At 41.6% G+C, this 269,744-nt stretch overlaps 1 protein-coding gene across 1 annotated transcript; it reads right to left on the reverse strand.

Moving 5' to 3' along the window:
• Positions 1-3,482: 3,482 nt before the first annotated feature.
• ROS1 (ROS proto-oncogene 1, receptor tyrosine kinase) lies at positions 3,483-232,867 on the reverse strand. The gene is made up of 41 exons (XM_082249088.1): positions 232,465-232,867; positions 196,607-196,676; positions 190,678-190,826; positions 186,158-186,293; positions 182,535-182,742; positions 177,325-177,401; positions 174,673-174,789; positions 171,984-172,168; positions 165,178-165,275; positions 159,991-160,514; positions 152,208-152,411; positions 146,221-146,331; positions 139,462-139,643; positions 129,203-129,394; positions 123,155-123,255; positions 119,881-120,095; positions 113,745-113,908; positions 111,720-111,885; positions 103,179-103,441; positions 101,217-101,280; positions 96,723-96,925; positions 92,059-92,270; positions 79,435-79,724; positions 74,440-74,622; positions 73,400-73,620; positions 68,559-68,703; positions 64,854-65,086; positions 64,600-64,773; positions 60,806-60,980; positions 58,802-58,919; positions 56,211-56,395; positions 48,829-48,912; positions 48,621-48,756; positions 43,426-43,588; positions 40,537-40,601; positions 36,696-36,828; positions 35,433-35,530; positions 31,427-31,630; positions 28,893-29,027; positions 10,965-11,128; positions 3,483-3,773 (listed from the first exon to the last, which is right to left on the reverse strand). Exons 1-41 carry the CDS (start codon positions 232,534-232,536, stop codon positions 3,667-3,669), a joined length of 6,726 nt encoding a protein of 2,241 aa, XP_082105214.1. The 5' UTR covers positions 232,537-232,867; the 3' UTR covers positions 3,483-3,666.
• Positions 232,868-269,744: the final 36,877 nt, after the last annotated feature.

Below are 269,744 nucleotides of genomic sequence, written 5' to 3' on the forward strand. Positions count from 1 at the left end.
CAAAGCTCTGCTCTATATACATAGGCAGAGCTCCGTTCTGTGTCTCTGCCCAACGATCAGTTGGTGCCAGCGAGTAATCACAGCAGAAGCGGCCTGCCGGACGCGCACGTGCGCACCCCTTAGGCAGTAATGCAGAATCACACACATATATATATATATATATATATATATATATATATATATATATACTTGATTCTGCACAGGAGGGCCACCCAGTAGCAGTATATCTGTTATGGGGTGGTCTGGAAGTGGTTAAATTAAAGTGACTGCTATGAACCTTTACGGAGAAGGAGAAAAAGGGCAGATTTGCAGCACTTGCAGGCAAGTGGCTGCTCTGCACAATGGAAGTAATGAGAAAAAGGTTTTGTCAACCACCTAACTACCTCCTTCTGGAATCACCACTAGCGAGGTGAAAAAAAAAAAAAAAAAAAACAGTTCCTCAGATCTTTCTCAGACTGCTTCTCTGATGTGTGCAGTCTCAAAGGATGATTTGGGGGTAGGTTGGGAAGCTTTTGGCCATAGGATTCAGTTTAACTTTTAGCTGCTTGTCCGTTCCCCTGAGCTGTGGAGTCTAGGACTAGGACTACCAGTATGCATTGCCACCCTTGGTCATGTGTGCTTCCCAGGAGCAGGGATAGCCTAACACAAAAAAAAGAAAAAAAAAAGAAGAATAAAAATGTAAATAAAAAATATAAATAATACAATGTTGAAAATAATTGTACATAACTGCCGCAAACATAACATAGACAACCTACAGCCTATGAAAGTTGATTTCCTGTTTTAGACCTTCTCCCCAATATATATTTTAGCTTTTGAAGATGTCACTAGTGTTGGACATCCCAGACAAACTGTGCTCTTGCAGTGCATTGATTGCCGATGATTGGTCAAAGCATGCACCTGCCCTGTATGCTTTGGCCATTCACTGCACAATATACTGTGAGAGCCATGATTGACCAAAGGCAGAGTCATGTGATGCCAGAAGAGGGCGGGGCCACTGAGGAACGTAGCTGGGTAGCCCCTTCCCTTGCCTATATAAGACCTGTCAAAGCAGAGAGAAGGCATTAGAAGGGCCGCCTCCCAAGAGCGGGAAGCGTCATTTTTTTTTTCCTGGGTCCGACGGGCATCGTAATTGACAATGGATTTACATTGAGGGACAATATTTTTTTATTTTTTAAAAAAGGACTTGTCAAAAACTTTTTCCTGTGGTTCTTACTTTTTGACACTTTTTTGGTGAAAGGGTAGGGGTACGATGTACCTGATACCCGCTCGCAGACCCCGACAACCACAGCCCAGGGTTGTTGGGAAGAGGCCCTTGTCCCCATCAACATGGGGACAGGGTGATTTGGGGCAGAGCCCCCCCTGCCCTAAAGCACCTACCCCCCCCATGTTGAGGGCATGTGGCCTGGTATGGTTCAGGAGGGGGGGCGCTCATTCTCCCCCCCTTTCCTGGTCTTCCAGGCTGTATGCTCGGACAAGGTTCTGGTATGGACTTTGGGGGGGGACCCTACGCCATTTTTAAAAAAAAAATTGGCATGGCATGGACTGGGGTGGAACTCCACGCCATTTTTTCATTTTTTTATCTGTATTGCCGGGAGCCGGCAATACATTACAGCCGTGAGCAAGTTTTGATTAAATTGTTTCCCTTAGAAACGTCAGTATTGCTGCAGCTGGCTCCATTTGTACAGATGCGCCACTTTACAGGCACATTAAGGGGACCCCCCATGTGCAATATTTAAAGACCTTTTTAATTTTTATTGTTTCACTTTAAGCATCATTAAAATCACTGCTCCTTTAAAAAGATTGTTTTTAAAAAAAAATGTTTTGCATTGAAACATGTCCCCAGGGCAGTACCCGGGTCCCCATACACTTTTTACGGTAATAACTTGCATATAAGCCTTTAAAATTATGACTTTTGATTTTTCATGTTCGTGTCCCATAGACTTTAATTGAGTTTGCATGTTCGCTAGAACTTTTTCCCTGTTCGAGATGTTCTCGTGCGAACCGAACAGGGGGTTGTTTGGCCCATCCCCCCCACATATCCAGCTGGGTGCCCCTGGTCTCAGAGCCACAACTAACAGACACTTTTACACTTTTTTTCCTTAGTTTCAAAAAGTGCCACTAACCTACCTGTCTCATCTTGCTTAAAGCAGAGTTCCACCGAAAAGGGGAACTTCCGCTCATTTGCTTCCTCCCCCCACCCTCCGGTGCCACATTTCGCACCTTTCAGGGGGGAGGGGGTACGGGTACCTGTTTTTGACAGGTACCCTTCCCCACTTCCAGGCAATGGCGCATTGGCGCTGTCCCTCGGAAGTTTGGCCCCCTCCTCCTTCCCCTGCCGCCAAGCCAATCCGAATGCACAGTGAGCTTCGCGCATGCGCATTAGGGACCCGCCTGTGAAGCCGCAAGGCTTCACTGCCGGGTTCCCTCACCGGCAATGGCGGCGGCAGCACCCGACAGCCGATGGAAACATCGGCTGCGGTGCCGACATCGCTGGACTCCAGGACAGGTAAGTGTCCTAATATTAAAAGTCAGCAGCTACTGTATGTGTAGCTGTTGACTTTTAATTTTTGGAGGGGGAGGGGGGAGGCTGGAACACTGCTTTAACTCATTAGTCAAGCACAGAAGCTTTTTTATGTGTGAGGAGAGAGGGTAGGGAAGCTGTATCATTTGTGAAGAGAGGGGAATGTGGGCTGAATTATATGAGAAGAGAGGGGGGGGGGTGGTAGCTATATTATATGTGAAGAAAGGGGGGGTGAAGGCTGTATTATGTGTGAGAGGGGGCAGTGGAGTTATATTGCATGTGGGGGGAGCAACAAAGCTTTAATGAGAAGGTGGGCAGGGATTTTCATTGTGAGTGAGATGGGCAGGGAGACTGTATTATTTGTATGTGTGAGAAGGGGGGCAGGAATCTGCATTGCATGTGGGTGAGAAGGGTGCCGGGGTCTTAATTGTTATTGAGTGTGAGAAGAAGGGGATCAGGGTCTGCAATGGTTGCAAGTGGGTAAGCAATGGAAGAGTGAGTGAAAAGACGATTGGTGGATGAGGAAGTGTAGAGGTGAGTGGTGACAAGGGAGCAAAAGTGAGTGGTGGACAGGAGGTGCACTCTAAGCTGGGTGTTAAATGTTGGAGTTTAAGCATCAAAAGTGGTAAGAAGCAGTTTTTTTAGATTTTTTTTAAAGATATTTTATGTGAATGGGAACAAACATAAAGGAGCTGTTATCCCAATATGGCTGCCAAAAAGGAAGTGCACTTTACGGTAACCATAAAAGACAAGATGGCACTCTTGTACCTGAAGGAAAACCAGGAGAGTTCATAAGGTATGTTTGAGAAAAGCATTCTACATAAAGTCATTGCTACAAAGTCCATCTAAGAAATAAATACAAACACGGTTTCTTTTATAAAATGTTTTTAAGCTACAGTATATGGGTCATTCCAACATGTTTTTACTAAGTACCAATATCTTCTTTAAAGACTGAAATGAAGGCATTTGATTGAATCCATCAATTTACATCCACACATGACTTCAAATTCTTCAGTATTCAGGATCCACACTGTAGCCATTACAATTGTTGGCCTATTATATTCACTCATTGAAGTGTTCAAGGCTTTGCTTTTATACGGTTCTTAAAACAGGGATTTTTTTTGTTTTTTTCCAAGTATTCTGACTTATGTAGTCACCATTAGATAATTGAGGCCATCCACATTCCTTGCTTCTGTGAGGGTCACTGATCCAGTGTCTTCTGAATCTGAACCCAGAACGCTAACATTTGTATCTGTAAAAGTAAACATGTTTTGTACATTTATTCACTGAAAGGCCAAGGAAAATGATCTAAATTAAAAAATGTAAACTATTTGATGAAAAATACTTCATGATAAAACATTAGCAGAGCCTTCAACAGAAGACAACTTCAATTTACATTGCAGACATTTTCTATCTGCTTTCATGAAGAATTGGAATTTTTGTAATAAAAGATTTCTGCAATGACTTGACTTGTTATGAACACTGAAATACTTGTCTGGAAGAGACAAAGATTAAGACTTTATTGTGGCATAAGAGAACAATGTGCTTGTTAGAAATAAGAGACAATATTGGAGGATTTGAATAAATTGTTTTATTCCAACTTTTTAATGTACCATGGTATAAGTGACAGCTGATAAGCTATACATTTCAGCTGTCTCTATATTAATTTAGCAAAAGGAACATGATCTAGTGATGTTGTAGAAAACTTAAGAGAACAGAGGATGAATGTAGAAGAATGATTATGAAATGAACACATACACTGATAGATGTGGTGTTTTTAACACAGCACTCTACCATATTAGCAATGGTAATTGTTGGTTAGTATAATAAATCTTTATATCTTTTGACACGGCTGATTAATAAGGCTGGGTTCATATATTAGCGATTTGGATCCGTTTTTAACTGCATTCAATTCACATAACATGTGAATATGACCTGCTCTCAATGGAGCCGGTTCAAACATGTCCATAGAGGGTGCGGTGCGGTTTTGAAAAGGGTCTCGTGCATTTTTGGGTCCGGTTAAGGTGTGAATTCAGGCAAAAAGTCGCCACCTTAATCACAATTGAACCAGTGAACAGAAACGCACCGGACTCCGAACTGCAAACCACAGCTGGACATGCGTGAACCCAGCCTAATAGATTAGACCTTCAGATCTATCTACACCATACTGCACTGGGCTCTGAGACTGCAGCGCTCACAAATGTGCCTTTTTCAGTAAACTAGAACTCACACTGTGCCTTGTGGTGCACTGCAGTGCTTTACAACACAAGTGCATTGGACTGCCATTTAAAATGAATGGCACCACAGCACATCAACTAGGGTGGCCACCTCATCCCTTTAAAACCGAACACATAATAATTGAACAGGCATCTGGCAGCCATGGCACCTACCTTGAGAGAGGAGGACCCACCTTGAGTTCTTGTCCTCCTCTCTCATGCTCCCTTCTCTACCTTTTACCTTTCCTTTCTTTCCTCTATTCTCTATCTTTCTGCGTTTTTCTTTTCCTCCTTTATCTTCTCCCTCCATATTTGAGTTTGTTGAAACTGAATATATACCAGTTTTTCATTACAATGCTACATGTCACATTTCACTATGTTATTTTTGCACGAACAGACTGTTTGTATTGTATTTCTGTTTATATGCTGCTTATCGTAGCCCTGCCTTATTCTTTGTTCTCAACAAATTGGAATACCACTTAATAAAAATTGTTATTTAAAAATAAAAAAATTATTGAACAGGTTCAGAGGATAATTTAATTCAGATAAGGCACTAAGTGAGTTTAATTACCACCTTAATCAGCCACAGAACCTGTGTAATTAATATGTGTTTGGTTTTAAAGGGATGAGGTGGCAACCCTAGCATCAACGCACATACTGAGTGTTACCACAATGCATATGCGTGAACAGGCACTACTCATAGATCACTAAATTCATTACGATTGAGTGGAATGTCTGTAAGATACCCCAGATCTAAGTAGTACCTTATTATTTTACTAGGAATTCAGGTGACAAATACCTATTGTGTTATTTATTACCAAAAGTTCAAAGAAAAAAAAAGCATTTTGTTTTACATAAAATGTGTTAAAAGTTATCATTTCATTGTTGATAGTGCAACCCATGGTTTTGGTAAAAAAAAAATAATAATCATTTTAAAAAAATAAGTCATTTAAATACTTGCAGTTATCACAGAGAAGAATCGTCATGGTTGCACGATTTGGGCTATACAGTATTCCCTGGGATCTTTCTACAAGGATAATGACATTACAAAAGGGGGAGGTGGCCCTCACTAATTAAGCAGACCTTTCTATTGAAGCGCAATGTCCATATGAATCCTTGCAAAATGTCACTGTTTCCGGCATAGTGAGCCTCTATTTGTCTTCATGTTTTGAAAACAGCACCATTTGCAAGTACATTTCAAGATCATGCTGGCCTTTTCAACATCCTTGACATCTGTCATGTGTGAAGTTTTGTTTCATGAACCACGTAGCTCAAAACCCTTAAAGCTTGGCTGTTTTGAAGCATGTAACCCATAAATGTTCCCTATTTTCAACTTGCTCTTGAGGCGGCAACTTTATAATAAGGGGTTCTAATTAAATCTTGGTATTTATGTTCCAGACACATGCCAGCCAGCCTGCCTATGTTTAGAGCAGTTTCCTGTATAAGTGTATGGTGGTGATGTTTGCCTAAACGAAGCTGTATGAACTCACGATGGTATTTTTATTCATGAATGTCTGTGTTTCTATTTCTGTCAGCTGATTGATCGTGCAATTGCTCTGACTGAGAATTTAGACATTAAGTGTGCTTCCGGCTAACCACTAAAAAAGCTTGTGTTGAAATCGAATGACACTATGTAATATTGTTTTCATAGTGGTGTTAATAATGATAATAAGTTTATATCAGTATAATTGAGAACACACATGAATATGGAATTGCATGCAAGCAATAGAAGATGAGACATCACAAAACTAGTGGTTTGAAGCTTTTTGACTTGTAGCACTTAATCCATGGTTTGGATCTAGAGCTGTTTCAATACAGTTTGTGAATTTCTTCTGGGTTTTCTTCTGTAAGATTACAGTAGCAATTTTAAAATACTGTAGGTCTAAACTATTGGATTTAACACTGGATTACATTTATTTAGCAAAAGCACTGTGTATCATGAATTTTCTTGGGGAAATTCGCTTTTCTTTTTCTTCTTTTTTTTTTTTTTTTTTGGCACTTTAGTGCTTTTAATCTCCTCCAGCCTCAGTCAGCCACTTCCCGGCAACATGCACTCATGTAGCAGAATACACCTGTGTGCTGAGTGTCAGTACAGCCATTTTTAATCTGCACTGAAAGAGCATGTGACAATGCGACAATCAGGCAACTGGGGGGACAAACACAGAGCATTGCTACCCCATAATTGGAAGTATCTGAACAAGAACCTCTATGGCAGGATTGCCAAGTATTACCTAATGAAAGTTGCAGATTTAAAAGATTAAAATTGAAATTGCATGAGCATGTTAAAGACTTTAAGAGATTTTAGAATCTAAGTTTACATTTACAAAGCCCAACTCAGGGCACCTACTTTTTATTACTTTCAGGTGTCTTAATATTTGTGTATTTCTGCCCTTTATTAACTATTTGCTTTTATGAAAACTCTAAATACTGCTGTTTTATGCTTCTCCCCAAAGTAAAATGGAAGTTTTATATTCAGCTCATGGCCGTGTCAGGGCAGTTTCTTTAAAAGACACCAGTGCCAATGCCATATCTCCTCCCTCTTTGTGCGTTTTCCATTTTCAAAAAACAGCCTGTGATAAAACTGCAGCCACATGTCTATATGTGGTGGGGCTTCATTGGAATGTCATACCAAAATCCTCTATCTCAGAACTAGTAATGTCTGCTGTGATAAACACATTAGCACTTGCCTATTACTTCCCACACTATCCATGTATTGCCAGTAGCCAGAGGCGTACCTAGGTTCTCCAGCGCCCTTGGCGAGGAGCTGTATCGGCGCCCCCCCCCCATGACCATGCCAACCTACCCCCTTCCTCAATACTTCCCCTCCTTGCCATCTCCCCCCACCACAATATCTCTAGCCCAGCCCCCTTTCCAACCTCCCCCCCTTACTCAATTTACCCTCCCACCCTTCCTGAAATCTACCTATGCAATCCTCGTCCCACACAGCACTCACAGAGCCAGCTGTCCAATAAAGGGCTATCCTTACTTGCCTCCCTCCCTGCCGTTTTGCTTGTCATGGTAGGGGCGCAGAGGGGGGCGTCCGATGTCTGGTGTGCTGTCTGTGTCATGCTGAGTGCCGGGTAGTCAGGTGACACCCGGCGCTCCTACGCAGACCGCGAGGGGGTGGTGCGCCCCCTGTGTACTGTGCAGGGCTGTTGCAAGGATTTTTGACACCCTAAGCCAAACCTCATTTTGCCACCCCCCCCCCCCCCCTCCCCCCAATTGGCCTCACCCCTGACTCCACTACCTTTGCCCTGCCCATGTATACAGTGGAGACTACACAGACCTACCTGGTACCCACTTTCACCTACCTAACCACTACACTGACCTACCTAACCACTACACTGACCACTACACTAACCTATCTAACCACTACACTAACCTACCTAACCACTACACTAACCTACCTAACCACTACCCAAACCACTACACTGACCACTAACCTATCTAACCACTACACTGACCACTAACCTATCTAACCACTACACTGACCACTACACTAACCTACCTAACCACTACACTGACCACTACAGTGACCACCTTAACCACTACAGTGACTACCCTAACCGCTACACTGACCACTACAGTGACCACCCTAACCACTACACTAACCACCCTAACCACACACTGACCACTACAGTGACCACCCTAACCACTACCCTGACCACTACAGTGACCATCCTGACCACTACACTGACCACTAACCTATTTAACCACTACACTGACCACTACACTAACCTACCTAACTACTACACTGACCACCCTAACCACTACACTGACCAATACAGTGACCACCCTAACCACTACAGTGACCACCCTAACCACTACACTGACCACTACAGTGACCACCCTAACCACTACACTGACCACTACAGTGACCACCCTAACCACTACACTGACCACCCTAACCACTACTCTGACCACTACACTGACCACTATAGTGACCACTAACCACCCACTACACTGACTACTATACAAACAGACCTCACACACAACATTCCCCCCTCCCTTCCTCAGTACAATGCACTTCAATGAATCCTCCTTACCAGTGGTGGCTGGTGCTCAAAATTTTTTTGGGGGGGGGGCGCAAACAGAAAAATGTAATAGGCATTGCTTTGCGGCAAAAAACGCTGTAAAAAATTGCGTGATTTGAGGTCACAAAAGTGTGAAAGGGGACTTCAGTAATCAAGGTATAGTGTGCCCCCTACAATGCAGAGTGACCAGCGTGCCCCCTTCAATGTAGAGTGGCCAGCGTGTCCCCTTTCAATGCAGAGAGACCAGCATGCCCCCATTCAATGCAGAATGACAGGTGTGCCCCCTTTCAATGCACAATGACCAGTGGGCCCACTTTCAATGCACAATGACCAGCGTGCCCCCTTTCAATGCACAATGACCAGAGTGCCCCCTTTCAATGCAAAATGACCAGCGTGCCCCCTTTCAATGCAGACAGACCAGCGTGCCCCCTTTCAATGCACAATGACCAGCGTGTGCCCCCTTTAAATGCACAATGACCAGCGTGTGCCCCCTTTCAATGCAGAGAGACCAGAGTGCCCCCTTTAATGCAGAATGACCAGCGTGTGCCCCCTTTCAATGCAGGGAGATCATCGTGCCCCCTTTCAATGCAGAATGACCAGCGTGTGCCCCCTTTAATGCAGAATGACCAGCGTGTGCCCCCTTTAATGCAGAATGACCAGCGTGTGCCCCCTTTCAATGCAGTGAGATCATCGTGCCCCCGTTCAATGCAGAATGACCAGCGTGTGCCCCCTTTCAATGCAGAATGACCAGTGTGTGCCCCTTTTCAATGCAGTGAGATCATCGTTCCCCCTATCAATGCAGAATGACCAGCGTGTGCCCCCTTTAATGCAGAATGACAAGCGTGTGCCCCCGTTCAATGCAGAATGACCAGAGTGTGTCCCCTTTCAATGCAGAATGACCAGCGTGTGCCCCCTTTCAATGCAGTGAGATCATCGTGCCCCCTTTCAATGCAGACAGACCAGCGTGCCCCCTTTCAATGTAGAATGACCAGCGTGCCCCCTTTCAATGCAGAGAGACCAGCGTGCCCCCTTTCAATGCAGAATGACCAGCGTGTGCCCCCTTTCAATGTAGAATGACCAGCGTGCCCCCTTTCAATGCAGTGAGATCATCGTGCCCCCTTTCAATGCAGACAGACCAGCGTGCCCCCTTTCAATGTAGAATGACCAGCGTGCCCCCTTTCAATGCAGAGAGACCAGCGTGCCCCCTTTCAATGCAGAATGACCAGCGTGTGCCCCCTTTCAATGCAGTGAGATCATTGTGCCCCCTTTCAATGCAGAATGACCAGCGTGTGCCCCCTTTCAATGCAGAATGACCAGCATGTGCCCCCTTTCAGTGCAGTGAGATTATCGTGCCCCCTTTCAATGCAGAATGACCAGCGTGCCCCCTTTCAATGCAGAATGGCCAGCGTGTGCCCCCTTTCAATGCAGTGAGATCATTGTGCCCCCTTTCTCAATGCAGAATGACCAGCGTGTGCCCCCTTCAATCCAGAATGACCAGTGTGTGCCCCTTTTCAATGCAGACAGACCAGCGTAGCGTGCTGCCCCCGAGACCAGTGCACTTACCTGCATGGATAGGGGGGGCGGCGCCCTGGCCCTGCGCCCCCAACGCACCGGCCGCCACTGCTCCTTACGTGTCCATGGCTTCCAGGCTCCATCTTCGGGCTCCTCCAGCCACCCAGCTGCTCCACAGCCGCTGTATCTTCAGTGCACTCGCACCATGCACCGCACCTCCCCTTCCCTTCCGCCCTCTGCACTTGAGAGTTGCTGGGCAGTTGGAGGACCAATAGGCTGCTGCGGAGGGGTGGACCTTATAGAAGGGGGAGCCAATAGGACACCGCAGCACAGCACACATGGGCCGCCACGAACAGGCAGGGTGAGTGACGCTGCCGCACTGGACTGGTACTGCTCTATCAAGGAACGGCAGGCTGCCTGGGGGCGCAGGCTGAGCGCGGGGCGGGGAGCAAAAACAAACACTGCCAACTGTTAACACTGTTAACACATTGATTTTGCACCCCCCCCCCCTCGGCCTGCGCCCCTGGCGGGCGCCGTTCTCGCCATCCCCATGGTACGCCTCTGCCAGTAGCAAAGATGCACCCGACCTGAAATTGCCTGATCCCACACCAAATACTAACACATGAACAAGTTTAGTTGTGTTTTAGGATATTTGGAATGCACAGATAAATAGTGAGTTACCTTCAAAGCCTGGATTAACAATGCCTTCCAAGGTCATCATTTTCTGTTTGGGCCGAGTGCATCTTAAAGAGTAGCCTTTCAGCTCTTCAAGCTGTTTTTGAATATGACTAAAGCTGGGTCTCTTTATCGGATCTTGCATCCAACACTTAAGGATCAGATCCCAGCTGCAGAAAGAAAAAAATAAGCTACCATTAACAAATGTTTGATAATTATACACTGATCTGCAATAGAAACAAAGAAAAGTGATGTTAGAAAAAGACCGAATAGTCCATTGAGTCTGCCCATTTTTTAAAGTTTGTTTTTTTTGTTAACTTTTTGTCTGAGTATAGTTCTATGTTTGTCCCAAGTATTTTTGAAGCCATTTACTGTTGACTGTCTCAGTACCTCTGTTGGTAATTCTTTCCAAGCATTAACTACCCTTTTAGTACTTTCTAAGATTTGTTTTGGACAATCCTCCAGTTAGTTTAAAATCAATAGCCAAATGTAAATGGCTAAGTGTACCTATAGTGCTGTTTTACGTAAGTACTATTACATAAATGCTGTCAGAAAGTGGCCCGCTAAGGGTAAGTGTGAGTGTGGTCTTAGTGAAGAGACCTAAAACGAATTCCACATTTTTGACAAATCTTCAAAATCTACATAGCATCATTAAAATAAAAACTTAGGTTTGGCTCCAATACTGCCCTCCTCTCTGTATTCCCATCACATTCCCTGTTTCCAGATCCAGTGATGTTTTTTCCTTGTTAAGTTACACCCAGTATCATCCAACCCACTTTCTGTGAGCCCTGGTTGTCATGGACATTCCCCACAAGGGCTGTGTCATCAAACTAACCTGGGGCTCACAGTATTTCTGGACTGTGAGGTGCTCCCACATTTTTACATGGGTGCCTTGCTGTCAGGAGGAAGGACCACAGCTGTTGTCATTGGAGAAGAGGAAGGACCCATGATTCCACTAGACGGTTCGAAAACTAGGGGAAAAAAAGTTTCCTAAGAGGGAGCAGGGAATACACAATATGTTGGGCTTTGGAATCTCTAACCCAACATTGAAAGGCCAGCACCAATTTAAATTTGAAATTCCTTGCCTGAAATTTTGATGTTAATATAAATGTGCACCAGGCTTTAATCTAACAATAATAATTTAACAAATATAGTAAATAAAAAAAAAAGAGGGTCGTTTGAGCAAACTGGTTTAGAAAATTTAAAGCTGTCCCCAATTGGTGGTTCAAGAGCCATTTGTGATTCTAAGCCTATTTTTTTGTTGCTTGTGGCAGTTTTTGACAGCTATTAAGATTAGATTGTGCTATTATTTGAAAGGTTTATATTGGTTTTATGGGTTCATAAATCTTCGATTATTCTATACTTTAAAGTGAATCTATGAGGATCAAAGTAGGATGTTACCGTTGATGTCTTGGTTTTAAAGTTGCAGGTTCCAGGGCCATTATCTTAAACCTGGATTTACTGCCCAATAAGTCACTGACTTGAAAAGAGCATGTAATAATGAGGATTCAGACCTAACCTGCTGCTTGCGCATTTCAGGTTAGTGACTTTTTGGGTGTGAAGGCAGGATTAAGATGTTAGCCCCAGAGCCTGAACCTTAAAGTCAAGTATGGTAGCTTTTTTTATTACTAGCCTTTGGTCTAGTGGTTTTGTTGAAAGTCTTTGGACAGAAGTTACTGTTCCCTTCAGATAAGATCAGCTCTAAGGGTACTTGCGAAGTACTTAGTTAAATGGTTGCGAGAAAGAATGTAGCACATCAGATTGTCATGGCTATGATCAGATTATAAAATTAGTATTGATTCTTCCCTCCAAAAAAATGGTATGTGGCACATAATTAAATGCTAATCTTTCTGTTTTTAATTCTCTTGACTATTTGAATAATAAACTCTGGATCTTGCGAAATTGGACCTTGCACACGCCCCGTTGATTTTTTTTTTTCATTCTATTTATAAGTTATACAACGCCTAAGGAGTAGTTGGATTACCTACTGTTATTTATACTGTATCCTCCAGAAATCTTGAGGTGAATGGGAGTGGAGGAAGGAACTATGGCAGGGAGATCCTGTCACTGGAGTCCTCAAGAGCTATAACCCACCAGACGTCAACTTTTCATTAGTCTGTACTTTGATATCAAATTAAAATAACAACCGATGTTCTAATCCTTCCCCGCTTTATTCAAAACAATACAAATGAAAAAGAAGCTTTTGGCTAGAGCTAAGCTTTAAAAAGTTAAAAAAGTAAGTAAAGACTTTAAAAAGTAAACAATGGCAGTGAGTTTAATTAGGTGTGTTGCTCACACTCATATATTTGGTACTTTGGGAGTAAAAGATTGCCTAATTTGGAAAACTCAAGACTCTGAGCCCAGATTCTATTTAAAGTTGTTCTAACGTCTTAAGGTTTTTCACCTTAATGCTTCCTAGGCATTAAGATGAAAAACCCTTTGTGCTACAGCTGCCCCCCCCCCCCTTTTTTTCTTACCTGAGCCCAATCTGATCCAGTGATGTGCATGAGCGCAGCAGCTCACTGCTGTCCGTCTCCTCATTAGACAGATTGATAGCAAAGATTGGAGTGATTGCTTTCGAGCTGCATTTGTTTGTGTTTTTTATATCTGCGAGATCGCCTTTAATAATTCTACTATATGACTAATAGTGATAGGGGTTGTTATGGGCAATCACATGAACCAGTTTACTGTGACCCCTGTATCAAGAATACTGCTGGAAAATGTGTTTCTTTTATATGTTTGAAATTATTCATCTGGGTGATTCATTTATCCTTAAAGAAATGCATTTCTGACTCTTTATATTTCTAGATTTAAACAAATTATATATTTTCTCTTTAGAAGGAAGAAACAAACAGTTCAACTGGGGGCTGAAAAGTGTTATTGTGGGTTATTTTCAGCAATTGAATGATTGATTCTTTACCAGCTGAGAGTAAAAGGAACAAGCAAAGCCTGCGGATCTGTAAAATATATGCACACTGATGCACCATTACCATACTGACATAAGCAATAACTGAACCTATACATCATTGCATTTAAAGATCACAAGCAATGAAGAACAGTCTAGTAGCCGGTATAAAAGTTACTTTGATGAAGGGATGGAAGAATATGTTTAGGAAGCTGTCAGTGAGTGTGGTATTCTTAAATGTTAGTGAGCTATGTGACACTATGTTTAGTGACAAGGTCACAGTAAAGTTGGATGGATCTGGTATGCATGTGAAATGTGAGACAGACAGTTGATCTGTTAATGGGAAAAATAGCCTTAAAGAAGAAATCAGCAAAAGGCAAGTGTGCATGCAGAGCCAAAGAGATCATTAGAGTAGAAGAAGCACAGCCATGTTCATAAAGAGTGCAGCAAAAGTGACAAAATACAAAATAACTGAAAAACGTTTCATAATAATGGTAAGTGTGTTAGCAAAAGATGTGCACACATGGTAATTTTTATTTAAAAATACATTTGTAATAGTGTGTAGTGATTTCTGGCAACCAATGAGAAATCAGATTTTAGCAGTCAGTGCTGGGAACCCCAGTGAAAGCCGATTCCTGATTTGTTGCTAGTAAACAGCACTGCTTATTGTACACTACAGTTTTTAAGCATTATCAATTTTGTTTTTTGGGGGTTTTTTTTGTCTTTTTGAGGGGTAAGAGGAATAAAGTCCAATCTGGATCTAGTTTTTGGCAGTAGTAATAAATTAGCCATTGTTTTGGCATTTGCACAGTTTGAAATGGTCATTACATAAATAGCCCTCTACCCTAACACTGAGCACGATTGCGTTCCTACAAGCATGTTTGGTATTAGGATAACGTGGACAGGCAGAGGTGACAAAATTATCACAATTTAAAGTTATTTCACTGCTAAAATTTAAGAGGCAGTGTGCATATACAGAGGCACACATTTCTGAAATGTTCAAATGAACAGTATCTAACAGTATCTAGTCACTACAGCATGCATTTATGGGAAAAGAAAAGTAATACAAATAAGATAGAGTTACAATATTATACCATTAGTGTCAGACTTCATTTAATAGTAGTGTGCAGGGATAATGTGAATGTGTTTGGCTTTTAAATGTAGAGAAGCCAAAGATGTATTAGTTTTCGCCTGCGTGTAAACATCAGTAACAAATGCTGTCCAAACTGGAAAATTAATATGCTTATTTACTATTGTAGTAAGCTTTATAACTTCTCTTAACTACTCCTGGACCGGAAGATTTTCCCCCCTTAATGACCAGACCATATTTTGCGATTCGGCACAGCGTTATTTTAATGGACAATTGCGCGGTTGTGCGACGCTATACCTAAATAAAATAGATTTTTATTTTTTGCGCTATAAACAAAAAAAGAGCGACAATTTTGAAAAAAAAAATATATATATATATATATATTTCACATTCTTCTATATAACATTCCCAAGAAAAAAATGTAAAAATCTAAATTTTTTTAACATTTTAGGCTAATTTGTTTTCTGCTACATATTTTTGGTTAAAAAAAAAAGTGACATTACTACAGAAATCAGTGCTAAAAATATGCAATGTTACTGTAATAATGACACTGGCAGGGAAGGGGTTAACAGTGTGGGTGATCAAGGGGTTAAATGTGTACCTAGGGGCGTGTTTCTAACTGTAGGGGGGTGAGGCTTGTGGAATGACCATAGAGACCTGTATCCTATATAGACAGATCACAGGAGCTCTGTGATCATTCCAGGGATAAGAACAGTCAGCTGTGTTTACAACAGCTGACCGTTCTTCTCTCTCAGCGGGGAATGATCGCGGGTGTCAGGCGGCAATCAGAGCTGCCTGCCCCGTGAATCAGCTTCCCCGCTGACAAGTGGGGGGGCTCGCCCCCTAGCTGCAGGCGTGCGACCGACGTAGACCTACGTCTGTTTGCCTGGGAGAGCCACACTGCCGCAGTAAATAGGCGGCATGTGATCAGCAACTGGTTAAAAGACCTATACTATAACTAATAACATATTTTGATACCAGTATGCAAGCAGTATTATTAGGATAATACTACTTGGGATTTTACATGTGATAACAGTTTTTAGTTTAACCACTTGCCAACCACCCCACGCAGATTTACCACGGCAGGGTGGCTCAGCTGTGCATAATCATGAAGATCTACATGATTATGTGCACGCAGTCTTGGTGGCGCACGCAGAGCCAGACCGCGGGAGGAGCAGGTTCGATCGCCGCTGGCCTCCTGTGATCTTAACAGAAACTGAAAGGAGAGCCGCCTGCCTATGTAAACAAAGCAGGCGGCTCTTCTGTCACACAGGCACACAGAGATTGTGTGTTTCAGCAAAGCTGAAACACCGTTCTCTGTGTGCCTGTTTTTTTTTTTCAGATTTAAAGTGCATACTTTGCTCAGGATTTCAGAGCAGCACAGAAAGCATTGTCAGGTTTTCCCTGCTGAATTTCATACACCTACCCCTCTACTTATCTTTATAAAAGAAGGGCGAGGTGTTCCAAATTAATGCAGAGGAGAACTAAATTTTCGTCCGACGACCGATCTGCCGATTTTCGACTTGTTAGTACGATGCTTCCGACAACCGACTCCGACTTTTCGGCCGAAAAAATCCTGGTGTGCAGGCTATATCATTTTTGTCGACCGCCAAAACATGTCCGATTTTCGTCTCATTAGTACAGATTTCGATGGGGAAAAATCTTATGAGCAAGACTAGGCATGCTCAGAGATGAAAGAACACAAAGAAAGCAATCCAACACATGACATCACTTCTGAAGTAGAATTCTGTCGTGCGGGAAAATTCGTGTTCAGTCTAGAGCACATTCCAACCAACAGACACCACTCTGGACAAAAGACGGACGACCGGTCGGCGGAAATTTGTTGCATGTATACGAGGCTTAAGGCAGGGCTGATAATATTGCTTGGGATTTTAAGTCAGCACAGAAAGAATTTTCCATATTTCCCTTCTGCACTACATAACACCTGCCTCTTCTCTACTCATCTCCATAAAATTAGGGCCAGGTGTACTGAAGTAGGGTAGAGGGGAACTCAGGCAGGGCTGATAATACTGCTCGTTATTTCAAGGCAGCAGAGAAAGCGCTGTCAGTTTTTCCCTGGTAGACTACATAACACCAGACTCTTTACTTGGGGGGGGGGCAGTAAAAACAGGTGGTCCCGCTAGGGCCTAGTGACGTCAGCACGCTACCTAGGAAGTCTTCACCCTATGTGTTTTTTGCTATCAACATAGCAACATAGCAACCAAGCGATCCTTAAGGGGGCTGCACACCCTGAATGTGCAATGCCTGTGATCTGGGTGCACCAGATTCCGTGCACCAACAAAGGTGAGTGTTAACTTTGTATTCATTTTTATTACAATTTTTATAGAGATTCAGCACTATGTTAGTCCTTTTCATTCGTTTCTGAGCTTTAGTGCTCAGGATCATTACAGGATACACTGTAAGCACCTGCCAGGATCCATGACTGCCAGAGATTACTAAAGTACCAGCAGAGGATTTAATTACCCACCGGAGGATCTGTATACTTCCTAAAGGGGAAGGCGCATGGTGACCTGTATTAGGTTCAAAGCGGAGGTAAGCACATATAAGTGGTGGTGAAGGAACACTGGAGGTGTTTTTTGTGTGTCTACACAGGACCCACAAATTCCTTTTGATTCTTTGGACTGTATTCTGCTACGCTATATATGCTTACCTGATATTTTGGCTTATCTTGCATGATATTATCTACTCATGGACACTGTTATCACACCAGTGGTTTATTTTACTTGATCATACCTATCACGTTAATTTTGTTTGAAGTGACACTAATATAGTGTCTTCAGTGATTTTCTTACATTATGTTGTTGTCCTTGTAAGAGGATTCACATATAGCACTGGGATTATTATTTTTATGCTCATCAGGGTGGCGCTGTGCCATTACTTATATTTTTATCTATCTTTCTGTAACACTGAGTACTTAGCAGCAAACCCTTATACATACCATTTACTCGCATTAGAATAGATATTGTTCTGCTTGAGACTGTAGCTCACTAAGTAGTGCGGGGTATCAGTACATATTTATCACTTTATCACTTGACCTCCAGAAGATTTTCCCCCACCTCATGACCAGGCCATTTTTTTTCCATACACTGCGTTACTTTAACTGCCAATTGGCAGACGTGCAACACTGTACCCAAATAAAATGTATGTCCTTTTTTTCCCCCCACAAATAGAGCTTTCATTTGGTGGTATTTTATCCCCTCTGGGGTTTTAATTTTTTGCACTATAAACATAAAAATACGTCAATTTAAAAAAATAAAAAACATTTTTTTGCTTTCTGCTATAAAACATATGCAAAAGAAAAAATGTAAAAAATCAAATTTCTTCATCAATTTAGGCCAATATGTATTCTGTTACATATTTTTGGTAAAACAAAATCCCAATAAGTGTACATTGATTGGTTTGCACAAAATGTATAGTGTCTACAAACTGTGGGATATATTTATGTAATTTTTATTTATTTATTTTTACTATTAAAGGCGGCGAGATTGGTATTGGGATTTTTACAAACTGCCCAAAATTTACTGATGGTTGGCAACTCTGCAGCAAATTCTTTCATTTTATAACATCAGAATTGTAACAGAAATACAAACATTTGTTATATGTGACAATCCAATATAAGCTTACTCAAAAAATCTTTCATGTTGTGAGTGCTGCCTGTCAGCTGGCCATCTCATTCCACAACTTCCCGGATTCCTAGCATGCTTTGCAGCTTCTCCTCTGGTGTTTACTTTCAATTTCTTAGGACTACATATCCCACGGTACCTTGCTGCCTACAAGCAGCGATTCCTATACTGACCCCCACCTCCTGAAACTCCTCCTCCCAGCTCCTCTAGTTCAGAAGGCAGGCTCTGTGAAATGTGTGACACAGCAGTGCCTACTCACAGGGCATAGTAAATATGTGTCAAAGGATTCAAGGAAGTACTGGTGTGGGAATCTTCAGAAAGAGAATTTACAAACTTCGTTTGTTCACATTAATAGGAGACCAGATTAATAATTTAGATATAATGAAAATACAATGTAGAAATGTAAAATCATTACTGTCCTATACTGTCCTGTTACTGTCCTATATAGAGCCTGTTCTGAGAGTAAAGCTGTGGGAGGGACCCCACCAGTGGCGGCTGGTGTATATGGGGTTCAGGGGCGCCGCCCCCCCCTATCCATGCGTCCGGCCCCCTAATCGACATGCCGGACAAATGGAGTTCAATGGTTCTCACAGGAAAAAAAAAAAAGGGTGGGCTTGGGGGCGCAGAGCACTGCGCCCCGAGCCCACCCAGTTGTGTGACAATAGGGAATGAAAATTCACTATTGTCACATGGATCCTCCTTCTGGCCAATCAGGAAGTGGGTCATGAGACCCGTTTCTGGATTGGCCCAAAGGAGAGGCAATGTCATTGGCCAAGGAGGAGGGAGGAGCTGCTGCTGTCGCTGCCAGGGGAAGCAGTCGCTGGAGATGAAGCTGATGGGAGGCTTCTAATGGGGCCAGGCAGGTATGTTCCAGGGCATCTTTAGCGCTTTAATGTAAGTGAGCCGGTGATGGGGAGGGGGGGTTTTGTGTGACCTGGAGAGCTGGTAGTGTCAGGAGGGGGGTATGGTGTGGTCTGCCTGCCCCCCCGCACATGGAGCACCAGCCGCCACTGGACCCCAACTACTAAAGGCTTTCTGCAGAAAACTACAAGAGGGGGTGGAGACAAGACCAGTTACTCTGCACAAGGAAAGAGAGAGCAGCAATCGGTCTTTATTACAGGAAGTTCCACACTGGAGTACTGCACAAATATAGGAAGAGATACACAACTCACATCAAGATTCAAGTAAGAATACACATGCCAATTGTTTATGTATAAATGTTGCTTATCCTGAAGTTCAGCTTTAAAGGGTAACTCCACTTTCGTGGGAAAAAAATATAGCAAATAAAGAAAAAACAATAAAGCGCATAAAATTGCGACACAAATCATATTGTAATTGAAAATGACCTTTCCTTTTCAATCTGCAGCTGTTGTAATTTTCTGAAAATGCAATGTAATATGGCTACCTGGAGGTGTTCTGTACACAGAATGTGTACTGACCACACCCCAGAAACATCATTTCCTGCTTATCTTATTGGCTCACCAATTTTCCCAGAAGTCTGCCTAAAATACAAATCAGATTTTTGGCATTTCCTGCAACAAAAATGTAACTTTTGGTGAGATACTCTCAATAGGAACACGTCTAAAGGGATGCAGGTCCAGCAGCTTTCCTCATTAGAGCTCTGCAGCTGCCACAGCTGATAGATAATTATGGAACCACTCCCATTAGAACCACTCCCCACAGAGGAACAAACAATGATTTCTTCAGAATAACAAAAGGTAGGAATCTGCAACAAAGTTTTTTTTCTTAACAAAAGTGGAGTTACGCTTTAAATCTGAATCAGAGGATGAAAATAAGACTCAATGAGCAGGCTAACTGTCCCCCAAGTCCCTTTAAATAAAACATTTTTTACATATTTATCTGATTGTTATGAAGTTTTTATTGCACATGTGCAGCAGTTATATCACTTATGAGTTGGGTGAACAATGACAATACAGTATATGTATTAAGAGGTATTTTTTTCACAGACACATCACATATAGCCCCACAGACCAGTTATATAAAATACCTGAAAGGTGCAATATCATGGATAATTAAATATTTTGTGGAGCGGTGACTCTTTACAGGGGTTTATCTGTCTTTTTGTAAGAGTAAAACTGTGAAACGACTGTCAGTTTATTTACTGATCACAGCACTTGGAGAAGTGCTTCATAACATTTAAGTGGGTAATGACTGGATGGACCCTGGGGCATTAGGTTTTTGTCTTTTAATCATTAATCAAACATCAGTCATCTTGTCAGAAGCTTCACCATTTGTGCTTTATTGCTTGGTCATGTAACAAAATGCTCAATACTATGAGCACTAAAAATTTCAAGATCGTATATATCTGGTTACCAGAATGATATAATTTGTGCATTAAAGATAAAGTGTATTTTAAAGTGTTCACATGCATACAGGTATATGTCAAATAAAAGAAAATATTTGCATGTCAAAATTTTGATGTGTGTTAATTATAAAAATTATTATTTTTTACTATGCTAACATTTGTTTGTTGCCAAATAGGACGTCTGGTGTCCTCATTGGAATTTGGACTTTAACACTGCTAAATGATGGACAATACAGTGAATAACACACAAGCATATTATAATTCTTTGTGTATATATGGTTCCCTCTGCTGGTAAGAAAGGAGATACAAGCAAACAAAAAATTGTGCACATGAGTTCGGGGGAATAAAATAATGCCTCTCTCCACCTTTCCTAAATAATATCTGTTTCTCAGGAGTTTCCTTTAATCACTTATTTCTGGCAAAATCCTGTTTTTTGTAGGGGGTTTTGAACATGATTGGGTAATGCAAATTAGCATAGCTTTAGCTTTTTTTGGGGAACTAATTTAACAACCTTATGCCTTTAATAAATCATCCTCAATGACTATACCAATATGAATACGTTCTTAGTGTAGTAGCAGAGATAGATGAAGAAAAAAAATGTATATGATGTATATTTTGTAAGATGTCATTTTTTTATGCTATTTCTTTAAGAGTTAAGATCTTGTATGTACTGCATATGACCAATATATATCTTTGAATTTGTAATTTTTAGCTACATAACAGTCATAGCTTGGAACTACATTTTGGGTACTTGCACATCGTACTGATGTTTAAACATCAGTATTCCTCGACAAATTTTCTTTTATTTATTTTGCACATATTTGCACAAATGCGCATACTCAAGTAAAATAAATTTAGCTCTCAGAATGGAATTTTAAACTATTCAAATTTCCATTTTACATGCACACACGAAAAATATTGACTGGCAACTCATATTTTTTATTTTTTTTACTCATCTATATGTAGTGCATGTTTACATGCCTTTGTGTACAGGCACGTTGAAAATAACGGGCTGTATTTAGATGAGTAAAAACAAAAAGGCCTGTATGCCTCAAAACGCTGAATTTTTTAGGCAGCAGTGTACAAGAGGCCTTTAATGGATGTTTTTTCTTGGGTCATAAGTTTATCTGTAGGTTTTTCTCTATTCTACTTCCTAATTATTAAAAGATCAAAGTATAAAGCCGTAGAGGGTTAAACTTTTTACCCTTTTCTTCCCTGTACTAAGCTTGCACATTTTACTGCATTTAGTGGTAAAACAGCTCAAAGTAGTCTCACTTCTGCTTTCCTTCTCAAAAGTTTAACAACAGAAACATCACACTGATCATGATTGTATCTCTTACACACTAGCTATAAATCATTATTCCTGGTCCATGAGTGGCATTCAGGTTGCTTCACGTCAAGTTCTAGGAGTGAGAGCTTCATGTTTTCAGGAAGTAATAACAAAATGGGTCCAGGTATGTAATTATTCTTATACCTACTTGCAGCTTCATTTGACTATTAAAGTGAAAGTAACCCCCCCCATCCTTTACAATCAAGGAAGCTGCCATCTTAGCTTCTGTTTGTTCTTCAGTTGCTGTGGTGCTGTACATATGACCAATTATGACACCAACCATTTGATTGCTGGACAGTTTAGATGAGAGCAGAGGCAACTGTGAATTATCATTCGTGTCATACCTTGAATGTAACTGTTTTGGGAAACTGTTAAACTGATGGGTTTAGTTCTGCTTTAACATACAGTATATGTACTACAATGCAATGCCATGAGATGGAATTTCCTTTTATACTAAGTTTGGGATCTGGGTTTATATAATGGAACTGCATCATCTGGAACGTGTTTCAAATGAACATTGCAAAGGTTTTTTTTTGGACACATAAAACTTTCTGACAATGTTTTGAAACTGTTTTATTATTAATGTGGTTTGGTGTGCTGTATCAATTTATTCATTTGTTATATTTTTTTGTTATGTTACATATGCAGTTAAAGCAGCATTTGTTTTTTACACTGTTATTTCATCACAACTTTTATCATCTGGATAAAAGTTTATTTTTTAATATAAGGTGTACATAATATTTGTAGCTATTCGTGGTCATTTCATTTTAAAGTATTTTATTGATTGCTCCTGTTATTTTAAAAAATATGCATAATTTGCTTTTTTATTTGCAAGGAAAAACTGTCCGATAAATTGCATTACAAGCTTCTAGGAAAATATATTTCTTCTAGTGAAGTCTACAAGTTAACTTCATTACTTCTTAATAAATAGCCATATACAAATCGCCAAGGTTTCTAATAGGCTTGCACTTCTCATCTTTTGAACCCTAAACTGATCATTGATTGATAGTTTAGGAAAGGATAATCTGCCAGAGTGAAGCAGAAATAAGAAACGATTAATGGCCCTTTCCTCAGCTCTTCATGTTCAGAACTATGTTTAGGATAAATGGAATTTAAAGAATTCAGCACTTCCATTAATAACTGGCTGTAGTGGCAAGAGACAATATAGTTAACTGACGGGAGCAACATACAGGCGCTGAGTGCTAGGTCAATCCCATAAAAAGAAGGATAATGACCTAGGCAGCTTACCCCTACAAGCCAGCCCTGGGCTCCGCAGGCAACAGGCTAGGTTAGGTTTATTTTTAAAGACTTAGGGGTCTTTTTTTTTTTTTAATAAACACATCTTTTCCTAGCTACAAATGCAAAGTTGCAGTACAGAAAGACTGATTGTTACACGATCTTGCTTTCATTGCTAATGAAACCATGAAATTAATGTTCAGTACAGTAGGTATTTGTGTTACATGGACAGTATAAAAAATATGCACAATGTCAAGTGTCAGCACGTAAACCATTATGTGAAATGTACTAGCTAAACTAGTACAGTGAACTATACAGTACACTGAAATGTTTAACTTGCACAAGAAACAAGACAAAATATATTGCACATTTATTTGTGATATAAGTCTAAGATGCTTATGAGAATATACCAGCCATTAAAGTATCAGTTAACTGTTTTCCTTGTCACTGCAGAGCTAGCAGTACAGGTCCCAACAAATGCACAATTGAAGGCTATGAGTTTGCAATGTTATGCCAGTGGTAAGGTAGAAATGTCTCAGTAGTCAATCAATGTGTAGCACCAGGCCTCCATCCAATTTATAGCACCAGTTTTTAGAAACATTAGGAAAGCACTATGTGGAAAATTGTATTTAAATTAAAATAGTTGCACTACCCCTTTAAATTAAATTGAAAAAAAAAAATGATCACAACAACCCCATTAGGCACAATATGTTCAGTGAAAAGAGTGCTGCAAGTACCAAAGAATTGAATTATCAGAAAGATATAAAAACAATATACTGTATAGTTTATTTAAAAAATAACAGTGCAAAATAGCTTATAGTGCAAGTCTCAAATGGAACATGTGAATAAAATTCTTGCATAAAACGAAACACACTTATTCTTGTGAAAATGGTGATGTGCCCAAGAGCACACTGCACACGGGTGTCCACTTTGAGATGCTCACAAGTGCTCAAACTCCTTATCAGAAAAAAATAATCTCCTAATATAAGAGCGGCTGACTGACACGCAGCCTTCATCTCCACAGGTACTCTGATGCCTTGGAATCTAAATCCCATAGTGTATTATCAACATTCCACATGTAAAACATAAATAAAAACTCAAATAAAAAAAATATTAAAACTCCTAAAAAATAAAAGGATAATTTATTCATTGTACTTCAATATCTAAAAGAAGAGCAGAATACTGTACTAGAATCTGTTACTGATAAAACTGTCAATGTCCCACTCAATGTTCAATATGAAGGGGCTGTACATTTTGAAATCAAAAATCCACCGTGTTTACCGCGTTTACGCTGGGATATTTCCCTTTGAAGTTGCTCCGTGGTGGAGATTAACTTGTCTTTTTCTACAAATCGTAAAGAGGTTGGCTGTCTATTATGTTGGAGGGAGTAATGCTTAGATAAGCTTTATCCTTTAAAACCTTTATTGATATTAGTAATATGATCCCTTATCCTTACATGTAGTGGTCCTCCCCACATATTGCAACCGACACGGGCATTGGAGAAGATAGGCAACATAACAGGTGGAACATGTGACGAAAGCATGGATTTTATTTGTCTTATGTGTGGCTTGGTTTTGAGTATGTGTGTTCTTACAGCATTTACATGCACCACATCTCCTGCATGGGAAAGATCCCTTCAAACCTCCAAACATGGAGACACTCTGAGGTCTTTCCACCACATTGGGGGCTTCATAATCCCTAAATGTTTGTGCCTTTTCAAAAATGATATTGGGATGTTCTAGTAGAAAAGGTCCCAATATTTTATCACTTTTTTTGCATTCCAATGCTTCTTTAACAGCCGGTTTATTAGCCAATGCTGATTGAAGAATGTAATTAAAAATGACCATTCATGTTTTTTGCATTTGTCTAACCTTTGGGGTTAACAAAGAATCATGCTCAATATTAAGGACAGCATTCATTTTCTATTCTTAAACATCATGCTGATACCCCTTTTGCAAAAATCTTTGTTTTAAAATAGCTGCCTGTGACACATAATCTACCCTCTAAGTGCAGTTTCTCCTGATCCTTTGAAACTGTCCCATCAGAATAGCCTTTAGCTAGGAGGGGTGGTGGCAACTTCTTATAGGAATGTATATTTTCCTAACTGTTTTTTTAAATGGGTTCTGTTCTAATCGGAAAACCATCCCCCTTGCTAAAAATCCACGAAATCCAAAACATTAATTCAAGCCCTATTCCATTTATAGGTAAATTTTATACCCCAATTGGTACTGTTAAGGCAGATTATAAAGTTAAGTAAAGAATCAACGACGCCTCTCTATATAAAGATGGCATTATTAATACATTGCCTCCAAAACATCAACCCAAGAAAAGGGGTTACCCTAAATTGCATTTTCCTCCCACCAAGCCATGAATAAATTTGCAGGGCTGGGAGCAAATTTCACTCCCATTGCCAAGCCCTTTGTTATAAATAAAAGGTCCCCATGTACCAAAAATAATTATGTTCCATAGCAGACCTAATTAATTTCAATGTAGATGCTTTCTATATAAGTGAGAGAGAATCATTCAAATTCAAATAATGTTCAGCCGGCCTTAAAACCCATATTATGGAAAATAGTGACATACAAAGATGAGGTATTGGCAGTAGGGATGAGCAGTAGGGACGTAAGTTCGACTCGAACATTGGTTGTTCGCTTGTTCGAATAACGAACAAATGGGCTTCTTCGCAGGAACTTCGAGTTCCCGCATTATCATGGACTCTGACCTCTGGTTCCAATAAATCACCTGTTGGCCAATAAATCACCTGTTGGCCATTCAAACCCACAACCATCTCAATTGCAAGCCTAGTATTCTACCACCTACGCCACCATCAAACAACCATCTCAATTGCAAGCCTAGTATTCTACCACCTACGCCACCATCAAGCCTGCTTAGGCTGAGCACACTCTCCCTAACTTCTATCTTATCCAATGTGTGTAGGGTGAGATAGAAGTTATTTGTTAGGCAGGCAGAGTGTGTTCAGCCCAAGCCTGCTTGACAGTGGTATAGGTGGTAGAATACCAGGCTTGCAATTGTGAAGTTGTGGGTTCACATCTCTTGGCCAGCGAGTGATTTATAAGTGGAATTCTATAGCTAATAATACATTGCTGGCAGGGAGAGAGATTTTTGCTTTTTACAGTTTGTTGTGATCAGATAGTGCAGTGTATACCACAGAGTTTATATATATATATATATATATATATATATATATATATATGCACTTCAGTTTATATCAGTTTATGTCAGTATTGCTGAAAAAACAGCATGGGGTCCCCCCTAAAATCCATACCAGACCCTTATCTGAGCACACAGCCTGGTTGGCCAGGATGGGGGCAAGCAAGCGCCCCCTCCTGAACCATAGCAGGCCACATGCCCTCAACATGGAGGGGGTGGGTGCTTTGGGGCAGGGGGGGCTCTGTCCCCCAACCCTAAAGCACCTTGCCCCCATGTTGATGGGGACAGGGGTCTCTTCCCGACAACCCTGGGCTGTGGTTGTGGGGATCTGCGGGGGGAGGCTTATCGGAAACTGGCAGCCCCCTTTAATAAGGGGGCCCCCAGATTTCGCCTACCCCCCCATGTGAATGGATATCGGGTACATATTTGAGTTTGACAGCTCTTTTATAGGGATCTGACGTCACGAGCCGCCCCACAATGCACTGCTCAGGTGCAGTAAATAAATTACATGACGTCAGTAATTTATTCACTGAAATTACCATGCTGTGCGGGCGCTCCCTGCGTGCTCCCAGCATGCTAGCTGGCAGGTTACCAGAAAGCTCCTGAAGCATACTAGTGATCGGGAGCTTTCTGACCATGTGACCGCTGTGACAGCCAATCACAGCAGTCACATGACTCAAATGCCCACCTCCACCACCTGGCATTTGGAACCCTTAAAGGGCCAGGAGGCAGCTGGTGGGAAGGGGGCTAAGTAGGCAAGCAGAGTCCTCTGATTCCATTTGTACCAAACTGTATTGTAACTGTAATGTCTGCCAAACTGTTGGCGCTATATAAATCCTGTAAAATAATATATATATATAAGTGTGTGTGTGTGTGTGTGTGTGTGTGTGTGTGTGTGCGTTTATATGTATTAGTATTCTTGGAGTAAGTATTGCATTATAGGGAAGACTGCAGTAGACTTATACTGACAATGCAGTTTAAAAGAAACAATAACAAATGACAAATGTATAAGATAAATAAAAATCATTATAATAAAACTACGGGCTGGTATCATAAATCTCTAATCCATATATGCCATTGGTACTTGGGGCGCCTGTTCAAGTAAGAACAGTCTATTTTTACATTTTCTTTTAAAGTGTATGTGTAGGCAAAATCTAAAAAAAACACATTTTTCACATCTGTCAAGTGCAAGCACATTTCCCAATGTTGTGTCCCTTTAAAAACCCTGCAGGTATGAAAAATAATTTTTGATCTGCCAGAAATACATTGTGCTCTTAACTCCGTTTTGTAAAATGACAACATAACCACTGCTGCAATAAAATAGCAAAAAGCAGCTTGTGGGTGGAAGGAAGCAACCATTTCAAATATATTCTAAATAAATAAGCAGGGGAGGTGGATATGCTGACATAGTCCAGCAGGAGAGAACTCAGACAGGGCTGAGAACACCACTCAGGAGCACAACAGAGACAGAGTTGTCAACCCAATAGAGGAAGTTTGGAGATTAATGCTTTTTTGGAAGACCAACAGGCCTTCTTCTGTACTTGCACCCAAGCAAAGCATGGGTAAATGTACAAGAAAGTTGATCTGCTCCTAAATACACATTAAATAATATACAGTAATTTTAGCTGTCTATGCAGGGGTTAGGGGAGACCATCCAACATTTCTCCCCAGGACAAGCCTGAAAAATATGTGTTTGCATGGTTGACAAATCCTTATATTGTGCAAGAGCCAATAAGAGCAATCAAACGGTAACCATATGTATACAAGAAAGTAGCCTTCGTACAATCAACTAGTCATTCAGCATTCTAGAAGGAATCTTATAGCTCCAAATATCAAGGGTGGCTCATATACAGGGCTACCCACTAAGTATTGAAGTGGTATTTCTGGTATTATACCAGGGCAGCTTCACTGGAATGCATGCAGTGATCATATTCATTTTTTGGTCGTTATTATTAAACATAATTGTTTTAACCACAGTAGAAATTAGACTAGTGCCAGATGTTTAATCTTCATTTAAACAGCCTGGAAATCAATGCTATTATTACACTGATATATTTCTTTGGTTATAGGTATATTTACAGTGTATATAAGATGTTTTCATGAACATCAGAACTTTCTGGAACTGAAGATAATTGCAAACTTCAATTGGTATTGGTATTGATATATGACAGTAGTAATGATGTTTTAAACTTGTACTGGTATTAGTATAATAAATTAAGAATTTCTACTTACATGTCATCAGGACAGTTATCAGGAGAATCCATTCTTCTTCCAGAACGTACATAATGTAAAATCTCCATGTTTGAATAACCTTGATAAGGCTGCTGACCCAATGTAAAGAGCTCCCACAAGAGAACCCCAAAAGACCTGAAATAGAAATATAAAAAATGGCTTAACATCAGCTGGGAGAAAAAGTTCTTATGGAACATTAAACATATTCCAAAATAATATTGTTATATGTCATACTGTGCCTGGTATATTACTGTAACCCGGTCCTGAAATAGGGCAATAATAGCTTAATACATAATGGAAATAATCATTCAATGCGTGATAATATATTAAAAATCTTCAGGATCTGCCTTACTGAGCAGATCCTGAAGGGATTGTTGATCCAGGTAATATAGGATTGCTTTCTGGAGGATCAGGAAGGAATTTATTTTTCCCCTACAGGAGCAAATTGGACCATGCTTCATAGGATTTTGTGTGTCTTCCTCTGGATCAACTGTGGGTATAAATAAGATTCTGTATACTGGCGGATTTTTTTTTTACACTATTTTTTTTTTTCTACTGGTTAAATTACAAAATTTTAATTAAAAAAAACGTACACAGGTGAGCAAAGGAAAATTTTATATAAATCTAGTCTTCCTCATGCAGAAACATATTTGCTGCATGCACAGAGCAAAGATGAAATATTTGAAACTAAGGAAGGAAAATAAGCAGAATGCTTTAGAGGTCCGTTTCTTTCAGTGTGCAATACAACAGACACGTTTTGTGTTTTGTTCATTCTGTGAGTTATGTGGACAACAAATGCATATTTCAGAGAGAATAATAGTAGAATAGCAGTCCTACTCTGCGCCCCCTCCTTCAGCTGTCTCTCCCGTTTGTTTTCAAGAATCTTACAGAAGAAGGATGGAGTACAATACATCTACATGCATTTTTGACCACAGACAGGCAGATGTCTTACTGAAAGTGACAGGTGACAAGTCATGTGTCTGTCATCATTTACAATCCTCTTTCAGACTCTGCCAACATGAGTTTGTGGCACATGAATAGTTACAGGCCCATTCTAACAAAATAGATATGCTTCTAGGATGTTGTAAAACCTATGTATATGATAACGAGGGCTCTCCAGGCTCAGACACACACACACACCTAGGGTGGTGGGGGGTTTTGGGGTTACTAAAACTGGAGCACTTAGAATCTGATGCAGCTGTGCATGGTAGCCAATCGCCTTCTAACTTCAGCTTGTTCAATTAAGCTTTGACAATAAAACTTAGAAGTTGATTGGTTTCTAAGCAGAGCTGCCCCAGATTTTGCACACAACACTGCAAGTGATGCTTGTATCTATCACATCCCTTGCACCTATCAGGTCATCATCACCCAAATTTGCCCTGATCACTGTTCACTCGTCATAGAGGATAATACTTGATGATACTGTATATCAGGGTTTTTTTTAAGCAGCAGATGCAAAGCAAATAGTGCCATTCACATTTCCAATTTTTTTTAAATGTTTGGTAACATAGCTAAGCATACTCCAAAAAAATCTATTTTTAGTCAAACTTGATAAAGCAGCTGTTCACTTGAACTTGATCATTACAATAACATAGCATTGTTAAAAGATGACATCTGGGGAACAATGTAGGAGTTACTTTACTTACCAAAGAATTTCTGTCCACCCAGTTCTGAGATCTACCCAACATGTCACCTCACAGGCAGCCTTGTGACCTGACTTTTCTCTGCTGAAGTTAAGCAACACATCCTGGACAACTCCCTTCCCTTGCCTGTGACTGGACAGTGAAGGAGTAGCAATGGACTGATTAGGTTATCTCTCTGCTCTATTCTCCTATACGCATGTCCATGTTAGCAAATGTGAATGCAGAGTACCTGGTTGGCCTCTGTTTTGCCTCTAACTCTCCAAGTCTGAGAGCTGCTGCACATGGGATTGCAAGACAGTTACCAAGTCAAATTCAAGTATTTATTTTAGTTGAAATAAAAAAAATAAGACTTGAGTTACTTTGCATTAAATACAAAGCTGCAGTCGCTGATGTTTATTTATTTTTTGTTTTCCTTCTAGAGTGCAGCTTTAATTTACATTGCATATATATCACTTTTCCTCTTTGATAGAGCTATAAAGATGAATTTTAGAACTTGTGGTTATAATATACCATATTAGAAATCTTATACATTTTAAGCTGGGAGATATTCACTCATACAGCCAGATATTCTGTGTGAGCATAGTATTATCTTATCAAACTGGTCCATAATATGTGCTGTTTTGACCAAGTTGCAGTGTGAGCATATGGCTTTGGAATAGATATGCAACGTGTCCTACTTACACTAACAAGACATAACTTAAATCACTTCTATTATATTTCTGTACTTGTCCTACATATACATCAATTTAAATACCAAAAACGTTCATGCCAGACTTTTTGACCGTTAATAACTTTTTTTCTAAGGAGGCCAACATTTAAAATCTAGTTATATATGAAGATTTGCCCTTTTATTTCTAAAATAAGTTCACAATTTGAGGTGGTAAAACTCACCATACATCAGAGCGATTGGTGAAGATCCCATCAATAAGACTTTCCAAAGACATCCATCGGACGGGCAAAAGTCCTTCTCCCTTCTTTTTGTAATAGTCACTTTTATATACATCTCTAGCAAGTCCAAAATCCCCAATCTTCACTGTTCTTGTTGGGTTGTTGTATTCTTTTACCGAAACCAAGCAATTGCGGGCAGCCAAGTCTCTAACAAACAGTCAAAATTTGTAATGAGCACAATGATCCAAACTGAATCAGTGTACAAAGATATGTGAATGCATTCAGATAGAAATGTAAATTCTACTGTAGCTAATTTTTGTAATGTAGGTTGGACTAAAGCTACTCTGGCTCAGGAATGTTAATGTAAAAAGCTGCCATCAATCTTAATTTTTGACAATGAAATGTATGTGCTAAGTAACAATATTCTTTAAGAGAGAAAAAAGAAAGAGAGAAAAAAGCTGTGCAGTTTTTTTTAGATAAGAGGACACTATTGTCAGTAAGGAGATATGCAGGTAAGGTAGTATGGTCTAAATAAGTAACTAGAAATATATTTTTTACAAGTTATAGATCAGCAGTACATAAAAGCTATAATGTACAGAAAAGCTGTTTAAAATATGTGTCCTCGGACAGGCAGGCACGGTGCTCCACACGTGGTGGACTTGTCCAAAAGTCCGACGGTTTTGGATCCGGGTCTATAATTTTGTTTACTCCTTGACCCAAGTCAACTTGATAAAGGATCCCCAAAATGCCCTTTTGGGTAAACCGGTGGAGGGGGCTACTAAACCCGCCAAGCGCCTTATCGCCTTCGTGTTCACGGCCGCCAAAATAGCAATAGCCCGTTCATGGCGAACCCCAGTAGTGCCTTTCGAGCTTTTAAAAGCCAAACTGACCTGGATCATGACAAACGAACGGATGGTGGCGTTGTTGAATGACAGGATGCGTATGTTTGACAAAACATGGGACCCCTGGATAAGGTACCTGGCGAGCCCCTCATAGGGGCGGTTGGGAGCATGGGTAGCCTTGGACGATATGTTGGGGAAATCTCCCCCTTAGGGAGTGAGCGGGATCTGGGTGTCGACCCTCTATTTTTCCACTGACCGCTGATGTTTCTTTCCTCTTTCCCATCTTCCCACTCCTGCCACCCTCCTCTGCTGTTGTCTCCTTTCTTCCCTGTCTTTCCCTTTTCCCCCTATTCCTTCTTTTCTTACTTTTTCTCTGGTACTATCTGACAGTGCACGGATGACAGGCTACGCCCCCCACTGGTAGAGGGCCTGGTATGGGGGTTGGGGGCCGTCCTCTCCCAAGGGCGCAGTATGTTCCCGTAGGGGCGCCGGGGGGGGGGGGGGTCGGGCCCAGACCTCCAGCCCTTCAGCATGCAATGGAGGGGGCACTGTCTCTATGACTCTATGTTTTTTGCTCCATTAGCTGGATGCCCAACCTGAGCTTACCGTTCCTGTTACTGATTTATTGGTTTCTCATTTTTGATATTGTAATTTTCTGAATTGGCACCATTGTATTTTGTGTATTATGTGATATTTAATGCCCTCAAAGACAATGATTGAGCCATGTTGGCTCCTTGTTCTCTGTTATATCTTTTTCTTACAAAAAATCTAATAAAAAACATTGAAACATAAAATATGTGTCCTCGTTTAGGAATTTGACATCTCTGAGCATGTAGAAGAACTGGTTTCTGGGTCTCCTTCATGTACACATTTGCGGTTTGCACATTTTCTGGAATATTCATCAGGTGGAGAAAAGTGAAGGTACAGATTATTTGAAAATTTGGTGCTTTTTGGTGCTATAGGGACAACCAGTGAAAAGAACATGAAGGACTGATTAATTTTGGAGGGCAGATATTGCAAGCCATACTTCACAGGACATTACTGTGTTATATTTTTCATGTCATTCATAAAATGCAGAGCGCAGTCTGGATCCTACCACATTCTACTGAGTGTTCTTAGCATAATGTTGAAGACAACGCTCCAAGAGAAAAGGAGAGCCCTTTGAGAGGTCACGTGAAAGTTTTTTGTCTCCTCTAGGCATATTTTTTTCCTGTTCATTACTTGGGGCTTTACTTCACAGTCCGAAGGCAGGAAGAGATCATTTAGACATTAATTTCCTATGCACTGACTCCTTATTTTAGAATAAAGTTCTGCAGATGAGAGTAGAGCAGTCTTTCTCAACTCCGGTCCTCAGGGCACACTAACAGGCCAGGTTTGCAAGAAAACTGAACTACATCACAGGTGATATAATTTGCTGCTCAGTGATTGCAGCATTCTAGTCTGCATCTCCCCAAGGTAATACTTAAAACTTGGCCTGTTAGTGTGCCCTGAGGACCGGAATTGAGGAACACTGGAATAGAGTATACAGCTTGAGCGGTAGCATGCCAGCCTTTTTTTTTTTCCTCAGTCTGCTTGGCAAAAGTGAGGGGAGGGGATGATGTCTCTGTTGAAACGTAACAGATCTTTGTTTGCAGAAATAATTTAATGCTAGGATAAGCACTTTTTAAAGCTGCCACTTACATAAAAAACACTTCAGAGTCTAAGCCTTAAAAGTATATTTGATTATTTATTTATATGCCAGTTGTGAATCTAAGTGTCTGTGCCCACAAGGAGGACATAGTATATTTCTCAGAATTAATTAGTTTATTCTAAAGGTTGCATTCTTGAAAAATTGAGTGATAGTCTGAAGTACTGATTGACAGCTAGCCATACACTGTTCGTATCTCCGTGGGTTCAGCAAGAACCGGCCAAGATTTGAACAGTTAATGGGCAGGCTGAATGTACCACGTTAATCAACCTTCCAGATTCTCTTGCGGTTATCACGGGTTACAGGAGAGAAATTAGCTTGAATCCCCATCAACACAGACATTCCGGAAGGAATTCCAGCATCATCCCATGGTTACATAGTTAGTCAGGTTGAAAAAAGTCCATCTGGCTCAACCAATAAAAAAAAAACAGTAAAGAAAACCCAACCATACATCCCATATACACAATCTTATATCCGCAGTTGATCCAGAGGAAGGGGAAAAAACCTAGGAAAAAAATTTGCATGGCCGGCCTTAGGCATACAACGTTTTTGGCATATGGACATCTTATAACTGGCCTCTTCTTTCAAGCTTCCTATTTCTCTGATGTTTACCTGAAGCACAACAAATTCATCCATGTACAGAAGCATAGTATTTTTGGGGCACTAGGTCACTTTCCTGGAATTTTGCATTTGTTTTAAAAAAAGTTCAAAGATGAAAAGCAAACAGTAAGTCCACGTACACATAAGCTCACATTTATGGACCTATGTTAAAGTCAGAGAGGGACATCATTAGCCCCTTCATTCGTGTGAACCTTGAGCCTCTCTTTATGAAGCCTATGTGAAGAAATGTAATTTTATTGTATACAAGTAAAGAATTTACCATAAGGTAAAGGTAATGGCAATCCTGTCTGCATATTTATACAAATATATTTGTCTGGGGAATTTTCTTGATGGATGAACATGTGTATGAAGAAGAGAGAGTAGACACCTGTAATGTTTAGGGCTCTGGTAGAGGCGCTAGTTAAACTGGTTCTACCATGCTAGTTGCTAACCTGTGTCTCTGAAGAAGGCAAAGGTGTGGGTGATGACTTTTTACACACACTGGTTCCAACCCAGGTGATTTGGGACCTCGGGTTCCTGTGTTGGATAACTTGGGAGTGAGTCACAGCATAATTTATGATATTCTGCTGTGAGGTCTTGAGGTTGGATACCCCCTGTGACCTGTGAGGATTGGTAAGACTCGAATTCAGCTAACAGATCTCAAGCTGCTGTGAACTGAAGTTGGGTGTTCTGTACTCCATGGGGTTGAAAGTAAGACCAGCTGTCTTTGTATGTAGTTTTACAAGTACTAACTAGAACTGTCAAATGTTATTTTGAACATTTTCCTATGTATCTTCAGATAATTACAATGATTTTGCTACTGCTCTGTTCTCTTATCTAGAAAAATGTAAAAGTCATAGTCAAAGCATTAGAGTAGTACCTGTGCACAAAATGTAACCTCTCCAAATAAGAACAACCTCTTGAAATGTCAAGTGATATGTCAAGAAGATCCATGGAAGAAAGCAGTGGGTCCTCATACTAGAAGAATTTAAAAGAGAACAGTGAAAGCTGCCATCCTTTCATTTAACTGACTAATGTTCAAACAACATTCTTATGATGGCATTATATATGATTTATGACTTAGACTCTTTGCATAGTAAGAGGTAGCGTAAGCAAAGGTTTCCTTTTTCTGGCTTGTCATCACCAGGCTTCATGCATCTTAATAGCAACTAAACTACTCTTAGTGTAGTTCTACGGAAGTCAAAATTAAACTGCATCATGTTGACAAGATTGGAATGTGGTTAATATAATTATTACACCTTCAAATAAATTACAGATCTCATGTGATACCAAAAAAACATATTTTCTACTTCAATCTAAACTTTATCACTAAAATCTCTTCTAGGCTTTAACCTGTTGATGTAACTTCAAAAGTTAAAGCTGAATATTTTTAAATATGCAGCTTTCAGTAAACGAATTCCTGCTAATGCTGGTCCTTGTTTAGGCATTACCTGTTTCAGAGTGACAATGCACTGTCCCTGTCTTCCATTTGTGCTCCTGCATTGACATCTTGTCACATTAGACTCTAGTGGAGGCTACAGGCAGCTATACCAAAACATACTGCTCATGCATGGTCCACCATTGTAACTATCAAGAAGTCGGTTCTAGACAATAATGTGCAGCTAAAGTAAGAGTGATAGGAGAGAGTGTATGCAGAAAAGAAGTGCCTGAAGGTGGCTGTAAGAAATTAGCAGCACTGAGATGCATAAAAGAATGAAATTACAGTAAAAACTGTTTTAATACAAGAAAAAATCTGGCAACTGCTATGATACATTATAACATATATGATACATATCAGATATATAAATATCATACATATGATACATCATCATCTAGTTAGGATTTAGAACATTAATTCTGAACTCCAGCCAGAAACGATATTTAGTGATTTTTCACTGTAAAAATACATGAACAGCACAGTATAGTCAGAGCCGAACATCTGGCACTGAAACTTAAGATCACAGCAGTTCACTCACTATGCAGCTTGTTCATTCCCAAAGTGTCTTGCATTGTTTTAGGTGAATGCAAAGCATTCTGTGATTGGTGGAGGGGAAATCGGGACCTTCAACTGCACAAGGGTGGCATACATAGGCATATTTAAGACAAATATTTCTTTGCAACACATGGACAGAAATAAACTTACAATAGTGTTTGGTCGTGCTCCTCTTAAGTATGATTGTAGATCTCCACCATCCATTAATTCCAGGATAATGTACTGAGGTTCATTAAAAAGGCAGACACCAAGTAGCTTCAGAATATTAGGATGATGGAACTGACTGGAAAAAAAGTCAGAGACTGTTATCTTGTAATCATAATACTTTATATTCTTCTTAAAACAGAAGTATGGCATTAACAAAAAAAACCTTATACGTACCTAGGTGGATACAGCATTGAAATCCCCTCTGCACTGAGAACCGTGCAATGAAACACCACTGATCGGCCAGTTCTTCCCTCTTTCCTGAACAGAGAGCTGGTGACTGCTCTCTGCTCTTCCCCTCCAGCGCTCACTGGAGCACTAGGCTGAGAAGGGGAGGGAGCTGCTGGCTCAGTCTCCCCCAGTGGTGCAGCTGAGAGGCTGAGCCAGCTGCCAATCCAGGAATTTGGGTGGATCCCGACTGTAAAATTGGGATCTTTCCCCAGTCTTGACCAGCTGAGTGACATCAACCAAAATGAACTGTACTCCTGTGATCCATCGGAGAAGTAGGGCCAAAAGAGCTTTGGCTGTACTTCTACTTTAACTAAAAGAATATGTAATTTAATACATAACCTTTCAGTAAATATTTAGTGTTACATAATAGTGTGCATTACCTGTGCTTATTTAATTGCAGTACTGAATTAACCTAGTAATGTTACATTGGGTAAAGAAACTGTGTACTATGGGACATGTGTAGAAAGCCATTTCTAACCTCCTGAAAATGCCTCTGAATCAATGACTGAGCATCGTGGTCTGCATGCTTGTTCCTGATTGGTGTCTCAGAAATACTGAAAACAATATATGAGTTACTATTCAGAAGCAGAGGTTATTATTGACCACGTACATATTTCTTCAGCGCACATTGCCTTTATGTTTTTTTTATTAAACTGAATTAATTACATATATTGTTATTTCATGTGTAAATGTGCAATATACAGTGCCTTGCGAAAGTATTTGGCCCCCTTGAACTTTGCCACCTTTTGCCACATTTCAGGCTTCAAACATAAAGATATAAAACTGTAATTTTTTGTGAAGAATCAACAACAAGTGGGACACAATCATGAAGTAGAACAAATTCATTGGATATTTCAAACTTTTTTAAAAAGTAAAAAACTGAAAAATTGGGCGTGCAAAATTATTCAGCCCCCTTAAGTTAATACTTTGTAGCGCCACCTTTTGCTGCGATTACAGCTGAAAGTCGCTTGGGGTAGGTCTCTATCAGTTTTGCACATCGAGAGACTGAAATTTTTGCCCATTCCTCCTTGCAAAACAGCTCGAGCTCAGTGAGGTTGGATGGAGAGTGTCTGTGAACAGCAGTTTTCAGTTCTTTCCACAGATTCTCGATTGGATTCAGGTCTGGACTTTAACTTGGCCATTCTAACACCTGGATATGTTTATTTGTAAACCATTCCATTGTAGATTTTGCTTTTTGTTTTGGATCATTGTCTTGTTGGAAGACAAATCTCCGTCCCAGTCTCAGGTCTTTTGCAGACTCCATCAGGTTTTCTTCCAGAATGGTACTGTATTTGGCTCCATCCATCTTCCCATCAATTTTAACCATCTTCCCTGTCCCTGATGAAGAAAAGCAGGCCCAAACCATGATGCTGCCACCACCATGTTTGACAGTGGGGATGGTGTGTTCAGGGTGATGAGCTGTGTTGCTTTTACGCCAAACATAACGTTTTGCATTGTTGCCAAAAAGTTCGATTTTGGTTTTATCTGCACCTTCTTCCACATGTTTGGTGTGTCTCCCAGGTGGCTTGTGGCAAACTTTAAACTACACTTTTTATGGATATCTTTAAGAAATGGCTTTCTTCTTGCCACTCTTCCATAAAGGCCAGATTTGTGCAGTATACGACTGATTGTTGTTCTATGGACAGAGTCTCCCACCTCAGCTGTAGATCTCTGCAGTTCATCCAGAGTGATCATGGGCCTCTTTGCTGCATCTATGATCAGTCTTCTCCTTGTATGAGCTGAAAGTTTAGAGGGATGGCCAGGTCTTCGTAGATTTGCAGTGGTCTTTTACTCCTTTCATTTCAATATTATCGCTTGCACAGTGCTCCTTGGGATGTTTAAAGCTTGGGAAATCTTTTTGTATCCAAATCCGGCTTTAAACTTCTCCACAAAAGTATCTCGGACCTGCCTGGTGTGTTCCTTGTCCTTCATGATGCTCTCTGCGCTTCAAACTGACCTCTGAGACTATCACAGTGCAGGTGCATTTATACAGAGACTTTATTACACACAGGTGGATTCTATTTATCATCATTAGTCATTTAGGTCAACATTGGATCATTCAGAGATCGTCACTGTACTTCTGGAGAGAGTTTGCTGCACTGAAAGTAAAGGGGCTGAATAATTTTTCATTTTTTTATTTGTTAACAAAGTTTGAAATATCCAATAAATTTTATTCCACTTCATGATTGTGTCCCACTTGTTGTTGATCCTTCACAAAAAATTACAGTTTTAAATCTTTATGTTTGAAGCTTGAAATGTGGCAAAAGGTCGCAAAGTTCAAGGCACTGTATTTAATCCATACTAATATCCTTTAAATTCATACTGTAAAGTAATATCTCCAGTTTATTTGGCCTGTTCTGTATAAGTACATATGTCCTGTTGTTACTTGCATTACCTTGATACATTGGGGTCCTACCAATAATACTGTATATAACTTAGTTCCAATAAAGAACATTGTACTTGTAGTCATGTTGCAATATGAGGTTTCATCAGTAATCTGTAATTGGACTGCTTTGTCCAAAGTAAACCTGAGACCCATTTGAGAGAAGTTCCTTCTGTATAAACCAGTGGTCTTTAAACTGCGGCCAGATGTGGTCCTTTGCTTGCTTTTATCCGGCCCTTAGGGCATTATTTCCTCCACGGTCAGCAACAGTGGGGCAATATTGCTGACACTTACACCAGGGCACTATTCCTCCTATTGACATTAATGACAGGGCACAATTCCTCCCACTGACACCAACGATCAGGCATTATTACTCCCTCTAATAAAAATCATGTTTACTCCCTCTGATACCAGGACCTTTTCTACTCCCACTGACCACAGTCTGGCCCCCTAAAGTTTGAAGGACAGTAAACTGGTCCTTTGTTTGGAAAGTGTGGAGACCCCTGGTATAGATAGATAAACTAAGTGGCAACAATGCATTTTATTTTCTCTAATGAAATATCCTTTAAAGGGTTAAGTAATTTTAACATGGATGTATGTTGTACCTGTGCCATGTCGTGACTGTAATCATCTTCCGTTTCTTGGGTAGTTTGTATGTACACAACTATATTTTATGATGTGTCATGTTTTACACCAGACAATTTAAAGAGGAGGTTCAGCCCCTACCCCCCCCCCCCCCCACAAAAAAATTAAAATTTAGCAGCTACACATAGTGACTTTTAATATTAGGACACTTACCTGTCCTGGAATGCAGTGATGTTGGCACCCCAGCCGATGTTTCCATTGGCTCTCGGGTGCTGCCATCACCATTACCTTGTGGCTTCACAGCCGGTTCCCTACTGCGCATGTGCGAAGCACGCTGAGCTTTCTGAATGGCCCTACGGCGGGGGAAGGAGGAGGGGGGCTGAACTTCCGAGTGATCTCACCGCGGCCAGGGTTATCAGAAGTGGGTTCAGGCACCAGTCAAAAACAGTTACTTGCTCCCCCCTGCCCCAGAAAAGTGCCAAATGTGGCACCGGAGGGGGAGGCAGATAAGCGGAGCTTCCACTTTTGGGTGGAACTTCACTTTAACTTACATAATATATAAAGTGCTGTTATGATATTTGAATTTACCTCATCAAGTGTGCCTCTTTCAAAAATTCCACCTTCTCATTATCAGTTGCATCGTTCTTCAGAGTCTATTCAACACAAGAGAAATAGAAAATTTGGTAGCCATCAAAATTAAGACATTTACACACATTATAAAGTTTGCTTTTTGCACATTTATTCAAACGCTATTTTGAACCCTTAGCCATACACTATGGTGCAAGAAATCTTAAACATATTTAAAAAAAAAAATATGTTAAGGACTAAAAATGATTTTACCCTTTTGATCGCTCAATAAAGGAAAATCAAAACACAATTCTAAAGGAACCTGTTAGGTGTTTGTCTCTTCATCCTTAGATGATCCCATCCAGGTATAGACATATCATCTGAGCAGACTGTGCATCTGCACATGTTCTGTTTGAGATATAGGTGCCCTTTACATGAAATGTGGATCAGGCAGGTTCCAGTACACCTTTATGCTGTCATATAGACCTTTAATCTGCTATTTTCTAGAGCAGATGATAAGTGGGAGGTGTTCTTCATGATGCCAAAACTGTATTTCTGGTCTGTATTATTCAAGTTGTGTCAAGCAGTAAACACCTTTTAACTTCAGGTGGCTTCTACTTCCTTTAACACCTTTTGAACTTGAGGGAGTGCTTAAGGTCTGACCCCAGTTGCATAATTTGCAAGGTATTTCTAACGGCTACTCTTCTATCAGTCTATTGGCACATAGCAAGTAAGTGTTGGTAAATAGCAAGTGAATGCATAGGGAAGGGTAATATTTGCTCCTGTACGGGAGCTTTTTGCAGACTATGCCTGTTGCTGGGTTCATCCTCAAAAATATGAATAGAACTGAAGCCTTGGATTTTAGGAGATTTACATGCTCTTTTTGGTTAATTATCTGAATGGTTACAAGAAAACTTTGCCTTATCATCAACTCCATTCACAAATACTATAATGAATTTCTGTGAAATGTATTAAGGGAAACTTGTACTGAAACAACTATGGAACCTGTCACTGAAGAATTGTTAGTTACCTCGTTGTTTGTTTATAGTTTCAATACTTTCTGAATCATTATCTTGGAATATAATCAACTGCAATCACTGCGCCAAGGAATTATACATCAAATCGTGCTACCCCTGCTGTTAAACCAAAATATCCTGTGTATTAATACACATATGTAACCAAAAAATCTTATACAAAATGGGCGCACTATGTATGTATATTGCTCCATGTGTAAATTATTTACACCAGTGATCATATAGTGTCTATATAACAGTCCAGTACAGATGAAGAGTCAAATTAAGTGATCTGTTATGGGTTTACACCTCCAAACTGTGCTCCGATCATGCAATCAATAGTGCTGTAAAACTTGTGCCTTTGTGATCCATGCCACCCTCTTATCACACTGACACTGACCAGACTCTTAGACCCAATATTGTGTGGGTCAGCTTGCGCAATCTCCATGACTTCGCTCTCTTCTTTACTATCTGAGCTCCGGTTTTTCTCTCAGGGACAAAATATCAAACATGATCTCATAGCACAACCATGTTTTATTATTTAAATTATAAAATACAAGGTATAGAGTAAAACTTGCATTGATTTGTGCCTAAGTTATTTCTCTGCCAGATGCTTTCTCCCAACATGGAGACCCGGCGTGCGTTCAAACAGCTGGAAGTTCCGTCCCCAAGGCATGATGTCAGAAGCTACGCAACCCTACCTCAACATGTTTCACAGTCAAAGCGTCATCATTGTCTAATAGAGGGCAAGCTGACCCACACAATATTAGGTCTAAGAGTCTGATGAGTGTCAGTGTGATAAGAGGGTGGCATGGATCACAAAGGCACAAGTGATACAGCATTATTGATTGGAGCACAGTTTGGAGGTGTAAACCCATCACAGATCACTAAATTAGATTCCTTTTCTTTATTGAAATTGTTATATTGACACTATACGATCACTGGTGTGAAATATTTTACACATGTTTAATCGGCGGTATTTCAGAAAGAGCTGCAACCTTTAGATTAGGAAAATAGCCAGCCAGCTATCATTTTAAAAGATGAGTTCAGCAACATTGCTTTTTGTATTTCCTTCACATAGGCTTCCTGTAATTCTACAACCTGAAGCCACAGCAAAAATTCATATTTCTAAAATATAAAGCTGAGCTCTGAACATAGAGATAAACACACTGCTGAAATAAATTGTTTTACATATCAGTTGTTTATTATGACCAAGACATGCTGTGCAACAGATCTTGTGTTACAGTCATCCCAGTTAGACATCAGAACCTGGTCACCAATCTGCACTGTAACAGCGCCCTTTGTCAGCTACCTCCCCTGTACTATTACTGGACCAATGAGAATCAGAACAGGCCAGTATCCATCATCACCCAGCTCAAAGAATAGACTACTTTTTTTCTGCTTGATTTTTATAGGACTTATATTTGGTATCTACATGGCAGGTAGCCAGCAAACTTGTGGCTTTTTTTGCTATAGTGATAGAATATGTATACCTAATGCCCTAGTGACACTTATTTATTAAGCAAAGAAAAAATTGAGAAAGAAATTCCACTGGAATACGTTACATTTACAGATATCTACCACCTATGAATAGGTTGATAAAGACTGGGTGTCAATCTGTACAGCATTTTTTTTTTTTTTTAATAACGGCTGTTTCTATACCGTTTGTTTATTTCAGAGTCTAGTTTACTTTGTATATGCAGGGACAGTTATTTGAATTTATCATATATGCTTGCATAAGAATGTAAAACTAAGGTAGCATGTTTCCAAATATAAGCAAAACAATTATAAGCTGCAAATCTGCTTTTTTAAACAGCAGCAAAAAAATATATTTTTTCCAAAATCGAAAAATTTAAAATCAAGTCTTTGCAGACTCTACAACTTCTGCTTGTAATACCTTTACTGCTACTTTGCTGGTCCCAGTCCCAGGCCCTAGAATATCCTTAGCATTTCCTTCATACACTTCACCAAAGGCTCCACTTCCCAAGAAATCACAGAGGGTTAAATTCTCTCGAGGAAAGCTAGGTAAGTTCTCCATTTCACTTTTTGTTGGCAAAGTACTGAAAGAGATAGTGTCAAAATGACTGATGTTACAGAATCAATTTTTACAATAATCAGCGACCGGCACAAACTCCAAAAGCTGTTTTCAAGAATGAATCTTACCATGCTCGTGAATCTCCCCAGAATCTGATTAGGTTTCTGAAGTGAACACATGCTATCCCAAATCATCCCAAATTGTTAAACCACAAGAAAACCTAACAAAAGGTTTCTTCAAAATAAATAATAAATGAAAAGCAACAAAAATGTAATATATAAATGGGCTATTATTCACAGCCACATGAATAACCATTCTTTCACTGGGTCTCATGCCTAATGTCATCATTATAAAGGTTAATAACCAATTTTAGGCTTCTGGTGCACTGCAATTTAATTTGGCTTCTCCAGATCCAGAGATATAAGGCGTTCTCCAAAAATTCAAAGAATAACTGCTCTCCGGTCCAGACTAGGACTAAGCAGATGAACATCCGAACTCGAGGAGCTGTCATTCGGCAAGCAGTACAGTATGGATCGGTGCGCTGTGTCTGTCAGAAATCTAATATTGGTGCTTTGGTGGCTGGCGTTGTGACAATGTATTTACGTGGGGCTTTTTTAGGGGGATTTTTTTTCCTAATGAATAAAGGACAAATGTTTGGATGTCTTTATTTCAGTTTTTTTCTTTTTTCAAATGAGTAGGGGTACTACATACACCTTACTCATTCACATTAGGGGTATCTGGGGGCATTCTTATTTTTAGAAAGGACCTCCAGATTTGGATAAACAACCTGTTCTCAGACCCACACAACCACCAGCCATGGTTGTGGGGAAAGACCCTTGTCCTCATAAACATGAATGTTGAGGACATGCGACCTGTATGGTTCAGGGGAGTTTATCCTCAGCTTAAGAGTCTGGAATTCATTTTTAGGGGAGCCTGACGCATTTTTATTCAAATCCCAGCTCAAACAGAACCCAGAGCAGTTTGTCTTTTTTCTATTCAGGACCTGTTGGACCCCCATAAGGGCCTGGTGCTGAGGTTGCAAGACAGTGAAGACCATACAGCTTGGAAAGAAAATGGTGTATTTTTTTGTGATTGCTACTCAGTTAAAACATGATAAAATGTAAAACAACTTCAATGGTCTTCTGTTAAAATGTATGCAAACTCTAACAAAAAACATCTTTAATTCGCACCCTTTTGATCTGTCAAATATATTGAACATATATAAATATGTTCAGCATATTTTTTTATATCAGTTTGGCAAGGGCAAAAATACCTGTGGATATTGCCAGTGATCTAGTGAGTTTGTCCCTGTGCACTTTGCAATATTTCAGCTTAACCCGTCTCACCTGTTTGAACATTGAAGACATCTCCCACTAGGTTATGGAGATGAGGAGGGGGAATATTCAATAATCTCAATATGGTTTCTGTCCTAGAATGACAATGTTGTTCCCTAATAGATAGATAGTGAGAAAGCATTGCCGCCTTTGGACAGGAAATTACCAGGTGAAAATAATGGTAAAATCTAATTACACCAAAACATCTAAGGACTGGTATTATACATTATATTGTGTAGCACTGCCCCCTTGGGAGCTGCTGAGTGTGGATTCCCCTGGGTTACCCATAGCAACAGTCCGTAAAACGTATCACTTTAAGACGTGGCTCAGACAATGAACAGTCCAGGGGATTTGGTTTTTGTGTTTTATTTTAGAACTTGGATGGGAGAAGGGATGAGTTGGATACTCCAGCTTGAACCATGTACAATTTCTGAGGACACTATCTGTAAAGAGTGCGGCAAGGCTGCTGCTTCACCTTGCCACCGAAGCAAAGTAGAAAATAGGTTCCTGACTGAATTTCTCTTCAGGGTCCTCACTTGGCACCCCCTTTCTCACTTCCCATGCATGCTAGCCCCTTGTCCACTGACTCTCTGGAGTGGTACCCTTCCTGGGCAGACCCCTGGTAAGCTTCCCGGTACTCACAGACACTGTTTTTCCCTGGGTTGCTCTGCCTTCAGCTCCGCTTGTCGGTATCCTGGACCTCCCGGCTCAGCATCACACACTTGGTGCACTAGGCCGACTGCCTGTGATCACCTTCCTTGCTGACAGGAGGAGAGATCAACCGTCACCCTCCTCCTGGGACCTGGCTTCCTGCCGAAAGACACCCTGTCACATGTGCCTTTGGCTTTTATAACCTATCCCAGGATGCACTACTCTCTGTGCCAACCCACTAGGACATTTACAAAGCCTGTGTGTCACTGGCTGGGTTTCCTCCACAGTCCAACATGCTCCCCTATTGGATACAGTGGGGACACTGGCTCAGACCAAGTGAAACACACATGGACACATGTAACAGGCAAAACTACTGTTTAGGCTCCCCTGATAAGCAGATGGAGCAAAGCAATGCCTTTACCTAGCACCTACCTAGGAGGGTGCTACAATTGTATTTGTGTTCTTAAATGTAGACACATTTTAGATACAAGACCAGGAAGTGCATGGATATACATAATAGATCATAAACTTTTGGTAAATACATTGAGTTTTCCTTTATTTGTATTTTCTGGGTTTTCTTTTGCTTTTTCTTTAATCCACCTCTACTGTATAGAATTACTGACTTACTGGCTGGATTAACAAGAAAGCCTACAAAGAGAAAGCAAATGCAGCCATCACATTTAAGGATGCTGCAATAAATTAAGTTTTTCCTGCTTTTGGGTTTAGGTACACTTTAACTGATTTAGGCTGTTGTAAAATGCATATTGATCTTGTTTGAAATTCAGAGCTGTCCTGTGTACTGCCCACACTTCTGTGTTAACTCAATGAGCTTATTTAGCCCTCAAATTTCTCATTTAGACTACAGATCAATTAGTGCTTTTGTTGTGTACATAAAAATTAGGGGCATGATTCAGTAGTTTAGCAAAAGAAAACTGGGCAGGGCTAACACTCAATTCACAAAAATGCTGTCACTACTTAGGAACCAAGTGCATTTCTGGCACATCAACACATATGAGTTCATAAAAATAAAGTGTAAATCAAAAAACACCAACTGCGCAAACCTCGTGCAACAGGTAAGAATATCAATGATTTAGTAAATAAATAAATAAATATCACCAAATAAATTAATATTCAAAATATGTTCAACCAGCAGTGATCCCAATGAATGTGATCAACTGTAAATTCATGTGCACAAAATATATAAATATATAAATACATAAATATATAAATGAATAAATAGTCCACAACCAAATTCTTTGTGATTCAAAAATAGTGATGAATGGTAAATTAGAAAAACTGAATTTTTCTAATTTACCAGTGCAGCTCGTTTCCGCTTCTCTTATTCTAATTTATTATGAGTTTCTGGTTGAATGGCGTTATATCTATGGGAGAGGAGAAGCTGGCTAAGGAGTTAAGATTGGAAGTGGAGTACTGTGATTACTTACCATACAGCGCTGTTTGCTTTAACCATGTTGATGGTGGGCCATATTGTGGGGTGAGTTATTTGACTGAAGGGGAGTGGAATCACAGAGGTGGTGGAACCCTTGGTGACCATTTACACAGCACTGGACTAAATATTACCTGATCACCGTTTTTATAATTTACCATTCATCATTATTTTTGGAGCACAAAGAATTTGGATGTGGACTATTTATTAATTTATATATTTATGTATTTATGTGTTTATATTTATATATTTATGCACATGAATTTACATTGGTGGTTTTATTACATTCATTAGGATCACTGCTAGTTGAACATATTTTGAATATTAATTTATTTGGTGATATTTATTTATTTATTTATTCACTAAATCATTGATATTCTTACCTGTTGCATGAGGTTTGCGCAGTTGGTGTTTTTTGATTTACACTTTATTTTTATTTATACATTTATACAACTGCTGCATTTTCAGTCGAATAATATTTAACATATTTTTTCACACACTGTTATTTGATCACGTTTGAGTGAGCACGAGAGCTTCTTTATATTATACATATGATTTCATATTGCAGGGTGTTCTGCCCCACTATTATGTATTTCTTATGCATTGATCTACATTAGGTTATAATTTTTCAGTAGTATGCTGACAACTAGTGGCAGTTTCTTTCCACTGCAACTTGTTTACTATGGGATATTGGTATCCCCCTCACATTTCTTCCATGTTCTCTGTTAGTGTTAGGTATTCACAGAAACAGGGTTCAGGAAAGTCATTGTCTTCTTACACTTTATAAGACTGGAAAAAGCATCTTCTGTACTGCAATTGTCTGAAGTAAAATTTGGTTTTATTCCATTTCTGTGTCTTTTTGAAGAGTTAAGCTGCCTGTGAATGATGCTAAGTCAGCAGGTAACCTTACTGTTTGGATAGACTGAGCCCAAGGAGATATGTCAATGCATAAAGTGGCATTTGAAACAGAACTTTAATGGGTTAAAACATTGGGGAAGTGTGCATGTTTTGCTAAACTGTACTGCACATGCGGTTTTTATCTCCAAGTTTAGGTATTTGAGAAATTTGCTTAAGGCCAGCCATACACGGTTCAAATCTCAACCAGTTCAGCAAGGACCATGCAAGATTCGAACCATTAGTGGGCAGGCTTAATGTACCCAAGTTGATCGATCAATCAACTTGGGTACAACCAGCCTGCTGGATTTGCTTGCGATTATAGCAAGCGGCTGCTATAGCCGCTAGCGATAATCACGGTCTTCTCCCACCCACTCCTGTGGTTGCAGGAAAGAAATTTGGACCGTCTATGAGGTGCCCTAAGAAGTTACCACTGTTATTACATACATTTATACACAATCTCCTGTGCATACACAGTCTTCGCTGTTTAATATACCCTAAGACCCTTTAAAGTAAATATATAATTGTGTCTGTGTTATAACAAAAGATAACTGGCTTTGAGTACGGCAAATATTTATGAGTGTGGATTAATGTATCGATTTTTTAGGGCCTATAAGCTAGTGGGATGTTGGAAAAACATATGAGCATTTCATACAAATTATAACTATAATTATACTGTTTCATATAAATTCCATACAAACATTTCATATAAATTATATTTTACTGTTTACCTGACAGCATAACATGCATTCGCCAAGCCAACAGCATAGGACAACCCTCGAAGTTTAGCAAGTTCTTTGTCTTCAGAAATAATACATACGTCATCTTTCTTGCCAACAGACTTCTGCTTGGATTTCCGGTATGCCACTAAGGAAACAATTTATTAATAAAAGATCCCCCACCCTAATATCAAACAATTTAAATTTAATTTGTACATACCAATGCCAGCTACCAGAAGCAGAACCAAAAGTAAGCCTAAAACACAGCCAACAACTATTGCAACCACATTGGAAGAACCAGTCTCTGAGAAAAGAAAAATGAAAAAAAATATATTGAATTGAATATATAGATAGAAACAAAAAAATTCTTCCATGGTACTAATGCTATAAATGCATATAATATATACTGTACATACTTCCCAACAGCAATGGCTAAAATTGGGGCAGCTAAGTTGTCATATTTACCAAGAACTTTCCAGAGCCAACTATATATGGGCAACCACCCACTCTTTTCAGAATCGCAAGCATGGGATTGAACTACAATAATACCTTGGTTTGCGAGCATAATTCGTTCCGGAAACATGCTTGTAATCCAAAGTGCTCTGATATCAAAGCGAATTTCCCCATAAGAAATAATGGAAACTCAGATGATTCGCTCCACAACTATTTATTCATATAATCAATACTAACTCAACCTTGCAGAGTATGGTGTCTCATCGCCAACATCCCAATATAAATGAGAATAGACAGAATCCCCCTAAAGGTTTGTGGGTATTTAATGCAAGGAGAACATAACATAAGTAAAAATATATAGTTTAGTAATTCATTTAAAAACATTAGATATGATATACAGTACATACATTAAAAACAGGAAAAAGAATATTGCATTGATCTTCACATAAAGAGGTATGTAAAAAAATAGACTATAACATGACAACCGTAGCATGTATTTCCAACGCATTTCGGGAAAACCCTTCGTCAGGGATGTAGATGTAGGAAAATACTGTACATATCATAGTGTTTACTTTAGGGGCACAATGCCAGTATATATATTGAATATGTCTATTCCTCTTTTGATTACTACAGCTGTTTTGCTGAGTATAGGTCGACATTACTACAATGTGAGAGTGGATCACAATTTGCTACATTATACCGTACTGATTACCATCTGGAATTTTGTCCACTCCCTCCCCTCCCCTCATATTTGTGGGAGGCTTGAGGTGTGTTCCCCTCTTCCTCCTCTCCATATCCAGCGGCCTATTTGATGAGGTACGTACTTTGTCTGTACCACATTTTCTCATTGGTGGATTGTCTTTGGCATTTTATTTTTGACTATTTTGAGGATCTGAGACATATATATCTAATTGAGCCATCTATCTACATTTGGGACATTTTTGGTAACCTCAGTGAATATATATACAGACACTTATCCATGGGCTCTTTATAGGGACCTCTGTGGAGAAAATTGGAACCAGCATCTTCTCCTTTCCACTTTGAAGTGATGGATTCCTCTCCTTTTTTATCCTCCTCTTCAGATGAGATCTCCCTCATAACATCTTGCTGTTGCTTGTGATGCAGATTCATCAGTTCCTCGGTGGTCAGCTCCTGGCCATGTTCCTCCACCAGCTCTTCAATGTCATCCTCATTCACCTCTAGTCCCAAAGTCTGCCCCAAGGACACAATTTCATCGACAACTGGTGGCTCCTGTTTCTAAACAAACCCCTCAAAGTCATGTGCAAGAACACATTTAGGCCACAATTTTCTCCAAGCAGAATTGAGGGTTCTCTTGGTTACCCCATTCCAGGCTTTATCGATGATCTTAAGGCAGTTCACGATGTGGAAATGATCTTTCCAAAACTCTCGGAGGCTAAGGTTTGTGTCTTTGGTAACCTAGAAGCATAGCTGAAACAGTGCATTGGTGTAAAGATTTTTAAAGTTTGAAATTACTTGCTGATCTATGGGCTGAATTAGTGGAGTGGCATTGGGAGGAAGGAACTTGACCTTAATGAACTCAAATCTCTCCAGTAAGTCGTCCTGAAGGCCTGGAGGATGAGTAGAAGCATTATCCATTAGCAGCAAGACTTTGAGTGGCAGATTATTTTCTAAAAGATATATTTTCACTGTTGGACCGAAGACCTCATTGATCCACTCAACGAACAAGATATGAGTGACCCAAGCCTTGCTGTTGGACCTCCACATAATGTTTAACTGGCTCTTCCGCACCTTGTATTTCTTGAAGACTTGTGGATTCTCAGAATGATACATGAGCAGGGGCTTGATTTTGATATAACCTGCTTGCAATAGCACAAAACAAGGGTGAGACGGTCTTTAATGGGCTTTTGACCGGGCATTGCATTCTCTTCTGCTGTAATGTATGTCCTCTTTGGCATCTTTTTCCAAAAAAGCCCTGTCTCATCACAGTTAAAAACTTGCTGTGGCAGGTAACACTTGGAAACCATGAGCTTTTGGAACTCAGCAACAAATGTCTCAGCTGCCTTAGCGTCAGAACTCGCAGCCTCTCAGTGCCTCACAACACTTTGGATGCCACTTCTCCTACTAAAGTTATCAATTCATCCCCTGCTCGCTTTAAAGCCTTTTCTTGCGACATACCTGGCAGTTTGCTTACAAGGTCGGCATACAAGGCATTTGCCTTCTCGCAGATAATGTTCTCAGACACAGTATCATCTGCTAGTTGCTTCTCATTTATCCAGACAAGAAGCAAGTGGCCGTTGCATTGATACTCTAGTAACTCCTTTTGCTGCATCTAGCTCCCTTATTTCTTCTTTCTTCTTTAATATTGTGCAAATTGTTGAAGTAGACTTGTTATAAAACCTTGCAATGTCGTGTACTCGCATACCTTGTTTATGCTTCTTAATGATTTCCTCTTTAACTTCTACTGTAATCATCCACTTCTTTTCTTACTGCCTTCCTTTTCCACCTTTTTTTTCTAACTTGGGGATATTATTGGTGAGGCATGCCAACTAAGACCGAGAGACGATTACCCAAATCCTGCAGCGAGAAAAAAAAAAAAAGAACCATCGCCATAGTTGTGTACAATACCGTACTTGTGATGGAAAAAAAAAAGATGAATCACAGTTGTAATGTAAAAAAAAAAAGGCTTCCAGATCCTTATGGCAATCCCCTTTGATTGACCAATACATTTCATCCAGCAGGTGGAGGACTGTTTACATCGCCATGCCCTCAGGGATGTTATATCTTGTCTAACAGTTTTCCATATGGTGTCTCTCCTGGGTTTGTATGTGGTATACACTGCATTCACCCATTGTGGTTCCAGGGTGGAGTACATGAACTGCATTTAGGTTCCCATACTCACAAGGGCCCTGGCCCTCTCAGTGTGCCGGAGCACATACACGGCAGAACTCGGAGACGCTCGGGAACTGTTGACTTCCGGGTGCTCCGAATGCATGTTAAGTCCCCAACCCAGCTAGGAGTGTCTCTGAGTGTCTCTGAGTTCTGCAGGGAGAGCTGGGAGCCACCAGCGCCCCCAGACCTCTGGCCACATTCAGAACTGTATACTGTACACCAGCGGCTTTACAGTACAGTACATATACACCAGCGGCTTTGCAATTGCACCAGACTTCTTAACATTGTGAGTGTCAATCTTTTTTTTACATTAAAACTACTGCTCATATATTGCTTGTATATCAAGACAGTGGTCGCAAATCAAGGCAACATTTAAAATCAAAACTTTGCTCATCTTTCAAAGCGCTCGTAAACCGCGTTACTCATTAACAAGATTTTACGGTATTTAAATTTTCCACTGGAAATTGTTATTCAGTATACACTGGTATAAGCATGAACAAGAGAAAATCACAAAAATATTATTACTGTAGGTGATTTCATACTTGTCATCAAGAAAGTACATTGGGTAAAAGTGGCCATTCAACATCTTTTTAAAGAAAAATAAACCAAAAAAATAGTTCTGTGTCTGTTATGGCAACACAAAGGATGCAAATTCCCACAGTAAGAACAAATGTATCCACAACTCCAGCTAAGATTGAAAAGTTCATAAAAGGTTTATGTGTCAAGCTTAAAGTGTTACTAAACCCAGGACTCTGCATTCACTATATCTGGTCTCCAACAGTACACAAAACATGGAAATGCAATTTTAGCAAATATAAACTGATAAATACCTTTTCTTTTTAGCAGTTAGAGCAGTCTTGTGACTTCTATTAGTGTCCGGCCCGAGCACTGGTTAAAGCTTGTAGGAGGAGTTTTCATTCTCCTCTGACTGTCCTATGATCACATGTACCCTCCACCCAAAAAACTCTCTAGTAATACACACCAAACTAAGCATTTGCAGAGTGCCTCACTTGGCCCATACACACAATAAGAAAATGGGAAGTAAAATTTTGTCTGACGAACGACCTGCCGACTTTCTGATTGTATTAGTATGGTGCTTTCAACAGCCGATTTATGAATTTTTGGACGTCAAAAACTGGATGTGCAGGCTATAAAAATGTTATTGTACGTGAACACAACGTATGATTTTCCTTTTAATTAGTACATTTTTTGTCTGAAAAAAATCATAAGGGTAAGACTAGGCATGCTCAGAAACGAAAGAACACATACAAAACAATTTAAATAAAAACTTCAATACAGGGCACTTTTACCCCCTTACTGCCCAGGCCAATTTTCAGCTTTTAGCGATGTTGCATTTTGAATGACAATTGCGCAGTCATGCAACACTGTACCTAAACTAAATTTATGTGATTTTTTTCCCACAAATAGAGCTTTCTTTTGGTGGTATTTGATCACTGCAAGGTTTTTTCTTTTTTGCTAAACAAATAAAAAAAGAACGAAAAGTTTGAAAAAAAAAAAGTTTTTTGTTTATGTTATACAATTTTGTAAATAGATAAATTTTTCCTGCACTGATGAGGCTGCACTGACAGGCACTGATGAGGAGGCACTGATGGGGTGGCACTGATGGGTTGGCACTAATAGGCAGCACTGATGGGCACTGATATATGGCACTGATAGGTAGCACTGGTATACAGCATTGGTGGGCACTGCTAGGAAGCACTGCTGGGCACTGATAGGCGGCATTGATGGGCACTGATAGGTGGCACTGATGGGCACTGATAGGCGGAACTGATGGGCACTGATAAGTGGCCCTGATGGGCACTGATAGGCGGCAATGATTGGCACTGATGGGCAGCACTGATGGGCACTAATGGGCACTGATAGGCAGCACGGGTGGGCAATAATGGGTACTGGTGGGTGGCACTGATAGATGGCAATGATAGGCCCTGCTGGGCAGCACTGATGGGGAGGGCACTGGCGGGCAGCACTGATGGGGAGGGCACTGGCAGGTTCCCTGAGCCCTGATTGCCATCCCTGGTGGCCATGGTGGGCATCCCTGGAGTCATGGGTGGGCATCCCTGGGGTCATGGGTGAGCATCCCTGGTGGTTCTAGTGGCACCCCCCGAGGGTCTGCACTGGTAATCAATGATCTGATTACCAGTGCAGACCCCCCCCCTGTCAGCAGAGCCGCAGATAGGCTCTCCTCTACTCGTGCCTGTCAGGCACGAACTAAGGAAAGCCAATCAACGGCTCTTCCTGTGTACTATGTGACCAGCTGTGATTGGTCACAGCTGGTCACATGGTAAAGAGCCTACTTCAGAGTGACACGCCGCATCACCGATCACTGCTCTGCGCGCCTCCAGGTGGGGCGCAGAGCGCATTATCCTGCCTCCGTCATATGACGTCCAGCCAGAATAATGCAACCACTTTCCCGCCATCAATCGCCTATAGGGCCCTATGGGGATAACACATGACATCACTTCTGAAGTTGAATTCTGTCATACGAGAATTTTCATGTCAAAGTAATCTCTTCACTTTCGATATGAAACTGGTATGCAACAAGAAAAACGAAGGATGATCGTCTGGTGATCTGATCAAGGCTTAAGGCTCTGTTCAATCAGCAGATGGATTGCGAACAGTAAAAGAAGGAGAGATCAGAGAAGATAGACTCAAACAACCTTTTTACACAATGTGGATGAATAACCCCCTAGGTTCCACAAAAAACTAGAAAACTGCAGGAAAATCTGCACAATAAAAGTTTATGTTGGAAAGCAACATCACCCATACACGTTAAGTATAATGACAATGTATTGCTCCACTTAGTATATGTAGGAGTAATTCCCTGTTTATAACCCCACGGTTATCCAGGTTTATGCAGTCAGAGCCATGCAGGCTTGTCATGTTTAGCAGAGAGACAAATCTTTTTACAAGACTAATGTGTGTGACCTAGTGACATTTGTGGAGCAGGATTGCCAACCTCCTGTGTCTTTTTTTACTGACAACACATGTAAAATGTACTAATGGAGCACATTATTTACTGACATCCTGAAATATGACAGAAGGTTCTATTATAAGCTCAGACAATCAACAAGAAGCTCCCCTTACATCAGAGACTGCTGAGTTCCCGCTTACATCAAAGTTTCTACATACATCAGGGTCCCCAGGATTCTCCCTTGCGCTGTAATGGGGAATCCAGCACACTCTGATGTAAAGAAGAACTCTGAGGACTCTGATGTAAGGGGGAACACCAATAACTCTTATGTGGGGTGACTCAAATCAGTGACCCACTCCCCCACAAACTGTGTGGCCTGGCTGGAGGTTAAAGCTGTCACTGACCTCCTCTATAATGCTTGCATGGGTGCAGGGCAGGCTTAGTCAGATGATCCTCCAGCATTGCGGCTCCTATGCTTTGAATTGATGCTCTTCTATTCAGTCCTCCCATCCAAGTGGCACTCCAGCTCTGGGCTCCCCCTCCAGTCCTTTCTCTATAATTTATAAAAGGCACCAACTGGAGCCATGACATCACCATGTGCCCGAGCTTACCCCCCAAAAATCCAGCCCCCCCCCCCCCTGCCTGGCTAACTTTGTCACTGTGCATCTGCAGTTATGAAGCCAGCCTGCGACCATTTTTTTTTTTTACAGGCAGCAGTTGCCCTTCTCAGACATTTACAGATAGCGTAAGAAATCAGCCAGTTTTTACAAACTGTCTGCGGTTGGCAACCCTGTTCTGGAGTATAACAAGACTGTGTCACTTCGTAAGTGGATGTTTAATGTACTTTGGTAATAAGGTAAAGCTGTGTTCATTTTAAATACCAAATAATTTGCAGGAGAAGCTTTAAAAAGAGGATTTTTACGACTCTATGATATGATTACTTAAGTGAACACAGCTTCACCTTATTCACTAGGTTACATGAATATTCACTTTGCTAACATCGGCTCCATCAGTAAATCAGCTCCCCTTCTATAGAAAGCAGTGAGATGCTCCAGACTCAAATTACATTTCTCTGTTCATTCTGACTTTAGCTCTGCTGTAGAACTCTTGATTTATGCAAAGTGAAAAGTACAGTTAAAATACATTTCTGTTAAAGAACCTACTAATTACTGAATGCATTTTACTGATGCTTGTTTCCAGCTGGAATCAAAATTTCAAATTCTGCACAAATATAAGGTAATCAGCTGATAAAACATCTTCACATTTTCATTTTTCAAAAGTATTAAAACAAGGCTAGAGTAGTCCCTTTTTCATTTTTCATTTAGCATTAGTAAGTAAAAACTAACCTTTATGTAACAAAATATGTTCACTAGTGTCGCTGAAATCTCCGAGCCCTAGGAGGTTGGCTGCCACTGCTCTGAATTGGAATGTTCCACTCAATGTCCTAGACTTCCATATGCAAATGTTACTGCAAGAGCCTTTGTATGCCAGCACCCATGGCTCTATCACTTTGGCACCAGAAGCCACTTCCCTAAAAATACATGCAATTGGCAAACTGAGAATTGTCATCAAAATTATTAACTAAAGAAATCAGGATTTACAAAGAAATAATAAAGGAAAAAGATTACTTTGTATCCATAAAAAAATTCAACTAGTAGAGACCAGGACATGTTTGTCTTGCAGAAAAAAACAAAAACACTACACTGCAATGAATAATATATATTTTTGCTTACCGTAGCAAGTGACAGAATCTTTACATAATTATGCTTTTTTTTAATTATATTACTATGTACAGTGTATAGATGGTATATTGGTTTTTAGCAATCCTAGCTCTACACATGTAGTTCTGTGCATTGGTTATTTAGGTCCAAGAACAAATATTGGATAAAGTGTTTGACCATTTGGCCTCTAACCTTAATGTACCCCTTAAGTTAATGTTCTAGCTGAACTTATCCTCACCTGAGCCTTACCGCTTATTTTAATCAATAAAAGTAACCCAGAAAACGTATCTTACCTCCTATCTGTTAAGGTTAAAGTAGAAGGAAAGGGCAGAAAAACACATTTTAAACATTGCCTCCCCACTGCTCTTATACTTGTTTTATACAGTTTGCATGAAATCTCATCTCTTTTTTTTTTTTCTTTCTTTTCCTTTCAAGCAATGCTCTGGTGGATGTGCCTGTCTGTGCAACAGACAACAGCACTGAATACAGGGACAACATACTACCGGCCTCACCGGCTTAAATTGCTCTAAGGTGTTGTCAAGTAGAAAGTTACCGCCCACCATAGACATACCCTCCAGAGATTTGCGGTTATGTGACCACTTGGAAGATCATTTTTAAAAAAGGTACTTCTATTGAGATATCTTACAAATTGTACACAGCAGATTTAACAGCCTTATACATCGAAAATAGTCTAGTGAACAACTGAATCCATTTCAGAAAAATTTAACTCCTGAATCCATTTCTGCTGCAGCCACAGGAAACTCGGAACTCATTCGGACATCAAGTAACAAAAAGATGTCAGAGTAGAGGCAGATCTTTCTGTAACTGCCATGGAGAGCAGTATTGACATGCTAACCTCTAATCCAGTGGTCTCCATAATGTGGCCAAAGGCCAGATGCAGCCCTTTGCTTGCCTTTATCAGGCCCTTGGGGCACTATTCCTTCTGACGATATGAGACACTATTCTGCCAACTGACACCAACAATGGGGCATAATTTCTCCCAAGACACCAATAATATGGCACTATTTATCCCTATGATACCAACGACGGAGCACAATTCTTCCCGCTAATACCAAATGTGGCGATGTTTGCTCCCTGATGACAAGAATACTTCCACTCCTGCTGGCCACTATCCTGCCCCCCTATGGAGGATAATAAATTGGCCCCTGCGTAGAAAGTCAGAAACACTTCTGAAAAAGGGTTTTCTTTTATTGATTTGGATAAAATGACATGACTGGACACATTTTTTGTATTTTGCTAAAGTCATTTTTAAACAGTAATAGTATATGTTATTTGTTTTAGATTTAAAGTGGACCTGTCACAAACCTAAGCAGTTCAAACTGAACATGTAATGGCGTGGGATCAAACGTTACTTTTATGGGGAAAGTTGAAAATTTGCCTAATGATTCAGCTGCCTATATCTCTGGGTTTACTGATTTACAGAGATACAGCATGTAGTGTTTACAGGATTCACATTTAGGGTAAATATGACATTCCAGACTAGTGTTTCTGGGCAGATAAAGCGGCATATTGGGCTTTCTACGGATTCTTTAGCTCTTGATCAGAATATTCAATCCTCTGTCTGGGTTTTGCTTGACACCTGCAACTTGGCTGAGTTCACAGGTGTGCAGGGTCATTATATATCATGTCTGAGGATACCTCAGAGCTCCTAATTTGGAGACTGCTCCCAGTTGGAGAGGCAGAAGGTCTTATCGTGGGGTCAGAAAGCCCAGCCAGAAACCAAGAGACAGAAGGTCGCAGTTCCAAGAGTCAGGTCAGCTTCTATCAGGGTGTCATGAGAACCCCCAACTCATAGGCCAGAGGGGGGCAGTGCAGTGGGTGCTGTGACTAAAGGCTAGAGGTCCAAGTATCTAGGAGAGCTGGACAACACAGTTAGAGAGACTAGTAAGAGGTGCAGCGTACTACTGCAGTTGAAGGTGAGTGAGATTATGAGTCAAGTGGCTCTGCATTTTCCAGTGTTTGTAATTTGCTGAAGCTGAATATTGCCTGCATAGGAAACCTTTTATTGAAGTGCTGTTTTGCTTTCTGCCGTTTTAATAAAAGTGGGCAACCAAGCCCTTAAATATAGTTTTCGTGTGTCGTGGACTCAGTTTAAATAGATAAGATGTGTGACACGCCTACTTTAAGCAGCAATTGAATGTAAAATCTGGCAGTTGCGATCCCTTCTAAAAATAAGTCCATACAGGTATTATTACCTATACTCTAAAATATTGTAAGTCAGGTTACTTCCATTATCGTCACCCATCTTCCACTGGATGGTGCTTTTATCTCCAGGGATAATCTGTGGAACTCCTGGTTTGCCTGGGACCCCAGCTGAAAAGCAACAGATAGAAGAGTGTATCCTATATTAAGAATTCATATCCATGTACTTTGTTCCCAATGGTCAAGAAAAATGTGTCTATTGTAAACTAATGTACAAGCGTTTTTACAACTGTACAAAAAAGAAGCTTTACATTGCTCTGAAAGCTTTCAACGTTTCATTTGTTGAGTGAATGTTATTATATATGGTGTATAAAAGTTGTGAATGTGTTCACTTACTACCCATGTGCTAGTAAATCCTGTCTTTTAATTTCCTTGACACAAAATTGGGTATTTAAAGTGAACACAGATTCACCTTATTTAATACCATTAACTTTGCAATATGAATATACACTGCGAAATGAACATTCACTTTGCTAGATAAACAGCCATGACTCCTTTAGTAAAAAAAAAACAAATACGTCTAATTCTCTGAAATCCATAAAGTTTATCATATAATTGTAAATTAAATTATCATATTATCATAGAATTTCATCACACCTCCACATCACAATTGTTATTGTGCTTATTTGTTGGGAACAGGTACATGCATTTTTTGTCAGAGGCAGCCAGTAATGAAGGTCAGCACTACTGAGCTCCCTGCACAAAGACAGGCACATTGGCTGGGAAGTTTTGTTGTGGAGTGGGTGGAACCTGAAGGGGAAATTTAAAAGATTAGTTTCCTATCAGGTCTGCCTCCCTTGTGATTGACAGCATTGGGTGGATTCCATTGCTGTTAGTCCAATAGCAGCTATGAAATTTACCCACTGACTTTTGCTGTCAATCACAAGGGAGACGGCCCTGATGGGGAACTCTGAGAAATTAGTTCCCCATCAGGTCTACCTACCTTATAGCTGACAATGGACAGCAGGCAGAGGATTCCATGGCCACTGGTAGCTTTTTAAAGGATCCACTCAATTACATCTTCTGTTAATCACCAATAGGACAGTCCTGATGGGGAACAAGTCTCTCAGCATCTCCATCAGACTCAGTTCACTGTGCAAATATAGCCCAAAATGCTAAAACCCTGGCAGCCTGTATCCTTGCAACCAGCGAAGTGAATACAAAACATAATAATCAAGTTAACACACAAAAATACAAACTACACCCCCTATCCTGACCACAACCACATTGCACCAATATGTCTATCAGCTGACAGGTAAAAATAGTACTGTTTTGGACTTTTGTAATGTCAGATGCAATAATTAAACAGATAAACCCCATCTGTAATTTTTGCCTCTAGCCCAGCTTAAAGGATAGGTTCACCTTTTGAGACACATTACATTTTACACCTGTATTTAAAGTGTAACATGTAACATGTTCCAGCAGAGCGCACCCCCTTCATTCCCTTACCCCCTCATGATAGCGGGTGGGGGGGGGTTCTTCTTCCCCTGCAGGTGCTGCCCCATTTAAAAGCGAGAAGGTGAGCAGTCTGCCCACACAGCTATGTCATTTATTCCCAGTGATCTGTGAATGAATAAACTACAAGTCCCATCTTCCACAGTAGCAGATGGACTTGTAGCTTCAATGGACTGCAAGCATGCAAATCAGTACACTCTTAGTCCATTCACACTTTCTACAGCTTTAAAAATGAAAGCCCATACAGAGCACAAGCACAGAGCTGTAGGCAAGGTCTGTAGGAACCTGGCATTGCACCCGCAATCCACCAATTGCAAGGGTATTTGTTCTGTAGGCTTCTGTGAAAAAAATAAAACATATTTTTTTTTTCCTGCATAAACGTGCATTTTTTTTATTTAATTTTTTATGGTAAATTTAGCCTTTAAATGTCATGTCCTTTTATTTACAATTTTGAAAAGAGTTTACTCTCAATGTTCTCAGCAAAGAGGTACAAAATACAAATACTTTGTTGGATAAAAGCATTATAGTTAAGAGATTCCAACCTGTAGTCTTGAAGTTTGCTGGACTAGACAAACTTTGAGCTCCAGTTGTATAAACCACTTTGGTGTGTATGTTGTAATTAGTATTAGGAACAAGTCTCGTGGCTGTGCAGATATAGATAGATCTGCCTGTGCTGCAGGATACATCCATAAGGTTATACTGGCTTCCCAATCCTAACTAATTTATAAAACACAAAGTTACAAATGAAAAACAAATGCATGTTGGAAAAAGTTACAATATGATAGCTAATTTGCAAAAAAAGAAACACATTAATTTTGTATCTTCTTCCCTAAACATCATCACAAAGACTATTTAGTACAATGTGAGCTTGCATTTCATGAAATGTCCCATTCACTGCCTACAAAAATATGCCCCAAAATTATTAACAATTACCTCTGGTATGGCATTTTAACGTTTCATTCCTAGAAGTTATTAAAATTCACATGCCAAGGCCAAATTTAGCAACATCTGTATACAATAGTTAAGATGACTTTAACTTAATGACTAATTTTTCTACTTAAATCCTTTTTACATTTTTGCTTTCCTCTGGATCAACTGTGGGTATAGAATTGTGTATATGGGACTGTATTTTTTATTTGTTTGTTTTTCCCTTTTATAGGTCGAACTTTTTTTCAACCTGACTAACTATGTAACATAGAGCATATAATGTTTTTTTTTTAATTCTATTTTATTATATGCTAAGAAAAAGAGAAAATGTGATTTTTTTTCCCAATCATTTATGTCCATATTGGTTGAGATGTGACTATTTTGCACCTATTGTGTGCATTTCAATTCTGAATGGGTCACTTATATGGTGACAGTTCATGGACAGAATCTTCTCTGCTTTAGTCACAGCTGATTACTCACTATTGATGTGTACATGTTGGTCCTGCCTGAGCAGTGGTGGAAGGATATGAGTTAATTTACCCTGTGTACTGTACATATGTAAACCTTAGAATAACGTTACACAACATGTACAGCATAAATTACAGTCCAAATACAACATGAATACTAATTTTTCTAGTTTTGTTATACGCAGCTAAATGCTGTGGACCATTGTGAATGGGCCCATATCATACAAATAAATTACATATCATTACATACAAATGCATAAATACATAAATTATAAACCAAATAATACCATATACAGTATGGATCTGAACACAGCAAATTTTTTGCCAATGTTCCTGAGTCATTACACTGTTACACAGAGACACACCTTCAGGCTGCAGTGGCATTTCCAAGCTGAATACGTTTTTTTTGTGAATAAAGCTTCCAACCTTTATAAGATTACTATGTCATAGCTGACATAGTGATCATATGATTGAGAGCCACTCTGGTTCCTGATTGTAATGTAGGGACTGGAGCTGTCACTGACAAGGTGGGACATAGATTAACATTTTCTCAGAATGAAACATTGAGCACGAAAATCTTATTCTACTGATAATCGGCAGTTTGAATGAAGAGGTTAGGGTTGAGGTCAACCAAGATGACAATCTAGACCAATGGTCGCCAATCTTTCGGACCTCACGGACAACTAAACTCACAATTTTTAATCCCACGGGCCACTAACATGAATTTTACATGCCTTATACACACAATGCTCTGGCTCTCTGCCCCCCCCTCCCCTGGATCACACTGCTGCTTTACACAGACTTATCATTGGATCCCACATCTTTATTCAGCCATGACCTCAAGCTCCATGCTCCCTCCCACAGTGTGTGATCAGTGCTGTCATTAGAAGTCCCCTCCTTCTTCACCTACTGCTCTCTGCACTACTCCCAGAGCCTCCCTCTGAGTTCACAGGAGCTGGAACTACAGAGGAGGCATCAAGGTATCAATGCGCGCTAATAGTATTGGCTGTCAGTACACATTGGGAGCAACACTGGAAACAACATTAGGCGCAGTGTTAATTTCGTCAATTAAAATAAAACTATTTTAGTCAACTAAAATACAACTAAAACTAAAACAATTCAGATGACTAAAATATGACTAAAACTTATATGGCATTTTAGTCAAAAGTCTATGACTAAAATTAGATTGAAACTTAAAGCCAAAATTAACACTAGTTATATATCACAATAGCTAAATCTGTGTCTGTAGTGCATGTTCAAACCTTAATACCATGAATAATATGTTGCTAAATTTTTATTCCAGGAGTGTATAATGAGTTTGGAAATTCTAGAGAAATGCCTAAATAATGGATTACAATTTACCTAACCCTATTAGACTTTAGTTGACTAAAATGTACGAGATTTTAGTTAACTAAAATACAAATAAAACTAAAACAATTCAGGAAAACTAAAATACAACTAAAATGGCATTTTAGTCAAAAGACTATGACTAAAACTAAATTGAAATTTGACATCAACATGAACACTGATTGGGCTGTATACATCTGCCACAATGTTGATTTGCAGCAGAACCCCTGGGGAGCCCAAAAATGTCCTGGTAGACCATCAGTGGTCGAAGACCACTGGTCTAGACCATTTTAGACATATTCTATCAATAATTGCACTATATTTGAGGTTCTTACAGTTCCTAATTAGCAAACATAATGTTATCCTCAGCTAAATCCAGAGTTTTGTCTCAGAGTTCCCATAGATATGTCTCTGAAAACAAAAAGAAGGGAGATATTTTGCCATCCCCATTGGGCAAGTTGTCAGAGAGCCAGGACCTGTGACGATATTTGCAGAATTGTTATTGTGGTGCTTTTTATTCTTCATTTTTCTTCAAAGAACAGTGAAGAATTAGGCCTGCTTTTACTGAGAATGTTTAGCACATTTTTTAACCTCTTATATGTCAACAGACCAAGCTGACTGCTGGAGATGCTAATTTTCTTTTCCTAGAACCTTAATGCCCAATTGTGGCCATTTGGTACTTAGTATTGGTACAGTATTAAACCCAAAAACAAAAAATATTGCAACTTATCAATTCTTACATGTGGTGGCTGCATTTGTTTTCTTTTTAAGGGTCTTTATAACCTTTATTTTTACCAGATGACCAGGCCAGTAAGTCTGTTATTTGTAGGCCAAGTTTTCCTGCAAAAGTGGAAGTTAGGGCTAGTTCACACTAGGAATTGCACAGGAATGCGCAGCATGTTTCTGTGTGATTCATATGCGGTTCAGTGTAGTGCAATTTGAGCCAATTCAAAATGCACCAAAAGCAGTGCGTGCATTACTTTTGGATATGCCCTGCCAGAAGTACCAATGCGTTTCGGTGCAGGCAAATGCACTGCATTTGTGAATTGTGTTTGGGGTGTTATTAACTTAACATTGACACTCACTGCAGATCGCAACCATGGTGCGTCTGAAAGTGGTGCCGGAAACCTGAATGGAACATGGGTTCTAGTGTGAATGGGGCCCTAGTGTTGAAACTGTGGGTATAGGATTGCGTATATGGGATTGTATGGTTGGGTTTTCAATACTGTTTTTTTTTTTTTTTGGTTGAACCAGATGGACTTGTGTCTTTTTTCAACTTGACTAACTATGTAACTATAACTATGAAACAAATCATTTTTAATTGACAGGGGTGCTTACAATCATCAGTCTTTATTCATTTATACAAAACCTTCATGTCATAAGAAAAAAAACTGCTTAAAAAGTGTTATCTGGGGTTCAGCTTTAATTTGTTAGTCAAGTCCATTTAAATCTACTAGTGCATCCAACACTACCCTCTCTCCAGACTGGCAATGCTGCTGTGCAAAGCCATTTTCGCTGCTCCTCAAGTAGAGTGGAGACACCTCAATACAGGAAGTGTGTAATGTAAAATAAAAAGACCAAATAATAAAAGTCACCTTATTTTCTTCAAACCAGAATTCTTGTATGGGCTCTTCTGGAGCTGTCCATTCCATCACTAAACTGATATTCCCTATAACTATGTTATGTGGAGGTGCAGGTGACTTAAACGTTCTGGCATTAATGGCAATACTTTCAGTATACCAGTTCTCATCTGGGTGAAATGCAAGGACCTGATTAATTAAATAAATAGCTCACATTAATATATAATTTATTAAACCAAATCATTTTTTAGAATGTAAAGTAAATATACCTTGAATTGATGATTAGTTCCACTTTTTAGATTCTCAAAAGTCCACAAAAGCTTTTCATCTGGAAATTCTCTTTGTCTTAAAGGTACAGAAGGACTTGGAGGTAAATTGTAAACTTTGATCTGGTATCGGATTAAATCAAGTGGACCATTTGGCTTGGATGGTTCTACCCAAGTTATATTAACTAGTGCATCTGATAAAACTGTCACATTTATAATTGAAACTGCTTCTGGAACTAAGAAAATATAACTCACATTAGCTGTCAGTAATCACAAATAATAGTAAGCTGACACTCCAATTCAGTTTTTACTCCACATAGGAGTGAAAGTGATAGCCAAGGTGTTTGGTGCTTACCGGTACTCCTTTATCAGGGCTTGCGCATGTGCAGGTTAGAAATAAGCTGGACTGATAGCAGATGTACTAGACTAGTTTTCTCTAGCATGGTTTAAAATGTAACTCCACTTTTGTTGAGAAACAACCATTCCCCTCTGGGTGATCTATGTACATTACAAAGAATTTTACCAAACCTTGTTGTAGGTTTCTACCTTTTGTTATTCTGAGGAAATCATTGTTTGTTCCTCTGTGCCTCTGTGCTAAATGGGTCAAATGGGAGTGGTTTCATAATTATCTTACAGTTGTGGCAGCTGCAGGGCTCTAATGAGGAAATCTGCTGGGCCTGCATCCCTTTAGACGTTTTCCTATTGGGAGTATCTCACCAAAAATTAAATTTTTAATGCAGGGGATGCCAGAAATCTGACTTGTATCTTAAGTAGACTTCTGGTAAAAATTGGTGAACCAATCACACAAGCAGAAAATTATGTTTCTGGGGTTTGGTCAGTATACATTCTGTGCACAGAACAGCTCCAGGTAGCCCTATTGCATTGCATTTTCAGAAAATTACAACAGCTGCAGATTGAAAAGGAAAGGTAATTTTTAATAACACTCAATTACAATATGATTTGTGTCGCAATTGTATACACTATATTGTTTTTTTCTTTATTTGGTATATTTTTTCCCTTTGAGTTACCCTTTGAGGACTTGCTCTGGCCTAAGTTATACAGGCTGTAGGTCTAACTTTCTTTCAACCCACGCCTGCACAAGCCCTGATGAAGGGGGACTAGTTAAACCACCAAAACACATTGAATATCCTTTTTGATCTTATGAAAATGAAAACTGAACTGGATACTCAACTATACATCTTGAGTTCTCACTATCAAACTTAACTAATGCCATTCCGGGAATCTTTTATTTGAACCCATCATATCTTTGAGAGCAGCCTCTTAACTAAAATATCAGATCTAAATACATGCCAAAATCCTAATCTAGTGCTATCCCAACATATCTTCATTTGAGGCTCACTTTAAGGAAAGAAAAATAAGATATTCTATACCTAAACAAAGCTCATGCAACTTTTTAAATGCAGCTTTACCTAATGTATTTACCTGTTTACTAACAGCTTGAATAAAGAAATTTAAGCATGTTATCCAATTCAACAATCTCTCCCTATTTTTTTCTGGTAATATAAAAGTATGGTGGAAATTTATGTGTTTTTGGCTACACAAAAAAAATAGTAAGAAGATATTATAAATGTATTTAGTATGCACTATTGGTGAATTCAAAGAGTCCTTATCAGTTGGGATCTGCACTGCATAATGGCAATAGAAGGAATCATCCAAAGAAGTATGATTGGACTCTGCATTGCATAACGCAAGAAATTAAGGTGTTCAATATAGTTCTCTTGGACTAAGGCTTCTTTCACACTGCTCTGTTGCAAAAGCTCGGTATAAACACATATGGGTTTTTGCCGCGTTTCTAGTGTGTTTTGCACCTGTGAAAAAAAGGACACATGACTCAAAAAAATTCACCAAAAAATGCAATCGCTGGTGCATTTTTGATGCATCATTGCCACATTTATGATGCATTCTCAATTAATTTCATTAGGGAGTTGCATTTTTTTTGGTGCGTTCTTTTTACAGCACCAAACATGCACCAAAAATGCAGCATGCAAGACTTCTAGAAATACAACTGTCCTGAAATTGACTGATGTGAAGAGTTCCATAGGATGCTTTTGATAAGGCAAAAATGGCAAAAAAACTGATCAGTGTGAATGGGTCCTAAACTGTGCACTGCATATTGGTGTACAGGGGACCTCTAAAGCTTTCCTAAGCTGGAATCTGCTCAGCATATTGATAATACAGGGATTCTTTGCATCAGCTTTTTTGGGTTATTCCCTCTTTCTTTGTTGCAGCAATCCAACTACCATATTAAATGTGGCAGCAAGTTTCTGCTGTGTTTGTTACTGTCTTCATTAATGTAACAATTGTAGTACTACCCCTGTAGGTCCCGCAGGACTATTGCCTAGGTCCTCCCCAAAATATTTGCCTCGCAGCCAGGCACACAGGCTCATTCACACATTTTTTCAATGACCAATCTTGGGGTGTTTTTGGAGAACTTGAAAAGGTTGAGGAAATTGAGTGGGAGTACTCTAAAAACAGGAACTATGTACAACCTGAGGACTAAGTATTCTCTTTCTGGGCAAGTCTGTACTTGCAGGAAACAGTGGTCTTAAAGTGTTTGTATAGTCTCGTTTTTGTCTAATAAAATAACAAACATGTTATACTTACCTCCTCTGTGCAGTGGTTTTACACGGAGCAGCCCTGATCCTCCTCTCCTTGGGTACCTGGCTGGAGCTCCTGGCCCCTCCCTCCTGTTGAGTGCCCCCAGAGCAGGCATCTTGCTATGGGGGCACTCGAGCCAAGCAGCAGCTCCGTGTATCCATTCAGACACAGAGCTGCCATTCAGCACTGCCCAAGCGGCTGAGGCACTCCTGGACATCTCTGGATAGAGATGGGCTCAGGTAAGTATTAGGGGGCAGAGGGGGGCTGTTGAACACAGAAGGGGTTTTTTTATCCTTTGAATAGAATGGCATTGCTTAGTTGAACCTGCTTTGTCCACAAATTCTGAACTCTGACTCCTGTGCAGATTTTTACTATATAGAAATAGTCTATATACAGTAGTCCAAATGCTACTTTTGAACCAATAATTACTGGCAGTATATATTTTAAAAGCCCAACAAATTCCACATTGTTTCAGTCTGTACTGGAACATTATGATCTTGCTATAGATTCACTTTAAATTGGACTTTGCATTGTGTAAGCTTAGGTTCACCCTGATGCGGTGCGAGCTGAATTCATTTTGAAGTGCAATTTCAAGGAGCAGCTCTAGTGCAAGTTGGTGCAGTTCAGAAGCAATTCTAATGCATTTTTGATGCGATTTGGATACAGTCAGTCAGTCTCTCTCTCCCCTGACATCAGCCAGGGATGGGAGATAAGGAACAAAACAAAGACTTGCACAAAATGTACTGGAATCAGGTTATCTTAGGATAGATAAGTGATATGAATGCATTTCCAATCAAGTCTATGTAGCTACAAATCGTACCGCACCAAACTTGTACAGGACCCTTTAAAAAATAGCATCGGAATCGCACTGCATATATGCCTCCAAAGAAACCCATGTTATTTCACTTGTCATGCGATTCTATGCATTCTGGAACACAACAGTGTAAATCAGGGCTACATCAGAAGGTAGCTGTGTATTATACAGAGCCACTCTGCTCATCCAATGTATACTCACTCTAAAACAATACGGTTTCGCCTCTGTCGCTGCTTGCAATAAACACATTTTAAAATCATTGAGTATATACTTACTACCATAATCCGTTTTTCCAGTAACAAGAACATTTCTTGGCTGCTCAGCGAGCAAAAACAAGTAATAATTTGTCACGCTCACTTCCATTTCATAATCTGAGAAAGGTTGTAACCCAAGGATAAGTGCAATCTGATTCTGAAATTCCTGCCAGCACAGAGAAAATATTCTCACCAAGGGAATGAATGTTATTTTGTACAATGTTTACTGCTTCTCTACAATATGTGTCCTTTAAGTCTGTATAGTGCTAAAGTGTCTGAACTATAATAATTCTCTATTCACTTATGAAAAAATAAGGGCAAAAGGTTTCCTGTGTATATAAAATATACAAGCTCATTATTTTTAAAAGTGACAAAGTGTGTTATTTTCAATGTTCGTAAATAGGTTATTTAGAAAAAAAAAAAAAAAACATTGTATCCATTCTATGCACCATCTACAGAAAAATATTGTAAAGCCATGCATATTTTAAATTATCCTCCAAGGAGAAAGCTGCAATACCACAAAATAAATCACGAGACACACATAAAAAGATCTAAAACCACTAAAAGTGGTTGTGAAGACTAAAGGTGTTTTACCCTAATGAATTATTTGCATTAAAGTAAAAAAAAAAAAAAAGTATATGTGCAGCTCCTCCCTGCCACTCCTAAATACTTACCTAAACTTGATCTTGATTCAGCGCTGCGCCTGAAAGCAGAGGGGCTGCGCTCTCTCTCACCCTCCTTACTGGACTAAGTGAGAGCAGTGGGAGCCATTGGCTCTTGCTGCTATCAAATAAATAGCGGCTTGCTATAGGGGCACTCAGAAGGCAGGAGGAGCCAGGAGCGCCAGCAGGGGACCCCAGAAAAGAAAGATCAGGGCTGTTCTGTGCAAAACCAATACACAGAGTAGGTAGGCATAATATGTTTGTTATTAAAAAATTTAAAGAAAAGGGAACTTCAGCCCCCTGTATTTTTGAGTATTTTGACCAGACCATCATTTTTATGCAAATTGAAATCTAGAAGTGCCCAGAAGTACAAGGTGTTCAGTGCTCAGAGACATGGCCAAGGTAATGAAGGCTGAAACCTGACCACCACAGAACAAGACACATAAGTTGAAACATCAAAACTGGATTTTACAAAGGTTTCATGGGATGATGAGATGAGAGTGACTCTTGATGGACCAGACATATGGGCCTGTGGCTGGATCAGTAATGGGCACAGAGCTCCACTTCGACACAGACGCCAACAAGGTGGAGGTGGGGTACTGGTATGGGCTGGTACTAATAAATATTAGCTAGTTGGACCTTTTCAGGTGGAAGATGGACTCAAAATCAACTCCCAAACCTACTGGCAGTTTTTAGAAGACACTTTCTTCAAGCAGCGGTACAGGGAAAAGTCTGCATCTTTCAAGAAGATCATGATATTTATGCAGGACAATGCTCCATCGCAAGAATCAAAGTACTCCACTGCCTGGCTAGTAAGTAAAGGCCTTAACCACTTTACGTCCAGCCGCAGCAGATGTACTGCGGCAGGCTGGCTCTCCCAGGCAAAGCCCCGTACATGTACGGCGCTCTTCAGCTGGGGAGTCAGTGCGTGTGACAGGCGGCTCCGATGGCCACCGGCCACTCGCGATCTCCCCCCGCTGACAGAGAAGGACGGACGGCTGATGTAAACACAGCCGTCTGTCCTTCTCCCTGAGATGATCACAGAGACCATGCGATCCTGCTATATAGGATAGCATGTCTCTATGGTCCTCTCACAAGCCCAAACCCCCCCCCACAGTTGGAATCACTCCCCTAGGCTTACATTTAACCACTTGATCACTCATAGTATTATCCCCTTCCCTGCCAATGGCCTTATTACAGTAATAGTGCATATATTTAGCACCAATTACTGTAGCAATGTCACTGGTACCCCCAAAAGTGTCAAAAATGTCAGTTAGGGGTCCGATCTGTCCGCAAAAATGTCGCAGTCCCACAAAAAATCGCAGATCGCCGCCATTACTAGTAAAAAAAAAAAAACAATAAAAATGACATAAATCTTTCCCGTAGTTAGTAAACACAATAACTTTTGCGGAAACCAATCAAAATACGCTTATTGCGATTTTTTTACCAAAATTATGTAGCAGAAAACAAATTGGCTTAAAATGTTAAAAAATTTTGATTTTTATATTTATTTGGGGGGAATGTTATATAGCAGAATGTGAAAAATATTGTTTTTTGTTTTTTTTTTTTTCAAAATTGTCGCTATTTTTTTGTTTATAGCACAAAAAATAAAAATCGCACAGGTGACCAAATACCACCAAAAGAAAGCTCTATTTGTGGGGAAAAAAGGACGTCAATTTCGATTGGGTACAGTGTCGCATCGCAAAATAGGGCCTGGTCATTAAGCAGCAAAATCTTCTGGTCTTAAAGTGGTTAAAGATAAAAGAATGACAAGGCGCCCTTCCTCACCTGACCTAAACCCTATTGAGAACTTGTGGCCCTTCTTAAACGAGATATGTGCAGTGAAGGAAAACAGTACACCTCTCTGAACTGTGTCTGGGAGGCTGTGGTTGCTGCTGCCCAAAAAGTCAACATATCGTCAACAGATCAAGAAACGGACAGACTCCATGAATGGAAGGCTTATGACTGTTATTGAAAAGAGGGGTGGCTATATTGGTCACTGATTTTTTTTTTTTTTTTTGTCAAAAATGTTTATTTGTAAATGTTGAGTTGTCTGTTTATTATTCTCACTTTAACAGATACAAATAAACAAGATGGGAACATTTTTGTTTATCATTTAGTTGCATAATAATTCTGTACACTAATATTAGCCTAATAATTGTGCACACATAGATATTCTCCTAAGAAAGCCCAAACCTCACTTTTACTTTCTTAAATATTCATGTTTGAGATTTATTAACATTTTGGATTGACTGAGAGCGAAAATGATTTGCATTGTTGTATTGCAGGTTTTCCTATGTAGAATATATATGTTTGTTTATTTGAAATATATATTGCTTTTTTCTATTTTTTTGTAGTAGTTTCATAAAAACGCATTTACTGTATAAAAACATACAATGTCTACATTTGCCATGCATTTATTACAAACGTTTTAAACATATTTTAAATGCAATTTGTGTAAACACCTAAATATGACTTGGTATAAGTCTCTTTCCCTGCATAGAACTCAAACTGGTAGGGCAGCACTGGGTCCAATCTGATTTCCTGAATGCACATATGCAGACAAGGAACATAACCACAGGCTGGGGGTAAGAAAGTGACCTAGCTGGGATAAATGTCAGGTCGGTCATTAGCAGGATGTGCTGTAAAGGCCCATACACATGATAAGAAGATTTAGGAAAAATGACATATGACGAACAATCAGTCAATTATCTGGACGTTATTATAGTGCTTTCAAGAGCCAATTCTGACGTTTCGAATGACAAAATCTGAAAGTGCAGGCTAGAAAATTTTTATCATAAGTGAACACATTGTCCGATTTTCACATTATTAGTACAGTTTTCGTCCGGAAAAAATCATAAGAGCAAGAATACACATGCTTGGAAACGAAAGAATACATTACAAAATGTATTTTTGTATTCTGTCATGCGAGAATTTTCGGAAGCTGAGTAAACTCTTCATTTTCGATATGAGACTAGCATGCAATAAAAAAAAAAAAGAAAACGGACGATTATTCGTCTGATAATCTCATCGCGCTACCAGGCTTTGCAGGGTTGTGTAAATCTCAGGACTGGAATAAATCAAATACTTTGATAGTTACAAAAGTTACCACCAGGGCCTTGTTTTCAGCGGGAACAGGGAGGGGGAATGCAATTTCGGCACCTCCAGCAATAAATGTATGTAATAGCAAGGGGTATGGAGTGTCCTGGAGGGTCGATTGATGCTGGCTGCTGTGGGATATATTGTCATTGGTGGGGATCTGTTTTTGTGTTAAGGTATATTGTTGCTGATTGGGGATCTATTGTTGCTAGGGGGTCTTATGATGATGGTTGGGATCTACTGTTGAGGGAGAGGTCTATTGTTGCTGGCTGCTGGAAAATATATTGATGCTGGCTGCTGGGAGATCTGTTGTTGCTGCTGGGGAGAGTCTAATGTTGCTGGGGTGTATATTTTGTTGCTAGGGGTGGGATTTTGTTGTGGGTGGTCCATTGTTGCTGTGGGGGGAGTCTATTGTTAGGTAGGTTCTATTGTTGCTGAGGATACCTTTTGTTGCTGGAGTATTGTCCAATGTTGCTGGGTAAGTCTATTGTTGTGTGGGGGATCTATTGTTAATGGGGTGGGGTCCATTGTTTTGTAGGGGAGTCTTTTGCTGTAATGGGAAGTTTTGTTGTCGGGGGTGGGGGAGTATGTTGCTGCTAGGGGGGGCACTATTGCTACTGCTTTTCTTGTTATCATTACCAAATGACATACAAATTATTTACCACCACAAAATTATATTTGGTTCTGTATTCTCTAAAAGGGGCGGTACTGGGAGGCAGGGCCGGGACAAGGGGTGGGCAGGAGGGGAGGCTGCCCTGGGCGCAATGATTTCTTGCAGGGATTTGGGCACCCTAACCCTGGGGATGGGTGGGTACAGTTTAGCATCTCTGCCCTAGGTGCTGGATGGCTTTGTCCCAGCACTGCTGGGAGGTGGGCAAGAGTGTGAACCAAGGGACGGTGGTAAGAGTTGGGTATGGGCCAGAGACAAGGTATGATTCAGAAGGGGGGAGTTCTTGCACCTATTCTGTGAGAAAAAAAGCCCTGGTTACCACATAAGTATTTCAGTGGTGTATTTAGCTGTTTACCTGGGGCTCAATTTTTCAAATCCTATTGAATAAATATTGTATACTAAAAAACAAAAACAAAATGAATCCATCTTACTTGTGTGCTTCTACTGATGATATTTGCGGACTTGGCAGGCTCCTTATGTTCACCATCTTTGAGTTTTCTAGATGTTACTATATATGTTGGAGTGCTTCTCCTTATTAAAGGGCAGCTTAAATTATAATTAACTGGAGGCAGTAGTAAAGTAAGGCTGGTATTGGTAGAGTTCAGTACAACTGGTATAGAGGTAAATGATGCCAATACCAGGCATTCTTTGTCTGTTAAAAATAAATAATTAAAAAAAAACAATTAAAATGAAAGTCTCTGGATAAGCAAGGCTAATGTTTTAAGAGATCACTACAGTGATGCTTCCTAGGTAATTTTTTTTAACCCACATTGTTTTCTATATGTTTTGTTATTCATTTTTTTATGTGCAGGAAAAACAAATAAAATGTTTTACTTTTTTATTCTGGTAAATATAAAATAATGTACAACTGCATAGCAAATATACAGCAAGTCTGATGTTTTCAGGCATCTTTTTTAGGATAAATGTCATTTATTTTTATTGTTATTAACAAGTTTTTCAGCTAAGTACTTTAGTATATTGGTAACAAAGGTAGGTGCGAAGATTCTAATGCAATCCTTTTCCAGGCCTGGTTTGCACAATCTCCATCTTGTTTTAATGGAGATCACAGCTGTCTGCTCGGCTGTCTTTAAGTGCTTACACCTAAAAACGAATACTGTAGAATGGCAAGTCCTAGGCTCAGTCTACACCCTTACAGATGGCAGTAGCTGATTAAAACCCAGTTTGCCTGGCATTATGATCAAATGGCTAATGCTGTAAAAAGGTGGAAGTAGGAGTCTCTTTGTCCCTTAATAGGCTGCCATATTCTACCCTTCTCTCCCTTTAGCCCCATAGTGTCTTCAATAATAACTACAGAAAAATGTTTATAAGCAAAGTGTTCGGTTATATTTTTCCAAATGCCTGGACATCAGGCCTGCTCCATGATAAATCATAGGTGACAATGCATTTCTATCCAGCCTGAATAGTTGTAAACTGCGATGTTAACAATAAATTAAATGTAATTCTTTTTTACCTGGAAAATGTTGCAAAGATGTGCTGTATGCTAAAACTTGGACATGTTGTTTAGGAATAATTTGCAACAAAGTTACTATGAGATCTTTTTTGCTTGCTCCATATATGCTTGTTTTTTCATCATCTTTAACACTCCAGTATATAAAATAGTCATCCACTGTCAGGCTAGTAATTGTAAAACTTGCTATGAAAGTAATGAAATATTGTAAATTAATACATGAAAATAACTGTAAGTTAGGTTCAAATCTTTCCATAAAGACAGTAAAAAAATATTTAAGTATTTAGCAATTTTAAATCCCCCATACTGTCACAGGAATGTAAAAAAAAGAGCACCCACGCCCAATAAAAAAGATGCATTGTGTATTATTAGGCTTTGTGTTTGCACACTGCCCTACTGGAATCCGGGCTGCCATAAGTGAAGTACAGATCATATTCATATGGGGGACCTAGAGGTTCAAAGTCCAGATTTTAAAAGCTTGTCTGAGCTGTCAGAAAAAATGGGGCAGGAACCAGTCACCGGCTCTCTGCTTTGCCCCTCCAGCGCAAACTGGAGTGCTGTGGAGGGAGCAGAATAGGCTGGCTCAGGCTCTCAGCAATGAATCTGGGGGGATCCCTCCAGAGTCTGGACCGGCTGGGTGACATCAGCCAACAGCGGACTTTAGTCCGCTGTTAGCTGAATACGGGTCACAAGAATGAAGGTCACATAATGAAGTGCACTCCTGTGACCTACAGGAGAAGTAGAGCCAAAACATCTTTGACCGTACTTCTCCTATACAGCTAGACTAAAGTTCTGCTATTATACACTGTGAACAGGCAGGATTTTTAACGCAGAAAAAAAAAACAATGTCCCTTGTGCAATAAAACACACCCTGCCGGCCAATGTAGTTGGCTGAAACCCGGCACACAGGTAAAGATGCCAGCAATAGAACATTAGGAAGGTGAGTATCTTTTCCTTTAGTTTGGCTTTAAAGAGGAAGTAAACCCTCCTCTGCAACTTTTACCTATAGGTAAGCCTATGATAAGGCTTACCTATAGGTACTGTAAATATCTCCTAAACATGCACCGTTTAGGAGATATTTACCTTAAATGCCGCCAGTGACATCACTGGCACAGGCGCTCTGAAGGAATGGCCGCTGGTGCCGTTCCTTCAGAGCCCCGTGCCGTGACCATCGGCTCCCGCACGCATGGAGTGTTGTAATTGCGGGTCCGGCCAATCAGATGGCCGGATGCCGCGATCCCGAAAGACGGGCGACTGAACATGTCACCCATCATACAGGTATGCCGGCGGCACGGCGGGGACTCGTTCTAAGGTAAGTATTTCATAATGAGCTAGTATGCGATGCATACTAGCTCATTATGTGTTTCTCTTTCAGGTTGGAAAAAAAAAATGTTTAATGAGTTTACAACCTCTTTAAAGATCAGGTAGTTTGTGTTATCAAGGTCAACATGTAACAATAAAATGAATCAGTTTGTTTAATATTATCATAGCCATCGTATTTATTGTCCTTAATATTGCAACAAAAGTCATATTTGAAGGTCAGCATAAATGTAGAATGCTATACCCAACAATGTCAGTATTCAGTTAAAATTACACAATCAAACTGTATACTTCTATAGCTTATCTTATGAAAATCAATGCATGAAGACATGTTACTCAGAAGAATTGTAAAGGCCATTATTTGAACATTTTATTAAACAGAAAAACAAGAAATTGTTTTTTTAAGTTAGAATGTTGCTTTTATATATATATGAACAGTATATACTATATATATATATATGCACACAGTATATATATATATATATATATATATATATATATATATATATATGTACATTATAAACCTTGTGTAGCAAGATGTGGAAGGATTTGCACACATGGGCATGCCCACATATCCTGGCTCCCAGTGGCCTATTTAAACCTGAGATCTGCCTAGCCTCATTGCTGGATTGTCTCTTATGTCTGCAACCAGTGGCGTCACTAGGGTGGGGCCAGAGGGGGCCACGGCCCCTCCAAAATTAGTTTGTGCCCCTCCATGTGCCCCCCAATTAATATGAGCACACTATACTGTACACACTGTCACTGACACTGTCTGTGACTGTCACAAAATTGTCCCGCCGCCGCTCAGCGCCTCTAACACACAGCAGGACGGCGAGCGGGCTGGGCGGACCGGCGCCCCGACGAGCGAGCGGAGGGGGCGGTGCACAGCGGAGTGGCATGACGTCAGGGAGAGATGCGCACCAGCCCGCCCCAGCCTGGCCGAAAGCGCGCGCGGGAGTGGCGTGACTGGCGGCGGGCGCGGGCTGTTGTCCAGTGTGTGTGTCCACAGTGTGAGAGTGTCTGTTCTGTCGGGGACCGGGAGTCACTGTCCGGGATGGTCGGGACTCGGAAACAGAGTGGACCACTGACCAGACGGTGAGGCCGCGTGGCCGCCGAAGGCAAGACACACTGGGCCAGGCGTCTCTCTGGACTGGAGTCTGAGTGGAGTGGACTGGCAGCCAGCAAGCATAGGCCTTAAGGCCTAAGACCAGCCCAGCAGCAGTGAGTGACCAAGAGCAAGCCAAGGCCAAGCACTGCAGAGGAGGAGTGGAGGATTCTTGCAGACTGTCTGAGAAGCAGTGGAGCACGCAAGAGGAGTGACTGAGGAGCCGACTGAGGAGCCAGCCAGGCCAGCAGCCATCAGCACTGCAGCAGCAGGACACCAGGAGCAGCTTAGAGGTGGCACTCTGCCTGGGAGGTGAGTCAATGCACAGCCCAGCCATTTGTAATGCATCATACCACCCTCAAGCACATCCAACAATTTTCAATGTGGAGGGACAGTGCTTGACTTGCCAAGCTGACATAATTTTACAGCTGAACAATGCTGTAAAATTCTGTCAGCGTGTCAGCCCACATTGTCATTTTCAGGGGTATGAGGGTGGTATGAGATGCAAATGTGCAATGGTCTCACATTGAGTCCACTGCACATTTGCATCTCATACCACCCTCATATCCCTGAAAATGACAATGTGGCCTGACATGCTGACACAATTTATTTTACAGCTGAGCTGAACTGCTCCACTAGTGTGAGTGCCACCTCTAAAACCAATGTCCCCGGGCCTGCTTCTTGTGTGCTGGCTAACTGTGTCTGGTTCCATTGCTGCGTACTGCTGCCTCGCCTTACAGGTGACTCCGCTAATCCACTGTCCACATGCTCTGGGCCTTCAAATATATAAACATGAAATATTCGTGACTGATGCCCATTGTCAGGAATATTTCATGTTTGTCTTTATTTGGCCAATTTTTCACAAATGTTTCATGTTTTATGCTATTGAAGGCCCAGAGTGTGTGGACGACATCAGTGGAGTCAACGGTAAGGCGAGGCAGCAGAGGAGCCAGACACAGCCAGCAGGCAAGGAGCAGGCCCGGGGACATCTGTTTTAGAGGTGGCAGGTAAGTGGAGCAGTGAGTCCACTGCACATTTCCTTTCTCGTACCACCCTCACGCCCCTGAAAATGACAATGTGGACTGACCCGCTGACAGAACTTTACAGTTGAACATGGCAAACATGTATAATACATGTCCGTAAGTTTGCCATGTCCAGCTGTAAAATTCTGTCATCGTGTCAGTCCACATTGTCATTTAATGTTTATGCTTTTATTATCCATTGTCAGTAATATTTCATGTTTATGCATTTGATGCCCATTGTCAGGAATATTTCATGTTTATGTGTTTTGATGTCCACTGTCAGCAATATTTCAGGTTTATGCTTTTGATGCCCATATTGGGGGGTATATATATATATATATATATATATATATATATATTGTGTGCATATATATATGTATTAGGGATGCACCGAAATTTCGGCCACCGAAATTATCGGCCGAAAATGAGCCTATCCCATTTCGGCCGATAATGGGTTAACATGTATATTGTATTTTCAACAAATAAAACAAAGTGAATTTGTAACAAGGCCTCTAGAGTGCATTCTATTGTAGATAGATAGATAGTGTGTGTGTATATGTGTATGTATATATATATATATATATATATATATATATATATATATATATATTGCGTTTTATAGTTGGCCCCCCTACTTTTGTCCCTGTCCCCCCATGTGCCCCCCCTAAATATGAAAGCTGGAGACGCTACTGTCTGCAACTGATAAATGTTATCAACCCCGGCCTGGATTTTTGATCAATATTCTGCCTGCTTCTTTTGTACTTCCCTGCCAGCACGTTGCTGAACCCTGCCTGTCCTTGCCCTGAATTCTAATTGGGATTCTGTAACTAAGTGACTATCAGCCATTACCAAACGTGGCTTGTGACCTGACTACTGGCTTCTGTTCATCAAACCTCAACACCTCCAGTTTCAAGGTTGCTGAACCAATGTCCTGGCACCTAATTGTCCCTGTCTCCACTACCTGGGGTGTTTGGATAGGAATGTTATATATAGATATATATATATATATATATATATATATATATATATATATATATATATATATATATATATATGTATATGTTACACAGTACATGTGTTATATTTTGTAAATGTTTGTATAGTACCTTTATTTTCCATATTAATGTTTACCAGAAAAGGTATGCCGATTCCAGGAAAGCTTCGGAATATAATGTAGGGAGTGTGTCAGACCTCTGCAGAAAGACCACTGCTTCCCAATAGAGAACAAAGGTCCCAGTCTGCAACTTCTTGCAGGAGAAAAGCTCTCCTACTTAATTAACTGTAAGACATTGTACACCTTTTGTTTTCATGCACCTGGAATGTATGTAGCTGATTTACACTGAAGATTTAATTGGGCTTTAAATTATAAATTAATTGGCAGTTTAACAGTTTTTACTAAATTATCAATAGTGTGTGTGCGACTACATGACCTCATGAATTTACAATGCTAGCTCAACGGAGGTAGGGATTGATATCAATAGTTCATTGTATTCCATAAAATACTAAGGAATTCAGTACTACTAGATAAAATCAATAGCAATGAATACTCACCAGACATAAGTGGTACTTTAATCACATTCCAACAATGACATCCATCCATGTCAGAGGCCCAGATATTTGTCTCATTCCACAAGAATAATATGAGTGAGCCATTAGTATTTGTTGTATCCAAAGTCATCAGTGTCATAAATTTCAGGCTCTTGATATAGCAATCACAACCAGTTGCTCTAGCAACATCTTTCTGATTATATTGTCTCAAAACATGTACTATTGTGTCGTTTAAAATATCATAATATGATATGCCATTACCCATTTCCCAGTGTTCTATCCAGTACAAGCGGCTGAAAAAATTAGAACCAACATAAAGTCAATAATATTAGTAATATTAATAATATTATAGTAATATATGATAATAGTAATATATACAGTGGTGATCGAAAGCGTGGGCACCCCAGGTAAAAATTTGTATTAATGTGCATAAAGAAGCCAAGGAAAGATGGAAAAATCTCCAAAAGGCATCAAATTACAGATTAGACATTCTTATAATATGTCAACAAAAGTTAGATTTTATTTCCATCATTTACACTTTCAAAATAACAGAAAACAAAAAAATGGCATCTGCAAAAGTTTAGGCACCCTGCAGAGTTAATATCTAGTACTGCCCCCTTTGGCAAGTATCACAGCTTGTAAACGCTTTTTGTAGCCAGCCAAGAGTCTTTCAATTCTTGTTTGAGGTATCTTTGCCCATTCTTCCTTACAAAAGTCTTCCAGTTCTTTGAGATTTCTGGGCTGTCTGTCACGCACTGCTCTTTTAAAGGTCTATCCATAGATTTTCAATTATGTTGAGGTCAGGAGATTGTGAAGGCCATGGCAAAACCTTCCGTTTACGCCTCTTGATGTAATCCCCCGTGGATTTTGAGGTGTGTTTAGGATCATTATCCATTTGCAGAAGCCATCCTCTCTTTAACTTCAGCTTTTTCACAGATTGGCATCAAGTTACCATCCAAAATTTGCTGAAATTTTATTGAATCCATTTTTCCTTCTACTCGTGAGATGTTCCCTGTGCCACTGGCTGCAATACAACCCCAAAGCATGATTGATCCACCCCCATGCTTAACAGTTGGACAGAGGTTCTTTTCATTAAATTCTGTGCCCCTTTCTTCTACAAATGTACCTTTGCTCATTCCGGCCAAAAAGTTCAATTTTAACCTCATCGGTCCACAGAACTTGTTTCCAAAATGCATCAGGCTTGTCTATATGTTCATTTGCAAAGTTCAAACGCTGATTTTTGTGGTGAGGACGTAGAAGAGGTTTTCTTCTGATGACTCTTCCATGAAGACCATATTTGTACAAGTATCCCTTTATAGTGGAATAGTGTACCACAACTCCAGTGTCTGCCAGATCTTTCTGGAGGGATCGTGCAGTCAAATGTGGGTTTTGAATTGTTTTTCTCACAATCCTGCGAGATGTTCTGTCTGATATTTTTCTTGATATTCCAGATCTTGCTTTAACTTCCACTGTTCCTGATGACTGCCATTTCTTAATTACATTCCAAACAGAGGATATTGACATCTGAACATGCTTTGCTATCTTCTTATAGCCTTCTCCAGCTTTGTGAGAGTCAACTATGTTCAGTTTCAGTTTTCTAGACAACTGCTTAGAACAGTGGTTCTTAACCTGTTCGGTGAGTCAGTCTCAGGGGTTCGGCGGGGGGGCAACAGGGCAATTTCTCCCCCCGAGAAAATATTACTGATTGTGAGGCCAACCCCCCCCCCCCCGGGAAATCAGAGCTGTGGTCGGGACGACTCACAGCCATTACACATAGACACTTGACGCTCTGCCCCCTGTATCTCCCCCAGCAGGTTTCCAGCCTATCTCCTGCAGGCTGCTTGCTGCTTGAGTGGGCGGGATGGGGATGTACCTGACCACGGAGATCGCGGCCGCCTGGAAGAGGGAAGTGTGAGCAGCTGAGCAGAGGGAGCCGAGTGAATGTTCCTGGAGGTAGGCTCAGCTAGCTGTACATGGTGGATTTGTTTGCAAGCACCTCTGCAGCTTAGCATAGAGGTGCTGTTAGCTGACAAATGGAAATGCATGTCCTTTTCATTTAGCTCAATAAGCATTGTGAATGCCCCCTGGTGTGTGCCCTCCTGATACCCCTTTGTATGCCCTCCCAACACCTCCCCCCCAGTGTGTGTCCTCCTGACACCCTATGGTATGCCCTCCCAACCCCCCCCCCAGTGTGTGCCCCCCTGACACCCCATGGTATGCCCTCCCAACACCTCCCCCCAGTGTGTTCCCTCTTGACACCCCATGGTATGTCCTCCCAACCCCCCCAGTGTGTGCCCTCCTAATACCCTATGGTATGCCCCCCCAACCCCCCACCCCAGTGTGTTCCCTCCTGACACCCCATGGTATGCCGTCCCAACCCCCCCAAGTGTGAGCCTCCCTGACACCCCATTGTATGCCCTCCCAACCCCACCTCAGTGTGCCCTCCTGACACCCCATGGTATGCCCCCCCCCAGTGTGTGCCCTCCTGATACCCCATGGTATGCCTTCCCAACCCCCCCCCCAGTGTGTGCCCTCCTGGCTCCCCCAGTGTGTGCCCTCCCAACCACTGATGTGTGCCCTCCTGACACCCAGTGTGTGCCCTCCTGACTCTCCACTGGTGTGTGCCCTCACTACCCTCCCCCACAGTGTGTGTCCTCCTGACCCTCCCCCCAGTGTATGCCCTTCCAACCCCCTGGTGTGTGCCCTCATAACCCCCCAGTGTGTGCCCTCCTGACCCCCCCCCAGTGTGTGCCCTCCTGACCCTCCCCTGGTGTGTGCCCTCCCAGCCCCTTGGTGTGTGGCTTTACTGATCCCTGTACACTGTCCTATCCTCTGTCCTGTCAACTCCTGTCCTCTGCCCTATTCTCTGTACACCGTCCTACAGCCTACTGACCACTCTATCCTTCCCTACAATCAACTGACCCGTATACACTGCCCTACATGCTACTGGCCTCTGTACACTGCCGTACATCCTACTGACCTTTCTACACCGCCCTAAAAACTACTGACCCCTATACACTGCCCTACATGCTACTGACCTCGCTACACTGCCCTACAAACTACTAAGCACTGTACACTACCTTACAAACTACTGAGCACTGTACACTACCCTACAAACTACTGACCACTGCACACTGCCCTACAAACTACTCACTACTGCACACTGCCCTACAAACTACTCACTACTGCACACTGCCCTACAGCCTACTGACCTCTGTATGCTGCTCTACAGCCTACTTACCTCTGTACGCTGCCCTACATACTACTGACCTCTGTACATTTTACTTTGTATGACACGTTTAATTCAGTTCTGTAAACAACACCTTATTTTCTGGCAGTGCCCCTCCCGAGACTAGACTCATAAAATCATATTTTATTTCTCCAATTAAGAAGGGTTCGGTGAATGCGCATATGAAGCTGGTGGGGTTCAGTACCTCCAACAAGGTTAAGAACCACTGGCTTAGAAGATCCCATGGTGCTGATTGTTGGGGCAAAGTCAGGTGAGTCTGGGCATTTAAAACCTTTGAGATTGACATCACCTGGTCTTCCCAGACGATGATTGAGAACAATCCATGACATTGGCAGGTCTCAGCCTTGCAAAGGGGGCAATGCATGCTATAAATTCTACAGGGTGCCAAAAATTTGCAGATGCCATTTTTTTTGTTTTATGTAATTTTGAAAGTGTCAATGATGGAAATAAAATCTAACTTTTGTTGAAATATTATAAGAATGTCTAATCTAATTTGATGCCTTTTGGGGATTTTTCCATCTTTCCTTGGCTTCTTTATGCACATTAATACAAATTTTTACCTGGGGTGCCCAAACTTTCGATCACCACTGTAATATTAATGTAATAGTTTATATAGCTAAGTCGCCGCTTAATATGGAATAATTTGCTTTCAATCATGTATTCATGGCAAAGCTTATGAATAAGAAAAGAGTAGTACATCGGACCAAAACAACGATAAAAAGAAATCTGGATGTTTTGGTAGATCATCAAAGCATGCAAAGCCAACTATGGTAATAGACCCAGACCAAACAGGTTTTAATGGCTCATAAAGCCATGGACAATAATCTTTGTAGGTTGCATACCAACATATATGCCTAGCATTTAGGATCTAGAGTGGTGGCCTCCCTGCACATCGAGAAGGCCTTTGATACTATTGAGTGGCCTTTCTTATGGGAAGTAATTAGACGTATGGGCTTTCCCTTACTCTTATACAATGGCTCCAAATCCTTTATAATAGTCCTACAGGCTTAGTCAAGATGGGTGGGTGGTTGTCAGTCCTTTTCCGGCTTCATTGAGGTATCCGCCAGGGATGCCCTCTTTCTCCAGCCCTTTTCGCTATAGCATGAGAACCAGTGGCGGAGGAGCTTCGCACCTCCTCCGCTATTAAAGGGTTACGAATTGGCTGGCTGGAGGAGAGGGTTGTCATATTCACGGATGACCTTCTATTCTTCCTCAATGATGCGGACCCATCCCTCCAGGGTGCATTACAACTTTTGAATACCTACTCCGAGGTCATGGGTCTCAGAGTCAATTGGACTAAATCACTACAATTTATGATTGACTCCGGGGCCCCCAGTTTGGCCCCTCCGAATCTACCAATGGGTAGAAAATTTCAAATAGCAGTAAAACAAACGAAGGCTAAAGGCATGGGAGTCACTCTGTTGTTGCTTTTGGGCAGTATAAACCTAATCGAAATTAAAATTCTCCCCAAATTCATATATCTATTCCGCCACTCACCCTCTTGGATCCCAAAGTCTTCATTTAATCGACTTAATCTGATTTTTTTCTTCCTTTTTTTGGTTTCCCAGTTCTCCAAGGGGGCTTGGTCTTCCCAGACTGCCATAAATATTTTCTGGCCCCACAGCTGGTGATGGCGGCTTGGTGGTTCTCCCCTGACTGCTTCAATACCTCCACCATGCTGGAGGCTGTGGTGGTCTCTTCCCTCGAGGCATTGCAGCTTCTTATATTTAGAGGCCCTAAAGCTCAATACCCACTCACCCCCTTGATGCTCACTACCATCAGAGCCTGGAAAGCTGGCCTTAGCTGTGAACGCCTTCCAGAGGGGACAATTTCGCCTTCTACTCCACTTTGGCTCAACCCATCCATGCCTCATTTCTATGGTTTACCAGATCCATGTGTCTGGGCCAAATTTACTGTAAAGTGTTGCAGAGTGCGATCACTGGGTGCAGCGGAGTCCATTCAGATCAGACATTGTGGAGTAAACAGGAACTGGCTTCTTTATTAGAACATAACACAGGAATCAAACATGTCACCTCATTGTTTGTAAGAACAACAGACAGGAAGAGATAACCAACAAGTACAGTGCAGTGTACAGGAAATACACATCATAAAAAATGCATAGCATATCACTTAGCATTAGCGACATCTACTGTCCTATTTGTGAACTGCAGTTTATCGGATAAGCTAAAAGCTGTTGTATCTCCAACACTCCTTCTCAACAGCTAAGGCTTAGTCTATTAAACCCATCTTCTTTGTAAGCCTTGAGTGTCTTTCAGCGGTCAGAGGCTTTGTAAGGATATCTGCTGTCATATCCTCAGTTGGGCAATAAATTAACTCAAGAAGACCTTGCTCTTGAAGATCCCTAAGAAAGTGGAACTTCACGTCAATGTGCTTGGTTCTTGAATTAACTCCTTCCATGCGCGCAAGTGCGAGGCATCCTTGATTGTCCTCATAGATTTCTATTGGTCCCAACTGTGGTAGACCCATGTCTGTTAATAGCTGTCTCAGCCATATAACTTCTTGACTTGCCTGCGCTGCAGCAACGTATTCTGCTTCAGTAGACGACAGTGAAACAGAGAGTTGCTTTTAACTAGTCCAACTGATGGCACCTCCTGACAGAAAAAATAAGTATCCACTGGTAGATTTCCTGTCGCTGGTGTCTCCTGCCCAATCAGCATCCACATATCCTGTTAAGGTGCTTTCATCACTTGCTGGTAACTTTAGCTTGTAGTGCGAAGATAGCGAATGATTCGCTTTACAGCATTCCAGTCCTTTTGACTTGGCATTGAAACCTTTCTGCATAGGATTCCAACAGTTGCTGCAATGTCCGGCCTTGTAGCAGTGGTAAGATATAGCAATTTTCCTATTGCCTTCCTGTATTGAGTATTAGTAGGTAATGGGTTATCTTGGCAATTCATCTCCTTTAGGTAGTTGGTTTCCATAGGAGACTTTACTGGTTTGGCGTCTTCCATTCCAAATGTTTCAATTATTTCTTGTATTTTGTGTCTTTGGTTCAGAAGAAAGCTGCCATCTTCCTCTCTCTCAATCTGGATGCCGAGGTAATTCTTTATGTTGCCAAGATCTTTGGTGTTGAAGTTCTGATTTAGTTTTTCTAGGATTTCTGCTTCATCCCCTTCTTGCTCAAAGCAAATCAGGATATCATCCACATAAATAAGCATATAGACCCATCTGTCTGCCAATTTCTTTGTGTATAAGCAGGGGTCTGCTTTACTCCTCAGAAAGTTTTGATGTGTAAGCACTTCATTTATTTTTATATTCCACGCTCTGGCTGCTTGCTTTAGTCCATATATACTCCTGTGAAGTTTGCAAACTAGGTCTGGCCTTTGTTCATCTTTGAACCCTGGCGGCTGTTCCATGTAAATCTCTTCTGTTAGCTCACCATGTAGGAACGCGGTTTTCACATCAAAATGTTTCACTTGCATTTTCCTTGTGACGGCTACTGTCAGTAAAGTCCGTATTGTAGTGTGCTTGACTACTGGTGCGAATGTCTCGTCATAGTCCTCTCCATATTTTTGAGAATAGCCCTTGGCTACTAGTCTTGCTTTGTATCGCTCAATTGTGCCATCTGCATTGTATTTCACTTTAAAAGTCCATTTACAGCCTATGGCTTTCCTTCCGGGTGGTAGTTCTGTAAGTGTCCATGTTTTAGTGTCATGCATGGATTTTATCTCTTCATCAGCAGCCTGTAGCCATTTACTTGCTTCTTGTTCTGAAAGCTGAGATATTTCTTTCCAGGTTGCAGGTTCGTTGATACTGGCAGTACTTGCTTTGTATGAGAGACGTACAGGTGGTTTACCTTTGTTTTCTCTTGTTGAACGTCTCGGTTTTGTGTCTGAGCCTTCTTGTGTCTGCTCTTCAGTACTGGTAGAGTCTGCACTCACTTCAACTGTTTGTTCAGAAGTTACAGAGATAGGCTGGTCAATGTCAGTTTTCCCTTCCATTCTTGCTTCTACTGTTGTCATTACATTGTCTCTGAAATCTTCAACAAAAGTTATGCTGTTGCTAATGGTAACCTTGTCTGTTTTGGGATTAAGGATTCTGTAACCTTTGACATTGTCACTGTATCCAACGAAGATACCTTCAAATGCTCTGTTTTGGAGTTTGGTGCGTTTTTCTTCCGGTATGTAGATAAATGCTTTGCATCCAAATACTCTTAGGTGTTTTACATTTGGCTTCTCATTGTGCCATAGTTCATATGGAGTTTTCTCTATTGTTCTGGAAAGAAGTCGGTTCTGCAAATATGTAGCTGTCAGCCCCGGTTCACACTTGTGCGTGTGCGGGGTTCGCATGTAATGTCGGAGCGCACTGCTCCGACATTACATGCGATCGGCTGTGCGGTGCGAGTTTAGCCATACAGTTTGTATGGCTAAATTCGCACCGCAGCCGCACCAAACACGCACAGGGACCCTTTTTGGCAGCTGCATCAGGATCGGATCGCACAGCAGTTCACACTTGTGCGATCCGATCCTGTGCGAACTGCACGATCGCACTGCGATATGCGATCAAACTGGGGGTGTCGTTACGATTACATTGACACCCCCAGCGTATCGCATATGGCAGTGTGAACTGCAGGGGGTGCGTGTGCGATGCGGGAACAGGCTGCGAATTCGCAGCCTTCCCGCACTCGCATGAGTGTGAACCGGGGCTCATAGCTGCTTCACCCCAGTATTTTTGTGGTAGTCCAGAGTCTGTCAGCATACATCTGATCATTTAAGTCAGAGTTCTGTTCTTTCTTTCAGCTACTCCATTTTGTTCTGGTTTATATGGGACTGTCTTTTGATGTTCTATTCCATTCTGTTTTAAGTACTCTTGTATCTTATATCCTGTGAATTCACCTCCATTGTCACTCCGAAGTATGAGAGGCTTCCTCTGAAACTTGTTACTGGTCTTTATTATATAGTCTTGTAATTTGTCAAAAACTTCACTCTTGTGTTGCATTAGGTAGGTGACTGTGTATCTTGAATAGTCGTCTATGAAAGTCACTATGTACCTGTTGTCTCCAGGTGTAGGTGGGTTTAGGGGACCACACATGTCACTGTGAACTAAGTCAAGTGGTCTTGAAGCTCTCTTCTGACTGACTTTGGGAAGTGTTGCTCTTGTAGCTTTAGATTTAATGCAACATTCACACTTAACAGTAACTGGACAAGGTGATATTGTTAGATCCCTTGTCAGATTCCTCCTCTGTAGTTCCTGTATGCATTCTGGATGTCTGTGACCTAGACGTCTGTGCCCTATATGTATACAGTCATTGTGCTTGTGTGTACATAGTCTCACCTTTTCCTTCACTGTGTCGAGGTGATATAGATGATCATCCAGCCTGGCACTTGCTACTGTCTGGTTGCCGTTTAGGATAGAACACTTGTCACCTTGGAATTTTACAGTGGGTCCTCTGGCTGTTAGACGCTTCACAGATAAGAGTCCTCCTTCTAGATTAGGAACTTAAAGCACATCTTTATGGCTAGATTGTGTCCCGCATCATCAGGGCATACAAGGGTTCCATGCCCATATCCTTCTGCATGTATTTTGCTTCCATCTGCAAGATAAATCGTTTCTTTGTTGTTTGTTGTTTTGTTGTTCAGATTAAGTTCTGTGAAAAAACTTCTATCACTTGTCATGTGACTGGTTGCCCACGAATCGATGCACCAGCCTTGACATTTATTGTTGCCTGTCACTTTAAATGTGGCATTCCAGTTTCCTTCCCATGGATCATTGATTGTGGCTTTGACCTTTTGTTTAGCATAAGAGGGACGCTGTCTTCTTTGCTCTGCTTTCCATATAGTACAGTCTTTCTTCATGTGTCCCTGTTTGTGACATCTGAAACACACTCTGGTCTCTTTCCTGTGTAACCTTGCGTCTGTAACTTTAAGAGCGGTTCTGGTGTCGGTTTCTGTGGAGTCATGCACTTATTCCTTTCTTCTCTGATACTCATCTATGAGCCTGGTTTTTACAAATGTTAGTGTCAGATCTATCTGAGGTCGTGTCTCCAGTGCATTGATCACTGCAGTATATTTATCAGGCAAACTGCATAACAACATGGCTGCTGCGTGGCTGTCTGTTATATTCTCCCCGATTGATCTGAGTTGTGCAATCACTTCCAGCATTGCATTTATGTGCTCCTGCATGTCCTGTTTTCTGCTAAGTCTCATTCTGTAAAGTTTCTGCAGAAGAAACAGCTTGCTGTTTAAACTGGATCTTTAATGCAGTCTATTTAGAATGTCCCACATGCCTTTCGCTGTGTCCTCATGGCGTATATGTATGGGCTGATCATCCTCCACTAGTAAGTTTATGGTGGCACGTGACTGTCTGTTTTTCTTGTCCCAATCCTGATTACTGTCCTGTGGCCTCTCTGTGGTGGTAAACTCCCACAAGTCATCTCTAGATAATAGCATTTCCACTTTAAACTTCCATAGCTGATAATTGTCATTGTTCAGCTTGGCCACTGAGAGTTTAAGTTCTGAGTTTCCGGACATTTTTCCCTCCTTTATATATAAACAGTCTTACTTGTCTATAGGAGATATCACTGGAAAGCTTCCTTATGTCGATCTCCGCATCAGTCACACTGTCTCCCGTTGAAGGCTTTGGTCTGCCTGGGCTGCACCTGGTCATAAGACTTTATCTGGATCCTGGGCCCATAACCTGTTGCAGAGTGCGATCACTGGGTGCAGCGGAGTCCATTCAGATCAGACATTGTGGAGTAAACAGGAACTGGCTTCTTTATTAGAACATAACACAGGAATCAAACATGTCACCTCATTGTTTGTAAGAACAACAGACAGGAAGAGATAACCAACAAGTACAGTGCAGTGTACAGGAAATACACATCATAGAAAATGCATAGCATATCACTTAGCATTAGCGACATCTACTGTCCTATTTGTGAACTGCAGTTTATCGGATAAGCTAAAAGCTGTTGTATCTCCAACATAAAGAGCACCTCACAAATTACTAATGGCACTACCATGAAGCCCTGGTCACAGTAATTATCAGATTTCAATCTTCCTCCTCATTACTTGTTTCATTTATCTACAGCTCTCCCATGCCTTTTCCATCCAGTTTTCACATGCCTCCCTAGTTTTGATTCAACCACCCCTTGAGCAAGTGCTTCAGTTAGATAGATGTACAGAGAAACCCACATCTCACCTATATGCCCACCTACTTTCAATATCTTTTCCCACCCTCTGGCCTTAGAGCTAAATGGCAGCATGATATCCAGCACCTGGACGATGACGATTGGGACAATATTTGGAACCTCCCATTCTGTACTCTGGTCTCCTCACAGGATAGATTAATCCAGTTCAAGATCGCCCACAGGGCCTATTACACACCTTCTAGGCTCAATCTCATGAGTCCCTCTCATCCTTCAGAATGCTGGAGATGCAGTTATGTGTTTTCTCTCTCTGTGAATGGAGGAGAGAGATGCATCATATCTCTCTCTCTGTCCTTGCAGAGAGAGAAAAAAGTGTGTAATAAAAAAAAAATAATAATAAAAAAATAAAAATAATTAGATCAAGGTTTGAGGGTCAAGGTCAGGGTTGGGGTAAAAGGTCAGGGTCAGACAGGATTTTTATTTTTTTTTATAGTATCAGTGTCAGTGTGTTTTAGGTAGGATAAAAAAAAAAAAAAAAAAGCAAATGCGCACTATTGTTTCTGGGCTGTACTGCAGGTACAAACAACAAATACCATGCACATGCATGGCATTGCTGTGATCCTCAGGAGCGGGATTATTTATTTTGGGTTGTTCTTCAGTGGAAGGTTATGGTAGTAGCAAGAAATATACAGCTACATTTTTTAACCACTTACTGACCGCCTGTCGCAGTTTTACTACGGCAGGCTGGCTCGGCTGCGCGAAACGATGCAGGGGTACGTTGGTTGAGGGAGTTGTGCTGGGGGGAAATCGCGCTTCCAACCCCACTAGAGAGCGGCAATGCCGAGCCACGGGACCAGCTCCGCTGAGAGAGAAGAAAGGTCAGCTGTTGTAAACACAGCTGACAGTTGCTCTCTTTGAAATGATCACAGAGCGCCTGTGATCCTTCTATATCACAGGTCTCTATGATCATTTCACAAGTCCCTCCCCCCACAGTTAGAAAACACTCCCCTAGGCTCACAATTAACCCTTTGATCACCCCTAGGTTAACCCCTTCCCTGCCAGTGTCATTATTACAGTAACAGTGCATATTTTTAGCACTAATTACTTTAGTAATGTCACTGGTCACCCCCAAAAAGTGTCGCTAAAAATCGCAGATCGCCGCCATTACTAGTAAAAAAAAATTACTAGTAAGAAAAATAAATAAATAAATAAAAATGACATAAATCTTTCCCCTAATTTGTAGACGCGATAACGTTTGTGCAAACCAATCAAAATACCAAAAATATGTAGCAGAATACAAATTGGCCTAAAAGGATGACAAATTTTTATTTTTATTTTTTTGGGAATGTAATATAGCAGAATGTAAAAATATTGTTTTTTTTTTTTGTTTATTTTCTTTTTTGTTTATAGCGCAAAAAAATAAAATCGCACATGTGATCAAATACCACCAAAAGAAAGCTCTATTTTTGGGGGGAAAAAAAGAACATCAATTTTTTTTCAGTACAGTGTCGCACCACAGCGCAATTTTCCGATAAAATAGCGTAGTGTCAAATCGCAAAAAATGGCCTGGTCATTAAGGGGGCAAATCCTTCCAAACCAGAACTGGTTAAATTATTTATTTATTTAATTATTTTTTACTATTTTGGGCCAGTTTTCCTTTAAACAAATCAGAAGATATCCATTAAACTTTACCACCAAATGAAAGCCCAATTTGTCCTGAAAAATACAAGGTATAATTCACCTGGATGCACAAAGTAGTTGTGATGATATGTGCAGATTTATTAACACATGCCAAAATGCGAAATTGTGCTTAGGCATTAACATTTGTTTTATCCTTAGGCGTAAAGGGATTAAAGATTAAATGTGTTCTTCCTTGAGAATAGGTAATTGAAAAGTTAGATCTAGCCAACTCTGTAGAGGGCTTCTTAGGAGAGTGGGGATGTGTTTCTAATTGTACAAAATATAACTAATAATTTTTACAATAAATAACACTGTAGATTGTTGATTCAGGGGTTCAGGAAAAAAAAAATTGTCTCTGTTGGTGAAAACTGGACCTCAATTTGCTTGCCTTTCTCTGTACTGCAGGTTTAGTTTCCCGAGGACACAGGTGTTTAGTTCAATTATGTCTTTTGGTTGAACTTTATGGAAATGTGTCTTTTTTTTTTTCTACCTCACTGTGTAACTATTTAACTTATAAAAGAAGATCAAAGAATGAAATTAAATGATACACACTAAACAGGAAATAAGTTAATAAGAAAAAACAATTTACCTAAGCATAGGGTAAACCGCAATGGCATCTATGGTCAGGTTGGACAATTTCAGAGATGTGCCAATAGGTTTGAGACTTTTCTTCTTATGCTCTAGGTCCAACAAGAAGAACTCAGTACCATTCTGTTCAGAATGTATAGTTACATATATATGCCTTGCTATCCAGTCTGCTGCCATGCTTCGGGCACCTGAGAAACGTTCATCTTCCAGTAACTAAAAACAAGGCCTTTAGTAAGTATGGAAAACTACAACATATAAAATGCACTCTTTTTTAAATCAAATCACTTTTTCTTTTTTTTTGCCTACACATTCTAAGTTGGCAAAAGCTTAATTATTATTGGCTGCTATGGAAAACTGCATGTCATTTCATATTATAAAGTCAACACCATTGTACCAGCTACATTTCCTGTATTTAATATCAATTCGCTTGAAAACATTTCCAAAAAAAAAGGTTTAATATGGAATCACAATTCAAAGATCTCTGGGTATTTTCATATTTTGTTCATAATGCAGCATTCTAATTTTATTGGGTTCACATTTTGATTTCTCTTTATCTAGGTTGTGCTGTCTATTTTAATGAACACCCTGTTTCTATTAATCTATTAATCTATTCTATTTAACCACTTGATTCCTGAAAGATTAACGACCCTTCATGACCAGGCCAAATAGATCTTTCATTTGGTGGTATTTGATCACCTCTGGTTTTTTTTTTATATTTTTTTTTGCACTATAAACAAAGAAAAACGACAATTTTGAAAAAGAAAACAAATTTTTTTAATTTTGCTCTAAAACCTATCCAATAAAACCATTGAAAAAAAAAATTGAATTTCCTCCTAATTTTAGGCCAATATGTATTCTGCCACATATTTTTGTTAAAAAAAAAAAAAAATCCCAATAAGCGTAAATTGATTGGTTTGTGCAAAAGATATAGCGTCTACAAACTATGGGATATTTTTATTTATTTATTTATTTTTACTAGTAATGGCAGCAATCAGTGGTAGACATTCTGACATTAACCTTTCACTTTTTGGGGACCAGTGACACTCAGGCCCCGTTCACATCGGGGCGACGCTACTTCGCACCGCAGCGCGCCGCGACCTCGGAGCGGCCACCACGGACTTCATAACATTGAAGTCTATGGCGGTCGCCTCCTGGTCTCCCCAAAGAAGCTACGAGACGAGACGATACTCAGGCGGGTGTTTGAAGCCGACTGGCCGGCGGCTCCAATTCAGCGCTATTCCTGTGTACTTTTGTAAGTGCAAATCTTTTGTTTTATTTATTTTAATAAATGGTTTTACGCTATGGGCGCTCCCCCCCTTATTATTTATCCTATGTAATATCGCGGAGCATCTGTGTGGATCAGCTATATTGCCAAGGGAGTGTCTATGTTCATTCAACTGTGGATTGCCATACATCAGTTTCCCTGATTGATACATGCAATTTGTTGCTGATATCTGATCATCTGACAGGAGTCATCTACAGAGTTCCACTGGTCTGGTTTTTGTTTACACCAACGCTTATTTTACTGCTACTTCTGGTAAGCAGTACCTATTCACATTGAATTTTTTCTGTGTCGTGTTGGATTGGACTTTAACAGTTTATTCATCATTTAATACTTTGGACTATTATTTTCTGGGACTTTCCACTTTATTTAATAGACCTATCATATATGGTCTAAGTCATTTAGCGCAGCTTTTTCCCACTAACTGTGTGCCTAGCCAGTGTTTTACTACACTCTGTGTGGTGCTTTTACTAGGGTAAGAGATTCAATTTATTCCCTGCTTTGCAGGGAAATACATTTTATTTCTTCCCTCCTGTCAGAATGGAGATCTGCCTTGTTTACATAGGCAGAAAGCTGGTCTGTCTCTCTGTTCGATGATCGGCAGGTATGGGCGCCCCCTACCCGGAAGAACCAAATCCCATATATTCAGTAACTCATAAGTTCATCCCTCACATTTTTGTAAATATTTTATTAGATCTTTTCATGTGACAACACTGAAGAAATTACACTTTGCTACAATGTAAAGTAGTGAGTGTTCAGATTGTATAACAGTTTAAATTTGCTGTCTCCTCAAAATAACTCAACACACAGCCATTATTGTCTAAACTGCCGGCAACAAAAGTGAGTGCACCCCTAAGTGAAAATGCCCAAATTGGGCCTAAAGTGTCAATATTTTGTGTGGCCACCATTATTTTCCAGCACTGCCTTAACCCTCTTGGGCATGGAGTACACCAGAGCTTCACAGGTTGTCACTGGAATCCTCTTCCACTCCTCCATAAACACATCGCGGAGCTGGTGGATGTTAGAGACCTTGCGCTCCTCCACCTTCCATTTGAGGATGCCCCACAGATGCTCAATAGGGTTTAGGTCTAAAGACATGTTTAACCAGTTCATCACCTTTACCCTCAGCTTCTTTAGCAAGGCAGTGGCCATCTTGGAGGGGAGTTTGGGGTTGTTATCATGTTGGAATACTGCCCTGCAGCACAGTCTCTGAAGGGAGGGGATCATGCTCTGCTTCAGTATGTCGCAGTACATGTTGGCATTAGTGGCTCCCTCAATGAACTGTAGCTCCCCAGTGCCAGCAAGCCATGACACTCCCACAACCATGCTTGACTGTAGGCAAGACACACTTGTCTTTGTACTCCTCACCTGGTTGCCCCCACACACACTTGACACCATCTGAACCAAATATGTTTATCTTGGTCTCATCAGACCACAGGACATGGTTCCAGTAATCCATGTCCTTAGTCTGCTTGTCTTCAGCAAACTGTTTGCGGGCTTTCTTGTGCATCATCTTTAGAAGAGGCTTCCTTCTGGGACGACAGCCATGCAGACCAATTTGATGCAGTGTGCAGCATATGGTCTGAGAACTGACAGGCTTACCCCCCCCCCCCCCACCCCTTCAACCTCTGCAGCAATGCTAGCAGCACTCATATATCTACTTCCCAAAGACAAACTCTGGATATGACGCTGAGCACATGCACTCAACTTGGTCGACCATGACGAGCCCTGTTCTGAGTGGAACCTGCCCTGTTAAACCACTGTATGTTCTTGGCCACCATGCTGCAGCTCAGTTTTAGGCAGTCTTCTTATAGTCTAGGCCATCTTTATGTAGAGCAACAATTCTTTTTTTCAGATCCCCAGAGAGTTCTTTGTCATGAGGGGCCATGTTGAACTTCCAGTGACCAGTATGAGAGAGTGAGAGTGATAACACCAAATTTAACACACATGCTCCCCATTCAAACCTGAGACCTTGTAACACTAATGAGTCACATGACATTGGGGAGGGAAAATGGCTAATTGGGCTCAATTTGGACATTTTCGCTTAGGGGTGTACTCACTTTTGTTTCCAGCGGTTTAGACATTATTGGCTCTGTGTTGGGTTTTTTGAGGGGACAGCAAATTTACACTGTTATACAAGCTGTACACTCACTACTTTACATTATAGCAAAGTTTTATTTCTTCAGTGTTGTCACATGAAAAGATATAATAAAATATTTACAAAAATGTTAGAGGTGTACTCACTTTTGTGAGATACTGTATATCCCATAGTTTGTAGACGCTATAACTTTTGTGTAAACCAATCAATATATGCTTAATGGGTTTTTTGGGTTTTTTTTACCAAAAACATGTAGAAGAATACATATTGGCCTGAATTTATCAAGAAATTTGTTTGTTTACATTTTTTTATTGGATATGTTTTATAGCAGAAAGTAAAAAATATTGTTATTTTTTTTTTTCAAATTTGTCGGTCTTTTTTTGTTAATAGCGCAAAAAATAAAAAAATCCAGTGGTGATCAAAAACCACCAAAAGAAAGCTCTATTTGTGGGAAAAAGGGACATAAATTGTATTTGTGTACAGCGTCTCATGACTGTTCAATTGTCAGTTAAAGTAACGCAGTACCTCATCGCAAAAAATTACCTAGTTATGAAGGGGGGTAAATCTTCCGGAGGTCAAGTGGTTAAACTGTGTATTTACACTAGTGTTTAGTCATACTACAGCTTTTACAATCTGGACTCCAAGAGTCACAGTGATTTATCTGAAGGCTTAATGCCCCGTACACACGTTCCGATAATCGTACGACAAAACTCACTTTCGACCTGATCGCACGATAATCTGATCATTAGTGCACAGCTTTCGACAGCCGATCACGACAGTTCATCCAACAAAATCCAAAGGGACAAACAGGAAAACTTCTGTTGTACAATAGCCCCACGAACGACAATCGTTTCATCAGTACACTATGCGTACGCCTAAAATCGATCGACAAAGACCGCGCATTATCAGAAACACTAAAACAGCACGGAAAAAGCCTGGCTGCCATTGTTTTTGTTTTGCACCATCTGATACGTAGCTAAGCAACCAGGAAGCTTTTCCCGAATCGTACGACAAAAATCATACCGTTTGTACGCATTGTTGAATTCGATGTTAGTATCATGCAACAAAATGCGAACGACAAGTCGTCCGATTATCTGAACGTGTCGACAGGTTTCTATTGAACCAGCCAATGCTGCCTGACATTCGGCCCCATGTGCACTAGGTCTAACACAGGGAGTTGCAGAATCAAAAAGATGCCTATGGTCCTGCAGTATCACTACCTTTAGCTAATGTTTAGGAAAAGTCAGCTTCACTTTGATAACAAAAAAAAAGCCAAAACAAGTACCAGAACTGTAGATTGGCTTTTAGTATCCCTCAGATAGATTGCATCATTAAGCAGAAAATAAAGGCCTCCATCAAGGGCTATGTAGGAAGTCAGCTTTATATTCTCCTCTGTGGAAAGATTCCACAGAGTTTCCTTTCTGTCCAGATCATTGAAAGAGATTTGTTTAGAAGAGATACCAATAAGAGTCGGAGCAGGGTGAATATCTGTTGAAAGAAAAATATAGCATAAACAACACATGGCAAACACGGGGTGGTAATACGCAGGACTTTTTGAACAGTTCACTGATATATAGGAGTAAAATAAAAGGATAATTGTGAGACTCAAACCAAATAAACTATACAAAGTATCCTTTCCCAACATAGTCTTTGTTTTATTTTTAGCTTTAGCTTTACACCGGGCGAATGTGTTAGTTTACACCTTTTCCAGTTTAGATTTGCTAAATGTTTTTTATCTATTTTTTGTCATTTTTGCCTTATTTAGTTGAAATATAGCACATTTACAAAGAGCCATACATGGACTTTAGGAACATAAGTCTGTGTAGTTTGTTCAATTTCTAAAAGGGTACTTGCCCTGTTTTTACAAACAGTGACACATTTTACAAAAAATATGTTACTATTGCTCAATTCACCATTTTTAACCTCCCTGGCGGTATGATTATGTCTGGAATTACATACCAAAAGCGGTACAATTCTTTTCATGGAAATTTGGCGTTATGTATTATAGGCCTACAATTCTTAGTAATTACTGACTTAAACCTGACCAAAACAAGACTCTAGTAGACATCCCAGATGTGATAAATTTGAAACACAAACGCATGAATTATAATCGAATCAATAATATTATTTTATTATTTAATATATAATATATATAATAAAATAAAATTATATTATTGATTAGATTATAATTCATGCATTATATATTATATATAGATATGTGTGTGTGTGTGTGTATATATATATATAATATATAACGCATGAATTATAATTGAATCAATAATATAATTTTATATATATATATATATATATATATATATATATATATATATATATATGCATGCATATATATATATATATATATATATATATATATATATATATATATATATATATATATATGCATATATATATATATATATATATATATATATATATATATATGCATATATATATATATATATATATAATATAATATAAAGTGTGTTTTGTGCAACGTTTTTTTTTTTTTTTTTTTTTGAATTTCCCTCCCTAGTTCCGCTCCCATGCAGCATTGCTGCTGCAGGGAACGGAACTAGGAAGTGATCACACCGACGGAGGATGGAGGACCGGCGGGACTCTCGGCTGGCGGTCGCAGCAATGAGAGATCATCGCTGGATCGCCAGGATAAGGTAAGAGAACACCGCTGCGCTCTCTGCAATCCACCCCGAGCGTGACTCGGGGTTACCGCTCCTGCAATGAAAAATCAACCCCGAGTCACGCTCGGGATTACCGCTAAGGCGGTTAATCAAGATATCCTTTTTTTCTTTTTTTTTAGTTTTGTATAGAGTGTAGAGGGATCAGAACACCGATTAGGTTTTTTTTTTTTTTTTATTGTCTGAGCCCTCATTAGGGAGACGCACCCTCTCTGTTTGTCCTGGTTACCATTATCATTAAAATTGAAAGTAAAAGATAATCCCTCATTTTGGATTGTCTCCATAAAAGGGGGGAAATCTTCCAATGGGGGCATTAGTTCTGGTGACTTGGGGGTCCCCAAAGGATTCCCTTAATTTGCAGGGATTTCCTCTCACTTCCTGTTTTGGCTATGGAACAAGGGGTGAATCTCCCCAGAGGGACACAGATTCTGAAAAAAAACTGGCAGGGGTATAATCCACCCTTACTCAATCCAAAAGGAAAAAAAAAGTTTTTCCTATAGTTCTGCTTTAATTTATGCAGCAAAAAACATCTGTTGGGCATTACAAGAAAAAAGCATATGAATTAATGTATGGCACTTCTTTAAAAATAAGCTATTTTATCTGTTACAAATCTTCTAGTATAGATTCAATGTACCATCAGAAAAAAATAAATTATTTATTCCTGGAATTATACCAGAAATCAATGGATAGCACATTGGTTTTTTTTGTTTGTTTGTTTGTTTGTTTTTGGGTGTTTTTTTTAAAATATGTTTATTGAAGTTTCACATACAAAAACATACGTTTAAAAAGAAGGAAAAAAAAAACAAACAAAAAAAGAAAAGAAAAATAAAAGAAATATGTGTTATCCGCTCAGGGGTACCAGAGCAATATTAACACTTGAGTAACTATTAATTGTATGGATGGCACATGGATTAACAGGGTGTAGTTTAAGAGAAGCGTTTTTACAAAACAGCAAGTATAGGTCAAAATAATTGCAACAGTATGCGAAAGCAAGCCCTCCAAAGGTGGCCTCATCTTGGTTGGGGTATGAACAACTCAAGGGAAGTATATCCATGGCAATCAAATAAGAAATCATAATGTAACCTTGGTGGGGTCAGCCAACCACTTAGACCATACTTTATCATATCTTGCAGGACAACCCCTATTCACATAGGTATTTTTATAAAGTGAAAGACTATTATTTACCAAAGGAGATAGAAGGAGGAACTTGCTTTTTCCAGTGGAGTGCGATAGCTTTCAAGCATAGAAAAGAAGAAGGCCCACCAGTGTCCTCTCTGCTACAGTGGGAATCAGGCTTTCTACCAACCATAGTATACAGATTTCCATGGAAGGTATCTTGGTTACCGACACAGTGTTTATTACGGAAAGCACTTCTGACCAAAATCTGGCAATACCCGAACAGGACCAGAAAATATGAGAAAAATCAACTGGGAAGTGGCTGCATCTCCAACACTCTGAAGGATGGAAGGCACACATGGCATGAGGTCTAGAGGGGCAAAAATTGGCCCTGTGGACAGCTGTCCGTTACAAGCGGTCAGATCTCCTGAAGAAGTCACGTGGGCCGTGACGATACGCGTAGAGACGCAGGGACAGAGACTGGATGCAGAAGTGCAGCATCACTGACCGCTCGTAATGGACAGCTGTATACACTGACTACTGTGAATTTAAATGTAAGTTGCTACTTTTTTGGGTCAATAAATGTTGTGAAATACTACACCAGAGGAAGTTTTTCTGCTTGTCTGCCCCCATTTGGAAGCACACAGGACACAAACAGCTCCCTCCCTCACCCCTGGAAGGTGGAAGTCGGATAGGATCCAATTTAAATACCCCCTCCCAGCATCCCCTTTGGATACACACAGGAACATGGGATTGACACCATCTAAATGCTATAACCTTACAGCAGTAAGGTAAGGGTGTAGCACACCCAGAAGCTTTGCACATCTCCCTATTACACCTCACTGGTTGATTCCTGGAATCACTCACCTGATTTTACACCACCTGATTTGATGCCACTTTCACTGCATGATGATTGAAGCTGCAACAGATCACTGAATGGACTTGTTTTATGGGATGATTTTTTTTTTTTTATTTCATTGTTTATTCGTTTTATACATCATATTATCATCCTACTGTTACGCAGCTGTTGTGCACTTGTCACTTTGTTCACTATATATATTTTGGAGGTACAATTAGCTGTCACACTGGGACGAAGAGTGTATATGTATTGACGTCCCTGGATTTATATATAATCTTCTTGCACTTAGCACCTTTGTCACAGCAGTTTGCACCTCACGGACTATTCATGCTATTATATATTTTATTTTTACACATTGGTGGGCACTAGGAGCACTTTGAATATATTAAAATATTTATTATTGATCAAGTACATTATTAATTGTTTATTCACTTATATTTATTGATTATAGATATTAATTATGTTAGGCTAGGCGCGGCTTTATTATTATATACCTATTTCTAAAGATGGCCAAAGACATATCAAAACTCGGCTAGTTTAGCAGGGACCTGTCGAATTTTGATCATTGTGTGGCCATTCCTGTTTATCAGAAGTAGATCATTTTTTAATCAGCATCTGCAGAAGATAAGATCAGCTGCAGCCACTGATCAGTGTATTCTGACAACAGAGAGTCCCATTGTCGAGATTACAAAATCTGGGGGGGGGGGGGGGGGGTAGGAAGATATATATCTGTGTGGCTAGAGGAATCTGCTAATCTGATCATTCAGGCCACTGGTTGAAAAAAACTGCAAAAGAAAAACCTCTCTGGCCAGCCTAAATTCCACTTGAAAAAGGGTTCTTAGCATTTTGTATGTAGTGACATTTTGTCTATTCTGCTCTTTGATTTTGGTGAAAAATGCAGTAAAAGGAAAGGAAATATTTGCCTTTAATATTGGTCCCTTGTGCCAATGCTATTGTACTGCTGGTCTTTAAACATGATTGGACATCAAAGGCAATTGCAGCATTCGCTATTATTCCCTAACATAAGTGAACCCCTTTAGTAAATCACCCATAAAACACTTCCTTTTTGACAATTTTTAACTGATCAACTGTATTATATTTTACATAATACCTGAGATAAGCGCTTCTGCCATATCAGAAAATGGCCCAGGTCCAACAGAAGTATAGGCTTGCACCTAGAAGACAAAATATGAGAATTAAAATGATTGTACTATTTAAGGCCGGGTTCACATATGTGTAGCCACGGGTTTGTGCCTGAGGTCCGGTGTGTGTCTGTTCACCGGTTCAGGTGTTTATCAAGTCCGAATTTTTGCGTGAAGTAGCACCTGAACCGGACCCAAACATGCACAGGACCCTTTTGAAATCCACTCTGGACCTGTGTGAACCAGCTCCATTGAGAGCCCATCACACTCCCATTTCATGCGAATTGGATGCAATTGATGTGAACCCAGCCTAATAGTATAAATATTTTATAGTTCAAGCTTTACTATACTATGGCAGAAAATTGGGTAAAACAAGGAAACCTGTGCAGACAAAAATACATGGGTTGCCACGGCTAACCTCTCTTGAAAATGCTATCATGCTGATCTACCTGCTTTCATACTTTCTTAGTTACTGATCAAGTTTGCAGGTCAGGAGCTTTACTTGCTGCATGTTTATTCTAGATCGTAAAAATACTAAAGCCTGGAACAGCCAGACAAGTAGAATATTTAGAATTTTAGCAATGGCAACCAATGTATTTCTCTTGATGCAGGTTGCAGAGTTTCAATTATGATCTAAATACAATTTTTCTATAGTTTCTATGGGAAATAGTGTTCAGTTCTCTAAATATAGCCTATTAACAATTTAACCTCAGTTTGTCAGGCCTGTAAGGTTGCAGATATTATCAATTTAGACACAAATAATGCATGTAAGAGGTTTTCTTGAAGCTTTCAATTACTGTGTCAGTATGGGGTGGATTTACTGAAACTGGAGAGTGCAAAATCTGATGCAGCTGTGCATGGTAGCGTTGATAAAAAAAAAAAAAATGGAAACTGATTAGTATCTCTGCACAGCTGCACCAGATTTTGCACTCTCCAATTTTAGTAAACTACCCCTATGAGTCAATAAAGGATTTTCAAGTTGAAAGGGAAGTATAGTTCATTTTTAGTAAGCAAATATTTTGAGTTTTTATTACTACAGCTTACTTAAAAGTAATTTTTGACATATTTATAAGAGTGTTTTTCTTAATTATTATTATATATTAATTTATATATTCATATATTAGTATATATTATTATATTATTTTAATTGTATTAAATAGAGAGATTTGTAGATTAGCCATTGGAGAATACAAGCACAATCTATAATACCATTACGTTCCTTCTTAACATCAGAGGAAGGCAAGATATTAGCCACAGTACATTGTTTTCTGTTGACCAACAGCGTAAATCATAAGAAGAAGCAGTAAAACAACAAACTGTGCCACATTGCAAAGCAGGAAGCAGAGCCTGCACATGTAATGCGCAAGTATGAATGTTTTAATGTACATATACTACAAATTCTTTGCCTTGCACATATTGCCCAGTACCATGTTCAGAACTAAAAAACCCACCAGCCTCTTATATTTAAGGATAGATCTCACTGTGTACTACTAGGAAACTTTAATGTACTCTGGAACCACAGACCTTTGTGACTTCAAGGTTCTGTAAAATTCAGAAATACATAAACTGTGCATTTAATTATCAGATTTCCTCTGTGTGCTAGCCACATGAGCTCATTATAATAGTATAATACTGTTGCCCCTGGATTGTTCATTTAAATATAGTTTTGTGGCATGGCATTCTGGAGAGATGTCTCCAGTGGATCCCAGGCAGATAAAAAGTAAAGATCTCAGTTTTGGGTAGACTTGAGTTTTAATCTCTTACTTTTTGTCAGCCATCTCAATGAGCATTTTAATTTCTAAGGACTGATGACTGAGGGACTCTGTAAGCTTAGACCCCAATTGCTGCTATTTTGCCAGTCATTAATATTAGCGCTCTAAATGCTTTCATCCTCTAATCTAAACCACACATTCGTTATGCAGAAGCCTCACCTGAAAACGAAGTAGAACCTCAGGACCAAGGTCATAAAGAATATATGATTTTGTAGGAGCTGGAATGTTAAGTGTTATCGGTATATCATCTGTTTCATTATATTCACTTTCATGTGTTAATGTATATGAAATTGTGTAATTTATCAAAACGCCATTACTCCTTTTAGGGTCATCCCATCTTAATTCCACTCCGATACTTTTTATGTCAGACAATCTGGAATTTCCCACAGAATACACGCGTGGATTTAGAGGTGCAGAAGGAACTAGGGAGAAAAAAAGGTTATAATTACATCTTAGAAGCAAGTGCCCTTTACATCTTAAAAGGGCGTAACTGTAAGAAAATAATATATATTATTATCCTTTTTTGGACAATACTTGTTAGGCTACATGCAAAGAGGAGATTCAGCCCATCAGCGTTTCTCAGAGCCAAGTGCAGTGTCCAGTCCTACTGTCAGCAGCCTGTCAAAATCTAGGACAGGCTGAAATATGCATTAGCTGGACACTGTACCAAACCACTCACATTTAGGGCCCTATGCTTACAGGGCCATATGCCAGATGGGGCCCTAAACATGAGTACCACTTAGTACAATGTCCAGCAGTGCCGGGTCAAGGTCATCCAGCGCCCAGGGCAAGGTTGTCAAACTGCGCCCCCCCCCCCCTTCCCTTAGGTTTAGGGTCAAAGTGCCCCCCATCCCTGCAATAAACCATTGCGGCCAGGGCAACTGTCCCTCCTGCCCACGCCTTGTCCTGGTCCTGGTGTCCAGCCACTGTGTATTTCAGCCTGTAATAGATATTAACATGGCTGCAGGCAATGGGGCTGGACACTGTGCCTCCCAGATGCCTGAAAATGCCGGGATTTAAAGCTGAGGGGAGTTTTTTTGCTTTCAGCATAAAATCTGCACTACAATGTTTATTAATTATGTGATGATGATTAGAATAGGCAAGCATTATTTATAGTAGTAAGAGCATATGTTAATTGAATAATTCAGCAAACTAACTATATTTAACCAAAAAACCTTTATATTTACTTATCACTTACAATGAACCCACAAGTAAAGTTAACAAATATATTAGCAACAGGGGATCCTGCGAGCTACTATGAATATAACCTATTCAATAACGGTGTAAAGCTGCAGGCACTGATCACCATCTCATATAAAAGTGTTGTGCAAAAAATAAAAAAACAATTGTACTGCTCTACAAACTACAAAATACGAACATTAACCACCTCCCACCCGGGCCATTGTACATATACGGCCGGGTGGGAGTCTCGTCCTTCTGAATGGACGTTCCGGAATGTCCTTCAGAAGGAGCGAGATCGCGCCGCCGCGGGCACGCGCAGCGGCGCGATCCCGATGTGCCTGTGTCCCTCGGACACAGCGCAACAAGATGCGTCAGGAGGGCCCTGTGATTGGCCCTCCTGATCACATGACGGCTGTGTCCAATCACAGCCGTCATGCAATGTAAATACAGCCGTTGTAACGGCTTCGATCTCTTCTCCTCCCTGACAGATCCTGTCAGGGAGGAGAAGAAGAGGATCGATACTGGAGCTGGGGTGATCAGTGAGTATTTCTAAGTACTCACTGATCACAGGGGGGGTCTGTGCTGGTAATCAGATGATTGATTACCAGTGCAGCCCTGGGGGGAGGGGATGCCACTAGAGCCACCAGGGATGCCCACCCATGACCACCAGGGATGCCCACCATGGCCACCAGGGATGGCAAACAGCCTGCCAGTAGTGCCCTCCTATCAGTGCTGCCCACCAATGCCATATATCAGTGCTGCCCACCAGTGCCCGTTATTGCCATCCACCAGTGCTGCCCACCAGTGCCCATTATTGCCCACCAGTGCTGCCTATCAGTGCCCATCAGTGCCCCCCATCAGTGCCCATCAGTGCCCCCCATCAGTGCCAATCAGTGCCGCCCATCAGTGCCGATCAGTGCCACCTATCAGTGCCCACCAGTGCCCATCAGTGCCGCCGATCAGTGCTGCCTATCAGTGCCCATCAGCGCTGCCTATCAGTGCTCACCAATGCTACATATCAGTGCTATATATCAGTGCCACATATCAGTGTCCATCAGTGCTGCATATCATTGCTACCTATCAGTGCCCATCAGTGCTGCATATCAGTGCCACCCCATCAGTGCCACCCAATCAGTGTCTCCTCATCAGTGCCTGTCAGTCAGCATCATCAGTGCAGGAAAAAATGTATCTATTCACAAAATTTTATAACCTAAACTAAAAAAACTTTTTTTTTTTTTCAAACTTTTCTGTCTTTTTTTATTTGTGCACCAAAAAAGAAAAAACCTGACAGTGATCAAATACCACCAAAAGAAAGCTCTATTTGTGGGGAAAAAATGACACAAATTTGGTTTAGGTACAATGTTGCATGACCGCGCAATTGTCATTCAAAATGCAACAGCGCTAAAAGATGAAAATTGGTCTGGGAAGGAAGGGGGTTTAAGTGCCCAGTATTGAGGTAGTTAAACATGCAACAATTAAGAAATAAAATGTAACTAAAGTCAGACCTTAGCATTCAGGCAGACGTTAATATCTCACATGATCCTCAATCCTTAATGGTATAAATCATATAAACTTCATGCTTACCCAGTGCATATAAATTCATGCAGTGATCAATTAAAACCAAGAAAAACAAATGAAGATTATATAACTGAAACTCTTCGCATTCACCAGTCTCGTTCCTAAGGGTCCTTTCACATGGGCTTTCTGATCGGGTCCGCCTGTCAGTTTTTTCAGGCGGACCTGATCGGATGCTCCATGCACCCCTATGGAGCAGTGGATGTCAGTGGTGACATGTCCGCTGACATTCGCTGCTCTCCGATCCGATCCTGTCTGTGAAATCCAGGCAGATGGAAACCCTATTTTCCATCTGTCTGGAGGATCGGATGAAAATGGACAGGCAGTCAATTTTCACCTGATCTCCCATAGAAGAGAGCGGGGATCTGACAGGTCTCTGCAAAGTAAGCGGAGACGGACCTGTCATCCGCTTGCTCAGCGGGGATCCGCGGATCTATCCCCTCTGAGCAAAATGGAGTCCGCCGGGAAGAAAGCCCGTGTGAAAGGACCATTAATCAAAATTTCTCAATCCTTCTCCCTTTATAGTGTTCCGATAAAAAAAATCAGTTGAACTCTCAACTTCAGCAGTGCAACCTTGCAATTAAGCTAGGTTAGAATAAGCCTTTTGGCCTCTCCGGGGCTAGACCAGGGGTTTCCAAATAGACCCCAATGTCACCCCACTCCAATTGTTGATGTCCAGATACCATATGTAAAAAAAAACTCACTAGTGCTAATAGGACTCCTTCCTAATGGTTTTGTTCATTTGCACAAGCGGTTAGCACACACTCCAGGCAGCTGTCTCCACAAAGCTTCCGGGTGATGTCACTGTCTTTGCCCCTCCCCTGCGCGTGTCGACACAGGATCCCGTGTCTTCCTCAGGGAAATCCCCCTGAGGAAGAGACATAACAAATATATGCTTTTATATGGATTACTGGATGTTTAACTCCTTTAACCACTTGACCTCTGGACTATTTACACCCCCCCCCCCTTCATGACCAGCCAATTTTCTGTGATATGGCACTGCGTAATTTTAACTGACAATTGCGCAGTCATTCGGCGCTGTACCCAAATAAAATGTATGTCCTTTTTTCCCCACAACTAGAGCTTTCTTTTGGTGGTATTTGATCACCTCTGCATTTTTATTTTTATTTTTTTTTGCGCTATAAACAAAAAAAAGTCAGACAATTTTGAAAAAAATTATATTTTTTACTTTCTGCCATAAAACATATCCAGAAAAAAAACTAATTTTTTTCATAAATTTAGGCCAATATATATTCTGCTACATATTTTTGGTTAAAAATAAAAAATCCCAATAGGCGTATAATAATTGGTAAAAAGGTTATAGCATCTACTGTGTGAGGTGCTTTTACTAGAAGAAGGCATGGATCCATGTCCCTGCTTTGCAGGAACACAGGATCCAGGCCTTCCCTACTGACACAATGGCAATCTGCCTTGTTTACATAGGCAGACCGCTGTTCTGCCACTGTACCAAACAATTGGCAGGTCCCGGAGGACATCAAGTCTGCAGTACCCACTGCTGGGCTCCCCCTGTGACCACACATGCCCGCCCCCTACCCGGAATAGCTGGATCCTGTATATATATATATATATATGTGATACAGTGCACAGGTGCCGCCTGTAGCAGTAAAACGGACCTGAACTGGTTAACAAAGCATTAACTCCTTTAAAAAAGCCTACATTTAGTTATTTTTTAAATCAGCACATGGAATGGTACTTACATTCAATGGGAAGTATCTGTTGTGCTGGTAACTGCTGTCTTGCAATCCGAAGTGCACCATACCCATGTCCCTTGTCAAAAGTACTGATTATACCTGCCCTTTCCACCTCCTGGTTTTCTTCATAGAAGCTGTACTATAGCTTCCATCAATGAAAAGCGCTCTATAAATTGAGAACAGGTTGATAAATGAAAGGTCTGCCTCCTCTATTCATAGAGTTACTTTCATTAATCAAAGCTAAAGTATAGCTTCTAAGAAGGAAGGAGGGAGGTGGAAAGGACAGGCATAGTTGACATTCTTGATGAGTACCCATAACAGGTCCAGGAGCTGTACTATAGCTGCACCTCCCTCCTTTCTTCCTAGAAGCTGTACTATAGCTTCCATCAATGAAAATAGGAGGCATACCTTTCATTCATCCGCCTTTCCTCCATTCATAGAGCGCTTTTCATTCATTGCTGGAAGCTATAGTATAACTTCTATGAAGGAAGCAGAAAGGTGGAAAGGACAGGCATAATCAGCACTTTTGATAAGTGACTAGGTCCAGTGGCTGTAATAACCCCTGCAGCACCAGAAGATTACCTTTGCAGGGGTATGGGGGGGGGGGGGGGCAAGAGGACTGATGACTTCAACTAAGAGCACCCACCAGCACAATGAACTCTTCTCAATGCATGTAAGTACTGTACCTTGTGCTGGTGGAAAAGAAAGCCATGGTAGGCCACATATCAAAAATTGCAGGAAGCTCAACACTGAAAATGCTGCATGAGCTGCTCAGGAGCATGTACAGCAGCTCATTCAAAAAAATGTGCTGGCCTACACATGCAGCTTAACAAAAGAAGCGCATACATGTGGAAATGTGTGGTGCTTGCCGCTGCAAGTCATAGAGTAAATGGAGACTAATTTCTTGAACTAGAACAAATTTTACATATTGCCTTTGGGCCTGTTTATTCGGCAATAACTTTGTCATTACTTAACATAACAAAATAATGGATATATTCTTTCATATAAACAAGGTTTCTTTTGGCGATATAGTCTTGCTAAAATAATGTTATTTTCGATGCAATTCATAGACAAAGTTAAAAAAAAAAAGTAACAGAAAGTCCTGTTTTATCTTAATTAGCAATAGATTAAAAACAAATAGCATTATTATAGATAAAAAGTATTCAATTTATTCTATCATTTGTCCCATTTATAATGACACCTAAGCCTGATTTATACAAGTGGCAGCCTGAAAAGCAATGCATGGTGGATCACTTTTAGGAGGGCAGTAGAACTGCCAGGGGGTACTGCTGCCTCCAACTTAGGCCTCTTTCAGAAGGGCATTCCCATCACTAGGTATACCTGTGTTCTCTGACTGTAATACTGCTTCTCAGTAGGTATATCTGAGTATTGTGATTGTTATACTGCTTTTCAATAGGTATACCCTTGTATTAAAGAGGAGTTCCAGCCTGAAACATTTTTTTTTTTTAGATAAAAATACCCCCTGGGACAGTCAGGGCTAGTGCATTAAAGCAACGATAGCCTCTGAACTGTTCCCGGTTTCACTTACCTTTTAGAAGAAATACTTACCTTGAAAATGTCTTGTCCAGCGCTGCCATCTCAGGTGTGGGCAGCTGAAGCCGGAGCGTCCTCTTCGGTGACGTCGGAGTCCCAGAATGTCCTGCACGGCCCTGCTCGTCACTTCCGGGGCAGGCATGTCATCCCTGCACAGCTTCTGGGCATGACGCGCCTGCGTCGGAAGTGTCGAGGTACACCGGTGCAGGCGCATTGACTCCTGGGATTGATGACGCTCATCTCCCAGGAGTCAATGCAAGCAGGAAGTGACGCGGTGGCCGTGTCCGCAGAGGGAGGAAGAGGAAGGAAGGTAATTATATTTTCTTTAAAAAGAAGGTAAGTGAATCAAAAAAAAATTGGAATCATCCAATTCTTTTGCATTGATGGATTGACTGGACCACACTCCCAGGGAGCCTTGAGAGATCCGCGGAGGATCGTGGGAGGAGAGATAAATTGGGGGTGGGGCCGGAAGCACGCTCTCTTGCCTCGGAAGACTCATGGAAAGCGAGTGTGTGGAGGAGAGCAGCTGAGCGGACAGATCGGAAGAGAGCCTGGAGGATAAGGCCTAGCTTACGGAGAGAATGCATCCTGAGAGAGAAGGATGGCGGAAGTCAGGGTGATGTGACCGGTCCAGTACGGGGGATTGAAAGGACAGAGAGCGGTGCGGAGGTAGAGAGAGGACTACACACTGAGACTGCTGAAGTTGCATGTGAAGGGCTGTGACAATCACTGCTGGACACTGTTGCTACAATAAAGTGCCTGGTGATCTGTGGAAACTCGCAAGTATATCTATATCTGCATACAGCATACATTTACATTAGGATCTGGATATCACCTATACCCCATTTGTGAATTACAAATATCACTTGACTAAGTGATTAGAGCTTCAACTGCCGGCGAAGAACCACAAGGCCTTGCTAGGGTAGTCACTCCATTCATTAATCCTTAAAGGGGGCCCCCAGATTTCAGAGTGTTTATGCCAATAGTTTAGATTGAATCTTTTTGACCAAGATAACATAACAGTTATTGCTGAGTGTATTGAGTTCAAGTGTTTAATAGTGAATAATACATTATTGCATCATATTCACTCTCACTTATTACATATATATATGATACAATATATATATTGTTAATTATCTGATTTGATTTGGAGTTTGTGTCTCAAGTCCCACATCCATTATTGGGACTTGGGAGATCAAACTCTTCCTAATTCCTGATTGCATATTTGTTGTGTTGATCCTGTATCTATTGCTTTCAAATTAATCCAGTAAACAGTTACACTGGAATATACATGTCAAGAGTATCACTATTCTACTATGTCTGAACCTGTAGTGCCCAGCGGGTCGGAGATGTCTCAGGGTCTAGGGGGTGCAGAGGAGGTGCTATTCCCAAGCAGCCCCCATGGGGGTCGTGCTACATTATGATTATAATACAGCTTGTCAGCTGTACATTATGATTTATACTTGTGTATTATGATTGTTATACTGTTTCTCAGCAGGTATACATGTGTATTATGATTTATACCTGTGTATTATGATTGTTATACTGCTTCTCAGTAGGTATACCTGTGTATTATGATTATAAGACAAACCATTTACCACTGAAAGGGGTGCTTACAATGGGTGCCTACAATTATCAGCTCTTGCTGTAACTGCTTATAAAGTGTGAGCTGCAGTTTGGCTTCAATTTTTTTGTGTATCTAAATCTTCTAGTACATCTAACACTCCCTTCCCTCCAGACTGACAATGTTGCTGTCCAAAAGTGCCCCTTGTGCTTCTTCATCCAGAGTCGGGGCACTCTAATACAGGAGATGTTTTACTAGCCACATCACCAGGTGAAAACAGAGGGGAAAATGCCTAAAAAAGAAAAATAATGCAGCTACTACATCTAATGATTGGTAAGCTGCAATATATTACATTTTTGGTTGGGCTTTAAATAAGGGAAGGATATATCTAATTCATAAGTAAGACACACAAATGTAATAATTAAAGGTAATTTATTCAGTTTCCTGTATATAGTTTTGACTGGTGCTAATGTTAATTGCCCAACTGCTCCTGGCTGTAATACATCTGAGTAACAGGCACAAAACAAGCAAGCAGTTCAATAAAGTTCAATGTCCTTGTTTTGATGCTTGCTCTGTGTAAATGATTTAGAAGATATTGAGGCCAAAAAGCTTTAGGCCCCTTTCACACTGTAGAGTCCGTTGGCAGACTCCGCTTTTCTCAGCGGGGGATCGATCCGCCAATCCCTCGCTGAGCAGGCAGATGGCAGCTGTGTGCGAAGACAGAGCTGTCAGGTCCCCGCTGTTCTCTATGGGGGAATCGGATGGGAACAGACTGTCTGTCCATTCTCATCTGATCCCATCTGATCCGCTGGATGGATGAAAAATAGGGTTTCCATCCGTCCAGATTTGACGAATCGGATCGGATGTTAGCGGACATGTCTCCGCTGACATCCGATGCCCCATAGAGATGCATGGGGCATCCGTTTAGATCCACCAAAAAACGGACAGGCGGCTCTGAATGGTCCGCCTGTGTGAAAGGGGCCTTAGGATGTCAGCCAGCCAACTAGCATTTCTATAAAAAGATGTCTGCAATGGCAGCCTATATATTTCTCTTATGACTGGTTTATTTTAAAACAATGCTACAACTGTACAATTTTCTGATTTGTTGAATACCTCCTTGTGGTGATCGAAGAGTTAATGATGTTGGAGGTCCTTTTCCCCAGTATGTAAAAGGCGTTACAGCAAAGTCAAATTCTGTGTATGGCTCCAACCCTTCTACAGTATAGAATGAATCAGTAAGCTTTCCAGAGTTTTGGCAGAAGTCAGAACTTTGTCCAAACTGTAAAAACAGAGAACATACGTGACAAGACACAAGAAAGGATTCACTCTGCATTCCACATTCATATTCACTCTGTTTACAATATGATGACATATGAACAGCAATTCAATGTTACATGTACACTACTGCAGTCCATGATGATTTGGGGATCCATGTCATCTGCTGGTGTTGGTTCATTGTGTTTTATTAAGTCCAAAGTCAGAGCAGTCCTCTACCAGGAAATTCTAGAGCACTTCATGCTTCCCTCTGCTGACCAGCTTTATGGAGATGCTGATTTCAATTTCCAGCAGGACTTGGCACCTGCTTACACTGGCAAAAGTACCAATACCTGGTTTAATGATCATGGTATCACTGTACTTGATTGGCCAGCAAACTCCCTTGACCTAAACTCCATAAAGAATCTATGGGATAATGTCAAGAGGAAGATGAGAGACACCAGACCCAACAATGCAGATGAGCTTAAAGCCGCTATCAAAGCAACCTGGGCTTCCATAACACCTTAGCAGTGGCACGGGCTGATCGCCTCCATGCCACGCCGTATTGATGCAGTAATTCATGCAAAAGTAGACCTGATCAAGTATTGAGTGCATACTATACTGTATATGGACATACTTTTCAGTAAGCCAACATTTCTGTATTCAAAATCTTTTTTTTATTGGTCTTATGTAATATTCTAATTTTCTGAGATACTGAATTTTGGGTTTTCACTAGCTGCAAGCCATAATCATCAAAATTAAAAGAAAGAAATGCTTGAAATATATCACTCTCTGTGTAACACATCTAGATAAAATATATGAGTTTCACTTTTTAATAGAATTACTGAAATAAATTAACTTTTTGATGATATTCTAATTTTATGAGATGCACCTGTATATGTATTTGAAAGAACAGACATATACTGTATATTGTGTATTGCTATGGGAAAAGGAAATTTATTTTAAAGCAGAACTAAATTTACTGGTTTCCCAAAACAGTTACATTCAAGGCAAGCCATTAATAATAACTGTCAGAGTCGCTTGTGCTCTCTCAGCGGAACTGTTTTTTCCACATAAGTAGGTGATCAGGTTAATGTACAGTATATATAAAGTAGAATATGTACAAATAAAAGTGTAAAGCTTTTGTTTTATATATAAGGGAAACCATACTTGCTCCTTACATTTTTTATTTGATTCCTGCTAGGGAGTGCAGCACTAGGACTGCACTTTTCCCTCTCTGACAAGGTTAACACACCAGAAAGCAGTGCGGGAAACCCGTGTTCTGTGCCCATTTCCTGAACTGCAGTCAAAATGCACTAACTGTGTGATCTGCTACAGGTGTCAATCTATTCGTAACAGCACCCCAAGCGCAGATCGCAAACTCTGTGCATTTACCTGCACAAAATCGCATTGTGCTGCATTCCGCATTCCTATGCGATTCAGGTATGAACCGGCCCTATCAGTTTGCCTAAACAGTGTGAAAGCAGCAAGTTCTTCCCTGTGGCCAATTTATATTATCTTACAATTCAGCTGGAATAACATTCATGTGCATGTTAGAAATAAGCACTGAGAAATGAATTTAGTTACTGAATGATAATGGTAGACAGTAAATCTGGTGAGAATTTCTGTGAACTAGGCATCTAGTATATGTACGAGGCATAAAGACTTCCACATTATAATACAAAAATAAATGTGGGTGATCGGCACAATATACTGTATACATACAAGCTATAAAGTGAACCTTTGCTTATCCCACAAAAGGTTTAGCAGTCTGTAAATTACATTGGCGTTAAAGCTGCCACTGTATTCATTGGAGCTCTGGTAATTCTTCAGCATGCGTGAGGTGGTAGCAGAAATGGAGGTATAATCTGATAAATTGAATACCATTTGTTGTAGCACTGTAGATTCCACACAGAAAAACAATAGTCCATATTCCAAATTTGATGGTTGCTTCCAAGAAATGGCAAAATGTGAATAATTTCCTCTAATTTCAAAAGAAGAAGTGGGAATGAGGTCAGGGATCACTTCAGGTGTATGTGAAAAATTCTCTGTAATAGAAACATAAAATAGTTATGTCTAAGCAAAGCAAAAAACTAGAAGAGAACAGGTATTCACATGGAACTCCTGTTATATATGTGGGCTTTATGGGCACATCATGAGACATATATCAACTATATTTTGTTACATAACATAAATTTATTGAGTATTCCTTAAAAACAGCTAAGAAAAATAGAGACTGAACCTGATTCGAGCTCAGCTCATACATAGGAGATCAACATCTCCAAACAATCACTGTCATATATATCCTACATATATAAAGATAAAATTGGAAAATATCACAAAGTAGTGCAGATATACTTTGTATATCTTCAGGGTCCTGAGGAAGCTTTATCTGAAACGCGTTGATCAGTGAACAGACAAGAACCGTATATCTGCACTACTTTGTGATATGTACCAATTGATCGTGATAGTGATAGTAAATTGACATTTTCAGCATCTCATGAGATAATTGGAGAAAATGTGTCACGTAATTCAAATATCTCATAAGATATCCTTTAGTGATTTGAGCCCTGTGTCTCCCTAAAGTGGTTGTAAACTTCAGACCTGAAATATGAACGAAGCATAACCCTCTATAGTGTATACCTGTCTTAATTAAGAGCACTAAATGTAATTTCTGCCTACTACACCCTTTTTTATGAACTTTGAAAAGCTTTATAAATTCAGTACTTTGAACTGATGTAGAGAAGAGAGGACTGCAGATAAACAGGTACAACTTGTGTAGCAGGATTTGTTTCATCTCTGTGTATCACCTGCAGCCAGTCACTTCACTGGGTATTTGTAAAGGGTTTACAACCACTTGAAGACCAGGCCTATTCCATCACTCTTAGTTTACATGTAAAAATCTGTATTTTTTTTTTGCTAGAAATTTACTTAGAATAGCCAAGCATTATAAGTTTTTTAGCAGAAGCCCTAGAGAATAAAAAGGTGGTTGTTGCAATTTTTTATGTCAAACAGTATTTGCGTAATGATGTTATGCTGAGTAGATACCTAACATGCCATGCTTTAAAATTGCACACTTTCGCGGAATGGCAACAAACTTTGATACTTTAAAAATCTCCATAGGTGATGCTTTAAAAATGTTTACAGGTTACCAGTTTAGAGTTACAAAGGAGGTATAGAGCTAGAATTATTTCTCTTACTATAGTTTTCAAGGCGATACCTCACATGTGTGGTGGGAACACCGTTTACATATGTGTGCATGACCTACATATGTGTTTGCCTCTGCCCGTGAGCACGGGGGGATGGGAGTGCCTTAATTTTTTTATCAATTTTTATCGATTGATGGATAAACTTGGGTGCAATCAGCCTAACCATAGATGGTTCGATTCTCGGCTGGTCCCTGCTGCACCAACTGAAATTCCAAACACCTATGGCCAGCTTAACTACTTCAATACCGGGCCTATTCTGTCACTCCTCTCCTACATGTAAAAATCATAATTTTGTTGCTAGAAAAATTCTCAGAACCCCCAAACATTATATATGTTTTTTTTAGCAGAGACCCTAGGAAATAAAATGGTGGTAATTGCAACTTTTGATATCACACAGTGTTTGCGCACCAATTTTTCAAACGCATTTTTTTTTTTTGGTAAAAAAACTGTGTCATTAATAACCAAAACACTAAAGTTAGCCCAAATTTTTTGTATAATGTGAAAGATGATGTTTCGCTGAGTAAATAGATACCTAACATGTCATACTTTAAAATTGCGCACACTCGTGGAATGGCGCCATACATCGGTACTTAAAAATCTCCATAGGCGACGCTTTAAAACATTTTTTTTTTTCCAATTACTTTCTTTATTATGGTTAACCACAAAATTTACAATCATCACCACATTTATCATCAACAAAAGAAATTATAATACAGTTTAACATTTTATTTACTTAGATCTATTCAATCTCGGTCACTTTTTATCCTAGATGATTGTTTATGTCAGAATACGCTATGAGATCCATTTCCTTTTATATATGAAACAAATCCACATCAAATCATAAAACAAACTAAACATAACAAAACAAGTCGAGACAAAACAAACAAACAACCTAAACAGGACAAAAAAAAAAAAAGGGAGGGGGAGGGAAAGGGAAGGGAATAGGGGAATAGGAAAGCGGTAAGGAACCAAATAGGGAAGGAATGAAAGAATCTTCCATGTATATATAGATGCTTCTATTTACATCTATTGTCACTTAAACTCTTTATCTCCTCAAGTTCTATTTTAACAGGTCACATTCCTCCGAGCATACAGAATTATTCCACTTACTCCATCTCAAAGTATATTTATCTAATTTATGATTAGTGCTTAATACTAAATTTTCTCCACTTTCCTAAACCACATTTTTATATCCGGTGGTACTGTACTTTTCCATTTAAGTGGGATACACATTTTGGCTGCATTCAACAAATGGGGAATTATCAAATTTTTATATTGATTTTTAGGGGTGCTGGAGGCGTGTAAGAGGAAGAGTGTTGATCTGTGAGTTTCTGGATTATTTCACTAATTTGCTTCCAAAAATATTTCAGTTTGGGGCATGACCAGAAAATATGTAACATTGTTCCTCTTCCTGTCGCACATCTCCAGCCTCTATCAGTATTTACTCTTGAAATTTTGTTAATTTTAACTGGTGTTTGGTACCATCTTGTTAAGATTTTATAATTAACTTCTTGTATCTTTGTACATAAAGATGTAAAAGAGGTTGATTGAATTATTTGTCCTTTCTTTTCTGTGGAAAAGATACATTCAAGTTCCCTTTCCCACTCAGTTATATAGGGGATATGGTATCGTTCCTCTGGTCTTATTATCATCGTTTATGAGATTGCATGTGTTAAGGGCCCTCTTTGCATACATAGTTCTTCAAAAGGTGTCAGATCTAGGTCTTCCTGATTTGGTATTAGTACAGATTTTAAAAAATGTCGGAGTTGCAATGCTCTCCAACCATCCAATTTAAAGACTCCTATTGGGTACATCAGCTCTTTCACTGTTGGCCATCCTATCGTTGTTACAAAATGGTTCCGCTGGAAGCTTCCTGTTTCCATTAAGGCTTTGAATCGTTTATCTTGATATCCTGGGGTAAATTGGGGGTTCCCCAGAATCGGAAATAGAGCTGAGTTCTTTCTTATTAATACAAATTGAACAAGGATCTTTGAGCACATTTTAATCATATGTCCAATAATTGGATGTGTATGCATTGGTTCCGGTAAAGATTGGAAACAACATGGAGCTCTCCTTAAAGGTATCTCAAATTGCGCTTGTTCTAGATTTGGCCATATTTTTATTTCTGTGTGCCGACACCAGTCTATAAGTCTCCCTAATTGAGTGGCTTGATAGTACTTTCGCATGTCTGGTACCGACAGTTCTCCCTCCCCTTTCGAGAGTTTAAGAATTTTTTTACTGAGTTTAGGGTATTTAGCAGCCCAGATAAATTTCATCAACATAGTTTCAAGTTGTTAAAAAAAAGTGGGTTGAATATTTATTGGCAAGGTTTGGAATAGATATAGGAACTTTGGGAGTATACACATTTTAATTACAGTATATAGCATCTCCCAAACCATGAATGGTATCCGCTACTTCAGTTTTGTAATTGATTTGTATGGTTTTCAAGAGGGGGGAAATTATATTTAAACACTTGGGAAGGCTTAGATGGTATACGAGTCCCCAGGTATTTTAGCGTTTTATCAGTCCATTCCAGGCTAAAACGTAATTGTAGTTGTCGTAACATTGATTGTGTAACGCCCACTTCCATTGCTTCTGATTTATTTAAATTCATTTTAAGGTTGGACAAGGCCCCATATTCTCTAAACTCAGATTGAAGATTTGGTAATGATATCACAGGGTTCGTTGGAGAAAACAACATTTCATCAGCAAATGCTGATATTTTATGTTGAATTTATCTCACTTTGATCCCTGTGATATCCTGGTTCCATCTTTTTTTATACATAAAGGGTTCCAGTGATAATATAAAGAGAAGGGCAAAAGGGGGCATCCTTGCCTAGTCCCATTCTGAATCTGAAAGTCTTTAAAACATTTTTAAATCAGTTTAGAGTTACAGAGGAGGTCTTGAGCTAGAATTGTTGCTCTTGCTCTAATGTTCGCGGCGATACCTCACATGTGTGGTTTGAACGTCGTTTACATATGTGGGCGCGATGTACGTATGTGTTCGCTTCTGCATGCGAGCATGCAGAGACGAGGGCGCTTTACATTTTTTTTTTTTTTTTTTTTTTTATATATTTTTACACTTTCCCTTTACATTTTTTTTTTATCACTTTTATTCTTATTACTAGGAATGTAAACATCCCTTGTAATGAGAATAGTGCATGACAGGTCCTCTTTATGAAAAGGTGTGGGGTCTATAAGACCCCACATCTCTCCTCTAGGCAGGAAAGACTGAAATCAAGAAAAAAGAAATGATATTGGTCTTTCCAACCAAGTCCACGGCAGTATTTACTACTGCCTGGTCAGACGTGACGTCTTAACATCGCGCCCAGGCCTCCGAGAGTCAACAAGACTGTCGGGGACCCTTTGGTCCTCGGTATTCTCTATAGTGAACTTCCGCCGGTGGCAGATTCCTTCTCCAGCTCGCAGATCGTACATGCGAGCCGGTAGAAGCACACCAGAGGGTGGCGGGAGGGGGGGACGTTTCAAAGTCCAGGGCGTCATATGACGTCCTTGGGCTGGAAGTGGTAGAGCAGGACACCCTTATTTCAATTTGTACATATCATGTCCTTATTACTTTCCAAACTGTACTAAAAACATTCCTGCATGTAACAATTACATATGCTTACCATTTACTGTTCCACTTAAACCCAAGGTTCCTCAAATATAAAAGCTTAAACTTATCTTATTAGCTTACCATTACAGGTTCCTTTCCACCTCAGAATTTTTTTCACTGCTGCAAAATGCATATACCATTTCCATTGCAGTAAAAGGCCAGAATTCACCAGGTTAGGTTAGGTTTTCATGAATACATATTAGAGGGGTTAATCTAAAAAATATATTTTTTTTTTTGGTTAGGGGCATTTTAAGTGACAAAAGCAGTGGTGGCCCATTCATACTGGGTGCAGGGGCGCTGCCCCCCTAATCCATGCGCTCGGCCCCTAATCTACATGCAGGGTGCCGGACCCATAGATTTCAATGGTTTTTTTTTAAGCACATGATTAGAGCCGGAGGCTCTAATTGGCTTCAAAAAAGGGTGGCTCAGGGCGCAGAGCACTGCGTCCTGAGCCCACCCACTTGTGTGACAATAGTGACAATTAATATTCGCTATTGTCTTCCTGCTTCTCCTCCTGGCCAATCAGGAAGTGAGTGCTGAGACCCGATTGGCCAGGGAGTCTTAGGACTCCCGGCCAAATGGGTCTTAGGACCCACTTCCTGTTGGGCCAGGAGGGGAAGCAATGGCCCTGGAGTGAGGAGCAGTAACCTTACCATCTTCCCCCTATGGTAAGGAGGACTCAGATCGCCTCCTTCCTGTCCATCTCTCACGGGTGGGGGTGGCATTGGTTTGAAAAAATATTGAGCGCCAGCGACCACTGGACAAAAGTTTGTTATGGTTGCTTTTTAGTTTACAAAAATTAACAATGAAGCATTGAAGAGATTTTTCTTTTACCTTAGGCGCAGTTCACACTACTGCAAAGCACTTTTGATGCGATTTTCAGTGTGATTATGTAGCGTGACTTTGGAAGTGATGTGCATATTCTATGGAGCCAAATCACACTGAAATCACACCAAAAGTAGCATGGAAACCTTTTCCAAAATCACACTGCAGAGAGTTGCGCTGAACAGGGCACCATTGAAAACAATGTGATTTCCCTTGTCATGCAATTCTGCGTGAACCAGCACTTAGCCCACTGAGTCAGGATTTTTTTTTTAACTTTGATAAATAAATAAAAAAAAAGAATTAGGAAAACCTACACAAAGCAGAATAGAAAACACAGGAGAATATTGGAAGATTAACATGTTTTGATTACCTGGAAATTTCTTAAGGTTATTTTCTGCCAGCGTAAAGCCGGTAAACTCCCCAGGCTGGGAAAATGGTGTACATGTACTTTGATTAAGTTCTTGCACTGTGATATATTTCTGACCATTTATCCAAAATATCCGGTTACTATAGAAAATTAGGGCATGCTGGGACATTTGAGATAAACTCCATGATGAAAATTCTGTGATTTTTGCTTCATTAGATCTAAAATGGATAAAGATATGAAAGTCAAAATTTAACACATGTACATGATATATCTTATCATTTGTTTTAGAAACACATGTAGGTGGGGTACAGCATGGTGTGGAGACAATAACTCACACAGGCTGATGCAATAAGAACTTGTACAGAAGCAAAGCAGCAATAGTTCACAACAAACCTGATGGGAAAGCTACGCAGCCAGATACACTCACAGTTCAAGTGAAGTGACAAGAGCAAATTCCAACCAGAATGACACAATGCGGCCGGCCATCTATTGCCCAACCGGGAAGAAGAGATGCAACCCTAAACTTACCCTCCTTGTCAGGACCCTTTCACTAACTATAGTACAGACCCTTACAGATGGTGTTAGGGCCTTTAATAGGCTCTGGTTGACCCATGATGGCTGCTTGAGTCACATAGGTTGGCAGCATCCAATGGGATTGCTTCCCCAGTGACCCAGGAAACCATAGAGGAACCTAGTTCCTCCTGACTTCCTCTTTAACAACAGTGCCACTGCAGCGAGAGTCTACTGCTGTGAAGAAAAATGTCTGCACCATTTTTTGCATACTGTACCTAATAAATGGGAGGTCAAAAACTCTTACAATTAAAATGGTTCTAAGGCCTTAACAATTTTACCCTAATGCATTCCCTGCATTAAGGTAAATAATGTTTACCTTTCAGTATTGCCTCCTTACCCCCCCCCCCCTATACTTACCCTCACTTGATCCAGCAGTGTGCCTGCCTGCAGCGGCTCTAACCTCTCACTTCCCAGTCTCAATGGCTTCACTGAGGCAATAGGAGCTATGGGTTGGACTGACTCCCACTGCTGTCAGTGAAATCCTGTGACAAGGAAGCAGGGGCAGGGCCAAGCATTGCTGTCTGTGTCTATGGGCGCAGGCAGTGGGGCTTGGAATCGAGCCCACAGGCGTGCCACAATAGAAAGTGACTTCCTATGGGGGCACACCAAGACAAGGAGGTACCAGGAGCGCCACTGGGGGACTCAGGAAGAGGAAGTTTGGGGCCGCACTGTACAATTCCATTGAACATTCTTTTTATTCTGAGACACAAAAAATTGCCATGCTTACCATGAGCTGTTGCCTGTGGATTTCAGTGTCCATGCCTTAGCCCTGCGTGGGCATACTGTATGTTATAATATTTGAAACTCAATAAAAAAACATTGGAATAGAATATGTACAAAAAAAAAAAGATTATAAATGTGCAAAATACACAAATAGTTTACATATATACCCAGTGAAATGTAAGCAATTGAACCCATGGCATTTTATAAAGCTATGAAAGGTTTCAACCTACTGTACTAAACACACTTGAATAGTCTATCTATAAACACTAGGGAAAACTTTTTTTTTTTTTAAATAAGTGTGCCTGAGTTTGCTATCCTGGGATGAAAGATATCTGCTCCAAGCTTCTGGTGGTTTGCTCATTAAATAGGTTTCCGAGGTAGTGGGTAGTATTGACAAGATTCCGAATCCTATTTATTTTGCTCCCTGGAGCTTGATTAGAGAGAGTAAGGGCTCTTTAACATTATCCGCTCCGTCGGCGGACTCCGTTTATCTCAGGGGGGGATAGATCCGCCGATCCCCCGCTGAGCAGGAGAATGACAGCTGTTCTCCGCGCTGTGTGTGGAGACACAGCTGTCAGAGCCCCATACATCTCTATGGGGAAATCGGATGGGAACGGAGCGTTGGTTCGTTCTCATCCAATCCCATCCGATCCGATGCTGGACGGATGGAAAATAGGGTTTCCATTCGTCCATATTTGACGGATCGGATCGGATATCAGCAGATGTTTCCGCTGACATCCGATGCCCCATAGGGATGCATGGGGGGGGGGGGGACCGTTCAGATCCGCCAAAAAAGCTGACAGGCGGATCTGAACGGTCCACCTGTGTGAAAGGGGCCTAAGGGTGGGCTCCCTGGCCGAATCACTCTATGCTAGAACTTTACCTGGGTGGAGAGTCAAGTGCTTGTAAAATTGGAAGTTCCTACCTATAGTGGTAAGTATAACAAAAAATAATATATTTACATTTTCATTACTCAACAGACTTGCCACAAAGTTGGCCAGATGGTTGTAGGTTAAATTTTGTTTCATGCTGAACATACCCCTGTGTGCAGAAGACCTTTGTTAACCTTTTTTGGACGAATAAAAGTGAGTTAAAAGACCTGAAATAGATAGTACTGCATAAACTAATTTAGGTTTAGGGATAATGCCTCACAATATCAAATACATCTTATAATATATATATATTATAAGAGCTTTTCAGGCAGGCCCTCTATTGTGTATGCATAAAACTGAAAACTGTGTTCATCAGTTTGGTCTTGCACAATTAGACAATATCACACATTTTTTTTTTTTTGTGTCTAAGACTGCATAGTGCAAAGGAAATCATAGTGCTTAGTAAACTGAAATCCCCACTGGCAATTTCTCTTCCACTGAGCTAATGATAGAAAAGCCAGTCCAGCTGTTCAGCTAGATCAGTGATGGCGAACCTTGGCACCCCAGATGTTTTGGAACTACATTTTCCATGATGCTCATGCACTCTGCAGTGTAGTTGAGCATCATGGGAAATGTAGTTCCAAAACATCTGGGGTGCCAAGGTTCGCCATCACTGAGCTAGATTAACAATACCCTTCCCCTAATACAGGGATCCTCAAACTACGGCCCTCCAGCTGTTGCGAAACTACACATCCCATGAGGCATTGCAAAACTTTGATATTCACAGCTATGACTAGGCATGATGGGAAATGCAGTTCCTGAACAACTGGAGGGCCATTTTTCAAAGACCCCTGCCCTAATACCTATAACATGTTTAGGCACCTATAGGCTCATTATGAGGATCCAGGAGTAGATCTGTTCAGAAGTTACAGAAGCCTGCACCTTCTGCGTGAAGTTGTCATGGGTTAATAGACTGCCCTCTGAAGTATTGGCTTACCCCAAGAGCAGCGCTACAGTGCAAAAGAGAATATTGAAGAGTTTAAAGCCAATCAATGGCTACGGCTAATGGTGTAGAAGAAGACGTAAGAAGAGACATTTCTAGCATTTACCCATCTTTTCGTATATTTGTCCTGTACAAGTTTATAACGAGTCCATCCTTTACAAGCCAGTAAAGCCATCCATGTTTAAAGTCCAACGTCAGGGCCACAACCTGGTAAACATAACATTTGTGTATTTACAGATAGATACTGTAAGATGAATTAGTATTTCTAAATGATGACAAGTCAACAAGGTTACATCATGTTTAAACTTCTCAAAAAATGTAATATATTGCATCTTACAAATATTTAAATGTGGTGGCTATAATCATTTTATTTTTTTTAGTTTTTTTTCCCCTTGATATTACTCTAGTGATTCAGCCAGTAAACCACTTCCAACCTTAGGGTAGCTCTATTCTATGGAATAAAAAATGTAGCCACCCTTGGACAGCACCATTGTCAGTCTGGGAGAGGGTTACGCTAGTTGATTTAGATGAACTTAACTAATCAAAGTTAAACTCCAGCTAACACTTTATAAAGAAGACCTCCACTATATAAGCTTACTTTCCCCTGCCTTCCAAATCCTCCCCCTATAACATATGCATAGTATTTTTGAACTTCATAGGGTTTTTGTTCTTGCCTAGGTGAGAATGACAATTGGCTTCCCCTCCAGATTATGTATGTGAACAAATGTGATGCATGACTTTGAATCCATGTAGAGACCTCCAGTATATCTGTTTACAAATGGGTTTCCCATGCATGCATGCGAATATGGGGAGGTATGGAGAAACCCCTCTATATGCAGAAACCCCTCTAAATGCATGCACATCTGTGCACGCACCAGAGTAACAAATATGGTGGCGCCAGGGGAGGGGGCAGAGCCAACGCTAAAATGGGACTGTAGTTCCTGTTTTTCCTTCTAGGAAAATATTTTACATAAATGAAAAAAAGCTGCCAATTTTACATGGTTTGTCTCGACCTTCTAACTGTCACTTTTAGCTTGGTCCTTTAAAGGAAGTTGAAAAATAAAAATACGTATTTGCCGCAGATGAAAATAAAGAGAAAAAAGGCTATAAATGATGTAAACTCAAGGCAGGTGTTTCTAAGCTGTTATAAACCAACCTAAATTAGACTGTACAGTCTTTGTTGTGATCTGTGAGGATCTTTAAACGAGTTGTAAAGGCAGAAAGTTTTTATCTTTCATCTTCTTGCATTAAGATAAAAAGCCTTCTGTGTGAAGCAACCTCCCCAACACACCCTAATACTAACCTGAGCCCCATCTCTGTCCAGCAATGCCCACAAGTCCCTCGGCTGCCCAGGACTCTCCCTCCTGATTGGCTAAGACACAGCCACAGCGCCATAGGCTCTCACCGCTGTCAATCAAAGTCGGTAAGCCAATCAGGAGAGAGAGGGGGAATGGACACATGGAGCTGCAGATAGGCTTGGGTGCCCCCAATAGCAAGCTGCTTGCTGTGGGGGCACTCAACAGGAGGGAGGGGCCAGGTGCAGCGAAAAGGGACCTGAGAAAAGGAGGACCTGGGATGCCCTGTGCAAAACCACTGCACAGGGCAGGTAAATATTGCATGTTTGTTATTTAAAAAAAAAAAAAACAAGACTTTACAATCACTTTAAGAATAAAATGCTACACAGTACAAGCAGCTAGAGAGAATATTTTGCATTGTATGCAGTTGCACCGAATGCGACGGGGATACGTTCTGCAACACTGCCATGCAAAGTATCGTTACTGTAGCATGTGTACACTTCCATCCACTGTCTTTGCAGCCTTTGCCTGTGAACTACCTCCTCCAAACCCTTACACTCTGTTACTTTACATACTCTTAGCCCATGCAGTCTATGTGTTACCCCCTCCTGACCCCTAAACAATGAAAAATACCCACTCCTGACCCCTGCACTTTGTACAGTGACCACAGCTGACCCCTGCACTCTATACATTACCCACTCCTGACCCATGAACTATGTACATTACACACATGTCCCCTGCAGTCTATGTGTTACCCCCTCCTGACCCCTAAACTATGAAAAATACCCACTCCTGACCCCTGCACTTTGTACAGTGACCACAGCTGACCCCTGCACTCTATACATTACCCACTCCTGATCCATGAACTATGTACATTACACACATGTCCCCTGCATTCTTTGTGTTACCCACTCCTGACCCATGAATTATGTACATTACACACATGTCCTCTGCATTTTATACATTACCCACTCCTGACCCATGAATTATGTACATTACCCACTCCTGACCCATATTACGTACACCTGCATTTTGCACATTATATACACCTGATACCTGTATGGTACATACTCTAGACACTTGCACTTTGTATGTTACATACTTTTGACCCCTGTACTCTAGGCAGTACAGGGCCCCCTGAATTCCAAAAGTGATCCTGTGTACTCCCATGCACACTAGCCTGCACAGAGTGAGAGGGAGGGTCAGTAGTTACTTGGGCAGTGCTATTAGTCAACATGCTTACAGAAAGAAAGAGAAGAATGATGACCTTATGGCCCCTTTCACACTGTAGAGTCTGTCGGTGGACTCCGTTTTTCTCAGCGGAGGATCGATCCACCGATCCTCCGCTGAGCAGGCAGATGGCAGCTCTGTCTCCGCTCTGTGTGAGGAGACAGAGCTGTCAAGTCCCCACTGTTCTCTATGGAGGAATCGGATGAGAACGGTCCGTCTGTCCATTCTCATCCAATCCCATCCGATCCAATCCGCTGGACGGATGGAAAATAGGGTTTCCATCCGTCCAGATTTGACGAATTGGATCGGATGTCAGTGGACAGGTATTCGCTGATATCCGATGCCCCATAGAGATGCATGGGGTGTCCGTTCAGATCTGCCTGAAAAACTGACAGGCAGATCTGAACGGTCCGCCTGTGTGAAAGGGGCCTATTACTGTGCTACTCCTCCCTCATCCTTGAAATACAGGCTGGAGATAAGTTGATGGAAACAATGAAATGAAAACACTCACTGGAGAAAAAGATTACAAAGTAAAGTGACTAAGCAAGAAACAAAAAAGTAAGATCACCAATCTGGCTGTGTTGTCTAGCAGGGTTGCCTTGATTACAAGTCTGGCTGAAAGCAACTGCTAATCCTCTGATGAACAAAAACAGTTCATATGTGTATTTAGCTGTGTGCCTGGATTTCAACATTTAGAAAATAAGTCATTTACACAAATGTTTTCAAAATTTTAAAGATAATGAGATCATCAGCGTGCACATAGGGTGTGCCTAGGCACACCCTAATCACCCCATGCACATTAGCATTATTGCTGTGTGTGCCAGTGGGAAGATAGGAAAGATCTCCCTCCTATGCCCTTCTCTTTCATTGTGACGGCAGGTAGATCAACGTGCCAAAGCCATGCATACATTATCTCACAAAAGTAAGTACACCCCTCACATTTTTTTTTATATTATATTATACCTTTTCATGTGACAACACTTAAGAAATCACACTTTGCTGCAATGTAAAGTAGTGGATGTACAGCTTGTATAACAGTGTAAATTTTCTGTCCCCTCAAAATAGCTCAACACACAGCCATTAATGTCTAAACCGCTGGCAACAAAAGTGAATGCACCCCCAAGTAAAATGTCTAAATTGGGCCCAAAGTGGCAATTTTTTGTGTGGCCTCCATTATTTTTCAGCATTGCCTTAACCCTCTTGGGCATGGAGTTCACCAGAGCTTCATAGGTTGCCACTGGAGTCCTCTTGCATTCCTCCATGACAACATTACAGAGCTGGTGGATGTTAGAGACCTTGCGCTCCTCCACCTTCTGTTTGAGGATGCCCCACAGATGCTTAATAAGGTTTAGGTCTGGAGACATGCTTGGCCAGTCCATCACCTTTACCCTCAGCTTCTTTAGCAAGGCAGTGGTCATCTTGGAGGTGTGTTTGGGGTCGTTATCATGTTGGAATACTGCTCTGTAGCCTGGGCTCCGAAGGGGGGGGATCATGCTCTGCTTCAGTATGTCACAGTACATGTTGTCATTCATGGTTCCCTCAATGAACTGTAGCTCCCCAGTGCCGGCAGCTCTTATGCAGCCCCAGACCAGACCATGACACCCCCATCAACATGTTTGTATGTAGGCAAAACACGCTTGTCTTTGTACTCCTCACCTGGTTGCTGCCACACACGCTTGACACCATCTGAACCAAATAATTTTATCTTGGTTTCATCAGACTACAGGACATGGTTCCAGTAATCCATGTCCTTAGTCTGCTTGTCTTCAGCAAACTGTTTGTGGGCTTTCTTGTACATCATCTTTAGAGAAGGCTTTCTTTTGGCACGACAGCCATGCAGACCAATTTGATGCAGTGTGAGGCGTATGGTCTGAGCACTGACAGGTTGACCCCCCACCCGCACCCCTTCAACCTCTGCAGCAATGCTAGCAGTACTTATACGTCTATTTCCCAAAGACAACCTCTGGATATGACTCTGAGCACGTGCACTCAACTTCTTTGGTGGACCATAGCAAGGCCTGTTCTGATTGGAACCTGTCCTGTTAAAGTATGGTCTTGGCCACTGTGCTGCGGCTCAGTTTCAGGGTCTTGGCAATCTTCTTATAGCCTAGGCCATCTTTATGTAGAGCAACAATTCTTTTTTTCAGATCCTCAGAGAGTTCTTTACCATGAGGTGCCATGTTGAGCTTTCAGTGACCAGTGTGAGAGAGTGAGAGCGATAACATCACATTTAACACACCTGCTCCCCATTCACACCTGAGACCTTGTAACACTAACAAGTCACATGACCCTGAAGAGGGAAAATGGCTAATTGGACCCAATTTGGACATTTTCACTCAGGGGTGTACTCACTTTTGTTGCCAGCGGTTTAGTTATTAATGGCTGTGTGTTGAGCTATTTTGAGGGGACAGCAAATTTACACTGTTATATACGCTGTACATTCACTATTTTACATTGCAGCAAAGTGTCATTTCTTCAGTGTTGTCACATGAAAAGATATAATATAATATTTTAAAAAAATGTGAGGGTGTACTTACTTTTCTATGGTGTCCTCCATGGAGCATGCTCCAATATCAGTTTTCTTCTAAGCTCTTCATTTCCTCTTTTTTCTTATCTGTGCAGTCTACGTGACTATAGAGTCACACATGTGGGCGTAAATAATACTAACATCCCTCCCCCCCTCCTCCTCCACTTCCCCCTTTTGCTAAACAATATTGGGGAGGGATATGGTAAGCTGATTGATTACATTCACTAAGAAACTCACAAAAAAATCTTAGCTTTAATATAAATCAAGAATAAATATATCTAATGTTATTGCTAATGCATGTAAAGAAAAAAAAAAAGAGCCTTGAAAACAGATGCCTTCTTAACAAAATGAAAGCTATTGTCAATTATATTTCACTCTGCCTACACCATATTATTTGTACATAAAATACACAACTAATGTTCAGTAAAGATTTATTGGTTATTTGATATTTATAATCTAATTTGAAATGCACTTCTGAAACAGTTTTTTTTTTTTGTCATGTGACTGGCACAGCACCAATCAGGGCTGGCCAGACACAGACTCACATTGTAGAGAGCATACATCAGCAGAGTAAAAACAAAATACAGTGCTAATATATATATAGATATATAGATATAGATATAGATATAATATAATATATATAGATATAGATATAGATATATCTATATCTATATATATATTCTATATATATATATATATATATATATATATATATATATATATATAATTGATGTATGTGAATTAATTATGGAAATTAACACTTACCTGTTTAGTATTACTTTAATAACCATAATCCATAATAACCTCTCTTGGCAAATACCTTCAGTTTTTATAAACTTTTTTTACTTTCACACATTTTCTTCAAACATTATTTATAGTATTTTTACCTAAGCTTACTAGTGTTATAATCATCCCTGTTGGTTTGGCTCTATACACACAAGAGTCAATGGCAGAATTTCAAGTGTGCTCCCTAAGGCCTGATAAGCACTCCCCAACACCATGGCAGATAATGTGTATAGAGATCAATACATACAAGCATTCAGTGGTACATTGGCAAGAATTCATATATAAAATGTTCTGCTTCCCCTAATCTTTCACTCACTTGAGTACTGGAAAATACAGTAAGGTTTTGAATGATAAGATGCTCCTGCCCATTCAGTCTGCAAGTCTCCACTGTATAATCCGTTGTCCAATACAGAAAAGCATTAACCGAATCCACTGTTACATCAGTAATGAGACGCCGTCCAATATGAACTTCTTCAGAAAAAAAAGTCTTTATAGATGTTCTGAGAATCTGTTAGTCAATAAAGAGGATTAATCAACATTTTAAAAATTACCTTTAAATTTGCTTTATGGCTGCTTACATGGAGGCATTGGTTTGCAGCAATAAATTGAATATATCAGGTAAATCATACATAAAAATAAAAAAATAGTTGTTTTTTTTTTCCTACAGTGTGATAGGATGAAAATACAGAAGATTCTACAAACACACTAAGCCACTTTTCTCGTGTTGCCCAACATAGCTGTAATGAAAGCTACTTGTTACATTTATATATATATATATACAGTATACTGTATATATAATTTTATAAAGTATAACTGGAAGGTAACCATTGAGCTTTCAGCTTTCCCTGTCTGTTGGTAGCAAAGATTCAGCCCACCCAAAATTGATATTCTAGTTTTAGGTATATACTAGATACTCAAAGCATAACAGAAGGCAGACTCAGCCTACTAGACTACACCTAATGTATATTTTGGATATCACGCTTAAGTAGATTGACCCTAAAGCAACTGCCACAAGTTTATGTGATAAGAATGGAAGGAGTGGGCTACCCCAAAGTGTGGAGTCTAAAAATGCACTGTGTTCCTGTTTGTTGTGATCAAAAGCCATATGGTCTTGGGCGCCACTCCAAACAGTGGTCCTGTGATACTCCGGTGACTCACATTGATTGTAAGGGCTGGCGTTAAGAGAGCCCGTCCCGGCCCTGTGTACACACATGGGGAAGAGGAAAATGAAATGCGGCACTCCAGGGAACAGCCCAGGTGTGAAAGAAAGTAAAAGTGGCTGCAGCCTGACTACTTCCAGGCCATGCCCCCAACACATTTTGCCCCACCCACAGGAGTTAGCCATGGGGTCTATGACTAAGCCCTGTGGGCAAGGCAAAATGCATTGGAAGTGTAGCCTGCAAGGAGTTGGGCTGAAGCCCCTTTTTTCTCCTTCACACCTCGGCTGTTCTCTGGAGAGCCGCATTTAATTTTCCTCTTCCCCACGTCTGTTCCTATTTATGTTGATGAAACAGATAGAAGAGGAGCTTTGGATTGATTGACTGTTATATTATGTCTGTGCCTTGAAGTAGAACGTTGGTCAGGCTGTGGACATTTACGTATACATATATAAATATATATATATATATATAAAGACAAACACACATGTGTTTTTGAGCTTTAGGGTCACTTTTGTAAGATACTGTAAAAATTGACCAATTCTCACCAGAAATAAATAAGCTTTAAAACAAGCTGTTAAGAAATGTATCTTCAAATTTAACAAAAGAAGTATAAGTAGAAAGGTTGTTCAAGTCAGGGCTTAGTATTCTGCAACTCTCTTCTTCCTGTGCACCTTCTCTATGTTTACATTAGACTAGGTTCACTCATGTCAGGTGTGAATTTCCCCTCAGTTTTCACTGCGAATTTCTAAAGAAGCTGTTCAATGGTTAGATGCAGTTTTGTGGAGCCAGCGGCCACCGGCATCTTTAACATTAGCTGGTTGTTAAGGAACGGGCCTGGGAAGCTGGCCGCTTCGTTCTTAAAAACAGATGACTTATCAGCTGTTAGCGGGGTTCCCCACTGACAGCCGAATGTAAAGAGAAAAAAACATTGCCGGCAATATAAAATTGTGTGGGGGTCTCCCCCGAATCCATACCAGACACTTTGTCCCCCCCAAATCTATACCAGACCCTTTTACAAGCATGCAGCCTGGCAGACAACAAGAGGGGACTAGCGAATGGCTCCCCCCTCCCTCCTGAACCATACCAGGCCAAGTGCCCTCAACATGGGGGTGCTCTGGAGCAGGTGTCCCCCACCCCACACCAAAGCACCTTGTTCCTATGTTAATGGAATGTATCGTGGTATGATTTAGGAGGCGGTGGGTGGGGGCATTCGCTTATCTCCCTTTACTGGTCTGTCAGGCTGCATGCTCGGGTAAGGGTCTGGTATAAATTTTGGTGTTTTTTTTTTTACATTTTGTCGTGGAGTTTCCCTTAAAATCCATACCAGAAATGGCTTGGTACGGATTGGGGGGGGACTTTCCACACTGTTTTTTTTTTTTAACCTAATCTGTGTTCAAATCTGATCAGATGTTTGATTCAGATGCGTTCCCACAGAAGGCAATGAGCCTGGAATTCACATCTGACCTGCACTGCAGTTCTCAGAAAAGGCACAGGACTCTTTTTAAATTGGCATCAAATTCGTACTGCCGCTGCACCGCATATATGTGAACCGGCTCCGAAGAAAAGGCTGCCAGTTCACATGTACAGTAATGTCAGCCTTTCTCTATGGAGCCGGTCCACATCTATGCGCTGCAGCGGCAGTATGAATTTTCTGCCAATTTAAAAAGAGTTCTGTGCCTTTTCTGAGCACTGCAGTGCAGTTCAGATGCGATTTCCAGGCTCATTGCATTCTATGTGGTTCAAAACGCATCCAATTTGCATATTTGTGAACGAAGCCTTAGAGATAAGAAGACTGAAAGGCTACTAAGTCACTGCTAGGAGTAGACATCAGGGTGGGCTGCTGAATTGAAAGTGTTTCTGCTGTAAATATCGATTCCCAGTTCACACTGATGCGATGCGGGAAACGCACAAGATTTGCTGCATTTTCCCACATCACATCGCACTGCATTGCAGTCGCATTGTGTTCATGCGATCTGCTGTAGGTGTCAATAAAAGGTAATGGCACCCCAAACGCAGGTCACAGAGCGCAGTGCATTTGCCTGAATTGGATTGCATAGGTGTAAACATCTGATCCCAGGTTAGTTTAAAAAAAAAGGGTCCTGCACATTTTTGTTGCAGATTCGGTGCGATTTGACCCATACAAAATGATTGACTTAAGCACCACACGGACATTGCATGTGATTTACACAGGAATGCATGCAATTTCTGTGCAAATTCCATGCGACGTGCAGCATTGCAGCAGTGTGAACCTAGGCTCAGGAGAAATTATTTGACAGTACCTGCAGCTACATAGATCAACTGGGAATTATTTTGAGGCTTATTAACTGCTTGTTATAAATATGTAAATATTTTAATTTGACTTTACAGTCAAAAGTAAGTCTAATAATATAATTGGTCTATGGAAACATGCAACGTGTATCCGGTTTTATAAACTTTATGAAGATTATATAATTATATGTCAGAGAAAATTTTTTATTTTAAACAAAATTCTAAATTTCTGATTAAATACAATACATAGGCTAGCTATATCAAAATACAATTTTCCTATAACGGACTGTTTCAGTCTATCTAAATCAATGCTGTTTTTTGGCCTAGGCCGACAAGGCCAAGGCCTAGGGCGGCACTTTGCAGGGGGGCGTCAAAAAAGCCCCCCTCCACCTTAGACTCTAATGGCCACTAGTTGCTAGAGCTGCCTCTCTCACCCCCCATCTCTCTCTCTCACCTACCCTCTCTCTCTTTTTCTCTCTCACCTGCCCTCTCTCTCACCCCCCTCTCTCTCTTACCCCCCTCTCTCTCTCATCCCCCCTCTCTCTCCCCCCTTCTCTCACCCCCCTTCTCTCTCCCCCCTCTCTCTCACCCCCCTTCTCTCTCCCCCCACTCTCACCCCCCTTCTCTCTCCCCCTCTCTCCCTCACATCCCCCCCTCTCTCCCTCACATCCCCCCTCTCTCTACCTCCTTCACCCAGGGCCGCTGATAGAAATCATGGGGCCCCCTACAGCCTACCTGACGGGGCCCCCTTTAGCCCAACCCTCAACCCCGCCCCTGGCCCCTCCCCCGCCCTGAAACAATAATTGCATGTAAAAATCAGACAGGCTGGTTGTACCTGAGTCGATCTATCACTTGAGTACAATCAGCCATTTTCCAGGCTGACCTGATCTGACCCCCCATTCACTACAAAAGAGCGATGGATCTAAACTGACTTTTTACACCCGCCTACCTCCAATCCGATCTGCTAAGCAAAACAGAAAGGGATCTGTTCCCCTCTGTTTAGTGCAGGGGTGGGGAACCTTTTTTCTGCCAAGGGCCATTTGGATTTTTGTAACATCATTCGAGGGCCGTACAAAATAATCAACTTAAAAATTAGCCTGTTATATTTGACCACAGCGTGCCCCCTTTCAATGCAGAGTGACCACAGCGTGCCCCCTTTCAATGCAGAGAGACCACAGCGTGCCCCCTTTCAATGCAGAGAGACCACAGCCTGCCCCCTTTCAATGCAGAGAGACCACAGCGTGCCCCCTTTCAATGCAGAGAGACCACAGCGTGCCCCCTTTCAATGCAGAGAGACCACAGCGTGCCCCCTTTCAATGCAGAGAGACCACAGCGTGCCCCCTTTCAATGCAGAGAGACCACAGCGTGCCCCCTTTCAATGCAGAGAGACCACAGCTTGCCCCCTTTCAATGCAGAGAGACCACAGCTTGCCCCCTTTCAATGCAGAGAGACCACAGCGTGCCCCCTTACAATGCAGAGTGACCAACGTGCCCCCTTACAATGCAGAGTGACCAGCGTGCCCCCTTAAAATGCAGAGTGACCAGCGTGCCCCCTTAAAATGCAGAGTGACCAGCGAGCCCCCTTACAATGCAGAGTGACCAGCGTGCCCCCTTACAATGCAGAGTGACCAGCGTGCCCCCTTACAATGCAGAGTGACCAGCGTGCCCCCTTACAATGCAGAGTGACCAGCGTGCCCCCTTACAATGCAGAGTGACCAGCGTGCCCCCTTACAATGCAGAGTGACCAGAGTGCCCGCTTACAATGCAGAGTGACCAGCGTGCCCCCTTAAAATGCAGCGTGAACAGCGTGCCCCCTTACAATGCAGAGTGAACAGCGTGCCCCCTTAAAATGCAGAGTGAACAGCGTGCCAAGCCCCCCAGACCAGTGCACTTGACTTACCTGTTGTAGCGATGGCTTCCTCTCTTCAGCCCCCGTGTCTCTTAGAGTCTTCCCGCATCCCGCCTCCTCCTCGGCAAAGTGCCCCCTTTCAATGCAGAGAGACCACAGCGTGCCCCCTTTCAATGCAGAGAGACCACAGCGTGCCCCCTTTCAATGCAGAGAGACCACAGCGTGCCCCCTTTCAATGCAGAGAGACCACAGCGTGCCCCCTTTCAATGCAGAGAGACCACAGCTTGCCCCCTTTCAATGCAGAGAGACCACAGCGTGCCCCCTTACAATGCAGAGTGACCAGCGTGCCCCCTTACAATGCAGAGTGACCAGCGTGCCCCCTTAAAATGCAGAGTGACCAGCGTGCCCCCTTAAAATGCAGAGTGACCAGAGTGCCCCCTTACAATGCAGAGTGACCAGCGTGCCCCCTTACAATGCAGAGTGACCAGCGTGCCCCCTTACAATGCAGAGTGACCAGCGTGCCCCCTTACAATGCAGAGTGACCAGCATGCCCCCTTACAATGCAGAGTGACCAGCGTGCCCCCTTAAAATGCAGCGTGAACAGCGTGCCCCCTTACAATGCAGAGTGAACAGCGTGCCCCCTTAAAATGCAGAGTGAACAGCGTGCCCCCTTAAAATGCAGAGTGAACAGCGTGCCAAGCCCCCCAGACCAGTGCACTTGACTTACCTGTTGTAGCGATGGCTTCCTCTCTTCAGCCCCCGTGTCTCTTAGAGTCTTCCCGCATCCCGCCTCCTCCTCGGCAATGGCATTGGCCCGAGGAGGAGGAGGATCTGTGAGACAATAGCGAATTTTCATTCGCTATTGTCACACAAATGGGCGGGCTCGAGGTGCACTGCTCTGCGCCACGGGTCCACCCTTTTTGGAGACTCCGTGTCAGGACGGAGCCATTGGCTCCTTCTGACACAGCGGCACGGGGAGGGGGGGGGGCAGACGTCACGATCGTGCGGGCCGGACGTCACGATCGTGCGGGCCGCATGCGGCCCGCAGGTTCCCCACCCCTGGTTTAGTGGATCTGATTGGAGGGAAGTCAGATGTAAACAGACAGTTGGTTTGTTTACACCAGATGCCCTTTGAGCAGAGTGGGCTTTGTCCTGGGCTGATGACCTGTCATCTGCCCACTATGCTCAGCAGGGGGATCAGTGGACAGATCCCCCACTGAACAAGCAGATTCCGCCCTAAGAAGCCTTAATAACAGCAACACAGGCATTTTAAAATCATCAGGATTATGATAACACACAGGCAGGTGCAGGTGCTCTATTATGGCTGGCTCTGTCACAGTGTTTTACATGACATGGCTGTTGGTGGCTGACCTTGTTAACTTATGACCAATAAGTTAACAAAATCAGCACCCAACAGCCATGTCATTAAAAACACTGTGACAGAGCCAGCCATGATAGAGCACCTGCACCTGCCTGTGTGTTATAGATAGTGATATAGTAATGTACATTACAATCACTGCTGTATATAAAGATATAAATATATTACCCACCCCCAGGCACCCCTGTGCTGAAGCAGCCACTATGAATTCTAGCTTCCCTCTCCTCCTGGACACGGTCACATGACTGTTGCTGCCGCTCACCTCACAGCCTCTCACTGTCCTGATCTCTCTCAAGCCGACTTCTGAGTGAAGAGAGGAGCGGAGGGATATCACTCTGCCAGTGAAGGAAACAGACAGCAGCAGGCACCCGAACTTTAAGCAGCCGGTCTATGCAGAGCAGGAGCTGAATACACTGGGCATGCGCCCGAAAATGAAAAAAAAGTCCCTCCACTCCCACCAACATACATTAATAAAGAGAGGCTCAGAAGATAGTAATAAAACACCCCCATAAGCTAGAAGGAGCAGCTGAGCAGGGTGTAATTTAGAAAGACCTTTTTTTTTTTTTTTGCACTGATCATCTGCAAAGCTGCCCGGGCCCCCCCTGCTGAGCCGAGGACGCCGGGCCCGGTACAACAGGGCTGGTTGTACTGGCCTATCAGCGGCCCTGCCTTCACCCACCCCCTCTCTCTCTCCCACACCCTCTCACCCCCCTCGTGAGATCTCATGGGTTCATGCTGGGACTTTTAGTCCTTCAATTTTGGAGGGAGTCACATCCATTAAAAAGGAAGCAGTGGGGGACATTTACATAGGAGGGGGAGGGGGGCGCCCAAATTCAGTCTTGCCTAGGGCAGCACAAAACTAAAATACACCACTGATCTAAATAGATTATATATATAAAATTCAACACAATTGAATGGCTTTATCATAAAGTCTGATCATGTTAGCAAGTAATTACTTTGTAACTTCCTTATCATCTAAGCCAATAAAGGCAAGGCATGTTAAATTTCAGTAGAATATATTATTGCTAGACATGTGATGACTATCACTAATAAAAGACATTCATTGAAATGTGTCACTGGAGCTTGGCACAGGTTTACACAATGTTAGAAGGTCAGAGTGCACAAAGAAATTGTAGACACACCTTTTTGTTTCATTTAACAAATACAAAATATAGATAGCCGGTTAGCATTCTGAAATATGTAGATCTATTAACAGCTACATAGTTACATAGTTAGTCAGGTTGAAAAAAGACACAAGTCCATCTGGCTCAACCAATTAAAAAAAAAAACAGTAAAGAAAACCCAACCATACAATCCCATATACACAATCCTATACCCGCAGTTGATCCAGAGCTGTTTAATATTATGTGGTGGCTCATTTTATTTTTGATGCAATTAATAAATGTAGTAAGCAATGGTGCCATCAAATATACAGTACATTACCAAAAGTATTGGTATGCCTGCCTTTATACGCACATGAACTTTAATGGCATCCCAGTCTTAGTCCATAGGGTTCAATATTGAGTTGGCCCACCCTTTGCAGCTATAACAGCTTCAACTCTTCTGGGAAGGCTGTCCACAAGGTTTAGGAGTGTGTCTATGGGAATGTTTGACCATTCTTCCAGAAGTGCATTTGTGAGGTCAGGCACTGATGTGGATGAGAAGCTCTGGCTCGCAGTCCTTGCTCTAATTCATCCTAAAGGTGTTCTGTCGGGTTAAGGTCAGGACTATGTGCAGGCCAGTCAAGTTCCTCCACCCCAAACTCGCTCATCCATGTCTTTATGGACCTTGCTTTGTGCACTGGTCCAAATCATTTGGTGGAGGGGACATTATGGTGTGGGGTTGTTTTTCAGGGGTTGGGCTTGGCCCCTTAAATCCAGTGAAGGGAACTCTTAATTCTCTCTCATCAGTATGCCAAGAGAATTTGAACAATTTCATGCTCCCAACTTTGTTGGAACAGTTTAACCACTTACCGTCAGCCCGCCATCGGTACTTTGACACTAAATACTGGGGTTATGACAGCAGACAGCTACCATAACCCCGGTATTTTTCGAAAAGGCAAGTGGTCCTCTTTCAGATAAGGGTGGTCCCTTACAGTTGGGTGGAAGAGGTGCCCCCCTCCCACCGCTTCCCAGTCGTTTACCCCGCTTCCCTGCTTACCAGACCCGCCGGAAGCGGGGAAAACGATCCGGTCCACGCTCCTCACAGACCGGAAGTTGAGTGAGGGCAGGATGGCCCCTACTCGACTCTGGTCTTGGAGGACCGGAGCGACGTCAAACATCGTCTCCTAGAAACCTATATAAAGAGCCAATTTTTTTCAGCATGAAAAAAAAATTACTTTTTTTTTTTTATTTTTTAGTGTAGTTGTGAGGTGTGAGGTCTTTTTGACCCCAGATCTCACAATAAAGAGGTCCTGTCATGCCTATTTCTATTACAAGGGATGTTTACATTCCTTGTAATGGAAATAAAAACGATCAAAATGTTTATTTTTTTTAAAAAACTGTGTAAAAATAAAAAATAATAAATAAAATAAATAGGATAAAAAAATTAAAGCGCCCTGTCCCCGTTAGCTTGGGCGCAGAAGCGAACGCATATGCAAGTCCTGCCCACATATGTAAACGTTGTTCAAACCACACATGTGAGGTATCGCCGCGATCGTTAGAGCGAGAGCAATCATTTGAGCCCTAGACCTCTTCTGTAACTCTAAGTTGGTAAAAAATTTTAAAATGTCGTCTATGGGGATTTTTAAGTACCAATGTTTGTCGCCATTCCATGAGCGTGCGCAATTTTGAAGCATGACATGTTGGGTATCTTTTTACTCAGCGTAACATTATCTTTCCCATTATAGAAAAAATTGGGCTAACTTTACTGTTTTATTAATTTTTAATTAAAAAAAAAGAATTTTTTCCAAAAAAATTTAGTTTGGAAGACTGCTGTGCAAATACAGGGTGATAAAAAATATTGCAACGATCTCCATTTTATTCTCTAGGGTCTGCTAAAATAAATATATATATATATATATATATATATATATATATATATATACATATGTATATATATATATATATATATATATATATATACATATACATATGTATATATATATATATATATATATATATATATATAAAATGTTTGGGGATTCTAAGTAGTTTTCTAGCAAAAAAAAAACAGATTTTAGTTTGTAAACAACAAGTGTCAGAAATAGGCCCGGTCCTTAAGTGGTTAAAGATGGCCCCCTCCTGTTCCAAAATGACTGTACACCAGTGCACAACAAGGTACATAAAGGCATGGATGAGCGAGTTTTGGGTGAAAGAACTAGCACATTATAAAATACTCACCTTGGAACGAAGCCCTCCAGTCACCGTCACGGTCACAGCTGAGAGGGCTGACATCTTCCCAGTCTATCTTTTGGGTTGGCACGCTCTGGCTATGTGATTGATAGAAGCCGCAATGACGTCACCCCTGCGCATGAGCGCTGGTGCCCTAGGTTCCGACACAAAGCTCTGAAGGTCAAGTAAGGTATGCAGGACCTTCAGAGTGCATGCACCGATTACATAATTATTACATAATAATATTTCCTAATTGGTGTACGTTTAGGAGATAATCATTTTACTTACAGGTAAGCCTTATTATAGGCTTACCTGTAGGTAAAAATTACCAAGTGGGGTTTACTACCACTTTTACTCTGACTAATTGAGTAAGTTAGAAAAAGTGTCAGTAGGTGCTAGTGTATTAAGACCATCTTGCCTGATACGACCACTTGTATTTTGGTTAAACAAGAAGACAATCTCGTTCAAGGTGGATATATTTTCATCTGTCGGTCAAAAGCAGATAAATTAGGGTGGTTTAGTTGGAATGTCAACCTGCTTAAATCACTTCACTCATTTCCACTGCAAAATTAAATATCAGTTGGACTACCTTAGCATTCCCTTTGTCAGCCCAGTAGATATACTGTCCAATCCAATCAAATGACAAAGGGCCAGCTCTTTTTATTCCAGGTATGCTCAAAAAGGAAAATTCAGCTGTGCCATTGATATTCCACATGTGGACATGTCCTGTTTCATTGCTCCAGTAGAGGGTGCTGTTGTACCAGTCAAGATCTGTCATTAAAACATATATCTAGATTACTGATTATTGTTCCATTGCAAAAAAACAGGCAGCAGAAGAGAAAACTTTTGAAAACCAGTTCTGAAGGTAAGCATTTCCGTATACTACTGAAAATAGTGGCATGGTTTTCCTATCCTAAATTCAGAATGGTTTTAAAAGGCTACAGTCTGATTGTACAATGTGCTTTAGATCTATCATCAACTGAGTGCCGGTTCACACATATGGGATGCGGGAACCCTGCGAATCCACTGTCACACTCAACTTGAAGGCAGTTCACACTGCCATATGCGAATCACTAGGGGTGTCAATACAAAGTTAACGACACCCCCAGATCAGTTCGCATATCGCACTGTGAACTGTCAGTTCGGACAGGAATCAGATCGTAAAGGTGTGAACACCCATGCGATCCGATTCTGGTGCGGATCAAAAAAGGGTCCTGTGCGACTTTGGTCCAATTACGATGCAAATTCATCCGAACAATCTGTATGGCTGAATTTGCAAAGCACAGACATTGCATGTGATTTTCAGATCAGTGCACTCCGATGTCTGTCATCGCTGAAGTGTGACCCGGCACTAAGTAGTGCAAGGGCCTGCCTGACTGGATACTAATTCAATGGATTCTTTAAATGTGTCCTCCAGTACATAGATGTTGGTAGATTTATAGGAGATTGTACAATCAGATTGTAACGTGTGGTGAGATTATCACAAATATTGAAATCAACTATTTACTCTAAAACACGTGTGATATGTGAATGTGTTACACGTTAGCCTAGAAAGCAATATAAGTATCCATGTTGAGAGACATTTAAATGAAACTATGCATTTAAACTAAAATAGTAAAACTAATTTCTGTGAAAAAAAAAAAAAAACGAAATACACAGATGAGATACATTGGGTCGTGGGTTTGAATCCCAACCAGGGCACTACCTGCCTGCAGTTTGCATGATCTCCCTGTGCCTGCGTGGGTTTCCTCCTACAGTCCAAAGACATGCTGGTAGGTTAATTGGCTCCTGTCTAATTTTGCCCTAGTATGTGTATGTATGAATGTGAGTTAGGGACCTTAGATTGTAAGCTCCTTGAGGGTAGGACTGATGTAAATGTACAATATATATGCAAAGTGCTGTGTAAATTGATAGTGCTATATAAGTACCTCTAATAAATAAATGAATTAAATATGTTTTCTCTGCAAATGATTTGTATTTCTGTCCATCTATTCCTACCACAAAACAAAGCCCTGGTTGGCAGAGAAGGAGACCTGATTTTTCACTGCTGCAGTTAAGTAAAACTTGCAGGTCTTGTCTTTCCCCCAGCCTGGGATTGGACAGTAAAAGGAGAAGCAGCACACCAGTGAACAAATCTCCCTGTAGCTCTGCTCTCCCATCCTATCAGCATGCTCCTTGCACTGCAGCACAACTAGTTGTGCTGCTTCTCCCTACCCCAGTCTTAGCAATATATGCTGGTTACATTTATTTGTAACCTGTGTAAGCATTAGTTACAGTTATTTACTAATTCCTGCTAGTGTTCTCTAGAATTGGTACATTGTATCTGTTGTTACAAAGACGCACGTATCTCCTAAACTCCTGAGGTTCATCTAGTGGGCATAATTCAGTGTTTTACTGCTGCCCATAATAAAAGAACATTCATTTAGTGCCGGGTCACACTTGTGCGATGCGGGAAGGCTGCGAATTCGCAGCCTGTTCCCGCATCGCAAACGCACCCCTGGCAGTTCACACTGCCATATGCGATACGCTGGGGGTGTCAATGAAATGTTAACGACACCCCCAGTTTGATCGCATATCGCAGTGCGATCTGACAGTTCGCACAGGATCGGATCGCACAAGTGTGAACCACTGTGCGATCCGATCCTGATGCGGCTGAAAAAAGGGTCCTGTGCGACTTTGGTGCGGGTACAGTGCGAATTTAGCCATACAAAGTGTATGGCTAAACTCGCACCGCACAGCCGATCGCATGTAATGAAGGAGCAGTGCACTCCGATATTACATGCGATCGCCGCAGCCGCAAGAATGTGAACCGGCACTCAGAAGACAACATAACCTAAAGGATATCCAGGTATTACCCAATTTGCAGATTTGCTGGATGAATGGCTAAGCAAATTTTTTATAAAAATGCCTTTTAAGGCATTTTCCAAAACAACCTAATAAGCTCCCAATGTGTTTTTTATTTTTATGGGATTGACCATGTACCTCCTTACTGGAAGGTACGAAACTACAAATTATAAATACCTTAAAGTGATTGAAGAACATTTGTATATATATAACACATTATAAATATCTTTTTTTTTTATACCTGTAAATCATTACATTCCCTATGTTATCAGCTGCATAAGAGATGTGGCAGGAGAAACAGCAGCACACTGACCTTCCCTGTGAACAGTGAAAGGCTGTGTGTGGGGGGGGGGGGGAGTGTGTGAGGACAAGTGGAAACATTGGAGGAGAGCACAGCTAGAGAACTGACCACAGTGTGTTCTTCTACTTAGTGTGGTCGGTTTCTAATAGGAAAGCAGAGGGACTGGCAGGGATTTCACACTAAGGAAGCAATAAAAAGAGAGCAGGATGCTTTTTCTTACAAGCACAGTATACATCAAACATGTATCAGGAATATGAAATGTTGAGTTTACATATTTGCACATGAGACACTAGATAATAGAATGAGGAAATTTTATTGGTAAAAATTAGTATTTGTCATGCTGTCTGCAACCTGAAATTATACTATGTATATTAAAGTGGTTTTAAAGGCTTAAAAGAGAAGTATAGGAATAAAGGAAAACAAACATGCATACTCACCTAGATGGCTGCAGCATGGATCTGAGCTGCAGCTGTCCAATTCTGGCTCTAAGACGGAGAACCAAGCAATCACATGACTACTGGATGCTTGATTTTCAGTCTTCAGTGAGCAGAGAGCCAGTGACTCTCTGCTTTGCCCTTCCAGTGCTCACTGGAGTGCAGAGCTGTGGAGGGAGTCGGCGAGGCTGGCTTAGGCTCACAGTGCGCCACTGAGAGGCTGAGCCAGCTGCCAGTTAGTCATCTTGGCAGATCCCGACATTATTGTTGGGATCCGTACAGACCCTGGACCAGCTCTGTCATTTCAGCCAACAGTGGGTTTTAGCTCGCTGTCGGCTACATCTGGGTCACAGTAGTGCAAAACTAAGTGCACTCCTATGATCCATCGGGGAAGAATGGCCAAAAGAGCTTTGGCCATACTTCTCCTTGAGGTTTTTTACCTTAAATCGGTTGTAAACCTTGGCTGCTCTAGAAAAAAAAGCATGTAAGACAATTGCATAATGTGCTAGTATGCATCACATATTGGCACATTATGAAATACTTACCTTAGAATGAAGCCCTACAGCAGCGCACTGTCACCGCTGAGATGGCTGGCATCTTCCCCCGGTCTCTCTTCTGGGTTCGCACTCTTCCGTGATGACGTCACTCCCGTGCGTACGGTTTTAGCACAAAGCTCTGAAGTTCCGGCAAGGTATGCCAGAGCTTCAGAGCGCATGAGCCGGTTATGTCATCGGCTGCATCCAGTGTGAATGTCTCCTAAACGGTGCACATTTAGGAGATATTCATTTTACCTACAGGCAGTCTTTCAGTTTACCTACAGCCTTATTATAGGCTTACCTGAAGGTAAAAATCACAAAGCGGGCTTTACTACTTACTGCTTTAACCTCCCTGGCGGTATGATTCTTTTGGATTTTAGGTGCTGAAAGCGGTACCATTATTTTGCATGTAATTCTTGTGAATGAGCAGTCCAAACCAACTGTATACATTTATTATATATATATTATATATATATATATATATATGTATACATATATTATATTATATATATATATATATATATATATATATATATATATATATATATATATATAATGTATACAGTTGGTTTGGGCTGCTCATTCACAAGAATTATGTGTATATATATATATATATATATATATATATATATGTGTGTGTGTGTGTGTATATATATACATATATTTACAAAAAAAGTACAGTAAAACTGCAGGAAAGGGCAGTGGGGGCAATGTAATGTGATTTTATTTTATTTTGAACGGTATCAGTGTGTTTGGTGCATTTTAAATTTGAATTTGCTGCCGGTCCCACCCCCCCGGCGGACGTCACGTCGCCGGAGACGGAAGACGGGGCTCGCAGACGATCGGGAGAGAGCTCCGCCGCCGCACACCGCCCGCAGTCTTCGCTGGATCCCGGAGAAAAGGTAAGTAAAACCTCCTCCAGCATCCAGCGATCTTCTTAGCGCTACCGCTTTTGGCACTAAAATCTTACCCCGAGTCACACTCGGGAATACCGCTAGGAAGGTTAATGCATTCTCTGCATCAGGTAAAAAAGCCTTCTGTGCCACAAACCTCCCCCTCTCCCCCCCCCCCCCCCTTATACTTACCCAAGCCTGATCTCGATCCAGCACTGTGCCCGAGTGCAGCAGACTGATGAAAATTGTGGGGATTCAGTTGGCTGTACTGAGAGATCCTTTCGGGTGATAGGTATTTCACAGCTTTTATAGATTTTACAGGTAGAAGGCAGTATAGATGCATCTATACCCAGTACATACCTGTGCAGCGTGTTTTAGGTGCATTGCATTTTTATTTTCATAAAACAGATAATAATAGAATTTAGGCACAGGAAATACAATAGGGACACAGAGCCACAATCACCATGGCGGGGAGGAGGAGAGGCATGGCTTTTTCTGTGTCCTTTATATGCTGCCTGTGTGTGCAGTGCTCAGAATGCTGCACACACATTTGTAGTACAGAGTGGAAGCATGCATGTAGAGGGGACCCCTATGGGAATCCATCAATTCTGGGGGCACATGGGAAAATGAAGAAAATGAAAATGAAGAACAGCGAGTTTTTTTTAGCTCAGTCAAGGGAAACTTTCAAAGGTAAATGCAGAGAAGGAATAAAAAAAAAAACATTACATATGTTGTATTATGATTCATTGTTTTATGGGAAAAAATAGACTTTAATATCACTTTGAGGCATATGTTACCCCAGCACTTCATATTCCTGATATGAGCCTGATGTACCATGAAATTGTATGAGAAAGTACCCTGTTCTCTTTGTATTGCTTCCTTTATGTGAAATCCCTGGTCTTCCTCCCAGTCCCTCTGTTTTCATATTAAAAACTGACCACACTAAGCAGGAGAGCACACCATAGTCAGTTCCCTAGCTATACTGGGAACTCAGTGTACTCTCCTCCAAAGATCAGACTTGTCCAGACACGCCCCTGCTGCACAGCCATTCATTTGGAAGCTCAGTGTGCTGCTGCTTCTCCTCCCCCAGCTCTTATGCAGCTGAGAACAGAAGGAATGTGATCATTTATTTTAAAAAAGGGTAAAAAGGTATTTAAAATAATTTTTTATATCTGTACAAAAGTGTTTTACCTTTAATTTCTATTTTAAATTGAATTAGTTGTTTTACAAGGTAATCGTTTAAAATAACTTTAAGGTTGTGATGTACACAATAGCCAGAAACCTATGTTTAACCACTTGCCGACCGACCGCCGCAGTATTCCTGCGGCAGGGTCGCTCGGCTGGGCGAAACTACATAGCCCTACATCGGTCGCACGTGTGGTGCTGGGGGGCAAGCGTGCGCCGCTCGCAGTGCACTCTCGCCCCCACTACGCAACGGTAATGCAGATCCATGGGACCAGTGGCCGCCGGGCACCCGTGGTCGCTCCCTGCTGAGAGAGAAGTACGGTCAGCGTAACACAGCTGACCATTCTTCTCTCTGAAATGATCACAGAGCGCCTGTGATCCTTCTATATAGGATCACAGGTCTCTATGATCATTTCACAAGTCCCTTCCCCATACAGTTAGTAAACACTCCCCTAGGCTCACATTTAACCCTTTGATCACCCCTAGGTTAACTCCTTCCCTGCCAGTGTCATTAGTACAGTAACAGTGCATATTTTTTGCACTGATTACTGTGGTAATGTCACTGGTCCCCAAAAAGTGTCAAAAATGCCAGTTAGGGGTCCGATCTGTCCGCGGCAATGTCGCAGTCCTGCTAAAAATTGCAGATCGCGCCATTACTAGTAAAATAAATAAAAATGATATCAATCTTTCCCCTATAGACGCAAAAACTTTTGCGCAAACCAATCAAAATACGCTTATTGCTAATTTTTTTTTACCAAAAATATGTAGAAGAATACAAATTGGCCTAAAATGATTAAAACATTTTTTGGGGAATGTTATATAGCAGAATGTGAAATATATATATATATATTTTTTTTTTCTTTTTTTTCAGAATTGTCGCTCTTTTTTTGTTTATAGCGCAAAAAATAAAAATCGTAGAGGTGACCAAATACCACCAAAAGAAAGCTCTATTTGTGGGGAAAAAAAGACATCAATCTTATTTCAGTACATTGTCGCATGACCACGCAATTTTCAGTTTAAGTAACGTAGTGCCAAATCGCAATAAATGGCCTGGTCATTAAAGGGACAAATCCTTCTGGTCCAGAACTGGTTAACTTAATAAAATAATATGATTTATTATTTAGTCTGAATTAAAGTGTGAAGAAAGATGTTTACCTGACGCAAATCTGATGTTTTTGTTGACAACTTCTACAGGACCGAACTTGTCCAAAGGTTGTTTCCATAATCCATCAGAGCCTACTGCTAGGAAATAGGGATCTTCTTCCACTGAAAAGGATTATGTAGGCATTAAGGTCCTGAAACACTTATACATATGCAGTTACACAAGTTTCTTAAGCTGGCCTGACATTATGCACACTTCATTCAGTTACTGGTGAACTAGACAAAAAGTGGCCCTGCTGCCATTTCCCTACTGAACATCCTTTTATTAAAAAATTGAAGGAACCAGACAGAAAATATATAGCAGAAAAGCTGCGTCCTCCATTCCGATGCAGGCGCTGTTTGGGTATTCTGACATCTGCCATTCGGGGTTGTCAAAATACAATGGAGCTGATGTACTAAAACTGCAGAGTGCAAAATCTAGTATGCTGCTGTGCATGGTAGCCAATTAGCTTCTAACTTCAGCTTGTTCAGTTAAAGTGTTACTAAACCCAGGACCCTGCATTCACTATATCTGGTCTCCCTCAGTACACAGAACATGGAAATGCAAAATATTTTAGTAAATATGAACCGTTGAATACCCTTTCTCTTCAGCAGTATATAGCAGTCTTGTGACTTCTATCAGTGTCTGGTTAAAGCTTGTAGGAGGAGTTTTCATTCTTATCTGACTGTCCTATGAGGCTGCACGACTCCTGACCCTCTCTCTGGACAATGCTGATTAACCACTTGCCGACCGCCGCCCGACTATATACAGCTGCGGTCAGCCCCTCCCAGGCAAAGTGACGTACCTGTACGGCACTAGCCTGGGAGCGAATAGGGGGCGAGCGGGCGCGCACCGCCGGAGGCGCGCTCCCACCCCCGCTCGTACCCAAAGAAGGCGGCGCGTGTGACCGGCGGACCCGATGTCCGCCGGTCACTCGCGATCGTCAGGTAGAGAGGGAGAAAGGCAGGCGGCTAATGTAAACAAAGCCACCTGTCATTCTTCCCTGTGTAAAAGCACAGATCACTTGGTCCTACTATGTAGGACCATACATCTCTGCTGTTACACACACAGCCACATCCAATGACAGTAAGAAACACGCCCCTAGGGACACACTTAACCCCTCCCTCTCCAATAAAGTTAACCACTTCCCTCCCAGTGTCATTTTTACAGTAACAGTGCATATGTATAGCACTGATTACTGCAGTAATGTCACTGGTACCCCCAAAAGTGTCAAAAATGTCAGTCAGGGGTCCGATCTGTCCGCTGCAATGTCGCAGTCCCGCAAAAAAATCGCAGATCGCCGCCATTACTAGTTAAAAAAAAAAACAACAAAAATGACAAAAATCTTTCCCTTAGTTAGTAAACGCAATAACTTTTGCGCAAACCAATCAAAATAGGCTTATTGTGATTTTTTTTTACCAAACATAGGTAGCAGAAAACAAATTGGCCAAAAATTTAAAAAAATTTTGATTTTTACATTTTTTTGGGGGGGAATTTCATATAAAAAAATGTGAAAAATATTGTTATTTTTGCAAAATTGTCGCTCTTTTTTTGTTTATAGCACATGATCAAAAAATCACACAGGTGATCAAATACCACCAAAAGAAAGCTCTGTTTGTGGGAAAAAAAAGGACATCAAATTAATTTGGGTACAGTGTCGCACAACCACGCAATTGTCCGTTAAAGTCACGCAGTGCCGAATTGCAAAATACCCCCTGGTCAGGAAGGGGCTAAAATCTTCCGGGGCTTAAGTGGTTAAACCTGTGCTGATCACATGCACTCTCCCAAGAACAAAAAAAAACTCTCCAGCAATAAACACCAAACTGAGCATGTGCAACTTTCCCCCAAGGCTCTGTTCTTTTTGGAGATGGTTTAGGGACTGTGGAAGAAGGGGAGGGTCAGAAAAGACAGGATCAAACAGCCTTCCTACACAGTGTGCAGGATTAACCCCTTAGGTTCCACAGTGAGTATAACAAGTATGCTTTACTGCATATACAGACTGGTTTTACCGTTGTGGGTTTAGTAACACTGACAATAAAAAAATGGAGGCCGATGGGTTTATATGGAGAACTGCACCAGATTTTCCACTCTCCAGTTTTGGTAAATCAACCCAAATGGGTGCTGGCCACAGACTTAATGTAAAACATTTAAGTGTATGGCCAGCTTTGCATGCATCATTTATGTACATTTTTATGCATTTTATATGCATATTGTCTGGGCATTTATTATGCTGGGTGGGCAGAAATATTTAATGATTCTATGCCAACAAAATAGACAAGTGTGAACAGACCCTTAAAGTATAGCTACAAGCAAACTTTTTTGTATTGATTTGTAGAGTAGGTAATGGTCAAAGCCCCGTCATGGCATTGCCACTGGTCTTGCATTATATGTGATAATGTCAGCAAGAAGGGAGATGGCAAGACTGCTGGACAGAGAAGTAAGATAAGTAATAATGGGGGAGATTTACTAAAACTGGGGGGAGATTTACTAAAACTGGTACACTCAGAATCAGGTGCAGCTGTGCTTGGCGGTCAATCAGATTCTAACTTCAGCTTGTTCAATTAGGCTTTGACAATAAAACCTGGAAGCTGATTGGTTTCTATGCAGAGTTGCACCAGATTTCGCACTCTTGAATTTGAGTAGATAACCCACACTCTATTGTGGTTCTTGTCCTAGAGAAACTAGTAGAAAAAATTGTTTATCTCAGATTGGGCAAAAGGAGGACACAATTATAATAGTTGTATCCTTCCCGGGAATGCATTTGTGAGGTCAGGCACTAATGTTGGACAAGAAGGCCTGGCTCACTGTCTCTGCTCTAATTCATCCTAAGGGTGTTCTATCGGGTTGAGGTCAGGACTCTGTGCAGGCCTTGCTTTGTGCACTAAACCAAATCATTTGGTGGAGGGTGGATTATGGTGTGGTGTAGTTTTTCAGGGGTTGGGCTTGGCCCCTTAGTTCCAGTGAAGGGAACTCTTAATGTGTCAGCATAGCAAGACATTTTGGGCAATTTAATGCTCCCAACTTTGTGGGAACAGTTTGGGGATGGCCCCTTCCCATTCCAACATGACTGCACACTAGTTCACAAAGCAAGGCGGTCCGAAAAGACATGGATTAGTGAGTTTGGGGTGGAGGAACTTGATTGGCCTGCACAGAGTCCTGACCTCAACCCGACAGAACACTATTGGGATGATTTAGAGCAGAGACTGCGAGCCAGACCTTCTCGTCCAACATTAGTGCCTGACCTCACAAATGCGCTTCTGGAAGAATGGTCAAACATTTCTATAGACACACTCCTAAACCTTGTGGACAGCCTTCCCCGAATAGTTGAAGCTGTTATAGCTGCAAAGGGTGGGTCAACTTAATATTGAACCCTAAGACTGGGATGCCATCAAAGTTCATCATGAGCATGTAAAGGCAGGCGTCCCAATACATTTGGTAATATAGTGTATGTCTATATACTTGCATAAATTGTTGCTCTGATGAATTCACTCTTTTGGCCATACTTCTCTTGTGGAGTGCACTAAGTTCTGCACTCCTGTGACCCAGATTTAGCTGACAGGGGGCTAAATTCCACTGTCGGCTGAAATCACAGTCAGTCCAGGCTCATGCAGTGATCCCTGCTGCTTAAAGCCAGAGCGGACCCAAGAACTGAGTGACTAGCAGTCTTTAATATCTTTGGTGTAGAGCTGCAGCCATCTACAGTGCCTAGAAAAAGTATTCATACCCCTCACAATTTTCCACTTTTTGTCACGTTACAACCAAAAATATAAATGTATTTTCTTGGGAATTCATGTGATAGACCAACACAAAGTGACACATAAGGCCCCTTTCACACTTGTGCGAATTCAAATTCGCATGATTTTACCGCAGTTTTGACGCAATTTTGATGCAAGTGTGACTGGGTTTGAATGTCTTTGGACCTCAAAACGCATCAAAATCAGGCAAGTAGTGCAGGGACTACTTTGAAGTCGGTGCGACTTCAAGTCGCACAGATATGAATGGTACTCATTGGAAATAATGGAGAACGACTTGTAATGCGATTTTGCAGTCCCAAATCGCATTACAAGTTGCACAAGTGTGAAAGGGGCCTTAGTGTGAAGTGGAAGGAAAATGATAAAGGTTTTTCAAAATATTTTACAAATAAATATCTGAAAAGTGTGGTGTGCATTTGTGTTCAGCCCCCCTGAGTCAATACTTTGTAGAACCACCTTTCACTGCAATTACAGCTGCAAGTCTTTTTGGTGTAGGTCTCTACCAGCTTTGCACATCTAGAGAGTGACATTTTTGCACATTCTTCCTTGCAAAATAGCTCAAGCTTTGTCAGATTGGATAGAAAGCATCTGTGAACAGCAATTTTGAAGTCTTGCCACAGATTCTCAATTGGATTTAGGTCTGGACATTGACTTGGACATTCTAACACTTGAATATGCTTTGATCTAAACCATTCCATTTTAGCTCTGGCTTTATGTTTAGGGTCGTTGTCCTGATGGAAGGTGAACCTCTCAAGTCTTTTGCAAACTCTAACAGGTTTTCTTCTAAGATTGCCCTGTATTTGGCTCCATCCATCTTTCCATCAACTCTGACCAGCTTCCTTGTCCCTGCTGAAGAAAAGCATCCCCACAACATGATGCTGCCACCACCATGTTTCACGGTGGGGATGGTGTTCAGAGTGATGTGCAGTGTTAGTTTTCCACACTGTGCCCTTGGCAAAGTGCAGTTGCACTCTGCTAGAGCAGTTGCTCCAGAGCTTAGTAAATGAGCAGAAGCTCTTCTGACTTCCATCATCCAGTCATGAGCAAGCAAAAATCCTATTTTTTTTTATTTTCTTTGCACTTGATTTGGTACACTTTGGAAAGTGAAGCATTACCTCATTTACTAAGCTCTGGAGCAACAGCACTTCCAAAGTGCTGTTTAGTAAATAAACCCCACAGCGTTTTGCTTTTCGGTCAAAAAGTTTAGTTGTAGTCTCATCTGACCAGAGCACCTTCTTCCACATGTTTGCTGTGTCCCCCACAGCCCCACATGGCTTCTTGCAAACTGCAAACGGGACTTCTTATGGCTTTATTTCAACAATGGCTTTCTTCCTGCCACTCTTCCATAAAGGCCAAATTTGTGGAGTGCGCGACTAATAGTTGTCCTATGGGCAGATTCTCCCCCCTGAGATGTGGATCTCTGCAGCTCACCCAGAGTTACCATGAGCCTCTTGGTTGCTTCTCTGATTAATGCTCTTTTTGCCAGGCCTGTCAGTTTAGGTGGATGGCCATGTCTTGGTAGGTTTGCATTTTTGCCGTACTCTTTCCATTTTCAGATAATGGATTGAACAGTGCTCTGTGAGATGTTCAAAGCTTGGGATAATTTTTTATAACCTAACCCTGCTTTAAACTGCCCTACAACTTTATCCCTGTCTGTGAGTTCCCTGGCCTTCATTATGCTGTTTGTTCACTAAGGTTCTCTAACAAACCTGTGAGGGTTTCACAGTACAGCGGTATTTAAACTGAGATTAAATTACACACAGCTTGACTCTATTTACTAATTAGGTGACTTCTGAAGGCAATTGGTTCAACTAGATTTGAGTTAGGGATATCAAAGTAAAAGGAGCTAAATACAAATGCACACCACATTTCAGATATTTATGTGTAAAAAATGTTGAAAACCATTTATCCCTTTCCTTCCACTTCCCAATTATGTGCCACTTTGTGTTGGTCTATCACATAAAATCCCAATTAAATACATTTAAGTTTTTGGTTGTAACATGACAAAATGTGGAAAATTTCAAGGGGTATGAATACTTTTTCGAGCACTACAGGTGATAATGTATGTTTTTTTTTTTTATTCATACACTTCTATTTTAATTGTTTTAGAGGTCAAAAGCTGGCTGCATATGAATAAAATTGCTAGGAAAAATGCTGTATGAATGGGTAGCATAAGCTGTAACAAATGATCTTATCATCTGAACTCTTCACGACTTCCATATTCTCACAGTATTTTATTTGTAATATACCTGCGTCTAATGTGGTTCCTTCCACAGGGTTTGTCCACTGGCTATCCCCAGCAGGTGATGATGCCCTTACAATGATCTCATACTTGGTTGATACGTTTAGATTAGCCACTGTCATGTTTGTAGACGTGATATTGACCTTTTGCATCCCGAGTTTTTCCACTGATATTGAAACACTGTATGTCCACCTCTGCCAAGAACCAGTACCTTTTATGAAAAAATCAAAAAAGTATTTTAGTTTATAGTATATGTAGCACCCTTCTAGCTGGGTGTTTGGATAGTTAGATAATTGTTAGAGTGTGTTTTGAAGGGTAAATTTAGTTGCCACACTGTAGACAGTGTGGCTTTAAATTGTTGGTTAAGGTAAAAGCATAGTTTGGCTCACTGTATTCAGTGAGCTGTGATTGTTTAGTCAGGCCTGATCTGTGTGCTCTGCTTCTGCCAGATTGCTGGAGCTTCCTCTGTATCCAGGAAACTTGAGAAGTTTCTGGATGATAGGTGTGGATCTATGCAGATGGCAGCATGAATATGATACCGCCCCAGCATATCCCAGAGTGGGATTTATTCTGAGAGCACACAGAGCTCAGGCTCTTGAGGTATCCCACATGGAAGAAAAATATATTTAAAATATATTTAAAAAAAACATTTTTAATTTATTTTTCCCAAATATATTGGAAATATATTTGAAATGCTACAATTTTGGCCATATTCAATATATTTCTAAAAATGTTTCCCTAAATATATTGGAAATATATTTTTCTTCCATATGGGATGAGTGAAGGAGTCCAGCCTGAAGGGGGCCTGCTACCCGCTCAGGCAGAGGCTGCCATTAGGAGGCCTCAGGTGGGTGACCTGAGAGAGGAATGCTAAGACCCATGTGCTTGAAGAAGCTGACTGAGGGATGCTGTCTGCTATAGATCAGTCTTGTATCACTAGAGGGCATCAGTTGGAATATTGGAAAGGGTTCCATCAGTCCTTGAGCCTTGTAAATACAGACATTGAAAGATCTTTGGGACCTTATGCTTTAGCTACCCCTCTGGTGCCTAGTTATAGTCAACTGTGGGTCTGTTAGAGGGGACACTGGCTGGTGTCCTAAAGAGCTCTGTCCAGACACTTCTTACTAAAAGGGACTTTGCTCTACTGGCTCAACTACTACTTAAGCAGAAGTCTATGGTTTCTTACAAGCCCTGACTTCACTAAAGCTTGCTCAGAAAGGAAAACCAAGTCATCAGTGTGCATAGTTCTTATTCTTGGAGTATCCCACCACTTCCTTCATCCCTATCCAAGTTCTTCAAAAATAAAAACAACATCCCCTAGACTGGTCTTTGGAGAACGAGTGAATGAGCCTGTTGTGTGCCTGGCTGTGGGGCAGAAGTTGGGAAAACCTAGACAAGTAATTCCAGCAGCTTCTACGGGAGTAGTGCTGCACATAAACTGGCAAGATTCATGAAGGATAACCTAAAGAATACAATAAGGATTATTTTGTATACAATTTTAATTTGTAGCCTGAACCACTGTAAAACATGTACAAAATCAGTACACGTTCCCTTTCTGGCAGTATATGTCCCAAGGCCCTGGCATATTTCTGCCTAAAGGAAATCAGTGCATATACTGGAGGTGATGCTACCTTAGAGTCACCATGCACATTTTTAAAAATTTAAATAGTGAAAAGTTCCACCAATCCCTTAATCCAAACACTTCTGTGCTTTAAATAGAGTAGAAAAGAGTTAAAACGTGGTCAGGTTTGTTTTTCTGTGTGTGACTCCATTAAAGCAGAACTACACTGAATCTGAGCACCAACAACCAAAAACACTATTTAATTCATTTTTTAATATTTAAAGAAAATTTACCCATCCATGTCTCTATGCTTTATTTTTCTGAAAACTCACTTTGAAAAACACTCTCTACCTTTCTGGCCAACTTGAGTAAGAGAGAATGATTCAAGTAGTATTTTCTTCCTGGAATCTATCTGCCCTTAGCTCAGGCATGCAGGCAGAAGGGATTGCTTAGCTGAGAAAACCCCACCCCAAGATTATTTGGATGTATGACATGAAAAAGTAGGTTTTTGGATCTAAGCTGGATGAAAAACAGTAGTTTCTGCCACCATCCCAGAGTTATAGTATGTCGGTTCGTGGTGCCTCAAGTCAAGTATGGGATTTTAAGGGCAGGAGTAAGACAGGTACACAAGAGTAGTACAATTTATAAATAAAATTTATTGCATATAGGGTTATATTATATACATAAATGCAGTGTAAGATTCTGGTACCTCTGGTACCCTTAATAATCTATTTCCTTCCAAATATGCGTCCCACCTTTCTTACTAGGTGGTACGCATCGCATACACCTTTAAGACAGATGATGTCATCGCTGAGCGCCGCAGAGCGGCTATTTCAACCGCCGGCGTTCTCACTCACATCATTCGTTCAACCTGCCTTGTGTATCCACATGCTTTCAAGCCTGTCTTGCTGTCGGAACCTCCAGCTGGTTGCTTCTACCTGGAGCAGACCGGAACCTCACTACTGATCCCTGTATCTCGCTACCGGATCTTCCCCTCTCTACTGGACCCCTCTACTACTAACATTTACTAGTGATAAGTACCCCACAGGGGAATCCTCCATAACCTACTTACACTATCTATCATCTGCACTGTTGCATAGATTGCTAGCTCTTGAGCCTACTACCATCTACTATCTGCACTGTTACATAGATTGCTAGCTCTTGAGTCTACTACCATCTATCATCTGCACTGTTACATAGATTGCTAGTTCTTAAGTCTACTACCATCTATCCTTGCACTGGGTTAGTCTATCCTGTAATTGTCATCTGCTGTCCTTACCACCTGTCACCATACTCGACTACTAACCTATCTGCACTCTACCTGATACCATCTAGTACTCTCCTGAACAAACCTATCAAATACTTACCATCTCTATCACTGTTCACACCTGTCCCTTCAGCACAACACCTTCATACTGTCATATACATTCCACCACTCCAGGAACATCTTATTGAGTGTGTATATTTCTGTATGTTGAAGCTGACAGGCCCACAGTGATGAGTCTGGAGAGTTGGATCTGGTTATTCAACACATCTCTACATGACTACTGAGTGGAGATTTTGCAGCTGCATATCCAGCCTACTACAAAAAACGCAGGAGCGTTACAGATTGAACGAACCAGAAAAAAAAAAATGGATTCAGCAGAATTACCCACTCAAGTGACACAATTAACACAACAAGTAAATGCGTTAATACTTGCTCTTACTGAAGTAAAAGAAGAGAATCAGACTCTGACGCAGCAGGTAACCCATCTCTCACTGCTTACTACTGTTCAGCCCCCTGAACCTAAAATAAACCCTCCCCTAGTGTTTATAGGTGATCGGAAAAAATTTAGTGAATTCAAAAACGCATGTCAATTGCTTTTTTTGTTAAAACCTCGTACATACTCTACTGATCAGATTAAAGTCTGTACCATTATTTCATACTTAACGGGTGATCCCCGGGCCTGGGCAGACTCTCTCTTTGAGAAAAATGATCAGATTCTCAATTCCTATTCCTTATTTCTAGCAGAACTCGCTAGTTTATATGAAGACACCAATAGGCATAGTACTGCTGATATTCAATTAAGGGCTTTAAAACAAGGAAGGAGACCTGTAGAAGACTTTGTAGCAGAGTTCAAAAGATGGACCCTTGATTCAAAGTGGAATGATACATCTCTGCGAACTCAATTCAGACTCGGGTTATCAGAAGCTGTTAAAGACGAGCTCGCCCGAGCGGATTTACCTGGCACCTTGGATGCCTTGATACAACTTAGTATCAACATCGACAGACGACTACGAGAAAGAAGGGCTGAAAAAATGGGAATGCCATTAACTAGTCCTTCTCAGATTGCGGCCGTTGACCCTACTCCCATGGAGGTAGGAACTATACGTCCACCTTTATCAACTACTGAACGATCCAGAAGGAGATCCAGAAATCTCTGCATGTACTGCGCATCCCTGGATCATTTGATATGCGTCTGTCCCCTTGTCCGCAAAAAAGAGGGTGAGTGTTCACATGTCTTGCTAGGAGGATTAACGACTTCCTTTTCTAACCCCTATCTTTTTGTTCATTTAACATTACAGTGGGACCAGACTAGGATCACCACCAAGGCTATGATCGACACTGGATCTTGTGGAAACTATATTGATATACGTTTTGTTACCTTAAATAAAATACCTATTATTTCAAAGCTTAAACCTGTTTCTGTTAGTTTTATTAACGGTATTCCATTGTCTTCTGGTCCAATCACCAACCAGACACAGGCACTCCTTGCCACTGCCAACGAGTCTCATGTGGAGACCATCACCTTTGATATACTATCCTCACCCCATTTTTCCATTATTTTATGACTTCCCTGGTTACACACACACCAACCAATCATAGATTGGAAAAGACGGACTTTGGCCTTCCCTTCTCACTATTGTGAGATTACGTGTAACCTCCCATCTTATGGAAAGATCCTGTCTGTGGTGTCAGATGAGATTGCACCACTATGCTATCAGGATCTGTCCGAAGTATTCCTTGAGAAAAATGCTCAAGTGTTGCCTCCCCATAGGGATTATGATTGCACTATCGATCTACTCCCTAACAGCAAATTGCCTTTCGGTCATGTTTATCCCCTTTCACAGGATGAACTTTCTCATCTCAAGGAATACTTGGATGAGAATTTGAAAAAAGGGTTCATCAGACCCTCTACTTCTTCCACAGCTGCAGGACTTTTCTTTGTCCGCAATAAGGATTCCAGTCTTAGGCCTATTATCGATTATAGGCAATTAAACACGATTACGATAAAGGATCGCTATCCTTTGCCGCTCATCCCTGAACTCATTGAACAAGTGCGCGGCGCTACTTACTTCTCTAAATTAGACCTGAAAGGGGCATACAACCTAATCCGAATCCGTGACGGAGATGAGTGGAAAACAGCATTCAGAACCAGATACGGATTATTCGAATATCTTGTGATGCCATTCGGGTTGTGTAATGCTCCCGCAGCCTTCCAAAGGTTCATAAACGACATCTTTAGAGACTTATTTGATGTCTGTGTCGTAGTATACCTGGACGATATATACTTATCTATTCGCAATCTATGCCTGAACATATAAAACATGTAAGACTTGTGTTATCCAGATTACTCTCAGACAATCTATACGTGAAATTAAAAAAATGCTTATTTCATAAGGAAGAAATATTATTTCTAGGATACATCATATCCAAAACTGGAATTAAGATGGATATGAGCAAGATATCCTGTATTCTAGACTGGCCTATACCAACAACTCGTAAGGCATTACAGCGATTCCTTGGATTCTCCAACTTCTATAGGAAGTTCATCAATAACTTTTCCGCTATTGTGAGACCTCTCACACAACTGACAAGTATAAAGAAACCATTCAAATGGTCAGAAGAAGCGAATCAAGCTTTCTGCTTGTTAAAATCAAGCTTTACCTCTGCTCCCATACTACGCCATCCAGACCCATCCCTCCAATATATTCTGGAGGTAGATGCGTCAAATATGGCAGTAGGAGCAGTTCTCTCCCAACGACCAACAAATACTTCACCACTCCACCCAGTTGCTTTCTTTTCAAAATCACTAAGCAGCCCAGAGGTGAACTACCCAGTAGGTGAAAAGGAGTTACTTGCCATAAAACTGGCACTGGAGAATTGGCGACATCTACTCGAAGGTACCCAGTTACCAATACTCATATATACAGATCATAAAAACCTTCAATACCTCCAGACTAACAAAACTCTCTCCCACCGACAGGTACGATGGTCATTATTCTTCCTAAGATTCAACTTCCTAGTGACCTACACGCCTGCAGACAAAAATAAAAAAGCGGATGCGCTGTCACGATTAATCGAAGATAACTGCGCCGAAATCCCTTCCATTCCCATAATACCCTATGAACGTATTATTGGTGTTGTCCGTTCCTTGAAGGAAGAGATTTTGCACAGTATAGGATTGGATTCACCTCCACCACAACTGAGTACTGATGCAGAAGGCTTCCTCTATTACAACGACAAACTTTACATACCCCCTACTATGCGCACCAAGATCTTGGAGTTGTCACATGATGTGCCCATGGCAGGACATATGGGTATGACGTCTCTCCCGGATCAAGGGAGGAGAAGACCTGGAGGCAACATGCTGCAATACCTCATTGAACTATGCATCAGCAAGTATGACCTTCATCGATGTGGACTCCCACTTTTCTTAGCCACATTGAATCCTTGGACCCAAAAGCGTGGCCCAAGAACACTGTTCCTGCAGCTCCCGGAGAAATTCTGGGGAAGCAATACTCCAGGAATTGGACAAAAAATATAATCGGTAGTATATCCTTGAAAAAGGGTACCACAGGCCGAAACATGTCGGAAATACCGATCAGGCCCTTTCTCTGCAATCATTCCCATCTTTGGATATGATGAACGGCAGAGCAGGACCATTTACCACTTTGTTTTTCAAAGTCACGTATTTCATGGTTAACACAACTTACCATTCCTCTTCACTACCACAATGGGACTTTACCCATTAACTCACCTGCATTTATGTATATAACCCTATATGCAATACATTTTATTTATAAATTGCACTACTCTTGTGTACCTGTCTTACTCCTGCCCTTAAAATCCCATACTTGACTTGAGGCACCAGGAACCGACATGGATGTATGACATAACTTGCCTAGGCCTGGAAACCAATAGGTAACTAAAGAAATGTAAAAGAAAGTAAATATAATATTTTTTCCTATCTGTTTATAATTCCAGCTGTGTATGGGTTAAAATTCATCAATGTTGATTGAAATAGTGAAGCTCCACTTTAGGGAGCTTTTTCTCACTTTCTGCCCTTGTTACACCCATACAAAAAATAAAAGGGGGGGGGGGGGAATGGCACGAACAGGAATAGGATGTGTAGAATAATGTACACCATTGGGACACTGACAGATAAAGAAAACTGACAGGCTCCTTCCTGCTCAATCCAAGATGGTAAAAAAAATATTCTGGCTGGAGTTTGTCTTTTAAATGTAAAAATTTGTTGCCCAGAGCACCTATCAGATTTCTCTTTTCTAGGGTATACAATAGAAGCTGACTGGCTGGCATGGGCACCATTTCCACTACTACATCCAGCAGTTTTAAGACATTTGGTTTATTGTGTCTGTAACCTTATACAAAATTACTGGCCCCAACATTCAGTTTTGGTGGTTTTAGGCCCATTGCGGCTGTAACCTTATATTAAACTTTCTAGCTCCAACATTCAGTTTTGCTGGTTTTATTACATTAGGCCCATTGTGGCTGTAACCTTATATTGAACTTTCTAGCTCCAACATTCAGTTTTGCTGGTTTTATTACATTAGGCCCATTGTGGCTGTAACCTTATATTGAACTTTCTAGCTCCAACATTCAGTTATGCTGGTTTTATTACATTAGGCCCATTGTGGCTGTAACCGTATATTAAAATTTCTAGCTCCAACATTCGGTTTTGGTGGTTTTATTACATTAGGCCCATTGCGGCTGTAACCTTATATTGAACTTTCTAGCTCCAACATTCGGTTTTGGTGGTTTTAGGCCCATTGTGGCTGTAACCTTATATTGAACTTTCTAGCTCCAACATTCGGTTTTGGTGGTTTTATTACATTAGGCCTATTGCGGCTGTAACCTTATATTGAACTTTCTAGCTCCAACATTCGGTTTTGGTGATTTTATTACATTAGGCCCATTGTGGCAAAAAATTTTTTTTTTTGAACTTACTGGCTCCAACAGTCAGTTTTGGTGGCTTCCATAGAACTGCAGCAGACTGAGGTCCAAACACTACCATCACATGCTCAGGGCTACCAGGCAGGGGAATAGGCTGAGCCGACTTTCCATACAAAATCATGTTATCAAATCCGGCTAATGGTGGAGCCGCCAAGTCACAAGCTACTAAATATTCATTGTACCAGTAGTGACCAGAAAGTACTTCCTCATAAAACACAACATTTCCATCTGTGAACATCAAGGAGTTGTCGAAATAAAGGAAGCTTATAATTTCCTTAATTGAGGCATCTTCTATTTTTCTAAAAAGATGATCGTTACTTCCATCCAGAAAAACAGACGCTAGGTAGAAAATCCCAGGGCTAGAGCTATTGAGATAAATCAGCCTCTTGGACTGAACACTGATCATAAAATCAAGAATGCCAGTGCTATTTACAATATGCTCTGTGACATTACTATCAAGTAAAGAATGAGGGAGGACCATTCTGTGAATACCATCATCCAGAAGAAGGAATAAGTACCTAAGAAAAAATAATAAAAGATATATCAGTAATATTTTTGTGCTAAACTTTACAGACCCAATTGATTCTAGCAGGGTCTGCCTATATATTAATGTAAACTAAACTAGCAAAGATAAAGATCCCCACAGCAGTTAGATATCAACTAACACTATCTACTAGAGCTGCACGATTAATCCTTAAAAAATCGCGATCTCGATTCAACCCCCCTCATGATCTTAATCCACCATTTCCACAATTCATGTAACAAGTGCAGAGCCGTTCCCTTCTCACAGCTGTCAAAAAAAGCAGCCGGCAGTGTTTATCAACAACATGCCCTGAAAGAATGATAAAAAGAAACATTGTATCTTCTGTTCTTTCAGAGATCAAATAGATAAACTTGTTCTGCAAATGAGGTCAGTTTAACCACTTAAAGGGATTGTAAAGGCAGAAGGTTTTTCTTATCTTAATGCATTCTATGCATTAAGATAAAAGAACCTTCTGTGTGCAGCAGCCCCCCTCTGCCCCCTAATACTTACCTGAGCCCATCTTTATCCAGCGATGTTGCAGGAGTTTCTCAGCTGCCCCTCATTGGCTGAGACAACAGCATGGCCCGATTGGCTCCCGCTGCTGTCAATCAAAGTCAGTGAGCCAATCAGGAGAGAGAGGGGAAGGGGCCGGGTCGTGGCTCTGTGTCTGAATGAACACAGGGAGCTGTGACTCAGCTCGGGTGCCCCCATAGCAAGCTGCTTGCTGTGGGGGCACTCATCAGGAGGGAGGGGCTAGGAGCCACTAAGAGGGACCCAATAAGAGGAGGATCTGGGCTGCTCTGTTCAAAACCAACTGCACAGAGGAGGTAAGTATAACATGTTTGTTATTTAAAAAAAAAAAAAAAAAGAAACAAGTCTTTACAATCACTTTAAGTGCCAGGTCACATTTGTGCGATGCGGGAAGGCTGCGAATTCGCAGCCTGTTCCCGAATCGCAAACGCACATCTGGCAGTTCACACTGCCATATGCGATACGCAGGGGGTGTCAATGAAATGTTAACGAAACCTCCAGTTTGATCGCATATCGCAGTGCGATCTGACAGTTCGCACAGGATCGGATCGCACAAGTGTGAACCACTGTGCGATCCGATCCTGATGTGGCTGAAAAAATGCCTCATGTGCGACTTTTGTGCGGGTGCAGTGCGAATTTATCCATACAAAGTGTATGGCTGAATTCGCACTGCACATCCGATCGCATGTAATGAAGGAGCAGTGCGCTCCGATATTACATGCGATCGCCGCACACGCGGAAGTGTGGACAGGCACTAAAGGCTAAGTCTTTTTCTGACACTTGTTATTTACAAGTTAAAGTCAGTATTTTTTGCTATAAAATTATTTAGAACCCCCAAACAATATATATATTTTTAAAAGAGACCCTAGAGAATAAAATGGCAGTCGTTGCAATATTTTATGCCACACTGTATTTGCGAAGCAGTCTTTCAAATGCAATTTTTTGGGGAAAAAATACACTTCAATTAATTATAAAAAACTAAACCATAAAGTTAGCCTAATTTTTTTGTATACAGTAAACCCCCCTCCATTGCGGGGGTTACGTTCCGGACCCAGCCGCGAAAAGTGAAATTCCGCGAAATAGAAAAACCCTATTAAAATGCATTGTAGGCATGTTTTTTTTACTGTCACTGTACGTGTAAAAGCATTTTAAGGTCTTTAAACACACTTTTAAAACAATAGAAACTCATTTAAACACATAAAAGATACTAAGAGAAGAGCAAGAGCTATGGAAAACACAAAAATATTTCATTTTTAATGATTTATATAGTAAAATAACATTACAAAAACAAACGCGAATTACCGGGACCGCAAAAACTGAACCGCAATGGAGCGGGGGATTACTGTAATGTGAAAGATGATGTTACGCTAAGAATCGTGAGAGAATTGTGATTCTAAGCAAAAAAATTTTGATTCTCATTTTATCCAGAATCGTGCAGCTCTACTATCTACTAATTAGTCCTGATTTCAAAGCTTTCTACACATGGGATTCATGCACAGTTTGTATTAGAGCAGCGTGTACAGCAAGTGATATAGTTTTTTTAACCACTTAAGCCCCGGAAGATTTTACCCCCTTCCTGACCAGGGGGTTTTTTGCGATTTTTTACTGCGTGATTTTAACGGACAATTGCGTGGTCGTGCGACGCTGTACCTAAACGAATTTGACGTCCTTTTTTTCCCACAAACAGAGCTTTCTTTTGGTGGTATTTGATCACCTGTGTGATTTTTACTTTTTGCGCTATAAACAAAAAAAGAGCGTAAATTTTGCAAAAATAACAATATTTTTAAAAAATTTTTATATGAAATTCCCCCCCAAAAAATGTAAAAATCTAAATTTTTTAACATTTTTGGCCAATTTGTTTTCTGCTACATATGTTTGGTAAAAAAAAATCGCAAAAAGCGTATTTTGATTGGTTTGCGCAAAAGTTATTGCGTTTACTATCTAAGGGAAAGATTTCTGTCATTTTTGGTGGGTTTTTTTAACGCGTAATGGCGGCGATCTGCGATTTTTTTTGCGGTACTGTGACATTGTGGCGGACAGATCGGACCCTTGACTGACATTTTTGACACTTTTGGGGTTACCAGTGACATTACTGCAGTAATCAGTGCTATACATATGCACTGTTACTGCAAAATGACACTGGCAGGGAAGGGGTTAACTTTATTGGGGAGGGAGGGGTTAAGTGTGTCCCTAGGGGCGTGCTTTTTACTGTGATTGGCTGTGGCTACTAGTGTAGGAACAGTGATCAACGGTCCTACATAGTAGAACCGTCTGATCACTGTTTCTACACAGGGGAGAATGACAGGCGGCTTGTTTACATCAGCTGCCTGATTTTCTCCCTCTGTACCGACGATCGGCGAGTGACCGGCGGACATCGGGTCCGCCGGTCACATGCACTAACTTCCCTGTGAAGGAGCCGCGGCGGGCGCGCGCCTCCGCGGGTGCGCGCTCACCCGCTATTGGCTCACAAGGAAGTGACGTACCGGTACGTCACTTTGCCTGGCCGGGGCTGACCGCCGCAGTATATAGTCGTGCGGCGGTCGGCAACCGGTTAAGCACTTTCAGTAGCTGATCTGGACACACTAAGAAAGCAGATTCTTTATCTTTTACCCTATGTTCACTTCAATGAGGCTGTGGCTGATGTGTTTTTCTGGAGCGTTTTGCGGTGGGTTTTGTGTTTTTAAAACCGCGTTTTGATGCCCTTTTGAATGCAGTTTTCATGCGTTTTGCATTTTTTTTTCTCTTTAACAAACTGTGAATCGCCAGGAACCCAGCTGCCGCGTCCTGAGCAATTAGCTGTCAGTGGGATTCCACACTGACAGCTGAATGTGAATGTAAAAAAAAAAATTTCGGCAATAAAAAAATCGGGGGAAAACACGCAAGACACCAGACCCTTATCTGAGCATGCAGCCCGGCAGGTCAGGAAAGGGAGGGGATGAGGAAGCGCCCCTCCCCCTGAACCATACCAGGCCACAACATGGGGGGGTGCTTTGGGGCAAGGGGGCTTGGCAAAAGGGCCTCTTCCCCACAACCCTGGCTGGTGGTTGTGGGGGTCTGCGGGCAGGGGGCTTATTGGAATCTGGAAGCCCTCTTAAACAAGGGGGCCGCTAGATCACAGCCCCCCCCCAATGTGAATCAGTATCGGGTACCTAGTACCCATACCCATTCACCAAAAAAGTGTAAAAAGTGAGTAAAGACACAAAATAATTTTTTTACTAGTCCTTTATTAAAAAATTTTAAAAAAGGCCTCCGGTGTAGATCCATTGTCAATCTCACCTCCCACCCCCACCGCCACCGACCCGAAAAAAAGAAAAGGCTCCCACCATCTGACAGTTCTTAAATAGCTAAGGGGCGAGGCCACCACTCCAATGACGTTCATGTATGTGATTTGGCGTTAAAGGGTAACTACACTTTAGTGGGGAAAAAAATAACAAATAAATAATATACTGTATACTATTGTGGCATTCAAATTGTAATTTGATGTTATTAAAAATGACCTTTCCTTTTCAATCTGCAGCTCTGTAATTTCCTTTAAAATGCAATGCAATTTGGCAATCTGGAGGTGTTCTGTACACAGAATGTAATGCAGACCCTGCAGCTTTCCTCATTAGAGCCCCGCAGGTGCAACAGCTGATTGATAATTATAAAACCACTCCCATTAGATTCACTTTCCCACATGGACACAGACAAACACACAGGAATTTCTTCGGAATAACAAATGGTAGGAATCTGCAACAAAGTTTGTTAAAATCCTTGTGATGATCCCCCTGAGGGGAATGTTTTTTTTTCTAAAAAAAGTGGATTTACTCTTTAACTGAACTTCAGCTTTAAAGTCTTCAAATAAAATTGCATTAAAAAGATGCTTGTTGAAAGCTTTGCAAATGCTTTGTAAAAGCTTTCTGTACACACTGGACTTGTGCTCCTGTATGAGATGTTTTCTTGTAAGTCTGAATAAGCTGTGAACTATCACCTTGAAATCACCAAGGAGGACAGAAAGACAGATACAGACAGAGAGAGAGAAAACAATTCACGTATGACCATTTTACTTGATGAACTGCGCATGTGTAAGCCAATTTACAGGGGAAGGACAAATGTGTCTTATTTGTAAAAAGGGGAACAAGGCATACCCATTATATGGATCAACTGCAATCTTCTTGGGCTTGAAAACATCTTGTAACGGCATCTTATAAGCAGCTTTGCAGTTTAATAAATCACAACTATATATCTAGATGGAAGAACAAGAAATGAATTTGAACAAATTTGCCAACATTAAAGTGTATCTAAAACCATGTTGGTGCACATTTCTGTAAAGCCAATAAATATAATACCTTTATTCATTATGTGTAGACACCAGAGAAAGACTAAGCTTAGAGAAGCTACATCCTCCCTCCCTATTCCCTAGCTTGTGCTTAGCTGAACAGAAGGGAGATGGCAGGTTGCAGGTTCTGTGTGCTGAGTGTCTGGTTAGATATTCACCATTGGGAGCAGGCAATGGACAGCTCTGTGCTGCTCTGCTGCCTGCAATTCTCTCTTCTTCCTGTGATCACTTCCTGATTGCAGGGGAGAAAAGAGAAGAAGTGACAGTGACCTGCTATAGCTCACTGTATTGCTCCCTGAACTGGGACAGCTCACCTGGTGCAATATGCACAGCTCACTGTATTGCTCCATGAACTGGGACAGCTCACCTGGTGCAATATGCACTAAATAAACAGAGGTGCCCGCGGGCATTTATCTGTCACCCTATGTCTCTTCTGCACTAAAACCAACTAACTTGAATGTTCATAATCTTCTTTAGAATGTATGCTTAGCTGCTCATATGAAGTTTAGTGTAAATTCTCAGCACACTTCGGTGACAGAACCAATAAACTCCCATGAGCTTGCATGGTAGTTACGGCATTCCATCAATCAAGCTGGCCAAACATCCTGAAACTGAAAAGAAGCCTGGTTGAACTGTGAGATAGCCCAGTGACGCAGCTAGTTTCCTAGCAGCTGCAGAGGTTTCACACAGCCTCGCAGCACTGATTGTTGACTACTAAATTTGTGAATGAACAGTCAGTGTTGTGGAACTGTGTAATAGATCTGCAGGGGCAGTGTATGTTTATTATGAACAATATCCTTAACCTTAAAATCTTAAAACAAAAAACTACTGTGCCACAGTACCCTCAAACCTAATAAATTCATCTGTGATACCCCTGCTGCTAAACCAAAAAATTCTGTGTGTGATACACCGATTACAATCCAAAAAACCTTATAGTGTATGGGCGCTAAGTACAGTGCATCCAGAAAGTATTCACAGTGCTTTATTTTTTCCACATTTTGTTATGTTACAGCCTTACTCAAAAATGGATTCAATTCATTATTTTCCTCAAAATTCTACAAACAATACCCCATAATACCAATGTAAAATAAGTTTGAAATCTTTGCAGACATATTAAAAATAAAAAATGAAAAAAATCACATGCACATTCACAGCCTTTGCTCATGTTGCCTTATAAAGGGGGTTTAGGTGTAATCTCCATTAGAGTGTTGCCTGATGAGCAGTTATGTATAAATCTCCTATAGTAATTGTAAATAGATGGATGTAAATATTTATTTTTCAAGATATTGAGGGTTGATGTCAAACACATAGATGAATATTAGTGTAGACTTTTAAGTCTGACCAGCAATAGTAATTTGATTAATAAGTCCGTTTGAAATGCCAGCCTGCTATTTGCACTGGAAAACAAACTAATATGCAGAATAGTACCATACTGTACTTAAGTTCCTGTTAGCCAGACATCCTGGGGCCAAGGCAATAGTGATAATACTGTAGGCCATGTCACTCCCCTTTATATATCTTCAAAGACTTAGTCTTTAGATATGCAATGAAGGTGATCGTCTGTTCAGGGATGGGCAATTTGCCCAGCAGCTGACCTAGCTGACCTAGCTGACCCAGAGAGGAGGGCTATCGAGAGGCTGGGTTATGCTCAATATAGGGGATGGGGAAATTGTCCAATCCTGAATAAGATACGCCCAGAGGGAGGAGAAGGGTAAGGTTGCTACACCAATCAGCAAGGTGAGATGGATCCATATTAGTGAAGGTGGGAAGGGGAGAAATCTCTCTTGCATTGCAGACTAGGATGAAACTACTGGGGATGGTAACTATGGACTATATCTCTCACACTTAAAATGTATACATGCTTTTTCTCTTTTGTGTTTGAACACACGGCAGGCACCATGCCTGAAGTGAAAAGGTAACCTAACTCCATGCTCATACATACATGGTATTGTAAATATGTCTATTGTGAGTAATTTGTAAATATCATATAAGCCAGGGGATTTGTACTAATAATGTGTTGTAAATACTGTTTAGTGTGTAATTTGTGTATATATATATATATATATATATATATATATTATGTAACCCTTTCAATAAAGGTGTTTTGCAGATTGAACTACCTCTTTTGTGTAAAGATCTCTCAGGATCTAGATGTGTATAGGCGCATGCTACTACAATGATTGGGGTGTATGCACATTTACACATAAATAAAGGCAACACTCAATACTTTGTTGAAGCCCCTTTTGCATTAATTACAGTCTCAAGTCTTTTTGAGTATGATGCTTAAAGCTTAGCATATCTATTTTTGGGCATTTTCTCCCATTCTTCTTTGTAGGAGCTCTCAAGATCCTTTGGATTGGATGGGGATCGAAGGTGCACAGCCATTTTCAGATCTCTCCAGAGATCTACAAAAAGGTTCAAGATTGGGCCCTGGCTGGACCACTCAAGGACATTCACAGAGTTGTCCCATTGCCACTCTTTTGTAATCTTGGCTGCGTGCTTAGGGTCCTTGTCCTGTTGGAAGATGAACTTTCGCCCCAGTCTGAGGTACAGAGTGCTCTGAAGCAGGTATTCATCAAGGATGTGTCTGTACATTGCTGCATTCATCTTTCCCTTGATCCTGACTAGCCTCCTAGTTCCTGCCGCTGGAAAACATCCCCACAGCATGATGCTGCCACCACCATGCTTTACTGTAGGGATGTATTGGCCAGGTGATGAGTGATGCCTGATTTTCTCCAGACAAGACACTTGCCATTAAGGCCAAAGAGTTCAATCTTTGTTTCATCAGACCAGAGAATTTTGTTTCTCATGGTCTGAGAGTTCTTCAGGTGCCTTTTGGCATTTCAAGTGGTCTGCCATGTGCCTTTTACTGAGAAGTGGCTTCCCTCTGGCCACTCTACCGTAAGGCCTAAATGGTGGAGTGCTGCAGAGATGGTTGTTCTTCTGCGAGGTTCTCCTCTCTCCACAGTGAAACGCTGAAACTCTGTCAGAGTGACCATTGGGTACTTTGTCACCTCCCTGACTAAGGCCCTTCTCCCCCGATCACTCAGTTTGGCTGGGCAGCCCGCTCTAGGAAGAGTCCTGGGGGTTCCAAACTTCTTCCAGCTACAGATGATGGAGGCCACTGTGCTCATTGGGACCTTCAATGTTGCATACATTTTTCTGTACCATTCCCCAGATCTGTGCCTCGATACAATCCTGACTCGGAGGTCTACAGATAATTCCTTGGACTTAATGGCTGGGTTTGTGCTCTGAGATGCATGTTTAACTGTGGGGCCTTATATAGACAGGTGTGTGCCTTTCCAAATCATGTCCAATAAACTGAATTTACCACAGGTGGACTCCAATCAAGTTGCAGAAACATCTCAAGAATGATCAGTGAAAAAAGGATGCAGTGGCATGGCAAGAGCTGTGAATACTTACCTACATGTGATTTTTTTAATATAAATTTGCAAAGATTTCAAACAAACATCTATCACATTTTCATTATGGGGTATTGTTTGTAGAATTTAGCAAAATATGTAATCCATTTTGTAATAAGGCTGTAACATAACAAAATGTGGAAAAAGTGAAGCGCTGTGAATACTTTCAGGATGCACTGTATGTCCTTATTTTTTGTGACACTTAAATTGATACATTATTCTCATATAAATAAAAATAACGTGTTGCAATAATCCATAAACAAAATTATCCATCTTTTTAGTCCTTTATGAAACCATCCACTGGTGGCCATCTCCAAATAGTGCTCTACTTCATGCAGACAACCCTGCTGTAGGCTTGTGTATCCTGTGATCCACATCACATTTAGACACTGCCACTCACCAGATTTTTGGGACCCACGTCTTCTGTGGGTCAACGTGCGCTTAATAAAACAATCACTTTCTCCAGACCACCTTTCCTTTCCTCGGTATGTGGCTCAGGGACAGCTACTAAAAAGATGGACAATTTTGTTTATGGATTATTGCAACACTATATTTTTGTTTAAATGAGATAAATGTATCAATTTAAGTGCCATACCTAGAACCTATACACTATAAGGTTTATTGAATATCCTTAAAATGCAGCATCTTTTTGTACACCACAGAAACAAACTTATGGCCTAGTAATGTTCCTGACATAAAGCAAGGCAGGAAATATGTCTCAGGTCATTCTATTTAGGATCATTATGAAATGAGGTTGAGACCTTGCACCACGGCCCTCAGATGCCTTCTGTTGATATTGACACTGAGGAAAGAGTTTCAGGATTCAGAATCAATGCTGTTTCCTCAAAGTTATGAGAAAGCAAGGCTTATGGTCCAAGAATCCCCAAATAACCACATTTCCCTTTTCATCAGTCAATACAATGGCCAGCAGTGCTTTTCGGCCAACGTTACAAAGCTTAGTAAAGTTTAATTTAATTTGTGAATGTAGAAAACTCTAATGGAAGGTTGGACAGCACCATATATTACAATGTAACAGTACAAAGTCTCCTAGATTCACCAATGAAATATGAGGAGCTACCTAGTTTATTTAATCTATTTCAATTCAGTCAGGTAGGCCCTTGCTCTTTATCATTTTTGATAGATCCAAAGCAGATTGCACATATTGTAATGTGTGTGGCTAATATTTCGAGATTTTTAAAAAATAATTTATAACATATATAAAATATATTAAAAAGAATATTATATATAAATATATAATATATATATATATATATATATATATATATATAATATTATATTCAAATTATTGTCAGTCTATTTTCACATAGAATTTGTAAGTGTTTTTTTACATAGCATTTAAATGCTGCCATAAGATGTCTGTCCTAAAGCTGAACTCCAGGTAAATACACATTTTTATCAGTATTATCATATATTTTTACACTGCAGAAATAAATGAACAGTAATGAAGTGCTTGCAATGTGTGGCCGCTCCTGTGCTATGTAATATTCCTACCTTCATCACTGCGCCCCATACAGCACAGTTCGCACCAAATGCTCAATGCTGAAACTTACATTGAAGTGCCCAGATCCCAGTGGGCCACACTCTCTGCAACTCATCCATTCCGAAAACATCTTGCATTCTATTTAGTGAATAAAAGATGTTCTGTGATTATAGGGGAGATTGTGACATTCATCTACCCCAGTGGTACTTTATAAAGAAAGGGCCAGTTTACTGTCCTTCTAACTTTAGGAGGGCCAGGCTGTGGCCAGTGGGAGAAGAACATGTCTAGGTATCAGTGGGAGTAAACAATGCCCCATTATTGGTATTAGGGGGACTAATAATGCTCTATTATTGGTATCATTGGGAGATATAGTGCCCCATTATTGGTATCAGTGGGAGGAATAGTGCATCATCACTGGTGTTAGTGGGAGGAATAGTGCCCCATCAACGATGTCAGTTGGAGGAATAGTGCCCCATTGTTGATATCAATAGGAGGAATAGTGCCCTATTATTAGTGACAGTGGGAAGAGTATTGCCCCATTGTCGGTGTCAGTGGCAGGAACTATACCCCACAGTTGCTGATGGTGGCAAGCCCCTAGGCCGCAGTTTGGAGACCATTGATCTACACCTCCACCAATCAAAGAATGCCTTACATTCATTAAAAAGAATACAAGAACATTTTAGAATGGATAAGCTGCAGAGTGAGAGACCCACTGGAATTTGTGTACTTCAGACGGAACTGGAAAAATGAAAGTAAGAGTATTACACATTAGTGTTCGTTATTTTTACAGTATTTACATATTGCCAAAATTTGTCTTTGGACAGAGGTTAGCTTTAGGCCTCAAGAACACTAGGCATTTGGCCTCAGTGTATGAGAATCCGGTGCTTGGGTGAAGGCAGAAGGCACAGGTGCACCACTGCCAACAGAATGTAAAATGCTAAGATAGGTTGAAACTGCTGTGGCTGGACAGGGCTGGACAGTGCACTGAGCAGTACTAACCTTTAGGGCCTTATGTGCCCAGGGATGAATGCTCAATACACAAGCAGTCTACATTCTGGGCAGTTGTCCCTGGGCACACACTGCCCTAAACGTTAGTACCGCTTGATGCACCGTCCAACCCCACCCCGCTGCTGCAGTATCAGCCTTTCTTAGAGTTTTACACTCTGCCAACAGTGGGGCTGGACAATGTGCCTGTGCCCTCTTACCTAAACACCAGAGTTTCATGCAATGGGGCTGAATGTGGCCTCAAGGGTGAGCTGGAAAGGCCACATGAAGTCTTCATTTTTGTTAGTCTTCCTATATTGATGCTCACAATTGTAGCTGAACAATATATCAGTTATTCACAGTCAATGTTCACCCTAGTCCCTGCATTTTCTGAAACAGCACTGCATACACAAATGTAGGAGCTGTCACATTATACAGAGGGCTTCAAACCTGAAACAGATACTGTACTGGAGAATCAGTTTATAAATGATATAATTGTCATAGAGTCAAGCAAACTAATGAAAAAAAAATGCATCTATGGCAAACATAGGCCATGTCCATACAGATATTTGAATAAGTTTGGCTGTGCGGCTTTCAGGAAACAGCCGGAAAAAAAAGTAAAGGTCTAGGTGTTCAGCTGTTGACTTGACTCACCTTATTTGCATGTTTATAATCACTTTAGGGAGACATACTTGAAATAGTTCATACCTGACTGTCCATAATGAAATAGATCTTATGGTATAACCAATCTACACATAGTGAAGTTATGCTTTCATAACCAGTATAGATAAGGCCAAGATCAGAATAATCTGACATGTTAGCAGTTCCTTTCATCCAAATATGATTTTTTTCTGAAAAGTAGACCACTTGGTCATAGACATTAGCAGAAACACCTAGAAATACCAAACAAAATAGTTTTACTGATAAAAGAAAAATACAATGAAATGATCAACAACGATAAACAACATATCCCAATGCCCAGAAGTCCCTCTACTTATTTGCTATGTAATATGTGCCTTATGCCTCTGTGAAGGTTTTGGTTCCTACATATTCAGGATTTACGGGCCCAGGTTTGGGTTTTTTTAAGATTCGTTCCTAGATATCAATATTTCATCATTGCATAGCTTTTCAAAAATTCCACAGGAAAAGGTACAATTTGACAGGCAATCACATGTCTGATTATACTGCAGTTGGAGCCTGTGGTGTCTCATAGCCCTTCAAGTAGATGTACCAACAGGGGCGCAAAGCAGAAGGTCCTGGGAGTAGCTATGGAGGAAGAGCTCATGGAATGGACTTTTTACCAGGTTCTGCAGTGTATTGCAGTCCTAACTTGATAATTCTGATAGTCTCCTGAGTTGGAGTACACATATATTAATGAATAGATTAAGGGCAGGTAGGGTTCAAGAGGATCAGGAAGTGAAGGGAAATGTTTGTAAAATGCGTAAAAACTGTTTTTGGACAACTATCCAAGAGATGATATAAAACCTCTTGCCACGCACGTAATGCATCTGTGTAATGGCAAAAAGGGTGGGCTTTAACACCCACACACCACACATATTCATTTATGGACTGCTGAGTTATCTGCGCTGAGATTGTGCTCACTGCCCGTTCCCAGCACATTGACTGAGCCATCATGGACAGCTCAGCAGGGGTTAAGATATCCCCTCATCTTGAAGAGACTGACTTTCTGAGTCCAGGGCCTGATCAATCACAGGTAGCAATTACATGCAAGCAGAGGGGATTAGCTGCAGGATCTGTCAGCATCCCATTGCTTTCAATAGGGTTGCCACAAACAGGTAAACCCTGCAAACTCCCTGCTGGTCTCCTGCATGTAATCGCTAGCAGCCCTATTAGCAAGTGAGAAGGGGGCTTAATGCCTGGTACGTACTATCAGTTTTTTTTTTTTTTTCAACCCAGCGGGCTGAATGAAAAAAAAATTAAGAGCTTGGGAGGAGCCACTGTACTAACTATCAGATGCAAGTAAAGTTATCTCTCCGCTGAGCTATTGTTCTGACAGGGGGACTGCTCCCCCACCAGAATACACCGGTCAGCGTCTGCAGCCATTGGCTGCCATCACTGATCACACGTTGATCAGATCCTGGTTTTCCAGCATGTCCGTTCAACAGAAGCCAGCTGTTTCTGTTGAACTGGCTAATATTCGGCCTATGTGTATGGGCCTTAAAGGGGAACTGTACTGAGAAAAATATGGAAGCTGCCATTACTAATCTATTTTAAAAATGTTAGTTGCCGGGCTGCTATGCTGGGCCTCTGCCATCAGTGTTCTAAGCCTCTAATCTGCAAAAAGATAAGGTCAGAGTATAGGAAAAGGTCATTGCTGACACTCTTGTTCTTGGTTAGAGACTCAAAAGTTGCAGTCATTTTAAGGGGAGGTAAGCATGGCAGCCACCGTGTTTCCCTAATGACAGGCTCTCTTTAAGACAGCGCAACCACCAACTCAACCCTACTACTGAAGTATTAAAATAATGTGCCTTATAACCCAAGCGTATATTGCTGCTAACACTTCTTCAGGGCGTTCACTAAAACCACTACATAAGTCTACTACTGAAGAAGCCCAACCGGAGGGCGTAACGCGTATGGTTGGGAGGAGCCGAAGCCCGTGACATCACAGTTACTACCTGTATCAGCATGGTGAGCTGATGATTTTATTCGCATGTTATCCAGATTCTCTTGTGTTTTTAATCCTTATTGGTTTATAATAAATGTGTGAAAACAGAGAGCACCATCGGTTTTCCACTTTGTTTTATGGTATATTATGCTGATAACTGAAGAGTGATGAGGGACAGGAAAAAAAGGGAGTCCTTGCTGCACTCTCTATAGGAGGAATTGTTCTAAGCTCTAGGGCGTATTTGACTCTGTAGTGGGGTATTTGAGATAAAGGGGCATTTCACCTGAAGGTGTTGAGTCAATGGAAGCACTGAGAAGATATATGAACTGTCGCTATATTACACAGTGGATTTCACTGTTTATATGGGACTTTTTAGATATTTGTTGAAATTTGTTCACATTAATATAAGGTGTTTCTGATCAGGAGTCCAGTGGACCTTTATTTGATGAATGAGTGGCCTTCATGCATGTGAAAATGTGGTCCACCTGATTGTTGCACTAATTACTCATTTTTTATTTTGTTTTGTGCATTCTTTTATATTCACATACCTGTTGCGCTACACTTATTTTATATATCTCTTTAAGATATGTCTAAATTTCCTTTTGGATCTATTTACAGTCAAAGGCCACACAAGTCAGTTATTATGTGGTCAATGTCAACAAATGCTTAATACATACAGCCAGTCCACCTTGCTTTGTTCATTTACTTTGTACATAGTAACAGCTGTCTTATAACCATATTCTAGTATCAGAAATGATAAGCCCCACTTACTGCTGATTCTGCCTGGTGCTGTAAGACACTGAGCTTCATGCAGAACTTCCTCCAGATTATCCCTCTTTTTGAGAGTGTTGTTTCTGGACAGAAAAAGCCACTGTGACTTATCTGGATCTAAACCGACGAGATAAGGAGATTAAAAATGTCAATGTTGTTGGTCTTGCAACCCAAAGCACAGATGCGTCTATAATGCTTAAACAGGTTCTTTTGAATACTAGACTACGGTATGTATTGAACAATCCCATGGAGCATCATCCATGTACTGGTGTTGCCATGACTACTCTATGTGTACTTTTATTTCCAAGGGATTTGTGAGATTTGTTATCTTGGTTAGCTTTATATGGTAGCTTTGATAGGCATGTATTGAAAACAAATAAAACTGCTTTGTGATGAGTGATCAAAGCCCACAGCTAAGCTGCACAAAGAAGAGGTGCCATTCCCTATCTAAAAGGACATTTCTTTTCGAACACCTTGTTCACCGCATGATTAATCATCCCAATGCAGATTTTGTCACTAGAGAATTTTCTATCATTACATAGAAAATAATAATAGTTTTAAATTATTTACCGGTTACAAAAGTAGCAAAATGATGAAAACATAAATAATGTTTCAGTTTGTGCGTATAGTACTACTGTCCCGGTAAACATGATGATAGAAGCATTATCTTGCTTTACTTTTTTTCTCTTTCCAGGATTTTTTTTTTCAAGATTTTTTATCAAAGCTAAATTCTAGGATAAGCAAGTATTGTCTAAATACAAGAGTCAAGTGTATTCTTACTTAAAGCGGTAGTATACTCATTTTGACAACTTTGCATAATATAAATCATCTGTGTCCGTATTACATTACTAACCTTTTACCCTGCCTGTCACTTCAGCCGTTATCCTTCTATTTACATCGCTCCAGTCAATGACGTCACTCGCGCATGCTCAGTGTAACCTTATTTTCCGGCAAGATCATGATCTTGCCGGAATAATGCAGAGTCTATTGCGGGGCTGCGTCATTTCCTCTGCTAGACGTCAGCCCTTTGCTCGCGCGAGACTCCGACCTTCCCCCGTGAAAAAAATTCTCCACTACCCCATGTGATTTGCTACATCACAGGGGAGTGCTAGTGGAGAGAGAAAAGAAGACGTGTGGAGGGCAGAGCAACAGTGGAGAGGAGATCGAGAAGGAGGCGAGGAACGCACCATATCGCGCATGCGTGAGATTTAGAAGACAAGGCAGTAAGGGCGGAAATGACGTCCGCCGTTGGAGTCAGAAATAAGTAGCTAAGATGGCGCTGCTGAATACAGGAAGTCGCTGTAAGAAAACTACGCAAATAAAAGGTATTATAATTCGTTTATCAGATTTCATTTTAATGTATGCATGTGTACAAAGGGCTATTAGATCGGAAGATGTAAAAAAAAAAGGAAAAAAAAACAGAGTTTACTACCGCTTTAAATCTTGGTGTATTTTTTTTTTCCAAATTGGTGCAGTAATCTGGTGTGAAATATTTCCCCTGTGAAGGAGCTTCGTGTAATAAAGACCAGTCACTGCTGATCTCTCTCCTTGTGCAGAGTGACTGGTCTTATCTCCACCCCCTCCTGTGTTTTTCTGCAGGCAGCCTGTAGTGGGTGGGGCCTGATTGGTCCCTCCCACAGCTCTACTCTGTGCAGAGGTCATGTATGACACAGTGATGATGTTACCACCACTTTTATCTGGGGGTGCAAAGGCATTTGGTGTATACAAAGTTGATTTGTATTCTTTATGGCAATTGAGGAATATATTTGAATGAAAGTTTTTGCGCCTGGAGTACAGATTAAAAGCAGTACTAACATTTTGGATACAGTAAGGGAGGGCTATAACCCCTGTAATTTTTTGCCATCTGTTACCCATTGGGGAGATTTCCCTTTACTTCCTGTCCCATACCAAAAACAGGAAGTAAGAGGAAATCCCTCCAAAAAAGGGAATCCCAGGTTGTCCTCAAAGCTAGTATCCCCATTGGAAGATTTATTCAAGTTCTTGTGACAACCCAAAGTTTAGGATGTTCTTTCACTTTCAGTGAAAACAGTAAACAGGACAAATAGAAAGGGTGAATATCCTTAATAGGGCACAGACAGCAACAAAAGCCAAACAGATGCTCTAATCCCTCTCCACTCTATCTAAAACTAAAGAAAAAGTTTTGCCTTTAGTTATACTTTAGTTTACTCTGCAAACACAGGCTGGGTATTGCGTAACAAATACAGCGGTCCATGTTAGGGATGTAATTAGTATAACAAGTCTAATCTTTCCAAGTTAAACTTTATATTACATTTGGTATAACATAACTGTAATAAAATACATTAGTGAATACATGTTCTGTCTGATCTTTTTTTTTGTGCTGAGTCCCAGTGGGGAGATCTTCTGTTTTGGAGCTCAACAAGAAGTCATACAGATAGACTAGATAGATAGATAGATAGATAGATAGATAGATAGATAGATAGATAGATAGATAGATAGATAGATAGATAGATAGATAGATAGATAGATAGATAGATAGATAGATAGATAGATAGATAGATAGATAGATAGATAGATAGATAGATGATAGATAGATAGATAGATAGATAGATAGATAGATAGATAGATAGATAGATAGATAGATAGATAGATACCTGCAGATGTATTTTGTACCTGGTATTCCTGTGGTAGTAACATTAGCCTCCGCTGCAGGTCCTTCTCCTTGCTCATTTACAGCAGTAATGGAAAATCTGCAAAATATTAGTGGTAAAAAAATATGAAATCAAAGCAGTATATTTACATTTTGCAACCTTCATTCAAGTGAGTTTAAAAAACTACCCATACATTGCAAGTGTCAGCATCACAGAGTAAGAAAGCAGTGGCATATCTAGCATAACTGGAACCCAGGGACAATCATTTTTTTTACACTCCCCAAAAAAATGACTGACACATTAAAGAGGTGCCTGCAGTGCAATGCCCCAAATTGTGGGTGTGGCCAGATTGCACTCACAGGAGGAAGGGGCTTAGAGAGGCATAATTAAAGTGGCTGTGAACCCTTACATATACCCAGTGAAGTGACTGCCCTCCAACACCTCCACCAGAGAACAAAAGACACCCGGTGTATAGGAGGTGCCAATTTTAAGCCTGGTATCGATGGTCTGTGATTCCCTGCCTGAACTGACCCCCTATAACCAAGGGGTCTGCTACATATGGTAAGCATCTAGTGTGCACCAAGTGTCTTTTGTTCTCTGGTGGAGGTGTTGGAGATCCACATCAAGAGTTGTTTTTTTTTGTTGCTATTATTAATCCATAATACCCGGTATTGGATTTCATCCTATGGATTGTCATCTACTAAATTAATATAATCTGTGGACTGTCACAACTATTCACATTCACTGTGGATCACATATGTGTATAAGTCACATATATATACTGTTGATTGTCAACTTTTATTTATTTGTATTTATTGTGGATCACATATCAGCATAAGTCACATATATGTATTTGCACTCATATTTGCAATTTTACTTTATTTAATTCACTTATGCACTTTATAATTATTATACTATTTTCTAGTTCATTTATTTTATTTATTTTTGTGTAATTTGGTTGAGCGCAACTTTATATTTAGCAATATTTATTTTTATCAGATGGACAATGACCCAAAGCATACTGCTAAAGCAAACAAAGAGTTTTGAAGGAAAAGAAGTGGAATTTTATGCAATGGCCAAGTCAATCACCTGACCTGAATCCGATTGAGCATGCATTTCACTTGCTGAAGACAAAACTGAAGGGAAAATACCCCAAGAACAAGCAGGAACTGAAGACAGTTGCAGTAGAGGCCTGGCAGAGGATCGCCAGGGATGAAACCCAGCGTCTGGTGATGTCTATGCATTCCAGACTTCAGGCTGTAATTGACTGCAAAGGATTTGAAACCAAGTATTAAAAAGTGAAAGTTTGATTTATGATTGTTAATCTGTCCCATTACTTTTGGTCCCTTAAAAAGTGGGAGGCACATATACAAATTCATACACCGTTCACCTGATTTGGATGTAAATACCCTCAAATTAAAGCTGAAAGTCTGCAGTTAAATCACATCTTGTTTGTTTCATTTCAAATCCATTGTGGTGTTGTATAGAGCCAAAAAGAGTGGAATTGTGTTGATGTCCCAATATTTATGGACCTGACTGTACATCCCAGGAGTCTTCATTGTTTTTTTTTTTTTTTTTTCATCTGGAGGAGGGGAGAAGGGGCTTTCTCAGCTAAGCACAACCTCCTGCCTGCACGCCTCAGCTAAGGACAAATGAATTCCAGGAACTAAATGAATTAATCCTCTGCCTTTACTCAAGATGGCTGCAGCTCGAAATGCATGGGGGGTGTTTTTGAAAATTAGTACAATAAAATAAAGTGTGGGGACATAGATGGGTGAATGGCTTAGTATCCCCCACAGTGCAAATCTCCCCTAACATCCTTAAATTCCCCCCTCCCAGCCTACCCCCTCAGTACAAACCCCCCAGCACAAACCTATTGGTATGAACTCCCACCCCGCACAGACCCCTCAGCACAAATAGACCCCCTAGCAGAGACCCCTCAGTACAGACAACCCTTCCCCTAGTACAGATCTCTCAGTATATTACAGACACCCCATGCCCCAGCACAGACCCCTCAGTACAGACCGACCCCCACAACATTCCTAAATCCCCCCAGCCCACCCCTCAGTACACACCTCCTCTCAATATAGACATCTATCCCCCCCAAGTGCAAACACTCCTCCCCTAGTACTGATCCCCCCCTACCAGTATATACAACCCCCCACTACAGACCCCTCAGTACAGTCACCCACCTTCCTCCCCAATACAGACACCTCAGTACAGACACCCCCAACCCCCCCCCCATCCCCCCATTACAGACACCTCAGTACAGACACCCCCTTCCTTCCCAGTACAGACAACTCCATACAAACATCCCCATCCCCAGTAAAGACACCCCCCTCCCTAGTATAGACATCCCCAACCCATGCCAACACAGAGCCCTCCCTTCCTCCCTAGTACAACCCCCTTCCCACCCTAGTACAAATTTCTCAGGACACCTCCCTCCCCAGTATAGACACTTCAACACAGAACCACCCCCTCCACACCAACCCCATCAGTAGAGAGATCCCCTTTCCCAGTGCAGGCCTACCAGCACAAGTCTCCCCCTTCCCCAGACCTACTCACCATGGCAGAAGATTAGAAGCAGTAGTAGTTCAGAGTGAGGAAAAATCCTCTCCTTGGCTCTGTTATCTGACCAAAGCAGGGAAGGAGGCTTTCCCTCACGCTGAACTGCTTCTGTCACTAAAATATTGGGTGCAGACTCTCTGGTGGTGGAAGCTGTCACAGGATCGTATTCCCACTGACCCAATTAACTGTGGAAGGGAGGCCCCACAGTTGTATGTAACAAAGGGGTGGAGATGGTGATGACAACTTGATCACTAAAGCACCATTTGATTTAATTTATACTCATGCGTACATGCTGCTTTAATGGTAGCCTTTTGTTCCGTTTTGAATTCACTAGACGTTGATGATTGGTCACCTGAGCACCATTTGAGAAATATATCAATTTCAATATTATTACATTTTTCATTTTTCTATCAGTTATTTCATATATAGTTGTATATTGTACATTCATTCGTTTATTTTTTGGCGCTGCACTACTGCCTTATAAATCATTGACCTAATATGGCTACATGTCCTTTTCCCAATATGGCCATGAGGCCACATATGGTCAATGAGGTCCAAAGCTTTCCTGCCCATTTGTCTAACGGCAGCTCCCAGAGTCCCAGCCACAGCTCATTGGGCCAGGCAGTAATACAACTAACTTCCAAGTTCAGACTGAACCCAAACTCATCCCTGTTCTGGATGAAAAAATGTTAGTATCCTTCTTACCTAGCCATCAGCCGGATCAAATCGCTTCCGGGTTTACTGACAGCTCCGGTAAACCTGAAAACGACCGGAAAGCAGCGTATGGGGGGGGGGGGTTGGTGACCCTCTGCCAGGATCACTTTTAGCAGATGATAAATCACTCACAGAAATAAATGATATCAAGGTTATGGCAGCTAGCTGCTGCCGTAACCCTGGTATTAAACGTCAAAGTAATGAATATATATACTGTTGGCAGTCGGCAAGTGGTTAAAGAAGAGGTTAGTAATGATTCTTCCATAGTACTCTCCTAAAGGGTTCCTTTAAGCCCTGTGCAGGTAAGACAGCTAAATACACAACTAAAATACAAGTGTGGGAGTTGTCTCACCCAGTCTTGAGAATTAAACAGCCCAGCCAGATAGTGCAGCCAAGCTGGTGACCTAGAATTTCTCTGCTGTAGTTAAAACAAAATAAGCTGGTTACCCCCACTCGTCCTAGCCTGTGCATAGTGAAGGAGTGGGACACTAATGAAATAAAGTCTCTCCTCTTTCCTCCTGTCATCATGCTCCTTATCAGCACATGTGCATGCAGGACATATGCTTGATTCCTAGTGCTGCCCTCCCACTCTCAGCGTGCTGATATACTGGTATTATAAGAGGCTAATACCAAGTCAAATTCAGGTATTTATATTAATTGCAGTTTTTTAATAAATTAAAAACAGCATTTATTGATTTATTTATTGAATTTTTGTAATCTGCATGGAATTCAGCATATTATATATTTATGATCAAACATTTGCTTTATTGTATTTAAAACATTGTTGTTCATTTAAATATTCAATTGAAATGTTTTCATTTAAAATTGTCTCTATGTCTGAGGATTGAATGAGGATTGTAATAAAAGAACATTCTAATGAATCACAGAATAGCCTTCACAGTTTATTAAAAAAGGTATGTGAACCTGATTTAAAGCTATCTTTTTTCTGCTGAAAGTAATTCTCTCTTGAAAGCCCTTGCTATATACCGAATAAAACCATTCAGAAGGGTTATGGAGTACGTAAGCAGATATCCATTTGGTTTCCATCCATCTATGGTTATAAATATTGCCTGCTTTGTAACTGAATTATTTCAAGCTTGAAGTCAGTCAAAACTTTTTTGCTTTTTTGATAATATGAAAAAAAAAAGGGTTAGTGGTTTGGCATAAGGCTAGGTTTACACATGAGTAGAAGGATGCTGGTTGTTTGACACGAATATGCGTGAAAAACGCTGGTTAGGCAAATGTCACAGAGGTTACTTGGATAGACACAGACAAAAATAAAATATTTCACAGAAGTTCTAACCTATCCCCACTTTATTAAAAGAAAAAGAGTGTTTTCCCTTCACTTCAAGCCCCTGAAACGCTCTGCTATCAGGACAGAAAGTGGGAGGAAATCTCTCCCAGGAGGAACTCAGACAGCATTTTAAATTAAAGAAAGGTTCTAACCCTTCCCTACTTTATTCAAAGCTTTCATAAAATAGCTTGATGGAGTTGCAATTTGAATTTGTAATGGAAATGACGCAAAGAAAATGAACTTCAGTGCTTCAGGTATAAACTACAAGTATGAATTTCTCTACAATGCCTGCAGCTTCTGAGGTCAGTGGGGGCTTCTTAGAACTAATTTACTAGTAAGTGTAAATTTTAGAGTGTAAATTGCCTGCTTACTGTTACAACTTAAACACCCTAATTTTCAGGGATGGGGAACCTAACAAGGATGGGAAACATGGTAACAGGAGAGCAAGAGAGAAAGAAAAATAAATCTTTATTTGGAACACCCACTCATATTCTCAAGGCACATTTAATTGCATTTCCAAATTAAAACTACCCTACTGACTTAAAGACTGATAATTTTGAATTTGCTTGTATTGCTGTTCAAGGTTATATATGGAGCAGTAATTGTTGTGTAGACAAGGGAGTTACATTTTGAAAACAGATTCATATATACTTTACCTGTAGATTGTTGCTTCATTTGTTCCGTAAAACTGGAAGTTCTGTCTCTCAGCCACTGAAAAGTGTCTTTGGGCTTCACCCTTGGTATATAGGTTTAGGTTATATCCAGTGATTTGTCCATTTGGGAATAGTGGTGGAAGCCAACTGACCTCAATTGTGTGACTGCTAGAGCTGTAAAGAGTTTCAATCCGTGGTGCAACTGAAGGTACTGTAAATCAGAGTTACATATTCTATAGTTAGGGGAATTTTTTTTAAAAGTGTGCACTTTAATATTTCTAAAAATACATTATATCAGGGCTCAAAATTTCAAGTCCAGGCCTTAAGAGTTACTCGCCACTACTTGCCCCACCCAATCCCTACCCCATCCCAACCCAACCCCTAACCTGCCCCACCCCTAAACACACCCTCATAAATTATCTCATGAAATTACACTCTTAAATGTTTTATGCAGAATTAAATTACAAAACTAAATATTAACAACAACTTTATCAGTGTCCATCAGTACAGCATCATCAGTGCCCATCAGGGCAGCATCTCAGTGCAGCTTATCAGTGCCTATTAGTGCCACCCCATCAGTGCCCATCAATGCAGCCTGATCAGTGCCCATGATATCAGCCTCACCAGTGTCAATCAATGCAGCCTCGCCAGTGCCCATCAATGCAGCCTCACTAGTGCCCATCAATAAAGCCTCACCAGTACCCATCAATGCAGCCTCACCAGTGCCCATCAATGCAGCCTCACCAGTGTCCATCAATGCAGCCTCACCAGTGCCCATCAATGCAGCTTCCCCAGTGCCCATCAATGCAGCCCCAATGCAATGCAGTGGAATAGGAGGCATAGGTATAATAGATGGGGGGGGGGTTGGAATGAGTATGTTTCAGACCTACACTTCCAATTCTTACCCCCCCCCCCAATCCTTTATTTTATTTTTTTTTAAACCTTTATACCTATTCCTCAAAATAACTCTCCCCCCCCAATCCAGCACATCTATGCTATAGCCCCCCCCCTTTCCTCCCAGCACACATTTTGTATAATCCCCCCATTCAATGCCGCAAACCCCCTCAAGCACACACATGCACTGCATTCAGGGGGGCAGGGATGTGCACAGGAGGGAGGTGGAGAAGGACGGTCCCAGGTGACTGTACAGTTCCCATTGAAATGCCTGTGCTGCGAGCCTGTGCACGGCTAGGGGGGCACTGGATATACATTCCCAGGACAGCGCAGCCCTGTCCATACTCGCAGTTCTTCAAATTTACACTCGCCAAATGTGAGCAGGCGAGTGTAAATTTTGAGGGGGCTGAATTATATATAAAAAAGATCGGTGAAATAGAGTGAAACTTTTAAAATTTTCTTGGCCAATAGTTCATTCAATCCATTCTTACTATCTGGTAAAAATTTGAAGCTGGTGTTTCTATCTTTGCACTTCTTTTTACTGCACACTTACAAATATTTTGCTGTTAGCTTAATAACCTGAATGCCTTAGGATCTTGTAGAGAGCATACTTTAAATATAGTAAAGATGGGGAAAAAAAGTCTGTCAGATTTCATTTGACATGTTTTCAATTTCATATTTAATTTAATTTACTTTAATTTTATAATTAATGTTTTACCTGCATGCTTAGAAATGCCAGTCCAGCACACTACACTTATAGGCTGGTATTCCCATAAAATTCCAGGCCTCTTGCTATATAGGTATGCTTGCGATGCTGGTACCAACCTGCATGCTTTTCAGCATTTGGCAGGTATTTTTTTGAGAGACCAAACAAATTTAGCCACCTATTAAAATGATTAACTCCACAACATATTTGCTTGCATTTCATTGTCCCAGAGGAGTTCCTGTTATGCAAGGTGCTAAGCCTTTTCCCAGTGAATTGGCAATGGTGTTTATTGGACCTGTTCAACACACCACAAATTATTTGCAAAGAAACATGGACAATGGTTTAATATAAATGACTCAAATTCAAATAAAGCTAATTTTTACTTTTACAATTTTTTAAATTTACGTGAACTAATAATCCTCAGGGGTCTCCTTGTGTTAAATCTGAGTTTTGTCTTTACTGAAGGGCTTCCAGCCTTTCTCAATTTTTTTTAGCAAGGAGGAACCATTGAAAAAACCTTCAAGGTCTCAGGGTCCTCAGGATGACACAAGCAGGGACAGGCACACTTGCGGGCTTATGGATAAAACCCCACATATTACTCCACTAAGGAGGGGATAATATATTTTGGTAGCATATTGCCTGCCAGCAACTACCTCATCTAATAACATCACTCCTGCTGTCTCCCTTATATATTTGGGGGTCCAAACGTTTGAAGCAGATTTACCCTCTGAATTACACCTGTGCTGCAGCGACCAACCCTGTTTACATCTTTATCAACCTTAAATCAATTTATACCTTTGTGGAAGCTGATTTCAAGTAACAACCCTCAGTGATTTGACTATCAATATCACTTATCAACATTATCCTACTGTTCGCTCCCGTGATGTCTCATGTTGGGAACATCATACCTTTGTTCCATTTTCGCATCGCAATTTAATCAGGGTCGTATTTCATTCACCTATAATGCTTGCTTAAGTTGTCTCACTCCTTGCCAGCCCCCTGTGTCCACCCAAAAGCCATTAACGCCATACACATATTGGAAAAGAATTGTCCTGATTAATTTTGGTCCTGATGAAGCTTACTGCGAAACACGTTGACCTCTAATTAGATAGACTCCACAAGTCAAGTATTTGTTGACTGTTAATCATATAAATTATATAATATTTATACACCTGTATACTGTTGTACTGATATGATGTGTGGCTATTCTTTATTTTATGATGTAATGAACTTTATCACTGAGTGTGGAGGTTCGCTATCCCCCCACTCTGCAATTTTAGAGTATGTTCAATAAAAATAATTTCTTTTAAACAACTTTGTTTATTAAGTCTATCTTATGACGTGCCTTTGAAAGTCCAGTTTTTTGTTAAGTTTAGTTGGTTTTCCAACTAACATTCTCCTTTTCCTCCTACTTTTTACATTGGTGGCTCAGTGGAGAAGGCCTCCTTACATTGGTGGTCTGTGAAGGACCCTATTACACTGGTGGTCAATGGTACAAATGCTCATTATATTGGTGGTCAGTGGAAATATTGCCCCTTACATTGGTGATCAGTGGTAAGTATGATAGCTGAAAAGATAATTGATGTCAGTAGTAGCTTATCTAAATGGCAGAAATTGTTCATTGCCCAATAAATCCCTAGCACGGAACTCTGTTTGAGAAAGTCTGTCATAGAGATTTATCATATTACTAGAGTTAGGGATTTCATATCCCATTTCTAACTCTTTGGTAGATTAATTTAATTAATGACTCATAAGAAATGTATTAAGAGTGAGTCTTTCTTCATTATTCAACACTGGATCAAGAGATGGCAGAAGTGGAATAACAAACTGCATTGCCAAAGGGCGCTCCTCTGTACACAGATATTAGAATCTACAAATCAGCATGATCCATGTTAGCTTTCGTGGATCAGTTTACTCATCTATATTCCTAAATTCCTTTAAATAATGTATATGATAAAGAAATATTCAGTACTAAAATGAACAAGAGTTCAAACTGAGCCCAGTTTATTACAAATGTCATTCTTACCTCCATCTGGAAGTGTCCTGTAGGCAGGGCTAGCTGTAGAATAATACTGCAGATGACAAATGATCCATATAACTCTAAACCAATACTCAGTGTAGGGCTGCAGGTTAGTCACAGTAAATGATGTTTCTGTTACTGGCTGTATTCCAAAGACAAGTAAAATGACAAAAGCACACAACAAAACATGTTAGCATTTCCAAATTTATTTTAAGGAGAAATGTATTTTATTGAATCTTAAAAGATAGTAGAAAGCATTACAGAAATTGAAATAATTCAACAAATACTGTAGGCTCTGATGTTTCAGAAAAAAAATAAAAATGTGAATCCATTCAATACATGTAGGGTAGACACTATAAAATATACCCAATGAATTAGTAATTATTCATTGCATGTGGTCAATGTACACTATATTATCAAAAGTAATTGGATGCCTGCCTTTACATGCACATGAACTTTATTGGCATCCCAAAAAGTCTGCAGGGTTCAATATTGAGTGGGCCCACCCTTTGCAGCTATAACAGCTTCAACTTTAGGAGTGTGTGTATGGGAATGTTTGACCATTCTTCCAGAAGCGCATTTGTAAGGTCAGGTACTCTAATTCATCCCAAAAATGTTCTGATGGGTTGAGTTCAGGACTCTGTGCAGGCCAGTCAAGTTCCTCCACCTCAAACTCACTCATCCATATCTTTATGGACCTTGCTTTGTGCCCTGGTCCAAATCATTTGATGGAGGGTGGGATTATGGTGTGGGGTTGTTTTTCAGGGGTTGGGCTTAGGTCCTTAGTTCAAGTGAAGGGAACTCTTAAGGTGTCAGCATACTAAGACATTTTGGACAGTTTCATGGTCCCAACCTTGTGGGAACAGCTTGGGGATGGCCCCTTTCTGTCTCAAGCAGTGCAGAAAGCAAGGTCCATAAAAACATGGATGAGCGAGTTTGGAGTGGAGGAATTGACTGGCTTGCACCTGACCTCTACTCAACAGAACACCTTTAGGATGAATTAGAGCGGAGTCTGCGAGCCAGGCCTTCTCATCTAACATCAGTGCCTGACCTCACAAATGGTCAAACATTCCCATAGACACACTCCTAAACCTTGTGGACAGCCTTCCCAGAAGAGTTGAAGCTGTTATAACTGCAAAGGGTGGACCAACTCAATATTGAACCCCAGGGACTAAGACTGGGATGCCATTAAAGTTCATGTGCGTGTAAAGGCGAGCATCCCAATATTTTTGACAATATAGCGTATAAAATAGTCAAATGATTTATAAAGCGTTATTAATAATACATACAGTTCCATCCAAAAAAAAAAAACAACCCAACACTTGAATTTGCTGTTTACAATTTAAATGTTGGTTTTACCTACAGTGTGTATAATATTTGTTACATTTGACTAAAAGACTTGCCAAAGCCACAGTAGTGTGAATGTATGACTTGAAGGCCACTCTAGCAAGCCTTAAGAACACTTAATGCTACTTTTAGTGCTACTTTCTTCCTGTGTAAATCAAAATGTAGCATTGAAAGAGTAATAAAGCATTCCTAATGGAAAACATTCAGTTTGAGCTTTACCACTTCACTGAGTTATATAAAAATCATACTTCTGTATTATCATGGTAATTACTAGACTTTGGTGGGTATATTCTGAGGTAAATCTCTGGGTCTGTGCTCAGTAAATCAAAGCCTTATCTGTCCCAAGAAAAATATGTTAGGCTAGACTACAAAACTGTAACCGAGACATCGACGAAATTATATTTTTGGTCATCTCATCAAGGATGTTATCAGAACAGAAGGCTTCAGGGACTCAAGTGGATAATAGAACTACATTTAAACAGATTTGCAAATAACTGTTACAAGTCTGCTCGTTGGCTGAGTCATTATCTTCTGCTGATGGTTAGAAAGCTGTGTTGATCGGACCATGTTCTGGTCCACACAGTGCTTTAGTGATAGGCCAGGAGGAGAGGACAATGTAGATACAACCTCAGTTCTGGGGTCTATGAAACCTGCAGGGCTTACATCTGAGTGGCCTGGAAGTACAGCGGGAGCAGTACGAGCTCCCTAAATGTAAACAAGCAGCTTTGTGGGTTAAAGAAGAAAGAATATATGTTGGGAGGTCGTTTTTGAGACAGAGGAGGATATCACAACTATTGGCTGTGCTTGTGCAAGTTATCGCAACCCTGAGTGGTGACCATAACAATCCCAAGACATCCTGTTAAAGTAGGGTTGCCACCTCATCCTCAACCGAACACATATTAACCACTTTACCACCGGAGGATTTTCCTGCTTTACGTCCAGGCCACTTTTTGCAACTTGGCACTGCACGACTTTAACTGACAATTGCGCGGTCATTGCTTCCTTTTGGTGGTATTTGACCACCTCTGCGCTTTTCATTTTTTTGCGATAATAATAAAAAAAAGAGCGAAAATTTTGCGAAAAAATTGACATTTTGACAGTTAAAAAATATCCAATATATTAAATTTTTGTCATATATTTAGGCCAAAATGTATTTCGCTACATGTCTTTGACTGGCTATATTTTGCGATTCGGCACTGTACCCAAATTTTCCCCACAAATAGAGCTTTCTTTTGGTGGTATTTGATCACCTGTGCGATTTTTAATTTTTGAAAAAAAGAGTGACAATTTAAAAAAAAAACAAAAAACAATATTTTTTACATTCTGATATATAACATTCTCCAAAAAAAATTTTAAAATCAAAATTTTTTAACATTTTAGGCCAATTTGTTTTCTGCTACATATTTTTGGTAAAAAAAAATCACAATAAGCGTATTTTGATTGGTTTGCGCAAAAGTTATTGCGTTTACTAACTACGGGAAAGATTTGTCATTTTTATTGTTTATTTTATTTATTACTAGTAATGGCGGCAATTTGCGATTTTTTTTGCGGGACTGCGACATTGCGGCGGACAGATCGGACCCCTAACTGACATTTTTGACACTTTTGGGGGTACCAGTGATATTACTACAGTAATCAGTGCTACAAATATGCACTGTTACTGTAATAATGACACTGGCAGGGAAGGGGTTAACTTTATTGGTGATCAAGGGGTTAAATGTATGCCTCATGCTTACTGATGTGTGTGTGGGGGGAGGGGATTGTGTGACACAGATCGCAGGTTCAGCTATGCTGAATCCTGTAATCTGTCCCTGTCTGTCACAGAGGAGATCCGCCCACTTTGTTTACACAAGTGGGAGGATTTCCTTACTCGATCCCCGACGATCGGGGAAGAGCGGCGGTGATCACTGCTTCTACTCCCCTGGCCCGACTCCCGCTGTGTCTGAATACAGCGGGAGCGAGTCTCCGGCGGCGCACACGCGGCGCCGAGAGGGGACGGGATCCAGCGACGTAGGTCTACGTCGCTGGACGATAACGAGCCACTTTGCCGCAGTACCAGCTCAGTGAGCGGTCGGCAAGTGGTTAATTAGACAGTTTCTGTGGCTGATTAAGGTGGTAATTAAACTCACTCGGTGCCTTATTTACATTAAATTAGCCTCAGAACCTGAGTCATTCATATGTGTTTGGTTTTAAAGAGGAGGTGGCAACCCTATGTTAAAATTAGGTAGCAAGAGCAGTGAGAACTGTAAGGTCCCGTTCATATAGGCTCTGTCCAGTCTGATCAGCAGGGGACTCATGAACAGATCCCCTGCTGACCAGAAAGAAACAGAACAGATTTCACTTTTGTAACATGCATGTCTGTTCAGTTCAGTAGCTGTAAGATGTATCTGGACCTTAAGAGCCGGTTCTCACTGCCACGACTTGTCAGGCGACTTGTAGCGCTCCATTCTGTGCAATGGAAGCGTTCTAATCAGAGCAACTCAAGTCACTCCGACTTAGAAAAAGGTTCCTGCACTACTTTGGGGTGAAGTCGGATCGGCTTGCATTGACTTCTATTAGAGAAGTCGTTGGCAAGCCGCGATGAAGTCGTGCTGCACGGGCGGCTTCAAAGATGGGGCAACTTGGAGTCGCCTCGGTGTGAACCAGCTCTTACAATTACTTCATTTTTGTGGACTTGTTTGGAGGTAATGAGTCTGTTTACTTCCGTCTGCCCATAAACTAACATGGAGCTTCTGATCGGGTCCACCTGAAAAACTGACAAGCAGACTTGATCAGGCTACCCATGTGAAAGAGGCCTAACAGTGACAAAAACCACAGCAACCAGTAACAATTTATGCCTGATCAGACCACAGTTACCCTAAACTCTAATAAATTGCATTGTGCTCTCTTTTACATATTGTTTAGTACAACCCCAGAAATACAAGTGAACCAGAAGAGTAAACTTATCTCTGATTACTTATGAAATACTTGGCCTGTGTTATTGGAATTTCTTATTTTAAAGGTACTTTCGTAAAGGTGGCCATAGACGGATTAAAATTCAGCTGGTCCTGCAGGGACTGGCCAAATTTCATTCAGTTTGTGGCCGTCCCTGTTCAACAGAAGTCAAACATTAGATCACCTTCTATTGAATGGACTGGTTCAACCACAGCATGCGTATAAGTGAATGTTGTACACATTACCTGGGTATATTCCCAATCCCCTGGAATGCTGACATATTTACTCTGAATTATGTATGTTACTTCTGATATATTTGCTGCATTCCACCTTAATGTTATATTGTGTGACCCAACAGAGGATAAAACAGGAGGTGTTGGTTCAAAAACACAGTCTGTAAAAGAAAAAAAAAACGTTAGATAATTTTGACAAATTGTGTTAAATTTTTGTTAAATCAAAGTAGAACAAATAAATTGTTGCTTAAATGTGTATTCTATAAAAAAAGGTTTACTTTGGTAACTACAATTTTGTTTTAAAAAAAAAGTACCGTGCTGTATGTAAGATTGCATTAAAACTGAAAGCAGATATATACCCTCAAAAGGATGCTTATTTTCTTAAATCCTATTCATTCACCCTCCATACTACAACCTCTAATATTTGGAAACTTATGGGCCATACACACTATAAGATTTTTCCTTTAGACTTACCAAAACCATATAATATGAGGTCAAAGCTAAACACTTTAAATTTTTATGCAATCTGGCAGGCCCTTGCACTACATAGAAAAGGTAAATCTGAAGGAAAAAGTCTTCAGAAAATCTTATAGTGTGTATGGCCCTTAAGTTTGGTCATAACCAATCATTGGGTTGATTTACTTAAGGCAAAAAGGCTGTCCACTTTACAAAGGAAGTTGTACTTTGCAAGTGAATTGTACACAGAGCCTAATTGAAGAGATAAAGCACTGCTGACTTCAATCTTTCAATCATGTGCAAGCAAAAATGCTGTTTTTTTTTATTTTTCTTGCAAATGATCAGATATTTTCTGAATTGTGAAATTTCACCACATTCACTAAGCTCTGTAGTAAATTCCCTCACACAGTACTTTACAACTTTGCTGGCAAAATCAACAGCCTATTTGCCTTTAAACATGTGCGGTTCATTCCCGAATCGAAATTCGAACACATTTTTAGTTATTCAGAAAGTCTGATGTATCTGAATTTCCAAATGACAATAGTAGTTAATTTAAAGGAATCTGAAATAACAAAATTACATTTCTGATAAAATTCTAATTTGAATGGAATTTAAATTGTTTTTGAATTGTTTTGGAAACAAATTAGAAACGTTTTCAAATTAAATTTGAATTTCCAGATAGAATAAAATAGAATAGAAAATAAAGGAATAGAGCAGAAAATAATATAATAGAAAAGGAGAGAATAGAATATAATAGAAAAGAGTAAAACAGAACAGAATAGAAAATAAAAGAATAGAAATAATAGAATAAAAAATATAGAATTAGAAAAAAATGGAATGGAATTTGAATAGAATTTGAATTATTTGAATTTTCCTAATTCAGTTGAACTGAGGATAGAATACAATAAAATAAACAGAACAAAATAGAATAGAAAATAAAAGAGCAGAATAAAATTGGAATGTGGTTGGAATGGAATTCAATTCCAATTTGAATAGCGTTTGAATCTATTTGAATTTTCCGAATTCGGTCGAAATGAGTTTAATTCAACCGAATTTGGAAAATTCGGATCAACTCGAATTCGACTAAATGAATTTCAAAACAAATTATTTTATGTAAAAAAAAAAAAAATGTTTTCGTTCTGCACTTGTCTATTTGCCTTTAGTAATTTAACCCCTTATGTCATTGCTGAATAGCTCACAGTGTTAAATCAGCAGTCTTGGTGCCCTTTCAATTACCAATACTTCTGCAGTGTGCTGCATGGAAATGGAATACAAGTATGTGCTCCCAATACTGCCTTATACCTAAACGCTATAGATTAAATTATTCAGTACCAAAGGAATCATTGTATCAAGTTTTTTAAATATTATTCTAGGCCATGACACACTCATCAAGAACATGCAGCTTTTTTTTATTAGTGGTCTGTTGCATGTCTTATCTCTGTTTTGCTAGTTGTAACTTGCAATTGATTTACAGTAACATATATGATACACATAAAATAAGCCTGTACTGAGAGGCCATTTAAAATGTGATTGCTGGCCTCTCTAAAAATTGCTTATTGTCTGGATTTTTATACTAATGCAATTTTTTTCTTTTTTTTTTACTTTTCTAAAATGATTGGCCTTGCAAATTAGGCATCCTAACTCTACTCTGACATCCTGCATTCCGGGCATTCGTCCCCAGGCGCATACTGCCCTAAATGTTAGTACACTTGGTGCACCATCCAGCCCCGTCCAGCAGCACCAGCTGTCATCCTCTCATAGTATTTTACAAGCAGGGCTGGATGGTGCACCTATGCCTTCCACCCAAACCTAAACACCGAAGTCTTATGCACAAAGGTGCATGAGGTCAGTGTGTATTAGGCCTTAGCCAGCTACATAACTAAAATTTAAGCCAGAGATAGCCAGAAAGCTAGCATTTTCAGGAGGATCACAATGGCAGTCTACATGTTTTTATCACTACATATGTACTTTAAAACATGCAAGTTTTCATTTCAATTATATCTATTTTGATACTTAACGCACGCTTTATCTAACATGTATTCTGGAACACTGGGCCAACCATTGAACTAAAGGCAACACTTTTTTCTCATTTTGGGTAAGGGGGTGTTATAACCCCCTTAAAAAATGTTTTACCATCTGTGTCCCATTGGAAACATTTTACTTCACTTTCTGTCCCATAACCACAACAGGAAGTAGCAGGAAATCCCTCCAAGTAAGAGAATCCCTGGTTGTCACTAGGGCCACCATAACTAGTGTCCTCATTGAAAGATTTCCCCACTATTCCTGTTCTGGGGACAATGCGACATTTTGGACTTTCTTTTACTTTCACTTACGGTGATAATGGTAAACATGACAAACAGTGACGCTGAATCTTCCTAACTGGGGCACAAACAGCAAAAAAAAAAAACTGACAGGTGGTCTAATCCCTTTCCACTGTTTCCAAAACCAAAAAAAAAACATTTCGGGCTTTAGTTATTCTTTAAGAGGCAGTAAAGGAAATCTGTACTGCTAGAAATATGAAGTTAGCCTTTGCTGACCTCCTTCTGAGAATGTTAGTTTGCTAGCTGACTCTGGCTTCCACACTTTTTGCGTCAAAGACCTGGCAAAGGATTTACAGTAATACCTTGGTTTTGGAGTAACCCAGTCTAACCACTTGCCGACCGCCGCACGACTATTTACTGCAACGGTCAGCCCCTCACAGGCAAAGTGACGTAGTACTATGTAGCTTGCCTGTGAGGCTCTAGGGAGCGAGCACGCGCCGCTGGAGGCGCGCTCCCGCTCGCTCTCGGACCTGCCCCCCCGCGCGTGTGACAGGCGGACTCGATGTCCGCCGGTCACTTGCGATCGTCGGTTACACCGGGAGAAAGGCAGGCAGCTAATGTAAACAAAGCCGCCTGTCATTTTCCCCTGTGTAAAAGCAGAGATCATACGGTCCTGCTATGTAGGACTGTAGATCTCTGCTGTTACACACACAGCCACATCCAATCACAGTTAGAATCACGCCCCTAGGGACACACTTAACCCCTCCCTCTCCAATAAAGTTAACCCCTTCCCTCCCAGTGTAATTTTTACAGCAACAGTGCATATGTATAGCACTGATTACTGTAGTAATGTCACTCGCACCCCCAAAAGTGTCAAAAATGTCAGTCAAGGGTCCGATCTGTCCGCCGCAATGTCGCAGTACCGCAAATAAAATCGCAGATCACCGCCATTACTCGTTAAAAAAAAAAAACAATAAAAATGACAAAAAATCTTTCCCTTAGTTAGTAAACGCAATAACTTTTGCGCAAACCAATCAAAATACGCTTTTTGCGATTTTTCCAAACATATGTAGCAGAAAACAAATTGGCCTAAAATGTTAAAAATTTAGATTTTTACTTTTTTGGGGGGGGAATTTCATATAAAAAAATGTGAAAAATATTGTTATTTTTGCAAAATTGTCGCTCTTTTTTTGTTTATAGCGCATGATCAAAAAATCGCACAGGTGATCAATTACCACCAAAAGAAAGCTCGGTTTGTGGGAAAAAAGGACGTCAATTTCATTTGGGTACAGTGTCGAACGACCGCGCAATTGTCCGTTAAATTCACGCAGTGCCGAATCGCAAAATAGGCCCTGGTCAGGAAGGGGGTAAAATCTTAAGTGGTTAAGAGCGTTTTGATGCAAAGACTGTCTTGATATACAAGCAGTATTACACTCATAATGTTAAAGCGCTTAAGTACAGTATAAGCATGCCCTCTCCTCTGTTATATAACAATATGTGTCCCTGTGCCTGTGCTGTAAAAAAAAAAATGCAAATTATACCTTATACCAGAGTGTCTCCCGGCGCTCACGTGACTCCTCGTCTCTCTGCTCACCCGGGCGGACGTGACTCCTCGTCTCTCTGCTCACCCGGGCGGACGGGGCCGAGCACTCCCGCTGACCTCAGCTGGGGAGGAGAGGAGCAGAGAGCCGAGGAGTCACGTGAGCGCTGAGAGATGCTCTGATACAGTATAGGTAGAAATCGGCATCTTTTATATACAGCACAGGCATAGGGACACATAGCGTTATATAACAGAGGGGATGGCATGCTTATACAGTACTGTACTATAGCTATGACAACAGTTTGAGTTTCTACTATTTCTTATGGGGAAAATTGCTTTGATACACTGGTGCTTTGGATTACAAGCTTGTTTCTGGTAGGATGTATGCTCACAAACCAAGGTATTACTGTTGATTAGAGCCCCGTTCACACCTGAGCGATTTTCAGGTTGTAAAACACTCAGCTCTGAGGCTCCAAAATGCCCATCAAGTAAAATTCCATTTATTTTAATGCCCCCTGTTCACATATGAGCACTCTGTCATCTGAAGCAAAACACCAGAAGCTCAAAAAAGTATATAAGCTTCTTTTTGGCAGATTACAAGTGTTTTTGGCCCCATAGACTGCAATAGAAATGCTTGACTTGTGCAAAAAAACTCTTGTAAAATGTTCAAATAGCAGCTCTCCACCCCTAATTTCCTCTCCCTCTCCTCCCCCAAGTGCTTTCTATTGGCTAAACAAATAAACGCCTAAAGCTGTAAAACGCTTGTAATACATTTACATAGTTAGTGAGGCTGAAAAAAGACATCAGTCTATCCAGTTCAACCTAAGATGAGTGTGTGTGTGTTTATGCCAATAACACCTTGAATACCCTTGTATGTTGTGGTCATTAAGGTGCCCATCTAATAGTTTTTTGAAACTATCGATGCTCCTTGCTGATACCACTGCTTGTGGAAGAGAGTTCCACATCCTTACTGCTCTGAGGGTATAGAACCCTTTATGCAGTTTACGGTTAAACCGATTCTCTTCTAATTTTAGCGCATGGCCGCGAGTCCTTTTGTATTTCCTTTCACTGAATAGTTTGTTCCCTATGCTAGGGTCACAGTACAGTATTTGTATATTGATATCATATACCATACTGGCTTCTAAAACGCTTTAAAAAAGCTTGCAAAAAGCGCCCCAAAAAAAGTAAATCCATATGCTCAGATGTAAATGAAGCCTAAAAAGTCAGGACTACTGGTCTGCATACTTGTTTCCAGTACAGATTCAGAAAGTAGTAAAGATATTAGATCAGCAAGACAGCCAGAGAACTGGTATTTTCAAAAGAAGAGGACATGAATACCATGTCCTCCAAATGCTCTCATTAGAATAGATGATAAAGAAAAAAAAATCGCTGTAACAGTATCATCCTTCAAGTTTAAAGGTTACTGATACAAAAAAGTGTCCCAGATATCTCCGGTAATAAGCTAAAGTGAAGCTGACAACCAGTAACGGCCTAAAGCAAACATCTGGCTTTTTCCTTATAACTGGGCTTTAGTCATTCAATTATTTGCACTGTATTATTGCTCTAAAAGTCTATTTGCTAAGATGAGGAAAAGGAAATGAATAAGCCCAGCTGACAAATGAGCATATTAGAATCCACTTATTCCATAATAAATAGGACTCCTATCCATGAGACTTATACACACCTCCTGTGTAGACTTGTTTGTCACCGAGGGAAGCACTTACATTAAAGCAGGAGCTATTACAGGGTGTAATCTGTAGAAACATATAGAAAATACAATCATCAATTATCTATTCCAACATTATCTAATAAGTTACTGTATATGGATAAATAGAACATTTCAAAAAATAATCATATACATTCCACCTACATGCAAAAGGCAAAAGATTCCATGCTGGCATGTTCACATATTTACTTATTGGAAATGTCCCAAGCTAACTTTGCCTCTACATGCTTAGAAGGGAATAATAATGAGCAATGCAATAAACATAATACTGCAAATGTAAGTATATAACTCTAATGCATATAACATGTAAATATTACAAGCACAGTGCTCTGAACACAGGATATTTCTTGTGCTGCCTGTAAAATCTCTGATTCTTCCTAGGAACACAGCCATTTCAGCATCATTATCAGAAACGGTGCAGTGCACTGGACATATAGAGGACGCAAACAGCAACAATCATTCATTTTTTTACCCATTCCTTTTACTAGATTCAAATTCACCTCCTCTTCACTAGGGATGATCGAACTTTTGAAAAGTTCGGTTCGACCAGAACACCCGAACTTCACGAAAGTTCGGTTCGGATTTCAGAACCCCATTGAAATCAATGGGACCCGAACTTCTGTAATCAAAAAACACCATTTTTAAGCCCTAAAACCCAATAAATGCCCCTAAAAAGTGCCTAGGGTTCTGGGTCATGCCCCAGGGACTATTAATCACACAAAAAAAAGTTCTTAAAAATTGTCGTTTTTGATAGATAGCCAATTATTGAAAAAATAAAAAAAAAAAAAAAAAAAAGAGATTTCTTTGGATTTAGTGTCTGGGGGGTCTAAAAGTTGTACCTGTGAAGTTTCAGCTCTGTAGCATGTCCAGAACCAGAATTACAGCATACCAAACCTTCAAAAATGACTTTTTTGCTTAACCGCACCTTTCTTTTGCTCCTAATCAACGGCTCAGCCAATGTGTATGATGGGGACATAATGCAGTGCACTGGGAACAAGATTAGAGGTTTTTTTGGAAAAAGGTGCTGTCTCTTTAAATGTGCATATAATTAACGGGTGTATTTCCACAATGGGGCTTTTATTACCAAATGTTTCAAGAAGTCCAAAGATGTATGTAATTGCACTTTATTTCATGTAAAATGGTGTTTGGTGCACTTTAACTTGAAATCTCACAAGAAACAGACATATATGCACGGATACATTGAGGGTTAGGGGTAGGGGCCACAATGTAGTGCAGAGTGAACAAGATTAGAGATGTTTTGGATGAATACTGTTGTCTCTTGACTTTGAATAGAAGTAAAGGATGCTTAAAAATTGGGCATTTGGTGGTGCGGACGATGCCTTGACACCATATCCCTATGAAAGTGCTGGTAATGAAAGCAATAATTGCCTTTGTAAGGAAAAAAATTACAATGATATGCATCTGTGTGACAGGTGCGCAAAAATTGTTGTTTGGGTGTTGGCGGAGCCATACCACTGTAAGCCCAAAGAGCTGGTGTTGAAGAAGGCGTAAAAATTATGAAGGTGTGCACCTGTGGAACAGGTGCGCAAACATGGTAGTTTTGGTGTTGGCGGAGCCTCCCCACCATAACCCCAAAGAGCTGGTGTTGAAGGAGGCCCAAAAATTGTAAAGGTGTGCACCTGTGGAACAGGTTCGCAAACATGGTAGTTTTTGTTTAGCATAGCCTCCCCACCTTAACCCCAAAGAGCTGGTGTTGAAGGAGGCCCAAAAATTGTAAAGGTGTGCACCTGTGGAACAGGTTCGCAAACATGGTAGTTTTTGTTTAGCATAGCCTCCCCACCTTAACCCCAAAGAGCTGGTGTTGAAGGAGGCCCAAAAATTGTAAAGGTGTGCACCTGTGGAACAGGTTCGCAAACATGGTAGTTTTTGTTTAGCATAGCCTCCCCACCGTAACCCCAAAGAGCTGGTGTTGAAGGAGGCCCAAAAATTGTAAAGGTGTGCACCTGTGGAACAGGTGCGCAAACATGGTAGTTTTTGTTTAGCATAGCCTCCCCACCTTAACCCCAAAGAGCTGGTGTTGAAGGAGGCCCAAAAATTGTAAAGGTGTGCACCTGTGGAACAGGTTCGCAAACATGGTAGTTTTTGTTTAGCATAGCCTCCCCACCTTAACCCCAAAGAGCTGGTGTTGAAGGAGGCCCAAAAATTGTAAAGGTGTGCACCTGTGGAACAGGTGCGCAAACATTGTCGTTTTTGTTTTAGCATAGCCTCCCCACCTTAACCCCAAAGAGCTGGTGTTGAAGGAGGCCCAAAAATTGTAAAGGTGTGCACCTGTGGAACAGGTTCGCAAACATGGTAGTTTTTGTTTTAGCATAGCCTCCCCACCTTAACCCCAAAGAGCTGGTGTTGAAGGAGGCCCAAAAATTGTAAAGGTGTGCACCTGTGGAACAGGTTCGCAAACATGGTAGTTTTTGTTTAGCATAGCCTCCCCACCTTAACCCCAAAGAGCTGGTGTTGAAGGAGGCCCAAAAATTGTAAAGGTGTGCACCTGTGGAACAGGTGCGCAAACATTGTCGTTTTTGTTTAGCATAGCCTCCCCACCTTAACCCCAAAGAGCTGGTGTTGAAGGAGGCCCAAAAATTGTAAAGGTGTGCACCTGTGGAACAGGTGCGCAAACATTGTCGTTTTTGTTTTAGCATAGCCTCCCCACCTTAACCCCAAAGAGCTGGCGTTGAAGGAGGCCCAAAAATTGTAAAGGTGTGCACCTGTGGAACAGGTGCGCAAACATTGTCGTTTTTGTTTTAGCATAGCCTCCCCACCTTAACCCCAAAGAGCTGGTGTTGAAGGAGGCCCAAAAATTGTAAAGGTGTGCACCTGTGGAACAGGTGCGCAAACATTGTCGTTTTTGTTTTAGCATAGCCTCCCCACCTTAACCCCAAAGAGCTGGTGTTGAAGGAGGCCCAAAAATTGTAAAGGTGTGCACCTGTGGAACAGGTGCGCAAACATTGTCGTTTTTGTTTTAGCATAGCCTCCCCACCTTAACCCCAAAGAGCTGGTGTTGAAGGAGGCCCAAAAATTGTAAAGGTGTGCACCTGTGGAACAGGTGCGCAAACATTGTCGTTTTTGTCATAACCAAAATGAGGTTCTGTGAACGTAAAGAGAATGAGAGGAGGGTTTGAGGGTGGCACCATGGTCCAGGCTTAAACTGAGGCTCAACTGCCACATCACAACGATAGCCTAGTCTACAAGGTCTGCATCAGGTGCATCAAAGCTTGATATCCACGACTGATTCATCTTAATGAATGTCAAACGGTCGACTGAGTCGGTGGAGAGTCTAGTTCGATGGTCTGTGACGAATCCTCCTGCTGCGCTGAATGCCCGTTCCGATAGGACACTGGAAGCAGGGCAGGCCAACAACTCCATGGCATACTGGGCCAGTTCTGGCCAGTGGTCTAATCTTAAGACCCAGTATGCCAGTGGATCGGATTCGTCACATGAAAAGCCCTCTGTGTCACTTTGTGCCCTCACGTAATCGTCCACCATGTGATGCAGACGCTGTCGATGCGATGTGGCAGCTGAGAGGCCTGGGCGGTGAGGACTAAAAAAAGACCGAAAGGCATCCGTCAACCGCACACCTTCTCCAACGCTCCTCTCGTGACCACCAGTAGAATCCATGGTAGGTTGTCCCCGCCCCTGCACCCTACGGGAGTCGGGGAACATGTTCACCAGATTCCTCTTGAGACTGTCCTCAAGGGATTTGATCCTGTGGACTCTATGGGTGGATGGGAAAAGCTCCGAGACTTTACACTTGTACCGGGGGTCAAGTAGGGTGGCCAACCAATAGTGGTTAGTCTCTTTAATGGCCTTGATTCTGGGGTCCTTTCGCAGGCTCTGGAGCATGATGTTTCCCATGCGTCACAAATTAGCGAAGGCCTGAGAAGCTGACTCCTCGGGGTCACTCATAACGACATTATCTTCAACGGGCTCCTCCTCCTCCCAGCCACGTACTACTCCAAAGTGTCCCGAGGGAGTCAAACTAGGCCTTGCAGATTGCCGCATGTCTTCCTCCTCCTCCTCCTCAAACCCTGCAAAAGTTCCCGCAGAATCGTCCTCCTCCTCCTCTTCCACCCCTGGATCCTGCTCGGGCCTCTGGGAGCTAGGCATAATGGGGTCAGGATTCTCAGGATAAAGGGGGCCTTGAGAGGCAAGGAAGTCCTCCTCTTCCTCCTGCTGCTCTGCCTCCAGTGCCCTGTCCATAATGCCACGCAGAGTGTGCTCCAACAAAAACAGTACCGGTAGGGTGTCACTGATGCATGCGCTGTCCCGGCTGACCATCCTTGTGGCCTCCTCAAATGGCGAGAGGACAGCGCATGCATCCTTAATCAAAAGCCACTGCCGTGGTGAAAAGAAGCCCAGGCGCGCAGAGCCAGTGCTGGTGCCGTACTCGCATAGGTATTCATTGAGGGCCCTCTGCTGCGTGTACAGGCGCTGCAGCATAGCCAAGGTGGAGTTCCAGCGGGTGGGCATGTCACAGATGAGGCGGTGTACCGGCAGGTGAAACTCGCGCTGCACTTCGGCCAAACGTGCAGTGGCACTGTACGACCGCCTGAAGTGACTGCACACCCTTCTTGCCATCCTTAGCACATCCTGCATTCCCGGGTACGAGTTCAAAAACCGCTGTACCACGAGATTCAGGACATGCGCCAGGCATGGCACATGGGTTAACTTTCCCTGACGAAGGGCGGCCAGGAGGTTTGACCCATTATCAGTAACCACCATCCCTGGCTGCAGCTGGCGTGGTGTCAACCACCTCTGGGCCTGTGCCTGCAGAGCCCCAAGAATCTGAGGGGCAGTGTGCTGCCTGTCCCCTAGACACACAAGCTGCAGCACTGCGTGACACCTTTTGGCCTGAGACATAGAATAGCCCTTTGAACGTTTACGTGGTATCTCATCATATTCAAAGGACCATTCTGCAGAGGAGGGCATGGAGGAGGTAGAGGAGGAGGAGCAGGAGGGGGTAGAAGTGATCGATCTACCCGGATCAGCGACACCACCAGCTGTTTGCAGACGTGGGGGCAACACTGGCTGCAGCACCGAGCCCTGGCTACAATCCCTTCCACTGGCAAGCAGTGTCACCCAGTGAGCAGTGACAGAAATGTACCGTCCCTGCCCATGTTTGCTTGACCAAGTGTCAGCCGTCAAGTGTATCTTACGGCTGACTGACTTGGCCAGGGATGACACTACATTGCCTTCCACATGTTGGTATAGGGATGGCAGGGCCTTACGGGAAAAGTAATGCCGACTTGGCACCTGCCACTGTGGAACTGCACATTTTGCGAAGTCACGGAAGGGAGCAGACTCTACCAGGTTAAATGGTAATAGTTGCAGAGCCAGTAGTTTAGCCAAACTACTGTTTAGACGCTGGGCATGTGGGTGGCGGGGAGTATACATTTTTTTTCGTTCCAGCATGTGTGGAATCGAAATTTGGCGTCTAGATGATACAGCTGGTGGTGTGCTGGAGGTAGATGCGACACTGCCTGCTATATCATCATCCCTGCCAGTGGAGGCTGCCAACAGGTGACGAGTGACTATAGCAGGGCCAGGAACAGACTGATGTGCAGGTGGAGCAGGTGGAGCAGATGGAGCATGAGGAGGAGCGCGAGGAGAACTAGGAGGCCGACTGACCAATCTTTGGCCCTTTTGTGGGTTCTTTAAATGCTCCTGCCAACGGGCCGAGTGGTGGGTTGTCAAATGCCTGTTTAGGCAGCTTGTACCCAGGTGGTTGACATTTTTGCCACGTTTTATACCCTTCTTACAAATCTTGCAGATCGCAACTGTTTTATCTGCATGGGATGTCTCAAAAAAGGCCCAGCAAGATGAGGTGTGTATAGTGGCCCGGGAGACAACAGGTGCGGCCTTAGATGGAGTAGGCCGTCTGCTCTCCCCTCTTGCTTGCTCTGCCTCCTCCTCAACCTCAGACCCAACATCTGACTCCATCAAAGACTGAGCATCAGGCCTGGCCTGGGAGACAACAGGTGCGGCCTTAGATGGAGCGGGCCGTCTGCTCTCCCCTCTTGTTTGCTCTGCCTCCTCCTCAACCTCAGACCCAACATCTGATTCTATCAAAGACTGAGCATCAGGCCTGGCCTGGGAGACAACAGGTGCGGCCTTAGATGGAGCGGGCCGTCTGCTCTCCCCTCTTGTTTGCTCTGCCTCCTCCTCAAACTCAGACCCAACATCAGACTCCATAAAGGACTGAGCATCAGGCTGGAGTAGATGGCCGACACTGTGGTCAAACAGCTCAGCTGACTCCTCTGCCATGTCTGAAATTGGGTCTAAGGGAGGACATGAGGTGGACATGGACTCATCTGTATTTGTTCTGACAACTGCAGAAGACTGACCACTTTTCTCTGCCTGGGTCACTGTAGTTGCAGATGATGCCGATGATGAGGGTTTGTTCATATAGTCCACCACCTCCTGTACATACTGTGGACGTATAGCTTGGCCACTGCCGGAGAACAATCCAAATGGTGGCCTGGCTGAGGACTGACCACCACGTCCACCCCTGCCTCTAGACACCCTAGAAGCTGTGCCCCTTTCCGCAGCAGGGCCACGTATGCCTTTTCTTGGTCTACCAGGCATATTTGTCACTGATGCGTTGGCAACTGTGTGCGGTGAAAAACGCACACTGCTATGCGACCCACAGTTGTCGCTGGATACAGCACAGCAGTTGCGGTTCACGCACAGTAGCAAAGCCTTTTGCACAGTGGACCTAACGCTTTGAACAACAGGCGTTAGGTTGTCACTGATGCGTTGGCAACTGTGTGCGGTGAAAAACGCACACTGCTATGCGACCCACAGTTGTCGCTGGATACAGCACAGCAGTTGCGTGTCACGCACAGTTGCAAAGGCTTTTGTACAGTGCACCTAACGCTTTGAACAACAGGCGTTAAGTTGTCACTGATGCGTTGGCAACTGTGTGCGGTGAAAAACGCACACTGCTATGCGACCCACAGTTGTCGCTGGATACAGCACAGCAGTTGCGGTTCACGCACAGTAGCAAAGCCTTTTGCACAGTGGACCTAACGCTTTGAACAACAGGCGTTAGGTTGTCACTGATGCGTTGGCAACTGTGTGCGGTGAAAAACGCACACTGCTATGCGACCCACAGTTGTCGCTGGATACAGCACAGCAGTTGCGGTTCACGCACAGTAGCAAAGCCTTTTGCACAGTGGACCTAACGCTTTGAACAACAGGCGTTAAGTTGTCACTGTATTTTGCTGCCTAGCAAGCACGTATACCTGCTGTGATACAGCAGCACTGTGCCACGTGCTCACTAAACAGAACCCTCACACTTTCCCTACAGAAACTAAATTTTCAAATCTAACTAATGTAGTACAAAGTTCCCTAACTACACTAGATATCCCTTTCCACTAAATAGAAAGCTCCATACAGCAGAAGACTGACACTGTCCCTTAAGTTTTTTTTTTTTTTTTTTTTTTTTTTTTTTTAACTCTAAGAACCAGCACAATCGCTGTATCTAACTACACTGGCTGTAAGCTAAATACAATTCTGCTATATGGAGCTTTAGAACCACTCGATATGTAGGAAATGTAGTGTAGCAAGCAGGAGTCAGACAGAACTGCTTCAACTCTCTTCAACAGGCTCTGGATAACTGTGCTAGGGGTTAGGCGGGGCCATCTTATATAGTGTGGGGCGTATTCACTCCTGATTGGCCTCTGGTCCCCGTAGTCACTCCAATCACGTTCCTAGGAGACTCCTGCCCCCTCATTGGCTTTTGCAGACGTTTCTGGGCCAATCACGGGCTTTTAAAGCCCAGTTCCTGTCCCAGTGCATTTTGGGCGGTTCTGGTGGCCGAATACCGAACTTTTGCCGCAAAAAGTTCGGTATTCGGCCGAATATCGAACATCCAATGTTCGGGTCGAACCGATGGTCGACCCGAACCGTTCGATCATCCCTACTCTTCACCACATCCAATCAGAGGACACTTTGAATTCATTCATCAAAATATTGAATTGTGCCTGTGGCAAGCGGTCCACCTCCTGTGTTTAGAATACAGCAGGGCAGCTTCTCAGTTCTGGACCTGGAAGCTAGTGGAGATCACTGGACTAGCAGTGACTACTTCAGTGGTTTCCAGATTCCAGGGGCATCAGCTAAGTATGATATATGTATAGTTAGATTGGGCCAAGTTGGACATTGAAACAAAACTAAGTGACTCAACTATGCACAAAAACATAGGAATTGGGGTGCAGAAAACTGACAGCAGATGCTCTGGACTAATGAGTCAAAAGGCAGTTTGCTCATGAAGGGCTGGAGTGCGCTACAATAAGGAGTGTCTGCTGGGAACAGTGAAGCATGGTGGAGGTTCCTTGCAAGTTTGGGTTTTTGCAAATGGAGTTGGATATTTGGTCAGGAGCAATGGTGTCCTCAAAGCTGAGAAATACAAGCAGATACTTATCCATCATGCTGTGCCATCAGGTAGGTGTGTAATAGGCACCAATTAAATTCTGCAGCAGGACAATGACCACAAACATACAGCCAATGTCATTGAGAACTATTTTCAGTGTAAGGCTCCATGTACACGGGACGCTGGAAATGGCCGTTTAGGAGCAGTTGGGCGTTTTTTTTAGAAGCCCCTGAACCCATCTACATTTTATCTTATCTGTCCAAGTACACCAGGTCGTTTGCGGTCGTTTGCGGGCAGTTGCGTTCAGGGACTGTTTTTAGAACGCAATTATTTGCGTTCGAACGTGTGTTTCCCGGCGTTTCAAACGCAAAAACGCGACCGAACGCGTCCGAACGCGATGACCCGCGTTTGGCATTCGCGTTTTTCCATTTTAAAGGGGAATAATTTTTTTGACCTCTAGGAACGGTTCTAAACGCAAACGCCCGCAAACACCCGCAAAACGCCCGCTAAACGCCTGCTAAACGCAGGTACAAACGCGACCGAACGGACGTTTCAAACGTCCTAAAAATTCCAGCATTCAAAGGGACTTTTAACAACGTCCCGTGTACATGGAGCCTAAAGAAGAACAAGGAGTCCTAGAAGAGATAGTTTGGCTCCCTTAGAGCCCTGATCTCAACATCATTGAGTCTGTCTGGAATTACATGAACAGACAGAAGGATCTGAGGGAGCCGACATCCACAGAACATCTGTGGTTAGTTCTCCACGATGTTTGGAACAACAACTGCAGAGTTCCTTTAAAAAGGCAAAGGGTGGTCACAACAAATATTGATTTTATTTAGATTTCTCTTCTTTTCATTTACTGTCTATTTTGTTTATTGATAAAAATAAACTATTGAGACTTTGTCTACTAACTATTTTTCTACAAGATGGCGTTGCCAATTAGTCATGCGTGACTGCAACTAGATTACAAATTAACAGAAGTTGTAGTCTTGTAGAAGGATTCTTACTACAAATGTTTGTGGGCCGCAACTACAAGGCCCATAAGGACCTGAGAGCAGGAGGGACCATATAAAAGTAAAAGCCTTGGAAGGAGTCGGCAGTTGGGGAAGCGTGCCAAACGGGTAGGAGAGAAAGAGAGCTATGCTGTGCCAAGCCATACTGTACTGATCCGTGCTGTGTCAAGCTGTGTAGTGCCAGAGAGAGAGCAGGTTGCTGTGCTTGATGCTGAACTAGGAGGCTCATCGAAACTGGGACATCTGCATCCAGAGTAGCTGCCCAAGTCACCACCCCATTTTCCGCCATCTGCTGTACTGCTGCATTAGGGGGCTTTCCATACAGACCAGGTGCACTTATAGGCTTGATCCCGAGAAGGGCTGTGTGAGTCTATTGACACATAGCGTGGCACAGCCCCGCCCTCCACTCTCTGCTCACAGGATTTGATTTTATGATTATAAAAGTTACAAAATATAATTCAAGAATACAAAAATTGTACAAATCGGATAAAACACTTGTCTTTAGCTAGATAGGTGACCTTTAGACTGTAGAGCAGGTTAAAAAAGGAATGGTATTATTAATGATGTTTGTTTGACATCAGCATTTTGACTATATTGATCCATTGTGACCTTTCCAGGTGCAGTTGTCTTTGGTGGCTTTCAATTATGCATACGTAATGTATTGACTGTACAGGTCTGGACTAGTCAAATGCATGCGCTAGACAAATCAATTAAATGTGACAAACAACTTGAATAATATAACTGGAAAAAGATGTTCATCTTCTTTATGTAGGTACCTACAGTATATAGTGAGTATAAGTGCAGCGCTAATGATTATAATTAGACAATCCAAAATTCAAAATACAAACAAAGGAAAGCTCCTCATATAGTGATCAAAGTGTATATACAGTCCGAAGAAAGAGTCCAAAAATCAGTTGTCTGGTTCATATTGGTTGATTATTTGAGGTACCTACAGTGATATCGTAAATGGAGAAATTAGGCTCCATGTACACGGGACGCTGGAAATGGTCGTTTAGGAGCAATTGGGCGTTTTTTTCAGAAGCCCCTGAACCCATCTACATTTTATCTTATCTGTCCATGTACACCAGGTCGTTTACAGTCATTTGCAGCAGTGTTAATTTCATCGACTAAAACCGACTAAAACGTTTTCGTCGACTAACACAATTCAGATGACTAAAATACGACTAAAACTAAAATGGCATTTTAGTCTTAAGACTAAAATATGACTAAAACTAAAATGGCATTTTAGTCAAAAGACTATAACTAAAACTAAATCGAAATTTGCTGCCAAAAATTAACACGGGTGCATGCTCAAAGCATAAATAATAACATATTAGATTTTTCACTCCAGTACCAGCAGCAGTATATAATGAGTTTGGAAATTGTAGAGAAATGCTTAAATAATGCATTACAAATTACAATTGAACTACACCCATTCCATTATAGATGACTAAAATGAGTTTTAGTCGACTAAAATGTAGGGCGTTTTAGTCGACTAAAATATACTGGAGTTTTAGTCGACTAAATATGACTAAAACTAAAACACTTGCAGAAGACTAAAATGGGACTAAAACTAAAATGCCATTTTAGTCCTAAGACTAAGACTAAAACTAAATTGAAATTTGCTGCCAAAATTAACACTGATTTGCAGGCAGTTGCGTTCAGGGCAGAGGCGTAACTAGAGCCTTCAGGGCCCCGATGCAAGAAACCATGAAGGGCCCCCCCAGATCCCTGGCCGGGGCCCTTCCCTTCAAGCCCAGGGCTCTTCCCACTAATCCTGGGGCTCTTTATTCTCGTTGCATGGCCTTTTATTACGGTCCCGCAGCAGGATCCTTTCACAAGTTCTGCAGTGGGCTCCCTTCCTGCAATCTTGGGGCCTCCCCACAGTGGTGCAATGCCAGGGCCCGGTCGCAAGTGTGACTTTTGCAATCCTGGAAGTTCACCCACTGGTTTGCTACTGGGCCCCCTGGAGCATGGGGCCCGGTAGCAATCGCAACCCCTGCAACCCCTGTAGTTACGCCCCTGGTTCAGGGACTGTTTTTAGAACGCAATTATTTGCGTTCGAACGTGTGTTTTCCGGCGTTTCAAATGCACAAACACGTCCAAACGCGTCTGAACGCATCCGAACGCATCCGAACGCGATGACCCGCGTTTAGCGTTCGCGTTTTTCCATTTTAAAGGGGAATAATTTTTTTGACCTCTAGGAACGCTTCTAAACGCAAACGCCCGCAAACGCCGCTAAACGCCCGCTAAACGCGGGTACAAACGCGACCGAACGGACGTTTCAAACGTCCTAAAAATTCCAGCATTCAAAGGGACTTTTAACAACGTCCCGTGTACATGGAGTCTTAGGGATCAGTACACTATGAAGGTACTGTGTAGGCTTATGATGTGGCAGTGTGGAAGTGTGGGATTAGTACTCGCGAGAGACAGTAATGTACAAATAATAAACCAATACTTTATACCTGCGCATCCCTTGATTAATCAAATAATCACTGTGAAATCGTATTCGTGCAAAGTGAATAAAAGATTATAGAATGTATATAATGATATACCAAGATTAATATGATTAATTATTGTGAATCTAATTTATATAACAGTAAAAATTACAAGTAAAGCAGCAGGTTAAAAAGCCATTTAAGGCCAAACTATGTGAAAGTATATATTGCTATGAAGTAAACCGGGCTTTCAAACACTGTTTAATACATGCTGTTAGTGTTATTGTCCATCAACACCAATATGCTTATAATAGTGATATATTCGTGAAAATTCCAACTTCTCCAAAAAAAAAATAATGTGACCCCTGATGACATCGGACGTTCTGACGAAATGCGCGTAGAGTAACACAACGTGACATGTCACTTCCTCTACTTGGAACGCAGGTGGAACGCGGAACGGTGTCCCTGCTGTAAGAATCAGCCTCATGTCTTTTACGATCTTGTAAGTGTTTTAATTCAATATGCGCTACCAATAAATAGAAAATACTATACTATAAAAGGCCCTTTGTTCTTTACATTCTATGGCTCAAACCCTGGAGTCTAAATGGATTTAATGGCACCAGCGGAATATATCTTTTGGCATGGGGGAGACCTCATTGATTGGATATGTATAAATAGTTTTATTTCTGGCAAGTAGGCATTTAATTTACCAGTGGTGGAAGATCACTCCTCACAGCCCACGTTTTTTTTTGGAGAAGTTGGAATTTTCACAAATATGTCACTATTATAAGCACTTTGGTGTTGATGGACAATAACACTAACAGCATGTATTAAACAGTGTTTAAAAGCGAGGTTTACTTTAGAGCAATATATACTTTCACAAAGTAATGTACGAATATTGGGCTCAGGTTGTAAGTGCAACAATTCTTACTGCACAAAGCTATTACAGGAACAGAGAGTCAATTTTAAAATTAAATCGTGTTCAAGTTTAAATTCCCCCCATAAAAATCTAAAAATAGCCACTAACAAAGATGTCATAAATACTTTTTTTTACTCCTGGTGCACACATATTTATAGCTACCAATTTGACGGTTTCCAGCAATGAGATAAATGTTTGTTATTTCCTGCAAGATTACTAATCATAATCCATCAGGTTAACACTCTAGTTTTGCAGCTCTCAGTTAAGGTTCAAATCCTGCCAAAATGCTATCTGCATCAAGATTGTATGTTGTCCTTATGTCTGTGTGGATTTCCTCAGTGTTCCACTTTTCTACCACAAAAATATAAACATATTAGACAGCATACAGTATGTAGCCCAAAACAATTAAAATAGTACTGAGCAAATGCCCCATACACCTGTATCATTCAGATCAGCATGTGGATAGACTGGTGCAAGACAAAAAGGATCAACTTGTCAGGCTCCTGTAGACTTCAATAAAATGGCAGCCATCAATACACGGACATGACTCCCTTTTGCATGAATGTGAATAGAATGGGGGAAATTTGGCTTTAGCTCCTGTTCTCCACCTGTAGACTCGTTCCTCAGACCCGATTCCTGTTCTCCACTCCTCAGATTTTAAGGACTTCATAATAGAAGCATATTTTTTGCACAAGATATGATTGTATACTATTGTAATAATACAGCGCTTGCCAATAAAAACCATATAAACATAACGTGCTCAAATAAGTATATATAAAAAACGTATACAAAGTCTTTCAAAAGTTCTCATTAAAGTGCTCAAGTGCTCTAAACTCCAATAGTAAGGTGCTGAATTGTTTCATGTAAAGATGCTGTGAAGTGTGCCACACTCCCCTCTCGTATCCCCACTCACCGGAGAGAATGGACCCACGGCTTTTCAGTCTGGGGGTCGACCAAACTTGTATCTGGTGTTGTGGATATCAGGCCTCTTAGCGTTAAGATCGAGTCTCACCTATAATACTCTTGGGGCAGCTTTAATATCCTCCAGGCTCAATAAAAAAAATAATGCTCATAGTGAAGTACTGTAAAATTAATGTTTATTTGGGCAAAACGGAAAGAAACTTACAAAATTGTAGATAAAAGTGGGCATAGACAATCATGAAGCTCTTCCGGGTTCACCGCTATTCAGCGTGCATTCCACTGAGGATGGAAGTGACTTAGTTAGTTTGACGGAACTGGAAATACGTCAACCCGTTTCGCCCCTCCTCCATCATCAGGGACTTCATTTCCGGTTCACAAATGGACTAATTTATATGAATGGGTATAGTATCTCCCTCTTTGATTGGCCAATCGGACTACAGCAATTGGAATGGCTATACTTGCTCCACGTCCTATACCCAAATTACATCACTTCCTGAATACATTGCAATATCGTTTATCTCATGAACTGTGCTATTATTTAAAAACACTTTATTATGCAAAAAGTAGCTATACAATCAATCCACTATTCTATCAAACAACTATGATATATTAAATAATACAAAAATTATAGAAGAAAAGGTATATAAATGAAAAGGTTATTTTATAAAAATAAATAATAAAAAATAATAAAGATAAAGTATGAATCAAAATGAATGAAATAAAATGAAAAAAATAAAAATAACAAAAATAAAATGAATATAAAAATAGAAATAGATATAAAAATATGAATATAAATGAAATGAAAATGAAAATAAAAATAGACTTATTAGAGAAAAATAAAATGAAATGAAAAATACCATCAAAAGAAAATAAAAATAGAAAAAATAAATGTATAGAAAATAATAAAAATAAAAATAAATAAGTACAAAAAGTGAAAAAAAACATAAATGAAAATAAAATAAAAATAAATTAAAATTTGTATTTTTACCAATTGGATAAGAAACAATTCAGATCTAACTCTATATTTAACCCCAATGGGCTCAAAGTTACCAGCCGATAAATCCATTGAGTTTCATTCTGGGAGATCGCCTTTTTAAGATTGCTCCCTCTCCAATGTGCTTCAACTCTGTCTATACCACAAAAAGTCAAACCACTAGGGACCCTGTCATGGAACAATCTAAAGTGGTTGGACAAACTGTGGTGCTTGTACCCATTTTTTATGTTGTTCACATGTTCTCTTAACCTTACCCCTAGCCTCCTTGTGGTTCTACCCACATATAGGAATCAACAAGGACAAGCAAGAAGGTAGGTAACATGTGTAGTACCACAGGTGATACATTTCTTAATTTCAAAGGACCCTCCTCGAGAATGGGATACAAAGCGTGTAATTTTTCTTTTCCTATATTTGGAAGTCCTACAGATCACACATTTACTACAACTAAAAAACCCTACCTGATCTAAAAATGTACAACTCTTCTTAGGGGGGTTTATAACAATGTGGGCTAACCTCATCCGTAACGTTGGGGGTTTAGTGTACATAAACTGAGATTTGCTAGGCAGTATTCTTTTTAACTCTTCATCCTTTAACAATAGAGGTTAGTGTTTTCTCATTATTTTTTCAAACTGTTTGCATTGACAAATAAAACCTGACATAAAAGCCACTCCATAGTCCTTTTTCTTAATTTCCTTCTTTTTAAACAGGTTATCTCTATCTATATCTCTTATTGTTTCCTTTGTTCTTTTTAAATCATTAACATTATACCCTTTTTCTTGGAACCTCTCCATAATGACTTCTGCCTGTGTGTCATAATCCTCTTTAGTATCACTTTAAATGATGTAACGTTTACAGAAGATGAATTAAAGGTTTTAGAACATGGTTTAAAATACGCCCCGGATAGGAATTTGATTACATTTGAACTTTTTATTGATTTTCAGAGATTTATAAGAAAATTAACATTTAGAAATATTATGCAAAAGGTCAAAAATTATTAATCAGGAGGTATATTATTATCAACACACCCAATTAAGGAACAATTCTTTCTTTAACCCCAAGATAGCCAATAATCATTTTACAGAGGTTTTCAAAGCTATGGTGGAACATGATTTGGAAAGATTGAGGATTAACTGAACCAGACGAAAAAAAGGATATAGAGTGATATGAATAAAGTGTTTTTAAATAATAGCACAGTTCATGAGATAAATGGTATTGCAATGTATTCAGGAAGTGATGTTATTTGGGTATAGGAAGTGGAGCAAGTATAGCCATTCCAATTGCGGTTGTCCAATTGGCCAATCAAAGAGGGAGGTACTATCCCCGTGCATATAAATGAGTCCATCGGTGAACCAGAAATGATGTTCTTGATGATGCCCTGGAGGAGGGTTGAAACGCATTGACGTATTTCCAGTTCTGTCAAACCATGGACGTTACCCATGCCGAATAGTAGCGTACCCGGAAGAGCTTCATGGTTGTCTATGCCCGCTTTGATATAACATTTTGTAAGTTGCTTTGAATTTTGAGCAAACAAAAATAAATTAATTTTACAATACTTCACTATGAGCATTATTTTGTTTTATTGAGCCTGGAGGATAATAAAGCTGCCCCAAGAGTATTATTGGTGAGACCCAATCTTAACGCCAAGAGGCCTGATATCCACAACACCAGATACAAGTTTGGTCGACCCCCAGACTGAAAAGCTGTGGGTCCATTCTCTCTGGTGAGTGGGGATACGAGAGGGGAGTGTGGCACACTTCACAACATGTTTACATGAAACACTTCAGCACCTTACTAATGGAGTTTGGAGCACTTGAGCACTTTATATGAGAACATTTGAAAGACTTTGTATATGTTTTTTATATATACTTTTTTTTTGAGCACATTATGTTTATACAGTATGTTTTATTGGCAAGCGCTGTATTATTATAATTGTATTTTTTGAGGTGTAATAGCACTGGGCGGACAGCAGCTGCAGATATTTTGGAATCACACACACATAGCCTGAGTATTTATAGGTTTTTATGATTATATACTGTATATAATTATACATATACAGTATGTTGATACACATCCCATGTTCTGATTCAAATGTCGCTTCATGCATTGACATACTTCCTTAGACCCAGTCTGTCCAGACAATATAGTCACCTGCTGAACGGGCACCATTCACAGGAAACTCTTCAATTAAAACAACACAATTTTACTTTAGCTAATTGCAGTACACAAAATGTTTTTCCAGTCCTTTGAAGTGTAAAAAGACAATGACTACACTTCAGGTTCCGGCGCCGCATGGAGTAGTTGAGCACTACTCAGCTCCCGCGGCGTGGCTCCTAAAATCGGCATAAAAAGCCGGCCCGACACCTCCAGCCTGCCCCATTGGCACTCCATCTGCCTTCCGAACCTCCCTGGACCCGGCACAGCCCTACATCTTGCTCCGCCATGGAGCGCTTCCTAGAAAAGGCGGCGCCGCGACCTCCGCCGGGCACGGCCCAAATCGAGGCCGCGGTCGCGGCCTGCTCCGCGAAATCGCCTGCTCCTGCTGCCATGGACACCTCCCAGCAGCCCGAGGAGAGCTCGCAGCCGGCCTCTGCCACATCCCCTACAGCTGCGGACCCCTCCACGGATCGGATCGCCCAGGCAGTGGTCGCCCTGCTCACACCCACCATCAAAGCTTCTGTGGAACAAGCGGTGGCTGCAGGCATGGCCTGCATCAGGAAAGAGCTGGAGTCTCACTCCCGTCGCTTAAATGAAGCTGAAGGTAGAATCTCCAGCATAGAGGACGAAATCTACCAGATGCAGGGTACAGAACAATCCCAGGATAAGCTCAATAGGGTGATAATGGACAAGCTTGAGGATTTGGAGAACCGATCCAGACGGAGCAACCTTCGGTTCATAGGGATCCCGGAATCTGTTGCCCCCTCGGCTATCCCTGAACTGTGTGCACGCAAAATACCGGCTGCCCTGGGCCTGCAAGGGATATGTGTGGTGGAACGGGCGCACAGGATGGGACTCTATTCTGAGGAACGAAAGACCCCTCGCCCAATAATCGCTAAATACCTCAACTATGCGGACAAATCAGCCATCTTGCAGAAATTCCGCCAAACTCCACACTTCCAAATAGAAGGTATGAAAATACTGATCTTCGCTGACTATTCAGTCGACGTCGCAAAAAGACGTAAAGCTTTCCAGAACGTTTGCTCGCAACTACACAACGAACGTTTAAAATTTACCTTGGCCTACCCGGTGACGCTACGCCTTCGTGCCCCGAATGGCGAACAACTGTCCTTCCAGGACCCCTCGGATGCAGAAAAATTTGTTCGATCCCTTCATCATGGCGACTCGGGTCAGTCCTCGGCATAAAAATCGTCCTCCCTTTCCAGACCGGATCCACAGCACAGCCCACGGAAAGAATCTCCGAAAAGGCAGCGATATGCGGATGTGGTTAGCTCTGGCCACTCTGGACCCCCTCATTGACCTTTCTCCTGGCTCCTTGGTGCTACCTTATGTCTCCTGGGACATCTGTACTTTTCTTCGGTGACCTGTCCCTGGATGACACCTGCCGTCACACGGCATTATCCGTAAGCATATCCTCCACAAGCTGGAGCTGATTAACCTGCTTATCTCATTTACTTACGCGTTTACTTATTCCAGCCTTTAATGTTTACTGATCTCCTCTCAATGCTCCGCATCTTAGTACCGTGGCAGCGCCTAGCTCTGTTAGTGCTTCGCGACCCAGGTCTCACTCCAGATGCATTCGTTTGTAGGGCTTGATCTGCCCCTGTTGTTTTTGGAGTCACGCTTGGGGAGCTGCGCTCTATCGCACACACATGCGGAAAAAAGTGAAGTTGATGCTGTTGTTTTGCTATGTTTCTCTGTTTTGTAGATGTTGCTCCTTCCAGTTATCCCTTGCCTTCTCCCCTTGGCATGCTCCCCCCCATGGTCGTCACCCCTCGTACTCTAGACTACACTTGGAACCTTTTTCTTTGACCTCTGTAGCTTCCCCCACAGTACCCTGGTATACCTATATCCTGTTGTTGGGCATGGTATACCAACACTGTCTGGCGTTTCGACCATTTTTGTATGACAAATGACGCTGATATCCTGGAACGTTAAGGGACTCAGACCCCCGGCGAAGAGGATGAAAGTCCTGCGGCATCTAAAGCGCCTCCGGGCGGACATAGCTCTTCTCCAGGAATCGCACCTTCCGGCGGCGGATATGCACCACATGGAAAAGCTGTGGGTGGGTAAGGTGATAGGATCAGCGGCGGTGGGCCGCAAGGCTGGTGTCCTCATTCTTTTCCACAAGAAGCTCTCAGTGGAAATTTTGGCTGTGGATACGGATGAGGAAGGCCGTTATGTCTCTGCCCATGTTCGCATTAACAATAGGGAATTAATCATATCCAACGTATATGCTCCTAATGTACTTGACCAGTCCTTTTACTCATCGCTATCGTCACGGGTCCTGACATCTCCACAGACCCCGCGACTGCTGGGGGCGATTTCAATGCGGTTATGGATGTAGTCATGGATAAATCCTTGCACCCTCAATCATCCCGCTCCCGCACAATGGAAACTCCTACTCCCCTGACCACTCTTGTTGACTCACTATCACTGACTGACGTGTGGCGGCATTTCCACCCGACAGACCGTGAGTATACCTTTTACTCTCACCCTCACAAGACTTTAACTAGGATCGACTATTTCTTCTGTTCCGACTCTCTCCTCCCCCTGATACAAGACGCACTTATTCATGATATGGCTATTTCTGACCACTCTCCCCTAGCCCTGTCCATCGACCTCGCGGGCTCCCCGACGGTCCCACTCATTTGGCGTTTCCCCTCCTTTTTGGCAAAAAATCATGACTTCCAGTCTTATCTTGAGCGTGAATGGCACACCTACTCGGCGGCTAACGCGGCGCACTCTTTCTCCCCACATCTTTTCTGGGAAGCGGGAAAACCCTTCCTAAGGGGCCGCCGCGACAGCGTACAAGAGACATGCCAAAAGCGGTTACAAAGCGGCGAGCGAACGTTTACACGCGGCGCATAGACACCTACTTCTCACGAACACCCCCAAGGCCACGGAAGCTTGGCTTCTAGCCAAGAGAGCTTTTGATGACTGGGCAGAAAAGGTAGAACGCATACACACTGCCCACCTAGCTGCGTCCTTGCACAGGTTCGGCAACAAAGCGGGCAAGATGTTGGCGAGCGTGTGCAAGGGACGGCCTTCTCCCACACACATCGGCTCTCTTCGGGATCCCTTGGGCTTGGTAGACTCCTCTCCACAAGGCGTGCAACGCATCATGAGGGATTTTTACTCTTCGTTATACGGGCGGGAAGACGTAGAGGAATCGGCGGGTGATATGTTTCTGTCGGACAAGGAGCTTCCTCTTATTGACCCTGCTCAACTGCGTATGCTTAACGCTCCGATATCGGCGGAAGAAATCACACAAACGATACGTCACTTAGCGGCTAACAAATCTCCTGGTCCCGACGGTCTCACAGGGGAATTTTACAAATCGGCCATGACATGCTTGGTCCCTACATTGGTTGCCGTCTACTCCCATATTTGGGATGGGGGGCCTTACCTACCGATGGGTAACCAGGCTATTATTAAATTGCTTGCGAAAAAAGGAAAAGATCCTCTGGAACCTGGATCATACCGCCCTATATCTCTACTCAACCTCGACGTCAAAATTCTATCAAAAATTGTTGCCTCACGCCTGGCGCTTATTATGCCTACTCGAATTCACCCAGCCCAATCCGGTTTCACCAAAGGACGTTCGGCTACTGCGAACATTCGGGAGGTGTTACTGGTGCTAGAACAAGCCCGCATTTATCCCGACAAAGACCTGGCCATAGTAACGCTAGACGCCGAAAAAGCGTTCGACAACGTGAACTTTAACTGGCTACGGCGGGTCCTGGACACTATGGGTTTTAAGGGCCCATTCGTGCACCTGGTTACCTCTATGTACGCCTCTCCGACTGCTAGACTGTGTGTGGGTGGATCCATGATGGACGATTTTAGACTGTACAAAGGAATGCGTCAAGGGTGCCCCCTATCCCCGTTGCTCTTTAACCTGGCGATGGAACCCTGGTCGCGTTACTTTTCCACCAAGGCGCCCTTGCACGGTGCTAGTGTAGGGGACCGACAACTCCGGATCTCCCTATTCGCTGACGATGTCCTTCTCTTCACTTCTCGACCCGCTGATGACATACCTACGATAGTTTCTACCTTTGACGCCTTCAGGAAATGCTCGGGCCTTAAAATAAATTACTCTAAGAGCGAAATTCTCCCCTTGGGGTCTGCCGTACAACGCACATGGGAACGTAATTCCCCCTTTAAGATTGCACCCCATGCTATCACTTACCTGGGTATAAAAATCGGTAGGACGCCTGCATCAATTTACACCCTCAATTACCCCCCACTATTCGCCAAGATTAAAGGGGAACTGGAAAACTGGAAGGATCTACCGCTGTCTCTCTTGGGGAGATGCCATTTGGTTAAAATGGTCAGCTTTGCACGCATACTGTACTTTTTGCAAACCTTGCCATTACTGATCAAGCACAAAGAAGTACAGGAGCTCTCCAGGGCCTTTTCTCGTTTTCTGTGGAGAGGGAAGAGACCTCGCATATCCTCCAAAAAGTTAAGCCTCCCCAGGCGAGACGCAGGTATCAATTTTCCTGACATACGGTTGTATAATCTGTCATGTTTGTTGAGGGTGGCTTTGGACTGGATATCTCGGACGTCACAATTCTCGAACTATGAGTTGGAGTCCCAGATGTCCAAGCCGTTTGACCTAGCAGCCCTTCTCCATGTCAGATGGGCTCAATTCCCTCCCAACCTGCGACATAGCCTGCTCCTAAGGGACACGGTTATAGCGTGGAGGGAGATACGCAAGCTGCTGAAGCTTCCACTGTATTTCTCCAAATATATGCCGATCCGGAGCAACCCGGCCTTTCCCCCTGGTCTTGATCACGCAGTTTATGATCGTTGGAACTTGAAAGGATTGGTCACCTTCGCCCACCTCTACAACACCCAAACTGGTCTTTTACTCCCTATCCCGGACATTTCCAATGGATATGACTTGTCTGCTTCGGACCATTTCTACTTGGCACAATGCCGTCATTTTATCCGCACCACCGTATCCGAACCGGATCAACGTTTTCGGCCGTCACTTATAGACTCTCTTGTAGCCTCGGGCAATTACCCCATCTCTGCAGTTTATAAACCCCTCTTACACTCGTGCCCGCCAGCTATCTTTACTTCCTCTGCAAAGAACTGGACCAAAGACATTCCTGGAGAAGACACCCTACCTAAGATCATAAGTGGTCTTCGAACAACTCTTGGACTCACCCCTAACTCTATCTGGAAGGAAACGCAACTCAAGATCTTTCATAGAGCACATATCCCGTTCCTCTCAGATAATACGATCCCAGATGCCCACAAATGTCCGCTCTGCCTTATTGAACGCCCATCCCTCTATCACAAGTTTTGGGACTGTCCCTCTATTTCGTTATTTTTGGATAGGGTGCTCGCCTACATTAAATCAGTTACCAAATTGACTGTCCCGAAAGACCCTCTTCTCCTGCTGTTTGGCTACTGGGACAAACGCCTGCAGAAATGGTCAAGCATGCCAGACGACTCCCCTCGTCTTTGGATCCTTACCGCTCTACTAGTTGCCAGGCGACTGATCCTGAAACATTGGATTGCAACTACCCCCCCCCCCCTCGTATCCATGCTACAGCCAGAGCTAACCACACTCCTTTCCATTGACCGCATCAACTTGGACACTGTGTCCCCCTCTGCCACAGGACTTTTCCAAGCCAAGTGGAACGTCTTCCTCAAGCACTTGTCAAAAACTTCAGACGACCCCCCCCCCCCCCTGTTGAGTTTACATTCACTATGAGTGGTTCCACAATCCCCGTCACCTATGCCAACTTAGGACTCATGTAAAGTCTGGCCATTGAGTTCTGGCCGTCCCTCCCTCCCCACTCTCCCCCCCCCCCCCTACTCGGACTCTCCAATCACCGTTGCATATTGTTTTGTTCGATTCTTTTGTATACCTGTTGTATTTTCTGGCTTGTTAAATTGTCAAAAAATTTTAAATAAAAAAAAAAAAAAAGACAATGACTTTCCTAAGCCCTGTCTCTGTGGAGCACTAACACTGACTGCGGGAACGTGGAAGAAACAGGGAGGGTCTAGCTAGGACTGAACTAACTATTATTATACAGTACACACTGCACAGAAGGACTAATGAAAAAAACATTATCGCATATTAAACAAGTTGTAGTGGCCCAAAACCACCACAAGATGTCAACATATCACAAAACAATAACAATCTCATGTAGTTCAAAAAGACACAGAAAATTTACATAAAAATGGAGAACATCCAATCTGTATCATAAACGTATGTGGATAAAAAAACTGAACATGTTCCATTGTACTAAACGTGACCTGTAGACATGAGGTGGTCACTGCTTAATTTAAAGTCTATAGGTACTAGCAGGCTTTGACAGACAATCTCAGAAGACCAATATTGTAGGAAAAAGTAATCTGCTGTCTTGGATCTTTTTCTGTCAGTTACTGTTGTTTTCCATATGATAAGCCAGAGCTTGCGATTATTTTCCTCTTCTTTGCAATCCCATCTGCCTAGTCATAAACATGTACACTCAGGTGTAGATGGGAACAAAAACTTGAGAGTCCTTCTTGGAACCCTTAAGCCGAGTACACACAGGGCTGAATGTTGGGAGACATTTGCCGGTTCAAAAAAACGGCCAACATTTGGCCCATGTATATGTTGGTCTTTTGGATGTGCATGCTGGATAACCAGCAGCTGACTGACTCCCGATCAGCGCTCTCAGCCAATGGCAGAGAGCGCTTATTGGAGTGTTCTAGTGGGGGGCCGTCCTACTGTCAGAACACAATAGTTCAGTGGGGGAGATCGCTATACTAACTTCGCATAGTATAACGGCTCTGCCTGGAGATGACAGTTTTTTTTCGTTCAACCAATTGAAAAAACGAATAGTATGTACCAGGCTTTAGGCATATGCACCATGTGAATAAAATTATCATCCATATGCTCTATATAGAACTGTATTGTTTGTGTCAATTCTTTGGTGTTACATGGTACTATGTTTAATCTTTAGACTATGGTCCTCGGTTGTGTACATGTCCCCACATCTACCCTCTACTGTATCCCCATGCTCCTCTTTTCACCCTCCTATTCTACTGTTTTAAAACATTTTTTGTAAGTTTGATTTTTTTGGTTACCACCCAGTAGTATGGTCATATGCATGGGTGTAACTATAGGGGTCACAGGGGTTGCAATTGCAACCCAGCCCCATGCTTCAGGGGGCCCCTGCGGCTCCCCTGTCAGATTTATCAACTCCTGGATAGGATGGGGGCGTGGTGAAGCAGCTTATAGAAGAACCGATCCCTTATCCTCCTGGCTCTTGCAGCCGCTGAATGCCTGCGGGAGGGAGAGGAAGAGAAGCAAGCTTTTAGTAGCTGCAGGAGCTAGGAGGATCTCATCTATAAGCCACTCCACAGTGCAGCCCCTCCTATCCAGCCTGGTTCCCTGACCCACTGAAGTTGACAAGGGGTCATCGGGCCGCCTCTCAGCTCTGTCTCCCCCGATACCGGCTCCCACTCCTCCTGGCTGTTCCAGATGGGTAAGTGGCCGAGTCTACAAATGAATTCTCTGCCCCACACTGTCCCCCTCCTGTCACATGACCCCCTTTCCTGTCAGACTGCCCCCCCCCTTTCTGTCACATGCCCCCCTCTGTCATAGTGCCCCAACTCCTGTCATACTGCCCTCCACCTGTCATACTGCCTCCCCTCCTGTCATACTGCCTTCCTCCTGTCACACTTCCCCCCTCCGGTCATAAAGCCCCCCCTCCTTACACAGCCCCCCTCCTGTCGGGGGGCCCTTCATGGTTTCTTGCACTGGGGTCCTGAAGGTTCTGGTTACTCTGGTCTAATGTATATGTGTATACTTATCATATGTATTTTTTATCTATATTCAAGCTCCTGAAGAAGCGATCACTCGCAAAACATGTCGACTTACCTGACCCATGCCAAACAACTACTTCCAAGCCTTTTTTGAAAACATACTTATAAACTGAGTTTATACTAATGATCTTTTATTGTATGTGTAGTTCATTAAAAATATGTATTTTTACTTTATTGGGTGCCTAAAAAGTCCACAACTTCCTTTGTTTTATTCCTCTCTATATAGGATTTAGGACATGGTACTCTCTGTACACCCCCAGTACAACCCTGTGGTGGTGTACTAACAATTATCTAATTATGTACATTCAGGAGATCTGAGCATGAATCTTATTGAAAGAAAAATCATTCACAAAATGCTCTTTCTGTGATCAGATTGTAACCAAATGCTGGCACTGCGTTAATTGTTGTTTTCTAATATTACATGCTTTCTGTTCCAGGTCATATGATTGAATTCACAATTTAAAATAAAACCAGTCATACAGACTATTGAAGTTTAATGGTGTATAGAACAATAAGAACCAATCACAGATCAACTTTCAGCAGTCTAAGTGAATTAAGCTACTAGTGACTTATTCGTATGGGTTTTCAGCACATTATTGTATTGCTATTGCTAGGTAAAGTATAGTGGGCCTTGTCTGCTTAACAGCAGGGCCATGGTTTTAAGCTGGGCTGTCATGTCTCCCAGGTGTGGCTGTTGAGACTGGGGAGTCTCCCCACTGGGCTCTATGAGAGGGTTCTCATTTGGCAGTGGAGGAAACCCAGCCAATGGCACACTCAGGCCTGTATCTACCCCAGAAAGGCAGATTCTGCCGCACAGCATTCTGGGAGTGGGTATAAGTTTGAGGGGAGCACATGACGCAGCATCTTTGGCGGGAAGCAGAGTACCAGGAGGGAGAGTACAGCTGTCTCTCCTCCTGTCAGAGGAATCGGGTGTTCCAGGCAGCTTGCCTAGTGAGAGGGGACAGAAGGCTGAGCTGAGCTACAGAGAGGATTCGGTGCGGAGGACCAGTGGAGCTGAGAGGGGTCCAGTTTCAGGAAAGCATTCCCAGTTCATGAGTACTGCAAACTGCCCCCTGGGGGTTTGCCTAGAGAGAGGGGACCACTCCGGTGAAGGTCTTGGGGATCCAGGAGCTAGCTAGCCGGTGCAGGAGCAAGTGTAAAGGGGGTGCCAGTGTTGACCCTGAAGAGTAAAGAGGGTTCCAGTGTGTGGACCCTGAAGTGTAGAGGGGGTGCCTAGTGAGAGGACCCTGAAGTGTAGAGGGGGTGTCTAGTGAGAGGACCCTGAAGTACAGAGGGGGTGCCAGCGGTTGGGCCCTGAAGTGTTAAAGTGTACAGCGTGCAGTGTACAGTTTTGAGAGTTGCAGAAGCAGTATACAGAGGCTTCCTCAGTCAGCAAAGAATGGAGGGAGCAGTGGTCGGGACTTTTGAACTAACCAGAGTGTCAGAAGTCAAGTTCCAGTACAGTTCAGCAAGTCAGTGTTTTTTCAAGCGCCAGCAAGCGTTGGTCGGCATCCAGCTGGCATCCAGCTGGCGTCAAAGTGTCCCATTTGTACCTAGTTGAGCCATAGGAGTATCCCACTCATTCCCTTCTCACATCCCCAATATAAAATAAACAAAACAGACCAAAGATGCCAGACTGGTCTTTGACTCAAATCTCTCACTTGGGTATTCAGCTTAAAGGGGCTGCTGGCGTTTCCGGTAACCATGGCAGACCCACATCAGGCCCAATGCCTGGAAATCCTGCTACATATACATACATTATCTCACAAAAGTGAATACACCCCTTACATTTTTGTAAATATTTTATTATATCTTTTCATGTGACAACACTGAAGAAATTACACTTTGATACAATGTAAAGTAGTGAGTGTATAGCTTGTATAACAGTGTACATTTGCTGTCCCATGAAAATACCTCAACACACAGCCATTAATGTCAAAAACCTCTGGCAACAAAAGTGAGTACACCCTTAATCGAAAATGTCCAAATAGGGCCCAATTAGCCATTTCCCCTCCCCAGTGTCCTGTGACTCATTAGTGTTACAAGGTCTCGGGTGTGAATGAGGAGCAGGTGTGTTTAATTTGGTTTTATCGCTCTCACTCTCTCATACTGGTCACTAGAAGTTCAACATGGCACCTCATGACAAAGAACTGTCTGAGGATCTGAAAAAAATAATTGATCCTCTGCATAAAGATGGCCTAGGCTATAAGAAGTTTGCCTAGACCCTGAAGGCCTCGCCGTGGTTGACCAAAGAATTTAAGTGCACGTGCTAAGCGTCATATCCAAAGGTTGTCTTTGGGAAATAGATGCATGAGTGCTGCCAGCATTGCTGCAGAGGTTGAAGGGGTGGGTCAGCCTGTCAGTGCTCAGACCATACGCCGCACACTGCATCAAATTGGTCTGCGTGTCTGTTGTCCCAGAAGGAAGACTCTTCTGAAGATGATGCACAAGAAAGCCTCAAAACAGTTTGCTGAAGACAAGCAGACTAAGGACACGGATTACTGGAACCATGTCCTATGGTCTGATGAGACCAAAACAAACTTATTTGGTTCAGATGGTGTCAAGCGTGTGTGGCGGCAACCAGGTGAGGAGTACAAAGACAAGTGTCTGTTGCCTATAATCAAGCATGGTGGTGGGAGTGTCATGGTCTGGGGCTGCATGAGTGCTGTCAGCACTGGGGAGCTACAGTTTATTGAGGGAACCATGAATGCCAACATGTACTGTGACATACTGAAGCAGAGCATTATCCCCTCCCTTCGGAGACTGGGCCGCAGGGCAGTATTCCAACACGATAATGACCCCAAACACACCTCCAAGACGACCACTGCCTTGCTAAAGAAGTGGAGGGTAAAGATGATGGACTGGCCAAGCATGACTTCAGACCTAAACCCTATTGAACATCTGTGGGGCATCCTCAAACAAAAGGGGGAGGAAAGCAAGGTCTCTAACATCCAACAGCTCGGTGATGTCATCATGGAGGTGTAGAAGAGGGCCCCCAGTGGCAACCTGTGAAGCTCTGGTGAACTCCATGCCCAAGAGTGTTAAGGCAGTCCTGGAAAAAATGGATTTTTGTAAAATCTTACCGTAAAATCCTTTTCTCTTAGCTCATTGACAGACGTAGTCCTCGGTGATACACCACCTTCGGGTTATGTTGCCTCCACAGGAGCAGGACTAGACAGGAAATTAAAAAGCTCTGGCCACACCCTAGGGGCAGTCCCAGAGGGTATATCCTCTCTCTCTCTGCCTCAGCAAATCAGTTATGTGAAAAAGCAGTCTTTAGAGATTTTAACCCAACTCAAAAAACAGAGGGGCGGGGACTACGTCTGTCAATGAGCTAAGAGAAAAGAATTTTACGGTAAGATTTTACAAAAATCCATTTTTCTCTAGCCCTCATTGACAGACGTAGTCCTCGGTGATACACCACCTTCGGGACGTCCCAGAGCAGTATCACAAATGAAGGGTGGGAAAATGAAATCAAATCCCAATCTAGAAGGCCCAACCGGTGCCAACTAGAAGTTTACAATGCTCATCCTTAATGATGAGACTCAACAAAAAAAGAGAAAAACATTTTTTTTTTTTTTCAAACAGAAAAAACCCTCGAGGTAGACCACCGGTCTCCTCAAATTGCGGCCTGCAAAACCTTGCGGCCAAATGAGGCATCCGCCGATGCCGTCACATCAATTTTATAGAATTTTGTAAAGGTATGTACCGACGACCAGGTGGCCGCCTTACATACCTGGACCACTGACGCCTGATGGCGAAAGGCCCAGGAAGTACTGAGCGCTCGAGTGGAGTGCGCCCTAACAGGGAACGGAGGACTCTGACCCTTAATAGAATAAGCCTGTACCACCGTTTGTCTAATCCATTTGGCAATGGTCGCGGCAGATGCAGGCAAACCCTTTCTGGGGCCATCCGTGATCACAAAAAGTGAATCCGTCTTACGGAATGATTCCGTAGCTTTCAGGTATACTCTGATTGCCCGAACCACATCCAAGGAATGCAACGCATGTTCCCGATGATGCTTGGGCTGAGGACACAAGGAAGGTAGTACAATATCTTTATTCAGATGAAAATCTGAAACCACCTTAGGAAGAAAAGATGGCTTAGGATGAAGTACTACCTTATCCCTATGAATCACTAGGTATGGGGACTGGCATGATAATGCAGCCAGTTCTGACACCCTGCGAGCAGAAGTAATAGCCACCAAGAAGGCCACCTTCTGGGATAAAGTAAGCAAGGGAATCTCCCTGATGTTTTCAAAGGGAGGTTTCTGTAGAACCGACAAAACCAAATTAAGATCCCAGGGCGGTAAGGGCGCGCGGACTGGTGGAGCCAGGTGCCGCACCCCCTGGATGAAATTCCGCACCAAGGACTTGGTAGCTAACGGCTTCTGAAAGAAGATTGCTAATGCTGAAACTTGACCCTTGATGGTGCTCAAGGCTAGCTTCTGCTCAACCCCTTGTTGCAAAAAGGCCAATATTCGAGTCACCGAATAGGTACGTGGAGGAAATCCTAAAGATTCGCACCACGCAATATAAGTCTTCCATGTGTGATAATAGACTTTGCTGGAAGTCGCTTTCCTTGCTTTAATAAGGGTAGGAATGACTGAAGTAGACAAACCTCTGTCCTTCAGTACTTGGGTCTCAATGGCCAGGCCATTAAACCCAGCGACTGTAAAGCATGATGGTAAATTGGTCCTTGAGACCACAGACACTCCCTGAGACGAAGTTCCCACGGAACGTCTACGACTAACATGTCCAAGTCGGCCAGGCCGGCTTGAGGAGGCCAGCCTAGAATTTCTAGGACCACTGGCGCTGATAGAATCTGAACCAGGCGTCCCTAGAGGTATCTGGCCCCGACCATCCGAGAAAGTCTGGTCGTTTTCTGTTCCCACACATTTATCAGATACCTGATTGTTATCAGGAAAGGTGATCTTTTCTGGTTGAACCTCAGGGACCGAAGTCACCCGACTAGAGGCTACTTGGCCTATCTGGTCAACCAGATCCGATTCCTGTGAGGTATCGGGACTAATCTTAGGAAAAGGTAAAGGAAAAGATCTATTCAGGGAACGGTAACTACCGCTTCCTGTAGTACTTAAATGTTGGAAGGGAAGAATCGCACCGGTAGTAGTGGTTGATGCTCGATCTAATGTCCTGAATACCGGTGAAAACGTCCCCCCACCCTGAAACCGGGTGGGGGCGCACCTTCAGGCTGTGTACTCCTTTGCTTCGGGTTTGGCTGGGTTGGTCCTTTGCTTGTCCGACCAGCCCTTCTTGAACCCTCCTGGAGGAGTCTTGCCTTTCCCGCTAGTACCAGCCGGGCGCCCTTTATGGGCGGTAAAGAAAGGTCCTCGCTTGTTGCGAGGTCCCTTAGCTTTAGCAGCCTGTGGCAAAAAAGTGCTCTTGCCCCCAGTGGCATCCTTAATGATTTCATCTAGGTTGGCCCCAAATAGACGATTCCCCTGAAAAGGGAGATTAGTCAAGGTCTTTTTGGAACCTAGGTCAGCTGACCAGCATTTTAACCACAGCACACGTCTGAGGATCACCGCTGACTTAGATGCATGCCCTAATAAGGGAGTAGTGTCCAAGGCTGCGTCACAGATAAACTGTAGCCCTTGTATAATCTGTTCCATCAAATCAGATGTCTCCTGGGGAATATCTTTTCCCCTAAGATCTTGGCGTACCATTTTCGCCCATTCCGTAAGTGTCTTGGAAACTAGACCAATAACAATTACTGGTCTAAATGCTGACCCTATCAGAGAGAAGATGGTGCGGGACTCTGCTTCCATCTTTCGATCCACCGGATCCTTAAAGGACGAAGTGTCCTCCACTGGAATAACCGTGGCTTTATTCAGCCTGGAAATAGGTGGATCCACCACTGGTGGTACCGTCCATTTCTTAATGATGGATTCCTCAAACGGATAGCGTCTAGCAATACGCTTGGAAATAGTAAAGGTACGTTTAGAATGTTCCCATTCTCCTTTAATCTGATTACCGAAACATTTAGGTACAGGAAAAACCTTCACCGTTTTGATGGGCTTATTAGTACCAAAAGGAATCTCTGTTTCAGTTGCCTCTGCCGGTAAAGCCTCAAGTTTTAAGGTTTCCTGCACTGCCACAACTAGTGCGTCCACCAATGCTTCTTCCTGAATTATAGCAGGAGAAGAGGCGTCCTCCTCACTGTCTGAGGGGGCTTTACCTGGGATAACAGCCCTTGCAGAGGAACCTGCAACTGCAGTGACTATCTCTGAATCTGAGTCAGAGGTGTCAGATAGTATAGGGGTAGGCGGGGGTCGCTTCCTTGACCCCCGTCCCTGACAGGCCGCCTCCACCCGAGCCACCATAGACTCCAAAATTGCTGTAAATGACTCTATACTCTGTGCACCGGCGGGTCCCGTGGCCCCCTCGAGGGAAACAGGTGGGGGAATATGTGTGGCAGGGTCCATGATAATTCCAGTCACTTCCTGGATAATATAATTCAAAAATAAAAAACATTTTTTTTTTTTTTTTTTTCAGACCCCCAGCGCCACAAAAGCCCCTTAGTGTTACCTGCTAGGGATCCCTATCGATCGAGAGAGAGAAAGAGATAGACCCCCAGGCTCACCACTTGATGCTCAGAGTTTAACTGCAACAGGTTACAGCGCTGTCTTGACAAACAGGAAGTCTTTTGGCTGGCTGCCCAGGAAGAAAGGAGGCGGCTCCGCCCCTCTGCACGCCTTCCGGCGCCTCCCCCAAGCTCCACGAGGTGTTTGGATCACCTCAAACATGGCCGCCCCCATGCTGGAGACACGAGGCTACGCCAAAATGGCGGCTCGTGCGATCCAGCAAAAAAAAAATGGCGGCGGCCTGTACTGAATAGCGGTGTGCTGCAGGGCACACAACACTCTCTCTGCATGGGGATATGGCGTGGTTGGCGGTACCGGCCCTGGCGGACCGCATGGCCATTCGGGAGGCCTGCTAATAGCTGGAGATCTGATTAGGAAGGCAGTCTACATGTCCGTGGCTTCTGACTGGTAGGTAGCTTATTCTTAACACCGTAAGATTCCCAGAATGCCACAGATTACATCTTTTTAACATGTATACAATTAGATTGTTAGCTCCCAAACCAAGCCTCCTGGCTTTTTGCACATAAAATCACACTCAAAGTAGGAGGATCTGTGTCATGTTATAGGATAGAGAGGGACTCTATCTTACCATACAGAGAGGGGCCCGCGTTCACCACAAGACCCGTCAGGGGAAAAGGGGGAACATACTACTCACCATACCGGAACCAGGCGGGCACCAACTCCTGACAGTACCCCTCTCCACCGGGGCGGGAGGGCTGTCGACCGATACGGACGCCGTGACTCATGGTCTTTGGCGTTTCAGCGAGACGTTTAACTCGCGTGGACAGTCCTTTAATGGGACTTTGTCGCGGCCGACCCAGCGCGGAGCTATGGCCTGCACGCGCTCGTAGGCTGAACTGGGGTGACCACCGGATCTCAACATCCAGCCCGTCGCCCAGTTCAGCTTTCTTGCTTGAAGATCTCACAGGAACTCTGGAGAAAAAAAGCTGTCTAAAAAATCCTTTAAGAAAAAATTCTTGCCAGGACCTAAGATCCCAGCAAGGTATCTAGGTCCTTACTCCTAACTAGACAGAAAATAACTGATTTGCTGAGGCAGAGAGAGAGAGGATATACCCTCTGGGACTGCCCCTAGGGTGTGGCCAGAGCTTTTTAATTTCCTGTCTAGTCCTGCTCCTGTGGAGGCAACATAACCCGAAGGTGGTGTATCACCGAGGACTACGTCTGTCAATGAGCGCTAGAGAAATAATGGCACTTATTTTTAAAATATTGACACTTTGGGCCCAATTTGGACATTTTCACATAGGGGTGTACTCACTTTTGTTGCCAGCGGTTTATACATTAATGACTGTGTTGAGTTATTTTGAGGGGACAGCAAATTTACACTTTTATACAAGCTGTACACTCACTACTTGACATTGTAGCAAAGTGTAATTTCTTCAGTGTTGTCACATAAAAAGATAGAAAAAAATATTTACAAAAATGTGAGGGGTGTACTCACTTTTGTGAGATACTGTGTGTAGCTTCCGCATATGTACAAGGTGTTCAAATCACACATGTAAGGTATCGCCATGCTCATTAGAGCGAGAGCAATAATTATTGCACTAGACCTCCTCTGTAACTCTAAACAGGTAACCTGTAAAAAAATTTAAAGCATCACCGATTGAGATTTTTAGGTACCGTAGTTTGTCGCCGTTCCACGAGCGTGTGCATTTTTAAAGCATGACATGTTAGCCCACGTTCACATTGGTCTATATCGACATGCGATTTGATACGTCAAATCGCATGTCACATCTGTGCCAATTGCTGGCAATGGCACCGTCTGAATCGGTGCGACGCCAACTGTACTACTACATTTGGCAACTTTGGGGGGTGATTACAATAGGCATCTGTGCATGAACCCACACAGATGTCTATGAAATCACCTTGAAGTTGGACTGAAAATGCTGGTTTGAAATCGTGCAATTGAATCGTTCAGCTAAACTTGCACGATTTTAAACTGGCCTCAGTGTGAACCTATCCTTAGGTATCTATTTACTCTGGGTAACATCCTCTTTTACATTATACAATAAAATTGCGCTAACTTTACAGTTTTTTTTTTTTTTTAGTTCATTAAAGTGTGTTTTTTCAAAAAAAATTGTGTTTGAAAGACCGCTGGGTAAATACAGTGTGACATAAAATATTGAAACGACCACCATTTTATTTTCTAGGGTCTCTGCTAAAAAAAATAAATATATATATATATATATATATATATATATATATATATATATATATATAATGTTTGGGGGTTCTAAGTAATTTTCTAGCAAAAAACACAGATTCTTACATGAAAACAACAAATGTCAGGAAAAGGCCTGATCTTAAAGTGGTTAAAGTTTCCCAGAAGAGCTGTACAGTCCCTCATAAAGCTCCTACTGATGCCTTTATAGCCATTTATAGCCATTTTTGATCCAATTTTACAAAGTAGATGCTTAGGCACAACTGCAGCACCCAATAATGCAGTGTGGATAGAAATTATTAGAATCTGTGTAGCAATATGCAATGAATTCAGGCCTATTTCAGCTCTGACTTTTTGTTAACCAGGAAGTCAGAGCTGAATTTGCATTTGCATGCTGTGATTCAGGGTTTAGGATTTCAAGTTATTAGAGTTACTGCAGGTGCACTTAGCAGGGCCTGTTTTCAAAATTTACTTATGGCACTTTTCCATTGCAATTACCGGCTCGGCTCTACTCGGCCCTGCTTGGCCCGGTTTGCTTTTCCACTGCTGGTACCACATGGTACAGTGTTGGAACGGTTCGGTACGGTACGGTATGGTTTGCTTTTCCACTAAAGTAGTACTAAGGTTAAGTGGGTGGGATAACAACGATTCTCTGACCAATCAGTGGCTAGTAGTGACTGCATGCAAAGGATTGTGGGATATGGTACCGGGGATGGTACCTCTTGGAACCACAATCGAGGTGGTACTGTTTTTGAGAGCCGTACCGTTCGGTTCCATGCAGTGGAAAAGCGCCACCGTACCGTTCCGTACCGAACCGTTCCTACACCGTACCATGCGGTACCAGCAGTGGAAAAGCACAAAAGCGAGCCGAACCGTTCGGTTCCATGCAGTGGAAAAGCGCCATTACTTTAATTCGTTTTATTATGTGATTGGTTTGCTTCGATCGACATGTCTCTGACAACTTAGAACTGGGATCCCTCAAAGTGGGGTACACACTATAAGAAAATCAGGCTGGTTTTCCTCAATGTTTCACAGCATGTCATATCCGAGGATAGAAATAATCTACGAAAAATTCCCATAGGAAGGGCTTATTTTTTGTTATTTGTTGTTTGTAATCATGCGCAGTCTTTTGTATCTGATATTTCTTGTACAAAAATTGTACGAAAACGGTACACATTAAATGAAAACCGTTGGTTCTGTTCAGGTACGAGAAACATTTTGGAGTTTGTTCCTTCAGAAAGTTTAGTTTGAAACTCAATAAAAATTATTGATTGAAAAAAAAAAAAGAAAGTTTAGTTTACAAAGTCGGAATCGGATGTCGAATGTTGTGTACACACTATACAAAAATCAAACGATTGTGTCTCGTGCAGAATTTTTATTCCGATTTTCTCATAGTGTGTACAGGGCTTTATGCTCACTCTTTGTTTCAAGATTTTTGTTCCTTTATTTTTATTCATTCACCCCTTTCCTTCTTTTTATCCATTTTGATTTTTTTGACTGTATATTATTCATTTCTAAACTAAGATTACATAGACCAACTTGAAACCTAACAGGAACATGTATACTTTGATTGATCTTCATTTCTAAACAATTTTAGGCAGTTGCCAATGTGTAGCTACATCAGCATCGAATTTACGAAGGACCAAATTCATTTAAAGTAGCCTCAGAAGTAGTGCAGTTAAAATCCCTGTTTTTGGGAATTTTATACTATCTATGTTTATATCCTGTCCTGGAGACACAACAGGAAGTGAATGAAAATCTCTAATATGAGGGTTTATTTACTAAAGCTAGAGAGGGCAAAATGAGTCAAAATTCTGCAGAAAAAGCAATCAGCTTCCAGAATAAAGCCTAATGAAAGATGCTGAGGTTAGAAGCTGAATGGTTTCTCTGCAGAATTGTGACTCATTTTTCCCTCTATAGATTTAGTAAATAAACTCCATGGATGATGGAAAACATTTCAGCCTACCGTCTGTTGCTTTAACAACTTAAAAATGATAGATTTTCCAATATCACCAGAACAAGCAGAGAGGGTCAAACTGCCCATTGGGCACACAGACAGCAATAAGACTTGACGGGGTCCTAACCCTTTCCCAGTCTCCCACCCCATCCAAAATTATCAAGAAAACAGCGTGTGACCATTGAGCCACCTTAAATATCTGTCCATGAGACGAAAAGCACATTATACTACTATATTTACTTTATCAAAAATACTTTGTTTCTCGGTTAAGATGTATTTCTGTTGCCAAATTATTCTGTCTATTCATACATTTTAATGGAATATGTAGGATAATCATGTAACTCTATTTCTGCTTAACTCACTCATTGAAAAATAAGAGGAAATAATAACTTACCTGGCCATATGTGTGTAAAAAGAGACCATCGCCAATGATTAACAGAGCAACTGTGCAGAGAATACTGTACATAATTTCTGCCCGCTTTAAGTAGTAGCTTTAGGTTTCCAAAACATTCCAGCAGTAAAGTTGAAAATTATATTTAATTGGAAATCAACAATAGATTGGCAAGATCATACCAAAAACCCCTTTAGATGACGAAGGATGACTTCTGGGTTTTCTGAAACAATGAAAAAAGAATTTCCTATTTCTTTGATGTGTGCGTGATTCCTATCATTTGAGGGATATCTCAACTATAATTTGGCCATTCGAAAAATAAGAAAAATAAAGTTATTCTCCACTGATGGCTAGACCATTCTGATAAATCCCAAGACTGAATTCTGTCTTTTCTGTTTTAATCTTAATGTACACAGTCACACCCTCCTATGACTAAAGTTCCACTGGTAGTCTGATATAAATCTGTTTAGCGGCCTTCCTAGTTATTCATCAATCCACCAAATGTCGTAGCTTCCTTTGTAGGCTTTAACAACTGTACACGTCCCAAGGAAATGTGCTTAACTAAGAAAGAAATATTGATTATTTACAAAAGCTGCTTTGTTCAGCACACATGTATATATACACATCTTTTAATTTTATTATATGGTGTGTGTGTGTATACATAGAAATAATTACAGCCTTGCCAATTCACCCATAATTCTTAGGTGTCCCCTGATTTAAAGTACTCTCTCTCTCTCCCTCAGCAGCAGCCAGTTTGTATCTCCCAGATTTCTCTGAGGTCCCCACTGTCTAAATGCTTATGTTGAAGGGGATAAGTACAGTCTTCTACTCTAAATGCACTGCCAGTAGTCTACCTGCCCATTTCTTTTCATTTTTACAAGTCATAAATACTAAGCGGAGGTGTGTGAGAGACTGAAAGAGTAAAGAGAAGAAAATCTGCATAAAGTTGATGTAGGGTGCAGGAAGGGGGGTGCTGAGATAGTTGGGAGGAGGGAGGGATGATATAGTGTCAGGATGGGGTACAGAGATTGTAGGTTGTGGTTAGGATGGGAAAAATAATTTGAGGGGCAAAGGATGGGGCACAGAGCGTTGTAGGAGTGGTCAAAAGTATGGGAAAAAGAGCGTAAAAGCGGGGGCAGTATGGGACACAGAGAGTTGAAGCAAGGAGGGATGGGGCACATAGAATTGGAGTGGAGGGGAGGGTATGGCACAAAGAGATGGAGAAGAGGACAGGTTGGGACACAGAGAGTTATAATGAAGGGCAGGTTGGGGCACAGAGAGTTGGATTGGAGGACAGGATGGAGCACAGAGGCCAGATGGGGCACGGGGAGTTGAGGCAGGAAAAGATGTGCACAGAGAGTAAGAGGAGAGAGTAAGTTGGGGTACAGAGAGTTAGTAAAAGCAGAATGGGGCACAGAGAGTTGGAGGAGGGAGCATTATGAGGAACATAAAGTTGGAGTAGGGGACATGATGGGGCACAGAAACAGATAGTTGGAGTAGGATAAATATGGGGCATAGGGAGTTGGTGTGGGAGATAGAGGAAAAGGCAGAATGGGGCATAGAGAGTTTGAGGAGGGGGTAGCATGGGGTACAGAAAATTGAGGAATGAGGTAGAATGGGGTGCAAAGAATTGAAGCATTGGGATTACAGGGGTGAATACTTTATTGGGGGCAGAATAGGTCACAAGGAGTTTGTGCGGGAGGTAGCATGGGGCACAGGAAGTTGAAGGGGGAGAAGGAAGGGGTAAAGAGAGTAGGAAGAGCTAAAGAGAGTGAGATAGTATGCAACATAGGAACAAAGAGTTAGAGAGAATGGTAGGGTAGAGAGAATTAAAGTGAGAGGAGCAGGATGTGGCACAGAGAATTGGAGTGGAGGGGCGAGATGGTGCAAAGGGAGTTGGTGTGGAAGCAGGATAGTACACAGAGAGATGGAAGTAGAAGCATCATAGTGAACAGAGTATAGAGGAGGGGTAAGAATATGGGGCACACAGACTTGATGTAGGGCTGGAAAGGAACAGAGTTGGATGGGGGGACAGGATGAAGCAGAAAGCATGAGTGCAGGATAGGACACAGAGAGTTGGAGGCAGGATGGGCTACAGAAAGGTGGATGGATGCACAGAGGAAATAGGACTGGTGGGGATGAAAATCATTTGGACTTTACCTACGCATCGCCACAGCATGAAATATGTAAGTAGCACTTACTGATCATCCTTATGTCCTAAGAAGCTTGTTGGAATGCCCACCCATCAGAATACTCCCAAGGACACGAAACCATTTGCTCAAGCTGTTGCCAGTTTGGACTACCCAGGAATGCTACACCCATACAGGTAACCTGGGGCAGCCACAAATAAGTTTAGTTAGGGAAAGGACCTTGCTGCATGTTGTACAGTACATGTTCTGCAAAGTGTTCAGTAAAGTTATTTACTCTACTCAAAGCCTGGTCTGAAGTTACTCAAGGGGTGCATGTGGGGTCTCTGGCTATCTCTCTATCTCTCTAAATTAGCACATTGGGGTCTGGGGATCATAACTAAAGCAAAAGGTTGCTAAGAGTAACCAGAAAGAAGAACAGCAACTGGTTGTTGGCATGGTACCGCAATAGGTGACAGGTTCTCCAGTAGCGAGGGTGTCCGATTTCTCCCTCCCTACCTGTCTGTCTCCGCCAGTCACTGATAGTGGACTAACGTAACAGAAATCTAATACCTTGTCACTTGTTAAGGAACGAGAAGGGTTAATTGAAGCATAAATGAGGTCCACACTATGTCCTCGGCGGGACCCCATTCTGTTACTGGGAGTGCAGTAACAGAGGTACACTGACTGGTGGAGTGGGCATAGGCTCTGCATGTCCCTCCTAATGCAACACATACACCTGTTCAAGTGTGTAGTATAAGAGACAACATCTTCTGGAGGAATTCCGCATGCAACACTACACAAGAGGCTCATCTCTGAGATAGGGGGACTGACCTAATGTTTGACTTTCACATGGCTGTAGCCCTCACCTAATCCTGGGCATTGGTGAGCATGCCTTCGAGCAAGATGTTACCCCTGTGTTAGGATGAGTGACCCCCATTCATTGCCTGGTGTATACCAAAGAACCCACCCCGGGGTAAGTCTACTATGTGACCCACACTTGGCGCCCAGCGAGTTAATAGGGAACAGATGGAGGAGGTGTCATCCACCTACTGCAACACGTACACTACCCCCCCCCCCCCCTTACACAGGGATTGTGGTATATATAGTTTCATCACAGAAAGTGTCAGTTCTTAGACTGCAAACAGAGGTCATGCATTAACCAGTGTAGTGCCATACTGCATGCCTCATTTTTGAACACAAAGAGAAAGTTCTGACACTGGAATGTGAAGATCTACTCTACTATAGATTGTGCATATAGGGCAAAAAAACAACACCATGAAATTTCATGATCAATGCACATCTTATGCAGGCAAAAAGCACAAAGTGCAGGTAGGACGGTTTATAATGCCCTTAACATTTTAATCTACAGAGAGGTTCAGGCAATTTGCAGTTTTCTTAACCTCAAAACACTCAAGTTTGTTAGATTCATCTTCATATATACTTCAGAGTAGTATTACATAAACTGCTAAATGCATTTTGTATATAAATACTATTTTATACATATCTTGACTTAGCAGTAATTACACAGTGATTGTGCAATATTTATTGTATACATATGGACTTTGTACAACGTCACTTTCCTCTTGCTTCCTGAATGACCTATCCCTTTTTTAGTGTAATTATCAGTATCTTTATTATTCAATGTGTAGTGATATTGCACAGTTCTTCTTTTCTTGTTTTGTACACTAGGCGTAATTCTCAGTATCTGTTCTTGTTCTGTATGTATACACTGTACAGTAACACTTCTTTTGTTCTGTATGCTGGGTGTAATTTGCACTATGTATTTTTGTATTGTATGTATTGATGTTGTACAGAAGCATTTACTTGCATACTAGTGATTACTGGCATCTCTGGTTGCACAGTATCTAATGCACTGTACAACATAGTATATTTGCTTAAAACCTCCTTTTTATTGATGAACATGTAAGCCTTAAAGTTAGACCTTAAAGTTTTAACCACTTTGGAACACAGACACTTCCTTGTAACCCTATAAGCTATTTTCTTTTTGTTTACAAAATATTATTCAGGGTGTAAAAGAAAGTCAGTACAAGGAATCAATATGCATTAATGCATTATGCATTGCAAACCACATTAGCATTCTGATACTACAAAGAGTATCAACAAGAAACTTTAAGCATATATAGCTGAATTATTATTATGGTACACATAAAAAAAAAGAAGTATTTTATATATACTTTTTATTTATTTATTTATTTTTCATTTTTCTTTTTTTTTTTTCTTTTTCTTTTCTTTTCCATCTCTCCCACCATGAAAATATCTTCAAAGGTGTCTTTGCATTTGGTCACTAGAGGGCGCAGAGTTCGTTATGAAGCAGGAGCTCAAGGACCCTCCCAAAGTTTAAATTTCCAGATGCTCTGACTCTTCTACCGACACTTTTTTATAATGTTATAGGCCATTTTCTCTGATTGACATTTCTTGGGTCAGTGATATGTACTAACTGCACACTGTGACAATGTACTCCTGTACTGAATCATGCTCTCAGCATTAGCCCTCCTTTATAAAAAAAAAAAAGTATAAGCTAAGCAGCAATTGCTTAGTTTCCCCCTTTGCAAGCCCTACCTGAACTACTAAAGTCAGAGTGAAGTCAGAACTCTTGATCTGCATTCATATTTCAAGCTAGTAAGGGCCTACATACATCTGTGCGTGAATTAACACATTATTGTGTTTTGGTAAGATAGCCTATTGATCAACCCCTTAGCCTTTAATAAATCAACCCCTTATTCAACTCAAACATTTTGGCTTTCCCATCATCATTCTGCACTGGAAAAAAATTTCACCTGGCCAATTGTGGGGGTAAATCTTCCCAGGGAGGATATGGACAGCAAAAAAAAAACAGACAGAGGTTTTAACCCTTTCACATTCTACCCAGAACTATTAGATTGTAAGCTCTAACGAGCAGGGCCCTCTGATTCCTTTTGTTCCAAATTGTATTGTAACTGTAATGTCTGCCTTCATTTTCTTGGCGCTATATAAATCCTGTATAATAATAATAATATTAGGAAAGATTTGAACTATAAACAAGATATATTTTAAAATAAACCCCTGTAAACCACTAGATGGCACTGTTAACAATAAATTGGCATACAGAAGCAGAATAAAGAGCTACTGTGATCTTGTCCCCAAAAGCTGAAGTTGGTTAGCCAGACCTAAATCCCTAAAGCCAGCTACAAACTCTTGATAAAGGTTGGGCATGCAGGAACGATACAACAGCTAAACAATTGTTTTTCAATAAATCAAGCATTGGGTAAGCATGCACTCCAAGGAGAAAGTTTTTTGACAAGTTCAAAACCAGCTGGGCAAAATGAGCTCATATGGATGACAAGTACTGTATATTGAGCTGAAGCCACAGCTTTGTGTTTTTGCTTGATGTGTTTTCAGTTGAAATAAATGGAAAAGCATCTCAAAGCACCGGATGCGTGCTCCCGCTCCCGCTCGGTCACGGACCCCCCCCGCACGTGTGCCCGGCGGACCCGATGCACTCGTGATCGTCCGTGACAACGGGAGAAAGGCAGGCGGCTAGTGTACACAAAGCCACCTGTCATTCTCCCCTGTGTGTGTAAGAATGGTGATCAAAGGGTTCTACTATGTAGGACCGTTGATCACTGCTCTTACACATCAAACAGCCAATCACAGTTAGAAACACGCCCCTAGGGACACACTTAACCCCTCCCTCTCAAAAAAAGTTAACCCCTTCACTGCCAGTGTCATTTTTACAGTAACAGTGCATATGTGTAGCACTGATTACTGTAGTAATGTCACTGGTAACCCCAAAAGTGTCAAAAATGTCAGTCAAGGGTCCGATCTGTCCGCCCCAATGTCGCAGTCCCGCAAAAAAATCACAGATCGCCGCCATTACACGTTAAAAAAACAACAAAAATCTTTGTTAGTAAACGCAATAACTTTTGCGCAAACCAATCAAAATACTCTTTTTGCGTTTTTTTTTACCAAACAATTGGCCTAAAATGTTAAAATATTTTGATTTTTACATTTTTTTCGGGAATTTCATATAAGAATGTGAAAAATATTGTTATTTTTGCAAAATTGACGCTCTTTTTTTGTTTATAGCGCATGATCAAAAAATCGCACAGGTGATCAAATACCACCAAAAGAAAGCTCTGTTTGTGGGAAAAAAAGGACGTCAAATTCGTTTAGGTACAGCTTCGCAGGACTGCGCAATTGTCCGTTAAATTCACGCAGTGCCGAATCCCAAAATAGGCCCTGGTCAGGAAGGGGGTAAAATCTTCCGGGGCTTAAGAAAGAGAATCAAGGGGATAAACAGCAGCTTATTGGTACCCAAACATTTGTAATTGTAACTTTGTAGCACAAGCTCTGAGTAAATCATTATGGGGCAACTTTTCTTCAGACTAAATTTAATGTTGATTTCACATCCACTTAATGGATTCTCAGGGATGGGATTTTTTTGAACAGGAAATTCTATTTTCGGCCTTAAAATACGCAATCTCTCGGTATTTAGAACAAATGTCACTTACCTCGTCTACCTACCCTGCTTCCTAGTTATATCCTGAATCAACTCTAACCTTACCTTTTTTTCCTCACACTTGTAACAAATTCTAGCACCCTCATAGCATAACAAATACATTTTTGTTTTTGGCTCCTACTGTAATCAAGGGAGAAGTGATTGTCTGTCCAGGTAAGTTCAGAGTTTCACAGGCTGGCAGTTTGATTGCTCCCCTCTGCCTCTGGAAGAAGCTTCCTAAGCTCAGGGAGGGAGATGTAGATAACAATTTATCATGCTTCAGCCAGTCCCTGGAGTTGAGGATCCAGAAGGGGGTTAGAAGGGTGATAAAAAGTCTGAAGCACTGGAGAGTTGGGTTCCTTCTCCCTAGAATGGTTCCAGAGCCTAAGGGGCTGCCGCCCTAAGGCAGCCCGTGGATGGGCCAGAAATCTGACATGCTGGTTGTACCCAAGTCAATCAGCGGATTGACCTTAGTAAAATCAGCCTGCCCATAGATTGATTGAACCTAGGCCATTCCCCGCTGGCTGAAATTCCATCCATCTATGGCGGGCTTTACACTGTCTTGATTAGAGTGGAAGCACCCTATTGTAAAAAGGCGAACCTGAGCTGTATGTTCTCTCTGACTTCCTTTGATGGTATTTTGGTAATGTATTTTTTATTTCAACAAATACGCATTCATACAAGAAAAGCTTTTGAAAAAAATATGGCAAAAAAAAATATTGGTAAAACTATTTAACCACATCTTTTTAGTGATAGTGTATTGCCTTTTTGTATAGATCTATAGATAGATACTGTAAATAGAAAGCCAATTTTAAGCTACTCCGCTCTCTCTGCATGTGCGCAGTATGTCAAGAGTCTGAAGCATTTCAAAAATCTCATGGCAGCTATGAGCTTTTATCTGTTTTGTTCAGTCAGCTCCTAAATTTTAATGAAAAGTGATCTTGGCAGCTGTATAGCCCTCTTATCGCCCTCACACTGCTGGTGGTGGCATGGGGGAGAGGTAGGGGTTTCACAACTAGATGTAGTTTTTTTACTATGTCATTTCTGGCCCCTTCTATTCAGTATCCATAATCTGTCAGATAGTCCAACATTGCGAGTCCTGAGTCACTCAAGTTTCTGGAAAAAAAAGTAGACTGGCAACTAAAGAAGCAACATAATTAATAGATACAAAGTGCTACATCTTTGCATTCTGGAAGAGCACCGTCACCATAACATGTATCCCCCTTGGAAGATTTTCCCCTTTGTTACAGCAGTGACAAATGTAAAATTACTTTCTGTCGCCATAACATATAGAGAGAGTGGTTCTACCTAGTTTTGACTTTAGATATAATTTTATGGTAAATGCCATACCTTCAGTCTTGTACAGGCTCCATTCCTGCATTGAACCTGCTTGCATAGGTGGTGTCGCCTGTCAAACTCACAAGTCGAGTTAAATTTGCTGCAGCCATGAGTCAAAGCTTCAGTGAGGCTACCATGAATCAAAGTGGCTGCCATGATAGGCTTAAGGTGGGCAATCGGGGGCAGTAAAACATAGATCAACCACCTGCTTTTGCCGCCTATGTGATTGGCGCCTAGCTGTGCAGGAATGGGGAACCTTTGCATGCATAGTAATGAATGGTATTAGAACCTTTCTTTGAAAAAGGAACCTTTAGTTTCCTTATAACCCAATTCTGATGAGAACTCAATAGGATTGTACGAATGGAGTGTGAAGCATTTTGAATTGGTTAAGTTCAACATCCTTTTCAGGTCACTTATGGCACTTTTCCACTGCAAGTACTGGCTCGGCTCTACTCGGCCCTGCTTGGCCCTGCTTGGCCCGGTTTGCTTTTCCACTGCTGGTACCGCATGGTACGGTGTTGGAACGGTTCGGTGCGGTTTGGTATGGTTTGCTTTTCCACTAAAGTAGTACTAAAGTTAAGTGGGTGGGATAACAACGATTCTCTGACCAATCAGTGGCTAGTAGTGACTGCATGCAAAGGATTGTGGGATATGGTACCGGTATGGTACCTCTTGGAACCACAATCGAGGTGGTACTGTTTTAGAGAGCCGTACCGTTCGGTTCCATGCAGTGGAAAAGCGCCACCGTACCGTACCAAACCGTTCCTACACTGTACCATGCGGTACCAGCAGTGGAAAAGCACAAAAGCGAGCCGAACCATTCCATGCAGTGGAAAAGTGCCATTAGCTTACAGCATGATGTGCCATGACCAGACATTTTTGGATTCATCAAGCTACATGGGAGCTTGAGTGCCACACATACCACCATGCCCACGCAATATGGCAACTCCAAATGATTCTCAACAAACTAAGATCCTCAAAAGTCTAACAACAAAGGTAGCACCATCATCCCATACTTGCAATTATATACATTTTCATACAGAAACATTACGTTTCACACTTAAATTACCAACCAATCAAATTAGTTGGTGATGGTTGTTTAATTTATAAATAGTTACATCAATCAAATTAACATACTAAAATAAAATAAGCAAAACATGCCTCCATGGCCTTTCCTAAAACAATTGTAGAATTAATAACATTCATCTGGGGCACTATGCTAAACTATTGGATAGGCCCTGTGGAGAGTTTACCTATGAACAACTGGGAATTCCACACAATGTAATTTGAGTTTCATAGCTGTTCCACAGATTCCAGTCCTCTAGAAAAATATAACTTCCGACTGTGAATGAGGAGCTAAGCAGCACAAATATAAGGGAAAATAAACAGAGCTGTTTGGTTTTCTCAGCTGCTGGTGATAAGATAGCCCTGCTGAGAGACATTGAAGTGGAGCCTACTTCTGGCATGTGGTGCAACAAACCAAGGTGTACAAAAAGGTACAGTAGAAAGCATTTAGTTAGTATGATGGGGGGATATAAACAAATTTACATTTACAGTATCTCACACAAGTGAGTACACCCCCACATTTTTGTAAATATTTTATTATATCTTTTCATGTGACAATTGCTGTCCCCTCAAAATAACTCAACACACAGCCATTAATGTCTAAACTGCTGGCAACAAAATTGAGTACACCCCTAAGTCAAAATGCCCAAATTGGACCCAATTAGCCATTTTCCCTCCCCGGTGTCATGTGACTCGTTAGTGTTACAAGGTCTCAGGTGCAAATGGTGAGCAGGTGTGTTAAATTTGGTGTTATCACTCTCACTCTCTCATACTGGTCACTAGAAGTTCAACATGGCATCTCATGGCAAAGAACTCTCTGGGGGGATCTGAAAAAAAAAGTTGTTGCTCTACATAAAGATGGCCTTTCACTGTGGGCCACATCAGCATTACGGTTGCCCTCAACGGGCCAGTTGTATCTGTAAGACTATATTATTGTATTTACTCTTTATCATATTAAGTAATTACCTCTGTATTGGATTATTACTGTTGTCATTAATAACTAAAGCATTAAGCTGTGAAGGACAGATATACTGGCACAGAGCTCACTCGCACTCCTTGTGGGGAAGAGAGCAGAAACAAGTATCTCCATGTCCGCACAGAGAAGCGCAGTATCTGTAGGAGGAGCTCTGTCCTCCTCTCTGTGGGACTGCTGAGAAAGGTGGGGGCGGAGATGAGGGGTGTGCTGCAGCTGCAGGAGAGGTGTGAGGGTCACATGAAATGGCTTGGAGGGCCGCATTCGGCCCACGGGCCTTGTGTTTGACATGTGGGGCTTAGGCTATAAGAATATTCCCAAGACCCTGAAACTGAGCTGCAGCATGGTGGCCAAGACCATACAGCAGTTTAACAGGACAGGTTCCACTCAGAACAGGCCTTGCCATGGTCAAACAAAGAAGTTGAGGGCACATGCTCAGCGTCATATCCAGAGGTTGTCTTGGGAAATAAACGTATGAGTGCTGCCAGTAGTGCTGCAGAGATTGAAGGGGTGGGGGGTCAGCCGGTCAGCGCTCAGACCATATGCCACACACTGCATCAAATTGGTCTGCATCCCAGAAGGAAGCCTCTTCTAAAGATGATGCACAAGAAAGTCCGCAAACAGTTTCCTGAAGACAAGAAGACTAAGAACATGGAATACTGGAAACATGTCCTGTGGTCTAATGAGACCAAGATAAACTTATTTGGTTCAGATGGTGTCAAGCATGTGTGGTGGCAACCAGGTGAGGAGTACAAAGACAAGTGTGTCTTGCCTACAGTCAAGCATGGTGGTGGGGGTGTCATGGTCTGGGGCTGCATGAGTGCTGCCAGCACTGAGAAGCTACAGATCATTGAGGGAACCATGAATGCCAACATGTACTGTGACATACTGAAGCAAAGCATGATCCCCTCCCTTCAGAGACTGGGCCACAGGGCAGTATTCCAACATGACAATGACCCCAAACACACCTCCAGGAAAACCACTGCCTTGCTAAGGAAGCTGAGGGTAAAGGTGATGGACTGGCCAAGCATGTCTCCAGACCTAAACCCTATTGAGTATCTGTGGGGCATCCTCAAACGGAAGGTTCGAGGAGCGCAAGGTCTCTAACATCCATCAGCTCTGTGATGTCGTCATGGAGGAGTGGAAGAGGAATGCAGTGGCAACCTGTGAAGCTCTGGTGAACTCCATGCCCAAGAGGGTTAAGGCAGTGCTGGAAAATAATGGTGGCCACACAAAAATTTTACACTTTGGGCCAATGTCTGACATTTTAACCACTTAAGCCCCGGAGGATTTGGCTGCTAAAGGACCAGGGTTTTTTTTGCGATTTTTTACTGCGTGACTTTAACGGACAATTGCGCGGTCGTGCGACGCTGTACCTAAACGAATTTGACGTCCTTTTTTTCCCACAAACAGAGCTTTCTTTTGGGGGTATTTGATCACCTGTGCGATTTTTTGATCACGCGCTATAAACAAAAAAAGAGCGTAAATTTTGCAAAAATAACAATATTTTTCACATTTTTTTATATGGAATTCCCCAAAAAAAAAAGTAAAAATCAAAATTTTTTAACATTTTTCAGCCAATTTGTTTTATGCTACATATGTTTGGTAAAAAAAATCGCAAAAAGCGTATTTTGATTGGTTTGCGCAAAAGTTATCGCGTTTACTAACAAAGGGAAAGATTTTTGTCATTTTTGGTGTTTTTTTTTTAACGCGTAATGGCGGCGATCTGCGATTTTTTTTTCGGTACTGCGACATTGCGGCGGACAGATCGGACCCTTGACTGACATTTTTGACACTTTTGGGGGTACCAGTGACATTACTGCAGTAATCAGTGCTATACATATGCACTGTTACTGCAAAAATGACACTGGCAGGGAAGGGGTTAACTTTATTGGACAGGGAGGGGTTAAGTGTGTCCTAGGGGCGTGATTCTAACTGTGTAGGGACATTCCTATTGGTGTAAAAGCAAAGATCAACCGTTCTACATAGTAGAACGGACAGATCTTCACTTTTACACAGGGAGAACTGACAGGCAGCTTGTTTACACAAGCCGCTCTGTCTTTCTCCCTTCACAGGAGCGATCGCAGTGTGACTGGCGGACATCGAGTCCGCCGGTCACACGCACTGACTTGTCTGTGAACGAGCTGCGGCGGGCGCGCGCCTCGGCGGGCGCGCGCCCGCCCGCGATAGGCTCGCAAGTCAGTGACAGGCGAGTGACGTACCGATACGTCACTCTGCCTGGCCGGGGCTGACCGCCGCAGTATATAGTCGTGCGGCGGTCGGCAACCGGTTAAATTAGTGGTGTACTCACTTTTGTTGCCAGCGCTTTAAACATTAATGGCTGTTTTTGAGGTTTTTTGAGGGGATAGCAAATTTACACTGTTATACAAGCTGTACACTGACTACTTTACATTGTAGCAAAGTGCCATTTCTTCAGTATTGTCACATGAAAAGATATAATAAATTATTTACAACAATGTGAGGGGTGTACTCACTTTTGTGAGATACTGTAAGTATACTTAACCTAACCATCGCCCTCCAAAACAGACCAAAAACCATGAATTTCTTTTTCTAACACAATGCACACATTGGAAGTGTGCTGCACTGGTGCATTGGAGTGCAAATGAAAAAAGGTGGCACCCCAACATGCTAATGTGCATATTATGTGTTGGGTAAACACATCAATGCACAAATTATGACAACACACTGACACTGATGTCACTGGTGTTCATGGGTCTAAAGGCACTCATAGACATTATCATGTTTTTGCTCAGACTCATGACCCAGTATTTGTTGCAGCCCATGAATTGAGTCTTCCTAGCGAGATAACAAAAAAAGGACTTGACAGGGGGATTCTTCCCTATCCTATCTAAAGAAACCTGGTTTTGGGTACAAGAGGGTTCTTTCAAATGGGACTTCAAGTTTAACACTGTTTTTTAAGCATATACAGCTGCAAGAAAAAGTAGCACTGGCAAAATATTCTGTGGACAGATGAAACCAAAGTTGAGTTGTTTGGAAGAAACACACAACACTATGTGTGGCGAAAAAGAGGCACAGCACACCGATATCAAAATCTCATCCCAACTGTGAAGTATGGTGGTGGGGGCATCATGATTTGGGGCTGCTTTGCTGAGTCAGGGCCTGGACAGATTGCTATCATCGAAGGAAAAATGAATTCCCAAGTAAATTAAGACATTTTGCAGGAGAACTTAAGGCCATCTGTCTACCAGCTGAAGCTCAACAGAAGATGGGTGTTGCAACAGGACAATGACCCAAAGCATAGAAGTAAATCAACAACAGAATGGCTTAAACAGAAGAAAATACGCCTTCTGAAGTGGCCCAGTCAGAGTCCTGACTTCAACCCGATTGAGATGCTGTGGCATGACCTCAAGAAAGCGATTCAAACCAGACATCCCAAGAATATTGCTGAACTGAACCAGTTCTGTAAAGAGGAATGGTCAAGAATTACTCCTGACTGTTGTGCACGTCTGATCTGCAACTACAGGAAACGTTTGGTTGAAGTTATTGCTGCCAAAAGAGGTTCAACCAAATAAATCCAAGGGTTCACATACTTTTTCCACCTGCACTGTGAATGTTTGTGAATGTTTTGTTCAATGGCAACATTTCATTCTTTGTGTGTTATTAGTTTAAGCAGACTGTGATTGTCTATTGTTGTGACTTAGATGATGATCGGATCACATTTTATGACCAATTTGTGCAGAAATCCATATCATTCCAAAGGGTTCACGTACTTTTTCTTGCAGCTGTATACTGTATATCAACTAATAAAGTGACACTACTATCCTTTATTATACAAATATAATTATTATTATACAGGATGTATACTGTATAGTGCCAACAGTTTGCACAGTGCTTTACAAATTGAAGGGAGACAGTACACCTACAATACAATTCAAAACAGGATGGCCCTGCTAATCCATGCACATCCATTACCCAATGACCCTGTAAGCTATTTTTCATTAAATCCTTTCTTACTGTGTTTTTTTTTTCTGCCTCCTTGTAACATTCTCTAAACGTTTTAGAACTTCTCCTTTTCCTCTGCACTTCCGTTTGTTTGGAAAGAGAAAAGCACAGTGGTCGTGGTCATGTGCACTGCTCTATAAACTACAAATCCCATAGTGCATAGTTCTTAGTCCACCTCGGGGGGGAAGCACAAATTGGGATCATGGAGAACGAATGTAGCCACCCTCTGACAGGAATTCAGATCACAGCTTCTAAAAAAAAAACAGAATTTGGAGATTTGTGGGAAGCCGAGAGCAATAGAATATACTTTTTTTAATTAGGGCTGTATTAAAGTCAATTTATTTTTTTTTTTTTTAATGCTGATAAGGTTTGTATAAGAGAAGAGATCCTAGTGGTCTCTTCTGTCATAAATAACTCTCCTGGCCTATCAGCGGTAAAGTAATCTGAGCCATGTGTGTGCAGTTAGACCACATTTATAGCATCTGCTTCATGTCATGGTAATGTGACCTCTCAGGCGCTCTTGCAGGAGTGACGTCACTGTGGCCTTGCCATTCAAGCAGCCGGAGAGCGCGAACCAGCAAGGAAGCCTGGGGGAAGGTGGACGAGCTCAGGACCTACTGGAGGGCTTTTTTTGACAGGTAAGTCAGCCATAATGTGCTAATATACGAGGCATACTAGCACAATATTGCAAAAAGCTCCTGGGGGCCCAAAAAATATGGTGGAATTTTAAAACTACTTTAGGATTACAGTAATCCCCCGCTCCATCGCGGTTCAGTTTTTGCGGTCCCGGTAATTCGCGGTTTTTTTTGTAATGTTATTTTACTATATAAATCATTAAAAATGAAATATTTTTGTGTTTTCCATAGCTCTTGCTCTTCTCTTAGTATCTTTTTATGTGTTTAAATGAGTTTCTATTGTTTTAAAAGTGTGTTTAAAGACCTTAAAATGCTTTTACAAGTACAGTGACAGTAAAAAAAACATGCCTACAATGCATTTTAATAGGGTTTTTCTATTTCGCGGAATTTCACTTTTCGCGGCTGGGTCCGGAACGTAACCCCCGCAATGGAGGGGGGTTTACTGTATATACCTAAATATAATTTTTCTTTAAAGCAAAGAGCCTCTTTAAGGGTAAGTCCACATATGAGCTCTATCTTTTATTGAACAATCATTCATCTTCAGAATTGGTGGCAGCGTGTTTATTATACAAACTTGTTTATTTATTACATACAGACAATCAATCACTTGGACTAATTGCAAGCACTGCAAAATGAGTGGTAATGGGTAGATACTGCTCTTCCGGGATCTCGCCATATCCTGTCTTGCACTGATCATACTTGAGGAACTAGTATCTCAGGTTTTACTGACTCCTGAAATGACATGACTCTATAAATATCTGCTTTGCACAAAGTGTGACCACCCTTTCCTTTCATGAAGGTATTTTCAAAACCTACTTTTGTAATGTAAATACATTCTTTCGGTTTCCCACAGACTCAAACTACAAGGATGGTTTCCACAAACTGACAACTGCAGTGTGGCAATGAACAATTTTGGCACTAGACTACTAGTATTGTCATGTACCTGCATGAGGAGCTTAAGATGATGAGGGTAGCCTCTTACACAGCCCTCATCCAAACACCCTTGGAAACTAATGGTCCTTACACATGATCAGAAAATCGTACGAAAAATAGCGATTTTGAAGCAATCGTACGATAATCTGATCTTCAGTACACAGCTTTTCATTTGATATTATCCAATGAGAAAAACGCAACAATTTTTCTCATACAATACCAGATCAAACCATATAGGTTTAATCAGTACAGTTGTCATTCGAAAATACAATCCAATTACAATACAACACATTAAATCACTTCCGAATTTTATTCTGTTCGAGAATTATCATCACTTTAATAAATTCTTCATTTTCAATATGAGATTAGTATGCAAAAAAACAAAAAAACAGACGATCATTCATACAATAATCTCAACGTGTGTACCAGGCATTAAGCAGGGCTTGCAAGAATGATGGAAGGGTATAAATGCCTAGGTGGCAGAACACAAGAGCATTGGTATCAGATGCACAGGAGTACAGCTGGCATTATACCAAGGATGCACAGATCTCAGTAACAGCCAGATTCAGGTCACAGGCCAGAGTCTAAAGCAGCAAATCACCAAACCATGAGCAGAATCAGTGCTGTGAATGGGCAGAGGTCAGCTATGTGCAGGCAGTGAGGTACAGAGTGGCACGTGTCCAGGCTGAGGTTACATACCACACATAATCAGAGAGCAGAGCAATTCATCAGTTAAAAAAACATCATAAATTCCATGCAGAGATATTGGGTTCCTTTCACAAAAGCAGATCAAATGCAGTATTTAGGTGTTTTCCCAAATACTACATGCGATCCTGAAAATGTCAACTCGCTATTGCTTTATGTGGTATTTACCGCAAAAATGATAGGTAAATACCGCATAAAACAGGAGTTAAAGTAAATTCATAAAAGGAAATAAATAAATAAATGCATGCTGTAAATATTGTTAGTTTTGGTCCCGGCATGCAATATTTACGGAACTGGCAGCCGCTTAACAACCAATGAGTAATCAGCTGTCAGCAGGCAATTAAAAATGTAAAAAAAAAAATGATGTGGGCCCCCCCAATCCATAACAGGCCTCTCGGATCTGGTATTGATTTTGAGGGAAAGCCCATTGGCACAAATTTTTTTTAAAAAATGCTCTGGGGTCCTCCCCAAAATCCATACCAGAAACGTATCCGAGCATGTAGCCTGGTGGGTCAGAAAAGGGGGGAGACAAGCAAGCGCACCCCCCCCCCCCTCCTGAGCCATACCGGGCCACATGCCCTCAACATGGGGGATGCCTTGTTCATGTTCATGGGTACAAGGGCCTCTACTCCACCACCCTGGCCGGTGGTTGTGGAGAGCTGCAGGCAGGGGGCTTATAGCAATGTGGAAGCCCCTTTTAACAAGATGGCCCCCAGATCCTGCCAACCCCCCACTTTGGAAGTGAGCATTGGGTACTCATTCACCAAAAAAAAAAAAAGTTTAGTGTAGAATACACAGTAGGCAGTTTTTGACAAGTTCTGTATTAAAAAAAAAAAAAAAGTTCTCCAGTGTAGATCCATTGTCAATCCCGATGCCCGCCGCCACCGCCATCCCAAAGAAAAAATCTCCGCTCCTGACAAACACCCCCACCGTCTGACAGCACCACCCCTGTGGGCATGCTGGGTCAGTGATTTCACCAGGACAGGGCCACCAGATTACAAACAGATTAAAACAAAAGTAATATTCAGAAAATTAAATATAGAATAATTGTAGGCAGGTGCAGGTTTTCCTCCATACAGTGGGTGGCACTGCACTATTATACAGATGGAATGAGTCATTAAAGGGAATTGTCCCCTCAGGAACTGCATTGGTCCTTCCACGGGTTGCAGGAAAGAAATTTGCTTGATTCCCCTAGCAACACGGAAATCCCTCCTATCGAGACATTGTATTCACCCATTATTTCTTCTGAGGTTGAGCACCCCACCCCCCACACACACACACCTGTACTCTATCAGTGTCCACGATCAAGTGGATATAGGAGGAGTCTCTTGTAGTGCACACCTTTCCCAGCAAGGAATATTATCTCCAAGGGTTAGAGAGGCTGGATTCACCCCTTTTTATGGATAGTGTAGGACCCACTGATAATGGGGTACTTTGACGTAGTGGTGGGCTTGAGCACGATATGGCCATATGGTGGGACTAAATCCCCATTTTTATTTATGGATTGTCTCCATATTTGATAGTCATTTCTATTGCATGTGTGCGCTATTCTTTTTTAATTCACCCATTATTGCTAGTGGCTAAAGCAGCTGCTAGCGATAATCACAGGTAAAACCTGACATGCTGGTTGTACACAAGTTGATCGATCGATCAATTTGGTACATTCAGCATGCCCATACGCTGTTCAAATTGTGTATGGCTTGCCTAAAGGCAACACTTAAAAAGCCTTTACAGGTTACCAAGTATTAGCTAAATATGCAGCGCTGAAAAAGTCCATAAAACACACACACACACACACACGTATCTATATATATATATATATATATATATATATATATATATATATATATATATATATATATATATATCCAAAAATAAATAAAGGAGGATCCCGACATCAGCTTCAGTGCAAAGAAGATGATCCTAAACAGCATCACAGTGTATTTAAATCCGCTTACCCTCAAATTAAAGAGCGGTCAACTGCTCCTTTAAGATTTCTCCTTTAACCACTTAAGCCCCGGAAGATTTTACCCCCTTCCTGACCAGGGGGTTTTTCGCGATTTTTTACTGCTTGATTTTAACGGACAATTGCGCGGTCGTGCGACGCTGTACCTAAACGAATTTCACGTCCTTTTTTTCCCACAAACAGAGCTTTCTTTTGGTGGTATTTGATCACCTGTGCGATTTTTTGATCATGCGCTATAAACAAAAAAGAGCGTAAATTTTGCAAAAATAACAATATTTTTCACTTTTTTTATATGAAATTCCCCCCAAAAAAATGTAAAAATCTAAATTTTTTAACATTTTCGGTCAATTTCTTTTATGCTACATATGTTTGGTAATTAAAAAATTGCAAAAAGCGTATTTTGATTGGTTTGCGCAAAAGTTATCGCGTTTACTAACAAAGGGAAAGATTTTTGTCATTTTTGGTGTTTTTTTTTTTAACGAGTAATGGCGGCGATCTGCGATTTTTTTTGCGGTACTGCGACATTGCGGCTGACAGATCGGACTCTTGACTGACATTTTTGACACTTTTGGGGGTACCAGTGACATTACTGCAGTAATCAGTGCTATACATATGCACTGTTAATGTAAAAATGACACTGGCAGGGAAGGGGTTAACTGTATTGGACAGGGAGGGGTTAAGTGTGTCCTAGGGGCGTGTTTCTAACTGTAGTGGGACATGTCTCCTATTGAAAAAACAGAGATCAACGGTTCTACATAGTAGAACCGTCTGATCTCCATTTTTACACAGGGGAGAATGACAGGTGGCTTGTTTACATAAGTCGCCCGCCTTTCTCCCGCTCTACCGACGATCGTAGTGTGACCGGCGCACATCGGGTCCGCCGGTCACACGCCCGGACTCCTCTGTGAACGAGCTGAGGCGGGCGCGCGCCTCAGCGGGCGCGCGCTCGCCCGCTATTGGCTCAAAACCCGGTGACAGGCTAGCGACGTAGATCTACGTCACTCTGCCTGGCCGGGGCTGACTGCCGCAGTAAATATACTGTGCGCAGTCGGCACCTGGTTAAGGATCACACACCCTCTGGTTTCAAATATATTTGGGCCACTCCTTCCACTCAAGGAGAAGTGTCTCCACTGCAGTGAACCTCAAGCTCAAAAAGAACCACCAGGACCTGCCAGGGCACCAACCACAAGCCATTCGAACATGCTAAGCTTCAGGGTATATACTGTAGGGATTCACCTCACAGGAGCATAAACAGATCTCCATAGTGTGGTAATTAATAAAGAGCATTTTTTTTAAGCAGATATTGCACTCACATTTACATAAACAAAAAGTGATATTTTCATCCAACAAAATGGCCACGGAATCCGGCATGATGACGTATCACGTCACAAGTCCCGTCCCTAACAAGATAACTATTTCCTAACAGTGCTCAGGTGTGTCTTCCTGGGAAACGGGGAAGGCTTTGACGTGCTTCGTTTGAGAACAGAAAGGGTCCAAAAACGCAGAGGAAAGGAGCCATCTGACCGAAATTACTTAGGACTCATTTAGATGTCCAGTTGTGTTTGCTGCCCCTCGGGAATGCTTTTCAGGAGGCATTTGACAGGAGGCTCAGAGAAGAATTTTCGCTTGCTCACAGCCTGTATTGACCACTGAAAGCCTGCAGCATTACGCCACAAATGTGTGCATTACACATAACTGTAGCAGGTATCTGTGTGGTAGATGGGGGAAAAAAGTTGGCGCAATCAGACAGTGTGGGTAGCTGCCGCAGTGTCACCTGTGGGCAGAAAATGGGGGGCGATCCGATGGCTGTACACTGGGATGGCTGCAGGCTTGTAAAGGGTGAAGTAACCCTGTAAGATACCAAGAAGAGAGAGAGAGAGAGAGCCCAGCGCCGATCTGAGTGTAGCACAGCAGTACTTTAATGACACACAAATTACAATGCTACTCACAAGAGGTAGATAAAAGCAGGCATCTAAAATCAATGGGGGGAAGTCTCTGTAGTCACATCCACGGTGGAAGGTCCGGTCAGGCGGGAGCGCTGTGATGAGGGAGGGCAGCCGATGTCCTCATGTGGGAGGCGGGGGACGTGCCGATCCTCTTTGATGTTGATGCAGCGTGGGACCGCCGGTCGGATGGGTGCAACGTCACTCAGGAGACACCAGGGGATCAAACGGCCTGTCTGTGTGGTCTCATTTATTTGAATATATTGAGTTTGGAGGATGTACTGCCTGCCGATCAGGATTTGTTTTATGAATTTTGCCACAATGCACCACGACCACAGCAGTTTGTACTAACATGGTCACTGGCCATGTTAAGCTGCAGTTCGGTGGTCAGGGGTCAATGAAACAATGACTCAACTACTTGTTTTTACGGCACCTCACCCGACCTTCCAAACAAGGCCTTACAGTGCAGAAAAAATAATAAATCCTATTGAAACAGATTAGCATGGTTGTTCAAGATAAATCTGTAGAGCCCCGAAGGACACATCTCACATGATGTTTGGCTTGGGCTTTGATGAAGAATGTCTCAAATGGGAAATGCCTAGCATACTACGGTCTTGATTTAGATTCAGGTATCTATCCAGGCATCATTAGGATCGCAAGTCAACAAGGAGAGGAGACCTTCAATTCACTACTCTCTAGAGATGGCAAAGAGCAGAGCAGGACATTTTGCGGTAAAAATAGGTCTCTGGGTTCTATAACATCATCAGAACAATGGTGGTTGTTCTATCTGAAGGATTTGGGAGTTGCATTCTCCTGGTATAGTAAAAATACACAAATCAGTCAATCAGATTTGATTTTACTGAAGCCAGTGAGTGTACTCATTTAATGAAAAACTGATTCCGACTAGTTAATGCCCACTGCCTGTTTTGCATTAAATGTAAACCTTAACCATGAAACATCTCGTGTTTGCTCCCTTGTCTATTAATATACAGCCATGGCCAAAAGTTTTGAGAATGACACAAATACTATATTCATTCTCACAAAGTCTGCTGCCTCAGTGTTTTTAGATCATTTTGTAAGATGGTATACAGTAAAACTGTTTATGTCATAAACGATATTCGTTTGGGAAGATTGAAAAGATGTACATCATCTCCTATTTATGAGGCAATTATTCTGGCAGATGTTACACTTCTTACAGGGAAAGAAACATGTCATTGATTGAAATTGACCACGCATGGCTCTAGATTCGAACCATCTATGGCTGGCTTTAGTGGAGTCATGGTGAAATATCCTTAATAGGTTATAGGTTAATTTTGTATGAAACGCTATAAACAAGTATAAATCACCACCTAGATTCCAGCTCAAATCATTTTCATAGATGTCTGACACGTTATGTAGAGCACATATTTTTCTCAATAAATCGTCAGAATTAAATTAACACTATGCAAGACATTCCATTTTAGATTTTAATTCATACGTTCACAGTTATTTGTAATCTAGTTAACACATTTTTAACAGCTGTGTCTGAAAGTCTATGACTATTGCACCTGCACCAGTTTTTTAAATTAGTGCGTATAAGAAAAAATTATACATAACTCTCTTACTTAAACTGCATTTTTAATTATATTTTGAAAATAGCAATAAAGTGGAACATAAAAATAATCAATAGTTTCTTCTTAGTAGTTCCAGTATTACAGTACTTCTTTTTCTTTTTTTTTTTTTTCTTCTTTTTTAAGCTGCAACATAGTTCTGCTGACCCTGCACGTAGCTGAATCCTGCACTTGTTCAGGCCTATTTGCTGCAATGAAAAATAAATGTTTTACAATGCAAAGGGTTTGTGTACCTTCTGATGTTAAAAAAAAAAACATGCCCTACCCAAGCAATTCCAGCAATGTAACTAAAGCTGGATACACACCATAGAATTTTCTTTAGATTTTTTTTTCCTTTAGATTTACCAAAACCATATAATATGAAGTGAAACCTAAACACTTTCCATTTGTATGCAATCAAGCAGGCCCCTGCACTACATAGTTGAAGGTAAATCTAAAGGAAATCTAACAAAAGTTGTATAGTGTGTATCCAGCCTTAGCATCCTCACTAATATCCCCTGACCCCTTCATGTTCATCTACAGTCAGGTCCATAAATATTGGGATATCGACACAATTCTAATCTTTTTGGCTCTATACACCACCACAATGGATTTGAAATTAAACAAACAAGATTTGCTTTAGCTGCAGACTTTCAGCTTTAATTTGAGGGTATTTACACCCAAATCAGGTGAACGGTGTAGGAATTACAACAGTTTGTATATGTGCCTCCCACTGTTTAAGGGACCAAAAGTAATGGGACAATTAGCTGCTCAGCTGTTTTACGGCCAGGTGTTGTTATTCCCTCATTGCATATCCATTGTGGTGGTGTATAGAGCCAAAAAGATTAGAATTGTGTCGATGTCCCAATATTTATGGACCTGACTGTAGTTATGTAGAGAGGTACCCTTATCATTGCATACTTATTAAAACGGCGTTCTGGCCTCGGGGGGGGGGGGGGGGAGTTTAGATAAAAATACCCCCGGGACAGTAAGGGCTAGTACATTCCACAATGGATAGCCTCTGAACTGTCCCGGATCGCACTAACCTTTTAGAAGAAATACTTACCTTGAAAATTTCTTCTCCAGTGCTGCCATCTCGGATGTGGGCAGCTGAAGCCAGCGCGTCCTCTTCTGCGTCCTCTTCTGCGTCCTCTTCCGTGTCTTCTTCTCCCAGAATATGCCTGCACCGGCCCCGCTCGTCACTTCCGGTGCGGGCGCGTCATCCCTCCACAGCTTCTGGGCATGCCCAGAAGCTGTTTAGCAGGGAATGACGTGCCTGCACCGGAACTGACATTGGGGCCGGTGCAGGCGCATTGATTCCTGGGAGCGATGACGTCCAGCTCCCAGGAATCAATGCAAGGAGAAAGTGACGGCGCGGGCCGCAGAGGGAGGAAGTGGAAGAAAGGTGAGTATATTTTCTTCAATAACAAGGTAAGTAAACAAAAAAAAAATCGTGATTATCCATTTGTTTTTCAGGTGACCTAGAGCAAGCGGATGTCCCAAAATCGATTTTGAGGCCGTAACTCCGCTTTAACAACTTATAGCAGCTCTGATTCATAATGTTATTTCCCTTGCCTTTTGTACTACCCATCTAACCATTTTACCAACTTCATAAATGCACGAAAATGAATGTATTTTCAAAAGGTTACTTGCAGTGTTTTTTCTTTCCATAACATATTTTTTATTCACTTGCAGTGCACTTCTGAACTACCTAGAAAATGTAGCTTTCAATTCCCTAGCACAGCTCCCTCCCTCCTGGCATGTCATCAGGGCTGTCTTAATGCAAGGGCACCCCTGCCCATCCAGTCCTGAGATATACACAGCTCTTCCACACAACACTACCTTGTGCTCCCACTGTGATTAGACGCAGCGGGAGCCAGACCGCGGGAGGAACGGGCTCGATCACCGCTGGCCTCCCGCAATCTTCGGGGAAACTGACAGAAGAGCTGCCTGCTTTGTTTACATAGTCAGACAGGCAAAGTGAGATTGTGTGTCTCAGGTAAGCTGAAACACCGATCTCTGTGTGCCTTTCACAGAGCCCCCCCCACAGTTAGTAAGCACAATTAGGCTCACACTTAACCGCTTGATCACCCCCAGTGTTAACCCCTTCCCTGCCAGTGTCATTTATACAGTAACAATGCTTATTTTTAGCACCGATTACTGTAGTAATGTCACTGGTCCCCCATAAAAGTGTCAAAAAGGTCATTGGGGGCCGATCTGTGCGCCGCAATGTCACAGTCCCGCTACAAATCGCTGATCGCCGCCATTACTAATAAAAAAAAAAAAAATTGAAAGTCCAAAAATCTATCCCATAGTTTGTAAACGCTATAACTTTTGCACAAACCAATTAATATACGCTTTTTGGGATTTTTTTTTACTAAAAATATGTAGCAGAATATAAATTGGCCTAAACTGATAAAAACATTTTATTTGTTTATTTTTTTCATTGGGAATGTTTTATAGCAGAAAGTAAAAAATATTGTAATTTTTTCAAAATTGTAGCTTTTTTTTGTTTATAGCGCAAAATCTAAAAACCGCAGAGGTGATCAAATACCACCAAAAGAGATTCTATTGCATTATATGTGGGAAAAAAGGACATCAATTGTATTTGGGTACAGCGTTGCACGCAGCGACGCAGTGCAGAATCGCAAAAAATGGCCTGGTCATTAGGGGGTAAAACCTTCCGAAACTGAAGTGGTTACATTTTTTTTTATACAAATATTATTTTTTACACTTTTTTTTTGTACTAACTTAATTGCTATCACAACATCCCTTGTGACGGCATGGGCCGCGACAGGTCCTCTTTATGGAGAGATTTGAGGTCTATTAGACCCCAAATCTCTCCTCTAGCCTCTCATGCAGCCGATCAGACACAGATCGGTCAGGCGGGCAGGTAAACAAAGGGGTGGAACCAAAAGTGACAAACTACTCATCGCTCCCTGTTTCCAGGGTTTCAGGGAAAGAGGAACAACGTCAGTTCCTCTCTCTCTGTACAGGGCAGCCATCACCACTGGCCGCATCTCTCCCTTCCACCACCCGCAGAAGTGATCGAGTGGCTAATTTTCCACTCGGATCACTTCTGCATTACTGGTAATCGCCGGATGAAAAGGTTGATACTGGGATAATGCCTGTAGGTGCAGGCATCATCCCGTTATAACCACTGAAACCCGAGGATGTCCATGGACGTCCTACGGGTGGCAAGTGGTTAATGCACACAGGGCTGCTGTTAGAAATTGCGGGGCCCCGTACAGACTACCTGGCAGGGCCCCCCCAAGAAAATATTAAAGATATATTTAGCTAAAATTACAACAAAATCACTATTATCAGACACAAATATAACATAACGTGCATAATTCCTGCTAAATTTAAAAAAAAAACTATGTTAAATCAAAAATGAGATGAGAAAAATATTCCTGCTGGACAGTTGGAGCTCCAGGATCAGAGAGACAGAGAGAGAGAAATAAAGTTACAATTTACAAATAAACTCCTGAGCAGAGATAAGTGCTGGGAGGGGGGCACACAAGGGAGGGGGATTAGTGAGGGACGACTGTCTCTTTCTCAACAGATAAAAGCTGATAGCAGGGAGAGGGACAGATCAGATTCAGGTGCTGGAGGAAGATTTCTGTATTTGTTGTCCATCACTAATCCCCCTCTCTGTGTGGGCCCCCCTGTGTGCTCGGGCCCCCTACAAGAGGGCTGGTGGTCCCCCCCTATCAGCGGCCCTGAATGCACACAGTGTAAAGTGACTCGATTTTAGTCCCGCATGCATGAGTGACTCAATAGTATGCTTCAAGAGGAATAAAAGATAAAGAAGCTGCATATCTAATAAGATTAAATCAGCTGCTGAAAGTGCTAAAAAAACAGGTTCAGAGCCAGTTCACACTGCAAATCCAGTGCGGATTCCTGCATCGCACCTGAATCACCGGTGGTTCACACTGCCCTCTGCAAACCGCTGTGGGTGTCAATGCAAAGTTAATGACATCCCTAGATCGGTTCACAGATCGCAGTGTGAACTGTGAATTTGGACAGGAGTCGGATCGCATGGGTGTGAATACCGATGCAATACGATTCTGGTGCGGAGAATAAAAAGGGTCCTGCACGAGTTTGGTCCTAATGTGATGCAAATTCAGCCATACTGTTTGCATCGTACAGACATTGCATGTGATCTGCATAGAAATGCAGTGCCAATCACATGCAATGTCTGGTATCGCACCAGTGTGAACTGACCCTCATATGACTTTAAAGATCAAACAGCCTGATTTGAGACAGAACCTTTTAATCCAATATTACAATGCATGTCCACTTTAATTTCCAAGGAAATTTTTCAGCAATACTAACAAGACACCCTATTACAAATAAATATAAGAGTCTAGGGCTTTGTGACTAAATGCTGTTGAGTGGAATTTGCATCTAATTGCATACAATACCCTGAGTCTGCTCACAGTAGTAGAAGGCAGAGAATCTCATTGAATGGGTGAGAGGTTTCGGGTTTGCACATGACTAGGGTCTCATTTATTCACTCTCAGTATGGAGTAATCTCCAGTCATTCTGGAAGACACAGAAGTGTGGTGGCTCTTTGTCATTCTTAAATACAACAAATTGAATACTAAACAGATTGGGCAACAAGCATATTGAAACTGAGTTTCTAGTGAAACCAATGTCTGCACTTAATCACTCAATCACCTAACTAGCAGTCCTCAGCTACATTCAAGATAAGGATTGAACTAAAGTGCTCAGTCAAAACGTTCTACTAGGGATGAGTTCAGGCATGTTCGCATGCTAAATACAAATAGTGCAACGCAAAAATATATTAATAGACCACCATATAGTGAACATGTAAAACATGAATTGTGATTCCAAAAAACGTTATACGCTATATTACCAAAAGTATTGGGTCGCCTGCCTTTACACGTACATAAACTTTAATGGCATCCCAGTCTTAGTCTGTATGGTTTAATATTGAGTTGGCCCACCCTTTGCTGCTATAACAGCTTCAACTCTTCTGGGACGGTTGTCCACAAGGTTTAGGTGTGTGTCTATGGGAGTGTTTGACCAGTCTTCCAGAAGCGCATTTGTGAGGTCAGGCACTGATGTTGGAGAGAAGGCCTGGCTCGCAGTCTCCGCTCAAATTCGTCCCAAAGGTGTTTTATCGGGTTGAGGTCAGAACTCTGTACAGGCCAGTAAAGTTCCTCCACACCAAACTCGCTCATCTATGTCTTTATGGACCTTGCTTTGTGCACTGCTGGCAGTCATGTTGGAACAGGAAGGGGCAAACCCCCAAACTGTTCCCACAAAGTTGGGACCATGAAATTGCCCAAAATGTCTTGGTATGCTGACGAAGAGTTCCCTTCACTGAAATAAGGGGCCAAGCCGAACCCCTGAAAAACGACCCCACACCATATTCCCCTCCTCACCAAATAATTTGGACCAGTGTGCAACGCAAAGTCCATAAAGGCATAGATGAGCGAGTTTGGGGTGGGGGAACATGACTGACCTCAACCCAATAGAACACCTTTGGGATGAGTTAGGGACTGAGAGCCAGGCCTTCTGGTCCAACATCAGTGCCTGACCTCACAAATGTGATTCTGGAAGAATTGTCAAACATTCCCATAGACTTGCTCCTAAACCTTGTGGATAGTCTTCCCAGAAGAGTTAAAGCTGTTATGGCTGCAAAGAGTGGGCCGACTCAATAATGAACCCTATGGACTAAGACTGGAATGCCATTAAAGTTCACGTGCGTGTAAATACAGGTGTCCCAATACTTTTGACAATATAGTGTATTGTGTATATATGGTCAGCAAAGAAGTGAAGAAGACTCACCCTTAGTTCAGGGGAATATATATAGGACTTCTTTAAATATCTGTCATGGGACAGTATGCAGAACACGCAAAAATTAGAACACTGGCCTCAAAAAGCTGTGGATTGAATAGGCCGTGACCTTTTATTATAGGTATAATTAAAATGTATTAACAACATGTATTGTAATACTGATCTTAAAAGTTTGCCAACAACATATTTAGCTCAGCTATTGAAGCTCAAGCTAATGAATATTACAACCTAAAGTCCCCTTTCTTAAGAAAGGGACAAAACCTTATAACATGAGCCGCGACAAGGGATGGGAGGGCGGGATGTGCCTTTTCTTCTGAACCCCACAGACTGCATCTCTAATGATGCATTTTTTATTTTCTTATAGGGGTCAGCTCGTGCCAAGAACGGTTGAAAACATTGTGTGACATGACTACACCAATCACAGGTAAGTAAATAACTGGTACTTAAATTTAAATGTTTTATATGTCTGTCAATCCATAATGGGAGGCATGCAATAAAAAGGTAATTGTTTTAATGTAATGTTCTCATACTAGTCCAAACAAGCCTGAGCTATCCTGCCAGAAAGCTGTCCCTGCAGGCTGCCAGTCAATAGTGGCTGAGACATTCTCCTCCCTACAGCTACAAAGAGTGTGTACAGTACATGCGCAACTGCCGAACAGGGAATGCCTTGGCCACTTATGATTGGTGGGCTGCAGTGACAGCTTCCTGGCGGGATAGCTCAAGCTGATTCGGACTAGTATCAGAACATGCCTGAGTTCATCCCTAACACAGAGTTGTGTCTGTACCGAATAACTCCCTCTGTTGTCACACACAATGAGATGTCATGCTGTCCTTGGCCTAAACGCATTTGACTCAACGCAAAGGCACTGAAAAACAATTGTTTTCTATGTGCCATGTTCTCACCATTACACTGCGTTAAGGTGGGTTATGGTACATGCGTAAAAAATGCAAAAATGTTTAATTGTGATTGCTGAGCAACAGGGGGACAAATCCCTTTCAAAATGTCACTGTTAGCGATCCTATAAAGAATCATTATGGTTTTTTTAGTAACAAATTTAAAACCAGGGAGAATCATTGGAAAAAAATGGCCCGTGTGGCATCAGCCTTAGTGTTACTTTTCAGGAGCTTTGATAGTATATAGCATGCTCATTACAGACACTGTAATGTAGTGAAAGCATTTTTGCTCAATGCACATTTACAGGGCTGCTGATAAGGCAGTACAGCCAGCCCTTCTCTACCGGGCCCAGGTCTCATCAGTTCAAAAGAGAGGCTACTGTACTGTCTTATTGCTGAAACTTATGACTGTTGTAGATCCCCCTGCAGTGCTGCTAGCTTATACTCCTCTTTCTTCCTCCAGCTGCTCTGAAGCGGGATTGGTTCTAGGATCTGTGCCCCCTTCCACCTGCTGTCAGGCCCCCCTCCTCTGCAGCGCTGCCGCCCTGCTGGCTGCTGCGGGCACAAAGGGGGATGTCACAAGTTTTGAGGGAGCGTGCAATTGGCATGCTGACTGCAGGAATGTCCACCAGAGCTGTTGCCCGTGAATTGAATGTTCATTTCTCTACCATAAGCCATCTCCAAAGGCATTTCAGAGAATTTGGCAGTACATCCAACCGGCCTCACAACCGCAGACCACGTGTAACCACACTATCCCAGGACCTCCACATCCAGCATCTTCACCTCCAAGATCAGCCACCCGACCAGCTGCTGCAACAATTAGTTTACATAAACAATGAATTTCTGCACAAACTTTTAGAAACCGTCTCAGGGAAGCTCACTTGCATGCTCGTCGTCCTCATTGGGGTCTCGACTTGACTGCAGTTCATTGTCATAACTGACTTGAGTGGGCAAATGCTCACATACGAAGGCATCTGGCACTTTGGAGAGGTGTTCTCTTCATGGGTGAATCCCAGTTTTCACTGTAAAGGGCAGATGGCAGACAGCATGTATGTTGTCGTGTGGGTGAGCGGTTTAGTGATGTCAATGTTGTGGATCGAGTGGCCCATGGTGGCGGTGGGGTTATGGTATGGGCAAGGCGCGTGTTATGGACAATGAACGCAGCTGTTTTTTCTTTTATATGGCATTTTGAATGCACAGAGATACCGTGACGAGATCCTGAGGTCCACTGTTGTACCATTTATCCACAACCATCACCTCATGTTGCAGCATGATAATGCACAGCCACACGTTGCAAGGATCTGTACACAATTCCTGGAAGCTGAAAACATCCCAGTTCTTGCATACTCACCGGACATGTCACCCATTGAGCATGTTCAGGATGCTCTGGATCGGCGTATATGACAGCGTGTTCCAGGTCCTGCCAATGTCCAGCAACTTCGCACAGCCATTGAAGAGGAGTGGACCAACATTCCATAGGCCACAATCAACAACCTGATCAACTCTATGCAAAGGAGATGTGTTGCACTGCGTGAGGCAAATGGTGGTTACACCAGATACTGACTGGGTTTCGGACCCCCCCCCCCGGACCCCCCAATACAGTAAAACTGCAATTTTAGAGTGGCTTTTTATTGTGGCCACACCTGTGCAATAATCATGCTGTCTAATCAGCATCTTGATATGCTACACCTGTGAGGTGGATGGATTATCTCGGCAAAGGAGAAGTGCTCACTAACACAGATTTAAACAGATTTGTGAACAATATTTGAGAGAAATAGGCCTTCTGTGTACATAGAAAAAGTCTTAGATTATTGAGTTCAGCTCATGAAAAATGAGGGCAAAAACAAAAGCGTTTATAATATATATGTAAATATATGTCACATAAATAATTTTTTTTTTAAATATATTGGAAATATATTTCTCTTCCATGTGGGATGTGAGACATTAGGGTTCCGTTTAAATCCCTGATATTTCACCAAAGGTCCCCCAACAAGGCAGTTAAAGAAAGAATGGTAATAAATAAATAATAATTTAAAAAAAAAATGCAAAAAAATGTAAAATTCTAAAAGTTTCTTAAAAAACGAAGCACTTGTTCAAATGTACTTTGCTGTCTGAAGAGCAGTCAGCATATTGCTTCCTCACCGCCTGCTTAATTTCAGCACTAGCACACCGCAACCATGGGGCGCTTGCACAGCAGCACAAATTTGATTGAATGGGTCTTGATAGATAAGGGTATAATTTCTGCCATGGGTGCGAAACATAGCATTGGGGTCATTGCATTTAAGTGAAAAATTCATGTGATTTTTTTCAGAAGGGTGGGGGGGGGGGGTCCCTGTCAGGTAGGCTGTACGTGATTTCTAATAGCTGCCCTGCACATTTATATTATATTTACTAGAACTGCATCTTGTTTTTGAGCTGCAACCACTGTAAAAACTAAGACCTAAGAATTGAGCACATTTCTTAATTACAAAATTGGTTTTTACAGCCTTGTCAGTCTTTGTAAGAGACCAAGATCAGTGTTGAACATGGGACAGGAATGTATATGATGGCTGTCTGGGGACAAATGTGTGCATATTTCACTTGAGAAGTGTCGTGGTAGATGACACCTTTTCTTGGCTGTCATTTGCTCTTGTGGAATGTGCTATGGCTCGTACATCTTGACATAGCTGGAATGGTTTGGGGTGGGTGGTATAGTATGTTTGTGTATATACACTACTTCTTTGAGCCTTGATGACAGAAAATACTGAGATGGTATTAGAGTGTATGCAGTGTGACATTTTAATATAAGGACACTAAATGGGTAAATAGAAATCAGCAGCAGTGCTTCAATACCTAACTTAAAGTGACTGCAACCTTCTATTGCTCTCAGCCTCCTCTGAAACTCTCAAGTTTTTTGTTTTTTCGTTCAAAAAAGCGTTCGATACACTTGATTGTTTAATTTTCGAAGCGTTGGTGATCTGATTGCAATTATCGAAATGCAAAGTTTTATGGCAAAAAAAATGAACCGTCATGTCGGATTTTTTAGCTTAAATGATCGATTTTCTAAAAATTTGTAGTGGAATTGATCGAAAACAGTTCGGAAAAATCTACATTGCATGCGCGTGTTAAAATGTAACCCCGGATTGTATAATCGATTGATGAAAAATGCACTGTTTATGTTGGTAGGATTAGATAATATGTTAAATAGCTAAACAATTATGGTGTTATCTCATGCACGTTCGACGGATCTTTACATAGCAACATAGTTAGTCAGGTTGAAAAAAGTCCATCTATTTCAACCAATAAAAACAAAAATCATACAATCCCATATACATAATTCTATATCCACAGTTCATCCAGGGGAAATTTAATTTAATATCCTCTTTAGAAATGTGTCTGTTTTTTTTTTTTTTTTCATGTATGGCAAGCTTTAGAAAGGTTTTCATTGATTAGATTCTGTATGTTAATGGAGAAGACCAGTGACTCCTTCTGTTTTGCCTTTCCAGTCTAAGCATTGAAAGTGTGATCTCTAACTTAAAGTTGTGATGAGATAGCGATAACCCTCAATATTAGCTGAATTAACAGACAGTGACTCAATCCAGACGACACCTTAAAGATCTTGTGAAGTTTAATTCCATAAACTGTGAGGATCTTACAATAATGAACATCGGATAGGTCAAAAGATCATAATGTGATCCACTCCATGAGACATGAGGCTGAGATGCATTACTGGAAAAATGAACAAAGGGGTGGAGCTATCTATACAGGATAAACTGAGCTAAGGGGAGAGGAGGAACCAGGGGCAGGAGAATACATGTAACATTTAAAGCATATAACAAAGCATGTGAAACATGACACATTTCAATTTCTCATCCATTAATACATGTTGATTGGGACTTGGAGGACTTGTAGTTTTAATATTGTACAGACAGAGGGGCCCTGCTGGATCACAGAATAAAGCAACTATTTCTCCTTTTTCCTGGAGTTCAGCTTTAAAGTGGAATTAAATCTAAAAAAAAAAAAAAAAAAACAGGTAGGATTTTTGTATTCCAATTTTTTTTAAGGTTTTAAGGCAAAATAAAAAGGCAGGTATAAGTGCAAAGATCAGATTTGACAACCAAGCTTAAGTTACTTTGGTCATGTCTAAAGGTAATTATTAACCATGGAGGATACATTCATTTCAATACCATTGAGCTACAGATACACAAGCTGTATCCCGAGAAGAAGACATAATTAGAACCCCCCTCCCTAGACATAGCAAGGAGGTGAGCTACGTCAACATCTAGTGTAACATGTTTAATAGCAAATGGGAAATCAGTGCCCACAAGGGTCAAACATCAGTCTAATAACAGAATATTTCCATTTGACCTGCCAATAATGCGTAGGAAGAGGAGAAGAAGAATAAAAGCAAAAAGACAAGGAAGGCGTAGAAAAGAAGTTACTAGTTTTTCCACCCAGTTCCATTGTAAATATCTAATCCAGGGTTTCCAGACTTTTCCAGAAACTGGCATGTTTGTCCAGTAAAATACTGGCCAGCTTTTCATCAAGCGTTATCCAAGAAGTTCTGTTCTTATTCGCGACAATCGTTGGGGTTTTCCGGACTTTAGCAAAAGACATGTTTGCAGCCAAAAGGATAAAAAAAAACAAAGGGACAGAGAGTGTTAGGATATGTTATGTTTTGGAAATATTAACATTAGTCACTGTGAGAATCAAGTTAAACACTATAGTTTAAAGATGTTGGACTTTTGGGCAAGACCATCAAACATGGTACTTAGTGCCCTCAAGTCCACAGACCCTAAAGAACAGAGAGGATGCATCAAGGAAGATCCTCGATGGTACCAGCTATCAGTGAGACAGTACATTAAAGTGTAACTCCACTTTTATTAAGAAAAAAGATTCCTCTCTGGGTGATCTTTGCACATTGCAAGGACTATAACAACCTATGTTGCAGATTCCTACCTTTTGTTATTCTGAAGAAATACCTGTTTGTTCCTCTGTGCTAAGTGGGTCTAATGGGAGTGGTTTCATAATTATCAGCTGTGCAGCTGCAGGGCTCTAATAAGGTAAGCTGCTGGGTCTGCATCCCTTTAGATGTTTTCCTAGTTGGAGTACCTCACCAAAAATGACATTTTTGTTACAGGAGATGTCTGAAATCTTGTATCTTAGGCAGACTTCTGGGAAAATTGGTGAGCCAATCACACAAGCAGTAAATTATATTTCTGTGTACAGAACAACTCCAGGTAGCCATATTGCTTGCATTTTCAGAAGATTACAGCGCCTGCAGATTGAAAAGGAAAAGCAATCTTCACTAACATTAAATTACAACTCGTGTCGCATTTGTATATGCTTTATTATTTTTTCTTTTTTTGCTATTTTTTTCCCCACGAAAGTGGAGTTACCCTTTAAAGTTTCCTTCAATGAGTGCAATGTTAATGATTCCCCCGATGCACCAAGGACCATTGAGAGCAGTCCGTCTTTTCTATCTCCAGTCCCAGATCCACCTCCCATGAACGTTGGTAAGAAAGCTTGGACACAGGTGTGGAAAAAGAGTTAGTACAGCACCAAGATGCCCCCTTTTTTCCAGGGTTCCAGGGTCCCACGAGCACTTGTTCCCATAAAGAGCTCTCGTGGTAATATCTTTAGTTAAGTGATTAAGGGTCCTCAGAAAATGAAGTATTTGATGAAGATGAAACATTTTTGAGGGAGGTTCAAGGTTTAAAGGAAGTACTCTTAGGTTCTATTTCAACAATAATCCAAACAGTGCCCTATTCTATATAGGTCCACCACTGAAACAGGTGAGGAGAAATGCCTAGGGAAAAATGTGGACTGTTGAAGAGATGGGCAACGGGTGTATGGTGGGACCTGAGGGCAGGGCTGCCGCTAGAAATCCTGGGGCCCTATACAGCCTACTTGACAGGGCCCCCCCCCCCTTCCACCGAAAATATCAAAATTATATTATCCCCACCCCCTCCCCCAATCCCTCTTCCTAGCAGGAATCCCTCCCAATCATCCCTTGCAGCACAACCCCCCAAATCCCTCCACAAATTCACAACCCCATCCCCGTACAGAGTGCAGGGGTCAGGAATACATTACGTACAGAGTGCAGGGGTCAGGAATATATTCAGGAGAATGCTAGATACAGAATGCAGGGTTCTGGTGTGCATTATGCACAGGGTTCAGGAGAGTGCTAGATAGGGAGTAGTGCCTTACTAAGCTGACCAAGATTTCCCATAGATGCAAATGTTAGACAGGGAGCAGTGCCATACCAAGTTGACCAAGATTCTCCATTGAAGCCAATGTTAAAGATCGGGAGTAGTGCTATATCAAGGTGACCAAGATTCTCCATTGAGGCCAATGTTAAAAATCGGGAGTAGTGCTATACCAAGGTGACCAAGATTTCCCATTGAGGCCAATGTTAAAAATCGGGAGTAGTGCCATACCAAGCTGTACATAGTAGGGAATGTAAGTAAATGCCTCTGTACTGCACCTCTTCCCAGCTGCTACAACCTCTGCAACACACACACCTCTCCTCTGCCCTTATCTTCCCCAAAGGTCCCCCATCTTCCACATGATTACCTTTCTAAAATACCTTTCTGTTGCTGGCTGCCATATCTTCCTTCTCCTTCTTCCATATGCACGTGTTGCTTGACACAGGGGGTGGGTCTGAGTAGCAGTCCCGCCCATTACTGACATCACAGCATGAATTTGACAGGTGCAGTCTCTCATTGTGGCTGCATAGTGTACACCCAGCTGGTTTGTTAGCCAATCCCTGGCTGTTCTAAATGTTCTCACTGCTGCAGGTCCTTCTGAGCTAGAAGATAACATTTATCACCAGAATTATGCCGGACAAAGCCTTTGTACAGCGGGACAGTCCTGCCCAGGTTGGGAGGTATGCTGTCATCCTACCGATCTTCCTGCTGTCTGGGCCCCCCTATGTGCTGGGGCCCCATACAGTACTGGCTGTACCTCCCTGATGGCGGCCCTGCCTGAGGGCATAAACTTTACAAGCAATGTCCCAGAGACAAAAGGAGTGTGATAAAGTAGAGCACAGCGTCGCCCTGCAGTTCTTGGGAGGGATCCACATGAGAAAACCTGATGGATATGGAGAGCCCATCTGAGCTTCAAGTGTAATCCAATCCATTCTGTAATTATTGAAGAAGATTTGTGTCAACTGGGTCATTTGGACTGCCTGGTAATATCTCTGGAGATGTGGGACTCCCAAGCCCCCATCTGATTTGGCGACATTGAAAGCTGAGCGGGCGACTCTGCATCCTCTAGAGCCCCACATAAACTTAAAGATGAATGTTGGAAGTTTTTTAAGGTAAGGGAAAGGAACAGAAACAGGAAAATATCAAAACTAGTACAATCATTTAGGAAGTATAGACATTTTTATTGCAGTCATCCTGCCCATCCAGGAAAAAGTGTAGATAGATCATGTGTTCAACTCAGTTTCCAGGGAATTGTAAAAAGGAATATAGCTGGCCTGATGTAGCAATGAAAAGTTAGAAGTACATTTTGGACCCCTTTCACATGAGAGGTTAAATTGGGCCTGCCTGTCTGTTTTCCAAGAGGACTGATCTAACCCTCTATTCTCCTCTATGGGCTTGTGTCCATTTACACCCAGCTACCTCCGATCCACCAAAAACAAACGGAACAATTATGTTCCCCTCCATCTGGCCTGGATTGGAAGGCAGTCGGGTGTAAACGTACCCGTCATATGGCCGCTCTGCTCAGCTCAACAGCAGATCAAGGGACGGATCCCCTGCTTGGAAAAACTGAATCTTTTATGACAAAAGAGACCCAACTGGTCAGCATTTGTGCAAACAGAGCCACGCACACGTAGTTCAAAATATGTTTATGGAACAACTCTCAATGCTGTGCTGTGATAATGTGGCTTCCATGCTCATGGCATTGTTTCGGTTCGGACAATCCAGCAGCCAAAAAGTTGGAACCCGAAGGAAGAGCGGGAGAAGATCAGCAATGCCCATGAACAACTGAATTACTAACAGCACAGCGCTAAAGGGGATCACTTTGCAGGTAAGTCTACCATAATTTGCTAATACAGTAAACCCCCCTCCATTGCGGGGGTTACGTTCCGGACCCAGCCGCGCAAAGTGAAAATCCGCGAAATAGAAAAACCCTATTAAAATGCATTGTAGGCATGTTTTTTTTACTGTCACTCTACGTGTAAAAGCATTTTAGGCTTCTTTCACACGGTCCGCCTCCGCAGGCGGATCCGTGTTGCTCAGCGGGGATCGATCCGCGATCCCCGCTGAGCCGGGCGGATGACAGCTCTGTCTCCGCCCGGAGAGGGAGCGGAGAGGGAGGTGTCTCAGCACCCACTGCCCTCTATGGGGGATCGGAGGAGAGCGGACCGCTTGTCCGCTCTCATCAGATCCGCTCCGCTCCGATTACTGAACGGATGGAAAAATAGGGTTTCCATCTGTCCAGATTTCAGCACAGGATCGGATGCGGATGGCAGCGGGTGTCAGCGGAGGTGACCTCCGCTGACACCCGCTGCCCCATAGAGCTGCATGGAGGATCCGATCAGATCCGCCTAAAAAAACGCCCGTGTGAAAGAGCCCTTAAGGTCTTTAAACACACTTTTATAACAATAGAAACTCATTTAAACACATAAAAGATACTGAGAGACATAGCAAGAGCTATGGAAAACACAAAAATATTTCATTTTTAATGATTTATATAGTAAAATAACATTACAAAAAAACCGCAATATACCGGGACCGCAAAAACTGAACCGCGATGGAGCGGGGGATTACTGTATGCTCTGCATACTGGTACATTGTGGCCCAAAGCTCTTGG

The sequence above is a fragment of the Pelophylax lessonae genome (genome assembly GCF_965119305.1).
Source record: "Pelophylax lessonae genome assembly, chromosome: 3".
NCBI lineage: Eukaryota > Metazoa > Chordata > Amphibia > Anura > Ranidae > Pelophylax > Pelophylax lessonae.

Coding starts and splice junctions, on each gene's coding strand:
- ROS1 (XM_082249088.1), bottom strand. CDS start 232,536: ATGTACAGTATTCTCTGCACAGTTGCTCTGTTAATCATTGGCGATGGT. Junction 36,829..40,536: donor AAAGAGGCACACTTGATGAG/GTAAATTCAAAT, acceptor CTTTTTTTCCAG/TCAGTTCCATCATCCTAATA. Junction 29,028..31,426: donor ACCAATCGCTCTGATGTATG/GTGAGTTTTACC, acceptor TTTCTATTTCAG/GTCTTTTGGGGTTCTCTTGT.